The following is a 230,042-nucleotide window of genomic DNA, read 5'->3' on the forward strand; positions in this document are numbered from 1 at the left end:
TTTGAGAGGTTTCATGGACTGATGAGTCTAAATTTGTAATTGGGATTACTTGTGAAAAGCAGAAAATGCAGCCAGGAAAATATCCCTGCAGGTTTCTTTGAAAAACTGAAAACAAGTCCCCAGAAAAGCTCCCAAAAAGAATGGAAGCTGTAATAAATACAAAGAGTGGACTCACCAAATACCAAAATGTTTGAAATTATATTTAGTTCTTAATCTTTTCTGCTTTTTCTATCTTTAGTTAGTGAAGTTCAGGTTAGGTTTGAATTCAGATGAAAAACCGCAGCATTTAGCTATAGTAACACAGAAGTCAGTGGGAATAACCAACAAAGACAGGAATACAAGCTGGTGTATGTATGTAACAGAAACCAGACCTTGACAGGCTGTTAAAGTGGTGTGTGATTAAACCCCACTATTGTTGGCCCTGTGCCCCAGGAGGTACTTGGGGGCTCCTCTCTGGGTCCTGCAGATGTGAACACCAGATGCTCAGACAGTTGAGAGTGACGACAGTTTGTGTGACAGCACTGTCCCTATGGAGATCTTTCAAAAGCTTTTAAATAGCGCTCTTATGGCTTCTGCTTATGCACAAACATGTCTTTCGTTTCCACTCCCTTTCTCTCTTTTCATCTTCATATCCCTCCCTTTCTCCCATTTTTCACATTTTTCCTTTCAGTGGTCACTTGGATGACCTTATGTGTAACCCAGTTTTGTTTAAACTCTGTCTTGCCCACCTCCTTCCCACTTTGGCTCAAAATTAAGTCTAGGAAAGGCCAACTTCAATCCTCACCTCAAAGCATTCCCTTTGGATGAGATATGCTTTTTATTTTATTGCTGGCTTCGAGGATTAGCACCAAATATTCTGGTCATTCTGTCCATCCTGAACCCCCTTGCAATGTAGTTCCTTTTGTGAGCAGCTGGAGGTGCTATGCCCTGGATTTGAACAGCAGATATGCTAGGAGATGGAGAGGGTTGGCTTAAGTGGACTAAATTGGTGTCAGCAGGTTGTAATGTCATTAGCTAGAGTAGTAATTCAGTGCGACTTATTATATTATGAAAGACATGGTGCTCTCGAGACTTCTTGGTGCACTGACAATACCCACATTGAATTCAAGACATTTTGACTTGGGACACCACAAGCATGGGAGACCAAAAACAAGCATGGGAGAAAACCATGTCTGGTTGCAGCAAGCTTTTCTTCCAAACGTCTCCCTGCACCACATTCTGGCACCAGTCAGCTTGTTATGAAGTTCTGAGAGTTGCACCTTTAAACCTCGCTAAAAGGGTGTATGCTCTTTTAGCGTCTTGAGTACTGTCGTTAACACAAGCACAACAAGCTAGCTACAGAACAGTTTTTCTCTTGTGAGAGGTAAGCTTTAATTTTACATTTATTTTCTCCAAACATGCAATAAACAGCTGCATACGATGCAATTTTTCATCTATGCCAATTTACATTATATCCTGGGTTAAAGATCAGCTTGTTGTCCATTGGACATTATTGAAGAGCGCACCATCGCCCCCTACTTTGAGCTCCGCCTTCAGGCATGGCTTTGAATTAGATATTTCACACTCAAGTTTCCCAACCTTATAAATCTACTTTTTTTAGCCACATTTAGCCCAAAATATCAAATCCAAGGGTGTCTTGTTTTGGCTGTTATGTCAGTGAAGGCTGTCTAGTTTTATAAGATCCTGCAAATGCGAGAAATGCTTCACTTCAGAAAAAGCAAAGGATTCAATCGGTGTATCCTTCGAGACCTTCTGTCACCCACAGTCCATCAAACAGCGTAATTAAAAGCAGTGATGCACAAAATGAAATGAAACACAAAAACATTCAAGGTGATTGCTTCAAAGATGGCTAGAAGTTTCTAAATATTTGACACCCATCTCTCTGGTGATGTCCTATTCAGTTCTTATTTTCATATTCATTTTCTAATCATCATTAAAAATGTTTACAGTGAATAAAAACTAATGAAAAGACAGGAGTGTCTCAAGTGTATGACAATAAAATAACAATAATTAGAGCAATTATAATTACTAAGAATTTTTTAAAAAGGTAGGCTATATTTAGGCTAGATGGGTTGGGAATACAAAAAGGACAACTGCTTAATTTATATGTCTTCACCTTTTTTTATTGATAGCTACACTATGTACATTTTGGGGATTTGGAGACCTCTGTGGTGGAAATGTGTAATTGCATTCAATGTGCTGAAGAACATTTTATAACATCGGTTATGCTTCGGAAACCCTTCCCCAAACAGATGGATCTGATACATTGCGAGCATGTTGAAAGAGTATTCAAAGAAACCTCAGTCCGAACTTGGTAAACAGCCTGTCTTCCGAGGATGTGAGTGAATTATCTACTATTGTCATTGACATCAGGCTGAACCTTCTTTTTGAGGCTCTGTGTGTGATGTTATTATGTAAAGACGTATAATGTGGTCCAAAAACTCCTATGAAATTCCACCCAACACTTCTGGCTTTTATATTTTTATTTTAGGCTTTACAGGGTGACTCGCAGCAGCGCACAGCATGTTTTAGCTTTCTTATTTTTCCTGAATGTGCTGAGGCTAAGACGAGTTTTATTGCTTATTACCTTCACAGAGAATGATGTTGGCTTAGGAATATCATTTGTTGTTTACCCTCTAATAAAAAAAAATTAAAAAAAACTCAAATTGAGATGTTTGAAACACTTTTAAGCAATCTTGGAATTAGTAGGTGAACTCAAAACATCTGCACTTCAGAAGCTTGACACAGCGTCAGTATGTGAGTACTGAGCGCTCTAGTTCAAAGTAGAAGAACACGTCTGGCAAGCAGGCAGGTGTGTTGTTGTAGTCGAGACCTGTTTGGTCCGACCAGCAAATTAAGCCAGGCCAAAAACAGATTCAATAAGGAACCCAGAGCTCAAGGGTCAAGTTGCCTGGTCACGCAAAAAAACAGCGAGAAGAGAAGGAGTGAGTCAGAGCGGGATGATGTTTTCTCAGTGAAAGGCTAGTAGGAATCTCTTTTCTAGAAATGTGTTGACTTCTTTATCCTCTTCAGAGGTGTCTAAAGGCATAATTGAATCAATCTTGACTGTGAGGTCCTTTTTTCCAGCTTCTGGCTTAGTGACTGACTGTATTCCATCAAATGTCCACCCCAAGTGACACTGAAACTTGCTGATGTAATAAAACAAATCAAAAGCCTCGTTGTCTCCTAAATGCACAGTACCTGAAAGGTATCACTTGCACAGATGTGCATGCTGAGCAGCACTCATTATTGGGTATCTTTTGACGTCTTCCTGCCTTGTTAGCATCTGAAACTGTTTTCTCCAAGATGATGGATGGTGTTGATGGATTGTATGTCTTGGCTTGGATGTTGATGAGGCCTAAATGAACTATACATGGAATTGTTAGTGTTATTGATCAACATTTCTGAATTTTGTTGTTTTTCTCCCCCCCTCCCCCCCAATCTTTACCCAGTCCTATCAAGCCTCGTTGTCTTCTGATTAGAATGTAACAACCTAATAATTGATAAAGATTTCAAGCAGCTTCTGTGTGACTTGAGGAATGGACACTCACTCAAACCGTGATGTTTTGCTTGAATATGTGTCTTTGTACGCTCCCCTTTGTGTTGAACAGTCCTTCAATAATGGCTGCAAAGGTTCTGCTTTGTGCTTCTGTTATGCTGTATTGATTTATTTGTCCTGTCAGAAAAGAATTATATCAGGGAAAAGCATGGTCTCCCAGTCCTCCCCTGAGATCTTCATGTTACTCTCCGACTCCATAAATCTAAAAGCACAGAGCGTAACTCTGGCTGCAGTTCATTTGAGAGTGTGCTTGCCCATTCAGTTCAGGCTCATGGAGCAGCAGTGGGCTGCATAAGCGCTGCTGTAAGTCTGAGGGTTCATTATGGACATTGCAATGATTTCCAAGCAATAGAATTGCCCAGACATGTTCTGCAATTCTTCCCTCCCTAAGACTGTCCATTTCGGGAAGTGGAGAGCGTGTTTCAAGCGCAGGTCAGTCATTGTCGTCTAGTCTAGTGAATTGAATAACTGGGTGGGTATGACGGAATGCCTCTGTCATATCTTGGCTAGTATACACTAAATATTCTCTTCGATATCCATTCTGAGGAAAAACAGCTAGACAGTGTCTGCTGTCTTGAAAAAAAATACTCTTTGTATTTCTGTTTCAGAAGTCGTGACTCCAGAAGAAGCCTTTGCATTTAAACTACATGTGATAAGTTTGAAAGCTTTGATGCAGCACTAACCTTGTAACTATAAGCATGAACTTCTCTTTTCAAGAGATAATGGACAGCGATAGCTTTATTAATGCTGAACAATAGATTTGACTAAATGTCTGCATCAATAGGGTGAGACTACCTGATTCTTCGTGCTGAGTCTTTTTGCAGCTCTAATCACATCTACTCGATTCTCACATTCAGATTCTCCTGAAGGCTTTAAAAAAAAACACCAGCGCTTTTCAGCCTAATCCTATGTGACTCATCTACAGCCAATTCAATTACAGTCAATTACCACAGACAATAATTTTCATGCATTTCTCAGTGCTTTGAAAATAACCCATTAACTTGGAAACATGCTCATTATAGAAGCCAATGGGCAGTTGCTGAATTCCATGAATAAACCCGAAAGTACAGGGAAATGTGAGAAAATTGATGGTATGATACAGATAGAGGGATTATGTTAGATTTGGATTGTTACCAATAAAGACCATGAAAGCTTTTCCCATATTATATGGCTAAGCAAGTGCACATAACTGTGAACCAGTGGGATTTTTTGGAAAATTCTTTGGTTAAACTGGTTAAGATAAATGAATGTGTTGGTGAAATATGGAAATTTAGAGTGCCTAATTAATAAATTTTTTTTCCTATGTGTGAAAAAGATGTTGGGAGACTTAAGTCTCATCAGTCCATGTAGGACTGTTAGATGCTATATAAAAGCCACAAACTGCTCCTAGATCAGTGTTCTTTTTAGGTTGTGAATTTTGTTTTTCATGTAATTGTTACGACCCGTTCTAGGTCAGGCCGCAACATAAAAAAGAGACCTTCGTGCTCTCCCGGTTCCCCAGCTCACACATACAAACGGTTTTGCAATAATAACAAATTTGTTTTTATTTTCTTCAAGAGTTCAAGGCCTTAGGCAGAATTATCTCTTTTAAGAATGACAATAAATGGAACATTAAGAGAAGAACGAGGAAAAATAACAAACAAAACAAGGCTAACTTAGATTTAGTGAACTTTTACTTACCTAACAAACAAAAGATAAGCAAATACAATTTCTGACCTAACATCCTAACTAATGCAAACCAGGAGAAAACAAAGGCAACAAAAATAGCCCTCTCTCCCCAGTAAGAGAGATTACAAAGAAGATAACAGTTGTTATCTTGAGATCACAACATAGTTAACTCATTATCCCAAGATAATAATCCATACAATTATAGCAACAGCTCCTCTCCGGACTCCGTAATTATAACATAATCAAACCCAAAACTTTTCTCATCCCACTCAAACAACATCCAGGTTTTAATTCAGGTTGCAAAGAGAAGTTGTCATCTTCTGTGTGTGGCTAAAAGAAGGGGCAACAGTTTAGGATAGCTAGAATCACTCCTTACCTGAGCGCAGTGTCCTTCCCCAAAAGATGACCAAACATGGGGCAGGAATTCACAACACAAATGCATCATAGGGTAACATGAGTAGAGAAGCTAATCAGAAAATCAATGCAATGTCCAATTACAAATTTTAGAAACTACATTTTTACTGCACAAATGAACCTTAACCATGTATTTGAACCTGAAGACACTCACAAAGAAATGCATCAGTTGGATGCTGAACCTACCAGTGACTCCCCAGACCACCTTTTAGCAACATGACATGAGAATTCGGAGAAAAGGTAAACGGTGTCATCAATTAAAATTCTTGGTGCAGTTGTAGGTTTTAGAGTATCCCACTCGAGACCTTTCTTGTTATCATCAGGTGAAAAAGGATCATCACATACACAGAGATTTTGGACAGTATCTTTGCAGAATGTCTCTCTTGCTAGTTTGTGGTTCATTGCCAAAAGAAACTAGTGGGAATATTCCAGACTACCCAAAGATTTCTTTGTTCTGTTTTTTGCAGAATGGAATGCAATACCTGATTTTTGTAGGTTTATCACTTCTTCAACTTGCAACTTTTAACTCTCTTACAGTAATCAAGCAATTAGCTTAAGTGTGTAAATAAGGTATATGTTTATGTAGCTTATCAACATCATTTGAAGTACATATATGAAGATTCTGGCATGTATTTGTGGAAACAAATACATGCCAGAATTGTTTTCGTGACTATTTACTTCCAGTGTTTATTAGCATCGTCAGCCTAGCAGCTCCAGTTCTAAACTCAAGAAGCAATATTTAGACACCAAACATGTCTTGGTTGGTCGACTGTATTTTGGGGTAAATTTGTTTTTCTTTAACTGTTAAATATCACTGCTTGCATGTACTTTTGGCCTGTAGTGTACATCTAAAAGAAGTGGAATTTGTCCCGCACATGTTACCGTTCAGAATCACTCCAGCTTCCAGAGGATAACTGTACCAGATCCAGCTATCGTAGGACAACTGGAAGCAGGACTGTTCTAGCTGTCCTTAAAGTCACGATTCTAAAGGCCACTGATTACATAAGAGCAGGTATGTGACATTTAAGGAGGAAGACTCAAAATCGAGCCCTTCTGAGAGAGCAGCTCTGTGACTGCTTCATCTTAAACGCTGGTGATGCAAAGGTCTCCCTCTACACTAATTTACAATGGCACTGTTTCAAAACAGGCGCTGCCCTATTTAACCCGTATCTCCAAGTTTACCGATGAACTCTATTTGACTCTTTCTTAAAGGTAGCGTTTTACTCGGGCAGTTCTGTTGATATTTAAGAGGGGAAAAAGGCATTCCATGAAGCATGAAGTAAGTGATTAAAAGTTAATGAAAAGCCTCAAACATACTGCTTAAAGCCTCTGACCTAGATATTTATCATCAGAGATAGCTAGTGCCCTAATCAAGCACTTGCTTAAGTACTTGCTTTGACTTATTTGGGTCCTCTAATCAGGTGGGTAAACTGTACATGACGCATAACTCTGCACCCATATATAACCATGACTGATGACGATACATTTTCAGCCTACGTCATGAGTCTCATCAATGGATCTTTCAGAGCTTAGCGAGGACCAGCTCAGTCCCTTTGGTACTCTCTGACGCACTCTCGCAGAGCCCGCTGTCTGAACTGCACCAAGAGCAGGAAATCAAAAGTAACGAGCTACTCGTAGTAAAAGCATGGAGCTCTCCAGAATCCAAATGTGTTGGAAGGAGAGGTTTATTGAGTGTGCTTGCTCTCGCTTTCTCTTTCACTCCCTTTCTGTGTAGTTCGAGCCACTTCTATTATTTATCAACTTGCTATAATGAGTATGTTGCTTTTTAACTCGGTCCCACAGAGACATTTGAAGGCCTCTGGGTTCAGCTTGAAAGAGAGCTGATTGTCAGATTAGCTCTTCACAGTGTAGCAGTAAGGCAAACAAGGGAGGGTGATTGAACCTTTCAAGCTCCCTGGAATTCATCAGTGGGAGGGGTGGGTTGACCTCGAGCGCATGCCGAACACTGAACTGAGTACATTGTTGTTCTGGGAACGTGTCTGCCATGCTGCCACGTCCGTGTTCAAGCCATTCACTGATGTCAAAGGAAATGTTGACTGAAATGGGCAGTACATCTGAATGGCTTTGTGTCAACAGTCTCTGCATTGTAACATCCTGATTATCCCAATTAATCACGTTACATTTGCTTTCAGGTTTTTTTCCTTCAATTTACAGGACATCTATCCATGTAATCGTCTGGAAATTCCATCCATTTTCTCTGCATTGGCCCTTGGTCTGGTAAACAATTAAATGCTGACGTAGGCCAGTGACTCAGTGATGCAAGGCCAGAACAAGTGCTGTGGGACTACTTTGATCTTGACAAATTTAACCGCCATACAGCAGGGAGGGGAGTTTATTAAATTCTATAAAATGTCTCCAGGAACTGTACCTAAATAGTAATAATAAAATCAAAGGCTGTTCATTTTAAGCCATCAGTCTTTAGAAAATCACTTTTCTGGAAGTCCGTGTTTCTGAAATGATGGTAAGACACGTAGTGTAACATTTGTGAGTCATTCCGCATGTCACAGAGTACGTTTTAAGTCCAGAGTGCATTAGCAGTATGAAACTGCACTTCAGAGCAATTCAAGTGAGAGCCCTCGCCGTGTTCACATAAACGCCCCGTCGCCTCCCCCACTCCATGCGCACAGCTCACTGGAAACCAACAGACAAATCCTCCTCACCCGCATGACAGCTTCTTGCTCTCTTGCTAACACATTGCAGCCTTTGCCATAGAGTTTATTCTTCTAGCAGTGTTTAACGTTATAACCCCCATCCAGTCTGCCGATACTCAGGCAATCGTTTCAAGATGAGAGGCTGTTAATTGGATAATTGTTTAACATCATTTTCCCCTCGGTGACCCTCATCTATCTGTTAGGTCCTGCCTTCAGGCGGGAGGTTAATGCAGGCTAATGAATAGGAAAAATGGGCGTTGCGGGGGGAGACACGGCGATGAGGTCTCTCGGCTGGCCGGATGTTCCCCTAGGCAACCGCCATCGATCCTAGCACATCGCTTAATGTTGATCAGGGAGACTGCTGGCAAGATCACGCTTTTGGAGTTAGTGAACTGAGGCTTCCAATTAGCGGTGCTGCCTGGTCAGTCTCAGCCTGACCTCCCGAATGTCTGGGCTAATCAGAGCCGACCGAGCGGACACAAACCTCTCCATCTCCTTAAGAGCCACTGCCACTTCTTGAGGCTGGACAGTTTTGTAGCAGGCAGTGCCTCTGGTCAACTGAAGAATCCACTTTGCAAGCAATCGGGCTCTAAGCTGCATTGACCCCTTGATCCATAGAAGTTGGAGCCCTTACAAGCAATTACTTAATTATGTCATTACTTACATAGTTACATAATGAATTTCATTTACAGGTGATTTACGTTCAGGTTTGACTCTGCACTTCTGACTTTTCCTATTTCTTTCAGTGTCAAAAATTATCAAAGAGCCTAGTGAAAATAAATAATGGCCTTTCTTTCTGCAAAACAAGAATAAACACTTAACAGTAACTGTTACCAATTTAAATCATAATGAAATGTCTCCTCTTTCAGTTACAAATAAGGCCAGACCGATATATCGTCTGGCCGATAACATTGACTGATATTGATGTGCTGCTGATGTAGCAATATGTGTTAAAAAAAAATCCTTTTGATAAAACGTTAATATACAGTTGCTTGCTGAATATTCTAACAAGCTTCTTATGTGAGGAAAACCATTCACAACCCACAGTAGCCAAGTTTCCATCCAGCAAATAACTGATATGTCACAAAGAAATCATACAAATTAGGTTGAATTTCCATCAGCTCTGTCCAAGAGAAAAACTTTCCACCTCACGTTCGTAAAAACACTTCTGAGAAATATGGAATGAGTCTACAGAGAAACCTCTGATGTTGAGCAACTTCTTGTTGCAGCCATTTTATGGCTGTATTTTATCTCGTAAGAGCCTGAAGACAGACCTCACTGGCAAACAATGGCCCGTTAATCAGCTGCAAGAATTTTACTTCTGTTTGTTGTATAATATCACCGTTACGTTTTTCTGTAGTAAGATTAAAGTACATTTCAATATGTTCATCGGTCCACTGAAACGTGATGCCTTCTGATACGTCTCTGAAACTTGTGAGCAGCCAAATGACTATATCCTATTTGTGTTTACATTATTATTTTGGCAGTTACATTTCCATCATAATTTACTGTAGTTCTCTTTTTCCTCAGAGAAAGTTTGTCCACCTCAAGTAAGGGTACAAACTAGTGGGATTTTTTTTTTGCAATTTTATTTGATATGTCACTTCTGTCAAATCCTACTTTATTCGATATGTGAGATTTATGCATAAACATACACAGATGGAGGTATAGCTAATAATGTCAGTCGGTGAAGACATGTTTAACTAAAACTACTGTTTAGTCTTTTATCATACAAAATTATCAGAGCAGCACTGTTGAATGAAAGAAGTAGCATTACTAAGTCCAGAGAAGAAAAGAACATGCTAAAATATGGTGTGTGCAAGACTGAAATAGTCCGATCTCGCAGATCAGTTTGGATTTTTTCAGTTCATGTCATACATCTTTACATATAAACGTCACATTTATAGTTACAGTCAAGAAGGTCCAGCTCAATGTTTGGGTCTTACATGTAAAATCAACATTATACTGATGAAGATAACAAAACATGTCATTTGACCGAGGCTCCGAAATAAGTCTTATTTATTCAAGTGCTGAAGCTCATCCACTTAAGGAGCAGTGCCAGGCCTATAAGCTGCCTCCTGCCATCATCACTGCCGTGTGATCTTCAGCCACCAAGCATCATGAGTTGAGTGCTCCGACAGCACATCATGGAAGCGTTGTGGTCTTTTATGAGTCTAAGCAATGGGCCATGCAGCAGTGACATGGGAGCTTTCTCTCTCTCCTCTCTCTTTTTATTATTTCACTCTTCAGGTGCTGGTAGAGTACATTTTTTTTACTCTTTCACTCTCCAGGTGCTGGTAGGAGACACTTCATTTCCTGTTATTTATGCGTATGGTAACTGACATTCCAGTTGTGCAGTACCCCGTGGTGTCTGTGTATCTCTTTCTTCATTGCGGTCTGATTGCCCTCTTTATGGAAGATGAAACCAGGTACAGTCAGTCCGGAAAGCCACTGCTGTTTGATCACACTTGACTGCGAGTGTTCCCACAGGGCATCGGTGATTAAGAATGAATGAAATGTGTGGATGGAAAAAGAGTCCACTGTCAGCTCTAAAATCCCTAAAGGCAGTTAACTGTAGTTTGAAGTTCATTTTAAAACAGCACATTTTGAAGAACCTCTTGATTGACTGGGACACCTTGGAGTCTCATGACATGCTGTTTTGGTGTTTTCGAGACAGTAAAAACCGTATTTTTAAAGATAAATAGATCCTGGATGGAATCCCCAGGAACATTTTCTTATATCTTGCAGGCCTTACATGAACTTGGTCTTGAAAGACCAAAGCTGTCATTTTAGAAAGAAAATGTAAGCCTCACATTTGTTTCTTCTCAGTGTTTTTGGCAAATATAGTTAGTAATACTGCTGAAAAGTGGCAATCTGAGGGGGTCCAAGCACCAATCGGTGCGATGAGGTATGGACTGGGGACCTTTTCTCAGAGGATAAATGATAGAGAGCCAAACTTTATGTAAAAAATCCTCCATATGTTAAGATTATTAAGTTTAGTACAGACTGACATTTTGACTTTGTTATACTGAGCTGCAGACTTTGAACAAATAAGTCAAAATGCCAGACACAAACATTCCAGACAGAACCTACTGTATGTTTGCCACTTTTATCAAGTTGTTTAACTAAAAAAACCGAGTCACATTAGACCTTTTATTTATCTGTAGGAAAGAGAAAATAATAGCATTTGGATTTATAATTATTATTAAGTCTCAGTGTGCACTGTAGCGCCTCCCGAAGGCCAATATGGGTCAGATTTTGCATGCCTTATCCTAATCTCAGTTTATATAACTGTGCTTGGATCCCTAATTACTTGAGAATAAGCTTTAAGATCAACATATTGTTATACGTGCAAGTGTTATACGTGCTTAACATACTGCATTTGTACAATAAATAAAAAAATACCCAGGCAGCTAAGGATAGAGGCCTACACACTTAAAAAATGAAATACAAAATCAAAAGCCACAGTGCAGTAGAGCCCAGGAGTGGGCTTTAAAGGTCACATGTGCCTGCACATATCTGTTCTAAAGAACAAGATGTCCTATAGTGACCTGTGCTTGTTATTAACTCTCATTTGAAGTTGATTTCACAAAGATGTTGTTATTGTTAAGTTGGTGTTTAACTGTATTGTGTGTGCCTGGGGAAAAAAAACTGACAAAGCCAGCAAACAATTGAAATGTTCTGGTTTGATCTTCCATGTGAAATGCAGTTGTACATATTTCACATAACCTATGATTAAAATTCAATCAAAATTTAATTATGTAACACATTTCACTGCAGAAGATGCCTAGTAAGATCTCAAAAAGAGGACAATAGAAACAAGCAGAACACATGCAGACCAAAAGAAAAACAACAAAGGATGAAAAATAAACAAATGAATTTCAAATAAGGTTTATTGCCTCTAAAATGTAAGACTAATTTCATTAAGGCCAATATATATTTTAAAAATCTTTAAAAATCCAGACTCCCACTTGGTGCTATAACAGCAGTAGACATCTGAAGGAAAAAGCTTTTCTCCCTGCTGAGTTACAGCAGGCTATATGCACATTAAGAGTGGAGAAATGTCAGGGGTCTGGACCATAGAATTTATAGAGTTGTTACATAAGAATTATTAACAAATTTACAGGGGGCCAGAGGAATGTAGCTGCGATTGGACTTCAAATATTTTACTGTTAATGAGAGCTCTGCTTATTTAAAGCTTGTTTAAGAGCACTGCAGGACAATCTGCCAAAAGACCATTATAATAATGTAATCTTAAAGCTAAAAAAATATATGGCAAAACTTTGCTGAATTTTATAAAGGGCAAAGTCCTCAGCAATATTTTGCAGATGAAAAAGGTTGTTCTTGATATTGTGCTAATATCCACAGTACCATTGATTAAAAAATCAGAATCAAAACATTGAAATTCCTGACAGTAATGCAAGACATGATGAGGAAGCCATCAATATTGCTATATACATTAATCTCACAAGCCCATTCCTTGCTGGAAATCTGCAGGCCTGTAACATTACGTTCCAACCCTAATCCTCTGCACCTGGTCCTAACATTCATACGTTCTTGAAGACTTATTAGCCAGATCAGGCATATATTATGGCTGGAATTAAGGTTGCAGATCTACAGCAGTGGTCACTAACCCTGGTCCTGGAGGTCAACCTTCCTGCAGAGTCTTGTTCCAACCACAATCTGCCACACTTGCTATAGCTCATCAACGTCTTCAGAAGTCCTTGATTGGCTACATCAAATGCATTAGCGTAGGAAGGAGGAGGGCGGCATGATAGATGCATGTTGGAACCACATTCTGTAGGGAAGTAGATGTCCAGGAGGAGGGTTGGTGACCACTGATCTACAGGGAAGATCAATCTAGCTTCTCTAAGCTTGTTTTTGGTAAGGAAATTACTTACCATGTAATCTTTGAAATCCGTTCTACAATCATCACTATGACACACTGAGCTGGACTTCTATATGACTGGATAAATCAGTTGCAGTGCTTACATGTAGTTGTGTCAGCACAGCAATAGAGGTTAAGGGTATGATTATATAAAAAGAACATAATGGTCTTAATATTAAACCTTGAGGGACACCGCACTTTACCTTGGAGTGATCATTCAATTACTCCACTCTAAATACCCAGGAGCAAGGCGTGAGCTCCAAGTTTATGTTACTTTGCAGCTGAGGAATTTTTGCATTGCTGTAGCGCAATTATTTGTGCAGTGTGTTGGATACACCTGAGACTTAAAAGCACATAAATAACTGATAATCGTACATGAGAGGCTGTTATGCACTCTCTGCAGGTAGCCACAACTGTGTATTCACCCTGTTTAATGGATAAGACACACCTGTCTCTCTTTCAGATGGCTACTGGGAAATCTCACATTTCCTGTAAAAGTCAGCCAAACCTCCTCCAGCTCATTTATTGGCAGGTTTGGAATGTGCTTTAGCTATTAGCCTGAGGTCTACAACATTGATAAGCATAAATCATAAGCTCCCCACTGCAACTGCCCTAGTTTTGACTTTCCCAGTAAAAACTAGATATTAATGCAGCAAGCAGGCACCAGTGTCCTCGACCACCTCATCTTACTCGACTCAGTGTTCAGCAGTTTGCAGCCCCGTCATATTCTAGTCAAGAATATTTTGGCTGTGGATGTATAAAATATCATAATGACTGTTGAATGATTTTTGAAGTATGCTACACCGAAATTTCAAGTCATGAAGATCATTGAAGAAACAGCTTTAATGTTAATTTATGTCCTTAATTTGCAACATAGCACTGAACTGACAAATATTCTGGAGTCTCATATGATCATGAAGAACAATGATGTGTAGTATTGTCAATAACTATCCATATTTCTTTGTTCTTTTTTATTCTTTCTCGGACACAGGAAACATATTGTATATTTTTAATGAAATGTTTAGATGTAAATTCAAATGTACATTTCAAAAAATCTGTTTTATATTTTGCAATGATTTTTTTTTTAAATAAACTTTTTTCAGAGTTAATTTACTTAGAAATAAATTTCTAATTATGTCCAGCCTATTCTTTTTATCATTTTTGGAGCCTACTTAAATAAGGAGTGAAGTTAAGTTTGACTGACTCTGACAGTAGAATGTCTGATGAAACTGGAAAAAGAATAGCACAAAACAAACAACAAGTAGAATGCATTTACCAAAATATGGTACTGTGCAAAAGCCCTTCATTTATTAAATGTCCAGTAAAAATGGACCTTGGAGTACAAGCTCTTCATTTCTCAGGAGAGATTTTAGAGTAGATTGGATATAAAATAATCTACTTGAAGAACAAAGGGAAAGGTGAAAGGAAAATAAGTGGAAAAAACAGCACTTTCCAAAACTGTAGTAAAGTATTGAGAGAAAGTATAGCTGACTTTTCCTGTCGAACTTCCAACAGTGTTATAAGATATAGAGAAAATGGGAATCCTAAAAAAGACCTGGTAGACCTCCAAAACTGGCACCTTCAGATAAACAGCACTTAAAGCTTTCATCTTTGAGAGAGAGGAGAAAATCAAGCTCCACTCTTCCTTCAGCTCAGAAAAAATCCACAGGTGCTCCTGTCCATCTTTCCACTGTGAGAAGACACCTCACCATTGTGGGTCTGAAAGGGTGTGCAGCAGTTATTTATATATATTTATGTAAACCATTTATGGCTTAAAACATATGGCTCTCTGTAACACATAGTGGTGTACTAGTTAATATTGTAGATAATATTTATGATAGGAAGTACAGTGTTAAATGACCTTCAATAGACTATTACTTGATATGCCCCCCTCCCCACCACCAAAACACTTTTCCTCTAGGGGTAGCTTTCACCAAGTAAAAACCTGAAAAGAGAGGCTATAAAAGCGTTCAGCTGATGCAGTCTTTACTTAACCTCTCATTATGGGAAATGCCTCCAGTCATTGTGCACATTTTATGTACATTATAACTACATCAGCTGCTTCTCTCTCAATGAAAACAAAAATGAGTAAATGAAGCATACAAGCATTAAACAGCATTGCTTTGCTCATTGTGTTACTCACAATGAATTCATTTGGCATGCTGTGCGCTTTCACTGATCTTTAAACCCTTTGGCGGCTGATGGTTCACAGTTAAATGAAGCGTGATGTTGGATAGTGTTCGATTAATGGTTTTCTTCATTAAACATTGTTTTAACAGGTCACAGCACTACACAGCATGTTCTAATCACACTAATCACGTTTTATTGACGTAAAACTGTTCCACACTGGGCTAAACGGAGAAAAAGAGCTGGAAAAACTAGTGTGTGTCTAGAGGCTAATCAACCATTAGCATCTCTTCCAAACTTCTTTCGCATGGATTTTGTACAGGCCTGAAATGGACAATAAAGCGGCACAGCTTGTTGCCTTTGTGTTTTTAACCTACAAAACATCTGTTCATCCTGTGTAAAACCGGTGATGGGGCTAATAAGTGGATTATGTATTGCACTAAATGCTTTTTTTAAAATGTAAGAATGTTTCTAGGCAAAAAATAGAGAGAGTCGAAACTGTGCAAAAACATGTTTATTCAGGAGAATTCAACAGATAAACAAATGTTTTTGTAATGCTGGAGAAAATAATAGATTACTTTGTTGAAAAATATGAATATATGCATGTATGCATTCAGTTTTGTGTTTGCTAGTCATGTACCCACTAGCAGTTATGCTCTAAATTAGCTAAAATTGTCCCTACTTATACATTTGGTAAAGTTTCGATAGTGATGATTATTAGTTATGATTAGTTATGATTATTTTGGTAGTGACAAAATGGAATGTTCAATCATTTACTTTACTAAAATACACATAATTTAGGTGTAGGGTCACTCAAAGCAAAATTATTTTAGTCCAAGTGAGTTAAAAGTCTGAAATGTATTTTGAATTCTGACCACTGAATGATCCAGAAGAATAAGTGAGTAAGTTTCCAGAATTGGAGTTCCAAAAAAGATTAAAAGATATAGAGAAAATGCGACTCCTGACATCCATGCAAGACCTTGTAGACCACTAAAACTGTCACCATCAGATAAATGGTACTTAAACAGTGCTTAGAGCATGACTCACTCTCAGTGGTTAAGAAAGGCACTAAGTGTTCTCTTTGGCTGGATTTCCTCTGTTTAGGAACCAAAACAGCTGATTGTGGCAGCTGTTGAATTGTTGCTGGTAAACTGCCTTACTTACTAGCCAGTCTAAGCTGCTCTTGAGTCGCTATGTCTCCAAATGAAACCCCTTCGGACCATCAAACAATGCTGCTTTAGCCAATGACATTTCAGTATACCCTTTATTTTGTAGCATACGTTCTGAATCAACATGACAGTGATGTCATAAGAATACACTGGACAAAAGTATTGGGACACCTACACATTACACCTACAGGAGCTTTAAGACATCCCATTCTAAATCCATAGGCATTAATATGGAGTTGGTCGCCCCTTCGCAGCTATAACAGCTTTCACTCTAGGAAGGCTTTCTACAAGATTTTGGAGTGAATTTTTGTTCATTCATCCAGAAGAGCATATGTGAGGTCAGACACTGATGTTGGATGAGAGGGCCTGGCTCGCAATCTCCATTCAGTGGTGTTGAGGTCAGAGCTCTGTGCAGGCCACTCAAGTTCTTCTAAACCAAGCTCACCCAGCCATGCCTTTATGAAACTTGCTTTGTGCACTGGGGCAGTCATGCTAGAACAGAAAAGGGCCTTCTCCAAACTGTTCCCACAAAGTTGGAGGCACACAATTGTCCAGAATGGCTTGGTCTGCTGAAGCATTAACATTTCCCTTCATTGGAGCTAAACTAAGGGGCCTAGGCCAATCCCTGAAAATCAATAACAGTTGATCGTGGAATATCTAGGAGAGAAGAAATTTCTCAAACTGGCTTATTGCAATGATGGCATCCTGTTACAGTACTACGCTCAAATTCATGACCCATTCATTCACAAATGTTTCTAAAAGGCAGGCTGCATGGCTAGGTGCTTGATTTTATACACCTGTGGCAATGGGTACTGAATGAAACACTTGAATTCAGTGATTAAGAAGTCTTAAGAAGATTAAGAAGATTTTGTGTGCTAATGTCACTGTGTTAGTGGCAAACCAGTATAGTTGGCAAGGCTTCAGGGTCACCATGTTCCTGTGAAGATAAATAATGTTCATATAAAGTCTATAGAAGATTATTCATGTCTGTCAGCCAAAAATCATAAGAATAATCACACAGATGCATACATCAATTATGGAAATGAATCATAAAAGAAAGAAATGAATCATATTTCAGGACAAAAAGTGAGTTATAAATGAGACCTGACAAACTGACATAAGACAGATAGTAAGCATCTATTATTAATGAGCTGACCAGTCAAGGGACCAGTCAGCACTTTAAAGTAGGTTAGCTGCCTGCTTGCGTCAGCTTGTTATTGCTATATTTCGGTCAGAGACACTTTCTGCATGTCTGAACCTGCATAAAACTGACTTTCAGATCCTGTGATTCTACATCAATGCCAAAGTCTGTCAGTGAATCTCTCCGCTCACATACTACACAGTTTACTAAGTTATAGTGACTGCTGAAGTCAGAAAGTTGAGAACAAAGTTCTTACTTGTTTCAAAACAAAGGAAAGCAATTTCTGTATGCACCTGGTGTCCTGTGGTATCTGGCACCAGATGCAGCAGATCTTGTTAGTTCATATGTTGCAAGGTGGAGCTGCCATGGATCAGACTTGTTGTTCTAGCACATCCCACAGATGCTCAATCTGAGTTCTGGGGAACTCGGAGGCCAGGACAAAACCTTGAAACCTCATGTTCCTCAAATGCGTGCAGTGTGGCAGTGTGCATTATCCTGTTGAAAGAGTCCACTGCCATTGGGGAATACCACTGCCATTAAGCGGTGTACCTGGTGTGCTATGATGTTTAAGTAGGTAGGTCAAATTGATGTCCACATGAATGCTGGAGTTTCCCAGCAGAACATTGGCCAGATCATTGCACCCCCTCCATAGGCTTGTCTTCTTCCCACAGTGCATCCTGGAGCCCTCACTTCCCCAGGTAAGCAGCACACACGTCCCTGGCCCTGCACGTAATGTAAAAGAAAACAAGACTCCTTCTTCCAGGTGAGTTTTTTCCATTGGTCCAGTTCCATTGCTTGAATGCTCATTGTAGGTGCTTTTGATGGTGGACAGAGGTTTGCAAGGGCACTCTGAACACTGCGGCTATGCAGAGTGTGATGCACTGTGTCTTGAGACACACTTCTCATGTAACCATCATTAAACATTTCTGTAACTTGTGCCACAGAAGCCCTTCTGTTGGTTGAGACCAAACAGGAAAGTCTTTATTGCCTTTGCTCAATGATGCATTTTGGGCCCCCAACCCTGTCATGAGTTGGTGGTTTGTCCCTCCTCAGACCACTGTCAGTAGGTACTCACCACTGCTGACTAAGCCTTGCCATTTTAGAGATAACGAATGTGCCCTTGTCAAAGTCACTCAGGTCTTCACACCTGCCCATTTCTCCTGCATCCAACATGTCAGCTATGAAAATTGACTGCTCACTTACCGTCCAGTAAATCCCAGACCTTGACATGCACTGTTGTTATGAGATTATCAACATGATTCTACCTTTGCCACAAGTCAGTTTGTGAAATTTCTGCCCTGCTTGATCTGCCCTGATAAACTGTAAGTGCTATTATTGTAAAATAGAAGCTTTCTGGAGCAACAACAGCTCAGCCTCAAAGCAGTAACTCACAGAGCACGGCCACCACATTATAAAGTGAATAGTGCATAAAAAATGCCTATCCTATGTTGGATCACTCACTTCAGAGTTCCAAACTGCATGACCGAGCAGCTGCACAAAAGCTCAAGGTCACTATGTGCAATGCCAAGCATCAGCTAGAGTGGTGTAAAGCACACTGCCACTGGACTCTGGAGCTGTGGAAACATGTTCTTTGGAGTGATGAATTATGCTTCACTACCTGGCAGTCTGATGGATGAATCTGTGTTTGGTGGGATGCCAGGAGAAAGCTACCTATTGGAATGCATAGTGCCAACAGTGAAGTTTGGAGGAGGAGGGATAATTGTCTGAGGCAGTCTTTCAGGGTTTGGGCTCGGCCCCTTAGTTACGGTGAAGGGTAGTGTTAATGCTAGAGCATAGAAAGACATTTTAGACAATTATGTGCTTCCAACTTTCCAACTAAGCCTTTTCATGTTCCAGCATGACTGTGTGTCTGTACACAAAGTGAGGTCTGCAAAGACATGATTAGATGAGTTTGGTGTGGAGGAACTCCAGGACAGTGCCCTGACCTCAAACTCACCGAACCTTTTGGATGAATTGGAACATCGATTGCAAACCAGACCTGAACATCAGTGCCTGACCTCTCAATTGCTCTTTTGACTGAATGGGCACAAATTCCCATAGACACTACATTAATACCCATGGATTTGGAATGGGATGTCTAACATGCTGATAAGTGTGATGGCCAGGTGTCCACATACTTTTGGCCATATAGTGTATATCAGTTTGTTATTTATGCCACTGAAGTTAAATGTGGGGATAGAACATAATCCCATTATACACTCTATTAAATTATTGTCCCAAAACCACAGCTGGACAACTCCATCAGTAAAGCAACTACTTTCTGATAGGTCTGTGGTTTGACGCGGCTTTGTAACGGGAAGTGATATTAGAAAGCTCGCATAAGCATCATACATGGATCTCAAGGTAAATAATAAATACAAGGAAATTGTAGAAACGGGGTCTTTAAAGAAACTCAGAAAAATAACAAACAATGCAAAACTACAATTACACTGCTGCCTCAATCTGTCTGCTGCGTGATGAGAATACAGTGATGGTGACATCATAGTTTATATATAGAAGAGTAGGATCTTCTTTGTGGCTCTTTGCCCAGTTAAGGTAATAGTTGACCCATTGCCTGTGCCTCTTATTCTTATTGATGAATGGCTTTTTGCTGCCTGCTTGCTTTTCTGTGCCAACACTCTGGCTGTCTCTGATGGAAATGGAGCTGGCACCACAAAGAGTGACATCAAATTCTGGCCACCAGCTGCCCTGCATCAATGCATTAGAACACTCTGCGTTTTTGCAGGAAATAAATAAATAAAAGAAATGAAGGCTTGTGGGTAACACAGCTAAATTAGCTTGGAGATTTCCTCGATGCATATGGTAAACCACCAGCATTAAAGTGCAGTTTGATCTATTCTCCTCTAAATAAGGCTTGACTTCCAGTTGGAACTCATTTAATCATTTTAGCTTTAGAGCATTTTATTTGCTATTCAGATTGGGCTGCGATGTTGTAAGAGAACACTCCGTCTACCCACCCACCCGTAATATGATTTGTTTTAAGTGTAATGGCTTGTAATTGGCTACGTCTCTAGATCACAAGAGGTGCATCTGGAGTCCTCAGTTTTGACTGTTCAGTGGATAAAGAAAATTCTGGGTTATTCTTTTGCAAATTTGAGTTTGTCATAAAAAAAGACAATTAAGGATGGTTTATAACATTTCTTAATAACAAAGCATTATTAATACTAATCATAATAATAAAGATCTTTTATCTACAGGTATCCTCTCCCATTCTTTAAACCATCTGCTGAACACACTCGTCTTCTTTTTCTCCCCTTTCTTTTCTTTTCTACTGCATCCATCCATGGAGCTTCTACTCTGGCTCTCTCTGGCACTTTGATTGTTCTGTCCTCTTTAATCCTCCTCTCCTTCCTCCTCTGCTCCTCCCAGGTTCTCTCCGTCCATCTGAATCTGAATTTTATAATTAGTCAACAAAAGAAATGCTCACATTATTTTTCTTAAATGGTGTTGTGTTTGAATGTCAGGCCATAAGAAAGTAAAATTCATTTGGCTCAGAACTTGTTTTATTTATTAATAATAAATTTGTCATTATAATCATAATAATCATGATTCTTTCTTGCTCTCACTTCCTCTACCTCTCTCCTCCTGCACCTCACTTCCTCCACCATCTGCTGAGCACACTCTTCCTCTTCTTCTTTTCTTTCTGCTCTTTTCCACCACATGCTTCCATGGAGCTTCTGCTCTGGCTCTGCTGGTCTTTTGCTCTGAGGTTCATACTTTCAGGGCTCTCTCCTTCCTCTTTGATCCTCCTCTCTTTTCTCCTCAGCTCCTCACAGGTTCTCTCCCTCAATGCCGCCAGCATTCGTCTCCATCGTTCCTCAGCTTCTGCCTCAACCTCAGCAAACGCCTTCGCTTCCAGTTGCAGTTGGTGTAAAGACTTGCTCCTCGCCAGCTTCTGTTGCTCTCGCTCTCTTTCCTCCTTCATCCTCCTCCTTTCTTTCTCTGCCTCCATTCTGATCTTCTCCACCTCCATCTGACTCTCCATCCTCATCACCTCTTTCTCTCTTTCCCACTCTCGCAGTCTCGCCTGCTCCCTCTCTTTGAATTCACTCTCCATCTTTTCTTTTTGTTCCTCCAGCTTTTCCTCCACCTCTCTCCTCAGTTCCTCCATCTCCCTCATCCACACTTCATGACTATCTTGGTGGAGTCTTAGTTGTTTTTTGTCCTCATTTCTCTCAGTCCTCATCCACCAGATCATTCTCCTCAGCTCCACCTTCTCAGCCTCCTCCTCCTGCGTGTATTGCGCCAACCATTTCTTCTCTTTCATCCACTCCTCCTCCATCTTCCCCCTCTCTTCCTCCATCTTTTTTCTCTCCTCCATCATGATCCTCCTCTCCGTCTCAATTTCCTTCTGTCTCACCTCAGCCTTCTTTATATATTTAGGCATCTCCTTTCTCTCTTCCACTCTTTCTCTCACCATCCTCTCCCTGTATTCCTTTATCTCCTCTCTCTTTTTCTCTCTCTCCATCTGCAGCCTCTTCCTGCATTCTCTCATCTGCTTTCTCTCTCTTTCTCTCTCCTTCTCCATTCTCTCCCTGTCTTTCTCCAGCTCAGAGATATTTTTCTCCATCTCCTTAAACCTCTCCTCCAGCGCTCATTGTTCCTTCCTCCAGATTTTCTCATCTTTCTTTCGTCTCTCCTCCTCCATCCTCAGGTTCTTCATCTCCTCCGGCAACTTCTCCGTCTCTCTGAGGTGTTCCTCTTTCATCACCTTTATCTCATTCCTCACCTCCCTAATGGAGCCTGCGTTTGTTCTCAACTTCTCAGTGTCCTCTATCCAGGAGTCTTTCTCCTTCATCATCTTTCTCTCGCTCTCTCTCTATCAGTCTTTGAGAATTTCTTTGGACCGGAGTTCAATTTTAGTCCTGTTAAATTCTCTCTCCTTCAGCAGTTTCTCCAGGACCCATGTCTTCACCTCCTTAATTTGATTTTCAATCAGCAGCTTATCGTGTGTTATCACTGATAAAAGAAAACGGTGTGTTTCTGGCTTCTAGCTAGTGGAGGCTGTGTTTTTAGCTTAGCGAGCTAACAGTTTGTTCAGTGGGAGTCAACAGTGAGTGCGCGCCTGTTCTTTTGGTTTTGCTGTTTTCTCTGGCAAATTCTTCAGTAAAGCTGAGTTAGACGACTCAAGGTTACGGTCCACAAGTTTCTCCTGAGAACCCTCAATGTCACCATATCAATACATGTAGTGAGAATTGTGGATCTTTCACCGAAAACTCCTTCTCATGCACTTTCTTTGACATGGTTGTCAAACTACTGACTGAGGTAAAAATGCTGACTCCAAGTACAAAACTTGTCAGGGAATCGAGGGTTAGCTCATTGAAGCTGGTGAACTGCGAGGGAGGCAAGCTTACTTACCTAAGCTGAACCCAAAATGGAGTTCTTAATTAACATAAAACAGGTATAAGCAGGCTAACTTTACCAGCCAAAGCTGAATTTTAAGCTGAACTACACAGCTGAGTGGACGGCAGCAGATGGGGCAGCCCTCTCATCATACACAGTGACATTGTTAGTTAATTTGTGCACATCAGTTTCTTTTTCTACTTAAAGGTATCTGCTTTACTACAAGAGATTTGATGTGATTTTGCCTTATTCTAGCGAAATATATGGGAAATATGTTATGCACTGTTTAGACAGTCCCTTAATGGCTAAATCAGCCTTTCCAGGACAGTGAGAATTTTAATTTTTGAATGTTTATCTAATGGTTTTATCAGGAACCCCTACCATATTGGTGGATTTTGTAGGTTTAGAGTTACTGACTGTGGCCTATGTTATACATCTGTACATCTGTTGATGCACAATTTTATTAGTCCCCCCTCTACTATATCTGTCAGTGTTAAAGGACCAGCATAGGACCACCACTGACTAAATATTATTTGGGTGTTGTACCTTTCTCAGCAAGGCATGGTAATGTGTGTTACACTGACTGTTTCAGGCACACTGTTGGTTTTGAGCTAAATATTGTGTACACTTACTGGTCACATTATTAGACATGTTTTTATGTGTCTAATAAATGATGTAAAAACATAAAACCTGAAAGGAAATTTTCAGTTGCAAGGATTTATATTACAGCAACATGTTCAAACATATCTCTAAAAATCCACTCCTACATCTTTTGGAGCATGTTCAGTCAGGATAGTCAAAAAAACCAACTGCCTCTTTCAGTACTATTTTTCATCTTAGCCTTGCCACTTCCCTTTGGGTGAATCCCCAACACCATCTTAAGGGCCGTTCCATTTCTACGTAGTAGCGTAAGTGATGTGTGTACCCTCGGAGGGGTAAGGGAACGAGTGAACACAAGTGTTAACTTTGGCAGCAGAACATGCCCAGAAGTCAATGTGATCTGAGACATTTCCCTTTTTAAACGCACAAAAAATGGCAGACAACGCTGTTTATAAACATTAGTGATAAAATACTTAAAAATGCTCAGTATTTCAAAACTATAACATTCAATTTGTTCAAACTGGGCAGGTACCTAACTACTCCTTCTGTTATTCATGATACTGGTATGGCTGCTGATACAACTTAATTACTTTACTCTGCTAGTTTACTAGTTAGTTCTGCAAAGTTTGCATGGCTTGCTAATTAGCTTGCTAACCTAGCTGAGGGTAGGTGTGTTGCACGTATTTCAAGTATCTACTTGGGTAACAGAGTGGTGCATCGAAGTTGACAAGAGCATGATAAAAACAGTATTAAAACCAGACCTAAGAGATTTACAGTAGGGAAGCAGGCATGCTTTCACAGCAACAAGTCTCCATTTAATGGGTATAACATATTGCCATGAGCACTAACTTTCCAAAAATGTTGATGTGATTTTAATTTAACTCTGTCCTGTAGGTCAGAATGAAAAACAGCACGAGAATAACAAGGGCCGCAGTTTTCCCTTCAGCAAATAACACAGTCATCTTCTGAAATGAGTTTGACAACAATGAATGCCTTCTGGACATTATTACACCTCCTACATCTTACTCACAATACATTGTTTAATCCTTGGACGAGCTAAATCTGCCTGAAATCATGCTTCAAATAATCAGCCAGGTAATTGGATAGGCCCTCTGATTTCTGTCTCTGCAGAATTAGTGCTGATTTGCAATCTAAAGGGCTGAGAACATGATGTCTGGCATAAATCAGCTTTAGCTCGGCAAGCTGCACGTTAGTAGAACAGCATCCCTTATAAATCCTCATGGATTGTTGATGAAAGCTTGTGTTCGGTGTGTTAATTTATTGTTAATTTTACTTCCTCTGTTTAATTGAAGTTTGTGTAAATGAACACATCCTACACAGGCCTGCTCAGTACTGGCTGTGAATGAAGTCTTATAAACCCCTAAATGCTAAAAGATATATTATGATTTAAATTTGATGAAAAAGTTGCTGTAATCTTTTACATTTTTATCATTTTGTGACATTGAAACACATTAGAAGTGCCGATATAGAACGTAAATGTAAAAACCTCAATTAAAAAAAAATTGTTTCAGTATTGAAATGTTAATAAACACAGACAGACACTGGCGTTTGAACTTGATGCTTGTAACAATCTGCATGGTCCTTTTTGTTCTTTGGCCCGGAGGACACAACGTCCATTATTTTCACCAACAATTGAGAAGTTTGACTTGAAAGATCACAATACAGTTTTCCACTGTGCAGCGGTCCATTTCAAATGAGCTCAAGCCCAAAGAAATCGGCGGCGTTTCTGGAAGTTGTTGACAGCTGACTTCCACTGTGAACAGTACAGTTCTGACTTACATTTGTGAATGCAGTGACAAACAAGTGTTTATTGTCTTCAATTTATCAAGGAATTCTTGATCCAATATGGTGATATCCATCACAGAAGCATTACAGTTGTTATGTTTGTCCTTGGCCTTTACGCACAGAGATTTCTCTGGTTTCCCTGAATCTTGTAATGATATTATGCATCGTGAATCGAGTGAAATACCAAAAATCCCTGCTTTTTGAGGAATGTTATTGTCTAACTGTTGGGATATTCGCTGATGCAATTTTTGTCAAAATGGCAACCTATCGACCCATGCTTGCTCATCGAGAACTCAAGAGCGTTTCTGGATGCTGTCTTTATGCCCAAGTATGATTATGTCATTAAGATGTTTTTTGGAATTAATATCTTTACCTGTAATTATGCAAGTACATATAATTAAATAATACAAATCAAATATGTAGGAAAACAGTGATAATTTCAGAATTCTTAGGTTCAAACAGCTGCATTAAACACCGTCAATTTTGCAGAATGTGTGGTGTCAAACCCATTGGATCAAATTCAGCCCCTATGAGAGGCAAATACATTTAAACCACATGCAGTCAGACGAGGGGGCGATCAATGCAGCACACTGCCATGTACAACACATTCTGTTAGAGATGGTGTTTGTTGAATTGCACAAATGTTTATACTGCACCTAACAAGTATAAGTGCAGCATAGGCACATTTTATGCGTTACTCAGGGTTGCTTTGGTCAAAGCACAGAGGCCTTTCACTAGTATCACTAATATTTTATCCCGGTACATTTTTCTAAAATTCCAAACCACTTTGAATTACTTTGTTTACATCTGAATGATTTAATCATGCATACATTTTGAAAAATCTCCCCAACGGGACTGATTCTAGTTCAGTGGTGCAACATGATCCGAGACTAATAGCTGACTGCGGGGCAAATCTGTTGGCATCTCTGGATGTTGCATTGTAAACTGATTTCTGAGGGTCTGTTCAAAAGCTTATCGTCCAGAGGAATGTAGTGAGGCAAGGATGAATGAGTGACTGCAGCGCCCAGATCCAAATTGCAAAAGGAAGTTTAGTTTAGCTTAGAGTCTCGAAGGAAACAATGGTATAAATGATCCATGTTATTTACTCTGAAAGCAAAACTTTCAGTTTTTATGCCATCATGCTCTGCATTCACGTTACAAGTTGTGAAAGAAATCTGACAACAGAGTGATGCCAGACGCACAACTGAGTGGAATGAGTCAGGTAAATGTGTCTGAACAAATGAGCATTATTTGCTGATGTCGCTGTTGGCAGCTATTGCTTATGAATAATAGCAACCAGACGCTGAAACCCCTGCAGCTTTATAAACATTACAGTAAACAGTTACATTACAATATAATGGATAAGTGGGAGTAACTAGAGAATATGGCACCTTACAGTGAAATCTGAAATACTGACTAATGCATAAAAGGGGTCATATTAGATATAATTGCTCAATAAATCTCCACGTATTTGGTCTTATGTCCAAGCTGAATTTTTTAATGAGCATACCGGTGGCTGAGCTGCTTTACCCCATGACTATTGAGTCACAGGTAGTACGTAACTGGGTCAGCCACATTGGTTCATAGACTGTGCAATGAGGACATAAAGAGTGGTCTTGAGAGGGAAAGCCTGCAATATTTGTTCATCATAGCCTGTTTCTCCTCTGCTTATGTGTTATATATTGTTGGATGTGTTACTTAAACAGCCCATATCCTACATTTTTCTTTTATTATTATCCTGAGGTCCACATTTAACATTTGGTTTTATAAACCAGAAACCTTCTGTATTCATCTCTACATGACCATTTTCAATCCCTGTTTATCTATAATTAAACAGGCTGTTGCTGTTACTGTGTCCTTAAGACTTACATATGTAATTGATCTCTGTTATGATTGACTGTCCTGTATTACAACAATTCATAGCTTCTGTTTTCAGTCATAGTGACACAGATGTTATGCAATTTATGGGCACACTCAATAAATTAAGAATTAATTAGCTAATTTATTGATGTTTCCTAATCAAAAATGCAAACTTTAACTGTAGCAATCCATAAAAGTAACTGTAACCTAATTGTGCTAGGGGTATAGCCACCCATATACCCACATTTTTACATTCAAGATGATTTTTGAGTCTTAAGTCACAATTTTAATTTGATTTTCAAAATTTTATGTGTTAAAAATGTCGACTCTACAGGTCTCTAATTTTACTGTACACAGAATGGTTAAGTTCAGAAAAAATACATATAAATACAAATAAATTACATTATATAATATATATATGTAATTTTACCGGGAGTGCACACGACTTTCTATAAGCTTAAATCACTGTCCCACTTTACCAGTGCTGAACTGTGTTCTAGAGTCTATAAAAAGTTTTTAAAAAGTATATTCAATACAGAACAGCTTTACAGAAATCTTGTGACAACATTATCAAGAAGTATCCCACATTTACTTACTGGTGGCTGTCTTGCTCGGAGGTTTGTGGTATCAGTAGTGTCAAGTCAAGTCAAGATTTATTTATATAGTGCAGCTTCACAGAAAAACCGGGTCCAAGCCAAATGGCAAAGAGAAGTATGCAGAGAGCAAGAGGAGGAAACCTTGAGAGGACCAAAGACTCAAAAAGGGAACCCATACTGCTTCCATCCGGCTAGCAAAATGATAATACAACAAAGGCAGCATGAATAAAGTATAAGATTTTCCAATTAATATACAAAATTTAACAGAAGAAATAATATAACCAATGTCTACTGTTAGAGGATCAGAGTAACACATTAAACAGCTCTATGAAAAACCATTTAATGTTACTGACTAGTGAGTGTTACAGTGTTCCTGTTACAGTCACTGTTACTGTGACTGACTACTGTTAGAGGCCTATCAGAGTAACAAATGAGAATTAGCTCTATAAAAATCATTTACTGTTATTGACAGTAAGAGTATTACTGTTACAATGACTTACAGTTTCTGACTACTGTTAGAGGCCTATAAGAATAACAAATGAGAATTAGCTCTATGAAATAGCTCAGTTACTATTATTGACAGGTAAGAGTGTTATTGTTACGGTCATTGTTACAGTTTCTGACTACAGTTGGAGGCCTAACATTAGAAAGAGTTCTATGAAGGTGCTGTTACACTGCAAAAAATGTGTCCTTACAAGTGAAATTATCCTTAATCAAGTCGATAATCTAATCTTGCTTTTTTTAAGAAATATGCTGGGAAAAAGCCAATTTATCTGCCACTATAGTGAGATAATTTGACTTACTAAAAACACTCAATGACTGCTGTTAGCTTGTCATAACGATATGTTAGTTTGAATATGTGAAGAGATCAGTATACTGTAAGGCAGGTGAAACAATAACTAATAGTTCTACTTAGAGTCTATGCAGGCATCAGTATCTTCAGGATGGTGAGAGGGACATTCAGATGAGGCTTTCTGCACAGCAAAAAAGTGATTGGACACTCAGGAAGCTCCACATGAACAAAGCAGGTGATAAAAAAAGAATTTCAGACCTTCATTCATCTTTCAAGTGATAAGCAAATTTTAAATGAAACATTATTAAGATGTATTCTGAATGTATTCTGAACACATTACTTCTTTATCAGAATTTATGACAATGCGTTCAGTATTCAGCCATCAACACTGAATACAAAATATTCTGCCCAAACTCAAGACAGTTCACTGAATGAAATATGAAAGGCATAACTTTCGACATGGCGGCTGTGTTATGGGAAATCCCCCTTCAATAAAAAGCGCTAACTGACTTGTGACTTGTCTGGTGTAAATGGTAAAAAACTCCCCTTATTTTGGAGACACATTTACTGAGCACTATTTTAGGAGCACTTCTACCCTCATTGTCCATTTTATCCACTTACAATATATATATGCACTTTGTAGCAAGTATTATTTGGGTGGTGGATCATTCAGCACTGTAGTGACAGTGACGTGGTGGTGGTGTGTTAGTGTGTGTTGTGCTGGTCTGAGTGGATCAGACACAGCAGTGCTGCTGGAGTTTTTAAACACCTCAGTGTCAAAGCTGGACTGAGAATAGTCCACCAACCAAAAATGTCCAGCCAACAGCATCTCGTGGCTAGCGTCCTGTGACCACTAATGAAGGACTATAGGATGACCAACACAAACTGTACAACAGATGAGCTATCGTCTCTGACCTTATCTAATAGAGTGAACAGTGAGAGAATGGTCTACCACCCAAATAATACCTGCGCCTTGGGAGCTAACAAAGTATGCACAGAAACAGATGAACTACAGTCTGTAATTGTAGAACTACAAAGTGCAGCTATATGGTAAGTGGAGCTGATAAAATGGACAATCTGCCCTCCTCCCTCCTCATTCACCAATATCTTCCTAAGTTTTTTCTTAAATTTATTTTTGAGAAAGGTCCTAAGAAAAAGTCTATGTCAGATTCATGATGTGTTCTTAAACTGCAGAATTGTTCTCACCTTTGTGCTCTTGAGTGTGTGTAGATTCTATTCTTACATGAGAACAAATCCCAAATAAGAAAACATTGGTGAATGTCAGTCTTCAGGAAAACTGCATAAATGGGTTTCAAGAAGAAATTTCTTCTGAAGAAGGGTTGGTGAACAAGCTCAATGGGTGTAGATAAAAAGAGGTATTCCTAATAAAGTGCTTGGTGAGTGTATGTGCAAAAAAAAATAAAAAATTACAGAAACCATTATTGTCCAATTTTGCCAGTGATTTCAAATATTTTTGTTAAACATTAGCTTGACAATAAGTTTGAGGGTTTGTAGGTCTCTCTCAGTTAAAGTAGGTAAGAGTCTGGTCTTTCATAACTAGAAATAACAGCCCATTACAAAGACGGCCAAGTGGACAGACTGTCCTAGAGGAGCTTTGATATAACACATTCACCTGTTCTGCTATCTGCAGCCGACTGGCTAATTTCCTGGCTCGTGGTGTTCCTGCATGCTGAGCCCATCACAGCCTGCCACTTGAGACGTCTAGGTAAGTTGTCTTGATATGGCTCTAGTGATTGCAAAATATCAGCACACTGCAGGAGCTAGTAATTATATTAAAAGATGCAGAGTGTCGGGAGACTGTAATCATGAGCTTGTTGTTTAATGCTGATTATGGAACTCCGGTTCTTCTCTCTTTTATTTAATGTTTGGTGTAATGAGATTTCACACTAATGGAAGAACAGAGCAGAACTGTTTCACTCAGCCAGCTGAGCATGCAGCAGATAAGTAATGCCAAGGACTGTACTGGCAAGAGGAAGGGCATTGACAGTACACTAAGGAATAACTAGATCTGGGTTTGACTTTTAAACTATCCCCACATGAGACTGACTGTTACCAGAGATCTTTTCAGAGATAAGTTCTTTTCACAGTATTGTACTGAAGTTAGAAATTTCAGTATTGCCGCCAATTTGAAATAAACCTTGCTAAAAATGATGAGAAGGTTGAGTGGCTGCTCAGGCGCCGACTTGCAACCTCCATCGTCTGTTGAATTGCCATGAAATGTCAAAGCTGGGTAATCTACTGCTGGCATTTCTCAACAGCAGATTACTTAGGAGGTTAACCCCTAAAAAATCCCAGCCTTATAACATCCTAAGGCTTATTATTCAGTAACTACATGGACTATAATGCAGACTGCCTTAGTCTTGGTTATTTAAAGGGTTACATTTATATCATCAGAGATACTGCATAAGTAAACTGGTGATATTTTACTGTATGCATTACAGACATTTAGGATATTAGAGATGTCCAGAAGCTGTTTTTGTGAATTTAAAAGGAATTATTTTAAAAGTTCCAGTAGAACACTTTTTGGGGTTCTCCTGGATTTTCACTATTGCTGGATATCTAGCTGACTTTGCTTGGAAATAAACATTTGCAGCCATCTATGAGAATATATTGCAAGCAAGCAGATAAGGTAGAGTTCAGTTCTCACCTAGTCTTCTCCAGAAGATCAACACTAACTTTTAAAACGATTAGATTAATACTTGCTGTTATTTTATTCAGTTTTAACAGTTTTTATTCTGTTTAAAACAAGATTTTTTATTCAGTACAAGTTTATTTTGGGAACACCAAAAAGTTATTAAGTCATTAAATTATAAATAATACTCTGTACTTATGTATTTATATAAATTCCTTGATACATTATCTGCCTGAGATTTGATCACCACATTTCAAATATGTTGCCTTGTAACTTCATTTTCAACTTTTATAGCTTTCTCAGTCCTTATTGAATAAGTGGAGTTGCACAATAGAAGCATCTTACCAATCATTTTATACATTTATCCGCAACATTGTTGTTTTATTATTTTTTTGAAAACAGAGATTTTGGACTTTTGAATTGCTGATTTGACTTTTGAACACTAGTGTACTGTCCTGCAGGTTTCACCTCCAACCTGAATCTAACACAACTCAAATCAAGGACTTCTGAAGGTAATAATAAGTGGGTTGGAACTAAAGTCTGCAGGAACAGAGATTTCCAGGAACAGGGTTGGTGACCACCAGTCTCTGTTGGACATGATGAAAAGTCAGTGATGTAGAATCACATTAAAACAGTTAACCTGTATCATCTAATCTTAGAGGTTTATAAAGAAATATCATGTTCTGCCTATTGCTTCCACTGCATATTCCCATTCTTGGATTAAGTCTGCTTGTCTTCCACCACTGACCTCCCCAAAACAAGCTGAAACTTGGCCAAGATGGAGAAGAATGGGAGAGAAACTCAAGCCAGATCTCACCTGCCAAAAGGTATGCTGCTATTTTTATTCTGTTTCCATAATTGACTTTAGTTTTGACAGTGTGTAATGTAATACTATACCATTACAGACTGTTTAGATATTTAAACAAAATCTGAAATGGCAGGCATGGACTAGTACTTTCTCATAAAGCGTTCATAATACACAACATCCACTAGTGAATTTGCCTTTGTCAGTATCTCGCAGACAAATCATGCTGTTTTAATTAACATTAATCCTCAAAACTCTTAGACTGTAGCAGCTAGGGGCTGACTTACTTGAATGATCCTGGATTTTGGGAACAACCCCTCCCTCATTTGATATAAAGGGGAGTTGGGGGGAGTGCAATTTATGTTTAATGAGGCTCAAAACAAAGGTTTAAGTCTTGGGCAATTTGAAGTAATGACATTGCGCTAACTCAATTTGTTTATTGAATTTGCATCCATCCTGAGAGATGGACAGATGCAGTCAAACGGAGGGCAGATTGCTAAAATGTTGTGGAACCCACTAGACCTAGCCCTGACATGGCTTCCTTGATCGTGTTCATGTTCACTTGTCAGTCCTTTAAGGCACTCTGTCAGAGATCACCTGCTGAACTTCAAATTGCTCCATGAGCGTAGTTCACTATGATATAACCAAGGATACCATGACAACCAGCGTTCAAAGTTGTATTTAGATGCTAGATGACTGGATGAATCATGTCTAAATGCAGTGGCACTTTTCTATACAATTTGTGTAGAACAGCTAGTGAGGAGCTGCATCTTGTGCTGGTGCTCAGTACATATTGGTTTTGTGGGGAGATGGAAAGAAATGAACTGTAGATAGGGAATACAGGGGAACTGTGATTGTTACAGGCTTTAAATGGGAATTTTTGGCCAAAATGGTACTTTTTAGAGAGGCATGTCTTTGGCATTATGTGTCTTCTGTCATTCAGTCATTATTTTCATAGCACACTGTAGTCTACATATTATGGCATCGGAACATCAGGTCCAACATAAGCTACTGGATGGGTTAACTTTGCTCTGCCTGTTTCAGTAGCAGCTTGTTTTCCCAGTGCTCTCTTAAAACTGGCCAGGCCCATCCTTACTCAGTGAATAGCCTATGATCAGCTGCTAAGTGGCAATGAGCTGCAATCATTATTAATTTTTTTAATGGATAGTTCTTGTCTGAAAATCTCATTGGCTGAGCTGCATGGAGCTGCATGCTTCAGTGTCTCACATGTCTGTGTTTTTGGTAGATCTGCTTTACCTAGTATTAAACCCAGGGTGGGAAAAACTGATCCTAACACAACATAGGAAATTGCACTTATTTGTAACTGGTCATCTTTTTGAGCAAATGCTTATATAAGGCATATTATTCTATGTTAAACACTACTTGTATATATATATGATAATTTCATTATTATACAAAAATATGAACAATTAAAGAAATGACTGAACATTGTTATCCTCTACATTTCTTGGCTGGATAATTGTTTATGGCGATTGTTATTATTTAAATATTTGACTGAAAATGTGTGTATTTTTCATATTTATGTTGTTGTCATTTTATAAAAGGCAATATGCTGCCTTCAAGTCCCCTTTGGAAGTTCCTTCTTATGACTTCAGAGGTCATAAGTATGACTTGATTTGCGTTCAAGTGGTTTTGGTTGGAAACAAGATAGATGCACTGGAAATAATGCTTTTAGTTTACTTTAGTTTTTCTGTCATTTTATGTTGTGTTACTTTAACAAAATGTGTTGTGTTACTTTAACACAAGTGTGGAGGATGCTTATGAAATGAGTAATGTTTTTATCCACTTAGAAGCATCAAATAACATGTGCTTATATTTGTATTTTCGTGTGTGGATGATTTTAGCCTGCGGTGTTAATGTGTGGCTGCTGAATAACTGAAATACAACCAGTTTATCAGCCGCTATTACTGCTTTTTTGTTGACGCCCCCAACAGGGATCTGATCCCAAGGGTAAATAAGACATTTCTGACATGACTTGAAGGCAATAGACCTATGAAGTTGCACAGCGTTCTGTCATCGGCGTCATGCCAATATTAGGAACACACAGGGTCAAAGTGGATTTCTCTTCAGGAGAAATGAGTGACAATCACTGCTATCACGTATGGAGAGGGATTCTCGCTCATTTGAAAACAATCCCTACAGTGGAACAACCAGAGCAGTGGAAAAATGTGAAATGATGTGCACACATGACATCACTTTTCCATAGTGACATGCAGGATATGTGCCAAAATGAAAAACAAAACCTCTATTACATTGTTTTCACTTAGCTTGATCTCTTTACTGAAAAACATGCATGAAGATTTGCATTCATAAAACAAAATGCTGAATTTGTGTCAGAATTGAATACAATTCACTTTGAAATTTAATGAATGCATGGTTATGTTGCTTTCCACCGTGCAGTACTTTAAACAGATTTTCCTCATTGAAATGCAATCATAACCATGAAAACAGTGACATACTTCGCACACATGACTTTACTTTTCCATAGGTGACCTGCCAAATATGTGCCTCTTTTTTGTACTTCAAATATGTTTGCTTCCAAACCAAAAACGGTGAAATGCAATGCACACATGAGATTACATTTAAACAGTGACATGCGTTAAATGTGCCAAAATGAAAAGTGAAAGATCAGGGAGTGATCAGTAATTTAATGTTGTTTAAAGTACTGCACAGTGGAAGCAATATAGCCATTTCATTTTAAAAATGCAAATCCTCATGCATTGGTTTTCAGTGAAGAGATCAAGTGATGTGAAATGTGTTGTAGATGTTTTGGCATGTATTCTGCATGTCACTATGGAAAAGTAATGTCGTGTGCATTGCAGTGAAGTGACTGCTTTTCAGTTTGGTACAATTTCCTCTCCATAATCTTGCCCTGTGATAAAAAGAACGATTCCAAATCAGATACGTTTTGATTCGGTTTCTCTCCAGAATGTCACTGGATTCTCTGAATTACAAAGTAATTTAGAAGTCAAAATAATGCTACATACACGTTATAAGCAAACTACAACTCATGTACACTGAAATGCCTTTGTACAAACCTACTATTAAATTTAAACACTATATTGTATAAGCATCGGCTACTCCAACTGTAGGCTGCTTCTACCAAAGCAACTTAGCTACCACGTTCGACAAAGCTTGCTGGTTTGTGTGGGGGGTATTCTGGTGAGGTTGCAAGTCTTCTGATGTAAATTCAGTATGCAGCAGTGTCAGCTTGCACATAGCAATATTCATATTTCAAGTCCTTAATGACCTCGTAAATCATGGGATCCAGTGACATTCACAGGACAAATGTCTATACAGAAAACATATTTAGTTTGAAACATTGCTGTTTACCATGGGGTCGCGATAGCAGCAGTTTTTGAAAATGCATTTAATTTTCCCTGAAATGCTTTTCATTTTCCCTTACAGAAATCAGCTCAGACTGAGAGTTGCAAATATGGGCACAATGCCAACTACAAAATGACGACACGTCTTCAGAGATCTATAAGCCACTTAAGACTGCGGCTTATTTATTGCTTTAAAATACAGTTTACCTAGAGTCAAAGAAGCAAAGTATATTGCATGGATGGATGGATCGATACATGTTTTCGCTTGAGAACTGATCCTTAGGTTAATGAATACCAGTGCAAAGACTTTCAGATGTAGTTACTGATGCATGAATTGACCAATTTTAACTGTAGAAATCACAGTGATGTCAACTTTTATGTGTCCCAAAAGGCTTTTTAAAGTCCTGGTCTCTGTATTTTTCACAAATTGATAAAATCTTGAATAAATGTAACACTTTCGTATCAATGACTATCTAGTATGAAACCATTGTGAGAAATTGTGTTTCTTCAAAGTGCAAAGTGGTGGTTTATCTAGTCTCCGTTCACCCCACAAGCTTTATCTTGCTCAGTGGTGTCACTTCTGTAATTGTATTCAGGTTGTGTTTACATACAGCATTACCTACAGCATACAGTAAGCAGACAAGAATTTATAGAATAGGCTCTGTCCTGTAGTCACCTATTTCAGCTTACTTAACCCTGTATGGCTTCACAAATGGCACTGCTGACCAAGATAAAGCTTGTGGGTTGAACAAAGACTAGATAAACCACCACTTTGATTCATTTTCACAAAGTCAAATGATTCACAAACAAAGTGTGAATTCAAAGTGTGATTCACACTTTATTCGATTCATTAAACATCTGGAAATTAAAGGTATCATAACTAGGATCTTATAGGCCCCAGTGCAGAAAAAAGAATGGGCTTCCATATGATAACTTTGAACGAATAAGAAAATGACAATGTAATTGTAATTGTTTGTTTACATTCTAATCAAGTTGATGCTCTCAAGTGGTGGCTTAAGTAGGATCTTATGGGCCACAGCACGAAAAAATAATGAGCCTTCCATACAGTGACTTGCAATGAATAAAAAACTTACAGTGTCATTTGCTTGTTTACTCTCGAATCAAGCTGATACTCTCAAGGCATGCTATGCAATCTTGTTGTCATCTAACAATGCATTCACATTAGACTACCTGTTTAAGATTTAAATTATCAAGTGAATATATTATGTTGCAGGCTGTGAACGACCCATCTGAAAACGGTTACCATAGATGAGCTGCATTATGAATGAGAAGGAGAGCAATAGACATCAGGGCTCTCTGAGTAGTGTTGATGGAAGCTAACTGGCGAGGTATTTTGTTAAGAAACTGGATCTTTCTGTGAGCCATGGCCCCCCAACACCATGGGCCACAATGCAACTGGCCCCCTTGCCCCCCTCAGTAGTTACACGACTTTACAATACTACATCTGCCACTCAGTCGTGTCTCGATTTCATGCACCTTTCATTTTTTCTAAACAATAACAAATGGAGATGTGTCTTAGCCTATAATTAAGAGTCAAGTGTGTACTTTGTGTACTTTATAATTAGAACACTGATAGTGGTGTAGTCACCAAAAAGTCAGTTTTTGCCAATTTCTACATTTTTTTTGTTGCAAAGTACCTCATGTGACTAACTTGCTCATGTTTAACTGATTAATGTGCATAGATTTGAGTAAGGGCATCAAAAATAGAGCTGGCAAATTCCCCTCAGTAAAATGGTAGGTTAAAGATTGTTTCATTTACATTACACTCCTTATTTGCAGGGAATTTAGCGCATACCCACCTTTACTCTCTTTCAGACTCTCATATTTTCATATTTCATTAGGAGCTGACATTGAATCACCTTTCCTGTTCAAATAGCACCATATATTGATCAAAGCTATGCCAGAGGTTTTTTTTTACTATAAATCTATAAGCTGCTGTGAGCCCCTCCGTAACACCTAAAAGATTAAATCAAAAGTAAGCCCGGTAGGGTCAGATTTGGTGGTTTTTTTTTGGACTTTAATGAACTGACATTACACATTTTGTTCACAGGATGTCTGGCTGGATGGGCTTAATGCCCAAGCAACAGTGACATAGCTCACAGAATTTTAGGATTGACGCTGTAGTGATGGTAGTGTAGCGACACTGTAGTGATGGTAGTGTAGCAACACTGTTTTGAGGTAGTTGCTCAAAACAGTAATCCTTTCGAAATTGCCAATTACTTGTCTCATGCAATAATGGGATTATGTCACTTATTTCTTCCAGTAAAACAATCTCACTATTCATTACTTTACAACTAGAAAATACTAGTGGATAGTGGAAAATCTTTTCAGTGCTTTTATTTAGAAAGAAATCATCACCAATCACAGTAAACATCATTCATTAGGCTTGTCACTATCCCTGCCTTTGCTCTACTACATATAATCCAGTTTTCATGAAGTTTCATTTACCAGTGTTTTCTTATTTGGGATTTGTTCTTGGGTAAGAACAGTTGTGCCATGTAAGAAAACTAGACTTTTTCTTAGGACCTTTCTCCAGAACAAATTTAAGAGAAACTTAGAAAGATATTGGTGAATGAGGCCCAATGTTCTTCAACAAGCGATTGTAAGGTTTTTAGTTATGTCACCTGTTATGGTGCTTAATATCATTAAAAGATTCATGGAATCTAGAGAAATCTCTGTGCTTAAAGGGCAAGGCCAAAAACCTCAACTGATGCTTATGACCTCTGATCCCTCAGACAGCAGTGAATTAAAACTGGCATGCATCTGTGAACAACAAAAATGCAATTTAAAACTGTACTATACACAGGGGAAGCCATGTGTCAACAATGTTCAGAAACACTGCCAACTGGGCTCGAGCTCATCTAAAATGGACGGGAAATGGAAAATGCACAGTGGTAATGTGTTTTGTGGTCCAGTCAAGCTTTCAGATTGTTTATGGAAATGAGGGAAATGTTCTCCAGGCTAAGGAAGTAAAGGACCATCCAGGTTTTACCAGCATAAAATTTAAAAGCCAGCGTCCTATCGAGGTATGGGTGTGTATTAGTGCCCATGACATGAGTAACTTTCACCTCTCTGAAAGCATCATTAACATTGAAAGATATATACACATTTCAGAGCACCATATGCTGTCTTCAATGTCGTTTTCAGGGACATCCATGCTTATTCAACATGACCATGCTAAGCCATACTCTGTGTAGCCAGCGTTACCCCCTCTGCTACTTCCCCGTCATCTGCATTGTGTGTGGGATTGTAATAAAACTCAGGACACCGGATATCAGCTTCAGACTGTGTGTATTTCTGTGTACAAATCATTTAGAGCAAAGCAGAATGATAAATTGGCGTCAATAGCTTCTCAGACAATGCCTCTCTCAGTCAGGTTCACTGCAGACTGAAAAAAAAACAGCGCCAACACGACAAAGGGAGAAAAACTACAGGTGCTGAGAAAGGACAAAACACATACATACTCCCATAAGCCATGAAGAACAGTTAAGAACTTGCAAGGTAGAATTTAAGGAAGGGATTTCAAGTGAAACTAATATCAAAACAATGTATATAAATATATGTAATTGAAATAATTAAAGTAAATTATTACACCTGCTACATTCACCCCCTCCTAAGTTTCACAGAAATCCCAAACTTTTTTACAGTAATGTTAATCACTGTCCAACACCATGGTAAAGCATCCTGAAATTGTATTTGGTCCAAGTTATCTCAAAGGAAATAATCCAAATTCCAGCACATCAAGCTACTTGTAAACAAGTTCAGAAGGAATAGAAGTTGATCAGGCCTCAGCTCCTTCCTGGGGAATATGATGCCTTTTACACCACACGTGACTTGGCTCCTATTAAACTATTTTTTTTTTTTTCAAATTCTCAAATAAAATGGTGAATAGACCAGTGATTTGTCTTTTTCTTTAAATCATCCTAAGACAAAGAAAACAAGGATTGTGACCTTCTGTCTGTAAAGGTGTTAGTGTACTTCTTTTGTACCATAGACTCAATCAATCTATTGACTGTTTTTATTACCCTGCCTGTACGTGTCCTGACTAAACCTCCATCTAAGCCTGAAGATGTTCTAGAGGTCTGACCTTCAAATGTCTCAGTCTGCGTGTCTGTATCAGGAATGACTGTCATATTTGAGTCAGAGCCCTGTAATAATCAATGTCCGTCAGTGTCATCTGCAGGTAACTCAGAAGTTATGGTCAAGTCAGTCAAGCCTGAAGTTTTATCAGGACTATGGGACAGACAGGCCCTTGTTTCTTCAGAATCTCATTGAAAAGCATCTAGCTGCTGGGCACAGGTCATCTCTTCATCAGTTTCAGAGCTTTCAACCTCAAAAGTTGAATGATCTGTAATCTCATAATTAATCTGTGAATCTCCAGAAACATCAGAAAGGCCTTCTCCAAGACAATCACAATCAGTAGACTGACGTTCAGCTTCATTCCCTGAATCAACTGGGATAAACTCATCATTGGTTGTCTTTGTGATCGGCAGAAAGCTCATGTCCAGAATCAGATTCCGATGAACAACTCGAACTCTTCCTTTGTCATCTTCAACTTTATAGATATGGGTCTTTGGATTACTGTCTATAATGGTATACATGGTGGACTCCCAACGGTCGGCCAGCTTCCTTTTTCCTCGTTCCCCCTTGTTTGCAAGGAGAACTCTGTCCCCTACTTTCAACGCTGTGCCTTTGACCCTCTTATTGTATTCTTGAGCTTGTCGCTTTCTTTCTTTTGCGGCATGCTGTTGTGCATTGTGAACAGCTTCATGCAGATTCGAAACCAGAGTCTTGGCATAGGTACTATAGTCAACTGTTATTGGGTCCTTGAGCACTTGCTTGAAAACTATGTCTATCGGGAGCCTAGGGACTCAACCGAACATAAGGTAGAATGGAGCATACCCTGTGGTTTCATGCACTGTGGCGCTGTAAGCAAAGGTCAGAGCTTGTATTTGCTGTGGCCACTGGTGTTTGGATTTCAAGGGCAAGGTACGGAGCATATTCCCCAGCATTCTATTGAACCTTTCGGTTCCTCCATTCCCCATTGGGTGGTATGCCATTGTATGTGACTTGGCAACCCCTGACAATCTGAGAAGTTTGGCTATTAGCTCACTTTCAAAATTGGCCCCTTGATCAGAGTGGATATGCTGTGGGAAACCATATATGCAGAACACATTATCCCACAATTTCTTTGCCACTTGTTTTGCCGTTTGATTGATACAGGGAAATGCATGAGCTAACTTTGTGAAATGATCTGTGACCACCAACACATCTACAGACCTTTGCTTACCATCTTCTGCACTCCAAAAATCAATGCAGACAAGTTCCATAGGAGCAGAAGTAAGTATGCCCTCCAAGGGTGCTCTGGCCGCAGGCTCTGGGGTCTTAGCCAGTATACACCGCTGGCAACATTTAACATATTCCCTTATGTCACCCTCCATCCTTGGCCAAAAGAAGCGCTGTCTTACGAGATGAAGTGTTCTAACCTGACCTTGATGACCAGCCATGTCGTGTAAACCAGACAAGGCTTTTTGCTTGAGACTGTCGGGAAGAATATACTGAAACCGTTTCTGCCCACTAGTTGGATCCTTGGTCACCCTATAGAGTACTCCATTCTGCATACAGAGTTTGTCCCATTGCTTTAATAACATCAAAGCTGTGGAATTCAATGTGCTCTTATCTCGTCTAGACGGATGTCTTTTCTGCTCTACAAACAAAAGGATCTTTGAGGTAACTGGATCTTGTTCTTGACATTGTCGCAGATCATCCAGGGAGAGAGATGGAAGCGTGTCCTGACCCGAGAGTGTGACTTGGGGTAAAGACTGGAAGAACTGGACTGCTCCAGCCTCCGCAGCTGCCTCCCACTCTGTGTGAACCTCACAAAGGGCCTTAACATCACAGGAACTTTGGGTCCCCTTCATATTATTAAACCCATTTTCAACTTGACCAGCAACTTTCACGTCCAGCTGGAGACTCTGAACTTTACACCGGAAAACATCCGGAACTCCTTCTTCCTCAGTCCCTTCAGCCTCTCTCAAAAGGGTGTCATATGGCTCACTGATTATCCTCTTACCCACCGTGCGAGCGAAAGGATCACGACTCAGGGTATCTGCAACAATGTTCCTTGTCTTCGGGATGTACTTCAAGTCAAATGTGTAGGGGGCAAGCTTAGCTACCCAACATTGTTCACATGCATCAAGCTTGGGTTTCGTCATAATATAGGTCAATGGATTATTGTCTGTCCAGACTGTGAACGGATGGCCCTTTAGCCAATGGCTGAACTTATCGCAGATGCTCCACTTCAGTGCCAAAAATTACAGCCGGTGGGCGGGATATCTTTTCTGAGTGTTGCTAAGGGTTTTGCTAGCGAATGCAACAGGGCGCGCTTTGGTTTCCCCAGCTGGGATCTGAGACAATACGGCTCCAAGATCATCAAGTGAAGCATCTGCAAAAGTCTGGATGGGCAAGGACAACACAGTCAAGTAATTTCTCTTTGAGTAACAGGAAGCTTGATTCACAGTCAGTTGTCCAGTCTGAAGCATTAAGTCTTCTAAAAGTCCCCGGTTTTTTGTCCAAATTTACAGTCCTTCCACTTTGTCTCTGGCCAGCCGTGAGAGCAAACAAGGGCTTGGCTATGGAAGAGCAGTTGGGAATAAAATGTTGGTAATAGAAAACCATTCCCAAGAAAGATTCTACTCTTCGCACAGAAGGCGTGCAGCCATCATTTTCCATTAAGTCCATCGTTGTCATTTTAACAATCACATCTACTTTGTCTGGATCGACCGCTATTCCATCTCTATCCACGATGTGACCAAGAAATTTGACAGACTTCCTTGAAAGATGGCATTTTTTTGGGCTTAATTTTAAGTTATGTTCTCTCAACCTCTGGAAAACAGTCTCAAGCCGACTGAGGGCCTCCTCCTCTGATGGAGCAAATACCAGAAGGTCGTCCAGATAACATAACAGGCTGCTGAAGTTCAGATTCTCAAAAATGCTCATCATCATCCTCATGAAAGAGGCTGGACTGTTGCAGAGCCCCTGTGGCAATCTGTTGTATTCGTGTAATCCAAGGGGTGTGGTGAAGGCAGTATATTTTTTATCCTCTTCATGCAGTGGCAGGTTATAAAACCCAGATGTCAGGTCCATCGTACTGAAGAAGCAATTTCCGCCCAAGGCTGCTAGGCAGTCAGATTGGTGGGGAAGAGGGTGAGCATCCCTGATGTTTCTAGGGATCGACCTTGAGGATGTGGGCTCTATCATAACCATACTCCCTGGTAACATAGGCACATTACTTGGTAGTCGGCCCCATACTAAATACTCTCGCTTGGGGAGCAGCGTAACTGCCTGTGTCAACTTGGCAGTACCAACCTTATCTGGGAGCTTCTCACCTCTCCACCTGGTAAGACATGACATCATTTCTAGGAACCGTTCACATTCAGGAGACTTCTGTGTATCTGTTCGAGAGACTAGTTTGCAGTAGTTATTTTCAAATTTCATCTGATGCATGACATACTTCAAAACATTAGCACCAATGATAACATCATCGTTTTGGCCAGGCACTACCAAAATGGGTACCATACACTTTATAGGCTTAATTCGATCTCATACATGCTTTTGGGCTGCACTTGCTGTCCTCCACAGCCCACAACAATGATCCGCTCTGTTAGCTGTCCTGTCTCAGAAATAACATTTCCATTGAGGAGTTTCCGCTCAGCATCTTCACTCAACGTGCAGGCCATCGAACCCGAGTCAAGCATCCCTTGTAGCTGAAATACACCATTAATTGTGACTGGTACATGGTATAATGTACTGAATGGTTCGATTCTCTGTATATTCTGTGCGATCACTTTGCAGTCGCTTGAAACTGTCTGGCAAATATCCATATAACATTCCTCCAAATCATTGGTGATGAGGGCAGGCTCATGAACACCCACACGTCCCCTCTCCACATGCAGGTGACTTAGTTTAACTGGGCGTCCTTGTTTTCACTGCTATGCGGCTTGGGGGCCTCCCTAGCCACAGGCCCTGTCTTTGACTTCCACTTCCAGCACTGTTTCTTCCAGTGACCAGACTTGAAACAAGACAAGCACAAGCCTTCTTGTCTACAGTGAAACACTGTGGTGTGTTCAGTTGATTCATGTACCTTGCAACTTGCAGGTTTCCGAGAAGGCTGCGCAAGCACTGCTGACTGGGTCCTCTGTTCCAGCACACGGTCTAATAGACTGATAAGAGACTGCACACAATTGCCATCTGTCTGAGACAGGGAGCTTGGTGTCCTCTCAACCCCTTCATTCATGAACTCTCTTGGAACTTCAACCTCCTCATTCTCACATGTTGGTGTTTGTAGGTGGACCCCAACACACTTTACTTGTGAGGGCCTACCCAATTTCACTTGACACTTTGCTCGCTCTTCTCTCTGATGCTCAGTCAAATGCTCCTGAATCTCATTTGCAGTCCATTTTTCAGCTGTCTTGAACTTTAAAATGCTAGCAAGAGCAGGGTCGGGACAATGTTTTACAAACATCATTGTGACTTCATGACTTGGCTCTTCAACACAGCGACCCCGTCTCCTCAAACACTCATCAGCTATGTCTACTGCTTTGTTTAAGCTGAGCCAATAATCCATGGCACTTTCACCAGCATGAGGGACTGTGTTGTAAAAGTCAGCTAGGGGCATGGAAGAGTAAGTCATCTCACCATAATGCTGTTTGAGTATATCAGTAATAAGCTTAGGATTGTCTGTTGGCCTTAAAGATGGGTTACTATGTAAAGCTACACGTACAACATCCTTAGCTCTTCCCGTTAGTCTAGACATGGTTTCTTGAAACTGTTCTCCGATTGGAATTCCCCTCTTTTTAAGAAAGTTATCCACAATTTCCTCCCATTCATGTACCGAATGTTTGTCTGACCCATCTCCTCTAAAGTGTGGGGGCTCTTTAACATCTGTAGCCATAATTAGTTTGACTCCTGTCATGTTCAGCTCAGTGGGTGTCTGATTTATCTCTGCATTCTATGACTGCGCGTTATTACTCTGAAGCGTGCTAATACTTTGCGTATTTAACCCTTCTTTTAGCTGGGAAGCAATGTTCTGTCCAATTTGCTGAGCTAACTGGGTTATAAGATTCTCTAGGGCTGGCCTGTGTGAAGGCTGACTAGCCATTGGAATATCTATACATATCTGAGTGGAACAGGAAACAGGTGAACCTGGTAAATGAGCACCCTTAACCGAAGTCCGGTCCAAATCTCTCCAAAACCACCCTCTTCTTAACCCACTGATAGAGTCATCATTAACAGGCAAACCATTCATATCCTTTCTGGTATGGGACATCATGATAATTAGGTCTATTACCACTTGACTCGAGGTAGAAATCTAAGAGTTCTGAAGAAGCATTCACTACCGCCCATCAAACACACAGATACCAGATGCAGCAATCGTCGGTGATCACACTGGCGATGATCTGAAGAAATCCGGGTCACGGCACCAATGTAGCCAGCGTTACCCCCTCTGCTACTTCCCCGTCATCTGCATTGCGTGTGGGATTGTAATAAAACTCAGGACACCGGATATCAGCTTCAGACTGTGTGTATTTCTGTGTACAAATCATTTAGAGCAAAGCAGAATGATAAATTGGCGTCAGTAGCTTCTCAGACAATGCCTCTCTCAGTCAGGTTCACTGCAGACTGAAAAAAAACAGCGCCAACACGACAAAGGGAGAAAAACTACAGGTGCTGAGAAAGGACAAAACACATACGTACTCCCATAAGCCATGAAGAACAGTTAAGAACTTGCAAGGTAGAACTTAAGGAAGGGATTTCAAGTGAAACTAATAACAAAAAAATGTATATAAATATATGTAAATGAAATAATTAAAGTAAATTATTACACCTGCTACATCTGCACATTAGGAAAGCACATGAGGAACACCACTGCTATAATATATCAATAACAGTCAATCCTAAGTCAATTGTTGAGCATCGCAGTGAAACGGCAACTCCAGTTAGTCAGATTAATCCACTCAGGAATGCATGACACAACTGAAAGTAGGTAGGAAGGTTTCCAAATTCAGGTGACCGATAAGCAGCTGGTCCAGGTGACTGCTAAGTAGTTGAACCAGCAGTTGCAATAGCAGGACTATGTGAGTTCACTTGAAGGCCCAATGTATCAAACTCCCATTTCGCAGAACTAGGTTGTGGAAAAGTTGAAGGAGTGCAAAAGCATCAATATAGCCCAGAAAGCAGAGTTTATTTTTCAATGTCAGAGCTCAGTAAGGGTGTTTAAAAAACATGTAACATTAGCTAATTGACTGAAAGAATGCAGTCACTTTTAAGGTCTGGCAGAGCACAAGAGCTGCTATGGAAGAGTGGGGCCTAACATCTATGACGCTCTGTAGCTATGTTTTTGTCTGGACGTCACATTAACAAATTAAATGTTGTGACGTGCACCATTTTAGTGGATTTCTTTGCAGTATGAAAAATATAAGCTCCTTTGTTGGATATTTTTGTGTACAACTTTGGAACCTACACACCTCTATAATTGACCTAGAGTGCCCTCCTCAAATACTGACACCCCTAGTAATCATGAGCAAAATGAACTGTAAAAATATTCTTTTTACTTGTCCTTTTGATCTTTAATTTAAAATATTAGCAAAAATCTAACTTGTATTTAAGGTATAATGATTGAAAGAAAAAACTAAATCTTATCATGACATTTTTTTTTCTTGAATCTTTGTGTATCACAATTGTTGGCACCCCTAGAAATTCTTAAGAGTGAAATCTAATTGAAGTATATTCCCATTCATATTTTATGTTTTTAAGTTCACCTGAGCAATTAGGAACACTTAAATGGTCGGCCAGCACTTCCTCATTCACTAGGGAATATAAGAGATGAGACACAATCCAAATTCCCTCAGTCATCCATCATTATGAGAAAGACCAGATAAAACAGCAGTGATGCACAACAAAAGGTCCTTGGACTGCACTAATCAGGAAATGATTTGCAGTTTGCCAAACGATACTGGAACTTTCAGTGGGACTGTGTTCTATGTTCAGATGAGGCCTCAAATAGAGGCTTTTTGGCAACAAACACCAGAGCTGAATTTGGCATGGACACAAAGATAGCCATGCAGAAATACCTCATCCCCACTGCAAACTATGGTGAAACTGCGGACCAAAGGCCATAGACAATGGTAGCACAGACTCTATCAAGTATCAGCAGAAAAAAAATTTAAAACCTGACTGCCTCAGCCAGGAAGCTTAAACTGGGCGCTAGCTTGGATCCTCCAGTAGGACAATGATCCAAAGCACGCCTCAAAATCAAAACAATAACGGTTTACTGACCATAGAATTAAGGTTTTGCAAAGGCCATCCCAGGCCCCTGACCTAAACACTAAAATCTATGGATTGAGCCAAAGATAAGAATCCACAGTGTGGACCTCAGAGTCTGAAGGATCTAGAGAGGTTCTGTATGGAGGAATGCTCTCAGGTCCCTTGCCATGCATTCTCCTGTTACATTAAGCATTACAGGACGCAGAGCTGTTATCTTTGCAAAGGGAGACTGCACAAAGTATTGAATGAAGGGGTGGCAACAATTGTGGCACACAGATTTGAGAAAAATATTTATGTCATGAAAAGATTTAGGGTTTTTAATCATTGTACTTCAAATAAAGGTTAGATTTTAGTTAATATTTTGGATGAAAAAGAATGTTTTTATAGACTGTTTTGCTCATGTTTACTAGGGGGCCAATATTTGTAGAGGACACTGTATTTAGACTACTATTCCAAAGTGCAGACAATTTTCTCATTTTTCTAAACCATTCCAAGGCAGTGCAGTGTCAAATGCATGGAATGAAAATATCAAGTGAAGTACTTATTAATGCACTTCAACACAAGACGAGTCAGTATAGTTAGTTACCAGCGTGGTTTGTTAAAAATGCAACCTCTTAATCTTATCCTTATTTTTTTAACTTTCTGAACTTTATAGCATGTGGATAAGGAAAAAATTCACTGTTGCCGAGTGACTTACTGAACAGATTTGCAAGGCACTCACTACATTCATAAAAATAAGGTCGAAGTATATATTTTTTCATCATGATGACTTACAACAGCAGTCAAGGCTGAAAATAAACATATACTCCCTTTTGTCTACTATCTACTGCATATGCAGCAAACGACTGATTACTGAAGACAATAATTTACATACTTAAAAGAACAGAAAACCCAGAAAAAAATCTTTAAATGACCCTCTATTGACAAGTTCTTTAGGGAACCAAAGGTGGGTCTTCCATTGCAATGAACAGAATACAATTCAGCAAACAATATGTGAAATGCTTTACAGACGGACTGGAAATAAGATGACACTCATTTTCATCTGAACTGAACCTGATATTGTGTCAGTTTTATGGCTCTGTAAAACAAAAGGCTACTGCTGCTTGTGGTGGAGGGAACTGCTAATATTAAAGCACATTTGATGCAGTATTTTGATTTCTTTGATGTATTTTTCTGTGGAACTGTTATAAAAATCCAGTTCCAAAAATGTTGCGCAGTATACAGAATGCTAATGAAAGCTGAAAGCAGTGATGCTCAAAACGTGCTCAGCATTAATGGTGCGTTCACAGATGTGCAAGTTACTTCCAACACCATAACAAACCCTGGCTTTTGAACTTCATGCTGGAAATAATCTGGATGGTCCTTTTCTTCTTTGGCCTGGAGAACATGACATTCATTATTTCTGCAAACAATCTGAAAGGTTGACTCATCAGACCACAAAACACATTTCCACTGTGAATCAGTCATTTCAGATGAGCTAGAGCCCAGAGAAGCGGCAGCGTTTCTGAGCACATTAACATATGACTTCCACTGTGCGTAATACAGTCTTAATGTCCATTTGTGGATGCAGCGATGGACTGTGTTTAGTGACAATGGTTTGTCAAAGTATTCCTGAACCCATGTGGTGATATCCATCACAGAGACATGCTGGTTTTCGATGAAGTGCCGTCAAAGGGGTTAAAGCTCATGGGTATTTATGGCCTTTCCCTTTGTGCTTATGATTACTCTGGATTCCCTGAATCTTTTAATGATGTTGTGCACTGTGGAGGGTGAACAGCTTAAAATCTTTGTAATCCCTTGCTTGAGGAACGTTATTTTTAAACTGATTTTTTGCTGATGCATTTTTGGCAAAGTAGCGAAGTTCAACCCATCTTCACTAGGCCTTTCCTGGAGGCTCCATTTGTACTCAAGCATGATTGCATCACCTGATTAGGATGGTATGGACACTTCACAATGTTCCTAATTGCCCATGTCCCAACTTTTTTTGTAATGTGATGCAGGCATTATTTTCAGAATGAGATGACAGGTGTGATGTTATTCACAATAGCACACTCCCTTCTCATGTTCTAGTAGCTGTCGGAATAAAACCTTGTATCTCCAAAATGGTAGCTTTTCAGGGCAAATAAGAAAAGGTTCTTTACGTTCAGTAGAAGTTAATGCATTGAGATTTTATTCCAAATGATTTTGGACCGTTTCTATTTAAATAGCAGCTGGTGTGTTCAAATGGTTTAAAAAATGGAGATGCAAGATTTTGGTTCAACTGTGACGATTGTGTTATAAAATCATTGTTGATGATTGTTGTGAGCTTTGAAGGAGTACATTTAACTATTTTTAACTGTTTTACTGTGCACTTTAATAAACAAGGCATTAATAAAATCCTTATGACCACTCAAAACCATACATCTGAACTCTGTTGAACTGTGTAGAGCCAGAGGCACAATTTCATGCTGCATAAGAGACATTTGAAAGATACCTTTGATCTACAGACAGCAGTGTTAGAAGCATCAAAGGCAGGAAGCTGACTATTAAGTGAAAGGTTAAAGGGCTGCCATGCCACAAATATTGCAAGAAAAAACAAAATACATCAGATGTGCTCTCTGCTGTTCTTCAGACATATGTCTGATTTTCTACCAGGCGTGATGAACTGTAATAGCACAGTGACGCAGTTTACTAGGAGTTAATCTAGTAAGAGCAGCAAACTGAAGAGGTCCACCGGGGCTAGAATATGTGAATGTAAATGGATGGACTAAAAATGTGGCTACGTAAATGTGTTTATGTTAATTGCCCAGGAAACATATCATCAAATATACACCCCGAAATAATAAAGGATTTCATACTATTTTCCCTTGCGCTCTGAAGGTACCTCCATGTATAGACCCATCATCCACCATGAATGAATTTTAGAAAATACATAGAACAAATAACTCAAAACTACTGTAAAACAATGTTTCAGGCATAAGGCATCATATGCAGAAACACTTCGTGTGATAAATTTTTGTGATCACCAGAGGTGTAGCACCACAGTTTGGGCCCTAGACACAATAATGTGCCCACCACACCCACCCCCTCCAAAGAAAATAAAGGAAAGGAAAAAATGCAATATATTTATTATGTTGTATTTCTTTATGAGGTTGTTTGGTGAACATTTAAGCGTTGAACAGCTGAAAAGGACAATGTGCTTTGAATCATCAATCTTGCTGTACTTTAATAAGGATTAGACTTAAACTTGGTCTGTGTTCAAAACAATCAATGGAATTAGAGGGAAATTCAAAAGAGAAAGACTAAAAATATATTTAAATATAATTACTGATTTTGCATATTGCTGCCTGCGATGGACTGGCAACCTGTCCAGGGTGTATCCTGCCTTCCGCCCAATGACAGTTGGGATAGGCTTCAGCACCCTCACCGCGACCCAGAAGGATAAGCGGTTTAGATGATGTATGTATGTATGTATGTATGTATGTATGCATATTGCTGCTGTCAGAAGAAAACCCTGCAGCTCCATTTTTGGCATTTTGCACTTTTTTACAGAATTTGAAAATGCCAGCTGACCTTTATTATGTGCCAAAATTTCATGATGAACACACCAGCAGAAATGCTTCAAAAGTACTTGAAAAAAATCTAGCTCCATTGACTTCTATTCAAAACTTAGAATGTTTTTTCCTTCTCCTGTAAAGTTAATATTTTGGAGATACAAGGTTTTCTTCCGACAGCAGCGATATATTCAGCTTATTACCATCTCAATTAATGCCTTGAGTTTAACTAGGTCATAACATAATCTTTGTCAGTATCTAAAGTCTGCATACTTAATTGTTTGGTTTAGTTTTTATTTTTTACAGTTTAAACTTAGTACTTTAGTAGAATGGTTAATATATGGAAATGCAATGTTTTTGTGACGTTGCAGAAGCAGTGAATACTAAACTGCTATTTCAGCCTAGTTTCTGTGTATGGCCTGTGTGGACAGAGGGGTGAATGATACAATTTGTCACTTTAACAGTGGTTACATACTACATTAAAATCTTTTATTTGAGGAAAATGAGAAAATTTTCCATGATATTGGCTTTTCGATGTAGCATGATATTATGTCATTTTGGAGCATTTCTATTGGTCCATTCATCATGAAATATTCACACAATGTAAAGACAGCTGATGTTTTGAAATGGTGTAAAAACCCAGAAAATTGTATGACAGCAATGATGTATTTCTTTAACCCTTGTGTGGTGTTCATGTTTTTGTTACTCACAATATTATTGTTTTTTTAAATCAATACAGCCATAACAATTTATGTTAAAATACCAGCGTAGCGTTCTCCTTTAGCAGCTGCAGCCAGTCAGCAGCATTTACATGTTGGCCATCCTCACCCACACACGCACACATACAAACATATACACACACATACACACATACTAACAGCAGGCCATGTAGGAGGAGAACAGAGAGAAGGGACACAGCACCTCCACACTTTTATTCCCTGTGGGTTCACCCCAACACCACATGTGTAAAATAAAGGTGTAGGGGGTGTACAGAGTGAAGTCACTGAAAATGTGTTACCTTCGTTTAAAAGAATGCAGAAAATGATAGAGGGAATGCATGAGTGCAACTCATGATGTAACTGGCTGAATTTCCCTCGGGCACTTTTTGCACTGACAGCCTTGAAATTATCCATTGGCAGCATGTGGAGGAGTCCCCAGCAGCTTGCACCTAACTAGAATTACTGCAGCCCAAATCACAGCAGTTACTGGATGGTGTTAGATTGGAGTTCCTGTTGTGCAGTTACTATCAGATCTGAAAGAAAGCTTGGTCAGCCTTGATCGCAGCGTTGGCCCAATGTACTTGAAAGCACTTTTCAGGTTTTAGAACATGACATTTTAAGCTTTTAATGATTGTCCCCTCTTTGCTGCAGAAACAGCTTCTATTCTTCTGGGAGTTCAGCTACTGGTGTTGAATGATTTAGATTATAAGCGTCACTTCATTTCATTCTGAAGGTATTGAATGGAGCTCCATTCAATACCACTGTCTCCAATCAGTTCCAATGATCCACAACTCAAAACTAACTTTATACTCCTCTAACCGGTGTTTAGCATTGGGTATAGTTACTTTAGGCTCTTGTGTGGCTGCTTCCAATTTCATTGGCAGTGCTCTTCTTTGGAGATTATTAGAACTGTGTGTATGTGCAGTAGAACACCTGTGGCAGCGATGGGTGTCCATATTATTACCTTATTGTAAATTCAAGTACATTGTGGTAATACAGCAGTTCTGCGATGTACTGCACATTCACTGCATTGTGAATATTGTTCTATATAAACAGTGCAAAAGAGGAATTCAGGGGCTCAAGTATTTCATCTCCACTGATTCAACTGATTAGCTAATTCTTGGGTTAAATCACATTTAAAGCCCTCAGTGACCTTGCCCTTGATAAATGATGAAAGATTCATTTCCGAAGACAGGTTTGCAAATAAGATGTCATCCTGCAATGTTGCTGTTCTTTCCTGTTTTTAACATGATATCCTTTCCTTCTTAGGTACCAAACTATGAACATTATGACTTATTACTTTGTTATTTGAGATTCTCTCTCTAAGGCTTGGAAATATTTCTAGACCCCATATTTTTAGACCCCATTTATTACTTTCAGACAAAATTGAAGTGGGATGATTTCATTGCACCAAAAAAATGAATGAATGAACGAATGAATGAATGAATGGCATATCATTTTCTCAGAAATTGCAATTAAAAAGCTGTTTATCTAGGCAATATGCATTCTTTTTCGGAACAAAATAACAAGAGCTAACATCAGAATAAATACAAATAACATCAATGTTTAGTTATGGGCGGCACGGTGGCCCAGTGGGTAGTCCTATTGCCTCACAACAAGAAAGGCCTACGTTCGATTCCTTTCTATATGGAGTTTGCATGTTCTCCCTGTGTCTGCGTGGGTTTCCTCCGGGTACTCTGGTTTCCTCCCACAGTCCAAAGACATGCAGTCAGGCAAATTGTACATGCTAAATTGCCCCTAGGTGTGAGTGTGTGTGAATGTATATGTCTGTCTCTCTGCCCTGCAATGGACTAGTGACCTGTCCAGGGTGTATCCTGCCTTCCACGCAATGACTGCTGGGATAGGCCCCAGCCCCCCTTGTGACCCAGAAGGATAAGCGGCTTAGAAGGTGTGTGTGTGTTTAGTTATCCAAACCTTTCTTTTGGTGCAGCCCAGGATTACTTGTGGTTATTAATCAACACATGTTTTAGCTAATCAGGTCAGCTGGATTAGTCATGGATTTTAAGAAACCAAACATTGTTTTTCAAACTATTTTTCAAAATAAGAAATTATTATTATTATTATGTTTGTCTTGTGTTATTATATTTCTTTTCATCTGTTCTGTGATGTGTGTATATATATATATATATATTTATATATATATATATATATGTGTGTGTGTGTGTGTGTGTGTGTGTGTGTGTGTAACAGTGATATATACAGTTAAAATTAATGTATTAATGTTATTTATTTTATTCTAAGTGTTTTTCAGAGCAAATTACTGCTTTTTTAATTTTGCTCAGGTACCTAAAACTTTAGAAAGCATAATGCAGTAAGGTTTTGTGACTTCCCGCCATTGGCCGTGCTGTCGTGGAGCATGCAAAGAGGCTCTTGGGCGGCACTGCACTTGTGGTAGGAGAGACATTTATTGTAGAAAAGTTGTTGTTATTAGTTTAACACATGCAGCAGTATTGGCTTTGTGTTTGGGCTAAGGGAGAAAAGAGTGGGGCTTTATGTGTCTACCATCAACTGAAGTTGAATGGCTATTGGTGACCTGCCCTGCTATGCTCTGTGCTTGACTAGTTTGACTGTGATTTAGTCTGTGATTTTTTTCTGCAGAATAGAAGACGCTTCTGATATACATGTGCAGCCAGTTTTGGAGGTCTAAACGCATCATTTGCATGGAGCAGTGGTGTGGTTTGGTCTGGCAAGAGCTGCTTCGGCTGGCATTAGGACCGAGTGGTGGGCCAGCAGAGAGACAGAGAGAGGAGCGGCTTTGCTCAGAGAGAGACAGAGGGGCAGTGGAGCACCTCCACTTGGAGAGGGGGGGCAGCTCCACTCAGAGACAGAGGGAGGAAGAGAGAGAGAGTTAGAGAGAAGGAGAGAGAGTGAGGTGGGGAGAAGAGCTCCTCTCAGAGAGAGAGAGGGGAGCAGCTCCACTTAGGGAGAAAGAAAGAGAGAGACAGAAGAGCACCTCCACTCGGGGAGAGGGACACAGGTCCACTCAGAGAGAAGAGAGAGAGAGAGAGAGAGAGAGAGAGAGGCAGCTCCACTCAGAGAGAGGGAGAGGGGAGACAGCGAGAGGGGGAGAACAGCTCCTCTCAGAAAGAGACAGAGAGAGAGAGAGAAGAGCAGCTCTACTCACAGAGAGAGACAGAGAGAAAGAAGAGCAGCCCTACTCAGAGAGAGAGAGAGAGAGAGACAGAGACACGGAGAGAGGGAAGAGAGTAGTAGCTTCACTGAGAGAGAGAGAGAGAGAGAGAGAGAGAGAGAGGGAAGAGAGTAGTAGCTTCACTGAGAGAGAGAGAGAGAGAGAGAGAGGGAGAGAGTAGCAGCTCCACTCAGAGCCCCAGAGGCTGCAGCATCAGCAGCACCATGAATCTCAGCGAAGCCCAGTGAGAAACGAGCAACTCCGAGGAGCTGGAGAAAGTGGATGCTGAAGGAGCGAACATCGCTGACTTTTGTTTTCATACAGTTTATATTTTAAAGCCTCCACAGGAACAAAAGTGGACAAAGGTTGACCGCGGTTTATTTCCAGGATCCTGTTCCGGAGGGAGCCATGGATTACTGGCCTGAACTCACTTCACTTCAGCTGGTCTTGCTGATTTTAACAGGTGAGTGTTGAACTCCACGAGCTCAACGAGTACTTTACGGGTAACGTCACAGCTGTAGAAAATCACTGAAACTTGGGCAAACTTCCGACTAGTCGAATCGAAAGTGCGCTCTGTATAAGTATAAAGTGTGATTTAATTCCTCCGTGCGCTCTGTTACAGTGCTGTAGTCTAAAGGCAGACCGACTGTATTGGTGTTAGCTGTTAGCCTGTGGTGCGCGCGCAGCATTATTTGAATTCATGAACGGTTATTTGGGCTGGATTTTATTTCAGCGTTGAATGTTAATGAGCCTGTAGTGCTATGTTTTCATCCACTGCTCTGTGCTGCGGTCAGTAGATTTGCTTTGACCGTTTGCTCTGGCTGCCTCTTCAGTCATAACATTTCATCACAACCGCAGACGTTTTAAACTCTTATTAAAATATATGGTGAATTTATAGTGAATTTAGCTTTAAAATAGCCTTAGCTATGAACATATCTAGCTACAGAGCACAGTCGATGAACTAGCTGAGTTAGCTAACAGTGTTAAGCTGTGTTGTTTTTTATTTTTTAAACTTAAAGTTAGGTTTCTACTCTTGTATTTCGGCTGATAGTTTTTTTTCATCACAGTAGTTTGACTACTTAGCAGTACAGTTCCTCCTAGCCTTTTCTATATGAGAATAAAATGCTCATATGCCCTTCATTAGCCCAGTAAAGAAAACCTCAGGCACACCAGTGAAGTGGTGATGGGAGAATAACCCAGTGGTTTAATATGAAGTGGTTTTGATGGAGAAAATATGATAAAGCATGCTATTATTTCATACAGGTGGTGAATTGAAATGGAAATTGTGGAACACTGTCTAGATTCCAGTTTGAATGTGTCAGAAAGCATTTCTGTTTATTCCTGCTGCACACAAAAACTATGCTGCTGCATATTCAGTAGACATTTTGCACTATACTGATGTTCCAGAGATTCTGATCTTATGCAAGGGTCCTCTGTTTCTGTATGGTCATTCCAGTTGACTTTTTGCCTTAGCAGTCATTGCCAGAATGTTATAACTCTTTAAGCTCAACCGTGACACAAAGAACACATAAACGACCTGTAACAGTAAAAAACGGATGGCTATATAATACTTGGCCCAAGTATTTAACTCCTGTATCTCATAGGAGGATTCTGGAAGGACGCCTTCTGCCATACGTGTCCCACAAAAACACTCCTTTCTGTTCTCAAATTGTTGAAGGGTGGAGCACAGAGGGACGCTTACCGAGTGACCAGTACAAAAACATAAGGGTCATGAAAATTGTTACATATTTTAGAGTGCTTGCTTAAAGATGGTCATTTTAGAGTTGTATCTCAAAAGAATGAAATGTCAACTAGAATAATAATGTGTCAGTGGAGTTATTGAGGCTGGAGCCTGAGACCTGTAAAAGTGCTTTTGTTTTTCGTTCAGTTATACCCATCATCTTGGGACCCAACACCTTTTTTTTTGCCAAGAACAGTTAATGCACCTCATCTTAAGGGACGATGGTTTTACGATGCCAATGTTTACGAACAATAAAACATTAGTGAGTGAGTGCTAACAGATGGGGTTCTGTACACTCAGTTCTGATTTGTCTGGTTTAATTAATCTTGTGACTAAATGCTGTATAGGCCTAGTGGCTTTACTAGATGTTTAGTACATCGTTTTGCATTCGAATAATCATTCTTTATCATATTCATCTGTTTGCCTGAGACCTATGCTCTTAAAAATAAAGGTTTCTTTTTAATTCTTGACCTGGACATGTAGTTCTTGGAAAAACAGCAACTTTTGTGCTCTGCGACAACAAAATCCTCCACAGCTGACCAATCAGAGGATCGAGAATTCCTCATCACTTATCCAACATTGAGAAAAAGGTAGTTTTGGCTGTCTTCAGACACAGTGAATTTTATTGTTAGGATTTTTTTTTATTTGTGTGATTTGCTGAAGAAATAATTTCTACATTTTCTATAAATTATTTTATATGTCAGTTTTGAAATCTTTATTGATCACCTTGTTTATTAGTCTTGGTGTTTACTTACAGTCAATCAAATGTGTTACCTGCCACCATAAAAAAATGCACAAAAGCACGATATGCACTAAAAAAATCAACTGTAATCAGTACTGTGAAAGTAATGTTTTTTTGAAAAAAAAAATGCATGTAAATACAGCTTGCATATATTGTATTTTAACACTTGTTGTTAATTTACAGAAAATATAATGTAAATTCACACAAATTATCACCTTTATTTCACAGCCATTTGCATATATTTTAATGATTGTTGTTGTTATTGTGATCAAACACTGTGTGTCTAGAATAGTATAATTAGTTGAACTAGTGAAACTGTTGAATTACATTAAAAGGCAGTATTTCTAAGTAATAAAATGATGCTGATTGGCGTTTTACTGTTTTTTTGCGTGTGCTTGTGTGTGCTCATGTTTAGAAAGATGTTGTCTGAATGCCTGCATAGAGAACCAAAAGTGATTGTTCTGATCAAAAAAATCCTTTCTGGCACCTTTGTTTTTGAGAGTGTACTGCATTACTTAGTAAGGCGTAAGGATTTTTGACTATACAGTTAACATTCAGTTCGGTTTTTTGTATTTTTTTGTGTCAAAAATGTCATGATCATACATTATATACTACATACTAGAGTTTGAAAAAACATACTGTATTGAACTTGCTGACCGCAGTGGATTTGTCTGTTTATTTGCATTTACTACTAACAAGATTTTTTCCCCAAAGTGCACACGGTAAGCTTAAGTGGAGAGTCTAACATCTGAGGACTCAGCATATGTGTTGGATATTCTTGTTCTGCAGATTGCTGAGATATTTTTCTCTACAGAGAATGCCTGAAGACAATCAGGGCCCTGTTTCTGCTGTGTTTCATAGTTGTGCAGCGCTTTCTTTGGGTCTGACCTGTGCTTTTAGTCCAATTGAATAAGCAGATGTTGTAACCGGAGGACAAATGAAACCTAATTTGATGTTACTCAGGAGAATATCATTGATTGATTTATATGTTTAAATTCTTCACTGAGGCACTGAGACATTCTTATTGAGATGTTTGACCAGAGACGTTGTGGAGACAGGGGTCTTCATGTTTACAGTACATTGTAAAGAGGACAGTTTGCTGCAAAAATGAAAGCTGCCACTCTGTTTGTGCTGAACAACATCAAGTGTAGAACAGCTCCATTCCTAGCTACGTCGTTCCTAATCTGTCCAAAACAAGTGAAACTTTTATGTAAGGTTCACATGTTGCTCTGACTTAGTTAGCCTACTTTTGCCTATTTTGGAATTAAGCATTTTGTCTTCCTGTCAACATAAAGCTATAAATTTTACTGTTGTTTGTGACTTGTTGTAATCAGTCATCATTGTAACTCTTAGAAGTTTATAAATTATGATTTTCATTTTGCAATGCTGGGAAAATGTAATTATGTAATTACATATTTATTATATAATAAGTTACACAATTAATGGAGGCTTGAGGCTGCACTTCTGACTTTTTCCACTTGTTTTAAAGTCAAGAAAAGACAAAAAGTAGCAAAAAATGTAAATGTTTGCAAAACAAGACTTTACACATAGCAGTAATATTTCATTAAATACAGATCATAAAATATCTGGAGCTAAAACTATGGAGTATTTTCATTTTCGAGTATTCTGTTGAATGTTATTCAGTAAGACATGTTTGAGTTTAATAACTGAATAAAAGGAACTTCTTATTATTATTCCTATTATTATTATAATTAGCAGTAGTAATAGTAATTCTTTTTTATTTGTTTAGCTTTTCAAAAACATGTAATTGAAATACTACAAGGTAATGGATAACTTCACTGATGAATAATTATTTCCATATCAATTTGCATTAAAATGCTAAACGGGTGATCCAGCCCAATCTGGCAGCCCTTATCAGGTTGCTGGCTCTGTTTGAACTGCAGTGAGCGGTTCAGGAGAGCAGAGGAAACAGCATGTATTGAACCATCATCCTAAAAATGAAAACAACTTGTTCAGCTCTTGTTGGCGAAGAGAGGAGTAATCAAAGTTTTTAAGCCTCTTGAAATTGCTTTAGACCAGAGCACACACTAAACTTTAATTCCCTACTGATGTGCATGTGTTCATAAAAGTAACAAACGTTTGGCTTATTCAGATGGCTTTTCTATTTTCACATGTTTAAATTATTTAATTAATTATGTTTTAATTACAATTTATTAAATAAAAATATCTTCTACTTACAAACTGAAGTCTGGTATCTAGGGATATATATTCCAGCTCATTTTGATATTTGAGCATCCATAAGACTTTATGAACAGATACCCAGTTAACTGTATGGAAGGAAAACAATGACCTTTGGCCAAAAATAATATAGGGCCATAGTCTTACCTGTTTGGGTGACAGCACTGGTGTTGCACAAAAATACAGCGGCTCACAGAGGAACGTTTTATTTTTCAAAAACAGCTGAGCGACATTCAAGGTTTTCCTGTTGGATGAGCAACAGAGACTGCCTGTTCAGATAAGCTGAAGAGTTAGCAGAGATAACTAGTGTCACATTAGATGCTGTTGAGGACTTGTTGTTTTCTACATGAGGTGTTTTCTCCCCAGTGCTTCGGATCTGTTGACTTCACATTATTTCAAACAAAATGTGATCAGTTAAAATAAAACGGTACTCATGAAGCTTATTTTTTACCAGTGAAAGCAGGCACTGTTTTTTGAAGGCATGTGGAATGTTTGTGTTTGAGTAGCATTTTTTTGGTTAATTTTCAGGCTTGGCAAGTGCGGCAGAGCACTCGAGTTGCAGCTGTTTTGGAGTAAAAACATAATTTTTAACATGGTTAATTGCTAAATAACATTATTTTGTTCTGGCTCATTTTCATAAAACTATGACTACATTAGGGATTTTCTCAGTCCATTGCTCTGGAATTGCATCTTGTAGGCTGGCCCAGTAACTCTCCATGACTGTCTAAAGTTGGCTGTATTTTGTTTTCTTTTAAACGTTAGTAATCATTTACTTTTTATAAGCGTGTGTTTAATGATTTATGCCAGCTTCCATCTGAGGCAAATCCAGTAGAAGTGGAATAAATTTGTACTAATGTTAATGTGAAGTTAGTTTGTCACCCAGCCAAAGTTTTTAAACTCATTGTGGTCATATCACTATGATCTGTGACAGCTCTGGATAGTGGATAAGCTACAACAAAAATAAATATGGAGTCATGCAGCAGTTATTTGGCAGAAAAATATATATTTATTGTTTCTGGACATAGCTAACATCAGCCTGAGCAGCTAGCCTCGTTAGTGCTACACGTCCTTAACAAAGCCTGGGATGGGAGGGTTACCTGAACAATATATTAAGGTACAGATTACTGAATACCTATTTAAAAATGTATTTTGTAGCCTAATCCAAATGATTACTATATTAAGGTAATGTAATCTGATTACTTTACTTTTGTAATACTTGTCTTTCTAAAGTCGTATAATTAAATAAAGACAAAATTTTAATAGCAATTATTTTTAACAAGAATTTAACTTAGATCAAGGCAAATGTGAAAACTGCACTGTTTTATAAAGAAAATGATAGATGATAGATGACTGAAATATTGGTCACATTTATCAAAACAGCCAAATCTAAATGAAGCAATGTATGGAAAAAATTCAAACATGAAGGTGACAAATTTGTACAGTATAATTTGTTTGAGTTTACACGTGCACACTCATGAGCAGTGAAAAAGCTCAGAATTCAAGGCATAGCTCCCCAGGAAAAATAACTGAGTAATTTCAACAAGAAAATGAAAAAATTTAATACACTGAGACCAAAACCTCTGAGACTAAAGTGCATGGAAACAAGTTATCGCTGCAGAATGGTCCAGTTCAGTTCAACATGCAAATACAGTGCAGGTAAGAACTATGCCCTATTTATTAAAAACCTGTTGCTTACTATACCAAAATCAGAAAATCAATCCGGTAGAAATCCTCTTTTGAGATGCCTCATCAACAATAATTATAAACAGAGGCCATTGTAAAAGCTCTATCTGGTCATTATTTGTATTTTATCTGCTAAAAGCTCTATAAGGTTTCATATTGGTTCATTGTACGTGGACTTTGATGACTGTAATTTGTAGATGCTCCCTCAGCTCTCAGTGGTTTTGGAAGGGAGATTAAAAGGTCATTAATTACACACAAAACCTAAGTGGGAGCTTAGTTACCAATCATGATAATTTACATATATTAACATCTATTAACATTTCGTACCCGTCAAATTATACATGCAAAAATGAAACTAACTCCGCCGCTCACGAGACTTGGCCTGTGTTTCTAAATGAGTTCATTTGAATTCACTTCAGTGTTAAAATCTGGCAAGTTAACCTTATCAAAAGTTCAGATCAGTTTGCTGCTCTGGAATCTGGTGTTATGTAAATCCAGAGTAAATCAGATATGTTTGGGAGGAGCTGCAGATCCTAAATAAAATAAAATACTGAAATTTTTAGATTGGCTGAATAAAACCATTGCATTTCACAGAATTGCTGGTTTGTATAGTTTTTCTATGTTCACACAATGAAATGTAACAAATATCTGATTTTCAGTGATTTCAGTATTCGGATGCTGGCACCTTGAATGGTTAAACGAGTACTTGAGTGACTGTGCACATTCCTAGTGGTATCGGTTGAAAGTTTAAAATCTGAACATTTGAAATTTTGAAAATTCATGAAATTTTGACAAAAATGTTTCAATGAACTACAAGTTCACTGAAGTCTGAGAAATAATTGGTATTGTATTACACCATGTGGATCAAAAGTGTACATTATATGCAAAATTTACTGCTGAGTCATTAAATCTGACAAAATATGACCATGGATATCGCAGATCCATGGTTATATTTTGGACTTAAGCATTCTGCCATCATAAGCCATCATTTCTACTGTTGTTTTTTACTTTGTTTAATGAATAGGCTGAATTGGGCTTGAATATCTCTCTTTTTTAAGCTATTTCTGTCTATACTTGTCCATATCATCACTGCCTTTTGCTGCTGCCTTTTGATTTCAGCCACCCTGGAACAACAATAACAGCATCTTGAGGCATCATGGGAATGCAATATAAGTGCCAGTATAGCATGGACCCTATTCATGTCAAATGAGTCTTAAATTGAGTCTAAGTGAGGCTTTTCACTGATCTCTTGAAGCGATGTTATGTTGCAGGCAGTCAGATGAAAAAAGTCCCTCTTCGCAGAGACATTAGTCTTTATTTTTAGGTGATTGTCTGCACGTGCAGTAGAACCAAAGTGGCACAGATAAATGTGGAATTTTCAGCCTGGCTCCATTAACCTGTCAATGGACCTGGCTAAAAATCGACGACACAGAGAGGAGCAAATTGAGAGGCTGGGTTTCTTGCTACCCCTAAATCAAATTGTTACCAGCAGTTTTTCTAGGCCACCAATCAGATAAGACTCCACTTACCAGCAGAGGTTGCTAGTGTGTAGTCATCCAATGCATTGTTAGTTGCTGGGCATTTAAGCTAATTTCAGACTAGACACTGTAGCTAAATCGTATGCTTGGAGTTCATCCTTCTTCCGTGTGTTCAGGAGTCAGAATGTTGTCAAGGCACTAAGACTAAGACTGAATACTAAGACTTTTAATCTTAACTTTTGCAGCTTTGGTACATATTTGCTTTTTGTGTTCTTTCCACCTCATTATCAACAATTTCATTGATGTTTTATTATATTAGGAATGCATTATTTGGCAGTGTTGTGTGCCACTTATATGTTTTGGGAGAGGGAAGTTATAATTATTTTAGCTGAGCACTTAAGCTGATTTAATTAAAGATGAAGATAGATGAAGCAAAAGAACAGAACGTGATATTTTATTTTTGAGTTCTGTACATAATGTCTTTCATTATTTTGGCTGTTTGTGTTCCATCAATTTTAGATCATGTACTCTACAATAAGAGGCTATATTTCATCTGTTTCTCTACTTTGTTAGCCTCCTTTACCCTGTTCTTCAATCATCTAGACCCCCACAGGACCACCATAGAGCAGGTATTATTTGAGTGGTGGATATTCTACTAGCTGGACCAATAAAGTAGGCGTGTCTAAGAAAGTGGACACTGAGTGAACACAGTGTTCAAAAACTCCAGCAGCACTTCTGTGTCTGATCCACTTGTACCAGTGCAACACCCATTAACACACCATGACCACGTCAGTGAATGATTCACCACCCAAATAATGCCTGCTTTGTGGTGGTCCTGTGGGGGTCCTGACCACTGAACAACAGGGTCAAAGGGGGCTAACAAAATATGCAGAGCAACAGATGGACTACAGTCTGTAACTAAAGTTGCAAAGTGGTTTTAAACAATGAAGCTTTCATGCATCTAGTTCCACGTTGTGAGTTGCCTGCAACATAATTTCCAGGCTTGACACACGGCTTGTGTTTTTTAAAACACTGTATTGTTCTCACTATAAAGTCACGCATATGGTATGATTTAAATATTTGCAGCATGTTTATTATCTTTATATATATTTTTTCCAGCTGTCATTGCTAGTCTTTTCTGTGTCAATGTATCCATGCTTCTCTCTGTCTATTCTTTATTATATATAAATTCCCAGAAGCACAACAAATTAATCACAAACCGTGTTCTGTAATAAATTTAATCCCTTGGATCCTGAATGAATCTGAGCTTTGTGGAAAATAATGACATCAAAAAAAAGGAGAAAAGTAATGTAGCTAAATTCTTAATTACAGCAGGCTAAAAATAAATGGGGGCACAAGCAGCCATTTAAAATGATATGAAGGGTTATACTTACAGTTGTACTGTAAGTACAGGAAGTACTGTACTGAGTTGTATCGAAAGCATTTTATGATTACTATGATTATACACTAATTTGCTATGTAATTAACAGAAGTTCTTCAAAGAACTAAATACTCATTCTCTGTAATTCTTTGTCCTCACTCCAGAGTACCGGGATGGCTGTGGTGGGAGATCAGCAAAATGATGTGTGAAAGATACTCAAGGAGCATTTCATGTTGAGACTTAAAACTAACAACCTGAAACTAACAAGCTGTGATGCAGGGACTTGAAAGATGTGATATTCAGCTGAATATTGTAGTAACAGCTAAGCTGTAGTTGTTGTAGTTTGACAAGAGAGGACAGAATTGCAGTAATCTAACCGGCTGGTGATAAATGCATGCATTAGCTTAGCAGTATTTGCCTCAGAAAGAAAAGGCAGAACAGAGACATTGCTTTTAGATGGCAGCTGACTGACACAGTGGTGAAGTTGATGATATGTGTATTAAAATTTAAATCACAGTCTCTGCAACAGACCTAATTCAGCTGAATTAGTTTTCAGAGACAGACTGACTTCAAACTCTCCTGCTTACTAGCCTCTGATCTGGTCCTTTGTTGTTCAAACTCAGGTTTCCTCCACAGTTGAACTCTGTGAACTCTTTGCCACTCTCCAGTTGCTATCAAAGTATCCATGCAACCATGAAGGAAAAAAACATAATCTTTTATTGTTAGCACTAGCGGCCAATATTGGACAAAAGGGCAATAATATGATGTGTATAAAGGCCACCGCACACCATAGGCACTGCGCCGCACAGCATCCAGAAAATCGAAAACTATTGTTTGTAATGAAGGTACACACCAGTGCCGACATTCAGAGAAATGCTAGCTTGGAGAAACTTAGGTTTATTCTCATAGCTGAGAAAGACAGAATTAGGCTTTGGACTTTAGAACTGACTTGGACCTCAGACTAAAATTCTTTTGATTTGGGTGACCATATATATTAATTATGTTCATTTTGTTTATGTTACTATGTTTATTTTATCAAAACAAATGCTTAAACATTCCGTTTTGTCACTAACAAAACAATCATTTCACTACCGAAACCGCCAAATGTTTCAGTTGTGACTGTTTTGGTAGAGACAATTTTAGCTGATTTTGAGCAGAACTCAAAAATGTTTTCTATTAAAACACAAAAAAAAGTTTAATTAATTGCAGAAAATGTCACATCCCAATAAAAAGTACTCTATAATTATTACTGCCAATTATGGCCAAAAATCTTAGCACGGTAAAAAAAAATTCGTATCGTTCGATATCGATACACATTGTGATAAATGTCAAATCATTATTTCTTGCGAGTTTGAAGGCTGACTTTTGCTCCTGAGTGGTCAGTTGCTGTTTTAAACTATCCTTTATGGTCAGAACATGATAAACACTCGCCAAACAGTGGAACATTTCACCAATCTGTCATGGGAGAGTGGGAGAAAGTTTCTGGTGAGCTGTTTTTACCAGCTGGAAAAGCACGGCCGCAGTTTTTGTAATATTCATAATTTAAGAAAGAAAACTGATTATTTTAGCTGTCTGGTGACGAGTGCTCGGCTATCCCGTTACAAATGCTAAACTGTTTAGTTTGCCAACAACGTCAGCTTAGTTCAAACAGCAAACATTAGCTGGCTCGGTACGTCAGTGATGGATCACACCGCCTTACTGCCATCAGTCCTACCACATCCATGTCAGAGCATATCACAGTATTCAGACACCAGCTAGCGACATCTGAGTTTCTCTTTTCTATCGCAGTGTTTTGAGGGGTGAACCGAAATATATCTGCTGTTCGCTGTGTAAAAGCATTAACTGCAGTGTGATTCTCCCGCACCAGACAGAGTCCCCCTTTTAGGTTTAAACTCAAATCAGCACTTTTTCTTGTTTGATCTACAGTAACATCAATTCGCTGTGTTGTGCGAGTGATGAAGCGCTGCTTCAAGTTAGCCAGCTGCTAAAAACAGCTAGCCTAGGAAGCTAGCATTCTCTCACTGTCCAATGCCTTACAGCTTCCTCAGTTTACTTTTGTCTAAATCAGGGCTGTGACTAACATGAACCACCTTCTTTCTTTCACTCTCGTTGCTTGTGAATGCACTAATACTAAAATATGACTAAGCGCTGTAACCGCGCTGTAGTTGTGTGGAGCAGACGTGATTTAACGCTGCTAAAGCTGGTTAGGATGTACAGAAAGGTGAGTTCACTGTAGGACAGTACAGTTACGACTCTTATGTCGTCACTCACATTTGGTCACAGGAGAACAGATCGCCGGTCGCTCCACTCAAACAGGGAATGTAGCTAACTAACTCCACGTTTCAGACGTTGCTAACGTATATTTGGCGACTCATTTTACTCGTCGCAGTCATGTTGAAAAAACATGAGTGCGCCCTCTCGTGGCGAAAGCAGAGTAGTGTCGCTTTTCTTTGCAGTAGAAAACGCCACGGCAGTCGCTGAACGTAGAAGTGTGAGAATGCTCTATTATATCGAACATTTGTCTAACATTTCTTATTTAAGTAGAACAGGAGAGGGAGTGTGTTATCACGGAATAACATCATTTCGGCTCGTGCCGTAGATCATCACAGCCGTGGTGTTATTCGCGATAACACACGACCTCGAGTGTTCTATTGCTTTTATACAATAGTGAAATAAATAAAGTAAGAAATTAATAAATTGGGCCGTGAACGTGTCATTTAATATGTCTTAATGTTAGCAGTTCCTTCAGCCAAATTATAGTTTCTTAACAAGCAGCTTGTTGCTACATCAGAGTAACGAGCTCCGCTCACTGGCTGCACAGCCAGCAGTTCGTTCTCCAGCTCTTTACACAGACCAACACATTAAACTCGTTTTACAGCCCATTTTGTTTGGCAAATGGTATTCGGTTAATTTCTGGCTAATTCCAGGTTGTTTAGGTGTTCTTCTGTCACAGCTGCCGACTGAAAAGCTTGCTCAGTGGTAATGACAGTTTCGGAATTTAGTGTATACTTGGGTGGCTGCCAGTATAATTGGTGGGGAGGATATGTGCCTAAGTTCAGCTTATGTGTGGCAAACACTGAAATTAACTGTAAACTCCTAATTACACAATTGCACTCCTTGAAAATAAATGTGTAAAATTTGGTGTATTCACATGTGTAGCATATTTACTGTGTTTTTAAAAATAATCCTGCGCTATGGTACTACTCCAGTTATCTAGGAGAAACACTGAGGACATTGTATTCTTTATTTTTTGACTTGTAATCATGACTGAATTATGTCCTAAGTTTATAAAGACTTTGTGGAACATCAGTTTTTTGTTGGGATCTAAAGGGTTCTGCCTCTGTTTGTCTTTCTACGTTGCTGTCAGAATAGCTTGACTTCTTGTACTGGGATCACAAATATATTATACTGTTTCCCTCATTGAGCATCCTCACTTCTTCTCATATCTTAAGTATCGTAATACAATTTTGTTGTCAGTTGCACATATCCAAAGGGTCCTGTTGGTTGTTTATGCTTTGAACAGATGGAAGGATGGATATTGGCATGGTCTCTAGACATAGATAAGGACTGTCGTGAGATCCATCAGCCAGATCATTATGTGGTAATTTACTTCTCTTTAAATGCCCACTATCTATCTGTCTAAAGATGAAACACGTTGATTTTAAATACAGTGCATGATGTGGAACAGAGGGACTTCGACGTTATTGATGATGATTTGGGTTTAATGATTTAATTAGTGATGCTGGATAAGAATGGTGGTTCTACTTAAGGACTGTCAATGACATGGACAAAAAAAACTAATTCAGTAACACAGAGGTTTGAATGAAAAATTATCATTACTTCAGTCCTGCTTGACATAGTTGACATAAGCGATAGTGAAGCTTGCCAACAGCTAAGCCACATCATTACTTAGGCCTACAGCAAGCTGGATCCATTCATGTTCCATATTTAATATTTTTGTAAATTATTCTTAAGTGAGCCATCTTAGTGCATGAATCACGTAAAAGCAACATTTGGCAGCTCAAATTATTTTTTGTGGCTAGGACAAAATCTGATTAATGATTTAACAATTGAAGACTGCTCTATGTTAAATGATACTACCTCTGTGGTACTTAATCTAATATGGACCCTTGTGAATATCAGACTTAATGGAAATGCCTCATTGGGTTGTGCAAACAAGCACAGCTGTAGATTTTCAGTTCATAACGTTACACCAGGTTATGAGTGACATAACCATCATTGGTTGAGTCGTTAACAACTTATTTTGTCTTTGTACTTTAAATAATTTTTACAAAACTTTTTTTTTGCTTTTTTATTTTTTTACAGAATTTGTTTACGTAGCTTACAGGACTGTGAAAAAGTTTTAGGCGTCTGAGAACATTATATGTAAAAAGCTGTTTATTTGAGCAGTCAGTGTTTTGCTCAGAAAAAACAATAATATTAGAATAGATACAGGTAGTATTAATACAGTAAGTTAGGGCTGGGCAGCATTACAATATGTATCATTTTCATTAGAAATGATATCACAATATCATTTACTGTGCTTATTGTGGATATCGTCAGTACCTGAAAAACACTTCCTGAACTGAATAAATATTGATAAAAGCTGCACTATGTAAGATTTGGGGATTTGGACCTCTCTGGTGGAAAGGTGTAATTGCATGCATTCGCATTGTGTAACTTCAGATGTGCTTTGGACCCGTTCCCCGAGCAGATAAATCAGATGATTGCAAGTGCGTTGAAAGAGTATTCAAAGAGAACTCAGTCAAAACTTGGTGAAGAGCGTGTCTTCTGAGGATGTAAGTGAATGATCTACTATTGTTATCTTGTCTTCATCAGCTAACTGTATTTTAGCATGTTTTTCTTCATCTTGGCTCATTAATGCTACTTCTTTCAATTTAAAAAATAAACGTACATAACGCTGCTTTAAAAGGAGTGCATAATTCATCCTGTTTAATTGGATTTAGTGTGGAATGTTAAATGTTGAATGCAAATCATTGGATTTATAGTTTTTGATAATGCTTTTTTAAATGGGGCACTACTTTCTCTGTTGCAACTTATCAGATGTCTGAAAAAACACATCATGTATCGTGAAAACTTCTATGAAGTATCGTGGCATTACATTTTTCCCATATCGTCCACCTTAACTATAAATATTGTTTTTATGTATGTCAATGTGTTTGTTAAACCATTTCCAAAACTCTCTTCATGGCAGCCCATCATATTTTGTAATTGTTATCCAATTTCTGGGTTGGCTACTTCATTCAATTAAATCAGGTGTGCTGGTCACGAAATTGAACAAATCTATGCTGTGGCTCAGGGTGTCAGGGAGAAATCTGGAACCAGACCTAACCAGCTTACAAACGGCCCTGTTTCAGTTCTTTTCTTAACTACTAATAAACCGCTAATAAAGTAAAGGATTGGCCCTTAAGGAAATGACAAGACCAAGTGGATGAAGGTTTGTTAAAACTGGTATTGAAACAGAGGGAATGTTTCAACTACTTTTTTGAAAACAAGAATTCTTGTTACTTTTTATTGCTGTTATGTTTATTTGGGTTGACTATAATGTTTTACAGTGTTTTTACAAAAAAAAAAATCACTCACTTCTGAAATAATCTGTTTAAGGTAGATAGAACTTTATTGATCCAGAAGGGAAACTGCAGAACTAAACTGTTTAAATCTGTTTAAACTGGTTATAATTTATTGAAAACAAAATAAACAATAAAAATAGTTTTGTACAGTTTGCTTATTTGCACAGAACTGTAAATTTTGCTTTGTAATGTAAACATAGTGAAACAGATTGTATGTCTGTTTTCCACATACAGAAACTTTTGCTTGTCATATCAATACCTTGTGCCTCCATTTGAATTAGTTTTTTTTATTTTATAACGGCCGCAGCTCTTTATATTGTGTAAATATAAATTTCATTATGAGTACACTAATAGAAGTGGACACTTGGGGGCTGTTTGGATTTTTTTGTTTTACTTTAACAAGGACACGGTTTGATGGTTGTTATTTGTAACAAATATACTGTGATTACAGGCATCATTTTACATTACATCAAATTTTTTGACACCAGGTAAACACACGCTGCTTTGGAATTAACAGCTTACAAAAGTTTGTATCTAATCTTGAAGCGTTTTGCTTTGATGGATCCTCCTTCACATGTGGTGAATAATTGCTGTGCAGTGATCTGGCATGAGTGGTAGCATCTTGAATGAAACCAGCTGCCATCAGAGAGGGGGGCATAACTGCACTTGAGTGTGTCTGTTGCTGTTTGAAACAGCCTCTCAGCAACCTCATACACAGGGATTATCAACTGGTCTAGAATATTTTGGGGACTGTGAGGCATCTGGATTGAACTTTCAGTGTTTGCTTTTTGAATAAGAATAGAGCAAAATCATTATCAGTTTATGACCTTGAACGTAATTTGGGTCTGAAAGGGTTAATTGTGTAGGCGCTGTGAGTCAGTAGGGCTTTTCAACAAAAAGTATTCAACAAAATTCTAGAGAAACTATAGAACTCTGATAAAGTATGAAAATCTAACTTAAATGTCTGTTACAAGCTTTAATTGTCCATATTTAAGGTTGAGTGTTCAACTTTCAACTTTCACTGAATTTGACTGTTGTGCTAATAGCACATATTGGTGATAGCAATGTGTAAGAGAGGCCTTTAATAAAATATCTATTGGTCTGATATTAAATATTTTAAAAATCTTCATACATTTGAATGTGGAAGTGGCACTTATTATGGTTCTGTTAGCATGTGTGATACAGTTTATCCATGCTCTCGATGTGTAAACAGTTTATTCACAATCATTAGTCTTTTACTTTGCTGCAGTAGGATATAATGTTATTGATAATAATCAGGAGCATGACCTGAATTACATGAAATAGAATTATTTGGATTAGAGATTATCTAGATGATGATTTTGAAGCTGCTGTTTTCTATTTTTAATGATGGTTTTGTCTGGGTAATGGTGTGAGTGTGTTTGTGTATGTGTGTGTGTGTGTGTGTGTGTGTGTGTGTGTGTGTATATATGTGTGTCTGTGTGAGTGTGTGTGTGTGTGTATATGTGTGTGTATGTGTGTGTCTGTGTGAGTGTGTGTGTGTGTGTATATGTGTGTGTATGTGTGTGTCTGTGTGTGTGTGTGTGTGTGTGTGTCTGTGTGGTACGATTGCAAGGACAGACTGTCTTTGTCTAAGCACTTTTTAATGTACAGGAGAAAGTTCTAGAAGCCCTTACTTTATGTCTGCTAACTCAAGACTAGCTTCAACCAATTATAGGAAAAATTCAATTATGTGAGCTAATTTTTTTTGGAAATGCCAAAGGCCTGATTCATTGGCTATGAATGGGTGCTCAGAACTGAAGCCTAGCATACCCAGACTCCTCACCACCCCCCATCGCCTATCCCCCCCCCAGCCCCCGCCCCTACAACAACAATCTGTGGGTTTTTTTTTCCTTATTCTGAGCTGATCTATGACTTGCCTTGCTGTACAGAACAACACATACCTACTGCACTACAGCCCAACAGTTGAGAGAATTTTCTCTGAAGGCTGGAAAACAAAAGAAACACTACCTGTATTGTAAGTTGGTGGTCCGGGCCTGCCTTTGCCGTTATTTGTGGTCATTCAGGTTGGAGGACGTTGAAGCTTTTTGAAATGCTCTCTCTGTGTAATCAGTTCACACTACAGCAGCCAGAAGAAACACATGCTTATTGTCTTGCTGGCATCTGGAGTGACCAAGACCAGATTCACTTTGGTTGCCATTTGACATTTTAGAGTTTTTTCTGCTTTCAAGGATTCCTGTAATCACAAAAGCTCTTAGCAAATCATTCAAGGGGCAAAGCTTGTAACAGTGGTGCTTTTGACCCAAAAATATTTAGTGCTTTTCTGTTTCATCCGTTCAGTCTCAACTCTCAGCTCCTTGAGAAAATGAGAAAAAAATGCGAATATTAGAATAAAAACAAATAAAATAAACAGTAAATAATTGCGATTTGATGTATATCACTATGTTAGCTTAATCACTTCCAAAGCTCTCCTTGATTTTACAGTTACCATGCAATACCTGCTTCAGTTAATCAGCCCTTCATTAAATTAAAACTGTGGAATGGTGATGGAATTTAACAAATACATACAGTGACAGGAGTGCAGCTAGAAGACAGGAACCCAACCTGTGTTCTTCTAACTGTATTCTTCTAACAAAGATATTAAGTTAATTTGTTTAACAAAACATTCTTGTTATGTTTTTATTTTATTCAAGTTTGTTTGTGTTCTAATCTTATATAGCATTTTTACCTTGCTTCCAAGTTAAATAGTTTTAAACAATTTTATTTACCTGCTTAAGATACTTGCGCAGCACTGTTTTCCTTAGTGTTTTTATTTCTCCTGGTGTAAAATGTCCTTTGGTTTTTACTTTTTTTCATTTGTATTTTTTAAATATGATTTTCATATCATAAAAGTATGTGTATTTATTGCAGATGTTTTGGTGCTATGCAGTTAATTATATACATTAGTTAACATGCTTTTGATTTCTCACATTTGGCTGTAAGTAATATGTTGCATTTTTGGGATGCACAATATCCAATACATTGGAATGATCTTGGCATAACTGTCATATTATTTAGGTGAGAGCAGTTCTTAAGAAACAGTATAAAATATACCCAGAATTTCAAGAAATAGCAGTTTAAAACACTGCTTTTCTAAAACTTTTTATTGCCTTTATCTGATTAAGAATGATGTGACACAGTAGGCATTTACAAATGTTTTCCATCCAAAAAACAAATAAATGTGTTTGAGAATGTGTGTTTAAGTATTTATAGTGTCAGCCAAGCTTTTCACAGGTGTTAAAAACCACATGGACAGTATTTACATATTTAATTCCAAAAAGTTGAGACGGTAGGAAAAAATGGATTTGGTCTTGATTTGTAAATCCTAATTAACTTTGTTTTTTCTTTATATATGCTTATTCTGTATTTGCACTGCTCCAAAAAAAGTTGCCATAGGGCCATGTTTACCATATGTTACATCATCTTTCCTTTTAAAAATGTTTAGTAATAGTTTGGGAACTGAGGACACCAGTGGTTGTAGTTGTGAAAATGAACGTTTTCCCATTCTTGCTTGATATAACACTTCAGCTGGTCAGTAGTCTGGGGTGTCAGTTGTCGTATGATGAAGGTGCTCTACCGATGGTGGTTTCCTTAAATTGTTGGACTACTCGATCATGCAGTTTTTCACAAAGTGGCAAACCTCTGTGTGAACTCCTATAAAAATTTGCAATTAGTCAAAAGCACAAAAGAGCAGCAACTACCTCTTTGACCTTATTATGGGTACTGAAGTGCAATTGTGTTCACTTTGTAATGCCAGTATAGGGTTTGAAATGTCAGTAGGTGTCCCTAAACTTGATGGGCAGTGTATAACGAAAGAAGATTGTAAACTGTGGTCAGTATTAGTACATCAACAGTGACATTATTTATTGCTTTTCCCAAAGAGTCAGTTAGGTAATAAACCACTTTCTGTTATATAACTAACAAATGTGTTTATTATATAAATGTACCTGTTGACAAATGTAATCAGTATTATTACTCTTTATAATATGTTACCCGGCTTTCGCCCACTGACCGCTGGCATAGGCTCCCGCACCCCCCTACTCCTGCCCCCGCGACTCAAAAGTGCTGTGTGTGTGTAATATGTTACCCACTTCTACATTACTGTTGTGTCATTACAATATTAACAATATTATTTTTTACATCAGATTGAATGAAGCATTGCTTATTATGAATAGTGCTTTTCAGGAAATGAGCACTAATGAGACTTGTGTAGTGCAGCAGTAGTGCAGAGGTTAAACCCAGACATCTCTCAGTAAATTGTGCATAATCTAATCGATCACAGGCATCCATGCAGACTAACGGATCGCAGACATATCAGCAGAGTGCACTTTGACTGTAAGAAACTCATAATAACTGCTTTCACAGTCAAAAGTAACTTTCAGGTCCTGGTGATTGTGCTCAAAAGGAATGTGTGCCTGGGTGTGTTTCTGAAATGAGAAGACAAAACAGAACCTGAAGACCAATTTCCTGTGCTGCAGTCTGAGGCAGAGTGTGCAAAACCTGGAATTTGAAAAGTATTTTGGTTTCAGTAATGATCTACCAGTGTGTATAATCTTTTGCCTTGAATGTGGATTATTAAGAAGGGCTGGTGCCTCGTCTACAGCAGAACTTAGACAGTTATGTAGTTTTTACAGTATCATTAAGTGTGGAAGTGGGTATGTGTTACGGTACAGTATTATTTAAAATGGTAAATGTAAACATGTTGTCTGGTTCTGAGGCTCTAAAGGCCCCCTGTTAAAAAAAATAAAAACAGAAAGAACATGGTTAAATGAAAGTATTTTGTTAAATGTTAAAAGCTAGGGACACCTAGCTTTCCAAAATGTTTTAATAAGAATTAGCATGTTTTCTGTGTTGGTTTTAAAGGGCATATGTCCTACATTTGTCTTGTATTTATTTTTTTTTCCCTGAAGTCCATTTACAGTTTTAAGTTTTATTTTATGAACCAAAACCAGCCATAATTGAGTCTTTCGTGACCATTTTCCAACCTCTCTTTATCGCTTAGAACAGTGGTTCCCAAACTGTGGTACCCCTGGGGTATGTCGATTGATGCTAGGGCGTGCGTCAAAAAAATTCCGACATTAATCTTCATTTAATTTCATTTAATCAGCTGGCCTCATAACTACACAGGTACGTCCCCAATATGAGTGACACAAACAGCTTACAACACAGGGCAAACTCGAGCACTAATAGTTTGGTATTTTATTCTCTTATTATAAAAGGTCGTATTAGAGAAGAAAGTGTTTCACTCCAGCCCATTCTGAGTACCACACATTCAGGAGAAACTAACAACAGTTACTCACTGTTAATTTCACAGTCGTAGACTCTCTGCCTCATACGCATGTGCCCAAATGTCGATGCTACGGCCTTTGATTCCAAATGAAGAAAGTTCAGGCCTGCCAGTCTGCCTTCCTGAGCTCTGACAGGAAATCCAGTGACCTACACCTAGAATATAGAAGTACAGAAACATTCCTAACATTATTTATTTATTAAGTCTTATTCATTTTAAGGTAAACATTAACAAAAAATTCTGTTACTCTGTCAAAAGAGGTACTGCATAAGTACGCTTTTATTCACTAAGGTACTAACAATGTTAATATACCATTAAAGGTATTTAGTATGTTTTTTTCTGAGAGCATATATATGGTGTGATGTGCCATCGCATGATAAACATAGATATGTATTAGGGTGGATTGAGAGAGGAGGTAGTTCGGAAAAGATAACTGTCAAATCATTGTTTAAGTAAAGCCTCTCCATATTAAGAAAGATACATAGATGAACATGGAACTAAGTGTAGTAAAATATCCACAGTTTTAAGAAATAGCTGTCTTATGTTAACAAAATAAATATGTTTCTTTACAGTCAAGAATAATATCTTGGTAAGTGAAACATCTTCATATCACATCATAGTCAGTATATCTAATATTTCTCATGAGATCATTCTAGGAATACTATAAGATTATTCAGCCTATTTCTAGATGATTTTTTCCTTGTTTTAAGTGACTTTATGTAGTGAAAGTGTCTTATCCTGTTGGCAGATAATTTAGCTTATTTCAAGCATTATTTTTTTTAAATAAGCAAAACAATCTGCATTATGTCTAGAAGCAAGCGAATTCATCTGTCTGTGGAATACAATTACGATAGCTAGACTAGATAGACTGCATATCTATACATAGGTTGAGTAATCGTATAATATTTTTGCAGTAAGTCTGGTTGATTTTCTGATTTGCTTATGCACATTTTAATGTGCCATTACTTTTTAATGTTTGATAATTTTGTTTTCCAATATATTAAACTCAGCAAATAAATAGAAACTGGCTCTAAAATTAGCAGAAGAAAGTCATATGTAAATTATTGCATATTGAATCGTAATTATGTAACTACATATTGATTTATGTAGTGGGTTATGCAGTGAATTACATTTACATTCAGTTTATATTCTGTAAAGATGAATTTGAGTCTGACCTCTTTGAGTGGTTGTTGACTGTGTACACTATGCCATGCGATTATTATGCTTTGCATTTTGTGCTAAAAAGCCTCAAGATCTGGCAGCAAGGGCTAGAGATGAATTATAGGGAGCTATTTCCATGTTGATTACACTTGTATCTTAATGCACACTGGTATCCTAACGTTAGCATTCATAGCAATTTCAGTTCAAGGCCTCAGAATAATGCCCGTGCTAAAACCTAGGCATGGGGAAAATTGTTATCATCATCCTCCAATAATTTTGTTAAGACACAGTGCGCACATACCTGAGAAAGTTCCAGGCAAACTTCAGGGCTCAGTCTATTGTGTGATGTCCACACCATAAGCTGCCTTGATAAGATTTAAATAGCAAAACATTGGCGCTGACAGTGTGGTTATGCAGGGCTGTACATATAGCCAAGAATGCAACCAGTGCGCTAATGGATGGTGAACCCTTGAGTGTTACTGTTGGCTGTGAATATGTTTTGAGTAATCTGTGAAAACCTTAATTAATGTGCTACACATGTGTTTATTTTTTTATTTATGAGCTGTCTCACTGATCATAAGGAGATGTGTGCTCCATAGCCAAGCCCACATATTGGCACATTTTCCTAAGCCATTAGGCATTACATATTTTGTGAAGACAACACTGTGAATTTCTGGAAAGCCTAAGGCTGATGAAAAGACTCTTGTTTAAACTTTAAATCAGCTCGTACTCTGATGATATACAAGCTATTTTAATAGTAATTGAAGAACCAAAGTGATTTGTGAAAAATACACACAAACGCTTTTATGTATTTGCCATTATAGCCATCAGATCGTCAAGTGTCTGGGCTTCTTTTGAGCCCTGGTTGTGCTCAAGATTTTTTTATTTTGCCATCTGAATGAGCTTTGCTTTGCTACAACTGCACTTGCACACTGCAGTCTGGATCCTGGAGCTTTCTATAGCTGTTTCAGTGTGATGTCTCTTTTTGAGAAATCCTATGCAAATAAAATGCTGTACAAAAAAAAAAGATAATTGTAAGTCAGAAGTGAAGTCAGATACAGTTAATGTAACAAACAAGTTGTCAACAACTCCTGAACTCCTTACCTTTCTAAAAAGTTTAGTTCCAGCTCTAATCAGCCAAACTTGCCTTATACAGGCTTGTTTAATGTTTTTTTCCAAGGGCGTTTAGCAGCAGTTATATTGGGTTTTAGAAGTCTAGGTTTGACCTGAACTCAGCATAAATGTAGATCTTCAGGGAAGCATTGGTGACCACTAGAGACAGTGTATCTTTATTGATGCACCTTGAAAAAGGAAAACAAAAAAAAATTGGATGTTTTAACTTAAAAAGGTGGTTATCGGGCTGCCCATTTTGATTTAGTTGTACTTCTGATAGTACAAAACTAATTCCAAAAAAATGGGACAGTATGTGAAATGCATATAAAAACAGAAAGCAGTGATTTGTAAATCCACTTTGTAAATCCAATTTAATTTATTTTTTTATTTTGTAAAGATATGCTCACTGAAGTTGATGCATGCAGTAAGTTCCAAAAAAGTTGGGATGGGGCAATTTAAGACTAGGAACGTTGTTAAATGTTGAAAATCCATTTTATACAAGTGATGCACCAATGATCGTGTATAAAAGGAGCATCCGGGAAAAGCCTAGTGAGCAAGAATGGGTAAAAGCGTTCAACTTTGCCAAAAATGTGTCAGCAAATAATCCAGGAGTTTAAGAATAACATTCCTCAACAAGCGATTGCAAGGATTTTAAGTATTTCATCCTTTGCATAATATCACATGATTTGGGGAATCTGGAGAAATCTTTGCTTGTGGAGGGGAAGGCCAAAAATCACAACTGAGTGCCTGTGACCTTAAATGCCTCAGACAGCACGGCATTAATGACTGGCAGGATTCTGTGATGGATATCATCACGTGAGCACAGGAATACTTTTGACAAATTGTCAGTAAACACTGTTCACTATATCCACAGTTGCAAGTTAATACTGTGCTCTGCACTTTGGAAGCCATGTGTTTACAACACCACCGACTTCTCTGGCTCGAGCTCATGGACTGATTCACAATGGAAACATACTGTTGTCTGACAAGTCAAATTGTTTATGAAAATAATGGACGTTTTGTTTTTTAGGCCAAAGAAGAAAAGAAACATCCAGATTGTTACCAGCGTAAAGTTCCAAAGCCAGAGTCTGTCATGGTATGGAGGTGTGTTAGTTAGTAACCTGCACGTCTTTGAAAGCACCATTAATGCATGAAAGATATTTACACATTTTGGAGCATTATATGCTGCCTTCTAGACTACAACCCTATTTCCAAAAAAGTAGGGACGCTGTGCAGAATGTAAATAAAAATAGAATGCAATGATATGGAAAACAATTAACCCGTATTTTTAAAGGAAAATACTACAAAGACAACATAAAAAATAATGAAACTGAGAAATTTGATTGTTTTTTGAAAAATATATGCCCATTTTGAATTTGATGCCAAGAACACGTTCCAAAAAAGTTGGGATGGGGGCATGTTTACCACTGTGTTTCATCACCTCGTCTTTTAACAAAACTCTGTAAGCGTTTGGGAACTGAGAAGTCCAGTTGCTGTAGTTTTGTAAGTGAAATATTTTCCTGTTCTTGTTTGATATAAGATTATAGCTGCTCAACAGTTCAGGGTCTCATTCGCAGTATTTTTCATTTCATAATGGTGACATGTCTGGACTGCCAGCAGGTCAGTTTAGCACCTGGACTCTTTTATTACAGAGCAATGCTGTTGTAATACATGCAGAATGTGGTTTGGCATTATCTTGCTGTGATAATCAAGGCCTTTGCTGAAAAAGACATCGTCTGGATGGCAGCATATGTTGCCAAAACATATATGTATATATATATATATATATATATATATATATATATATATATATATTCAGTGTTAATGGCGCCTTCATAGATGTGCACATCACCCATGCCATGTGCACTAATGCACCCCTATACCATCATGAATACTGGCTTTTGAACTGTGCACTGATAACAAGCTGATAAAGTGGTCCAGAGGGCACAGCATCCATGATTTCCAAAAAGAATTTCAAATGTTCATTTGTCGGACCACAGGACACTTTTCCACTTCGCCTTAGTCCATTTTAAATGAGCTCAGGCCCAGAGAAGGTGGCAGCATTCCTGGATCCTGTTTATTTATGGTTTCTTCTTTGCGTTTTAGAGTTTTAACTTGCATTTGTGGATGTAGCGACGAACTGTTTTCACAGACAGTGGTTTTCTGAAGTGTTCCTGAGCCCATGCAGTGATTCCCACTACAGACTCATGTCTGTTTTTAATGCAGTGCCGCCTGAGGGCCCAAAGATCACGGCCAGCAAAGTTTGCCCTTTAGCGGACACTGTTAGGCTAGTTGGCACTAGCAGCTACAAACCCGATTGCTGGTACAGCTTTGTTCAACAGCTAATTTTACCTAATATACTTCAGTTTCCAAAAGACATATTTTACACAGCGTGATGCAGGACCCTGAGCGTGTTACATTAATGAATATGACAAGCATTGCTTATAATGTTGGACCTGCTGGCACAATCCACTCTGGCAGTTCTACGCTGAGTACAAACTGTTCTGCATGTTCAAGGCAGATCACTGCTCTTAGAGTCTATGTGTTCAGAAGTCCTGTCACTCCAGATTTGTTGACTTGTAGAGAGTGCAGGTGAATGTCCTCTTATAAGGCCTGACCCACGTGAAATTTGCCAAAAGTCAGAAGCAAAGTGAAGTTTTCAGAAGCAGAAGAACGTTTCCAGAAGCAAGAAATATATCAACAAAGTCTGCAAATAGGAAGAAATAAAAGCAAAACTGGCAAAATGAGTAATAAATTTGTATCATAATGAGTTAAAATGAGTTTTAATCTTTTGGAAAAATTTGATTCGATTTAACTGTCATATTTGTCTTTGGAACAAATTTTGTATGTCTTTATACTTATTTTTGTTGTGGATTTTATTATTTTATTTGAAACACAGAAAAATTACCTCCATATTTAACAGCGTTTACAAAAAGCTGTGTTTTTCACAAATCTCCACCCTGGAGAATGTTTGCAAAAAACACGAAGAAAGACGTTTTTGTGTGGACAAGAGGACAAAACTGAAAGAAAAAGCTGTTTTGACAAATATCCAGATACCTGTGGACGGGGCATGAGGTAGTGGCACAAAGGTCTATTCTGTGTGTATATCATTACCACAAGGCTCGGTCTGATTGCTGTGTCTTACTAGCAGGATTAGCCTTAAGTGAACTGGGATGCTTTGGTCACGGGTAAAAATCAATTTTGAATGTCGTGGACAAATTAAGTACTGTGATTCTCTGCAGAGAAGCCATGCTGTGTGGGCTGATAGACACAATGATAGGTGTTGTGTCTGTCACATTTGATGGTCTCACCTTTGAGATGGTTATCTGTCTCTGCAAAGCTGGCAGGGAAGGTGGAGTTTTTCACTGAAATGGAGACCATCAGTGGCCACAATTTAGGTCATGAGGGACGCAAAAAACATCACAGCTGATTGCCTGGACTTATTTTTTACATTAGACTGCAAGCTTATGTCTGGTCCATTATGATGGCTTATTATGATGTAGCTGCTTGTCCTCTTTCCTTCAACATCGTCACAATTAGGCCTGTTGAATTGAATTTTGTTTAGTGTAGTTTGTAAAATGTTGAATAAAATCATTGTAGTTGTTTGATTATTATTGTTTTTTTTTAATGTGACACGACAGGTTCTGTTTTGTCTCTTCCAACTTATTAAAGCGCAGAAAAACTAAATATAAATAGTGTATTGTGTATATGTCTTGAAGGATTGTGATATTTTTTGCCGTATCGTTTGCCCCCAAGATAAAATTTGTATAGACCATGTCTCTGATCATATCTGTTAGCTGTTTGAATGACGGCATAAACGCCATGTAACAAATCCCCAAATAGTGATTTCAGTATTTGAATACTCGCATCTTGAACTGTTAACCTAGAACTCGAGTACTTGTGCACATACCTGGTTTCAGAAAAATTAAAGATGATAAGATGACAGTACTACAACCACAACTTTTATTTGACAAAGATTAACTCACAGCATCACTGTGTTCGTATTTGTGTCCACTTCATCTGTATCGGCTAGAAAAACATGTAAATGCTTTGTGGAAATAAAAATATCAACAATGTTGGCTCGTGAAACCACTGTGTTCAGTGATCATGTCTGCAAACACCTGGCAAATAGGGAATAAAACCACTACAGAGATTCAAAATGCACTGTTAGATAAAACTAATAGTTTATGGGCTATTAAATACTGTAGGCTATTAATATTGATTTATGATTAAGAGTCTTTTTGCTTTCCAGATTGAGGTTATGCCTGTTGTAAAAATATCCTGTACACCAGTGCCCTGAGTCCTCAGAAGATCAAGCCTGTCATCATCAGGCTCTGGCTCTCTCTCAGCAGATGAGTCAGAGGGGCACATAAGCCTGTGGATGTCCACTGAGAGCAGGGACAGCTTTCTGCTCAGGCTTGTTGGCAGGTTGAGTGGAGAAGAAGTGGACGAGCATGTGGCTAACCAAGCCCAGCTGTGTGTTTGTCAGATGTACTTCCTCTCCTGGCCCAAACTTGGCCAAACAGGTGGGCTACATGCCACACCACTTGGACACAAATCCATCGCACATTCTAATGAGGCAGCTTGTCCTGTCTTGGCAAAGCAAAAGTAGAAGAGCAGCAAGAGTTGACAGAGTTGGGTTGTATCCACTGAATCTGTGAATCTGTTGCACCAAAATGTTCTTTGTTGAAAGAACTCAGCGTTTGAGACAATGCATTTTGGTAGGCAAGCTGTAACTCTGACTGTGCTCTGATAGAGATCATTTCTTTACCATTGCTGCAGCTCCAATGCTGCAGGTAGCTGAAGGCCAAGCAAAATAAACTAGTGACCATGAAAAAGATAAAAACGTGTGGACACTTTAGATTCAGTCTTCACAAAATGCTATGGTTAGAAGATTAGCTTGTTTGGTGGACTAGATTCGTATAGCCTGCACAAGTTCACAAAATTCCAGTGGAAGAGATTTTACACAAACTAATAAAAATGGCTACCAAAACTGCTGAAGCTCTTGAATAATAAACACAGTTAATCTGGAGTTGGTGTCGTATTTGCCAGCTTCTTATTCAAATTTTCCACCTGAAGTGGTGCAGTAGTTACATTCAGGCACCTTATGTCCCATAAAGAAATATACAAAACCTGTTTCCCTAAATAAATGCATCCTTAATCAGGAAATAATTAGCCACTGGAGCTGCTGGACCGTTAAATGCGTCTCGCTGGCTGATGTGTAAGGCAGGTGGGAAATGAATAAGTGTTGGCCAACATATCTTGCTTAAAAACCACTAAGTGCTTCAAATAAAACAACTCAGTGACTTATAAAGATTTTAAACTGTGAACTTTGCAGTTGCTTGCGAAAGACACAGAAGAGCGTCTACACGGACATGCAGAGAGGCAATCAGAATGGATCTGACAAATCACGATAGTTGTGCCAGCTTAGCTTAGATATCAGATAGTCCATCTCTGTATGGGCGGAGCGGCTGAGACCGGGACTTTCCAGAGCATAGCATAGGAGCTGTATGCTTCATTTTGAAACAGTGCCACAGATTTACATGTTTAGTGCGGAAAAAATGCAGTGATTAGACAAAATTGCAAGCTCTGACAAATACTGTGAGGATTGGTGGAATTTGTCTGATGTACTTACTTTCATCAGACTAACATTGGATGCTACAATAAGAGTGCCTTACTAAAGGTTATAATTGTCCTATCCATGGATTCTGTCATTCTGAAGTCAGCGATGTGACCATAATAGAAACTCGAAGTATTTTTTCCCTAGGAGAAATTGCCGCTGTTGTGCCCTGTGGTAAACAGTAATGTTCCAAAACTGATATGTTTTGTTCTGTGTATTTATTCGTAGAGTGTTGCTGGATCCTCTGAATTATGGGGTCATTAAAGAGTAAAAAATTATGTTAAAAAAAAGTCATACTATGTAAAATATTACAACATGCAGGTTAACACTGACAAACTGACATTCCATGACTGGCAAACTCAACAAAATACCTCTTGTAAACCAGCAAGCTTTACGTTACATGTGGTAGTTACGTTGCTTTGGCAGTTTTAGGCTCGTTTGAGTGGTTGGTGTTGTTATAACAGTGTTGAAGGATACTAATAGATCACTTTAATGTGAAATCATGTTAGCTTGCTTTTAGCATGTATCATTATTTATGTTTTGACTGCTAAATCATCTCATAATTCAGTGGATCCAATGACTATCAGGGAAAATGTACATAGGACAAAATGCATTGGCTTTAGAACATTTTTGTTTAGCACAAGCACCATAGCAGCAATTTTCAAAAAGTGCATTCATTTTTCTCATAGAAGAGAAAGTTCCTTATATGGGCAAGAGACAAACAGAATGACACATGATTTCAGAGGTCTATGTTTCACCCACAAATGCATTCTTTTGTAGCATATCTCTGTTGTCGGAACAAAACCTTGTGTCTACAAAATGCTAACTTTACAGGAGAAGGAAAAAACCTGCTTTACTTTTAATGTAAGTCAGTGGAACCAGACATTTTTTCAAGTCATTTTGGGCTGTTTCTTTTGGTCCATTCTTCATGAAATTTACAAACAATGCAAAGGGAAACAGGCATTTTCAAATTAAGTCAAAAACTGAAAAGAAGCACTGGTTTTCTTCCAACAGCAGTGATATGTTGCCCATTCTTCCTAATGAGAACTGTAGCACAGAACTTGAAAATGTACAGTGCTTTATTAACTTTGAATGTTATTTATTTTGTATATTTCTGGCAACACTGTTGAATGTAGATTTTGGTTTTTTTTGGTTGTGTGACCGAGCTATGTTAGCATATTAGCAAGTTTAGTTGTTTCCTATTTGCTTAGTTTAGATTAGCTACAACAACATAGTTTCCCAGCATAGGGATTGTATTAGGCTGAGTGTGATCATTGTACCAGCTGCTTTGAAAGAGCGCATTTAGGCCAACTGCATTTTTGGGCCAGATGTTAGCCTGTTGTGTCTGGGGGTCATCACGCCTTGAGACCTTAAAAATTGGCTTCTTCTCCGGAATGCTTGCCATTAAGAACTTTTTCAGTAACTCAATTTAAAATGTCAGCAGTGTGACTGTGTGTCATGGGGCTGTATAGATGTTATTGTTATTTGATGACACTCTGCTGGAGTGGGGGTTCAAGCAAATTTTAACTTGTCCAAAACGATTGACAACCATTACAGTTTCCTTTTTTCCAATTACAAGTTATCATTGTGTGTTTGAGGGTAGATCACATGATATCTTGTCACATGATGCTCCCCCGGGGCTGAAGTTGTAGTACGTCACTCTGTCTTATCGCCCTTTTGAGTTCACACTCTTCAGTGTGATGAATATAGCTGCTGATTCTCAGTGGCTTTTGTTTCCAAATTTGTGTGTCTATTTTTATCAGCCTCACCCAGTCAGTCTTCTAAAAGTGGAGATTTACTTCCTTTCATCAGGGGACAGATTTAAGACTCTCATTTTGATACCCTTAAGCTCTGGATAAAAAGGAAACTGTGAAAGACTGTGTTATTATCTGCTTTTTCATGGTTGAGATATTCTGTTTTTGGTGACGTAACTCTGTCGACCCATGATAAGATAAATCTTCTCTCATGACATTGGTTATCAGGCCATGAAGTTAGCTTAACATGCTGTTTTGTGTAAATATTTGAGCTTGTGCAAAGCATTTTTTGTCCTGTACCCACGGGTAAGGCATTTGGCTAGCTGTGACCGATTTTCAACTTTTAAATATGACATTGTATACTGAAAATATGGCAGAAAATCTTTTCTGGAAAGGGAAAACAATCTGTTGTTCTCCTAATAAGCAAGTGGCCTCATACCAGTGTATGTCTGGCAAGCTCACTGTGCAGAGCAGTGCAATTGGGAAAGTGCAGGTGAAGTAAGGACAACTCACTTAGATAGTCAATCAGCAGAAATTATGCTAAGACAACATTTTCTCTTTCATAATGAACATCACTTTAGCCTGATATGATTCATTTTGCTGGGCTGTACTCAGGTTTCTAATTACTGTGTATGAGGCTACGAGGTGGAGGTACCAGAAAGGCAGTAAAGCACAGTAATTTGACTATGTGTCCCAAAATAGCTTTTTTCTCATCTTCAGCTAAAGATCATAGAATTTCTACATTTGTAAAAACTAAAAAACAGTATAAGTGCTCTTTTAATGGTCATCATGCTGGTTTTGGAGACTTTTTTGATAGGTACTGAAATGTTAGAGAATATATATTTATAATTGGAATAAAGCCCTATTTGGACTGGGATTAGTTTTACATGGGGAGGTGGGGTAATGTCATTTTAAACATATTACTCAGTGACCTTTGTCCTGTCTGAATGTGCCATGTCAGTCATTTGACAGACTCTGTGCTCCCACATCAGTACGAGCAGTAGAAAAAACCTAGGTTATATTAATCCCATGCGAATAGACATGTCAGTGAAAATATCATATTTTGTGGAAAAGTATGGAAGCACTTCAAATAAGCGCTTACTTTTGTTCACTGTGGCTAAAATGAAGCTGATATGTAGGCCTAACGTTACTGTCATACGTCACGTGTACAACTCAGAACGTAAAAATAACCTGAAAACAGTTTGATTTTATGTGGTTAAGTTGGTTGTTGGCTGTAAATTCCCAGGCTAATGGTAATGCTAATGACACAGTGCATTCGCTTAAGACAGCAAGACAGATGGTTAGGGTAAACTACAAAACGGCTAAATGTTTTGACATGTTTTGTACTCCTTTCTGGAGTAAAGAGAGTGTAAATCGAGTGTGAATTGGTCATAAACATTACAGATGTCCTGTGGTAAACTTGTATTATCCCCACCTCCTCATGGAAAACTAATCTCATCTGAATAGGTTTTAAGTCAGTAAAAGACAAGCTTTAAAGTTTTGCAGCTATTTCTGCGTTTTAATCCTTACTAATGAGAGATCTCGATGGGATGTTGCATTAATCGTGATGAAGAACATTATCTAATAAAGCTGAAAATTGAGATTTATATTGCGTTTGTAGCCAAAAATGACTATGGCTGGCCTGACTAACTTGAGTACTCAAGTACTGGTTCTTTATGTTAGTATTCAATAATTAATTTAGTATTTAGAAACTTTGTCTTTTTTAGGCTACACAATTTGTAGCCTAAACTACAATGTTTTTCATCTGCAAAGGCTATAATACAATATATGGAAAAATAAAATATAGCTGATATAGCTGAATACGTCATAAATTGCCAGGTGCCCATGTCATATCGCCTCAGAGCACAGTGCACATGGCCATTGAAGCAGTGATGCCTGGGAAATTCCATGTATGGGAGCACTTTAAATTACATTAAGAAAAATGCTCAGTGCAGAATTTATGATAAGAGGAAGCACGATCAGTTTGCTCAATCATCTCAAATATGTAAGTATAGTGAAACTTAACCGAGTACCAGCAGTCACACGTGAGGACAACGCTGAAACTGGGGAGTTCAGAGCCTCACCCCTGTGTGTTACGGTGAGTTCTGGTAGTGGATGAGGAGGGGAACAGTGGAACCTGCTGCTGACGTCGCCGCTCCTAGGCACAGATATCTGGCACAGGGGTGAACGAGACCCTTTAGGCTGTGGACTGAGAGCAGCATTTCACAGGGTAGAAATGATTACAATTTCATCAGTTTTGTTACCTTGCAATGTGTCCTCTGAGCTTTGTACTGGGTCCCTGGGGACAGGCTGCACCAGCTGAGCCACTTCTAGGGTGGTCCTCCTTGTGTTCAGATGAGTCTAGCTTCAAAAGCTTCTCAATCCACCTCTCCACTCTCTGCAGCTCAGCCATGACTGAGCTGAACTCTGCCTACCTCAGCCCCCCCACTGCTGCTTTCCATGATTAAAAAATGGTGAACTAGCCAAATAGCACAACTTCATAAAATGAATCAAAGCAAATAATTAAAACATACTAAAACGAAAAATTTAAGTTGTAGTTCCCTGGCCTGGGGAAGGGCTGACGCACTGGGAAACACAAACAAACACCGGCACAAGTGAACCAAAGTGTTTTATTTACACATTTAAAGTGCAACCAATACAAATCGAAAAAGGCGTCTTACTTAGCATTTTCGATAAGGAGTCCTTTGTGTTCTTTTCCGTCCCTTTTCCACTTTTCCCAGGAGGCCAGCTTCTTCTCTCTCACACTAGAGAAAGACAGATACAGATGTCCACATACTTTTGGCCCATTAATGAACATTGTGGCAGTGGAAGGGGGAGTCACAGTTTTTCCTGTGAGCATGTGATGAATTCTCCTCCCCAGACAAGGTGCGGCTGTTTGCAATAAGGGGAGAAGCACTCATCACGTGCTCATGGGAAAAACTGAGACTCCCCTCTTCCACTGCCACAAAGTTCATTAATGAGCCAAAAGTATGTGGACACCTGACCATCACACCTATATGAGCTTGTTGGACATCCTGTTCCAAAACTATGGGCATTAATATGGAGATGTTTCCATTTCACAATGATAGCACTTACAGTTGTCCAGAGCAAATGTAGCAGGGCAGAAATTTCACAGACTGACGTATGGCAAAGGTGGCATCCTCTGACATCCTATGACAGTTTAAAGTCACTGAGCTTTTCAGTACGACCCATTCCCCATACTGCTACCAGTGTTTGCTGATGGACACTGCATTGTTATGTGCTTGATTTTACACACTGTTTAGTAATGGCTGTGCTTCAAACACCTGAAGTCAGTGTTTTGGCCATATAGTGTATTTCAAGCCAGTAAATAGCTTTTTGGGCAGGTCCTACAAATTACCGTTTTACATTAACAAACACCCGAAAAGACCTTTAATTCCTTTTATTGTTACATTGTTGAAAGAAATCAGCGACAGGCACTTATTGATCTTAATTCCGTTTTTTTTATGTAGTGTTTGAAAACAGTAGCACACGTAAAGCTCCAGTTCTACACAGAACTTTACCATGCCCAACATGGATCTGCACACATCGTAACTATTTTATGACTTTGGACTTTGAATGTGTCACTAACAATGCATTAGGTTTGACAGGGTTAACTGGATTAGGATGTTCAATTCTTGCCAAAGAGAAGATTAGAGCATGTCTACGTTTGTTTTCCAAACCATCAAAAGACAAAGTATTGCCATATGTAAACAGTGAAAAACAGTGGAAATTCCTTTTTAATGGTCATTTTACTTTTCTTTTTCACAAGTGCTGAATTGTAAGAGATCCCATGTTTGGAAAGATTTGCTTAAAAAAAATACTCTAACTAAATTAGGATGTTTATCCCAGTTGTCTTGTGCAAGTCAGTTTAGAAATTACTGAGTGGTGCCCACTGAGATCACATGCTTTTAATATAAAGACATAGTGAACTTGTCTGGTAGGTGAAATCTAAGCACTGTAAACGTCACGGTCTTTGACATTTTCACCTGTTCGCATGTTGTTCATGTTCTCTACATGACCTTGTCTTTACAAGACAGGAAAAAACAATAAGCAGCATCACAATTTAGAATTACATTTCTAAAATAAATTGACAGAGATTTATAGTATAAAACTTGGCTCTGCTGATCCACAGTCTGGTAAAGCACGAAGAGCATATCGAGAGCCATGCCAAAGGCTTTACATGTTAATTGGATACAGCTGATGTTATTGAAACCCAAGGATAGTTTTAGTACAGGAAGAATAGTGGTGGGGGCAGGGGGTCTCAACTGCTTCCACTTAAATAGTGAAGTTTTATGTTCTGTCAACAAACAGACGGGGGTCTTCAGTCTCTAGCTACGAAAAGGCGGACAGCCCGGAGATGTGCTGGGACCTTGACATAAGTAAAAGATGCACTAGGACAGAAGGTTATGTACTGTTTCTGTAATTGTTAGCTTTCCTCAAATATATTAACCTTCAGAAATACAACAGAAGTGTATTTTTCCCTAAAGACACAACCCTCCAAGATAGCAGTCGTGTTTTTTCGTTACCTTAGCAATGAAAGGAAATAGTCTTAGTTTACTTCTGCTTGGGAGGACTTCAATCTAACGCAAATAAAGAGCCAGGGGACTACTTAAAATTGTTATACGTGACTAAACTATTGTTCTTATCAATATACCTGGAAATATAGAAGCCCAAAAATGATATCAGATATTTTTCATGCATATATCTGCTGATGCATGATACATTAACATGTATAAAATGTAGAAATTGGGACTGGATCCAACTGGATTAGCATTATGGATAAATATAAAACTTACTTGTACCAGACTACAAATGCAGTAAAATGAATAAAATGCAGATATTTTAGTGCAGTAGCCCAGCATTACCTAAATGCTCTGCTTTTCTGGAGTATGGTAAATACACTCAAAAAAATATTTAAGCCCAAAAGTTAAAACTTGTGTATTTTAATTACATGTCAATTTTCCAGTCAATTTAAATACATAAATCTAATGTATAAAATGGTAATATAATTTAATTCTCCATCATGTTCATTAAACCTGAATGAATTAAATAACGTTTAAATTGGAAGTGCTTGTAGGATTTATACAGTTCTTTTACATAACATTTATGTATTTCTAAAGAGTTAATAGTACCTTCTGTATTCACAGCACAGTTACTTAGACTGTGTAAATGTATTAAATAACAATATATGTGAAATTCACAAACATTTATTGTAGTCCAAACTGTATTAAACAGTATTTGCTGAGGAACATTACAAGACACATGTAAACTTTTTTAAAGTCTAATGTGAAAGAAATAAACATAACTTTATATATTTCAGCTGTGATCAAATTCCCTGGTTTAGAATTTCTATTCACTTGCAAATTAACTACTAATTAAAGTAAATGTTTATGTGCACAACATTTCTATTGAGGTGCAACTCTCATGCTAACCGTCATGCAAGTTAGCTAGCTAACGCTATCAGTCTCTTCATGCCATGCTAATATGTCGAGGTCACCTACAGTTACAAAAACCATGAACTGTTGATTTGAATATTAATGGAATACATCTTTACTTACTATGCTTTACAATAAATCACTCCCATTGTTTGTTTATTCTACCTTTTGTACCTGTTAACATGACAGCAGACCTAGCAAGGATACTAGCTAGCTAGTTCGCTGGCGTTGTCTAGAGTATCTCAAAATAAGCAAAATGAAACATTAATATATGGTCAAAAACATTACAAACACAAATTAAGTTAATGCGCATCATTATTTCATTGCGGTTGCACTTTATAACAAAGGATGGCAGGAGATTGTAAAAGTATGAAGAGCCATTTCATGTCCACCACGCCATATACGAATACAAATAAGTATATTTTAAGTTTTATGTAAAATTTTTGCTTAATGTTTATGATGGCCATAAATCATTTTTTTCAGTGTACACAGTTTTTTTAAGAAAATATCTGCTGATACCGTGGTCATTTAGAATGGACTTTTGTTAGTGCTGTTATCATTTTTATGTCTGTACTTTCAAAAATAATGGAGGCAAAATGTTCTTTATAGCGATGACAACTCTTTAAGGATTGTTTTTTCAGGGGTTCTCTGGAAAAGGCAGTGCTTCTATATAAAATCACAAACAATCAAAGATCCATTTGACTGTATAAGTGTTTTTTCACATGGTCAAACGTTCTGTGATGGAAAACCAGTTATACATGGTTCTTTAATGGATCCTTGTAGAAGCTATTGCTATGAGTAAAAGAAACCTACACTTACCCCTTTTTTCTTAGAGGAACCTCCCTTCAATGGATGGCTCTTTAAAAAAAATTTAAACCACTTCATTGAAAGATTCTTTAGGGAATTAAAAGTACTTCTTCTATGGCAACTCTCGAAAGAACACTTTATGTCGCCTTTATTTTTACAAAGCAGCAGCTGCGAGAGTGAAGTCACAAGTAAAATTGATCTTATTTGTAACGTGGCCTGCTTCAGTCAGTCATTGGGAAATGTGAAGTTTCTTTCCAGAGGATGAGCAAGTCAGAATCTGAAAACGTGGCCTACGTGAGGAACATTTAAAAGCAGACCAACAAACAATGGGATGACTCAGGTAGAAAAACTACAAGACTAAGGTCAGGAAAGTCGAAGCCTTTTTGTTTTTTTCTTATGGCTGTCAAACGTTTAAAGTAGTTAATCACTGTTAATTGTCTTAGTTTGTGTTGGTAATCCCGATTAATTATATTTGTCTTCTTTGTTCGAATTTGACCTTAAAAAAAGTTTCTTTTTTTTTTCATTTTAAAAGCAGTACTTTTTTGTTATAGCTATATGAGTTGATAAACTTTATCAGCATGTATTTATTAACTTCATTAATTCAACTTGAATCTAAAAAACTACAGGACTCTGAAAGGGATGCTAGCAGAATTTAATTATATACTATATTAATTCAGCATCATAAAGATGACACGTTCTATGATATGTGGGAATCTTAATATTACTTGGATTTATTCCAAATATCCTGGTCAAATGAACCCCTAGGAGACTTATTACTGATGTTTTGCTGTACAGTTTAAACATAGTTGTTATTCCATAATTAGTTATATCATTAATTACAAGCTAAGTTCTCTAGACTGGTTTAAGTCTGTAATTCCAACTTATTTTGTTGTCAAAATGGCAAAATGTTAGCAGAAATCTTTTTTGTTTCTACATAACAAGACTTTTTGCACAATGAATTTTCATCATATTCAAATAATGTTAATATAATATCTCTTTTACTTACAAATATAAATATGCAACTGATTGAACATTTAAAATCTGCACAGAATTTTTACTGAGCAGTGAAATAATTAATATTAAAATGCACCTTTTTGCTTTTGAGAAGTTCTCGGGGGTCAGTTCTAAAAGGTGTAATTTAGGGATGCACAATGATATCAGAATCATATCTGTATCGGTTGATATATCGATCCTTTTGAAAAGTCATTGGCTCCGGGCCGATCAAACCGATATTTGATCAAGCTACTCTACAGTACTGCAGCTAAAATGTCTCCCATAACACTGTGCACACAAGCAAAACCAAGAAGTCATTCTGGTGCCCAAGGTGCCAGCAGAGAGAGCCGATAAAAGCTAGGTTTAAGTTTATTTTTTTACACTCTATTTGTTTAAATTGAATGAAATAAAGCGTTCATCACTTATCACGCTTGGTATCAGTTTACAACAGCTTAGTCTTCACAGACTCGCTGTTTTTGAGCTGAAAGATACGAGCTGAAAAGGCTCAGATAGTAACGTTAGCTGAGGTAGCTTACCATTAGCTTACCATTGTCTGTTTACCTAAAAGACTGACTGCCTTTCTCTCGGTAAATTTCAAGCCACCTGTGATCTACTGCGGCTTTCTGTGGTCTCGATACAGCTTTAGTTCAATGTTGTGACGCGCTGAGGAATTGAACAGTGCTTGTTGGAGTACCGGCACAGGTGTGCAGACCTCCATTAAAAACAAAGGTTTCAAATTTCTGGCCACTGTAGATATAATAAAAACAAACTATGGGATGTCGGCGTCAGCCCAGAATTCTCATATCAGTGCATCCTTTTGTGTAATTTGAACAAAGCCTTGTTGTTTTACTAAGGTTATAGATGTTCCCAGAAGTGACTTTTTAGGGTCAGTTACTTTATAGAAATGGGTGCTAAAGCAATTAAGTTTTAACCAAAATCATTACTGATTATTTATTAATTATAGTAAGAATATACAGTACTGTGGAAAAGTCAGAGACCATTCTTTTGTTAATGCAATTTCCAGTCAAAACAGCCATTAAGTACATGGTATTTATTTTTCAGTGTCAGAAAAAAAGCAGCAAACAGGAAATCACACCAAAGCCTCTGAGATAGTATAATATCAGATCCATCAGTGTTTAATTTGTCCACTCTTTACTTTTGTTCACTCTATTACCACTTCAACTGTTCCATCCTTCCAATTTTAAAACCTACCAGTTACGACTGTGTCCTCTAACAAAGGCTGTTCCCAAATGTGTCACTGACTTTGTTCTTCTTCAAGCAAACAAACAAACACTAACATTCACACAAGCAACTACCCAAACACACCTCAGCTTAACACACCTTAATTCTCAGGTGAGTCTAAAATGGCTAAAGGAGAGATTTCTGAGGAGATTAGGTTTAAGATAGTTCACTTGCATAAGGAAGAGGAAAGTCAAAGGAAAATAAATGACTTAACTGACTCACCCTTACTGGTTGTGGTGCTACATAATGTCTCTCCATCTCTTTGTTTTTCTCTCTATGTATCTACACAGCAATCAGGACCAGTCACACTCTGTTGGATAGAACAGCAGAGGAGAGTTTTCCAGCGCAGTTATATTCTCATCCCTCAAATCCAGCAGAAGAAAGCAGAGGTAAAGTACAGCACTCCTTACTCCACTCCTGCAGCACCAAACTGGTCCACATTGAACATATTTCTGTCCATTTTTCCAATGTGTTTGTATACCTGTTTATAAGGGCCCAAATCCTACATTTTTCATATAATTAATTTTTTCACTTAAAGCCCCTTTCTACTCATTGTTACGTTGTTATCTATAGTTCTGTCATGTTTTTTTTTTCAATGAATTGGCAGAGAAAGAATGATGTTGGTCTTTTCTGGTGATTTTTTTCTGCTGTTTTCTTCAGTTCGATTTGAGTTGGGATTGAGTTGGATGAGACTAAATTTGGTGCAGTTTACGTCAGACCTGCGAAAGTACCAGTCAGAGTTAGCAACATGTATACATTGACTATTTACGTTTCTTGAAGTGTAGTAAAAAAAACTGACAACACTAAAGCCATTGACTTAAAGCCATTGTAATAGAAGTTGGTGGGAAAATTTTACAGCACCATTGTTTTCTATTACAAGTGTGTTTCAAGTCAACACGCTGCCTTTTCTTCTGTTAATTACAGAGAAATTATTGTTTGCGATTATTGACCGTACGCTACAGATGCAGCAGATAGCGATCAGGTTGAAGAACACTGGAATATCCTTTGAGATGGGCTGATAAAATGGATAAATGGATAAACTGATTAGAACTACAGAAAAATGCACATCAACCACTGAGTAGTTTATTTTTTATTTTTAGTTTGTAGAAGATGTGTACTTATTATCACTTAGAACATAAAGAAAACATGTAATTTGACCAGGTGCGTACAAGCTTTTGCATACGACTGTACTCCGTTCCATTTAATTCAGTTCATTTTATTGAGTTACATAAGATCAGATATACCAGAAAATTGCAAAATCCTTTTGTTTTTACGCAACCCCCACCCACCCCCTTTTTTTCTTTTCCCCAAATGTAGTTTTGTAATTTGAATAAACCCACTGAAGTGAGTAGTAAAATTGATTTATAGTTCCGTAGGCCGAGCGTTTCCCGTGGCGGTGTTTGTGCTGAATCCCAGAGGGCTCTGTGGTCTCTCTGTGGCCTCTCTTCATCAATACCCTCACATGACTCCGAAGACAGCTAAAGACAGCTCGACTCCGTGGCATCTCTGTCAGAATCGCCTGTGGCAAACCACAGCCCCCTCCAGACACGCTCCCCCCATCTCCAAACGGACACGTTCTTGTCTCTTCTCATTTTGATGTTGGAGCTTAATGGTCTTGGAAGGCCTTTCTAGCAGGAAAGTGTGGCTGCTCAATGGCATTTTTTATTAGGACGCTTCCAAGGGATTTGTTTGATCCCTCACTCATTTTTCAGTATGAAGAATTAAGATTGATAGTTCTTGAAGAATAATGATTCATGGTAAAAGATTTCCATGCTGTCGTTTGCTAAATCAGAAAAACAGATTTGTGAGTACTAACAAATCAGAACATGTATTGCCTCAGAAACTGTCTTAGGTAAACAGAATGTTCAGTGCTTAGACCACTAACTATAAACTTTCCTTTCAAAAATTGTAAATATGAGCAAAATGGCTGTAAAAATATTCTTTATTGCTTATCCTTTTGATGTTTTATTCCTAAAAGCCTAAATGTTATAAAATAAATATTTTTCTTAAATCTTTGTGTGCCACAATTGTTGGCACACCTAGAAATTCCTATGAGGGAAATCTAACTGAAGTATATTACCTGTAGTATTTTATTTTTTAAAGTTCACCAAGCGATTAGGAACACTTAAATGGTCAGCCATGACTTCTTGTTTCACTAGGGTATAAATATGAGGTGACACACTGGCCAAATTCTCATAGTTATCCATCACTATGAGAAAGAATATGGCAATGATGTGCGACAAAATGTTGTTGAGCTGCACAAATCAGGAAATGGCTACAAGAAAATACCTAACAGTTGGAAATGCCCATGTCCACTCTTAGGGCAATAATTAAGAAATTGAAAGCAAATGGACATGTTACGAATCTGCCAGGAACAGGACGTTTGTCTTTATTGACCCCCTGCACAGTTAGGAGGCTGGTTCGAGTGGCCAAAGAATCTTCAAGAATCACTGTTGAGAAATTGCAGAAATTAGTTCGGTCTTAGGGACAGAACTTGGGGTCTCCCAATCATACGCCACCTACATAACCCCAGGTTGTTTGAGGGTGTTGCCAGAAGAAAGCCCTTGCTGTCAAAGACTAACAAACTCAAGTGCCTACAGTTTGCCAAATGTTACTACTGGAACTTTTAGTGGGACCGTGTTTTATGGTTAGATGAGACCAAAATAGAAATTTTTGGCAACAAACACCAGAGGTGACTTCAGCATAGGGAGAACAATAGCCATGCAGAAAAGTACCTTATCTCCCTGTGAAGTATGGTGGTGGATGTGTAATACAGTGGGGTTGTTTTTCTTCCAAAGTCTCAGAACAGCTGGTTCGACTATATGGTATCATGGACATCAAGTACCAGCAAATATTAAATCAAAACCAGAAGATCCAACCACAACATATAAGCTTCCTCTACCAGGAAACTTAAACTGCTCTGTGGATGGATCTTCCAGCAGGGCAGTGATGCAAAGCTCACCTCAGAATCAACACAAAAATGGTTCGCTGACTGTAAAATCAGGGTTTTGTCATGGCCACCCCAGCGATCTGACCTAAACTCTATAGAAAACCTGTGGGATGAGCTGAGGAGGAGAGGCATGGACAAGCATGGACCTCAGAAGGATCTGGAGAGATTCTGTGTGGAGGAATGGTCTCAGATACCTTGCCATGTGTTCTCCAGTCTCGTTAAGCACTACAGGAGAAGACTCAGAGCTGTTATCTTTGCAAAAGGAGGCTGCACAAGGTATTAAATGAAGGGGTGCCAGCAACTGTGGCACACACAGATTTGAAAAAAATACTTTTTTAATGATAAGATTTATTTTTTTTCTTTCAGCCAATATACTTCAAATAAAGGTTAGATTTTTGTTAATATTTTGAAAGAAAAATCAAAAGCATAAGCACTGAAGAAAGTTTTCACAGTCATTTTGCTTATGTTTACCAGGGGTTCCAATATTTGTGGAGGGCACTGTATGAATGAATCCCTAGACAGTGAATGTAAACTAGTGTCACTAAATATCAGTTTTTTTGTTGGAGCTTTTCTGCAAATAAATATCAATACACAAACCGTCCAGCACATTTTTGTTGCTCCTGCACAAATTACAAGACTAGACGCAGGTTTTGCAGCGTTTAAAGAGAAATTCCTCTGCATAATTTAGTCTCTAAGATATAAATAAATCATTCCGAGTGGTTTGATGTGAAATGGTTAATTGTAAATAAACCTAGGCACTCTGATTTTTTACAGTGGTGGTGTTAGAAACCAAGTGTTGTCGTGTAAAGTATTTGCTATCTAAAATGATGAAGGAACCTAAACATTCTTCTGAATTGTGCTAAATAGTGCTAAATCTGAAAAAAGTATGTTTTCTTCGGCTGCTGTTTTGATTATAACACCTTACATCTGCTATGACTATTAAAAAAAAGTTGAAGGCCAAAACCTTATGTCATTGTATAAAAATGTCTCAGGCCTCAGCCAGTGTATTCAGAATGATTTTATGCAATACCTTTCTGTGAGGTAGCTTTTAGAGGGATTAAACCTTTCAGACGTCTGGTTCTTATCACTACCCTTGTGAACAATTCTTACTTACCCTATAAGTTCTCTAGAAGGGCTTATTTCAGATATAAAAGGCACCCTGAATTCCTTTTTAAGTTAGAATTCCTGCCAATTATTACTTAAAACAAATTTATGTAATGTGTGACACACTCAGATGCCATCAAGTTGATTTCAGATAACAAAAAAGACTTGTCACTACATTCAATACCATAATCTGAAATGCTGTCATTTATTTATCTTAAACCAATATAGTACTTTACATGACATATATCAATAATTCAGTATCATTCAATAAACTCAAACATTAAAATGTTTTTGTGAAACCTCACACTTCTGTGGGGAAACAATATTGTTTATCAAGTTAAGTGCTGTCTTATAGCATGCTGTTGCAGCTTTACAACACTCTTTGGAGACTCTGGATGGCCTGTGAGACTCCATTCCTAACTACCTGATTTGACTCAACACTGTCAGTTTTAACTCCAGGTGTAGTCCAAATAAGTTTCCTACTGCTCTGGATTGCTAGCTGGCTAACAGGCTCTCGGTTGTATTTATTCCCAGAATACAGCATGCTAGCTAGCTCTCTGGAGCGGTTGGAAACGTATGCCCTGTACTGGGCAATTGACCACCACAGCGTGTGCTCCAATAGAAAGCAGCTTAAAAACCTTCATCATATAGATCTGAAATATGGACAGTCTCCTGTACTCTCAATCATTACTGTAAAAGAGCTGACCATAGAAGTTGTTTGCATTTATGTGACTTCTGCGGGGTTGCCAGATTTTGCAGGACCACCTGGATTAGCATTTTATGCTACTTGTTGTGAACGTATTTATTTATTAGTGATTTTTTTTAATTTGTAGTTTTTCAATCAGGTTTTGTAATAAATCATAAATAAAAAGCAAAATAAATAGAATGTGTGAAATAGTACAAAACAGTAAATGAATCATTGTTATAATTATTTGTAATAGGGTCATTGACCTGATTTGCATTTTTTAGTCCATTATTTTCCCAAAAATAACTAAATAAATACATGACATTTATCACATTATTACATTATTCAACAATAGCTCTTTTATGTTCAACAGTTGTCAGTGCAACCATATAAAATTCATTTTAGTTCCTTTTTGCCTTCAAAAGTGTAAAAATATCAGATGGTGCAACCGTCCAACCATATAAGTTGATTAAATTATGTTTTTCAACAGTCCAAATTGTAGCCCAACAAGTGTTTTTCTTTGTGTTAACATTGCTTGTCATTTTAATATTTTTCACTAATATCTCTTGCTTGTGAAATCATTGGAGGGAGTATGACTGTATTCAGCCTTTAGCTAATGTTACCTTTTATAGTCTAACATCAAGTCCATTGTGAATGGCATTTTCTTGGTTTTATGATCAAATGTTTTGTTTAAAACAGTACTGAAAAAGCTTTTAAGGGTGATAAATTATCCTTTAAATGATAAGGAATCCCCAAGAGTGTTCAGGAGACAAAAGATGAATTTAAATAGGGAAACAAATACCAACATAATGAACGAATGCTTGAGTATTCAGATTATTCAGGCCAGCCCTAAACAAATACAGCAAATTTATATTAAACCAATATATATTAAATGTGATAAACTTGTAGTTTTAAAGTATAGTTTAAGTTCAAAATGTTTGTCTTTTATTGTAAGGTTACAGTGTGGTACACTTATTGTAACAGTACAGTGTGATAATGTTAAACGTTTTCTTCTAATAAATATACTAATTAATAATTTTGATCAGAAAATATATTGTACTGTGCATGCACAGCATAAATCTGCAGTTCCAGCACAGACAAATGGTTTGTTGAAGGATTCCGCCAGATGTTTTTGTGAAAATGGCTTTGCTATTGATGTTTCTGCTCTGACGCACATGAAAACTGTGCTCCTCATGCGTGACATGTTTTTACAATAATGACTCAGACGCTCATATGTGAGTAAATTCTGTTTTAATAGCTGTGTTCATTGTTTTGAGAGCAAAATCTCCTCAGTTTGTTAGTAATATTTATTATTTCAATGTTAAACGTAAAGCGTACAGAATAGCATGCATTAGATATTGAATTATGGAAAGAGAATGGTTCTTGGACATTGGCCTTTGTTCACATACTTTATACTTGAAGAAACTGTTTGCTTTTCATTAGCACTGTGCTTTCAAAAATATTTGAGACCTTGCCATCCCGCCTGTGTTTAACAAGCGAGAAATGTGGAACTGTAGATGTTTTTCCTCTCGATGTCCTTGGACATATAAATCCAGCCACTAATTAGTTTCATGACATTCATTGGATGTTTACTGGCTTTGGTGTTAAGGCTTGTCAAATGAGCAGAAAGCCACTAAATAGTAATCACTCCTGACTCCTATTTAAGTACAGTGTGAGTAAACAGGCATTGCTGTGAGCAGGCAGACTCTAAAACATGTAGTGACTTTTTAGTGATTTTTCAGAATCTTTTGATGTACATATATGTAATAAAGGCAAAACTTTAGGGGAACTTACTTTCTTTTGATTTTCACTGTAACTTTTTAGTAAAGTCGAAAAAAATTACCTGCAGAGGTTTTGCTTAGGGCTGCAACTATCTTTCTTTTTTGATATTCTAGTAAATATTATCTCAAACATATTGAACATATTGAAACATATTGAACACATGAATATTCTATAATAATACTGAAAGATTTCACGTTAATGATGAAATAAAAAAACACTTTTTAGATTAGTATTTATTGTTATTGAATGTGTTATTATTGTTGTTTTCACTGAAACTTAAAGTACTACAAGGTAATAGAAAAACATTATTGATAAACAGTTATTATCGTAGCAAGTAGCACAAAATTCTATTCCTAGGGTTCCTGCCCAATCCTGAGCAGGATGCTGAGATGGTTTGCTGCAGAACAGAGGAAACAGTGTCTTTTTAACCACATTGTCTTAAATGAACCGTGTGCTTTCATAAAAATGAGTATAAGTCCCAGTTATTCTAACTGCTTTCCGTTTTTGAATATTTTAATTAGTGAATTAATCAGATTTTATAGAATATTTGTTGCAGTTGTAGTTTTGTTAACATAACACAGCTATTTGCTAATACTTGAGTGCCTCCATTGACTACTGTATGTCTCTTTTATGGGCATTTCTCACAAAACAGTATTGAACATACTGCATTGACTTACACACACAGAATTGTAAATATGTGCTCATATCACCCCTTTCATTGATCTGTTACACTAGCTATATATCATAGCAGTATCATTTCACATGAAGTTTAAACTCCTCCTGTTTACATATTAAGCCCTACATGGCCTAACTCCATTCTATTCAACCAGGCTTCTCAATTCCTACACCCTCACCCGCACTCTCAGGTTATCGGACACTGAACTCTTAGCCGGGCCAGATCCTTTAGTCTGTGTTCAGACTGCAGGTAAGAGTAGCCCAAGGCCCAAATCTGATTGACTATACAAATCTGATTTTGTTTTGGTCATTCACATTATCTTTTTATCGTGGTCTGTATCTGACATCACTCTGAACGGATCCCACTCCTGAACTGACACACATACGCGAAAGGACCACGCACCATGCTCATCCAACAGACACAGCTGTTCCTTAAGATTAACAGATTTTCACATGACATTTAACTTTAAAGTGTGCAAACTGCTGCTTTAAACCTGCAGGACAAGCAGCAGCCACTAAATGACCACGCAGGACAGTGTTTACAGAAAAGAGTAAAAATGGTCAATTTCTGTCTTTGCCTTAATTGTGGAAGCCCACCAAACAGAGACGCTTGGTTTCTTTCGTCTACCAGTTGTGATAAAGAATGCTACTAAAGGGACACAGAACTTGGTACCAAAACGGCAGTATATCGTTGCTGTTGGAACAAAACCTCATATCTCTAAAATGAGAATTTTACAGGAGAAAGAAAAACCTACTTTACTTTTAATGTAAGTCAATGGAACCAGACCTTTTTCCAAGTATTTTTGGGACGTTTCTATCGGTTCATTCACCATGAAATTTACATACAATGTAAAGGGCAACAGGCATTTTCAAATTATGTCCAAAACTGAAAAATGGCAAAAATGTACATATGAGGTTTTGTTCCGATAGCAGCGATATATTGGATAAAGAGTCTTGATCTTGATGAGGCTCCTTTCACTCTTTTGTTTCTCTTTCTTTCCATATATCCGTAAAGTAAACAGGATTTTGAATAGCTGTTAGTTTGATTCTTCTCTATAGAAAGTTTGTTTACACCACTCACACTTGTCTCACTAGTCCTGCATAGTGAAAGAAGATACAAAGTGTAACTCAACTCCACTCAACTTTTTAACTCACAGCATCCCCCAAACTTTAGGCACTGGGCCTGTCATGCACCACACAGCTGTGTTGGATGGAACTGATGCTTTCAATTAAAAATGAATGGGATATGTTCCTTCAAAGCCCAGTTTTCTCTTTTCGCAACACTTTCACTCTTCTTCTCGCTCCAGGTGTTTAATTCTTTTCCCTCTCTCCAAGTCAGGGCTAGAATGTAATTGCTGGCTTGTAGAGCGACCTTGACTATGAAAAAAGCACTAAATAAATGAAACAATATGTTTGATTAAGATTTTCCCTCCTGTTGTGGTTACAGCGTTGTTCCACGCCTTTGATTTAGTCTGTATTGAGAGCATCACTTTAGCTTTTTGTAGCTGAACTGCAGTGTCAGGGTGAGCTTCTCTGAGTGTTTGTTACGTGTTCACTGTAATGTAGCCCCGCTTCTACCCCCTGCAGTTACCTCCTGCAATTTTGAATCTCCATGTTCCTGGAGCGTGTCCAATCACAGCACTGGTGGAGACTGGTATGTCACGTCGCCACAGCAACACAGGCCCGGTAGACGAGGTGCCCAACCAATCATGGATCACTCTGTTGGAGACTCTAAAGGTAGTGGTACAAATGGTAGCTTTTTATATTTTTATAGTGCTTCGCTTTGCCTTTTAACATTCAGCCATAATTAGAGGCATTTATGTGGAATACCTGAGCATTTGCTTTATGGATAAGAACACTGTGTTCTCCAGCATGTAAAACAAATTCATGGTAATACCACTGAAAATTGTTCTTCATTGACTTTTTTAGTGTAAATTGTAGTAGGGTTGCCATCTGTTGATTACTCATGTGTGGTACAAATTTGTTTTTACCTTTACATAACAAACAAAATCCCTCTGTCTGAAAATCTACAGTGCAGTAATTGGAAATGAGTGGTGTTTAGGGGTGTAACGATTCATAAAACCTATAATTCATTCCAGTACAATATGGAGATGTCCTTATTTAATAGCAAAAAACAAGGACATCTCCAAGTTTAGCAAAAACATGAGTGTTTGAGAATATGGCTAATGTTAACATGTTAATGTTTCCATTTTCTGTTTATTAGAGCACACTGCATTATAAAAGTACAATATTTTAGAATAATGCGTTAGATTATAAGCTAATGTTTTGCTTACAAGAAGTATGCTCCATGCTTTTCATTTCGAGGTAGGAAGTTATTTATTTATTCGTTATATTTATCATTGTGGGCTAGCTTGTTTAATTTTTAATTTCATGCAGTAGAAACAGTACTTAGATGGTGAACAAATTAAACAAGAACTCGTACACTTTAAATAATAATTTCTGCATAATTCAGTTATCGACATGTAAACAAAGTCACTCAGAGGGTTTTGAAGTGAAATGAAAAAACATTCAGATTTCTCAACAATGGTGCTGACAAGAGCCGGTGGTCACCATGTTTACAGTGTTATTCTAACCATTTTGCTGAATTATTTAAAACTGTGGTCCCATGGTAAATCAAAACTATTAAAAAAAAGTTCCAAAAATATTCAGATCTATGCATCTAACTATATTTTAAATTGTGACAATAATACTTTTAAGGTCTTTTTCATTTCTTTTTAAGTGAGGTTGAAAGATTATCGTGAGTTTAATTTTTATATTTAAAAAACTTGCCAAAAACGCTTTGTTTTCATGTCACCGCTGAAACATGATGCGTTTTGAACCATAGATAGAGACTTATTTTAGCCACGTCTCTGCATTTTAGAGCTGGAAGTTAGACTGCATCCTTTTTGGTGTTTAAATGAAAAACATTATGATTTTATATGTGTACAACTGTTCAAAGCTCAAAGTTAGCTAAAATTGTCACTTCTGAAACAGTAATTACCAAAACATTTGGGGGAGTTTTGGTAGAGTCATGACTGTTATCTCAAAATGACCGTAAGCAAGGCAGCGTATCATAATGATTTAATGTAATAACTTTCTGTGAGGTAGTCTTGTCAGTCACCACCATCTGAGCAGTTCTCTCTCGTTTTTAAAAACTGTTTTGTCTGTTCATTGTAATATATTTTGTGTGGTAATAAGCAGTTTGAACAATGTGAAGCAGTTATTTTTTACATGAACAAAATGAATATTTTACATCAGTTCATATCTCAAAAACACTTTAAATCAACTTCTACCCTGTTACACTTTTTACAGGCTAAGTCGCCAGCATGGAGCATTTCACATCAAACTACCCTAAATGACCTAAATTACTTTATTATTAGTATTATTATTAGTATTATTATTATCATTAATTCATATTGTGATATCGTATTGTTATTGTCCAGATAGTGGAAAATATTGCAATATAAATTTGAGTTTGTATGACCCACCACTACTTGTCGTAAAGAGAGCAAGCTGTTATGAAAGCCTCTTGTTATGAAACTCCCTTCTGTTTTCCTTGTTGTAGGTCATTTCCTGGTTGTGAAGCCTGACTCGGGCCTCAGGGCTTCTGGGATTTGCACTTTTCACATCACCAGTCCCGTAGTGCTGAGTAGTGGGCCGCTGTGTCAGGTCCGTCTGGCGCACTTCCAGCCAGAGCCAAGAAAGGGAAACTTGTCTGTGTCTGTAAAACTCACTGAGTCTGGAGTCGTCCAGTCACCAGCCTTCATCAGCAAAGAACAGGATGGAGCCAGGTTAGCATCTTCTCATGACTTTCACATGACTTTGATTATGAATATCAGAAAACTTATAAATAGTGGATCGACCCCTAATGGAAATACCAATTCCGATTATCAGCAAAATTATAAATATCAGATCAACCCTAATTCAAATTCTGATTCCAATTATTGAAAAAATTATAAATACTGGATCGACCCCTAAGGCCAATGCCAATTCAGATTATCAGTAAAAGTATGGATATCGGATCCACTCTAATGGAAATTTGGATTCACATTATTGGGAAAATTATAAATATCAGATCAAACCCCAATCGAAATGCTGATTCAGAAAAATGATAAATATCGAATTGACCGCTAATGGATCGACGTCTAATAGATACGCAGGCTTGTAGACTAAGTATAGTGAGTAGCACTGGTCTTTATCCAATGTGTGGCAGCTACTGCCTGGAGAGCGGAGATGGGTATCTGGACAAGCTTAAGTTGTAGGACCACCACTGAGTTTGGTGAAAAAAGTTGGTAATCCAGCCTAGAGGGAAGGAGGAAGAAAAACACAGACATGGCTGATCCGGATGGATATAAAATCATCAAGTAACACCTCTAAATGAGGAAATTACCCCATGACCTCATGTAAATATAATCCTGTCAAGATAGGGCTTAAATTACCATCTGTTTTTGCGGGATATGGTTTTTGGACTATACAGAGCAAATTGTGCATACAAGCAGCAATACATTGACATATGCCTTGTTCAGCAGCAGAGCGAGATGCAGCCACTGTTCTGTGAACAGAGGAGACGAATGTCATCTCAAAGCCTTTTGTTATGGAAATATCTGCTATATTGATTTTTTTGTGTTGGGCACAGCTACTCCAAGATGAATGAAAGCATTTTGTTTCTAAAAGTAGACACCAATGTTTCTCTGTGCGTAATTGGTTTTGACAGAGGGCTAGAAATGGGTTGTGATGCAATGCGATTTGGAAAGGAGCAGTACAAACATAATGGAGCCGATGCACTTATATACTGCGCCTGTTTAGGATGATGGACACTAGGACACTATTCAAGCTTTGTTTGGCCCAGTGCCTAACAGGTTTCATGGAGTGCTGTTTCATACAAATCAGATTTAGGTGATTTAGCCACAAACTGAAGTTACGTATGTGATGGAAAAAGGTTACGCTGATACAAATCCAGAAGTGTCCCAAAAGACTAAAGGTAAGGTTATGTGAACTATTTTGAAATCCTTTAAAAAATAGCTCTAGTTTGAGAGGTGGACGGATGTTCAGCTCAGTCCTCTTTTTGGTGCTGGTAAAAAAAGGTTGTAACATGTACAAGGGTACACAAAGTAATAGACCAGAGGGTCGATTGTTCTGAAGTGATTAAAAGGCCATTGAAAGGCGACATTCACATATTTATTATTATTGCTGGTTCTCATTGCTTGTTAATAAGCTGGTTTAGTGCTGGTAATTATTACAATTACTTTTAGATTCCCTTATTCACATTTTAACACCTTAAATTGCTCTGGACCTGATGGGATTTCCAGACCTTGCATCCCTTTCTCATACAATTAAAGGAGCTCAGCCAGTTTGCATTGTTTTCCATGTTATTACTAAACAACAACCATTAGGATGTAATAAAAAAGGAAGTTAAAAAAGCTAAAAAGTCTTTCTAATACAGGCTGTGAAAAGTGGTTGAGCCCTTGGTGCTAAAGTGCGTGAGTCATGGGGCACAGGTGTTTGAAGGCAATGAAGGACATAAAAGGAGATGGACTCTTTGCCAGGATAGTTTCTAAAGGTCAGCAGTGTGTAAAATATTAGAGACCTGATATTAACTGTTTAGACCTAGCCTCAGTACCATTCTTTTTGCAAGTATGCCGTTCGTTTTGCAAAGCTAATGGTATTAAAAATACAAACCCGATTCCAAAAAGTCAGAACAGTAGGATAAGTGGAAATAAAAACAGACAGCAATGATCTGCAAATCCTTTTTGACCCGTATTCTATTGAAAACAGTACAATAACAAGATATTTAATGTTTCAACTAATTAACTATTGTTTTTTGTATAAATATACGCTTAAAATTTGATGCCTGCAACAAAAACAATTTTTAACATTAAACAGCTTTCCGTAATCATTTCGGAACTGAGGACACCATTTATGAAAGTGGATTTTTTTTTATATTACTCTTCATAATGTGCAGAATGTGGCTTGGCATTCTCTTGCTGAAACAAGCAGAGACTTCCCAGAGACTTCCCTGAGACTTCCCTGAAAAAGATGTGAAAATGCGTATGTACCCCTCAGCATTAATGTTGCCTTGACAAATGTACAAATTACCCATTCCATTAGCACAAACACAACCCCATAGCCCTGTGCCTCTTTGGACCAGAGAACACAACGTCCATTATTTCCAAAAAAAATTTGAAAGGTAGACTCATCAGACCATAGCACACTTTTCGCACACAGCTTTAGCCCAGATAAGTCAGCGTCACTTCTGAATGTTGATATATGGTTTGCATAGTAGAGTCTTAATTTGCATTTGTAGATGCAGTGATGAACTTTGTCTACTGACAAGGGTTTTCCAAAGTATTCCCGAGCCCACACGGTTATATTCATTACAGAAGCATGTCGTCTGAGGGATAGAAGGTCCACATATAAATAGGAACGTCACACAACTGACATGTTTTATCATTACTCTGATTAGACAGATTAATAATAAGTGCCTACCTCTCTGAATGAGCTTGTGCATTCATTTGAAAAAAAAATCACAGTGCATCCAGTAATAAAGGAAGCCTCATGCATCTTTTATACAATGATAGAAACATAGTATCACACAGAAAGTTCTGAATGTGCTCGCTGATATATTTCACTCTGGCCAACGTAAACATGCGTGCACCTCAACTCCTCTGGCAGCAGATTTAAATGATTTAAAGTGGCCATCAGCATTTCCAATTCTCAAAATGGATTGCTGGCATTTCTCAGAATGGATCTTTGGCAAGACGCTCAGTTTGCTAGGGTTAGTGAAGTCATTTAGAAGACTTTTTAGAATAAAGTGTTTTAGAATCTTTGAAAGGCCATGCATACTTTGCTATTGTTGAGTCCATTTTTATTGTTTGGCCTTTGAAAAAACTTGGATTAACCATCACAGAATTACTTGATCACTACTATACTAGTAATAGCTCTAAATCAAATTGTGTGATAAAACCATTCCTGAAACATAACTACCTATGTATATATATTCCTAACTTTCTTTTGTTTTCTCCTTTAAAAAAGTTTTTGCACCCCACCACCTCCACATACGCCTGCCTTTCTTATAGATTTTCACGCTCCTCTCTTGGTTCTCCTGGAAGAGAGCTCTGGTCTTCTAGTGCAAAACAGAAGAACTCCAGTCCAAATTCTGTTCTGTGTTGTACTTTTCTTTCAGCTCCTGCAGTTCCACAGTGACTCTTCGTAACCATCAAGTTAAAGCATCTGCATTAACAAAATATTTATGCTGGAACTGCCATTTGAAACCAAAGCCAATGTGCAAAAATGTGTACTCCTGTGTAATGAGCACAAAATCTGGATCTTAGTGCAATGGAATAAAAAAAGGCAATCTCCTGAGCCATTTTCAGTTTTTTCTACATCTGAATACTTTATGCTTAAAGAAAGACAGATGAAGCCTTAAGGCATATTGCATGTCCATTCTTTTGAGAAAAAATACCCACTCATAATATTCAAATAGGAATATTCTAGGAAAGTTCAAAGTCTTGTAAAGTGAGCCTCAATTCTCTTTGCTGCTGTGTTTCTGGGTCGTCTTCTATTTATTGTGTTTACCTTTGTCTAACCTTTGCAGATAATTACTTTGTTGCTTTTCTGATAATTACTAACAAGTTTGCTCAGTTGAAAAAGCATGAAGAAAGGTGATCAAGTTTTTTTGGCAATTTCCGTGAACTGTTTCACTCAAACTGGCATACTTGCTCAGCGAAAAATTAAATTCACACAATGTTCCACTTAACCCAAATGTAGTCAGCCAACATCCATATTTTGTGCTTTTTTTTAGTTTAGCTATGGAACTATGAGGCTAATGGTGCTAACAATCAGTAGAAGTCCATAATCACTCAAATCTTTTCTGTAAATACATCCCCAAAACTTCTCTCAAACCGCATCTGAATCTTTGTTAACGTCGCTCAGACTTGTCAGTGTGGGTTAGTTTCAGGATGATGTACTGTGAGCTATAGAAATTAACAAAACTAAACACAGTGGGCAACCATTTTAGATAACCAGTGTTCTGGTGAATTCTGACTCCCTCGCTGAATCCAACTGTTTATGTTCAGACCTGTCACACAGGCATATGGACTCTAGATTTAGTTTGTGATTTATGTTGTTTCTGTGTATAAACATGCATTTTCAGTTTTAAAAAATCAAGATTTATGGTTGTTAATTAAAAGAAACAACAGAAATCGGGAACGTAATCTGTGTCGTCCGTACGCCTGCATGACATGCATACATGCAAAGAGGAGTCTGAATTTGGCACAACAACTTTTGTCTAAAATTAGTTATATAGTTCATAGCAAATCATTCTGTGTCCTATACCACGTTCACAACTCTGTATAACCTTAATGCAGTTTGTAGCTGGTTGAGAGAAGTTTTGGGGATTTGGGTGAGTATTTACTTCTAGTGTTTGTTAGAAACAATAGCCTTGTAGCTCCTGCTTAAAACTAAAGAAGTACAATTTGGACTCCAAACATACCTGGGCTGATTGACTGCCTGTAGTTTAAGTGGCTAATAGTGTGAATTTGATTTTTATCAAGCAGTTCTTTCTTAGATATTGCACTTATTGCCAGTCCAGCACAGAAGCATGATGTAATTTGATGTTAGTCATTGCTGGACTGTCCAGTGGGCTGGGCTACAAGAGCCATTGTCTAAATGTAATTTACTGTGTATCTCATGTCTTTAAATGTATAATTATGTAATCACACTGGAATAAGAAAGCAAAATAACAATATAACACGACTTTTATATGAAATTCATACCTCTGTTTACAGTTGAGCTTGTTAGAAAGCAGCTTTTCAGAACCCAGATTTAGAAAGAGAGTAGTAGGAACAGCAGAGAATGTTATTGTTGAGGTGGAGATATCAAGAGTGAGGGAACAGTTGGAGTAGTTAGAGAGCAGTTGGGAATGTATGTTAATATTAATAATGATTCAGAATTATTTGTAAAAATACAGAATGTGAAAATTCTGGAATCAAGTTTCCATGTATCCTTGGAAATCCCACTCCTATGGGTTATATACATATTCAGTCCTTTTGAGGATGTATATACAGTGTCATTTTCAAGGAAAAACCTCTGTTTGATTCGAGAACACTTTTTCTGAGCCGAGCTTACAGTTAAATGAGGTTCTGCAGTGTAGTTGTATGACAGCCCTCTAATGCAAGGGTTTAGGCATTAAAGGATTTTGAGTGATGTGGGATGTGAGCTCTTCTAGGCCTACACCAGGGCTCACTCAGCATTTCCTCCTGTCATTAGATTCCAGGCAAGAAATTAAGCTGAACTTCAAGCTCTGTATAAAGGAATGCTTGAAAATGGGCCTAGAAATTAAGAAGCGAATCCAAGTAGTTTGTAGAGATTCAGTCAAATTATACAAAGTTGGCCCAAGGGTTTTTAAAGGTTAGACTGGGGATATCTCAGCAGCATGTTTAATTTGCTTTTTGTGAATCAAAAACAGGTTAACATGGAACATTAGCCCTCTCCCTAAACCTGCATTCACTTATACACACATAATTTTAATCTTTGTGGACCAGGGCATCATGGGAGGTGCTGGAAGCGCCGATTGGTAAATTGGACGAGCCTTTCCAGGTGATGGTGCAGTACACTTCATGTAGTGGTCAGGATGTCGGATTTCTGGCCGTTGATTCACTGGAGCTGAAGGACTGTGACCCAGGTGAGTTCTTTTACAATCTGATAAAATGAGCCATGAGTCTGTGGCTACAGGCTAGGGACGAAAATCTCTCAACTCATGATATTTCAGTTTGATTAAGGTTCTTTAGACTGGCTTTACACAGTGAAAACTTTTATGAAGATAGTTGCAAATTGTGAGTTACCTGCAACAAAACGTCTATGCAACTTTACAGTTATACAAAACCATTAAAAAATATAGTTGCATGCAACATGTTCAGTTACTCCACTAGTTAGCAGCTCATGTTTTTTTTGACCACATCATTTTGACTATAAAGTGTGAATTTACATATTTACGTTTTTTTTGTGTTCTTTACTACATATTTAAGTTTTTCTATCTGTTATTTGTATATTAAGCCTTCAAAAATGAATGTTTAAGTAGCGATTATGGTTATTTTGTGTTTTATTTTCTTCTCCACTGATCTGGTGAAGTTTGAAAGTGTGTGTGGTTTGAAAGTGTGTCGTTTGACGTGATCATGTGATGTGTTATTGCGTTTTTGATTAGCTGGTTTATGAAACTTCTTTCACAAAGTTGAGACACTTTCAACTGTTTCAGCTAAGTTTCAAGTGAGTTGCAGGACGCTTTACATTATGCAATTCAAATGCATTTTAGTTTCATGTAAGTTTCATCTTATAAAGCCATCCTAAAGAGACAGTTTGATGTGTCATGAAAATGTCACTATGACTTATTTTGATTTGATCATGTTGGTCTGATTCAGACTTATTTGTAAAAATACACCTAACATACAAATGATACTGAAGGAGATATTTACTTTTTTATGATATTTTGCTAAAAATTACATTAGATGTTATCTATTTAAATATGCATACATTTGCATATTTTGTAAATACCAAAAATCTAGCCTTTGGATGAAGTTAGAATTAAAATGTTTTCATTGTGAAAACTCACTCCAGAGAAAGGATTTTTACAAACGGATTATTGAAATCTCATTGTTTTAAGTAGGAAAACTATGCATATGTGTAACAGCTCAGCACCTTGACAAATAAAGGCACACAGTGAATTATCACTTCAAAATGGTCTTTAACCTTTTAACTGTTGCCCCAATTTTGCCTAAAACAGCATACCCAAAGTAAAAGGAGCACTGTTTCCACATACTTTGGGCTTCAGTCACATTTGAAAGGTAACACACTCAATTTCCATCAGAATAACCGTATGAATTACTGATACAGAGTAACAGAGATTGGAGTGGAGGAGTTTCTAAGTGTTAACTCATTTTCGCTTAGAAAATCAGTGAAAAACATATAATTTGACAGGGGTGTTCAAACTTTTGCCTACAGCTGTACATGACCAGACATGGTAGTGGTAGTGAGGACAGAGCTAAGTCTTCTTAAATGTATTTCTGTTGAGTTTTGAGAGAGGTTCTTTATTTGTAGTTTGTAGATACAATTCAATTAAATCATCAAACCACAATTGTCGTTTCTGTCTGTAGTATCTTGCCTTAAGTAGAAATGTGTAGAATATTTTGGAAGTGCTAATTATTCATGAGAAGCACCAACTACAACTAGACTGTCGATACTATAAACAAATACACAGTGTATCTGTTTTTGATTATTACGCCTTCCATAATGTTAGGAAGTTGTTTGCCTACAGACATCCAGAAAGGCGATGTCTGACTGCTTGCCTCATAAAAGATGAAATGACAGAGGAAACCCTGCTCTTACGTTTTGCTATAATGAGTATATACTTAATTAAATATTATCACTGTCAATTGTAATCCATAGTAAGATTTTAAAATTGCTAAAGGTGTTTTGGCACAAACATCAATGGATCACAATGCATTTTTATATCCCTACTACATTTGGGCAACTGGCCTTTGCATCCACTGTGATTTGGGCACTAGTTACTGGTTGACCTTGAGATGCAGTTAAGCTGTTTTTGCTCCACTGGTCAGTCTTCTCTCGCCATTTAGATGTTGCTTCCTAAGACGTTGAGTCATTGTACTCAACATCTTATGACGTCAGTTCATTTTTATTCCCAGTTGAAATTCTGTCATTATTCACCTTTTTTGATTCATGTGTGTGATTTCTATACTGAATCTGTTCTTTCTTTCTCTGGGTTCTGTCAGAGAGCGGTGATTTAGTGTTGGGTCCAGACTGCGAGGAGGACTCAGGCTTTCACTGTGATTTGGGGGACTGTGTGGACAAAAGCAGAGTGTGTGATTTCCACTCTGACTGCCCTCTGGGGGAGGATGAGGGCTTCATCTGTGGTGAGTCTGGTATAGTTTCTGAGAGATTTCATTGCCTTTTGACTGCATAATGTTGTGTAATATCTGTTAATCAGCCCTGAGGTGAGGTGAAGATAATGACTGTAGACAGTTAGCAGATTTTGAACCCTCTTCCTAAACTTGCAAAAACAGCTTCTCTTGTTCGTGATACTGTGCAGTATAAAGGAGAAGCTTGTAATTAAGCTGTCACGATTAAGATGTCACTATCAATTATGTTGATAATTGAGTAATCTGCCAGTTATGTTAATGATTGATCACATAATCTGCATTTTGAAAGGCCACATAATAAAAATGACTTAACTGAACAGTTGCAGACTATGCATAGCATTTCAGAAATTCCAGAATACTGCATCTGAAAAAAAATTACTTAAATTAAAATTCATTTAGTAATATAAAGATACTATGTGGCAGAAAATGCATATAAAATATGAAAATGGTTGTGTTCATCAGGGTTTGTTTCTTACAAGAGAGACCTTTAGCAGAATCTAAAATATGCATAATCATAATACAGCTAATCATTTCAGATTCATTGAGAAATTACATTTTAATCTACTTGTAATAGTACTTCTGTTGTATTCTCTTAGAAAGTACGGTTAAAATGAGCTTGCTAACAATTAACTTACTAGATTGTGCTGCACAGTAGGGATGTAAATGATTAGCCATTTAACCATTAACTGACAAATAAACAATGGTTCAATCAGTGCTCAGTTAATCAGTTCATCATATTGATTTAATTTTCAATTATTTTCCAATAATCAACAGTTCCTGTTAGGTGGGTTTATCATTCAAGATGAGAAATATATTTTTATTATATGCATGAGGACGCAATGACGAAACAGATATTGACACAGATATTTTTAATAACATGATCACGTACTTTATTTTTCCTTATGTATTTGTTATCAGATTAACTAGGATACTGTTTGCTCTCTGTGCGTGAAATGTGACTGTGTTGTACTGCTAGTGGGAAATGAGGGACGAAAGGGGAGGGGTCAGAACACAGAACAATCTGCTGTGAAAACAATTCACACAAAAAAAGTCACACAAATCTCCACAGACACATCCACTCAGACGTAAAACAGACAGCGCAACTGCAGCTTTCTTCATATCAAACAATTATAGCTGCTACAATAAAAATACCATTTTAACTTAATAAAACCTTTTTGTAAATATTAACTAAATCCAGCTAGCTTTTGCAAATCAAACATGTTTCCATCATATAAATATTTTTTATTAACATTATAAAAGAAAACAATGCCTAATTTAAATGAGGGCCTTCTAAAGCAGGTAGAAATGCATTTTATGGCTACTGTGAAAGTGACTGAATCCAGATGTGAGTACTCGTAAGTGTACACAAACGAGTATTTTACAAAAGCTTAGAATTGGCTCAGCCAAATAGATTTCAGAACTGGAGCTATTTGTTTTATAGTTAACATATTAATGGATTGCATGCTTGATTTTTCGCATCTCTGCTGCACAGTCGACGCTTATTTCTGGGTTAGACCAGGTTGTCTCTCTCTTTTGAATTGCTATCTTTTCTAAGAAAACACAGATTTTCCATTAACAAATTACTACCTGAAATGTTCACTGGCTTTTCTGTTGCATTTTTCACTACATTTGTACTCTTTATTTTAAGGTCTTTTGTTTCAACTATGAATGGAGCTATTTTCTAATTCATCTACACCTTTCCTCAAAAGCTCCAGCACTCCATAAGAAGTGATTTTTTTCAATTTATGATAATTGAAGCATTCATTTGGATGGACGCCTATGAGTGATTAATCCTGTTAAGATTTGTGAGATCACTTTTGGCAATTTGCATTTCAATGAGCACGCACAGTTAAAGTGTGTGGAGTGGTGTGGTGGGACAGCGTGAGGAGGGACTGCAGAGTCACTGGCAGGCTGTGTGCCATACACATTAGCTGTATTAAAGTTTTAGTGCATGATAAATTGTTAATCCTTTCAGCGAAGGCGGTGGATTAGCCATCCTGAAAGTGCTTCCCTTGCGCTGTCAGAGTGCTGTGTTAAAACTGAAGAACCATGACTGCAGGCAGTCATACATAAGAAGCAGAAATGTGTCAGCTGTGCCTTGATTTAGAAATACTGAGGTCCTTTTTTTGACCACATGTATTCAAAATATCTTAAAGTATGTAATGCTAATGATGACATGCAGTACTGTGTGAAGTTGGACATAGCCCTGCTGTTAGCCATTAAGGACAAGTACAAGCATCAGGAAAAAAGCATTAAAGGTATTTAACAGAAAATTATACAGAAGCCTCAACAGCTAAATATAATATTGTATTTGTCATTATTTAGAGTGTCCACTTTTTGCCTTTATTACAGCTTCCATTTTTTAAGGAAACCTGCTTTCAATTTTTCAAAGAAATCTGCAGGGATATTTTTCTACACCTCCAAAGTTCAGTCTTAGAAGTTGTTTGTATTTCTCTGCTTCTCACGATCCAAATAATCCCACTTACAATTTTTGACTCATCAGTCTGTAAAATCTACTCCACATTTCAGATGTCCAGTTTGTGTTCTGGTGCATTTTTTCATTTTTGCCTTTTTCTTTTTCTCAGTAATGGTTTCTTGACGGCTACACATCTTTCAAACTCATAGTGTTGAGTTATTTTTTCACATTGGAAGGATGGACAAAAAACGTGTGAATTTTTTCAGAACTGAAGCAACAGTGGAGCTTGATTTTCTCCTCTCTCGCAAAGATGAAAGCTATAGGTACTGTTAATCTGACGGTGAGAATTGTGGTGGTCTACCAGGTCCTACACGGTTGTTAGCAGTCCCATTTTCTCTACATCTTTTGATCATGTTTTAAACTTCAGTTTTGCAAACTCACTAATTTTCCTTTAAATCTCTACTTTCTTATGCAAGTGGATTATTTTATATAAAATTTCCTCTGAAACTTCACCTTTAGGCGTTTTACATGCACATGATAAAGAAATTTATGAATGTTAGTGTCTGCTTGAAGGGGAACATCAGCTTTGGGAACATCTTTTGTCAGGAGGACTCAGCTGTAACTCGTTAGTTCTGAGATTGGAAGGATTGAAGAGTTATAGTGGCAGTAGGTGCACTAAGTGGACAAGTTTAATGTTGATGAATTTGATATACTGATACAGTAGCTTCTCATGGTGAGTTTTACCTGCATTATTAATTTAACAAGAACTGATTTATAGACTGTTAAAAAGTAGTTAAAAATAAATAAAGTAGTAATTTAAATGCATAATTCTCTTTTGAGAACTAATAAACCATAACCTAGAGCAAAGTTAGCCTGCAAGTTTCTGCGACTTTTTTTTGCAGCAGCTTGGATGCATCCAGGATAACTAACCAGCACTACAGGCCTCTCTTGCAGTTACAGTTTCACTGCGTGTCTTGTGCTCTAAAAAGTCTGTACCTTGTCTTTGCAGGTAGATTGCCGTTGGGTTCATACTGTTCATTTGAGTCAGGCTCCTGTGGGTGGTCAGCTTCTGATAGACAGTCTTCCTGGATGCTAGCCAATGGTGAACAACTGTCCGAAAGCACTGACCTTCTAGGAACAACACTCCAAAACACTCAAGGTGAATATGTGACTCTAAAGTGGTGAGCGGTTCATTTTATGTTAATCACATACTTCATTTTGAACCATATGAACACCAATAAAATTGAATTTCTTTTAGGCCTGTCAGAGTTATGATGTTATCACATTATCGCAATTATTTGAAACAATCGCAGTTATTTAAACTGACTGCCATCATTTTCCACAGTCGTTAAATTTCACAATCATATTCACTGCAAAAATGTGAAATGGATAATTGAGGTGAGGCAAATATAAATAAGAGGAAGCGGTAAATGTATTCTTAAAGACATCATGGAGTCTAAAACTGTCTGTTTACTTGTTAGCTGTGTAGCTAATTCTAACATTTTTAGCTTGTATGCTAGCAGAATGAGTGTTTTTTTCACAAAAACTTTGTCTCTTCTTTGCCTCTACACATGACTGTATGTAATCATAGACATCTGTGTGAACTTGCTTTGCGACATTGTTAGCACATAATTTTGAAAGTACCACCAGTGATGACTACTGTCTAAACTAGGAAGGAAGATAGCTAATCAGCTGATTTGGGCACTTTAAGTTTGTACTTTAATAGTTGCAAACAATGAACAAGAAAAGACAATGAAATCATTAATCACAGTTAAATGTCATGATCCTAACAATTTTTTTTTGTGATGCAAGTGATACAATAGATAATTATGGATTTATCTGGATGTGCATGAAACACTGAAGGCTTTAATAAGCTGTTTTCATTATGTTGCCCTGGTAATTTCAGTAGCATTGAGCTTTAGACTATTAGGTAGATAGAATCAGTGTGATAGGTCGGAAGGTAAGAGTAGGGGACTCCTATGAGAAAGTTAAAGTGTGAACTGTTGGTAGAAAAATGACTGACTTTTGTTATCTATCACTTTAACTATTGTGTGCTTTAGTCTTAATGTCTAACTAACAAGAGCTGATGGTTCTTTGCACTAGCTTTCATTTGTAGTCATTATCAGGATGCCTACATTTAAGGTATGTTCATCTGTCTTGCATTAGGCAGTGAGTAGCATCAAAACACAGCCCACAAATCAGAATAATTGGCTTAGGCATGCTGGAAAAAGCCACATTAGACAAAACTGAACTCATTTGTATCAAGAATCACAAGTAGATAAATGTTTTAAATCTGAAACCGGTAATGTTGCAGTTCTCTCCATCTCCTTGAATAGATTAATCCCCCAACTCTTGGAAGAAGAGTTCAGTGAGAAAGTCTGTTTTCTTCTCACACAGGAGGTGACATAGTGTCTCCAAGAGGATCCCCAAGAACGAAAAGATGATCCCCCAGATTTCTTTCCACATTTCAGAGATTACATGTACAGTGTAAACCTGTACTTTCAGTTATGAATGTCACTGATGGGACTTTTCCCATAGATGCACTGCATTTTCCAAATTTCTAATGGGAAAATTACTGGCATGTTCTGTAGATACCACTCGGAATTTTCACTTTATGAAATATCCTTGGGAGATGGTTGCAGTGATTTAAGGGCCAGCTGAGAACACTTCAGTATTATGCAGCTCAGCTTGATATTGGCAAGTCAGACTGGGTTTTGGTGCATGCAGCACAGCCGTTCACTTTATGGTTGGCCGGCTGGTGTCCAGCTTTGTAGCTCCAGCTGAGATCTGCTATGCAGCTTTCAAGTGGAAACACGTTAGCTCTTGTCTTTGTGCAAAACGCAGAGGAATAGACAGGCTTGCTTCTCCCTAGTAGAAAGAATACTTCTAAGACTGGTTTCTGATATATTTTTGTACTCTTGTTGAAGAGCAGAGTGTTGTTTGAACATAAAGGAAAAGCCGTTTTGACAACCTTGCAGGGAAAGCCAAGACAGCCTTAACCCTCAGAGGTTGAGAGTTCTTACTTCTGTTTTCCTTTACTGTTCAAGAGTAATGTTTGTGTAATATGTAATTATGCAGTTATTAACATTCAAATTTGACTAACATTCAGAATGATGGTCTCGAGTCTGCACTTTCTCACATTTGTTTCAAAAGATGGGGAGTCAGAGCAAGCACGTTTACTCTCCCAGCTCGGTAGCATTGTGTGATGGGGAGACCTTGGTAAAGGGTGAAACTGGCCATGACTAAACTGGGGGGGAAACTGTGTAAAATAAATAAATAAATAAATAAAATAACAAATATGTTTTTCTTTATGAAAAATAACATTAGGTGCAACAGTAACTTTTGATTCAGTTGAAATCAAAATAAAACTCTCTTCTACTTCTGGAAACAAATGCGCTATTGACTGAAATTTTGGAGTGCACACTTTGGACACAATTTCTCTGCTTGTTTTAGTGACCTATGAGGGAGAGACTCTCATCAAAAAAATCCCTATTTGAGCTGGATTAGTTTTACCTGGTGAGGTGCTGTAATTTGAGCGATTGCAGAGGAGATCTGTGGTAGTATAGCTAAAGCTACATTAAGATAGCTTTTTACAACACAAATATAGCCATTCTATAATTTGTCCAGAGCTCCTTCAGTAATAGTAGTCCTCTTCAAATTGACATCACAGTAGTGTAACAACAAAACCAGACAACTTGAAGGCAAAGCTAACCGCTATAACAGAGCTCGATTTCTTAATCCTCAGGTACATGACAGCGGGCCTCACCCCACACTGAAATGAGATGCAAAGTCTCCTCCCTCATCTAGTGTGGTGTTGTTTTTTTGTTGTTGTTTTTTTTTGGCATGAGACAAGCACCTGTCACATAACGCTGACGTTAACGACCCTCACCTTGTTTGTTCTATCCTTTACAAATCGACAATGCAGTTACACACAGATTACATTACCAGTCCTCCTGTGGTAAAACTAATCAAGCTCGAATAGGACTTTACAACATTCCTTGGTTTTTGCCTGTGATTAATGTGTCTTCTAGGGGTTAAAGGGGAATTCCATAGATTTCGGGTTGAGAGGTAAACAGTCATACACAGTGTTTGGATGTGAAATAGTGGATTGTAGAGACTCTTTCTTCACAGTTGTGGTGATAGGAACCAGGGGTACACCACAAATAAAGCCATTTTAAGTACTACATGAGTCTGAGTTTTTATGTGTAATGTTGATAATGGAAAAAAAGAGAGAATCTAAAAAAAGTTTTTTTTTTATTCTGTACTATTTAGCCTTAAAACACACTGCATGAACTTTTCTGCCATGAATGGATTAAAAAACCTTAGGCCTAAAACTTTATCTCACCTTTATATCACCACCATTGTAGACAACTTAACTCAGTAAGTTTCTCTATAAAGAAGCATTTCAAATCAAATCGCTTTGAATGACAATAACTACATCTTAATTATATAATTAATCAAAAAGTCTGAACAATCAGTGGATTCTCCTTTAAGCTAGATGACCTGTTGAAATGAACTCAAGAGATCTTGATTGTATTAATTACAAACTAAAAAGATTTGGAAGTAACAAATTTGTTTCCTGTATGCTCTGACTTTTATTCCCTTCTAAGGTCACTTCCTGTTCCTAAAGGTCAGAGGCAACGCTAATGGTAACGAGGCATCCATTCAAAGCCCGGCTCTTCCTTCAACTGTATCTAGCCGAGAGTGCCAGGTGAGAATTGGTATGGCTTGGTATGGTTGGGTATGGCTGTCTCTATAGACTAAAGCTTTGTTAAGATAACTTTTAATATCCTCCATAACAGTGCTCATATACTATATGTCCAAATGTAGCCAGACAACTCTTCTAATAAGTCAATTCAGCTACATTAACCTATTAAATGGAACATCTTGCTGGTGATCCTTTCTGGGAATTTGGCGGTGGCTCTTTGAACTTCTTTAAATCTGCTTCCAGAGGAATTTTGAATGACCATGCTGGCCTGAGTGAACGCGTCAGCATGTAGAATCAGAGCTTTTAGAATGCTGTTGCTTTTCTAACGATGAATAAGAGAGGCTTGAGGCCTCCTTTATTTTTTGATGCATTGAGATTTTTTTTCTGAGTGAGCATACAAGCTCATTCAGAGTGCAGTTTGAATCGGTAAGCGCTTATTATTGTCTTGTTTGATCAGAGTAATGATAATGTTTGACTTATAGTCCAGTGCCTGTGTTTTCTTGTTCTGGAAGGTAGTTTGTGGGACAAATTAAATAAAAAAAAAATCTACTAATTTTTTAGCTGGTAGATTACATTCTTTACATATCAAATAAATGCAGCAACAGCACTTCATGTTATTAATGAAGAAAAGCGGATTCAACAGCAAAGTTGCCACGCGTTTGTGTCAGTCTTTAAAGGTTAAGGTGCACCCATTGTTAACATTGGCATTTAATTAAATTCTCCACAGAGAAGCATTGCCAATAGAGCTCTGGAGCACACATGCATGAGCCTAAGATCACTATGCCCAGTGCCAAGCAGGGCTTGATACGGACATAAAATGCGATAAAGTTATTGGACACATAAACAAAAAAATAACCTCTTCTTTAAGCAAGTAGCAAACAAAAAAACACAAAATTACAAAAGCACCATTCACTATAGTGTGAAATAATGTAATACTAATAGCTAATTACATCAAAACTGGAAGCACATTTTTGTTCATTATAAAGATGTCTACACGCTAGAAACTGACATGCCTGTATGCAGAGAAAAGTTAACACATCAAGCATTTAAAAGTTTAAATCAGGTTAACTTTGGCTGCAACAGATTCTGACATAGAAGCATGTCAGTCAATGAAAACATGCATGAGCGAGCGAAGAGTCTGATTTGCTTGCTTGAATTCGAACCATACAATCTCTGGCCCTGCTCTATCCTCGTAGGCTTCTGGGCTGAACAAGGACACTACTGCGAAGCACTGCTATGAAGCATCAAAAGCTATTTGACTGCTAGTGGTGCCCCCTTGTGGAGCATTTGTAGCTTACGAAACATGAGTTCCATTTTAAATTTAATTTCTTAAAAAGCTCCATTTGGTAATGCAGGTTTGTCGTGACAGTTGCCGTTACTGCTCATATATTTTACCATACAGTAAGTGCATTTAATACCCAACCCTGAGAGTGAGAGTAGTCATCAAGGTTCAAGCATTTTTACAGGCTAGTAGTTCAGGATAGAGTAATTTTCCCCATCATTGGGCTGTAAAGCAGTGGAGCTGTATTGTCTGGATTGAAGGAGCTCCATTCAGTACCAATACCAATTTGGTATGAGTTGGAGTTGCGTTTGTGATCCAGAACTGAACATCAGTTGAACTGAACATCAGCGCCATCATTCAGCATTAATGAGACAGCTGTGCTTTTCCTGAAGTTAGAGCCAGTAAACGATGGAAAAGTAATACATCTGACCTTTTTTCACCTTCATCTCACTCTAATAACGAGCAGCTGAGAGCTGTTCAAAGCTAATTATCTTTGCGACAAGGGCTTATTCCGCTGGTTAGTTTGTTTGCTGTTTGTGACGCATGTGGTTCATTCATGTGACATTACTGATTAGAATGTGCGCATGCGGGTCTGTTCAGGACGGCAGTTTGTTCACATTAATGACAGATTTGAGTCACCTACAAAAATTTGAACCATCAAGTTAGAAGGATCGGATCTGAGCAAAAATTAGGAATTAAGTAACAAGGCTTGTAATATGAATGTAGCCTAAGGCTCTTGTGACTGAATACAATCATAGCAATGTTCCAACATCTAGTGTAAAGGATTTCCAAAAGAGTAGAGCAGACTCTGTAAGTGCAGCAAAGGGGGAGCAAACTCCCTAGTAATACCCTTGACTTCAGAAGAAATGTTGGATGAGCAGGTGTCTAGTAACATTTTGGCATATAGTGTATATGTACTTCATGAACTAAGGAGAAGTACACAGCGGTCCTCATACACTAATTTGTATCTTTTCTTTAAATTTATGTTTTTTTCAATACAGGGGTATGCTTTTGGATACACAGGCGTGTTGTATTTTAGTTTACATCAGTTTACAATTAGCTGTTTGATTCTGCTCACATTACATTTTATGATTGACGCATGCACAGTCCTGCCCATCTGAAGACATTTACTAAAAATTGTTTTTCTGATTATTCTGATTATTATATATACAGTATATATACACACACTGAAATATATATATATATATATATATATATATATATATATATATATATATATATATATATAAATGTTATTGACTATGTTGTCCCATCTTTAATCCATTTTGGTATGTAGTTGCACTTCTCGCTGTATCTGTACGGAGATTTTAATGGCACAGTGCTGCTGTCGGTGGTGGAAAACGGTACTGCAGCGACTCCTTTAGTGTGGGAAAGGGCTGGACAGTGGAACGACGATTGGCAGGACATCACTCTGCAAGTCACTGACCTCCTAAAAGGGTAATGGAGATGCTGCATTTTATTTAACACGCCAAACAAAAGAAGTGATTTACTTATTTTTCTTGTATTTAATTTTTTTCCCCAAAGGGCCACTTATGTGTGGTTTTATGTACCAATATATAATTTTCTTAACTAAAATGAGTTATATTTGCAGCACAATTTCCATTTATGAGCTTTGTGGACTTGAAAGTGGATGGTATGTTTTGAAACTTTAACAGTGTTTGCATACTACATGAAACTTTTATTTCCAAATATTTATCGATTTCGCTGATATGGGCCTTTTATGCTGAATTCATTGTGGCTGTGATCATACGTCTCGACTAAGCCACCCTAGTTGGTAACTGAAATGAATGAAGTTTATTAGATGTTTATCTTCATCACGTCCTCAACCTTTGTTTTATTTGTTTTGACTGCAGGTTCCATATAAAAGTGCAGGCTCTGTGGGCCACCGGCTCGAAGGCTGACATTGCACTGGATGAAATTTCATTAAGTGCAGCATGTTTTGACACAGGTAACCTTTTACCCACGAAACACACACACAAATATACCATCGTAGTCATGAGACTCTATCAACTCCACTTTTTCTGTTTTTGTTTTTTCTTTACAACATCTAAAAGCACCAGCTGCCCTTTACATTGTGCAAACATTTCATGACAGTTGGACCAATAGAAAATTTGAGAAGTTGGTTTTCATAGATATTTCTTTTTCTTATGACAGCAATGCATATTAGATCTGTTATTCCTGTGTTTAAGGTAGTGTTTCTCAGACAAATGGTGATAGTAAAAAAAATCTACAGTATGTGGCTGTAAACACATATTCAATAAATAAGGTACTAAACAGACGTATAGCACTGTATCGCTGAATTTAGGCTATTGCATAAAATAGCGTCCACTAATCATAGGCATTGATGAACCTCTCTATTGCATAGTTATTGGGTGTTTGACCAGTACTGACTATGTAGTGATTCAAACTAGTGCTGCATGATATAGACACATTTTCATATTGTGATTACATTGGTATTATTCTAAAAGAATACCGCAGTACCAGTACCACCATTTTTAAATTTTGGTGCCTGTTGAAAATGTTTTAGCTAGCCTAGTAAGTGATACACACACTATCTCTGCCTTCTCATTCACATCCATAACAACATGTCCTTGGCAGTGCGCTCACTTTCGAGCAAAACTGTCTTACTTTACAGCGTTGTTAAAACATCACATTGCAGTTGGACTGAATTTTTAACACTTACTATGATGGAGTGTATTCGAATGCTGATTTTCATTGTTCAAATGCTGGTTTGATTTTGTTTTGCCCTGTTGCTCCCATGATACACTAGAAAAAATGAAATGATTAGAACAGAATATTAAAGCGTTCATAATGTTGAAATGTTAAAGCAGTAAGCTGCAAGAGGCTGTGTGTTACTGTGACTTTATCATGGGTAAGGGGTGTTATTGGGCATGTGTGTATGAGTAGCAGAATAACACTACCTTACCTGTGGTAAAATCACTGTAATATCTGAAGTGAGACAACAACATAAAACAGGATAAAATGCTCCATTTCTCTCTAAATATAATATATTATAATTAAAAACAATCGCAGTAGACAATGCCTCCACCAAGAAATGTACTTAGCTTTTTCAATGAGTAAAGCAATAAAGTGACTGTTGTCTTTTTTTTTAAAAAAAGGGATCTGAACTTTAACTTAAAATAAAATTACTAAAATTAGCATTAAATTCATCACAGAAACACTTAAATGTATGTGTCTGCGTTTAATATGGTGGTTTTGGCCTGTCCCACCTCACTGACATTGAACTTCTCTGACAAATGTGTTCATTAATATCTTCCAGTAATGCCATAATTACAATTTTATAATTTCCAAGTATGGGTTATTTGGTTAATTTTCTAATAATATATATATATATATATATATATATATATATATATATATATATCAGTTAGCATGCAACATGTGCAACCTGTAAAGCTAACCACTCCTGAATGCTAGCTTATTTGCTTTTTTGAGTTCTCAACCCTGTTACTTGCAACTCTGTTACCCAATTTTTTAACCTTTATTTTTAAACGAAAACGGCTTGGAAAATGGCTTGAAACAGAACCAACTAGATGTGGTGTATAATCTCTCTGTTCAATCCTGCTACTCGCTTCAACCCTGTTACCAAGTCTTTTAAGATGAAAATAGCTCATGAAGTATCTGATTTGACAGCCTGAGGTGGGAAAATAATATTTTGTAAGCTTAAGCACTTTCTTTGACTAATACATGTAAAAGTTTAAAGAGTTTTGAGATATAATATGAACTCTATTCATGGAAAGTGCCAGCTGTTTTAGAGTAGGCTGTTGTTGCCAAGCAACCATGGATTGCCGAAGGAGAACAAGAACTTTTAAGTTGCCTATCATTTTATTACATTTTTAAATTATTATTTACATTTTTTAAAGGTTTTTACAGTCATATAATAATGAAAATAGCAAAATAAAGAAGTGTTTAATGTAGAATCCTTTGCCTTTTACGTAGTTTTTTCTCATCAAATTACCACTGCAGCAATAGTTCTCATTTCTGGCTAGCATCTTGTAGCATCTGGTATTGTGTTAGCATAAAACTAACATTTGTTTTCTCACACTAGTTTTAATACTGTTTCTGGCAGATCTAGTCAAAAAACATGCTTGAAGCACATTCACACATTTGCGGTTTTACAGTGAGTCATTCAGTAAATGCTTCAGTTCAAAGCCTAGTACTGAATATTAAAGGAGGAGCAGTTTAGTCTGTTTAGCCTCTTATCTTTTAGCATAGTTATTAGGAAAAGAATTCAAATAAATCATTTCCTCTGTTTAAACAAAACCAAATTCTATAAGTATATTCAGTGGTCATGCAAGCAACAGTTCATTCACAGAAGTATAGTTTTAGTGACTTTTGTGCATAAATTCAAAATTCATTTTGTATGCATTTATCAAGTATATTACAACAGCTTTGAATACAGCTCAGCTAATTATGTTAAATTATATTAAATTTATTGGAAGTGTACAGTGTTCTGTTTTCATTTTTTTAAGTAACTGCAAAATCTTATGCAGTTCTTTTTATAGAAATGTTGGGAAAAGATCACTTTCCCTTTCATTTTATCAGTCATTTGAGGCAATTAATTTATTGCCAAGTTATTGTTTTGATATTCGATATTAAGGTATCACAGCTGGTATTGGTTCTGAAGTCAAAATATATAGATTCAATGCTATATTAGTATTGTAATAATTGAAAAACGATATATGGTGCAGCCAGCCCTACTAACTAACAGAACACTCACTAAAAGTTTCTGCTGCATGTCGAATCGGAGACAGAAATCAGTTTTGAAAGGGTAAACATGCTCATGCAGTTTCATCCTCTGTAGCAGTAGGAGGCGTCTCTTACGAAGCTCATGATGCAGTTCCCGCTTGATTAGTTCTGAAAGGTGGGGAAGTCAATAAAAAAATTCTTTCCTTTCGCGTTCCCTTCTCACAATGCAGCAATTCTCGTAAAGACACTCGTCATGTATTGCCAATGCATGACTGTGGTGCTTGAGGCAGGACATTGCCTTGTGAGCTCTTTCATTGGCGACGTGATGTATTAAGCAGGCATGTCTGCCCTACTATAGTCCAGCATTTCTCGGAACGCTGTGGTTTATCGTTCCCAAAGCGCTGAGAAACGGTGGCGTGGACCTAAACCAATGACCTGCTTTCTATTCTGCGGTTAGCCGCACACGCCGGTGGTCCTGTTGAGTCAAGCTTTATTATTTATCGTTGTCCATAAATACAATAGAGCCTTTGTGAAATTCCTAAGATATCTGATCGTTAAATAATGCCTCCTAAATTGCCGCTCCCTTTATCGCACTCATCTTCCGTCCTCCTCGCTTCTCTTCTCACAACTCTCCAACTCTTGTCACGCTCTCCAATTCTTACAGACCTCCTCCTTCATCTTTTCCAGGCATCCAATAACTCATCTGCAGGCCCATGTACTCACAAAGCAACTTAATGCTTTATATCTCACTGATCTGCTTATCAAGTCCTTATCTTTTTATGATAGCATATCATCACAAGCGCAAGGTCTGGAATGGGATGTTCAACCCTAATGCCATCATTCTTTCATCTATCTCTCTTTGCGCTCTTTATCTCATGGCTTTAATCTGTCTGATTTTATCAGATTTGAATGCACTGCTTTTTGGACATCAAGATTTGGACTCCATCAGCAAGCTGGACTTCCTGAGCCCCCTTCCTGAGCCTTCTGTAACAGGTACAGTGAATTACTCTGATGGCATGATAAAATGCCTCTGTAATGAAGTTTCTTTCCAGGACCAAAGCTCAGAAATTCTCTAAGCAGGCACACTTCTCCAGCTAGAAGCTCACAGCACAGAAAAAGCTCAGATGTACAGCATTGTGCAAAAGTCTTTAGCCACCTGAGAAAATTATATTTAGTGCTTTATCTTGTCAATAAGCTCAGTAAGTTGTCTAGGAAATACATGAGCATCAGTGCCAGTGTGGTTTAGCTGTGTAGTGTGTTTTACAATTTTGACAATTGCCATAGTTTATAGTTGGTCATTTTGCTTGTCAGTCAAATGACCCTCCTTTAAAAATAGGCTTTTCTTGGCAATGAGAAGCAATAAAGCTTACCAGATTCTTTGGCTAGTCCAAACCACTTATTCTACAAAAGCCTAAAATTAAATCTCTTGGCATGTTTGCTTTGATTGATACGAGTTCTAGTGCGATTGCATGAGTTCTAGTGTGATTGCGCACTGCATAAATGGACCGAGACACTCTGAAGAATTGACCGCAGCCTGCTTCCAAACAAACTGTGGAGCTGTTTGTTTAAAGTATGAATGCAAAATGGCATCTAAATGAAACAAACACTGATGGAACTGTTATTTCCTGTCTGCAGAACGTCTTAGGTACATGGAAAAGATTAATTTCTGATACTGATCTGATGATGATTCTGATGACACGTGTGTTTCATCATCTGTTCATAAACTCTGTCTCTGAATCTATAGATTGCGTAGTTTTGGTTTTAAAACGTGACTGAGGCACATTCGAAGCACTTATAAAATACTTGATGTACACAAGTCACTGCACAGATCAATTATGTTATATATGAATGTAACATGTTTTCACTGCTTCATAAAAACAGTATTACTTGATGTACACAAGTCACTGCACAGATCAATTTTGTTATATATGAATGTAACATGTTTTCACTGCTTCATAAAAACAGTATTAAAGCTGTTATGTTTTCACAATGATTTTACGCCATTTTGTGCTGTGGAAAAACACACAGCCTCTTTCTGCAGATAACTTCAGAAAATCACAAGGTGTAGATGGATAAACAAGACAAAATATAAAACCCACAAGCACCTCTAAGTACAACATGGTTATGAAAGCTCATTGGATATTATTGCATTTAATATTGTCGCCAAATAAATTTTGCTCAATCAGGTGTGATTTTTTTTACCCAGTACTTTTTTTTTACACCTTTTTATGCCAATGTCAAATATGTAAGTGTGAATGCTAAGAGAATTAGAACTAAAATGCAACAGTTTATTATTTTCTTCTTGGGTCCGGACCAAGGAAACTGAACTAAAACATGTTTTTGACTGTCATTTCTGTGTGTCTTAATACCTGCTGCCAGGTACCAACTAAATTATTTCCAAAGAGGCTAGATAGGCTATTATAGCACACACAACCCGCTGTTCGCAGCACACATCGTTAGTGTAGAATTCAGCTATAGGCTACATGTAAACAGCGACATAAAATGATATCTAAGATGTTATTTCCTTCTGTATACATAATTCATAAAAAAACAAGCATTTTTGATAGAAGAGGTTATGGAGTTTTATTCGCTTTAAATTTGGGGTGTGGTGAATTTTTTTTCCAGACATTGTTTCTGACAGGATTTTAATTTGTCAGACTTGCAGAGCTTTTTCCAGTCAAACAACAGTATTTTGGAAACAAGAAATTCTTGTTAGTATTAATATTTCTTTATATATTCAATGTCATATACTGTTTTTTTTTCAGGTGTCCTAAGTCTTTTGCACAGTACTGTACAAGGTTATTTTTATAAGTCCTATGAGCCACAACAAAGAAGACTGTTAACACACACACGCACACCTTCTAAGCCGCTTATCCTTCCGGGTCACAGGGGGAGCTGGAGCCTATCCCAGCAGTCATTGGGTGGAAAGCAGGATACACCCTGGACAGGTCAGACTGTTAACATGTTAACATTATATTTCAGAGTCACAGATGACCTGGTGGTTCACTTCCTGTGGGGCAAGTGGACCTCGTGGACCCACTCAGGCCCAATGTGACAGCGCCTATCGAAACACTAATGTTAGTGTGGTGGTGGGGAAAGAAGGCCCTCTCCGGGGTGTCCAGATGTGGAGGGTCCCTGCAACCAACCGATACAAGTAAGCAGCGCACTAACAACAAGCTTTAAACCTTCTATATGACCATAAGAGCCTTAAGGGACAAGTTTAGCCAAAAAAAAAAATATCATATTTGGATGATTTTTTTTAAATGTAGTTGATCAGCCAAGATGTTTGGTGTCTGAAGAGCTCATCAGAATCAACATGCAGCATCTAATGATTGACAACTTTAGCTCACGTTTATTGTATTCACTGACTTCTTCTTTTGTTTAAAAGGATGAGCATTTAGCTGACTGAGCACTTGTCATAGACAAGTGTCACAGACTAAAATTTTAATCAGAACTCAAATTAACTTTCTGTTGGAACCTGAGCTGAAGCACACCAAATTTTGAGTCTGAAACTGATATTTAAAGCTGTAGCTGTTACGTGTCTATTCAACTTCCTGCCTATTCACAAATTGATTTTGCATCGCCTGAGACCAAACAGAAAAAAAATCCCATTATGTTTGTTATATGAAACAGAGCCAGGCCACTTCTGGTAACCCAGCTTTGTTTCTGTTATAAAATGTGTGCTTTGAATGAAGCACATAATAAATTTCACACATGTATCAAGTGTATTTTAGACCAGAAATGATAACCACATTGCTTCTGCATTGCACTGCTGCTGTGCCACTAGCAGCATTCTCCTTTGTTAATCTGTAGTTTTATTTGAGCTGTTTATGGTAGAAGTGCAGTTTTTTTTTTTTACAGCTCACACATAGCATGCTTTGTTTCACAACTGGTGTCAAAACAAAAGCACTGCAGCTACATATTACTTTAGCAGGCCTTAGTTTATTTTCATTTTCGAGTAATGGATTACTGGAAATGCTTTTCTATTACAGTGCTTGAGGACCAAATTACTCGCAATACCCATCTCTGCTTTAGTTCTCCCTTTTTTCACTGTCTGTCATACCATGTAGCCTGTGGGCACTTACAGTAGAACCGGAGCTTATTCTTTCAAAACTGTCAAGATTGATTGTCACAGCAAACAGGTTTGGGAGGGCGTGTAACCACTGGGAGATGAGCTTTCCCCCTACTCATCCTTCACATCTGCCTCTCTCTCTCTCCCCTCTTCTCTCTCTCCTTCTGTTACACACGTGTGCATACACACACTCTCTTTCTCTTGAACACAGCAAGTATCCGGTGACTCATTGGCTGAAGGCATAGATTAATCTGTTTCTGCACTCCACTTAATCTGGCCCCTGCACTGCAGAGCCTTTGAACTGATTTGCTGTGATTGCCAGGCTAGTCCTGTGAACTTATTACAAGCTGCTAAGATGTGCCAGGGAGGCGGGCGAAGAGTGAGAAACTAGCCAGAAAGAAAGACAGATGGCTGCTTCTTTGCTCTCAATCACTAGGCCTTTGAGCTTTAAAGGCTGTCAATTGAGCCCCTCTTTAACGGCAGAGCACTGTCGTGAAAAATCTGGCAAGTAGCTAATACAGCTAACTGAGCCTGTCCCCCTTCATTAGGCAAAGTATTTTAAAGTGTGGTGTATGTTTTTTTTTTTTTAAAGTGCCCTGAGCCACAGCTGGTGTTAATCAAAAATGTTTAGACTTCCCTCTAAACATATAGGCTTTTTCTTTTTGTTGCACTGATAGTCTCTCTCTTGTTGTATAATGGATATGTTAATGGACCTTGATTGTAAATATTATATCATATTCATGCTTATGCTAATCCTAATCCCAGCAGATCATAGCTCAGGGTTTGATGGGAGAAAAGCAGGATGAATTCCTGTCAACTCCGTCTATGCAAGCCATATAAATGGCTTTTACCATGTAAACTGTACATTTGTAAGTCACAATGTTCAAACAAAAGCAGAACACATATTTGTTCTTAATTTAAATACTCAAGTACTCATTTGTTAAGCAGTTTCTTTTCTCTTTTTAATACCCAGAAGCTTTACCTTTTTAAGCCACAGAAATTGTAGCCTAAAATAAATCCCATCAGCAAAGGCCCTTAGATAGAGCGGTTAATGTTAGTATAAGGAAAATGCTGAAAAAAGAAATAATTTACTGGTTTTGTTTAAAATACATCATAAATTCATGCTAGACATCTCGCTGTCACCTCACCTCAGAGCACAACAGACTGCACCACTTTCTGCATTTGTGTTGAAGCTAAAAGAGCACAAGATGCCTCAAAAAAGATGTGGGGAAACCCTTACATTATTGGACAGTAAGAAAAATGCTTCAGTGCAAAATTTGCTATAAGTTTGATGAATCTTCACAAATATATAAGAAAAAAATCAGCTCTTTTCTCTCCTTGTCTTTTCTAATAAAACATTTTAATAGCAGGTGTAAAATTAACAGCACAAACAGCAGATCTGTTTATGTGAAGAAATCCTGATTACATGAGAAGAAATTCTTCCACACAGTTAGTACCACACAGGAGCTGCTCTGCAACTACCACACAAGCAAGACGATCACATATTAGTAAATTATTATTTTTTAAATAGAGTTTAAACACTATAGAAAGTTTAAATGTGTGATTTGACTGGATCTCCATGGAGTATATACAACTCCATTTCCATAAAAGTTGGGACGCTGTGCAGAATGTAAATAAAAATAGAATGCAATGATATGCAAATCATATAAACCATATTTTTAAAGGAAAGTACCAAAGACAACATATCAAATGTTGAAACTCAGAAAATGTATTGTTTTTTTAAAAATATATGCCCATTTGATGGCAACAACAAGTTCCAAAAAGTTGGCACAGGTGCATGTTTACCTTTCTTTTAACATCACTCTCTAAGCGTTTGGGAACTGAGGAGACCAAATGCTGTAGTTTTGAAATTGAAATGTTTTCCCGTTCTTGTTTGATACAGGATTTAAGCTGCACAACAGTTCTGGGGCTCATTTGTCATATTTTTAATTTCATAACCCTCCAAATGTTTTCAATGGGTGACAGGTCTGGACTGCAGGCAGGCCAGTTTAGCACCCGGACACTTTTAATATGGAGCCATGCTGTTGTAATCTATGCAGAATGTGGCTTAACATCGTCTTGCTGAAATAATCAAGGCTTTCCTTGAAAAAGACGTCGTCTGGATGGCAGCGCATGTTGCACAAACATGCATATATCATTCCACATTAATGATGCCTTCACAGATGTGCACGTCACCCATGCCATGTGCACTAATGCACCCCTATACCATCATGAATACTGGCTTTTGAACGGTGCACTGATAACAAGCTGAGTGGTCTTTAGCCCGGAGGACACAGTGTCCATGATTTCCAAAAACAATTTTAAGTATTGATTTGTCGGACCACAGGACACTTTTCCACTTCCCCTCAGCTTCCATTTCAAGTGAGCTCAGGCCCAGAGAAGGTGGCAGCATTTCTGGATCCTGTTTATATACAATTTCTTCTTTGCATTTTAGAATTATAACTTGCATTTGTGGATGTAGCGACAAACTATGTTCACAGGCAGTGGTTTTCTGAAGTGTTTCTGAGCCCATGCAGTGATTTCCACTACAGAATTATGTCTGTTTTTAATGCAGTGCTGCCTGAGGGCCCAAAGATCACGGCCAGCAAATACTGGTTTTTGGCCTTGTCCCTTGCATGCAGAGATTCCTTCAGATTATCTGAATCTTTTAATGATATTATGTGCTGTAGATGATGAAAAGCAAACGTTCTTTGCTATTTTATGTTGAGAAAACTTATTCTTGAATTGTTGCACTATTTGATCATGCAGTCTTTCACAGAGTGGTGAAACCCTCCTCATCTTTACTTCTGAAAGACTCAGCCTCTCTGGAATGCTCTTTTTATACCCAACCATGTTACTGATCTGTGGCCAATCAACTACCAGGTGTTTTTTTTTTGCATTACACAACTTTACCAGCCTTTTGTTGCCCCTGTCCCAACTTTTTTGGAACGTGTTGTTGGCATCAAATTCAAAATGGGCATATATTTAAAAAAAAAACAATAAAATTTCTCAGTTTCAACAACATTTCAACATATGTTGTTTTTGTACTATTTTCAATTAAATATAGGGTTTAAATGATCTGCACATCATTACATTTTGTTTTTATTTACATTTTGCAGGGCATCCCAACTTTTTTGGAAATAGGATTGTACTTTATTTACATGCAATGTGAAAAAAATTGTGTTTTGAACCACAGGATCACAGCCTATGGAGCTGCTGGAGGCAAAGGGGCAAAGAACCACAACAAGCGCTCACATGGGGTCATCATTTCAGCCATCTTCCCACTGGAGAAAGGGGACATCCTCTATCTCCTGATCGGTCACCAGGGTGAAGATGCTTGCCCAGGAGTGAGTACAGCCATCATTCACAGCAGGAGTAACAAAACAAAAACAAAACAAAAAATGCAATGTCTCACCTTTCTCACATATGTTCACTGAAATGATGAAATGAAAATCCTAACTTGTTTTTTTTTTCTTTTACATCATGTAAAAGAAGGCCATTTCAAAATTTCATTACCATATGTTAAAAATGTTCTCCTATTTTCTGCTGTAAAGATTTGCCAATATGAGATTTTCTCACAACAAAAATGTGTAAGCTTGCTGTAGCCAGTGTTAGAAATAACCAGGGGCGAAAAATACCTTACATGGAATAAATCAATATGAACGAATTAAATGTAATGAATCATTATGTCACTATTGCTCTAATAAACCACTTTGTTCATTCCTTTGCCCACTTTTCTTAACAGCATAAACATGTTTCTTAGTAGATAAAATCCTGTACAGAAAAGTCTTATGCAGTTCACCTATGATCATATGTGAAAAAAACACATTCACAAATAAACATCACATATATAAGATGTGATAATGTGACATCATGTGATGTCATGTAAATAATACATGATCATGTGACACCATATGAATGATATATGAACACGTGATAGTATGAAATTAATTAAATTGTGAACAGAGTAAATCCCTTACAGAAAACTCACATGTACAGTTACGTAAAGTGTCTAAAAACACGTGTTCACAAACAACATCATGTGAGTAGTGTGATCATATGTGACATAATGTGATCACTTGATGTGATCACGTGGCATCATGTGAATATGTGACCACATGACATCATGTGAATCATGCGAATAGTATGCGATCATGTGACATAATGTGAATATGTGATCGCATGTGACTTTATTTGAATGTGATCACGTGACCGGGATGTTCAGGATGAACTGCGCCTCGCCTTTGCGGTCGGCGAAGGTAGCTGGTTGCAGTTGGGGGACGAGGTAAGAAAAGAGTCGCCAGGCAGACAGTTTTACTGGCAGCGCCTAATGTGAGCCGCCAGCTTTTGTGGCTTTCAGATACACATTTCTTTGAGAATATGAATTCAAAATTTACATTTGAAAACAATATCCCCAAACACAACACAGTTTGTGTCCACATGTTTGTCGACTGAGCTTCTAGCCAATGAGGATTAAGCTCCGTCATCATCAAGCTGTCTGGCTCTGAAAACTGCAGTTGGCTTGCTCCCATGAGATAACAGTATATTTCATCGCGATGTGATCATGTGACATAATGTGATTGTGTGACATCATGTGAATAATATGTTCATGTGACATCATGTGAATACGATCACATGTACCATCATGTCAATAATATGATCATGGGAACATCATGTGAATGCGATCACATGGGACATCATGTGATCACATGTGATGTGAATATTTTATCGCATGTAACGTGAATAATGTGATCATGTGACATCATGTGAATAATATGTGAGGACATATGACATCGTGAAATGTGAGGTAGGACACAAGTGAAAGGTATCGGTGAATGAATCATGATGTGAGAAAAATAAAATATGCATCACATGAAAAGTCCACATGTGGAAAAAACTATTAAAAATATGTGCAATGTGAAAACATGTAATTGATCATGAGTAAAATTCATGTGTTTTTCTGTAAGGGATGGACCGCTATGACATATGAGAAGTTGCAGCAAATGAAGACATCTCGAAACACGAGCGCTCACCATCAGCAATTCTATTTTTTTTTTTATGAAATAGACATTTTGAATCTATACACAGCACATTTGTAACTTCTATGCTGTTTACATTGTTAGTTAGTATAGGTGGTTAGCATTTTCATTCAATTATAATACTGTTTTGAATATATACGCACTGTGCCCCCATTTCAGTCAAAAACTACCCCTTAGAAAAAAGTATTCTTTTCCACCCTGGCTGCAGCTCAGATTATTCCTAACTTTCTCATCTCTCTTCCCTGTTTCTCTGCAGAGGAACGCTCTGACCCACAAGATCTGCCTGGGTGAGTCGACTGTCATTGAGGACGGCTTTGACAGAGATAGTTCTGCCATGGAATGGGCCGGGGGTGGTGGTGGCGGTGGGGGAGCTACGTTCATTTTTCAGGTAAACTTTTCCGTTCCTTCCTTTCCCCCTCTTCTCTTCTCACGAACACGTCCCTTCAACCGAGTGACACTGCCTAAAGGAAAGCATGTGGACAGCAGTCTCTGCCTCATTGTGCATGTCTAGACAAGCATTTTTTAGACATGCTGAAAGTATTTGGAGCCATCTGAACTGGGCCGCAGATGGAAATGGGGATGGTCTGGGATGATAACAGTGGTTTGAGTTTTTCTTTGAGGTGACTTCTTTCTTTTTCTTGGGATGCCCGGGTGCAGTTGGAGGACGGGGAGCCAGTGCCTCTGCTGATAGCAGCTGGTGGGGGTGGGAAGGCATACCTGGAGGACCCCGAGAGCAGTTTGGACCAGATCCCTCTGGAGCAATATGAGAATGACACGGTGGCAGCTGGGGTCAATGGCCGAACCGGAGCAGCAGGTCTTCATTTACTGCACCTCACTTTTATCCCTTCTACACAAGATAGGACTGTTAGTTATGTTAGCTATTGAGTAATCTACTGATTAACTGTTTAGGCCAAAAAATAGCCATAACTGAATGATAACAAGCTTCACATAAGCTTTAAAAGATTCCAGAATATTAAAAAAAAACCATAAACTAGGAAGTGTTTAAAAAAAATTCTAAAAACACAAGAAATCAAAAGACTATGTGGCAAAAAGTGTGTAAAAATGAAGTCTAAAAATGTTGAGAAAAATAAGTTAAAAAAGCATTATCATCATGTGAACTAACACCTTATCATTGGATTTGTTTAAAACATTGAATTTGCATGTGTTTCATGTCCTGATCATATCTAGATATACTTTGGCTGGATTTCATTTACACTTTTCCCTAAAATGTGACCAGATAAGATCAAATGTAACTTTTCCACATAAAAGCATATCGACACATATGTTGTTTCCATATTTATTTATTTTTTTAATGTTTACTTTTCCTCCCTGTTACATACAAATGGACAGATTTTACTTGGATGCTTGGATCAGACGGCAGTAAGGCTCTTGGTTTTGGGATAACTCCAGCCTTGTGTATCCTCCATCAGTTGTTTAGTTGTTTATCCTTTCACCTGCCAGTCAGCACTCGGCAGATGAATTTATACTTTTGTTATTGTATATGGATGTGGAAGACAAGATTTGTCTCTTATTCGTCCTAGACTGCCTCTGAATGTGGTTTGAATGACCCAGTCATAATCCAATCACAATGCTCCCTGGATGTGTTCACACTTGGCATTTCACGCGGCTAAATAAAATCCAAATGTGATCGCTCAAAACGCTTGTGGATGCAGGGTTTAAACAGCCTCATTGTGAGTTCATTGAGAAAACATTGACAAAAACCAACTGATCATCTTCAAACACAATAAAACAGTCCTTTCTTTACATGCTTAAACTCTGTTCACTGCTGTCTGAGGATCTAATTGGATCTTTCCATGATGGCTTAACTGGATATTATTTCTCTGTTGATGTTCACTGGTTCCATAATTCAAACATCCCCAGAGGGTGGATCAAAATGTTATTATTACTGTCACGCCTCCCTCCAGCTCTGTAGTCAGTTACTCTCTAGACACTGATCCTCTCCCGGACTCCAACTCCCACAGTCCATGTGAAGCTCATCGTACCTCCATCAGCCAGTCAGCCACCACTTTCCAGGTCCCCGTCACCTAAATTCTAACCGGCCGCACTTCACTGTCATCAACTTCACGCTTATAAAGACGGCTTCTTTCTGTTCATTCAGGGCAAGGTACTGCCACTGTTGTTCTAGTGCATACTGAGCGGTGCTACTCTTTGTTCAGGCTTGTTTTTTGACCTCGGTTTTTGTCTTTGTCCTTCTTGGCTTAGTCTGCTTATTCACGTGTTTTGCCTTTCGGTGTTTGACCTCTGTTTGGTTCTCGACTATCTCTTTGATGTCTCTCATGATTGTTGTTGGCCTCTCTCTGGTTTTAACCCTGACCTGTATTACTACGTCGCATTTGATTGAGCCTCATCACATGAAAGCCTCTATGTTTTGTTTTAACCGCGAGTGTCTGGTCTGTTCTGCAACTTTACAACATTAGTGCTTTATTGCAAGCTTTGAGACAGATACTGTAAGAAATATTTCACTTTTTGCCGAGTTGTGGTTCAGTTTTGGCCCATTCCTCTCTGTAAACCATCTTCAGTTACCCAGTGTTACGAGGGTCCCTCTAAATTTTTTAGTAGAATTCAGGAGTCAGGAGACTGGTTAGGTCATGCAAGCAACTTCAGGCCATGCAACCAGTTTTGAGTTATTTTGGCTGTATGTTTTGGAATGTCTTGTTGAAAAGTTTACAAGATTCAGTTTCTTGACCAATTATAATAGATTCTCTTCTAATATCTCCCAGCACATCACTGCATTTATTTCTTTTGGTGATGTGTAATGCTCCAGTACCATCTGCAGAGAAGTAGTTCCATATTACGATGCTCCGTACTTCTCTGTGGGTATGGTGTTTTTAGGATCATACACACAACCCTTCTTTCTCCAAACACAACGAGCTGAATTATTGCAAAAAAGTTATTTTGTTTCATCTGACCGCTTATAAAGACGGCTTCTTTCTGTTCATTCAGGGCAAGGTACTGCCACTGTTGTTCTAGTGCATACTGAGCGGTGCTACTCTTTGTTCAGGCTTGTTTTTTGACCTCGGTTTTTGTCTTTGTCCTTCTTGGCTTAGTCTGCTTATTCACGTGTTTTGCCTTTCAGTGTTTGACCTCTGTTTGGTTCTCGACTATCTCTTTGATGTCTCTCATGATTGTTGTTGGCCTCTCTCTGGTTTTAACCCTCACCTGTATTACTACGTCGCATTTGATTGAGCCTCATCACATGAAAGCCTCTATGTTTTGTTTTAACCGCGAGTGTCTGGTCTGTTCTGCAACTTTACAATGGTTATGTTTTCATTTAATAAAAAAATTGATGTATATTCTTTGTTTTTATTCAGCTGACTTCAGGTGGTAATTCTGAATAAAATGTAGAGAAAAAGGGACAGAGGATAACCTCACCATCATTTACTTCCAAAAGTTACAATGCAAAGTTGGACTAATACAATAATGTAGTAATAATTAATAATATTTTTAGACCATTTATTATTTCATGTGATATTTCACAAAATATCTAATAAAATATGGTATTATTTATTTACACAATGATAATGAATGTGCAATAAACTACAAATTAGTTTCAATTTTTCCTCTTCTCTATTCTGAAAGAATGCTGATCTTGTCTTGGTCTTGTCTTGAAGTCAATGAGCCCCGGTGTTGACTCAACTACTCGACTACTACAAAGTTTTGGTCATACTAACATAACCATTTCAAGGACTGTTTGAATGAGACACAGTACAGTGCAGCCATTCAGACCAGACGGCATTTATAGATATCAGTATTAAAGAGACGATCTGTTTAATTCTAATAGATGAAGAGAGTTTGGAAAATGATCATGTAAAAATGAGTTGTGACTTTTTAGTACGTAAAACCACACAAATGTTATAAGTGCACCTCAGAACTTAGGATGTGGTTCCTTTAATAAAATTGAGTGCATTTATTTTTGATCTGGTTCTGTGGTCAAAAATGTATTTGTGCTTCTATGCGAGTACTTGTAAACCACTGAGCCACACCACAATTCTAAGCAACGCTTAACGGCGGAAAAATTTTTTTTCTGTGTTGACCAGTGAAATGCCAGGCTTTTTTAGCTGTTTATCAAGATTGTCACTCTTTTTTTAGTGCGATACTTTTTCATGTTTGAGAAATGTCTTTTTTTGTGCCCGAGAGCTTAGAAAACAACCCAAGCTGTTTCATGTGCATTTTTGAAACACTCCATTAGGTACTAAGCAGACATTTTCATATTACAGAGCTATTTTTCTTGTGTGGTTTTGACATTAGGATCGAATTATCTTTTGACAGTCACTCAATAATGAGAGATGTTCTACTGTGGGTTAAATATCTGACAGATGCTTTTATGCTTCTAATAACGTGAGAGCTTTTCATTAATTGACTTCTGTCAGGACAAAAAGATAAAAAATGACCGCGAGACATGAGACAGAAGGGACGATGCATCAATCTGATGTTTAGGGGGCTTGTAGACGCATGCTTTTTATGTTGTTCAGGACTAAGAGAATTTGTTGGACAGTGACAGGAACATTATAGACAGAGTTGACCAGAGCTTTACAAAATCGCAGCAGTTCAGTGGAACCTATTTGCAGTGAGAACAAACAAGTATTCAGGCACTTTAGTTTTTGTTATTTAATATACTTCCAGTGCATATATACCCTTTAAATTTACACGCATAATGTCTCTTGACTTTGAGGTTATACACATGAACAAAACAGTTTTTGTTCATAAACATAAACAGAGACAAATTTTACAAATTAAATTGATAAGAAAAAAAGTTTTGAGTTATTTTGGCTGTATGTTTTGGAATGTCTTGTTGAAACAAGTTTACAAGATTCAGTTTCTTGACCAATTATAATAGATTCTCTTCTAATATCTCCCAGCACATCACTGCATTTGTTTCTTTTGATGATGTGTAATGCTCCAGTACCATCTGCAGGGAAGTAGTTCCATATTACGATGCTCCGTACTTCTCTGTGGGTATGGTGTTTTTAGGATCATACACACAACCCTTCTTTCTCCAAACACAACGAGCTGAATTATTGCAAAAAAGTTATTTTGTTTCATCTGACCAGAATAACATTGTTCTGGTTTGTCTAAATGCTCATGTACAAATTTTAGATATGCATCTCTGTGTTTCATAAAAATATATATATATATATATATATATATATACACACACACATACACCACACACAGCTGTCTTCATTTTTTTTTAAACATATCTTTGTGCTTAGAGATATATATGTGTAAATGTGTAGTTGATGTATGCACAGGAACTATATAACAAAACAAAAGTGTCTGAGTTTCCCTTCACTGTATATGTGTATGTGTGTGCTCTGTGCAGGAGGGGGAGGTGGATGGAGGGACACCACTACACACCTCTGGGCAGGAAGATCTCTGTTTGAAGGGGCAGAAGGGGGCTCGTCTTGCCCTCAGGCCCTGTCTAAACTCGGCTGGGCTACTTTTGGAGGATTTGGGGGAGGAGGAGGCGCGTGTACTGCTGGAGGCGGTGGAGGAGGATACAGAGGTTAGTATGCTGATGGAAACACCAAGGTGCAGTCACAGTAGGCATTTGCAGTTTGTACCAGCTTGCAAAATGTGGAAAATAACCTAGAAGTTGAAAAAAGTTTTTAGTTATGGTACAGTTACTAAGCTAGAAAACCCACTAACCATGAACAGATAAATACTTATATATAGATATGTACTTATAACAGCATAGTGCTGCACACTGATCTATAGCACCAATCTGTAGATAACTCGTATGTGTCTTGTGTGCAGCTGTGCTTAGCCAATGAGCTAATGTAACACTTAGAAATCTGGCTAACTCGCCTACCGCAAACAGTAAAATCAAAAAAGAGTCATTCCATCAGAAGACTCTATATTAGTCCACAACTTCTGATGCGATATATGATATGTATATTCATTCAAAGCTCATCATTAACATGGTGTATGAAAAAAATATAGCAAGTGAAGAAGAGTTTTTATTCATAACCCCATTTCCAAAAAGTTGGGACGCTGTGCAGAATGTAAATAAAAAAAGAATGCAAAGGTGTGCAAATCATGTAAACCATGTTTTTAAAGGAAAATACTACAAAGATGACAAATCAAATGTTGAAACTGAGAAATTTCATTGTTTTTTGAAAAAAATATAAGCCCATTTTGAATTTGATGCCAACAACACATTCCAAAAAAGTTGGGATGGGGGCATGTTTACCACTGTGTTTCATCAGCTCTCCTTTTAACAACACTCTGTAAGCGTTTGGGAACTGAGGAGGCTGTAGTTTTGTAAGTGAAACATTTTTCCATTCTTGCTTAACATAGGATTTCAGCTGCTCAACAGTTCAAGGTCTCTTTTGTCGTATTTTTCATTTTATGTTTTCATTTGCATGCAAAATGTATTAGTTCCGGAAGTCTGATGTGGTATTCCATTGAAATTCCAATGTAATTTTGCTTGTAAATTTTTTTCTAAAAATGCTAGTGTGTGATTAGGCATTTAAGACGTGATCAAAAATGTACAGACACACAGTATTCTGTTTTGAAGTTGTTTATAGTGTGACTGTATTAATGCACCGTAATTACTGGCACAAAAAGAATATGTCCTTGTATAAAATGCTTTAACACAGTATCATATAAGAGATGCTCTAAAGCTGTTTGATTTTCTGTGCTTTAAGTCAGCAAAGAACACAATGGCATCTTTTTTTTACACCGTTGGAGCTGTTATATGTCTCATCCATTAGTGAATAGACACTTACCCACACAAAGATCTACCTGCCATCTCAAAGACAGATATAAGGAGGCCTTTCAAAAATATATATATAAAGTTTACCCTTGTTTCAGATGCACTAGTTACTACACACGGAAGAAAATGAAACACTGAATGTACTATATTGAGGTGTGTGTTAGGGGGTGCCCACACCTTTTTTGTCCTAATGGGCCAAAGTGCAATGATTATGGTGGGCCAAGGCCCAACAAAAGACAAAACAACATGCAACTAGAGAAGGTAGACAGATTTCAAATCAAGTTTTTAAAAATATCTTTTACAGCCATGTGCAAGAATTTATACACCTCTGGTCAAATTACATGTTTTGTTGATTTTCTAAGTGAAAATAAGTTAACAGATCCTCTACAGAGAAAACACTTAAATATGGCATTCTGCAACAAATTGTAGTGCACAGTTTCTGTTTATTTGCTCAACTTTTACACAGGTCATGCTTTATGCTTTATCATTTTTCCCAATATGTTAAACTCAGCAAATAAACAATAATTGTGCATTAAAATTTACTGAAGAAAAATTTGTGGACAAAACGTCAATTGACCAAGGGCGTGCAAACTTTTGCATATGACTGTATAACATTACACTATATTTTCTAACTAACGTTCTTTAAAAATACAATTTCAAAAGGAAAGTAAGAATTTACCATTTTGTATGTTGTATATAATATGTTTGTTCTCTGATTGGGTGAGGAGGTGGTGTTAGGGTAACTTTCTGGTGGGCCCAGCGGTATCAAGTACGATGATTTTTTTTGTTTAGGTGGTGATGTGTCCCACACTGATGACATCACAGCAGACGGGCAGGATGGCATTTCTTTTGTCCACCCCTCAGGAGAGATATTTCTGCAGCCGTTGGCAGGTGAGAGATTCAGAGCACTATTCAGATGGGATTAGTTTTCCATGGGGAGGTGGGGTGATACCAGTTTACCACAGGATGTCTGGAATGTTTATGACTAATTTGCACGGAATACGAAAACTCAGTACAAAGGACAGAGACGGGAGTGGCTACTCAAGTTACGCACTTTACTCCTCAAAAGAGTAGAAAATGTCAGAAAATTTAATTTAGCCATTATTTTGTTTACCTTAGTCATTTACCTAGCTGTCTTAAAGCCCTTGTCTCCTCATGTCCTTGAATTTTTCTATTATCTGTAGTTTTGGTGATGTTTTTACAGTGAACTGACAGAGAAAGAATGATATTAGTCTTTCTGCTGACTTTTTTCTGCTGTTTTCTTCAGTTTGATTTGTGTTGGGTGGGACTACATTTGGCATAGGTCAGGGGTGTCAAACTCAACCACTAAAAAGGCCATATTAAAAAATCCCAGCTGTGTTTTCATTTCATTTTTTTTAACATTTTGCCATGAATATGCAGCTCAGGGTGAAACCGGCTAATGATAATAGAAAATCAAAACAATTTTGCAGGCTGAATAGGATTGTGCCACGGGCCTGACACGGGCAAGGTGATGTCAGATCTGCCAAAGCACCGCCCCCCCCCACGACAGACTTGAATCTGTAAATAAGTTGTTGTTGTTAGCTTGACGATGTGCACATGTTGTTTCTGCTATGCTGTGCTGGTCTGGGGGGTAGTTGGTGCAGAGTTAGTGCTTACCATTAGGTGAGAGTGCATGTCTAGGAGTGACCTGCCTGCTGTCTTGGCCGTGTCAGCAGTGCTCAGTGGTGGTTCACCCTTGATGCCTGTTTAATTATAGAGCATTCGCCTTTAAAGCCTAATGATTCCTGCGTCTTCTTCGTTGCTGAGGATGCAATATCTTTTGAAAATCACACTGATGAAAATAAACATTTGAAACCATGTTGACAGGCTTTAAATAAATAGACTCTTTCATTAACATGTTCATTAGCACTGAGAAACACCAGTAAAATGACATTACCTATAGTTGTATAATTATGTCTGAATTATATAGTTATATTTATATAACAGTTATATTTATATTATGCAATTAATTGTTTGTTGTTTATCTAGCAGTAAAATGTTTCTTTTAGCCAATTCAGATAAACAGAAGCACATCACACGCCCTCTCAGTGATTCAATAAAAGACATGGGAGTCTTGTGGTGTGTAATAAAAGGCCTCATGCAACTCGTTGAAAATGAGAAGTGTGTCTGGAATCTGCTGTCTCCAGCACTTTGTCTGGGAGGCTTGAGGAGATGAGTGGTCAGCTGCAGGGTACATGCTGCAGTGTAGTTATTTTAGATGATAATATTACAAATAATAAGAATCTTAATAGGCCAAAAAAACGTCTGTCAGTTTTTCTTTTTACTTAGTAATTTTACTTTAGGAATTATGTTTGATGAGCTTAACCTCTGCCTGCAGGAAACCCAGTAGCTGTTCTGCCTGCTGAATGAAAATCTACTCCAATTTTTTAATCAACAATTTGAAATAAAATATTTTTTTCCTCATAACTCTATTATCAGATTAACTAAGACACTGTTGGCTCTCTGTTTGTGAAATATTGTGTTGAGCTTCTCATGAACAATTCACACACACACACACACACCCCAAAACAAGCAGAAATTTCTATGATTGCTGTGAAAAGGTAAAAATTTGGAATATGTTTTTTCAGACACATATGAATGTGCTGAGCCATTTTCAGTGTTAAAGGAATATTTCAGCATAAATCACACTATTTTCCACTTACATTAGATGTAGTTGATCAGCTAAGACATGTTTGGTTTCCAAATATTTCTGCTTTAGTTTAGTGCTGGTGTTACAAGGCTGACTTCCTTCTACCCACTCAAACTGGATCTAAGTCTTAATTACATTTCATTTCATCTTATTGTACAGCCTTGTTAATGTAGTTTAGAGCGCAGTATGGCTTCCTGTGATCTGTGCAAATGAACAGAATTTCGCCAAACTGCAGTCAGCCAAATTAGACAGCAGGTGTTGGGCTGAATTGTGACTACTTTTCATGTGCATGCAAGTCACTCTGGCATATGGACGCCACAGATTTCTGTTTGTTTTTGCAAATTTTATAAATAAACTGTTTTTCTTGGGTTTTCAAACTGAAGATGTGTGTTTATAAATAGGAACCACAGAAATGCAATCTAGAGTCCACATGTCTGTATAAATGCGTGAATGTGAAGGGGAGTCAGATTCTGCAATAGAGTCAGAATTCAGCAAAACATCTGTTGTCTGAAATGATCAACCATAGCGTTTAGGAACACAGTGAAGATTTGTTCATTTTTATAGTTCACAGTAAGTCATACTGTGTCTTATGTGGAACAGGCATGATGTAAGAACATGTCATACTGAACAAGTAGTACTCTAACAGCTGCATTTTGCACAAGCAGCAAACTGTCAAGTCATTTTAGGTAATTCAATAAATAGTGCATTCACTGTAATAATGTAGACGAGAGAAGACAAAAGCATGAATGAACTTCCTCTTTTGCAGAATTAAGTTTTTTTTTTTTAAGCTTTCATTTTCTCAAGCTTTGTTTTTGTGACTGAAGAAATAAGTCTTAAAAACATGGCATTTTGATTTACATGGAAACCAACTGTGGTAAGTTGCAGTACTATTGTTATGAAATTTGGTTGAAAAATTATTGCCGCTTTAAAAGGATTTAATTAATTGCAAAACGTTTATCTATAAATTCTGAATTCCTCAGATATCACGCAGCACAACCAAGAACAAAGGACTTTTAATCTTGTATGCTTTTAAGAAAGAGTGGGCAGAGTATTGCATCATAAAGAAGACCCCAAGGGACCTTCATGGTGCAAAGCCAAGGTCAAAAGCCTTTTCACAAATAATGAGAAAATTGTCATTTTGAGTCATGGTTAGGCACCGTGTCCAAGTACAAAGTTTTCAGCAGTTGTAAATACCAAGAAAACAAAAACAAATGCAAATGTTAATTGACAGTTTGATCTGCAGACTTTTATTGCTCATTTAAATGAGCCTCAAGTGAAAAATCATTTAATATCAAATTGCTTTTGCTTTTGTAATCACTGATGACTTCTAAAGGTTGAATACATACTATGCTACTCAATCAGTTGGTTTATGGTACCTGAGTGTTCACACTTTGAAAAGAAAAGATGTTTTCAAGACAGTTCTGTAATAAATGCAGTGTTAGGTGCAGGTTCTTTAGCAGGAACCCCCAGAAAAGATAATTACCAGAACAGCAGCACAAAAACAGACTTTCTAGTATCGTGGAATGATGTGCATTTAAATCAAGTTAGTTCACTCCATCAGGAAAACATCATTTAGCATCCAGCTCAGTGTCTGACACACATCTGCCACCAGAGCTGCTCTTCACTTTCACTCACACACTCTGCACTTTGTCCAGCTGTTTCTCCTCTCACACTCTCATTAATCTCACTTTGCCACATCAGCTCAGCTTCACATCTCCCTGTGGTTCAGGAAATTGTGAAGCCATTTCACAATATAATTTACAACTCTCTTGTGGATTCATTGAGGAACTTATATATACAGACTCTAGTCTGTTTATCACACCTCGGAAAGCTGGAAAGCCTTTTGGGGTTCATTCAAAAGTCTGAATGCAAAATGCACTTCTTGTTATGTTAGACCTCAGATAATGTCATACGGAATATCGAAGCTTATCATAGATGCAGATCAGATTTTGTGTAAATCTCATATGATTAGGCATTAAACTGTCCATATTGAGCCATTTTCTTTTCCTTTTATGTTTTCCCTGAAATGTACTTTGGTGTGGTTTTATGTACCAAAAACAATTGTAATTATTTATTACACAGCCATTTTACAAGCTCCCTTTGTCCCTTAGATTTAAACAAGATGTTTTTAAGATTGTATTATGCCTCATTCAGTCTGGGCTGATACACTCCTTAAAACTTCAGCATGAATGGGTGGGGCCAAACTGCTGTAGGCTGAATATATAATAGATATGTGTAAATTTGTTCATTTTCAAGACATTACAAAAACAGTAAATTCAAAAAGGACTGTTTTTGCAGGATCATTTCCATATGTGGACTGTATATTATCCCACTAGTACATGTGCACTCATGTCCTTGTCTTAATGTTTATGTAACAGAGAAGCAGCCTGAACGTGTTTTGTTATACTGTACTCCCAAATACGTATAATGACAATAAACTGAATCAAATGGAATTGATTGTAGTACATTAGACTCTTTTATTTCAAAAAAGTGAGGAAATTTCCGTTCAATGGAACCTTTTACTAAATCCATCAATTTTCAACGTATAAAGTCTTTGAGAAGAGTAGGAGATGTTTCTATATTTGTTATGTAGATATGTTTCTCTTTGCTGTCTGCAGCCATGGAAAGTCATGGGGAAGCTGAGATTGAAGTGCACCTGAACTGCAGCCACTGTCAGACTCAGAGCTGTAAACGAGATGAAGACAGCAGACTCATTCTCTGCCTGTGTCACAATGAGGAAGTGCTCGCTCCAGACAACGTCACCTGCATAGGTAGCCAAAAAAATTATTCTTCAAAAGCAATACAGTTTTTGTATTCCATATAGTAGCTGCATGGTACTTTTATATAATTCCTATTATGATTGCCACTAGATATTGTGATTTTGACATGAAATGTAATAGATGGTGAAAATGAATATAGGATTGTTGCTGTTTTTTTACGATTAGTATATTATGCCTATGTATATTGCAATTTTGTAACTTAATCGATTGATCATTCACACAATGATACATGAAAGGGAGTGTTATAACATAAGATATTGACATTGGTCACTGCATTTATGAGACCGAATAGCTCCAACCTAAAGCTGCTGCGTATAAAGGCAACAAAGTATTGTAACACAAGAACTTCAGGATGTCTACACAGGAAATGTCATGTCTGCTTGTCAAAACAAAACATAAACAAATTATGAACTAATCAGTTAATAGCTTGAGAGAACTAGCCTCACACTTTACATACGTATAACACATTGAAAAGAAATATACCTCACAGCAGAATGAAAACACGGTACTACTAACTGAAACATTCTACAGGCTAGTATTGTCCTTATAAAGTAAGGAGAACGGGTCATACAGCTAACCAGGGCTTGACTGGGAACCGAATTCAGCACTGAACTTTTGTCTAGACCAGCCCACTACAAGTTAAGTGACCCCCCCACCCCCCCACCACAACCCCAAAAAACGCGACGCCACTGTGACTGAACCAAACCCCCTTGACCCATCAAAAGGTTTACTATTCCAGGCTTGCTAAATTAAGTTTATCCCAATAAGTTTACTCTCTGCCTGTTGGATGGGTTTTACAAGTGGATTCAATCTTCTTCATCAAACTTAATGGGTGTGTAAATCTATTTTGTCCAGAGCAAAACAACAGAGTAAAAATGGAAACCCTTGCAAAGTAAAACTCTGCACAAACATGACGTGGCACAATCGGCAAAAGGAAATGTTTTTGTGATGCTTCATGCACATCGCATAACAAAACAATACAATACGCAACACCACTGCAACACATGGCCATGTAAACACTACACTGATTAATGTAGGAGTGACTGCAAGCTCTGTTTGTGGGTCACTGTTTTTGGGCTCATCACGGTATCCACGGTATGACATCATATCAGGAGAGAATGTCATACCGGTATTATACCAGTTATACCGGTGTACCTCCCACCACTGTTTAGAAGTGAATGGAATCTTTGCTAACAGTTCTCATTTAGTGTCTGTTACATACATACATGCTTTACTCTCTGTCTCTCTTTCTCTCTGTGTGCACTGATCCCCCAGTGGAAACGCAGGGTTCTGTGGCTGAGGGATACCCATCCCTGTCTCTCATCCTGGCTGTGGTAGCATCCACTGTGATAATGGGCATCGTGCTGACCTGTGCCAGCCTCACACTCAGTAAGAAACTCTTCCAGTTCTGCCTCAACTCCACCTTCCAGCGCCTCTGACACCCTCCACCTCCCCGCATCCACTCTCCCCGACACTGTACATGACCACTCCCACTACATCAGGACTCCTCAGAGGGACTGAGATATGCAGGGAAAGAGAGAGTTTTAAGCCGATTTCACACCAGAAACGATGTGGTGCATGTGGCACGCTTTAACCACTCTGCAACGCTTGCAATTTCACACTGGATGCAACACATGCGCCGGGAGGCAGAAGTGGTTTTCGTTTGTGTTGCATTTTCGCATATTCCAAATGTAATACAAATGTTTTTATAGTCCATTTATTGCTTAACCCTCTGGGGCCTAGGGGTATTTTCTTGATTTTTGCATATCTTCTTAAATGTGCCTTTAAAAGCACTTGCATATAATATAATATCCATATATTTCGTATCAGAATGCTCCATATCTTCGTCGCTACTTTCAAAAAATGCTACATTAACTTCAGCAGATGTAAATATTTTTGCACATCATTGAAGGGTTTCTGATATGATGGATAAGTCCTTAGTTATTTCCTAGGTGTCCATTAATCAGTTTTACACAAAATGTAGATGGACACATGAATTTATCAATTACACACGGTGAGAGGCAGATGATGTGTGTCTTAACCCTTTTAATAGACTTGTAATAGAGGTCTGCACTCCTGCCGGACGCACCAAAATATCTTGCAGCGCGGGACTAATTTTCAGTGCTGCTCGCCGGAGCGGGTGGGAAATCAGACCCCTTCAGACAGAAGTGGGCAGAAGCAGCCATGAAGAGAAATCCTGTAAAATTAATGAATAGCTTAAATAAAGTAGAACGATTACTAAATCATATATATATAAACAATATAAAAGGATGACAGGAAAACAATTAAAAAGATTTAAGTCATTCTAAAGAGTTGCGAAGCAACCAATCATGTGAACAGCACAAAATTCTTCCTCCTAGTGGAAATCAGCTCAAAACATTAAGAACAAACAGACATTAATGTCGCCCAGTAAACAGAGTTAACAGTTACGGTGACGACAACAACAGTAACGACGCCATCAGAACAGTAGAGTTAAGAGCTTATAAATCAAACAATCAGACTAACAAGTCTGCGTTTTTTAATACAAAGGAGCCAAAAGGTGCAAAGTCCCACCCCCTCTTCGTCTGAAAGGGCTCTCTGATTGGTCAAAGGGGGACAGCGCAACACTTCAATCCATTTATATGGCAAAAGATTCGAAAACTGAGTGGAAAAGGCGAGAGAGAGAAAGCATGCAAGAGACAAAGGGAGAGAGAAAAAAATTCTCATACGTAACACTGTGGTTTAATTCATGCTTTGTGTTTACTAGGAATAAAGGGCGTTTAGTGAAGTTACTGCACAGTGAGCCTGATGATCACGACTGCTGTGTTATTTCATGTATATAATGTATTTGTGAATAGACTATGCCAGATAGTGGATGTCAGTTTGCGTTGACGGAACTGCGCGGGCGGGAGTGGGACAAAACGTTTCGATTGCGGGCGGGTGCGGGAGAAATGTTTTAGGTTTTCTAAGGGAGCAGGCGGGAGCGGGATGAAATCTTGCGGGAGTGGGCGGGAATGGGCCGACTCTACAGATGTAGAAAATGTTTCTGCGCTGTATTGTCAGAAAGATAAAGAAACATATATAAAAACATCCAATTTAATGTGCGGGCAAGTTTGTGGACCCCAGATGGTTAAATAAACTTAATGTGGACAACATAAAGAGATCAACAATAAAAATCTGAATAGCTCCCATTCTTTAGAATTAGATCCAAAGCAAATATTTGCACTTCACAGGTTACCACGGCAGTGCTGCGTAACGCCTGCAGCTGATATGAAAGGCTATGTTGATTAACATATGGCCGAATTTCTCGCAGCACAGCGTGGCACGTCATAACGGTGCGGTTACCGCGTCTGGTGTGAAATGGGCTTTAAAGGAATTAGATTCAGTTACAATATTTTTACAGTGAAACATTGCATGTACACTCCTTGATTGCTGTTGAAGCTTTTGAGGACTTGTTGAGCTGGTAAGGTGAAAGAGAAGCCAAAATACTGACTTTAAAATGAGTGCTCTTAGACATAGATTATAGGTTTTGCTTCAGCATAATTTATGGGTAAACATGCTCTCTAAAACACAGAAGAAAGTGCTGTGCAGATTACTGACCAGTACGTTTTCAAACTATGTACTGTGTTAAACTGCTCGTCAGAGTGTTCTCTCTAAAACATTAACTGTAAATTAAAATTTAATGAATATGTTCAAATCAGTTGAAGATCAAAATCTCCTAATTAAATGATCATCAGTGCTGAAATTAATGGAATAAGCAATCCAAGATGGAAACACTTTTAATTCTGCTCTATATATGAAGCAAGAAAAATGTCTTTCTTAATGCAACTTGAAGAAAAGGTAATAGAAACAGTTCTTGAGGCATCCCAAAATTGCTTTAAAAACAAAGAAGGAAACTGTAATGCAGTATAAACTGTGATGTGAACTAATATTAAGGGTAGCCATGTGAAGACAGGCCAGATTTCATAGGAAAAGTGTAATACTGATACAGAAAAAAATCACTGTAGCGAGCTGAGATAGTAACAGAACAGTGGCAATGTTCCTCTTTGCACTTGGTGTTAAAATCCGTCCCATATCTGCATGTTTTTGGAAGATGGATTTAAAGACAAGTGTAACTATGTTTGTATAAAGAATGTATTCAGAACATTGTTGAAAAATGGTTTGTGAATTCAACCTAAAAAAATTACATCAGTTGGTAGCAAACAATTAATTGAGTTTTAATCAACTCAAATACTTGGAATAAAACAACGCAACAAAAAAATTTAGTTAGGATTAACACAAGTATTTTTTTAAACAGTTCAAAAAATGCTTCAAATCAACTTCTACCCTGTTCAGCATAGCTATCCTGATTCCAAGCACATACTGTGATCTGTGCGTGTTAATGCAATAAGTTCAGCTTGGCTACATTCACGGTGTAACCTCTCATCCACTCCACCAAAAACTTTTAATATTGTTCCCACTTTTCTTGTTAAATAAGTTGTTTTTAGGTGTCTGCATGCATATTCAAATGTAGCCAACAAGAAACTGAACTGGTTTGATTGAAATCAACTTTGAATAAAACAATGCAAAAAAAGTTCAGTTTGAAAGCAAAAAACTGAATTTTCTTATCAGTTCAACAGTTCCAGTTTTTACAGAGTTTTTGCAGCTATGAAGGACAGTAGACAATTCTCCCATGTCTCCTGGCTGTGATTGTAACCCATATTTTTGTTTAAACTCTGCACAGCCTGTACTCTGCTCTGCCTCCACAGCCTGAGATCCTATCAATATCTAGATGCAGAAGAGCCATTTTGAAAAGTGCAAATGTAAATGGGCCATGTATTGATTGGACAGTGATCAGATTGTGGTGATCAGATATAAACACCAAGTGTAAACAGGAACCAAAAATATAGCCAGGTCATATTTTGTGTATTGACTAACCTTTATTTTCATCTTAGATCTGTTTTGAATACTATAGCGTAAAGCTAACCACAGAGCTAACCTTTCATCCATGTTCATTAAATAATAATTACAAATTTCCCCATTAACCACCCAAACATGTTTCTCTCCTTATAGGCCCTTTCAGTTCCATATTTACCACTCAGTATGTTTTATTTTGGCTGTGAGCCAAAAAATCTATGTTTGTTCTTTTATGATATGGTTGTTCAAACAATTGAGCATTATATCTTATCTGGTGAAGAGATATGCTTAGTACTAATCTTATTGCACATTAATACTATAAGGAATGAGTAGGGAATCAAGAAAGTGACTGCTATTAACCATAAACAATTAATTATTTTGTTTAATGCTTTGTAATGAGTGAATGAACAAGAGGGCCAGATCATTTCCAGACTATATTTAGTCTCATCAAAGAGCTACTGTATCAATGTTGGCTGACCAATATCCTTATTATTGCTGCTATTTAACTATTTTTATTATTACTCAACAACAAATCATAGGCTTTAAAAAGTCATTTCCAGTATAGGATGGTGAGGGAATATGTTGGGTGTCTATGCACTGTCCCCATGAATGTGAGCATCTTGTGAAATGGACAGGGGTAATGTGAGATTTGACTTTGTTTTGGCATAATATGTAATGATGGACAGTTCTTCTCCTCTAGTTCATTCAGTTTCCTTTGCACCATCAATCAATCACTGCCTTGTATTCTGACTTGAAATTTGCTCAGTGAAAGGTACGTTCTACCAAATATTTGTAAATCTACAACAGTGTTTATAACAATGCTGGGAGCTTAAGAGAAGGCTGGGGTTGGTTGGCACAGTTTCCATTTTCTGTGATTTATACCTGATGTGCCATATGTTAGGATTTCCCATGAAAGCTTAAGATCTCAGTACAAAAATACACATATTGAATGTTACTCAATACTTGAAGTGCACAGCGTCATGTTGGCATATATCATGGTGATGGTTGGAGAGGGTTTGTTCCTGGTACAAAAACAACACATACTCATTGTTAGAACTTTTAATTCAAAACAAGACTGAAAACAAACATTCAGTGGAATATCTGACCAAACAATCTTTTTGAAACAAACATTGTGTATGCCTTGAATGATTGTCCGGACAAAACAGAGAGTTTGGGTTCTGAAATCTGATTGGCTAAGCCAAAAAGTAGAGACTATGTTTACCAATGTGTTACATATGTCACATTTTGCACTTCATGATGCGCAACTCGTTTTCAGTAGGAGACAGGCCGCACCCGCACAAGGCGCTGTATAGTGTTCCAAAACTTGTTTACATCTTTCAGTGTTAATGGTGCTTTCACAGATGTGCAAGTTACCCATTCCAATCAATCCTTTACTCTTACCTCTGCTTGATCTGATCAGTGTTCCTCTAAAATGGAACAATGTACAAATTGAGGTTTTGCCAGGGCTACTGCTGTTGAATTCACATTTATAACACTTTGAGAAATAGTGTTGTCTGCTAGCACTCTGTCCTGAATTTCGAAGTTTGATAACATTGTCATTTATTACCATGTTTGCAATGGCATTTTCCTGCTCATCAGTGAATATATGTTCTTTGATAGTAAAGAATGTCACTGACTACCTTTAGCCGATGGATCTTGTATAAGAAATCAGGCAAAAACAGCTACACATTAACTGTAGCTCTGGAAGCTTAGAATATTGTATATTGTATACATTGCAGCTCTTAATGCACTTCTCACATGTTTGTTCACTGGAAAATACTCACTAAAGATGACACAGTTGTGAACGATTGAGCTATTAATATTTTGGTGAACTCTTAGACCACCCTCTCTCAGCGAAAGACCATGACTTATGGTCTACTATGGTACATCTTATCTCATCTGACACAATAGCTCGTGACCTTCTCGGTTGACAGCCACCACACATTTATAGTCCTTATCTTATTTATTGTGCAGTCATTACTCCTGCTCTTTCATTCACTCCTCTGTTTACTGGACTCTACTGTGAACAAAATAACTCCAGAAGTGACCGCCTTGGGTAGGGCTTCAGCTGTGATGGGAATCAGCTTTGATTTCATGTGCATACTGTTGATCACTTTCCATTTATAACTGTTATATTTTTTGGCCTTTGATTGATGTCCAATATAGTATTTGTGACTTTCAGTTTATTTCAATGTTAGGTTTTGGAGGTAGCTGTAACACTTTTGTAATAGTGTATGCAATAATTTTCAAATTGAAGTATGGAAATTCAAAATTTTGCTAAAACTTGCAAGCCTTGCAAGAATTAAGGCCTGCAACCATACTTGCTATACCCTGTGAAGGTTTTTTGTTTAGACCAGTAGGTTGTCAACTTAATGCATAAACAACTAGCCTGACCAACAGGCTCCTGTATTAATATTCAGAATTATGCTTAAAACTGAAGTATTTACTGTGGGATCCACTGTAAACCTGCAACATTCTAAGTAAAGAACCCGATTACTTTAATGTCTTACAAGCTTCAAATGTCCAAGAGCTGTCATAAATAATAATAAATCCAAAGTGGAAACATGAATCTACACCATCGTTTGCACTAACATGTCATTCAAAAAAGTTACTTATAAAAGGAGGGTTTCTTCATTAAACACATCATGATATTTATGGCTGGAGCATATTAATAATTATCTGACCAAAACTTAAACCATTCATGAAATGACTGGAAGATAAGATGTTGGTCTGTTGAAAGCTCTTTGGTCCATTTATTGTTCCCATTCTGCAGCCCTTGGTTGCTTGGCAGCCATAGCTTACTGTAAATGAACTAAATTTTTTAGGCAAAATTATATATATAACATTATAGTACATGTATGTATTTGATGAACATTTGTGCATTTTATCATATTATCGTACGTTGTAACCATTTTATAAAACAATGAGCCGCAAGAGGTCGTGCGTTACAGTGATTTTACCACAGAAAAAGGGTACCAGGAGTTGGCTCACCTCTGAAACACATGACCTCTCATGGCTTATTGTTTTACAAAACAATAAAAAAATAACAAAAAACTTATTTTTTAATATTTTTCTTTCATATAAAATATTTTAAAAATTATTCAAAAATATATATTTTTTGACACAGTAAAATTTAAAAGATGTCTCCAATTTAACAGACTGGGGCCTTTGACTGGCTTGCCTAAATAGATGAGTGAAGGTGAAGAGGGCACACATTATGTTTTTTCATGTTACGTTTGATGTTACATTTTCCTCACGTTGAAATGAACACTGTGTCAGCCATCCCCACTCCTCCCTAAACCTGACCTTTTACTTCCTGACAGTCTAAATCTGACCTTGTGAAGTGTTCACTACTTCCTCAGTGTGTTGCAGTAGTGTTAGAAGTGGGATTTAACAATTTTCGCTTGACCTTTGAAAACATTTATGGTTTCTAAAGAAAGATGGCCACAGATGAGCCTGTGCTGGAAAAGAGTTGAAGGAAAAAAATTACTGAATTTACTTTGGGAAGTCCATCAAATATCTGCTCACAACTCCCTTTGGAAGATAGTTTAAATTATGCATATACAGTTAGTCAGAATACAGCTCTCTTTTTTCTGCCTCGTGGTTAGCTACGTCTCTTTCCCGAATCCTTCAAATGTGAGTTAGGGTGAATTATGCCTTAAATTAGTGGACTATCAGGGTGCGCTTGATTATATGTATATATATATGGATATGTGATGTGACCTCATTCAAGGAGGATGTTAAGCACTATAAATGCTTTTGCTTTTCTCATTGACAGTACTGGATATGAAGTATTTCTGTGTTGGACTTGGCATTTATCCTCAGTTTGACTTGTGCACTAACTGCAGAATGCTGTGCCGTATTATGTTGTTTTAAGTCTTTGTAAGATAAATAAACTCTCCATAACAAGTCCTTACAGAAAAGTTAAAGTTGTTGCAAGGCCATGATTCATGAAACATCTTTGATCTTGAGTCTAAAAAGCTTCTTTGACTGTAAAAAGTGAAATTGAATTGGATTTTCCTCGCTTTTTTAAAATAATAGAGTTTGATTGAGTATGAAAACATTGTTAAAGTTTCAAAGCATACTATTCATTTCAGAGTCTATACACTCCATATACAGAAACTGAGCTGTGAAAATAACCCATTTTTGATTTATTGTTTTTGTGATGTCACAAAAGTCAACACGTTTGCATATATCTACCTATTCGGTCTACAGCAGTTTAGTTCTGCCCATTCATGCTAAAGTTAAAAGAAGTGTTTCAGCCTGGACTGCTTTTTAAGTGAGGCACAATACAGGGCAGCTAATAAGACAAGACCATGGACAAATATCAGTTTTAAAGGCATCATGGAAAACTAAATTTCCCTTTTTTTTTAAATAAAGGAGTTTAAAGTAATATGTCAACATCGTCAGCGTTTCAAAATGTACCGTTCAGTACCCAGTCAGTACAATCCATATGTGGGAACTATGCTGCGAAAACAGTATGTTTTGGATTCATTATTTTTGTGATGCCATGCGAACCAACTCATTTACATATATTTAATATGTATAACAAAAATACCCTGGTAAATTAGAAGGGATAAAGAGATTTTGGAAAATGGTCATGGAAAAATTAATTACAACTGTTTTGGGGGAAAAACACATTATATTATAAATGTTAGTGAATCTCAAAGGGGAAAAAATACAACACAAGAAAAATGTAGGATATGGATCTTTTAATTCTAATAAAGAGAGTTTTTTTTTTTTAATTTCTGACCTCAGGTTCTTATTGTAGCATGGTGTTCTGTTAACGTCACACTAAATCCAACTGGTTGGATTAGATGTGTGTGCAAACCAATGTACTGTTTTTACTTAAAAAAACACTGCAATACGTTAAAGAAATGCCTCTATGTTTTTCAACTTAATCTTGAACTGCTGCATTTTTAGTGTGTGGTTTATTATCATGGGCAGTAATGTAGACGTGTTTAACTGTACTTTGGAAAACAAACAGAAAGCTTGTTGACTCAAAACACCTATTTAAGGGAAGCTGTGGGGCAGTTGCTGTATTCCATCAGTGAGCATTTATGCAGTCCATGCATTTTTATAGAACATTTTAATGGTTTCTTCAAAGGTAAAGGTATTTCTTAATCACACTGTAAATCTGTATAATTGGCTCTTTCAGAAATATGACTCTCCAGAGGCAAGAATTTATCACCAGTGTAGTGATGTGGGAGTTTACACAGGCTCCTGCCTGATCATGCAAGAATAGCAGAACGCTAAAGTGTTGTTCAAAAGATGAATAAAGCTTCATAAAAACTGTTTTGACAAGATACCCTCTTATGTGCCTTTTGCAAAATCCTGTGCTGTTACAGTGTGATAATTGTAGTCAAATTTTTACTACGTAGTCATGTATTTTAAACATTTATTGCATAGTTTCTGTTCAACATGTCAGACTTATTGTCCATGACAATCGATACGATACAGATGCCAAGCATCCCTACAACCCACTGCAAAAAGATCAAAACTTTAAATCTTTGTAAGTAGACATCATTTTTATAGTGTAGTTGTGCAGTCGTTCTCAGTTGGGCTTTTCATCCAAGCTGCTGTGAACCTATGCAACTGAAAGCAGATTCTCTCGGGGTCCTCACCCTACAGAGCTGGTTGGTGGTTAACACTTGTCTTTTCCCCTGAGCTCTCCCCAATGCAGGTTGGTAGTCTGTGCTCGGGCAACTCCCCTTCCTCTCTTACCCCCAACCCTCTACTCCCCACTCTCCCCACCCTCGGTCAACTTCCTGCCGGCTTCGCTTCGCGCCACTGCGCCAGCAGCCCGACGGCAAAGGGGACCTCTCACCTGCACGCAGCGCCCCCCCCAGGCAGACTACCAACCTGCATCGGGGACGTGGGCGGCCACTGCTGAGGGTGAGTGCTTTCCTGCCCAGCTGCTAGCAGACAAGTGCTTCACCAACCCAGACACAGTTTAAAGTGATAGTTTGGCGAAAATATCAAATTTGCACAGTTTTCCCCGTAGCCCAAATATAGGCGATTATCTAAGTTTAGTGTCTGAAGTGTGCCTCTTTACTTTTGCTTTGGAGCTTATGTAGCTAACAAACAAGGCAGACAAGTATCTGCTTGTTAGCATTGTGTAAACTGCATGCCTAAATCAGTAAATACTTGCCTTAAACTGTACCAAGTTGTCAAGTTATCTCAAATAGACTTACTTATATGCTTTCTGACCCTGTCTTTTTCACAGAGTTTTATCTCTAATAATGTAAAAATGATAGAAAAAGTCAGGTCAAGCATACATTTATCTGTGGTCTGTCTTATAGTGCCAGAAACCATGTGAGCAAATCTGTTTGAGATTACTTAACAACTTAAGACAGTTTGAGCTGTATTATGATTTAGGCTTACAGTTTACATAATAGTAACTGGTGGGATATACACTTCAATTACCGCATACAGTAAAAGTGTACAGTTTAGTGTACAGTTTCTGTTTATTTGCTAAAATTAACATATGGGGAATAATGAAATCTAACTATAACCCATGTTTTATGATTGATCTATTTTTACAATATGTTAAATTCAGAAAAATAAGCAACAAGAAAAAAACATTAAATGCACTTGAAAATTCTCTGTAGAGGATGTGTTCACTTATTTTCACTTAGAAAATCAACAAAACATGTATTTTGACCAGAGGTGCCCAAAGTATGCTACAGATGCAGCAGTTGAAGGGATATCAGCCTCTAAAAAAGCAAATTTTGTACATCCAGCATGTCTAGGCTGAACAGCTACATTTGGGGTAATGGGAGAAATGTAAATGTGATTCTTTGCTGAACGATTCCTTCAATCAATTAAATCCGTTCTGGGCTGTAAAAGCACTCGTTTAGGAAAAGTAAGCACTTCATTGAGAGCTTTGTAAAAAGCACAAATATGCAGAATATCTAGGGAAGCGCGAATGTGCAGAATATCTAGGGAAGCTCTTGACCTCATCCACATCATTATTGGACTCTGAACAGAACGTCTCGAATGATTAGTGAAGATTCCTTTGAAGTTGTTCCTTGGAAGACTACTATTCAGATCTTAGTCTTCTATATAAATGTTAAAAGATGCCGTGAAATGAATTTAGCCCCTTATTTAAATCTAACTCATTAAACCGTCTCCAGTCTTCAGTTCCTTCCTCTTATAACAACATGATATACATAGTTAGTTTTTTCTAGTAGATTTATAATAGCTGGAGTAGTAGTTTTACCTGCATGTTGCTGTTTGCATTCTCAGTTCAGTTTTTCATGTATGTCCACACCTCAAACAGTAGACCTCCTGACTTTCAATTTTTAGCTGTTCAGTCATTTGAAACTCCTCTTTGTTGACCTTGGCTCTGTGCTGTATGTATTTGCAGTGTACTACCGGAAAAAGAACCACCTGCATGCCGTGCGGGTGCGTCTGCAGAGCCCCGAATACAAGCTGAGCAAGATCCGCTCCTCCACCATCATGACAGACTACAACCCAAACTACTGCTTCGCTGGCAAGGCAGCTTCACTGAATGAACTGAAGGAGGTTCCACGCAAGAACATCACCCTACTCAGGTGATCCTGCTCTGTGCAACAGTTTAACACAGGATACAGGTCTTCATACACTTTAGCACAAAGCTTGGAAGCAACACTAGCTTTGTAAAAATAAACACGGAATTTTAGATTTTTTAAAGACATACAGTTTTATGCAAAAGTTTAGGCGCCACTGGTCAAATGAATGTTTTGTTGATCTAAGTGAAGTCCTCACATCCTATATAGAGAACACATTTCTGCACATTTTAATGCACAATTACTGTTTGTTTGCTAAATTTAACATACTGGAACAAAAAATAATGGCCTGTCTAAAATTTATAGAAAAAATGCCATATTTAAGTTGGTTGGTTTAAGTTGGCAGAGGATGTGTTAACTTAATTTCACATATAAAATAAAATATGTAATATGATTGTGACAGAGAGTAATAATGGATAAGAGACAATATAACCTTACTTTACATTTAGTTTGACCAAATTTGACTGAATTTCTTCAGCACTAGTGTACCATTAAATATTTCTTCTTTTGTTTTGCTTTTGGTGATTCTGCAGTCTTATTGCAGCTCTAATCATATTCACCTGATTCACCTTAAGATTAAACTGAATAATAAGTACAATATAGCTGGATAAGTGAATCAGGAGAGTTTGTAAAGAATCAAAAACGGGTCAGTGTAAGGGACTGTGAAGGCTATTAAGACTAAGAGTATATTACCTCAACAAACTGAATATTTTGGAAAACGTGAAGGTGAATATCTTGTGTTACTTGTTGGTAAATTGACTTAATTGTAAATATTTTTGACAAAAAGAAATCATTGCTAGCTTCCATACTTTTGGGCTGGAGTTTACACTGTATGTCCAAAAGCATCCAGACACCCCTGCTTATTAGTGAATTCAGCTACTTTAGGGTGTATCCATTGCTGTCTCTGGTGTTCAACAGAATTGTGTTGCCCACCCAATTCATATGATCTCAGTGAAAAGCACTACCCCACAGGTCCAAGAGAGCATAACTGACTTCACTCTCTCTGTGTGGGTAGAATTAGCCCCCCTCCCCCCCCTTACTCAGTGAGATGCTAGCCAACATGGGTGTCTGTTAGCTGATGTAACAGAATTAGCAGTTAATGTTCTCCTCCAAGTGCACCAAGTTGTGTAATGATGTTGCATTTGCAGCAGTTATATGTGGTGACTGGCTTTACTTGTTTTAGAGGAAGCTCATGTTAGCATTCACCCTCCTAGCTTGGTAGCATTGTGTGGCCTCATTAATGCTCTTGTGGCTGAATGCAATCAAATCCTTACACCAATGTTCCAACACCTAAAGTAGCCTCTCCAGAAGAATCAAGGTTGTTACTGCAGTAAAAGGGGGAACAAACTCTCTATTAAAGCCTATTAATACTCTTGATTTCAGATGAAACACTGGATAAGCAGGTGTCTGCAAACTTTTGGACATGCAGTATATATCCAGGTTAATAAGTTCAAACCATTTGTTCAGTAAAGACATCCAGCAAGTATGAGATTACTGATACAGTGCTGGATGTAATGCTGCATGCTTTCTACGTCATTTGTAGAACTTTGTGCTGTGTGTGTAGTATCTACCAGCTGAGAGATCTTCAGGAATTAATGTGTGGGGTTGGTTTGATTGTAGGGCTTTGGGGCACGGTGCTTTTGGAGAAGTGTATGAAGGCCAGGTTCTGGGAATGAACGGAGAAAACACTGCCATGCAGGTCGCCATAAAGGTCAGTATCCCTCTAAGAATTGTTTATGTGCTTATAGTGTGGTCTGCCTTTTGATAGCTCTTAATTACTTCTGTTTTCCGTTCCCCTGCCTGTCTGATAGACTCTCCCGGAAATCTGTTCTGAACAAGACGAGATGGATTTCCTCATGGAGGCACTGATTATGAGGTGCGTTTGTCACACACACACACACACACACACACACACACACACACACACACAAACAAAGCTTCTGTGGTTGCACATGTGCAAGACAGGCAGTGAAGGAGGGAGTTATTTGAGCCCGTTGTTAGCCAGAACAACCTGAGGGAATGAAATGTCTTGTTTTCTTTGCGTGTTTGTTTTGGTTACACACTTCACAGATGTTCCTTGTTATTGAGGTCCATTTTAATGCATCCTCTTCACTCAAACAGCAGCTGCTCTTCCGTTTCAACAGTCCAGACATTTATGAAGCACACTACAGTATAGCTTACTGACATCACTACAGCCCCCTGAAAGGGCTTTTGATGTAAGCGAAGACTGGACGCAGTCAGTTAATGGCATAAACCTTTTTACCTCCTTGAAGACTCACTCAGTGTTGTTTGTACTCTGAAAAAAGCATGCTAAACCATCAATTGTATGTAAGGATGTAAGAGAATGTGTCTTCTGAAGATGTACATGACTTATCTAATATTGTCATCAGTATAATGCTGATTTTACATTTGATATAAAGATTTGGTTACATAGGTACGGCTAGATGTTTAGGTCTCAAATTCCAAATCAGCATTATACTGATGATGATATGATGATGTGACAAATCCTTCACCAGATTTTCACTGACTTCTTTTTAATACTCTTTCAACACGCACACAATACATCAGATTCATCTGCTCAGGGAAGGGATGTGAAGCACAACTGACATTACAAAATGTTGCATGCAATTTCCACCAAACAGGTCTCTAAGTCCCCAAAACGTACATAGGGTAGCTAAAACAAATAACTTTACCAGTTTTAAAAACCATTATGAATGAAAAAATACATATAAAAATGTGTCCACATGTTGATGTTCACTGTATGTAAAATTATCATACAGACTCACTTGGTGTTAGGCTGAGAATTCCTGTCATACAGCAGTGCAGAACTTTTTCACAGCTGCGAAAATGCTCTGACCTAAAGCACGGGATGTAAGCATCTTAGACGTGTGTTTTTTAATCATATAACCATGAACATCCATCAGCCATGCACATCATAATATAACAGTGTTAAATGTTAAACCTCTACTTTGTAAGTGCTGTTTGTCCACCATTAATAATGCTTATTTCTGTTAGCTCTCCAAAGGCACTTCCAATGTTATATTAGCATCATGCAGCTCTGCCTAGACGCTGACATTTGAGGCGTTTAACAGACATTCTAGTTACATATTACATATTTTTTGCTTTGTATGTTGCAGTTTTACCCAGAAACATGAACAGTAAACATTTCTTCTTAAAGCTAACTCTGTAGGGGCTCCCGAGTGGCGCAACCATCTAAGGAGATCGCGAGTTTGATCCCTGGGGATGTTACATCAGGAGATCGCAAGTTCGATTCCTGGTGATGCTACAGCCATCCGTAGCTGGGAGTCCAAGAGAGCACAATTGGCCTCACTCTCTTCCCCCATCACTCAACGCGATGCTAGTCAGCGCAGGTGTCTGTTAGCTGATGTAACAGATCTGGCGGTTGGCGCTTTCCTCAGAGCGCATTCAGCTGTCCAATGACGTTGCGTGAGCAGCAGTTCGAAAAGAAGCAGTGGCGCTTCACAGGTCTCGGAGGAAGCCTGTGTTAGCCTTCACCCTCCTAGCGTTGATAGCATCGTGTGATTGGGGGAGTCCTAACTAGAGGGTGGAATTGGACACGACTAAATTGGGGAGAGAAAAAAAAAAACTAACTCTGAATAGTGCTCGATTAGCATAGTAGGTGAATACATGCATATATTTGTGACCTCTTGCATTTTTGTTGTCTGACATAATTCTGTTCCTGGACACTGAAATTTTCATATTTTATTATGTCTCCTGAAGTATTAACTGCTTTTTTTAATCAGATCAAAGCACTTGTATGCAAAAATTTGCACTGGGTAAAGGTGCACTTTTGGTGACATCAGCAGTTTAGACACTAGACAGCAATGCAACTGAGTAACTAAGATGATTAGGTTCTGTGTCTGAACTGATGTCTGTCTACCTTAGATTGCAGATAAGCACAGCTACTCATTAACTGAATTTACTCCAAAATTAAGCCACTAATTGAGTGTCCTGGAATTTTCCAGGGCTGAGGTAGTAACTTTAGTCTCTGAAGGGAGCATGACGTGATTAGAATGTGACAGCATAGTGGGAGCTTGAAATCAGAGCTGCTCTGCATTTGTAAAAAAAACAAAAAATCTGTAATTTATTTGGTTAAGATGCAGGGACAGTATTAAAAAGTGTCCACGATAACATTACCACATGTTGAGTGGTATCTGGCAATCATCTTTGACAGTTCAACATATCATTAAGTAAAATTATGTCGGTTGATACCTTTAGAATTTTTAGCTCCTTAAAATTGGTGATTTTCATATTGATTTTCCCCTAATAGGAATAGTACAAAATTACTTATGACTTGTAAAATTGTACCGTGCTTTTACATTCAAGTACGTCTCTTGACGTGACTCTTTTGTGTACATTTGCAGTAAATTTAATCATCAGAACATAGTGCGCTGTATTGGAGTCAGTCTGCAGATCCTGCCCCGGTTTATTCTTCTAGAGCTCATGACTGGAGGAGACATGAAGAGCTTTTTGAGACACAACCGTCCCAAAGTTGTGAGTGACTCTAGTGTGTGTATTGTATGTTTATTGTATGTCTGTCTGTATACAAACACACACTTTGCAAAAGACAGAGGCCACACTTTTTGAAATTCCAGGTAAATGACTGTTAAGTAGTTCATTTTTCAGGAGATGATTAGAAACAAGGTAGTCCATCATTAAATGGATGACTTGGATTGTGAGAAGCAAAGAATGCAACCAACTTCTGAGACTGAACTTGGGAGGTGTAGAAAAATATCCCTGAAGATTTCATAGAAAACTGAAAGCAAGTCTGAAAAGAGTGGAAGCTGTAATAAAGGCAAAGAATGGATACACTAAAAAAACACTGATTGTTTTTCTGACACTGAAAAATATCCTGCACTTAATGGCCATTTTGACTTTTGCACAGTATTATATGAGTTTATCCCTTACAAGTCACAGATATCACTGGTGATAACATGGTATAATAGAATATTAATTATTTCTCACTCTAATTAGAGATATTTTATTATGATTACGGTCTGGAACGTTGTTGCTGTTTATACAGGCTTGTTTTGTGGGAAGGAAAAACATCCTTTCTGACTCGGTACTCGGTTGGTACAGAAAGTAACTTGAATGTAAATGTAATTCATTACATAACAGACTGTGTAATCAGTTGTGCTGTTATGTAATCACGTTTAAATACTATAGCAAACCGACTGCAGACTTATAAGATTTAAACCAGTATTTGTGTGAGTGTGTTGTGTCAGTGGGATTATAAATCTGACTGTGTGTTGAGCTAATCTGACTGCTTTTACAGAACCAGGCCTCCACCCTGACTATGCTGGAGCTGCTGCACATGGCCAGAGACATTGCATTTGGCTGTCAGTATCTAGAAGAGAACCACTTCATTCACAGGTACTTAACACACTGCTGAAATGCTACAGCAGCATTTGTAAACTCTGAATAATGGCACAAGTGCAGTTCCCACTATGAATGTAAGTACCAGATTCATAGTACAACATAGCAGTACATTAATTCAGGTTTGTCTTCTTGAGCTGTGTGAATCGACTCGGACTGTTTGTTCAAGCTGGTTAGGGATTAGAGAATCAAACATGGGTAAACTGTAATGTTTCATTTTCCATTGTAGAGACATCGCTGCACGGAACTGCCTGCTGACTTGTCCTGGTCCAGAGAGAGTGGCCAAAATTGGAGATTTCGGAATGGCTCGAGACATATACAGGTTTTTATTACTGTCTGTCCTGTTTCATCATTTGCTGTAGAGGATTGATGTGCTTCTCCTGTTCATGTTCATACCCTACAGAGATCTAAATGCAGGCACTGATAGGAACAAGCTCATGCTTTATAGTACCTTTTATACTTTCCTTTCGTAATCTTACATATTAAATGCAAATCTATAAATGTAATTAGACAAAACTACTTCAACTCCTTAAACTGCCAGGGACCTGTTTGTGGGTACACACTAAAATTCCTCACTCTCATAACTTGGCTGCTACTACTTCATATTTTTACTTTCAAATATCCTGTCTAATATTATCTTGACTGTTAGAATATTCTGTAAGGATAAGAAAGGCTCAAGATGTCTTTCACTTTAATGACTGAATTAAAAACCATATTTTTATTATTATTGTTAATTTACTTTTTTATCCCATTGCATATATTCTGTTCAAATATTTGCTTTTCTATTTGTCATTTAATAAGGCTGAACTGAAATACTACAAGATAATATATAAACATTTATTTTCTTAGCAAGTGACATAAAATGCTAATGCGGGGAATCCAGTCCAATCTGGCAACACAGTAATGAGCGATGCTGGAGAGCAGAAAGAAATGCATCTTTTTTAAGCGTCTCTTTAAACTATTTTTTCCAAGGCAGTGACCATATTTCAGATTATGTATAGTCAAGTTTTTCAAATGATGAAAACAGCTTTATACAGTAGCAGAATCTACATTCAGCAGTATTAGTCTTAATACATATACATAAGTTCCTTACTGCTTTGGACAGCTCACCAGTCTCCACACTCTCATTTATTCTCAGAAACAAATGCAAAATAGCAGACTAGCTAGCAATCCAAATCAGTAGAGCTTATTTAGACTGTACTGGGCGATTACAACTCTTAACAAATTAGAGCTCTAATAAACAGATGAAAACAGAGCCTAACAATCCATACTTCTGACTATATCCAGAGAGCTTGATAGGTTCTGTCATTCAAACCTGCTATGTAAGAGCAGGAGACTCGAAAAAGAAAAAGAAAGTGACAAAACCAAACACTACAAATACTGTACTATACATACCAACTATTGAATATAAAACTAATAGTGTACTATTTTGACATACTCTTAGTGGTATATTGTTTTGGACACAACCTGTATCCTAAGACTACACCAGCAACTATATCTTACTACAAAAGGGTTGGTGGCACAGTGTGCAAGATGGCACTTGCTTGTTACTGGTGACTAGCTTTATAAACAAAAGCTTGTCAGTGATAAAATCTGCAGAAGAGTGTATGGTTTCATAAATTGTTGATTATTCCAATGCCTCAAATATGTAGGAACATCTGAATTGAATGTTACTAACTATACCTGATAACTGATCTGTAGGGCCAGTTACTACAGAAAAGGTGGTCGTGCTATGCTGCCAGTCAAATGGATGCCTCCCGAAGCCTTCCTGGAGGGCATCTTCACCTGCAAGACTGATACTTGGTAATACTGTCATTTTGTGATGTCTTTCATTTTTATGCAATGTTTTATTTTTCTAGATTGTGGATAAATTTTATTTGAACAGTTTTAATGCTATTCATGTTATTTGAATTCATAAATATGCACTGAAAACTGGTGAATTGAAGGTGAACATTGAATTTACTAGATTTAAAAGTGTACATCATTTCCACTTACCAAGTAGCATACACTATATGGCCAAAAGTTTGTAGACAACTGCTTATCTAACATTTCTTCTGAAAACAAGGGAATTAATAGTGTCTCCCCTTTGCTGCAGTAACAGTCTCTAAGAGCATTATTGAAGTCAGGTACTGATATTGGATGATTAGTTCTGGATCACAAACGGCATTCCAACTCATCCCGAAGGTACTCGATGGTGCTCCATAAAAACCCACAGCCCAGGGCAGGGTCATTATTATTGGGCATGATGTGCTGCTGCCTTACAGCATCCCATTCTATTGGTGCTTTTATTTGGAGATTATAAGCTGTGTGTGCACAACTGAATGCCTGTGTCAGCAAAAAGTGCACCTTAAAGGACCCGAATTCACTAATTAAAAGTGTGTCTGGAAACTTTTGGACATGGTGTATATTACATGCATTTGTCTTTCAGTTTAATTACCTCTGGCTGTAATTGTGTTGATGTAATATCTTGTTAATGTGAAAACCAATTTGAATCGAGTAAATTAAATGTATTATTTTCCTTCTTTTCTGTATGGTAACTTGTGCTCCACGGTGACAAAACAAGCTTCTATATTATTGTGTGTGATTTGTCTCCCTCTGTAGGTCATTTGGGGTACTGCTATGGGAAATTTTCTCCCTGGGCTATATGCCTTACCCCTGTAAGACTAACCAGGAGGTGCTGGAGTTTGTGACAAGTGGAGGACGCATGGATCCTCCAAAGAGTTGCCCAGGCCCTGTGTAAGTAGCAGCATTTAGATGTATTTACCAAACAGTGTCAGTGTAGACACTGTTGCAAGGTAGCATCCATAATTTCCTGACTGAGGCTTAAAAGTACAGCTTGTTATCACACGAGGCAATCCATTGTTGTTCCTTCTAGTTTAGCTGAATAGCCAGTATGATGCACTAAAACAAAAGTATTCTTTTTTATCCTGGTTTTGGTGCTTATTGAGAAACATTATTATTGTCCTGTTGTAGGTATCGGATCATGACGCAGTGTTGGCAACACTGTCCAGAGCATCGGCCAAACTTCTCCACTATTTTAGAGAGGATCAATTATTGCACTCAGGTATAAATTTAGTTTTATTCTTGTGGAGTTTAAGCTTAAACTGATGGTTTGGCCAAAAGACAAATGTAAACATTTTTCACTTTACCCCAAATCTCTTCCTCTTTCTCTGATGATGTGGTCCAGGACCCTGATGTCATCAACACGCCTCTCCCAGTGGAGTATGGGCCGGCTGTGGAGGAAGAGGGCAGCACTGTGATTCGTCCAGAAGGCTCTGGCAGTATGACCCCTCTTCTGGTGACCCATTCTATGTCACAAGATGCACCTCTGCAGCCTGGCGTCTCTGCCCCACTCCCTCAGGTCCACAAACCCCGCTTGCTGCTACAACGACCCGCCCAAATGACTCAGGAGGTAGCCACCTACCGTGAAGCTTTAGAGCCATGTTGGGCTGAGCCAGTTCCTGCACCAGGAACCTGCTCTGGTTCCTGGCTACAGGTTCCAGAGCACCGGCCGTGCTCGAGATCCAGCTCCTCCTCAGGCAGCCAGAAACTGAAGAACAAAACCAAGAACCTGTGGAACCCAACCTATGGTTCCTGGGTTCTGGAGAGCTTTGGACGGGGAAAGACAGCCCTGTCCCACACTCAGTCCATGCCTCTGTCCTGTACCTCCACTGGCTTGACTGTGTCTACCTCTACCTCAGAGCACAACGACTCTGGAACAGAAGCTAATACTTCCCCATGCTCAAACACACCTCCTGCACCCTCTCAGAATGCCGCCAGTCCTTCAGGACCTTCAAGTCTCGCATCGCGGAAAGGGACAGCCGGGGCTGCAGGGGGCCCACTCACTGCAGTCATGGACCTGGCCAAGCTCCAGAGCTTCCCTTGTGGCAATGTAAATTATGCCTATGACGAGCAGAGCTATGAGGCAGAGAGTTTGCCCTTAGTAGTTGCCAGGTCTCCAGAACCTAGCACTAGCTCTGCAGCTAGTTCCTCGCTAGCAGCACTGGGCCTGGCTTCCTCCTCCGTTAATCACAAACCACCAGTCAAGCGTCATGCCAGCTATGGACATGAAGATGTCAGGAGGCATACAAAGCCCGAGAAACCCACGCGGGACAGAGACTCAGGCTTCTCACTGTCCGAAGACCTTAGCGTTACCCCTGTGTAGCATTTCCAAAGTCTTGCACTTAACTAAAGCACCGCAGTATCCTGAAAACCCCCAACACCTCATTTTGTTTGGGTTGCGCAACGAATCAGCAGACGTTTTTTGTGTAATCTTTTTGCATATGGTACACTGAAATTTTCCATGACTGAGACTTATTGCCCAGTGTTTGCTGGAAGCAAGAGCTACTTACTGCTGAAGAACAGACACATGGCATTGCTACTGTAGAGACGAAGGACATTATGAAAGGCGGTGCCCTGTTTTCTAGGTCCAACTGGCTCATGGTTTCTATGGGAACTTGCACAAAGCTATTAGGAAGCCCTTGGCTCCTAGACCCATTTACACTGGATTCTCATCTGCAGTCAACACTGTGAAAACACATATGTTATGTTCACTTTAAGATACCACATACAATTCTGTCGTTTGATGTACCAGCATTAGATATAGAGCAAGCAGACAAAGATCTCTTTGAGAAGACCTTCTAACTGTTAGTAGTCCTTGTAAAGAGGAATCGAGAGAAATACAGCCAGTTTCAAGCTGGGCTTTGAAATTCTCAAGGGTGGTTTTGTAAATACCCAAAACCTTATTTTATTTATTACTGAAAGGCTATGAACGTGTTAGAGTAAGTATAGCAGTTTTGCAATTGGATGGACCTCTCTTGATAAAGCAGTGAAATTACTGGAAAAAAGGTAAACATGGAAAATTACTTAATCATTCAGTGGTTTAGATGTAAACAAAATCATTCAGAGTGATTCAGTGTGAAATGTGCCTTTCTAGAGAAATTTGCCAAGTCAGAATTGTTCACCATTATAGTACCAGGAACCAAACATCTGGCACTAAATGGTACTAAAAGCTACATCCCATTAAGTTATTACACAAAATCGTTATAAATACGTTGCCTGATACCTGAGACATTGTTTTGTGATAGTTCTGTTATAAAGTTTTGGCATAACTATAACTCCAGGATCACTTCTGTGTTTCCTGTCAAAACCGCATTATCAACTGAGATCAACATGCGCAAGCTAACGTGCTTTTGTTGTTACTAGCCTGTAGCTACAGCCGTTCAACATGGCTGGTTCAATGCCAGTGTTGTATCCGATTCACTTCCCCCTCAAATTCACGTTCCCTTTGACAAATCAGGTGCTCGGGTGCACGCATTCACTGAGAGATAACAACACCAAGCATCACTGGAACTACGGAAAGCGAAAAGGTTAAAAAAATGTTTATACGGCAGCTGTGCTCACCAATCGGCAACAAACGGTTAAAAAGTATTTATCAGTACGATTGTTTGCTGTTTGCTCAAATTGAAAATAATATTTATTGCAGAATCTCAATTATGCCGTGCATCTTGGGTGAATATATATTGGGGATTTCCGTAGTTCCAGTGTTGCTTGGTGTTGTTTTCTGTTCAGTGAACGCGCGCACCCGAGGACCTGATTTATCAAAGGAAACGTGAATTTGAAGGCGAACTGAATTGGATACAACACCGGCAGCAGCTTTTGTTTACAGTTTATTTTTAGTTTTCTTATGTTTTCGGAAGATGGTAAAGTGTGTGGAGGAGATGAGGTGTGTTTCCAAAATGTCGTAGAGCCATGTCAATTTGAACTAGAATACACAAATGACTTGCAGCGGCTTGAAGAAGATAGAGCAAACAAGGGAGAGAGAGAGAGAGAAAGAGAAAGAGAGAGAGAGACTCTGAAACCGCCGGTGATGAAGCAGAAGAACCCAGGGCGAATGGAAATTGGCGGTGTCAACAACAAACTACTTGCTCCTCTGCTCACCAGTTTATGGGGTAGGACAGCAGAATGCAACTGTGATCTATCGCAGCTCCTCTGATGAATAACATCACATAAGCTCTGAGTTTTGCTGACACTGTGTGACGCAACACCGCCAACCCAAACAACACAAAAGGCGTGCAGGGCGGAGAGGTACATACAGGGTGGAATTTAGCACTGTTTTACCATTGTCAGCATGACATATAAAACATATAAGACACATGTAAGTTCAGTGGTCATTTTGAAAAGCAGATATAATGGTGATATTTGTAGTGCAGATATATGGACGTCTGGTTCCTAGTACTACAATGGCGAACAATTTTGACTCAGTAAATTTCTCTAGAAAGGTGCATTTCACACCAAACCACTCTGAATGATTTGGTTTACATCTAAACGGTTGAAAGATTAAGTAATTTTGCAAAATCTGCAGAGTTCCCCTTTAAATAGGTTGTTCCAGATGGTGCCAAGAGGGTGTTTTGGATCTCGGAGTAAGAGAACTACTTTGGGAACCGTGCTGACCTGATGCATACTCTTTGCTCAAGCTTAAAATATCAGGTTGATTGTAACAAGTGTCACTCTGAAAAATAGTGCCAAAACATCAACAGTTTGGATTGCGTTCTGTGTTTTGTTCTTTTGTTTTGTCTGGTTTTAATTTTGGAAGGCAGTACTTAGGAAAACATGACGTGGTGCCTCATTGTATGAGGTGTGTGAGTGGATTAAATGCTGAGGTTACTGTAAGGACTTGCTGCAGGTTGGAGTGCGTGAGGTGTGAGACACCCTTGTATGGGATTGTTGTGGCTGCTTTCTTGGGTGGAATATATGTTTTCTTTAGTGCAGTACTTGTATGCAACATTACTTTCTGTAAAAATATATATTTTTTCCTTTCTTTTTTGCCAAAATACCTAACAAGCCTGTGAGGTGTAGTGTGAAATTCTTCACCACACTTTCTGGCTTTTTGAGAAACCTGGAGAAAGCACATAAGAAAACTGATAAATCCACATTTTTGTTTATACGCTTGGCCAGTACACCATTTTAGTGTTGACCTGTAGTGTACACCATTTTAGTGTTGACCTCAACATTGACCTGTTAAGTAATTAAACAACAAATGAAGTGTCTGGCCTTTATTACATCACACTGAAATGATGTTAAATCCGATCAAGATTAATGTATAATTATTGCAATAAGATCAAATCTTTTCTCACATCCCGTACAAAAAAATTCCACTTAGAATGCTTTAGTTTACATATTCTTAAAATACACCTGCAAAATGAACAATTTGTTTGTTATGGTCAGGGATTACTGGTAAGCCATGTCTATAGAAACTCAAGGAATTGATCAGAGAATGTGAACATAAAGCTTATTAGATCTGATGATTCTTCTTTGTGTTTTACAGTTTGAACTGCCATTTAACGTTTACTTTCATGTTAAAGAGCATAACCTCAAACGATATACTGAAACCTGTAGCTCTTGTTTCCAATGTTTTATACTTGCAAAGAAATGTTTTCTTGCTTTGTGTTTGCATCGTTCCTTCTTTACTTTGCAGATACATGTGCATCTTTACTGGGTTGATACATAGTTTTAGTTTCTCTTAACCAGGAAAATGAATACTAGACCTATAAATCGATATTGATTTTACTCTGGACTAACAATTATAATATGTAGCTGTATATTATTTAATCTCATATGTACTCTCTTTGTTTTATTCTTTGATTATTGTGACTTTATCACTGCCAATGGGCTGCAGAAACCCTACAGTTTATGGAGGGAATCTGCAGCATCTTCAATAACCACAAGAGGGCAAAATAGATGTTGTTGGAAAGTGTGCTGGTTCTTTTTTCTGAGTCTGGGAAAAATGTTATTCCACAGGAGGATGCTGTCTGGGAGTAATCCTAGACCTGAAATAAAAGCTGTTTTTGTTTTTATTAAAAGTTCTGATTCTGACAGTGACTGTGATAGTGTAGTGTGTGTAGAAGCCTGATCTACACCTGACATTTAGACCTTTAAAAGGTAAAGCTATGAAGTATAAAAGGAAACATGGACAGAGAATTTATGCTTTTTTTCAGAAGTTCCTTAAAACATTAACCATTAATGATGTTTCTTTTTTTTACATTTCAATAGTATTCTAGAAATAATTGCTTTTTCAAAAGCATCTGTCTGCCTGTCAGTTGATCTATTACTCTGTCTGTCTAGCTATCAGTTTGTCTATCCATCTGTATCTGTCTGTCTATCAGCCTATCTATCTATCTATCTATCTATCTATGTATCAGCTTGCCGATCTATCTGTCTGTCTATCTATCTATATACCTATCTGTCTTTCTGTCTGGTATATGTCTGTCTAGCTGTCTGTCTGTCTATATATCTGTCTCTTAGCCTGTCAGTCTATTACTCTATCAATCTGATCTGTCAGATAGATCAGTCTGTCTATTTGTTACTCTTTCTATCTGTTTCTCTATCTATCACTACATCAGTCTGTCTGATAATCTGATATTTGATCTGTGTCTATCTGTAAATCAGTGTATCGGTCAATTGATCTGGGTCTATCTATCTACCTACCTACCTACCTACCTATATCTATATCTTTCTGTCAGTCTGTTTCTGTCCATTTTCTTTTCTATTTCTTTTCCAGACACAGTGCATTTATTAGAAAATCAAAAGAACATAAAGCCTCCAGATAATCAAGTATGCTGAAGTCCTGCGCTGGACTCATCTAGGAACAGAAAAGCATATTTAATTTTTCAAGCTTTTTATTATGAGAAACTCTAAAATATGTACATTCTGTGACAAGAAATACTTCCACCTGATCCCTAAAAACAATAGTGTTTCAAGGTAAAATTTGTCCGATCTGTCTTGAAAAATACTTTCATATGAATACAGAAATGCAGATTGCTGCCCATGTGTTTACACTTAATGCTGAACACCACAGAAATCTAGTAAAGTCTTAATAAATCAACAGAATTATTCTCAATACCATTCTGCACCACACGCTTTATAAATCATCAGAAACATACTAACATTTTGTGTTCACAGACTGATTTGTTGCATACTAGTTTGATCTTCAAGTAGGAATATTTAAGAGAAAAAGTGTTAGGATCAGAGGTCTCATCATGGTCAAAACCCCCAGACCTACGTAAACCCACACACTTTATTTTACTAGATATTTCATGGGCTGGTAAGGGCACACTTATGGATAGTCATACTTTAAGAGATGAAGCATTATGGAAACATCAGCCAGGAGACAGGCTGAAATAACAAGCTACATTTGTGAGATGGCTTCCCAGCTCCAGCCCTGCAGTGCAGGAATCTAGCACAGTTTGCTGATTTCCCTGCTTAAACACACCTGATTCAACTCGTCAGGTAATTAACAGGTGTAGTAGTAGGGGGCAGAGTCGAGTGTACCTGGACCTGACTAGCCCCCCTAATGACCTGCTGCCAAAGGACATTCCTCTGCAGACCTCTATTTTATAGACCATCTGTTTTTACATCTCTTGGCTCAAGCTCAAGGCTTGGCTGCTGACCACCAAGTTGAAGATGGTGCCATCAGCCAATCAGAGTTTCATGTCACTGGCTAAAAGTTTGGTGCTGGAAGAAAGTCGCCATGAAGCTAAGATGGGATAAAGTTCCCATTTAAATCTCGCTAATGCTAACGACTCTCTTCAGACCATATGATATGTCTATGTTAGGTAAACTGGGAAGCCAAATCTGGGAAACTGTGTTGGACTTAAGCCCTCCTGGCCTATACTTGTCCACGCTTAATTTGGGTCAGCCATGTCAAACTGGTTTCTTCTGGGCCACAGCTCTGCAATTTCCTTCATCTACAGCTCTGAATTCAATTTACTGCTGTATTCCAAAAGCTAGGCTGCAACTGAGAAAGGTGTGTCCTCGGTAGTCCTGTTTCTTAGGTTCTTAGCTTTTTTTCAGATACATGCGCAGGCAGAAGATAGGAGGGATACTCTGATAGCGGTTGGCTTCTGATTGGAACAGTCTTTGATGACTTTGATGATGCAGTCTAGAAACGCAGCCCACCTAGACTGCAGCCTGGCTTTTGAGATGCTGCTCATGAAGGCAGAACTACACTCTGCAGTGCTGTGGCCTATGAGTCTGAATTGGAATCCGAAGCGAGTCAAAAAGCAAAACGACACGGCGACAAGTAAATGTCCATGTGTCTGGCAGGAGTCCTACAGTCTGTGAATGTGGGCTGGGGGTTGGTGATTTCAATTTGTTTTTAACCCAGACTGATGTGGGAGAGGTAGTCGATCTTGTGTCTGGCTTTCATCACCACTGGACTACAACAGTTGAAGGCGTGAGGGCAGTCTGTAAAGGTTAAAGGCCCTTGCGGTTTGTCACATGGTCTATTTCTGCTGTTGTGGTGTGAGTACATTTGTGGTGAAGTTGTGCCACATGACCTTTCCTGCATTTCAAGTTTCTGCAGTTGGATCTGCAACACTTATTACTACAGTTATTTCCCTAGTGCCCATGTATTTAGTTATTATCTGTAGTCTTATAGCATCGTACACAATTGCATTCTGGAAAGGGTGACTAAGCTACCATGCATCCTGCCATGCTTTCTTATTACTAACTCAGTTCACTTTGGGGACTTTGCTCATGAGTCATAACCAGCGTTCAGCACGCTCGCCAAGGGACATTATACCAGTCATCACTTGCATTGTTATGTCTCCATTTGTTCTAAAAGCAAAAGGCCCACACAAACAAGTGATTAATTTCACAACACCTTCAGCTGAGAAACAAAGCATTAGCACAGCACCATTCTTGGCTAAAGACAGAGGTAGCGAGTGTGCTAGCTGAATTCGGTAAGCTTCCTTGGATGCTGTCTGTCATTGCAGTTGGGTGTGACTAGCTCATTTGTACTCCTTGTGCACTTTGAACAGTCTTTGCCTTAGGTAAGTTTCTTATCTGATGTGAGCAACACCACGTTAGTTTCCAGGGGGACGTTAAATCTCTACACCTAAACATTTAGTAAAGCAATGTGCCTCTTCAGTTTGATGGTAATGGGCTTTTGGTAATAGACCTCTGAGGTTCTGCTTCACTTTGCAGTTGGTGACGTTTCCAAATCAGGAACTCTGGGCTTAAGGAGTTTTTGTTTATGGTGGAAAAAAGAGTGACGTTTTGCCCCATCATACCCAAGAAAAAACATTCCAAGGGTGACACATTTTGTTCTATGCACAATTTCTACCAAATATCATTGGGCCCTTTGAATTATGAGGTCAATAAGTATTGCTAACAAATAAGCTAACAGTCCATTGTATTTAATTCATGTGACTACATCAATTTAAAGGTGCAGTGGGAATGATTCAGGGGAATCTAGTAGCACAATCACTTGTAACTACGAACTGCTGTGTTTTCGTTAGCTTAGAATGAGCCCTTCATATCTACATAGGGAGCAGGTCCTCTTCCAGCAGAGGCCGCCATGTTGCGCTGTCATGTTTTTACAGTAGCCCAGACAGGACAAACCAAACACTGGCTCTAGAGAGTGCCTTTCGTGTTTTTACGGTGAAGCGGCAGCTTGAATTTGATGGTTCTGTTGCACAGATTGGAAGACGTAGAAAAAAATCAGTGGTTGCTGCCGGTGCTGGCAACTATTCTGTAAGTAGTTTGAAAACCAAAATTTTGACACACTTATTATTTAGCACAATAAAAAGCAAGGGAGGCATCAAAGAAGAGGAAACTTGCTGGCCACCGTAGGTTGTACTATATACTTGGAAAGGGAGGGGTGAGGGAGGGGTGTTCAGTTGGTTGCAATCTACCACTTCACCGCTAGATGCCACTAAATATTACACACTGCTCCTTTAATTAATGTGATGTGAAAGTAAGGATATTACTGTAACAGTAACAACAACACTGTTACAAAACATCATCTACTCAAACTGTGGTCAAAGTCACTAGCATCCCTGACCAATCTTGCTGTTTTCGCATGGTATTGTGGTGAGGTTGTCAGTGTTATGTTGCCAGTTCCGTGTGCAGGAGTGTTAGCTTGTGTGTAGCTTGCATATTCGGGGGGCTGGGTGTACACAGAACGCAATGTGCAGATTTTTGAACTTGTCAGTTCCCCCAAAAGCGGGGTGGTAAGTAGTTCCATTTACTCAGTTAAAATTCCAAAGCGCAGCACCCTAAAGCCATTTTTTTAAACTAAAAACTGAAGTGTATTGTTTTGAAAAAAAGTTTTAACACTTCTTTTCAAACTATCAAAATAATAATATTATTACTGTGGTCAGTTCTGCCTTTTTGGAGGTCCTAAGTACGGTGTGTTCAAGTGTTCAAGTGTTTGGAATTTCGTTTAGAAACAAGACAGACATGCTGTGAAAAATGCTTTCTTTTAAGTTCTTTACTCTCATTAAAGAGAGTATGTTTATTTTACTGTATGTTACTGTAACACAGTGAAGGATGCTTATGAGAAGAGTAATGTTTTGTCCAGTTAGAAGCATCACATAATGTGCTGATATTTGTATTTTTGTGGATTATTTTAGTTTGCAGGGTTCATGTGTGGCTGCTGAATAACTGAAATACGGTCAGTTTACAGGGTTTTTTTTTTGTTGACATGCCCCCAACTTGGAAACTTGGGGCTCATCAAAAAATCAAACACAGCGAGAGTCATAAATGTGGGTGGTCTCCTTCCTCCAGCCACAAAATCTGATCACATGTGGCACATGAATGTGTTTCCTGTTCAGATCTTATCTGGATAAACTTTGGCCCACATTCCATTTACACTTTTCACTAAAATGCACCCAAGTTTGGTCAGATGAGATCTGATTGTACTTTTCCCTCATAAAAAGCACGTGAACACGTTGTTTCTGTTTTAATTTTGTTTACTCTTTTCCCATTACGATACGCGTGTATGAGTGGACAGGCTTGGTTTGAACGCTTTCATCTGTCCACTAATCAGTACTCAGCAGACCCATTTCTGAGGATGTGTGTACCTGGCCTTTCATGCAGTCAAGTGAAATCTGAATATGATCTAATCATCAAAAACGCATGTTAATGCAAAGTGTAAACAATTCCTATGCGTCTTCCTGTCCAATTATGATCTGCTTACTTGAGACAGATGTTAACACCAAGTGTGAACAGGGTCTTAGTAAACATGACATTGCGGAGGCATTCACGTGCGCTTATCTCTCAAATATGGAATTCCGGACAGGACTTGAGGGCATTTCACTGGTATGCACCAGCTCTAAATGTTGTTGTATAATAAAAACACTTGTAACGCTCAACATGGCTTTTGTTTTCCTTCAGGAAAATAAGCCAATCAGCTTGCTGGTTACACCGTGAGTGGGGAAAACTCCCCCTCATTGTGGAGATCTGTGTAAGCGCAGTGTCCAGAACAATCCAAAAAAAGGTTAGTTACTGAGCTGCAAACTATTTATGAGCCTTTTATCAGTGATTTTAAATAAGTTATCAGTGATGTTAAATATGTTTTTAAACGGTAATTTGAATCAGTTTCTAGTATTTTTGGTCTCTCACCATTCAAAGAGATAGAGGCCTGGTCTTGTATGCCTTAAATTAACTGCCTGCGGTGTTGCAAAGATGATTGAACAGACTTTCCTATAAGGACTTTGTTATTACCCTGCTGAAACACAGGATGAGTTCAGATATTTGTATGCTCAGATAATCGTGCCCGTTCTGTCCATTTTTCTCTGTTTTTATTGTGGTAAGTTTCTCCCTCTTCTCTGTGTTTGTGTACTGAGACAATAAGAAAGGTACAGCAGTCAGGAACCCTGACTGTTTAGACATGTAGGCCTCAATATGGTGTGCATTTCCAGTACTCTTCAAGTATGTTGTATAAGGCAAAATTCTTTATTTTTAATATGTTGTATAAAGCAAAAATATTTTATTTATTATTAAAAACAAACACAGTTCCTCTACCAATTGGATGCCATTTTTTGTGACATCACATGGTTGTTCTGTCTTGTCCACTGAGTGAGGAACAGTGAGCTAAAGGAAAGATTTAGTACAATATATCATTCAGCCTTTCCAACCCCAACAAAAACTTTCTGAGTGTCTTATTTTCCGTACCACTGACTCCACTGTGACCATGTGACATCACAGTGCGACAATGGCAACCTCCTAGTAGGAGTTTGGCCTGTTTGTCTTGTTATTTTTTATAATATTCTTTTTAGTTTGGTTTATTTGTCATTGTTTAATAATATTAGACATGTACACTATTTTAAGGCATATCAGTCTTAACAGTCCAGATTCCCTTTAAAGGCATGTGTGTGTTTAATCTGCATTATTCTGATCGGAACGGGCTACAGTGAAATGAAGGTAAGAGACACAGAGCAGTATTGCTTTCTCTTTGCTTTTTTGTGTGTCACAGTGCCCACTTTTCCCTTCCCAAACGGTCCAAAGTGTCCCTTCCATTCTTTAACAATTTTCCAGAGTTGCTCAAAAGGGGTGGAGTTATCTGAAACTAGGGGGTGTCGTTACTCATGCATCAGTTCGCTGTTTCCAAGGTATTTTTAAATACTTCAAAGTATAGTTGTGCCAAATCTGTTTTACATTTTAGTCATTAACATTTAGTTACTATTTACTTTTTTGTGTTTACATTTCATAATGTTATGTAGTTGGCAGTGTTTGTACTGCTTCACGACTGGACACACTTCTGCATTTCCCACAAGGACGCCAAAAGAAGAACAGCAGCTATCACGCTTCAGTTCCTATTCCGATAGACGCTGGATGTAGTAAGAAGTCGCACTGCGTTTTTTTAAGTTACTCAGTACTTCAGTAGTGTTTTGACTTGAACTTCCACTCAAATTCTGTTACTTTTACTTTTGCTTTTACTTGAATGTGGCTAAAGTATCAATACTTTTACTTGAGTACAGGTTCAGTCTACTCTACTGACTCCTGTTAATCACAGAGGCGGTCATGATTATTCACATTTCCTATGAACAAAAATAGATTGGACCGAAGGCTCATCCAAATGCTAATCACAAACTACAAAATGACAGCATGTTCTCAGAGGTCTATTGTACATTGTCGGCTGTCTGGTTTTCAATGGGCCTGGCGGTGTAATTATAGTGTTGATAATGGATGTCTGATTGTTCGAATTGAGGCTGCTGACAAACAGAGGTACTGAATGTTGCCTACAATGTTTTCTGTAAATTATCATGTGAAATGCTATCTGTAATATCTAAAAATAAGAGGCTCCAAATTCAATTTATGACCAGCTCTGTTGGACGATGACTCACATTAAGAGGCGAGTGGAGACAAACAGCTGATGAGTCAGAATCTGCTCTGACTACACAGGCAGAGTGACTTTACAGTTCAACATTGTAAATAAAGGAATCGTCACATCACATCTGTCCATAGCACACTGCAACAGGGTCCATTTGTCCCCTCCAGCCCTTTCAGAGACTAGATGGTAGGTTCATTATGAACATTCTGTGCGAACACCAAGTTGTGTACACTCCGTGTTTAGTGAAGCAAGGGTATGAAGCAGATTGTCAAGGCCCCATAAATATCCGTCCTCTCGGTTCCCCTCCTCCCAGGGTCTCCAGTGGTCCAGCATCTGACCGTCTGGTAGAGCCATAGTCTTCCCAAAGTCAATGAGCCAAACCTCAGCTCGCTCTGTGTGGTCGTGGATGAACAGCAGCGAACTCCCAATGACCTTGAAAACAAAATGTTTTGGAACATGTTTTTTGAGACGTTCGTGTTCCTTGGCAGCGCCTGCCTCAGCGCTTTGGTGCGTGGTGTGTATTCGGTTTCAGATGCCTTGTGTCAGTTGGAAATGAGCTAGCCTCTGAAAACAAAAACATGTCATCAAGGAACAAAAGCACAGAAAAAAACTTGTTTACCTCGTGTTTCATGAAGAACTCTGAAGCCTTTAGAGTCTGTCTGATATCCTCTAGCCTCCTAATGTAGGAGCTCTGTAAGAGGCAGACATGAGGGAGAAACACAGCATGAAACAATAACTACACTGAAAGTGTGCAATGGCCATGAAGAATAAGCACAGCATGTGTCCTCATTAGACAAAGCGGTTTTGTGAATGCGACCTATTTGTTCTTAACGTTGTTGTTTTTTTGGTGATGATATCTTCCTGCACACTTTCTGTACCAGTTCCACACGTCAACGGTGGTCAGAATTATGGTCTTTATCGAGTTTCCTGTCCTAATTCTAATCCCCAATAACATGTATTTCAAATGTACAAAAGATTGGCCCCTGTTCAACTCTCCTAATGCCAAAATATTTTATCTTTTAGAGCTTGGTTAGATATAAATAGACCAGTTTTACCATGATATGAAGCAGTTAAACAGATCTAAAGAAAATGGGAATCTATTGTGATCACTGTAATATTTGTCCAGGCCATAAAATCAGAATACGATACGTATGGGGTAAACTGACCAGAATTTTGGTAGTAAAATGTGCAGGCTTTTAATTTAAATATAGCTCTTGCCCTTTCATTTGGTGTGGGAGAAGATTGGTAAGAATGTCAGTGTGGCTGTAGCAGCTGACTAAACAGGTTGCACTGGTTGTTACACACAATTATGTTTCCGTTCCCGCTGACAAAGTCCATGAAGACCTGTGTGACGTCCTCTCTCGAACGAGTCTTCTTAAAGTCTGTGTGACAGGTTCCATCTGCCTTCTGGAAATACAATGGAAATTGTATTCAGTATATATATATATATATATATATATATATATATATATATATATATATATGTATGTATGCTGACTTTATTATACTATAAATCATAAGGTTATCAGAGATCATCTTGTGTTCAAGCAAAGTGTGGAAAACTGAACTTTCAATAGACATGCTCAAGGACATAAGCATTGCTGAAGCAGTGGTCGTTTCAGCTAAATGATAAATGGGTGAAAAAAAGTGCAAAAAACATATTACATTGCCTATTTGCTGAGTTTAACATACTGGGAAAAAATTAGACATATAAAACAAATAAATAAAAAATAACCTTTGTATATGCCACATTTCATGTCTAATTTTTTCAGTAATTGTGCATGTGTTAACTTATTTTCATAGAAAATCAACAAAACATAATTTGTCTAGGGGTACCTGAACCTTTGCATACAACTGTATATACATACAAATGGGTAACAAATTAAAGGAAAAAACAACAACTGTCTTAATAAGTTGTTGGACCACCACAAGCCGCTACAACAGCTACAGTGCGCCTTATACGCCCAACAGTTGGCTCGGGATATGATTCACTTAACTCTAACATGCAGCGTTGACTAACTGTGCATGGCTACTGCAGATTCTGAACATACAGAAATAAAACAAAATAAAAATATAAACTCCACTTGGGTCTTTGCTATGCTTCAAATATTTTTAAGTTCTGTTCTTTTTGGTGTTGTTCCATTATTGTTTTTAGTAGTTGCAGTTAAATAATCCTGAAATCCGGAGGAGATGCAGCTCCCTCAGCACCTCTACTTCCTGTGATCCTGTCCGTGCATCAATAATGAACCCTCTTTCATAGTCAGTTAGATTTTTACCTCTTGTGATCTTGATCCAAAATCAAGGTCAAGTGGGCCTGCTCAGTGTTTATAAATGATACATGGTAGGATGTTAATTACTTAATTGTATCCTGTACATCTGTCTGGAAGCATTTGCACTTGTTATATTTCTCCACTTATTTACTCAGGTTCTTCCTTTTATTTGTCCCCCATCTGTAAATATATATCTTACAGAAATACATTTCTTCTCTAATGTGCAAAGTCATAAATGGTTTCTGCTTTTTAGAAGGAAATGACAGCAAAAAAGACAGTAATGACCTTATGTGACAGATGACAAACATACAATTATTGGAAGTCAATATTTACAGCGTAACCTTTATGTTGACATTTAGGCCTACACAAGCTGAATAATTAATTCCACTGTATCCCATTTATACTACACTACTCCAGCAGGGAAAGCACCCTCATCACATGTTTGTTTCCTGTCTGTGCAGGTTAAGAGAGTAATTATGGATGAAGTAGGAGCCAACCTAGCTTGAGCATGGGTGTAGTTCACTAAACCATTTCTATTTCATATGGATGTTTTCAGTTAATCCATATTATTATTCCATTTCTATTATCTGGATTACGTCAATTGGGCAGCAAAAGTAGACCTACAATAGTAAGCAATTTCCTCTGAAACTTTAAAACTCTAAAAGTGTGGGGTTGAGAAAATAGGTACAACGTGTCCTGCTGTCCCTAGAGGAAACTACACCCTTTGGTGCAGGTACCTTGATGCCCTCGATGCGGAAGCCCATTGTGTTGGTGGAGCTGAGGCTTTCCCTCCACTGCATGTAGCGTGGTTTGGTCACAGCCTGCTGCTTCTGCTCCTCGGGGGTTGGGGCCTCTCTGTCCACGTCCAGCATCTTATTATACAAATCCCGGCGCAGCTTGGGCTTCTCCCGGGCCCGCACCAGCTCCTCCTCCAGATACGTCCTGACAGAAGAGGAGAGAAAAAGCCACAGCGAGGCGTGAGTCACTTAACGACATGCTGCTGAGAAGAAGCCTGACGTGGCCTGCTGAGCAATCTGGTGCAGCTTTTTACAGCAGGTAAACATTTTCATGCCCAACATTTCATGTTGACAGCTATTATTAACATTTTACTATTTACTATTCTATTTAAATGTAGACTACACAATTAATAGCATTGCTAGTAACGTAATGAATTACATTTAGGCCGATGTTTTCCATTTGTATCCAATGTCAAGCAATTCAAAGCATGACAAACAAGTGAAGGATTTTTGTGTACAAAACAAAACTGGAAGCACAACAATAACTTTCCATTAGATTGGAAACAGTAAAATATGTCCCCTTGTAGTTAACAAAAGTGCTAACCTATAGATTGAACTGCTAGTGTAAATAGTCTAATTAAGACTTTTTTATGCTTACTGCATGCGACTGTAATCACTGGTGATAACTGCAACTTCTACAGCTTAAAGGTTTGCTTGCATAAAAACAATGCGAGGAACCATTTTTGTCAGGGAATTTTTACTGTATAAGGGTCAGTGTGACTTTGAGCAGGAATGAAGAAATGGGTTCGCTATCCAGGTGAGTTCCAGTGCTCCAGCGAGTTCCAGAGTTCCAGCATTCCTTTTCATTTACTAACGTGTTCACACACAAAAGAAAATATTTATACTCTCGAGAACAGTAAAAAACCCAAGCTCAGTGCAGTGACTCTACTGAATCCATTGACTCCACAGTCAAAATGAGTCACTAAAACATGAAGGCTTTACTTCAGCTTAGGTTTACTGTGGTCTAGGGCTGAGAAGCCACACAGACACATTACACAGTTCAGCTTTGTTGGAAAAACTCAGCTGACCCCTCCCTACTGTTCTCAGTGCCTTTAAATCATAAGCCATGCCCTCCATTTGGGTTTCTCCCAGGCCTGCACCGACCAAAACAACTAATTGCAGCGAGGTTACATGAGGGGTGTTCTGTCCTGGAGATCTAGCACCTTGCAGAGTTTAGCTCCAACCCTAATCTAAGACACCTGTTCCATTTAATGAAGGTCTTCAGGGGCATCTGAATATTAGAGGCAGATGTGTTGGATCCGAACTCTCCAGGGTAGTAGATTTCCTGGACCAGGATTGGGCACCCCTGTGGTTACATGAATCAAGCTTTGCACATTGTCATCATTATGATTCTGCACATAATCATTGTCATGGTTCTTTGCATTTCCATTTCCTTTTCTTATTCTTACCGGGTAGTGTTATTCAGTTAGCTTTAATTAAGCATATTTTACCTCTCTAGAGGTTCACGTTTGCAGTGTTCTCCCCTCCCAGGATCACTGTGGATCCTCCTGCTTACTAGAAGAGGATGCATGCAACAGTACCACCATTCCTGTAGGAGTTACGGTAAATATATACATCTCTTTCTTGAGTAATACAACTGTTGTGTTACATATAATCAATGTCTTTGAGTCTTTGAGTTTTTGAGGTGTTATACACTACAAGCAGTCCTAGTGGTGAGTCATTACACTCCGATTTTCAGGTTATCTACAGGTATGGAAAACACTAATTGAACTTCATTATTATACTTTCATATTATTTTGTGAGGAAATGAAACAGCCCATAAATGGGCTAATTTGTCTTTTTGCAAGGACCAGTTCTGTCCAGTAATCACCTTATCACACACAAAGTATAGTTTTGACTCCATACTTCCACCTTTAATTAAGACTTTGGACCAAGGAGCCATGTTTTAACTTAAGTATAATTTCTCTGTACTTTTATACACCCTGGTTATCTGAAGGCAGTAAGAAAAGAGTGTATTATGGACTGCTGCAAACAGGAGGGTCGGTGACCATGAGTGGACTATAGCCAGGAACAGAGGTAGATAGTGACTAGTTACATTTACTCAAGTAAATGTGCTTAAGTAAGATATTGATGGATTTGTACCCTCCTGAGTTTTTTTAAATCATAATACTTTTATGTCTACTATATATATGTATATATTAGTATATCAGTGAGTAAATCTCACTATTTCCTCTACTTGCTACTTTTTAGCCATTTATATTTAGTTACTAATTCCTTTTCTGTGTTTAATTTCATTATGTTTTCTTGCTGACAGCATCTGTTCTGCTTTGTGATTGGTCACATCTCTGTCTACGGAGCTTTAGTGTTATATTTTAGACCAAAAGAATCCCAGAAAGGAAAAAATAGAGCCTAACAATGTTCAGTTCCTATACTGATAGATGCTGGACTGTTTAAGAGTGAAAAAATCTTAGAAGAGTTCGTTCTTTCTTCAGAAAAAGCCTCCACTTCGAAGACTTCTTGTAAAACTGGCTCTGGTTACAACTGTAATTTCGCTTAATATGGAAAAAATAATAAAGTCTCATTAAAATCAGATGAAAGAAATTAGATTTATAATAGTGACAAACAGTACATCAGTCAATGGAAAATTAAGGAAATTAAGACAATGTATTACATTATTGGGCAAGTTATTTTATTATCAAGTTTTATAACATTTTTTGACCAAGTGCAAAATTGGATTAAATTTCTGCCTGCTATTATATTATTGATAACTTTTATTAATTATTACATTTTCTACATGGATGGACTAAGAATTTCCACTGCAGTCCTACATGTTACTCAAGACTCAGTAGTACTCAGTACAGTTTTCTGACATGATACTTTTGTACTTCTGCTCAAGTTGTGCTTTTACTTTTGCTTGAGTCATTACTTTACCTAAGTATCAATACTTTTACTTGAGTATGGATTTAACCTCTACCTGCTTCTGGCAAGGAGCAAAAGCTTACCGTCGAAAATCACTGCACTCATAGTGCAGTCAAAGGCCTACTCACAACTGTTAAGTTGAGATCAGATATGTACAGTACCAAAATATCATACTTACTAATAGATAAAGTGAACTTTTAGTCTTAAAAATGTGCACATTGACTAGAGAGGTGGTGTTTACTGGAGACGGTGATTACTTTAAAGACTTTAGAGTTATTTTTGTGTTGCTTTGAGGTTCTTGTTTATTGGTGTTTTAATGTGTGGCTTTCAGTTTCTCTTGAACTTTTTTTGACTTCCTGTGTCTGAAAAGAGGAAGTCAACAAGGGACTCCTCAGACAAAATGTCTGTAAGTGTGTGCGTCTGAGATGTGTGAAGTGTGTGAGAAGGAAGCCCTCAGGGACGCCCCGCATGCGCGCGCGTGTGTGTGTGAGACTGTGTGGAGGCACGGCGTATGTGTGCTACACAGGAAACATGTGGCTATGTTGTTGGCTGTGAGGGCCTCTCTCTTCATGAGCTTTAGCCCCACCCTCAGCCTCCACAGGAAGCAGACCGAGAGCCTAAACAGGTGTTTAGCAGATTGAAGCAACCCGCCACACGCAGACTTTCACACTCACACAAACATGCACCCCAATCTGATTCATCGTACACTGTGTTACAATTAGCGTCACATTTTCAGTAGTTAATTCATTCCATAACCCACAGATTCAAATCTTTAATGGCATAAGCAATTATTTGGGAAGCAAAATGTGAATGTTATAGCAAACTCTTGCATGGTACGGTAAAATTATATGAGCAGTAAGGAAATTTACACAGTGAAACTTTAAGGTAACTTTAGCTGCTTGAAGCCTACATGAAACTAAATTGCACTTGAGTTTCATATTGTAAAGCATCCTGCAAATCATTTGAAACTATATGAAAGTCAGCTGCAACAGCTGAAAGTATCTAAATTTTGTGTAGCAAGTTTCATGAAACAAAACAGATCAAAATAGCAACTATATACTTTCAAACTATTATTGGATCAATGGACAAGAAAAAAAAACTGAAGATAATTTGTTGGGCGGCTGAAAAGGAGACTCCAAACGACCCAGTCTTGGACACAAGATGTTTTTTAACCCTGCTAGAAAAAATAAGCACAACCAGAATATGTTGTGTTTTGGATGCTGGTATGCTGGTCCGCAGCAATGGAAGTTGATAAGCTGACCACTTGCTAAACCAGCATATGTTGTGTTTTTATGCTGGTAGGCTGGTCAGACAGCATGACCATGCTGGGGAGGCAAGCTAAACCAGAACCACACCAGCTTAGACAAGCATGAAATGATTGCTGGTCTGTGCTGTTTTTTTTCGGCAGGGAAATGTCTCGGACTTGTCTTGGACTTGGTAGCATCTGTGCTTGGACTCGCCTCGGTCTCGGCCATTGGTGTGGCAGGGGCGTGGCAGTAGTGTGCTCAGGCGCTTTCCCATCCAAGAAATTGAAGATTGAAAAAAAATGAATGTATTCATTATACTGTTTTCTTTATGAGGTTGGTTGGCATGAATTTAAGGGTTAAACAGCTGACAGTCAGTAAGGTGGGTGTGCACTGAATTATCAATCTTGCTCTAGTTTAGTAAAAATTAGACTTAAACTTGGCCTTTGGTCAAAATAATCAATGTAATGGGATTAATTAGAAATTCAAAGAGACATACTTGTATAAACATATTTACTGTCTTTTTCACTGAAACTGCTCAACAAATGGTAGTTTAGTTACCTATTAACTACCTGCTTTGGTGAGCTCACCTTTTCTCATGTCTTCAGTTGCCTCAGTAAAGGCAGAGGTGCTGCTGAGGCTGAACTTCACTGGGTTCTGACTGCAGAAACACTGTTACGTTGGCTATGTAAAAAAGCTTACTTGCTGCACTGATCATAACTTAAACAAGTAATAGATGAGCAGAACTTTAAAGATGATCATGGAAAATGCAGTCTCGTATTATTTACCTGTACAGTAACACAGAGGATCAACTACCGTTTAAAAAACGATTTCTTTAACCGTCACCAGCGCGCGCTGACCTGCACTCAGCAGCTCGGGGTCTAAACTGAACTGGAGCGGAACTTCAGCAGATTTAGTTCGTCTCAACGGCAAACAGAGCTGAGCTCCGGTGCTGTAATCTGATGTAAATGTAAACCGTTTCGTATAAAATCTATGTAGAATTCATTAAACTACCCCGTGTGACAAACCACTGTGAGAGATAACCCTAAACCTCCACCGCCCCAGTTCAATCGTTTCTTGCCGCCGCACGTTTAAACGGTCCGCCTCCTATATGTTATCGTTCTACTGATTTCACAAGACTGTAAGTATTGGCTGGTTAATTTCTGCTATTTTATGATGTGTTGACTCAAATAGATGTGTTTCAATTTCATTATCCCTCAACAAGTAGCCTAGGTTGTGTGCTATCATTTATTCCATTTAATCTGAAGTGATTTTAAAGCGATGTGTATGGTCGAGTTTGTGTAGTCAGAAAACCAGTAGCTTAGCTGTCAGACTAAGCAAGCTAACTCAAACACAGGTTTATACAGTAGGCTATGTCTGTTCCATGTAAATGGGTTTTTACTGAATTTTGGTAGCCTTGTCTGATGTTTAGTCTACTGTTTTGCTGACTAGCTCTTGCTAAATGTACCCGAAGGCACACATTTGCACCTTGCTTGCTAGCAAGCTAACAGTGTCAGTTTAATATCACTAATCAGAGTTAAATATGTTTGTGATGTGAGGTAGGAAGGCTGTTTACAGTCTGAAAAGCATGTTGCCAAAATCTGACTGGATGGCACTGAACCTGGCAGTAAAGTGTTGCACAGAGGAGAACCATTTCACAAGGTTACTGTATAAACTCTATAGTCAAACAAGGGCAGATGATCTAAGCAGGTAAAAGGACAGGAAAGGATGTTGATGTCAGATGGATGGTGTTATTAATGGGAACAGTTCATTTTCACTTTCATTTCTATCAGAAAAGAATCAGAAGATATCTTGATAGTAGAAAAGGATTACCTAAAATGGCCAAGTAAATTAACTGACTTAATTCATCCATTGAGACAAAAACAAATAGGCTATTGTTTTCAGTCATATTCATTTAGAATGAGGATTTGTTGCATTCATTCGAGCAGGCATTGGTTGGATTCATTCAGAGCAGGCGATGAATGCTAAGAAACTTTCAATCCATACCATATTTGTGTTTGTAAGTAGAAAATGAGGTTTTTTATTGAATTTGATGAGTTATTTTGTACAGTTTTTTTTTGTAATTTTTCCAGTAATTTGTACTGAAAGGAGATAAAGACTAATTAAGGGCCGGTCTTGAAGAGGACTCGATTTTTGGGTTTTAGTATCGACTTGGTCTCACTCATAATATGGACTTGAACCCCTTTGGACTTGGTCTTATCTACTCATTGTACTCTTTGGTCTTGGACGTGTCTTGGACTTGACAACGGTGGTCTTGACTACAGCCCCAATGACAACAAACATGAGCTTCTCAAAACTAACGTTTGTGTAACCATCTGCATTAACTAGCCATCTAATGCTGACAGCTATTTAAACAGCTGCTTGAGCCATTGTTTGTTCTTTTTTGTTAGCTTGCTGTTATTGTGATCTATGTGGCTAGATTGATTCTCTCCTCTCTTCACACCCCTTAATTTTACAAAGAGCACAGAATCACTTGGGATGCATATGAAGAAAATGATTACAGAAGAGACGGAGATGCGCTCCTCATTGAACTTGTGCTTCTAGGACAGAATGAGTGAGGCATTAAGTAGGCTATAAACCTACAGGGTACTTAAACATTCATTTCCAAAGGCTTAACATACACACGTAAAAAACTTTAAATTCATAGTGAAGAACCCTCGAGAGATAGATAAATAACAAAAAAATAGGTATAGAATAAAACGGAAGGCACTGACAGCTGTAAAAAGCATATGAAGATTATAATGCTGCAAAAATGTAAATTACACCTTGTGAATGACTTTATAGAAGGAACGATACAGTGCATCAAAATATGAGGTGCTAACTTGTGATTAATGGAATGTGCTGCATGCAGCTTTGATTGTTTTCGAGCTGCTTTGAGTAACTGTCAGTTTTCACTGTAGCCTACATTACCAACTGAAGTTTTAAGTGAACTGCCTGTGAGTCACACCAAAAACAAGTCTGCTCTGAAAATATTGTTCTGTCATTTAGTTAGTACTCTAACCAAACTATTTTTAGAATATTTTCATTCATTTATTTTCATTCAATCATCCATTCATTCATTCATTCATTCATTCGTTTACATGTTTGTGGGCGCCCCAAAGGGAGAGGCCTAGGGCAACCATCCCCTGCTTCCTTGGATCCAGCACATTCTGCTGAAATTGATCCCATACTGATACCTAGTATCACATCAATGGCATCTCTATTTTTGGACCATTTCTGTTAGTCCACTGGTCATCAAGAAAGTTCCTTCCTAAATTACACCTAATTACACTTACATACAAAACCAGGGATCCATGTTATCAATCTTATAAAGTCTCTTACATTTTCCAATAATGTAAAAACTAAAAACTGATAGAAAGCAGTGTTCTGAAACACAACATATGGCAAATCTGGTTCTGGTTATTTGATCTGGGCTCAAATGTATCCAATCACAGCGTTCCAGCTTAACACAGTTTGTTCTCTAACAGGATGATGCAAGACCACTTTCCCTAAAGAAACCTAGCAAGCCAAGTTATTCACTTTGAGGCGACTATAAATCAATCTGTATGCAGATCATAATTGCCACAAGTATAATAATGGAACAGTTTGTACAGCTCCATATGTTATGGGAGTGCCTCATTATCAATATCCTTTGGTTAAATACTGTAATCATGATGGCTGATACCACAAGCATTCATCTAATGACTTCCTTCGCCCTTTATTTTCTTTCACTGATGTACTTTTTCAGTGCCCTTAACAAACACATGGATTTCTAATCTGTTTCTAATCTGATCACCTGCGAGCTTTCAGGGAGCAACTTAACCCTTTAAACCCTGAAGGGTTACAGTGGCAGATTGAAAAGCCCTAGAGAATGGTTTGTTGAAAATGTAAATCTAGGGCTGAAACACATTCATAATTTCCCTACTGAAACACTAGTCAAGCCAAATCATCTTTATTTATACAGCACACTAAAAGTAAACAAGTGTCTGTCAAACTGGCAGGCAATAACACCAACTAATTTCAAATACAAATAGAAAAAAAACAATGGAGGACAAAACAGATGACAAACAAAACAGATGACTGGATGCTATAGACTCTACCTCATTCCCATCTTGCAATCCATGACATTCGGTCCATCAAAGCTGACCAGCAGGTCGCTCATCTGCAGGAAGAGCTCTCCGTCTCGCTCCACAATGCCATGATAGGTCGGCACAAAGCGCTGGAGCACATCATCTCTCAAGCGCTCGAAACATTGCTTCTCGTTCTCTGAGTACTTCTTCAGGATGGTGCCCTCTTCAGCTGCCTTGAAGCTGCCTGCCCCCAAACACATAGACATGAGCCAAAAGCAATGGAAAAAAAGAGCTACCAATGCTAGTACTGAAGTTCATCAAAACTTTAACTTTTAAAACCTTAGGGACTGTACTGGGACTCTGGAGAGCATTCTTTCATCAAATATAGCAAAAATAAAAAAAATATGGTACACATTTCAGAAGACACTTGTGCTGTCTAACAGCACTGAATTAATTTTTAATTTTGTAATAACCTGATCCTACCTTTATGACCCGCTAACTGGACCCAGGACAGACGCTTCCTCTGTGAGGCAACAAAGGGCCAGTGGACAACAGTCTTCAACTTCCACCAGGGTTTGGCCTGCCACAAGACAAATAAAACAGCACTTTTAAATGATCCCTAAAGAGAAGGTTCGGACAAAAAACTAATTTACACAAATTAACCTTCAACCAGTAGTAGTCAATCAGGAAAGACATGTTTGGAATCTGAAGTTTGCTTCTGTACTTTTACACTGGGGCTGTAAGGCTAATGTAGGTAACACATAATGGAAGCTGACAGTTAAGCAATTAGCATTGTGCAAACTGCATGACGGAATCATCACACATATGCCTCAAATTGCATTAAGCTCTTAAGCAATCTCAGACTTGCTCATGTGGTTTCTGGCACTGTATGACAAACTGTTATCTATAGTAAATTAAATTCAGGCTTCAACATGCTCCTATTACTGTTTTTAGCTATGAGACTTACTTTTTTCCATTTTTGTAGAAAACATCACATGAGCCAGGAAAAACACATGAGCAAGTATATTTGAGATTGCTTAACAGCTCTTTGAAGCAGTTTGAAGCTTGTGTGTGATGATTTAGTCATGCAGTTTACACAAGCTCATCTCTGTGCTCCCCGGGTCCTTCATTTTCTCATCGAAATATCTAGGAAACAGCCCAGGGCCCTTTTTCCAGGGCCCTGTGTTGTGTTTTGTATTATGTTCCCTTTTCTTCCTATGTTGTGTACTGTATGTATTGTGATCCCAGTTCATGATTTTCAAAACAGCCCAATGTTCCCTCATTGAACTTTTCTAGGAACTCTGTTCCCATGGGCCCTTGTTTTAGCCCTAAGTTGTCACAATCATGTTTCTTTTTCAGAAGCAACACATACCCAGATATCATGGACCATCTGATGCAACATTCATTTTGTGTATTAACTAATATTTCAAATATATGACATTTCATTTGCCACCTTCAAACTGGGCTTAATGTAGTGAACTACTCCATAACATACTAGTTAGCTAGATTAGGGCTACCACAAAAATGAATCAGAATTGATATGTATTGTACAACCTAGGCTGTCAAATAATGGTTTGCATTACAAAGGTTTGTGTAGCAAGCTAATTAACTCAGCTGGGGGTGAGTGCGTCCCCAAGACCCTAACTGTAACCTTTTGCAAGTTTTCTTAATATCATATTAAGTCATGATGTATCATATAATGAGCTGAGGGTACATAGAACCCTGGGGACATTGGTGTGCTCCTGTTAGCACAATGGTAACTGTTGGTTATTAGCTTCTATTACTTGTTAGTTCCAATGCTTAACTAAAGAAGCAAACTTGTCTAGACTGATCGACTACGTTTGGAGTAAGGGGAGAAAATGTGTAAATTGTACCATAAATTCATAGTATTGCGCATGAAATAGGAAGTTTCAACAAAACAGTCAGTAGAGTTCCATTTTAGTCAATCAACATGCCAGCTGTGCGCTCATCCCTGCTCTTTGATCTCTCACACTTGGGATATAATACAGGTTGGTCTTGAAGACCAACCTGATTAACTGGTTCAAGTGTGTTAATTAAGCGTGAAATTAACGAGCAGCAAGGTAGGTCTCTAGCAGCAGGGTTGGCCACCCCTACTATGAACATTCAAGCGTCATTAATGCAATGAGATTATGTAAATATTAGTAGTAATTAGTTTCTGGAGATCTAGAAGCCTAAGGCTTCATGTGGCAGTGTTCTGCATTGAAGCCTTAGAGATGAGCTCTTGTGAAATGTGCCATGTTCAGCACTGACAGTGTCTTCTGAAGATGACTTTGTGTTCCCTGCGTGACTATCTGACTGCAGCAGTGTGACACAGACTGCAGTTAAGAGCCACAGAAACACTTGGCACTTCAGCTAATCACACATGGTGGTTTGATTTTGTGCTTAAATCCAGTGCCAGCACAGCAATCGTTTTGCACTGAAATAATTTCATTAGCATTTTCACAGCCTGGTTGCCACTCAAAGTGCATAAGTAATTGGACAGTAACAGGTTTTTGTTGTTGTTGTTTTGGCTCCAGTACACCGGATTACAAAGATAAAGGGCACAAATGTCTACTCTGACTTTAAGGTATTTACATATTGGGTGAACCACATAGCTGTCACAGCCTGTCCTGCCCCTATACCGGAGACCCTAAGTACGAACCCAATTCCAAAAATGTTGAGACAGTAGGAAAAATGTGAAGAAAAAAAGTTTGACCTGCAATCAATTGAAAACAGTAGAAAGAAAATATATATAATGTGTCAACTAATTAACATAATCATATGCATGTATATACTCATTCTAAATTTGATGTGACATGTCCCACATCTTCAAAAAAGTGAAAAGGGAAAAGTGATTTTTTTCCTTTTCTTGCTTCATATAACACTTCAGCTGCTCAACAGTCCAGGATCTCTATTGTCGTACTTTGCACTTCATAATGCGCCATGTTTATGTTTTCAACGGGAGACAGGTCTGTAATGCAGGCAGCCCAGACTAGTACCTGCATTCTTACTATGTAGCCATGCTGTTGTAACATGAGCAAAATGTGGCTTGGCAGCGTCTTGCTTAAACAAGCAGGGATTTCCCTGAAAAAGATGTTATCTAAATGGCAGCATATGTTGCTCCAAAATGCATATGTAACCCTCAGCATTAATGGTGCCTTGACAAATGTGTAAGTTACTCATGCCATTAGCACGAACACACCCCCATACCACGACAGATGCTGATTTTTTAACTTGCATTGGTAACAATCGGGATGGTCCTTTTCCTCTTTGGTCCAGAGAACACAATGTCCATAATTTTCAAAAACAATTTTAAATGTGGACTCAGTCTATCTCACATGATCTTTAGCTCAGATGACTTTCACTTTGCATAGTAGGATCTTAACTTGCATTTGTAGAAATAGTCCAAAATAGTCTCGAACCCCTATGGTTATATTCATTACAGAAGCATGTTGGTTTCTAATGTAGTGCCGTCTGAAGAATCGAAGGTCACGGGCATTTAATGTTGGCTTTTGGCCTTGTCCTTCATGCACAGAGATTCCTCTGGATTCTCTGAATCTTTCGATATTTTATGGTCTGTTGATGGCGAAATCTCTAAATTCTTTGCAGTCGTGTGTTGAGAAACGCTGTTCTTAAACGGTTGTACTGTTTTCTCATGCAGTTTTCTCTAAGTGGCGACTGAGCCTTTTGTGAATGTTCCTTTTACACCCGATCATGAAAGCATCCATCATAAATAAAGTTTACATTTAGTAGTTTGTTGCAAATCCACTGCAGTTGTGGCTTCCTCAAGTCTGCAACTCGTATACATAACCAGACGCTATGTGGTACACATTGCCACATGAGCAGTTCCTTTTCTTCTCCACACTTTCCTCATTACAGCTTTCTAGTACATGATAATCTTCATATTACTTGTCCATAAGACCTCTCTACAGGCTTTGTTTTGTACTTTTTAGCAAACTGCCATCATGTTCTCTACTTATTGAGGCTTACCAGGCTTGTATCTTGTGGTAAACCCACTGAGGTAATGCTGGTGTACTCTTCTGTTTATGGTAATCTTTGACATGTTTATGCCTGCGTCACTGATGGTGTTCTTAATCTGTGTAACAGTTATTCTTCATGATTCACTACTGTGGAGTTCTGTGCTTTGACATTTTGTTTACTATGACTAATCTCTCCATTGTTGCTTCTTAACTTTGCTGCCTATGTTGGCGCTTTTTTTACATGCACTAATGAAGTTATGACAAGGCTGTGAAAATGGCCATGATGTTCATATAGTTTACCCAGTGTAGATCTAAATACCCACAAATTACAGGTGTCATTCTGCACTTCGACCTCATAACCAGTATTTCATTTAAAATCAAATGCACTAAAGTAAAGAGCCAATTGAACACATTGTGTCACTGTCCAATGATTTATGGACTGCAATGAATCTGCTGCTGTACTTGTGCTTCATGTCAGATATTTAGATAGTCTTGGAGATCATTATATATATGATTTCATATGATTCCTGAAAAGCACATACATATACTCTCAGCAAAAACATTTCTATAGTGTGCCAAGAAAAGGTTCAATGACTTCTTGCAACAATAGTGCTTTTAGGTGCTACTTTTTTAAAAGGTTCTTCAAAGGTATGTTCACACTTGGCAGGTTTGGCTTGATAAAAACAAACTACAGTTTACTTGGTGTGCACACTGCCATTCAAGCCTTAGTACACACCAAATAAGCAGACAGAGATCCCCCATACACACAATATATGAGCACAGTTAGGCCAGGGAACAGCATGACTCTGAAATGTACAAATATATCATAAAATTAGCCATATCAGATTGTTTCAAATATATGATATGTCTGATATATATTTTTGTCTGATATAAAGAGAACTGAACTACAAAAGCAAACATAACTATAATCATAACCTTGCAGAGGCAACTGTAGAATCATTTATGCAATCAAAGTTGTCATACAGTCAAGTTAATAAATATTTGATTGTCGACAAAGATATTGTAATTTCAGCTGTCTACCATAACATACTGGAATTGAAAATACCAAGTAAATTCCACGGAAAACCCATGGTAAATATTGTAAATACCTTCAAATAAAGCTTAAAGTATGTACTTTGAAAACTGCAAGGCCCTGTATGTTGGGCCACATTTCAGTTCCTTACTTACATATTTACAACTAATATATTAATAGTAGTATCTGAATAATTCTTAAGCTTTAGTATTGATAATTGAATAATAAGCCTACAGGTTAAGGGTGTTAGGTTATATCACAGTTACGATTTCATTAGTATTGACATCTTGTGAGTAGTTCTAACATGTACATCAGAACAGCTGAAAAGTTCTAACGGATAATAATTAACAGGTAACATTAGTGCTGTTCAGATGTTCCAGTGAAGGAATGTGTACTCAGCAGTACATAAGATGTATGTGCTGCACATGATCTCATTAACCAATCTCCGACTTTGCTAAAGAGCAAATCAAACAATTCAACGTAGCTCTAAAATGTCAAGTGATGATATCTGGAGGGTATGTGCTGTCACAGCAGAGCTCTGTGGGCTGAAGCACTGCTGATTCGAGCATGTACAAACAAGAATCTGATGCAAGGACATCATGCTTGATTTTGAGCCATGTGTGTTGATTATTTGTTTTGTAATAGACAAATGCTGCAGGCAGCTTGAAAGACATATTTATCTTCCTAAATTCAAATTCATCTTTATTCCACTCACATTCCTACACACACTCCTACACACACCCCACACACACTCACCACACAACAGTGTTTATAGTAAAAGGCCACAGCTGAAGTGCTGAGCGCACTGTTTGCTCTTCTTACAACAGACTTGCAAACATAGTAATATTTCATGCCTTGGGCTTCACAATGGGTAGAGAAAAAGGAGACACGGTTGTTAAAGGAATAACCCCCATGTTTTTTTTAACCTAATGTCTGTCTGCCATGTCTGTAGCATACAGTCGATTACCACAGACAATTATTTTGACACATTTTTTTATTTACTTACCAGTGGGCTTAAACATCTACCCATCTACTTCTAGTATAAGTATATTTTGTGTTCTTTTTTAAGCACAGGAAAATGACTGTCCACGTTAAGTGACAGTATACTACAAATGTGACCGATTAAGGTTATGACAAGTAAAATGAGGAAAAAATATTCAAATTTCTGCATGGTTTAAGAGTCACTATTTAAACTTAAGCACATTTGTGAAACTGACCATGTTGAGGCCATTATACAAAAAGGTAATTTTTTTTTTTTAATTCCTTCTACTGAAACACATGTTCACATGCTCAACTCTCAGGTGGATTTGATCTACTAATCAGAGACTTTCCTCAAACTTATGGAGTCCATGCCAGCTTGAGCATGTCATCATTAAAGCAAAATGGGGACATACTGTACCAAATGCTAGGACATTGCAAAATTCATGTAAACATTCAAGAAGGGAATGCGAAATAGAAGCATTTTCACCAGTGCTCTCAAACTTTTGGACCACAGTGTATAAGCAAATACATTTGTTCATATTCAAAATATATGTGCAATAAATGCGATGTTTTAAAAATGGGTGCTAAATATATGTAATAGTATTTACAGTCGTATGCAAAGTCTGGTCACTCATGGTCAAATTTACAAGTTCTGTTTACATGTGTATTTTCAAAAATGGTCATGAAAAAATGAATTATGATATATATATATATATATGGTACATAAACCTACACGGATATTTTTAAAAAATATTTAAAAGTGTAGGATATGGGCCCTTTATTGTCAGCATTTTTACAGTTTGTACATCAAACAGCCCCTTTGGTTCATTTGTTTCTTTCTCTCATATCATCTATTTTCCATTAAAAAAAACAGTTGTAGGTGGATTTGGACAGAATCAATGGACTGCTCTTGTGTTTACAGACAAGAACTGCAAGACTGGAAAAAAACGCCTAGTCCTATGCGAGTGCGAACCTGAACCTTGTACAATGGTAAATGCACAGAAGTGTAACACACCCATAATCAAATATTGGACTGCACAGTCATATCTGACATTATAAGCAAACATGAGCTCATAACAAGTTTCGGACTGCTATAAATCGTGTGTGGGAAGGAAAAAAGTTACGCCACGCTTGTAATAAAACAACAAAAAATGTTTGTCTGCAGCAAATACTCCATCATGCACTTAAATATCTTTGTTCAGAGATCTGCTGTTCCAGTAAAAAAAAACAACATTAAACATTTATGTGAGTATTTTGCACAAGCCATATCAATTTTCTTCACCAACTGACCAAAAGTGCCACCTCATCAGCTCAGCTCAGTCACACTCAGGGTTGATGTGTGAACCCACTGCAGTGGTCACTGGTAGCATCACATTAAAAAACATGCTAGCACAGCACGTCTGACGCATTAGCTTCATTTACATGCTGTATTCTGAGACTGTATCATGCTAAAACTTGCTAAGTGTGTATTGTAAGTGGCAGATTTACTAAGAGAGGTGCTAATTACCAGCAGCCTACTGGCACTTTGTGGCACTTTGGTGGGGGTGGCTAATTTAGCACCTTATCTACTAAGATCTTCCATGCAAATGAGCTCAAGCACAATTTTGTAGTTAATATGGCCAGCGCAGTATAATCACGTATTTGGGTTAAATGCTTTTTGTATGGAAGCCTATTTCCACGATGTAGACCTTTTTTTACCCTTCTCTGAATCTAGTTCAAATAATGACTTATTTTTTGTTCACTTAGTAAATGAAAATAATGACTAAGTGGAAAAAAGTGAGTTATTTCTCATCGAGGAAGAACGAAATATGACATGATTTTGACATCGTATGCCAGACATTCAAGACAGTTCTGGCTGGTGGTTTGAGCTGAACTTGAGTTCAGTGTGAAGTGCATTTGGAAACGTGTGAAATTGTAAAATCTCTGTGGAACTTCATTGTGCACATCCTGCTCGTTTGGGAACTGTATGATTTTGAACTTGTGGTGAGCGTGACCTCTTTGTTCCATGCAGTGCGTCAAAAGATGACTGTGACATTTCTGCCCCAGTGCATTGAAGTAACCAGAAGTTCTATCGCAGTAGTGAAGTTACCAGTAGCAACCAGCAGTGATTACACAGCCAAAATAGTTTCATTATGGGATTTTAACGATAGTTTGGAAAAGAAAACCGTCAAATCTTTGTGTAGGCAAAACTAGCCCTAAAGACAATTTGACAGTTGTAAAATATACCCAAAGTTTTAGGAAATTGGTTTTAGGTTTTCATTTCCTTCACCAAATATAGAATAATGTGACATGGCAGGCATTTACAAGTGTTTTTTTCATCAAATATAAATAAATGTGTATGAAAAACTCTCTCTGAGCTCAAACAATGGCAGCCAAGTCAGCACCAAAAATAAGAGGAGCTATTCTCAGGCGTTAAATCTCACACACTCAGTATTTACCAACATTCTTAGTAAATAGGAGTCAGTGATTCATTATAATAATGTCCTCCCAGTATTTTGTGCTTTGAGTGGGAAACTCCTATAAATGCATACACAGTTACACATCAGCACAAAAGTCCTGCGACCTCCCCTTTCATCTTCTCATGGGCACTAAAGGGCTTTTGCACCTCTTTAGTAAATGGCAACAGCCACTTTTTAGCACCAAAAAGGGTTTGTGACAGCACAAAACGTTAGTAAATCTGCCCCTTTAGACCTTTTAACTGCAAGGGTACATATGTGGACCACCCTTTAATTGTCTGTTTGCAAAATAATAACTGCCACGTCTCTCAGCCAGTCACAATCATCTCTAAAAGCTACTTCCTCCGTCAAGCAAAAGAGAAACTTGACAGGACTCCCCAGCAGGATTAAACTCTGTGGAAGGCAAAACTACTAAAAGAGGCAGAACTATACAGGCTCTACGGTAAGCCATACTTTATCTGCGCTACTGTTTTTGATAAAGCATTTTAATATGATGTCTATTGACAAATAATGTTTCAGAGCAATGTTAAGTTAGCTATGTTAGCTTTTCATAAATACCAATGTACTTGTACACATGACATCATCTCTATTGTTTCGATAAAGTTATGTTTTCCATCAAAAACTTTACGTATAGGATGTGCTCCTCAGCATCCCTCAGTTGATCCAACTAGCTCCAATGTTACCTTTAGCATTAGCTCATATGAAGGTGCAAATTGAAAGCGTCATATTCACATTTATATTGTCCATTCTCAAGCACAACGTACTGTACAACCATGCGACTCATAACAACCGTGCAAGACCTGGTAGACCACCAAAACTGACACCATCAGATTAACAGTACTTAAAGCTTTCATCTTTGAGAGAGAGGAGAAAATCAAGATCCATTCTTGATTCAGATCTGAAAAAATCCATGTGTTCCTCTTTATACTAACACTATGAAAAAACTCAACACTATGGATTTGAAAGGATGCAAAGCTGCCAAGAAGCTGTTACTGAGAAAAAGAAATAGACAAAAAAAAACAAAACAAAGAAGCTGCTGTTGTTCTTAGAACAATGGACTGACCACCTTAGAGTCCAGACCTTGACATCACTGAATGTGTTTGGGATTACTTGGATCGTGAAAAGCAGTTCTAAGACTTCTAAGACTGAACTATGGAGATGTGGAAAAATATATGACTTCTTTAAAAAACCTAAAGCAAGTGTCATGAAAAGAACACAAAAATTATATTTGGTTCTTGAGGTTTGGTGTAACTTTCTGTTAAATATATGTTTTCTGTGTTTTCCTGCCTCTGAAAAATGAATACCTTGTATTTACCTGCTGTTTTGACTGGCAATTAAATAAATGAAGGGTCATCTCTGACTTTTGTTCAGCACTGTATATGTCTGCAATGAACATTTAGTTTATTTTGACATAATAAAATGTTTTTGGAGGTGCTCTACTGTGTGCTTTTAATTTTTTCTTTGTCTAATGAATTTTTTTATCTTTTAGCACAAGTGCTATGGATGCTAACGGTGGACTGAACTGAACTTTTGACAGACTGTCAATCCCTCTTTGTCGCAATGACATAACCTGCATTGCAGTTCCATAGTACACTCTCAAAAACACTTTTTTGTGTTATCACAATCATAACATTTTTTAAATGTCAAGATGCTTGACTTTTTTGTAACTTGAACTTGATAAGAAATTTAATGAATGATAACACATAGAATTAAATTTATATATACATTTTCCAAGAGAACACATTTTAATGAGAACACACATTTTAATGGACAGTTACTGTTTACTTGCTGAATTTAACATATACATGAAAAAGCTGTGGTACATTTTATATTGTATTTTTTCCAATATGTTAAACTAAGTAACAGACCTTCACTTAGAAGGTCAACAGAACATTTTTGTGTTTGTTTTGTTTTTGTCTTTAATACAAAATGTGTTGTCCTTCACTGGACACAGATGTGTAGTTACCATACAATTTATAGTAGGTACTAAATAATAAGTCTTAGTAACTATTAGTAACTAAATAATAAGCAGTTAAATTAGAACAAGGTAAATGTTTTTATTCAATATAATCAAGCCAAGTGTGGAATATATCAAGGGTAGCTGTTCTAATCACTGCGATTATCAGCTGGGCGACATTTCAACAGGCCTCAAGTTGTTCCCCTTTTAAGAGGTAGTGAAAACGTTGTTTGCTTCACCATGTGGCTTTGGCTTAAATGTCACAAGGCTAAAGGTTTGTTTGCTGCAAATACGCCATGACACAGTCAGGGGTTCCTTACGCAGTCTGTAGAAACGGCTGAGATTACCAATCGTATTCGAGAACAGACGACTCAAGTGATCTTTAAAAAGAAACACTGCACTGCATGTTTTTCCTCCCATGGGTGGAATGCTTCAGTATGACTAAGGGATAAACACACAAGTTCATTCAGTGGAAGGTGTGGAACTTCTCCAAAGGCTCAGCATGGACACTGTGCAGACGCGCCTTCCAGACTTCTAGAGTGTGTTTAAAGTATGCCGACAGCTAAGGCCTTCTATGGACGTGACTGAACAACAGGACTCAAAGCCCAACATGTTTATTCAGAATGACTGTCGGCACTTGGCAGATAAAAGATTTCAAATAATGGCTTCAAATAAAATGCTGTTTTATGGTTTCCACTAGGATGTATTAAATGTTGCTCAAGATCTTTGAATAGGGTCCAGTAAGCACCTAGGTTTTGCTATAGCAGGGCATTTCACTCGTAACTACAGTTCTTTGAGGTACTTGTTAACAGTTTTGTATAATAACATAAAGCTTTTCATGATTCATCCTTTAAGATTGTCTTCTATATACATCTACATATAGGTCTCATTTCTGAATCTTTGGTGAATTGCAGGTCTGCTTCAGCTTAACCTTAATCAGTTGCTTTTAAATATATTAAAAACATTATATTAAAAAAATTTAATAGTATGATTGTAACGTGTCACTCAGTGCCAGTAATGCTAATTAGGGCCGAAGCTCCTGCGTCACAAGGCTCTTTCAGCAGAATTATTCAAGGCATGGCAGGTATATCTTATGGGTGTTTCCCATAATTGCAAACAGGTGGTGTTTCATCAGAAAGAACGGATGTTATTTGACAAATATACAAACAGTGGAATGGACGAGTATTTGCAATTACTGCCCTGTAATAGCAAATAGATTCCCCATCCATTTTCGCTCTTCTGAAGGTTCCTCATCTTCATCACTGTTTTGAAGGTTCCTGGTCTTTTTCACTATCCTGTAAATTCCCTGTTATTTTTTCACTATTCTGAAGGTTTCTTGTTTTTTCATTATTCTGTAGGTTCCCAGTATTTTTTCACTGTTCTGTAGGTTCCCTATCATTTTTACTATTCTGACAATTCCAAATAATTTGCACTTTTCTGAGAGCTCTATCTTTATTACTATTCTAAAAGTTCCCTATCTTTCTCACTATCATGAGGGTATATAACTATTGTAAAGGTCACCTAACCTTTTCGCTATTCTGAAGGTTTCTCTGATGTTTTTCACTATTGTGAATGTTCTCTATCATTTTCACTATTACATAGCTTCCTTGTCTCTTTTGCCACTCTGAAGATTCCCTACCATTTTCACTATTCTGAAGGTTCCCAGTCTTTTTAACAATGCTGAAGATTTCTAGTCTTTGTTTACTATTCTGAAGATTCCCTATCTACTCTCCTAACCACACATTTACAATCTCACACTCAGAACTTACAGTACTCTTACAATAAGTCTAAGCAGTTCTGACTTCTTGCTCAGAAAATCTTGCTTAAATATATTGGGGTCCAGCAAGGGAGGGAGAATGTGGTTGAATATTATTTGCCCAAGAGCTGTTAAAGTAGTTTGAAATACATCAAACGTTTCATAAGCAGACTTGCTCATATCCTCTTTGAGGTAAATCATGCAGATCCTAAGAGAGGCTCTGAGCACCAATGCAAGCAAGTTCATGCAAATAGATGAACACTGGCTGTGGGGTATAAACCCCCCACTAGGAGACAAAAGACCCACCTCTCCAGTGTCCCCCAGGTGCTCCAGAGTGATGATGCCCTTGCTCTTGGTCTCGTTGTCGCTCAGGATGTCGTCCTCAGACTCCTCCAGCCCTGCTGACGAACCAGTGGAGGAGATGGAGGAGTTGGAGAGTTTGCGGCGCAGAGGTCCGTTCACCTCGTCCATGTCCGTGATCATCTCGGTGGGCTCCATCTGTCCGTCCGTGGCCGCCGTGATGGTCACCTGCGGCACGGGGCCGCCTCTCCCCGGGCCGCTCTCCTCGGGAATCTCGCGGCTCTGCTGCTCCTCCATGGGCGGCTGCTCGGTGGAGAAGTGACGCTCTTTCCCCGCTCCGCCGTCCCCCAGAGGAGAAGCCCTGCACGCCACGGTCTCCCTCAGAGACCTCCGCCTCTCTTTGGGCATCTGGCTGCTTCACGCCTGGAGCCACAGGTCACTCCTTCTGCCACCCTCCCCCCCAGAAGAGTCACCAGCCTGCCACTCTCACTCTGTGCACACGCTCTGCACAAACTTCTCTCATTCACGCCTGAAGTCCGCTCGCTCCGCGTCTCAGAGCTCAGCTGTGCAGACTGCGCTCTCACATTTCTCACAGCGGCGGCTCAGAGCAGTGAGGATCCAGCGAAGATCCAGTGAAGCTCCAGATCGGCGCGCTTTGCTGCTTTTGCTGTCAGAGATCTTCCGTGTTTCTGTCGCGCGCTGCTTCCTGACTGCTGCTCTGCTTCAGCTTTTACATCTCTCTCTCTCTCTCTCTCTCTCTCTCTCTCTCTCTCTCTCTCTCTCTCTCTCTCTCTCTCACTCAGCACGCGCTCATTTCCTCATCAGCACCTGCGCGCGAAGCTCACGCTCACTGCGTCTACAGCAGATTACTGACCACAATAGTAATAATAATAATAATAGTAATAATAATAAATATATAAAAAATAAAATATAAACAATACAATTATTATTGTTTTTATTATTATTATTATTTTTACAACAAAAATACGGCAAGTAAAAGCCTGAACGTTATTATTTATTTATAGAGACAAAACGGTCATTATGTACACGTTATTCATTTCTCAGCTTCAGAAAAAAATATTATATAATATCTGTGTTTCAGTATGTAGTGTCCACTCTTCGCCTGTGTTACAGCTTCCATTCTTTTCAGGAGACTTGCTTTCAGTTTCTCGGTTAAATGCGGGGATATTTTTCCACACCTCCACAGTTCAGTCTTAGGAGTTGGTTGCACTTTCTGCCTCTCACGATCAGAGTAACCCCAAACACCTTCAGTGATGCTGAGGTCCGGACTCTGGGCTGGTCAGTTCATTGTTTTCTTCTTGACAGCTTCACATCCTTTCAGAGCCATAGAGTTGAGTTGTCTTCTCATAGTGGATGGATGGACTTGTGGATTTTTTTCAGACGTGAAGCAAAAGTGGAGTTTGATTTTCTTCTCTCTCTCAAAGATGAAAGCTTTAAGTGCCGTTTATCTGATAGTGACAGTTTTGGAGGTCTATCAGGTCTCACACAGTCATTCAGGGTCTTGTTCCTCTGTTTCTTTTGATTTAACTAAATAATTTTTTGAACTCCAGTTTTGAAAACTGCTTATTTTTCACATATTTTCTACTGACTTTCCTCTTCCTTATGCAAACAGATTATTTTATATCAGATCTCTTCAGAAATCTCTCCTGAGAAATGAATAACTTGTTCTTAACTGTATTTATGAATTGCTTTTTTACTGTTAGGCCCATTTAAATTCCTTTTAACTTGTAACTAATTTAAAAAGCTTAGTTAAGACAGAGTCCTTTTTGACCACACTCAGCGACAAGAGGAAGAAGAAGATAAGATTTGTTGTTTTTTTACTGTGTAACTTTGTGCAAAACTTTTGTATGTTTTATAAATGTATTTACAATTTTGTTTTTATTTATGATTTTATTCATTTATTTGTTTTATTTATGTGGATATTTGTTTTAAAATATGTAATTACATTAGAAATCAAACTTTATATCATTTTCAGGTGAAATCTGGAATTGACATGCTACACTCTTACAAAAGATGGTTCTTCAAGGGTTCTTCAGTCAAGGGAATGGTTCTGTTTAGAACCACGAGTTCTACATTGAACCATTTCATGCTTAAATGGTTCTCTGCATGGTGAAATGGTTCTTCAGATTGATGGAGAATGTGTTGTATATGTTTCTACATAGAACCTTTTTGAAAATGGTTCTTTAAAGCACCAAAAAGGGTTCTGCTATTGTTACAAGCTTGACATCATAGCAATAGAACAGAACACTTTTTAGGTCTATATAGGACCATATATAACACATTCTCCATCAAGCCGAAGAAACATTTCACCATAAAGACAACCATTTAAGCATGAAATGGTTCTATAAAGAACTCATGGTTCTAAATAGAACCCTTGAAGAGCCATAATTTTTAAGAGTGTACTTAAAGGCCTGAGTTACTGACTAACTGAAGACTGATTATTAGTCATAATAATAGAGTTATAGTCCCACGCAGTGTTCAGTAACCTGCTCATTCAGTCAGGCTCACTGTGAGAACACGTCGTGCAGTGTTTCCACCTCCGGAGGATGAATCTCAGGTTGAGCAGATCTTCTCCTGGTCAGTAGGTGGCAGTAAAGATGCGCAGTGTTCGAAACAGAACCGAGAGAATAAGAGAAGTCGGTGACAGTTGTTTAACTGGCCGGCTGACCTGAACACTTGCTTTTTTAAATAAAAATTGCTCTATTTTTAGCCACTTTCGCTTCCCTGTTGGACTAAAGATGTTTTCTGCTAGAGGAGCTTTGCGACTTGCACAAAGGCTTATAAGTGTTACTGTTCCTCGACGTGGATGCGCTGCAGCTATTCCTGTAGATGACGTCGTGAACGGGCTCACAGAGGAGCAGATCCAGGTAACCACACAGCTCCTAAATGAAGCCATGAGTAAGTGTGGGAATCTCTGTTTAAACGGTGGACCATGTTTAGCTGTAGGCACAATGTAAGCGTGGTGCCACCACAGTCCGAAGTCTTCTCGCCAGCTAGTTGTTGGAATTTTCCCGTTCCACCTTAAATGGTGCAGCAGTTACTTTCGGAGGCGCCAGAATGGAGCTGCTACACCATTTAAGGTGGAACGGGTAATTCTATTTGCGAGTTTATGTCTGTGGAGGTCTTCAGTTATCCGGACCTTTTAACTGTGTAACTAGTTGTAGTAAATATAGGTTAGTTAGCTCGTTTTATAATGCAAGTTCGGTCGCACTGACTTGTTACCAACTGCCAGACTAGGCAAATCAATGAGCTGTATGTCTGCAAAACCCTGCAGACATATTGGCTCGCATCTTGGAGAGAATATCCCCCAGGAATTAGGGAATGTGACAGAATAATGCTACACCTGAGCGCGGTTCAGGACACTGAAGGTAAAGCAGGGTTTAACACACACAACAGAGTCTTGTAGCTAGCTGGCTGGCTAGCTAACTGGCTTCTGAGGTCAGTGTTGTTTATTCTGTGACCACAAAACTGTGTAGTTAACTACGGTGCTGACAGCTGCCATAAAAATAATAAAAAAGTCCATAAAATTTGCAGGCAGGACAGTCTTCTAAGTTAGCTGTGTAGCTCCTATGAGTGACGTGACCTTGCACATCACTGACTAAGGAGTTTGGCAAATACGGAGCTGCTGACAAAACAGAGCAGATTAATTGTACTGTACAGCTCTACTTCTGTGATTGTCTGTTAAGACTAATATCGCTGGTGAACAGAGTGAACGGTAATTGTAATGATAGGGGTTATAGTGGATAAGGCTATTCCACGTTGGGGGAGGGGGGTGGGGGGACGTGCGGAGGGTGGGGCCGCATGACTGATTTTGATTGGCTGAAACGCCGTTTCATTCACTTAAAAGGCGCAGTGATATGCAGTTATCCATAAAACGTCTTAAGAGAATTTTGACCATAAGTTTTCTCCTAAGAGCTGCGTAAAATCTCTTTGGCGAAATGTTTAACTGGAAATTGGGGAAAAAAAATCCATAATTATAAATTGAGTTTAGGACCCTAAATTTAAGTTTCAGAACTTTAGCTTTTGACATTTGCAAAAAAATGAATTAAAACGCACAGCTTTAAATTTATTCCTTAAGTATCTAAGTGAGTTTAACTGAGGATAAATGCTTAAGATGTTTTGTGCAAGTGGCCACAGGCACTGTTTATCTGGCCAGGAAGACCAGCACATCCACTCCTTTCTGACTTGAGGCTTGACAGCTGAATGTAATGTGCCAGACAGTCAGTTAGTTGTGGTAGTGATATTGGTGGGTATGCAGTTGAATACCTGCATCAGCAAAGGGTTCACCTTAAAATAGCTGAATTCACTAATTAGAAGGGATGTTTGGATAGACATATAGTTTATGTACTGGCCAGATGCTTCTTCTACAGAAGAATCTGTGAATGCTGAATCTTGTTCTGATGCTGGGTCTTTATTATCCATCATCTTAGTACTTATTGTAGGTTCTTGGCAATTGTAACCTATTTTGTATCCAGAGGCTGCTCTGTTGCTGTGTCAGGATGCAGACTATGGCATAAGTCAGCCTTACATGTTATTATATTCACTATGATGGACATGCTGGAACAACACATGCTAACACAGTGCTAATATTTTTTCACCAGCTCAGACATACAGTTCAGAGGTTCTGTCAGGAGAAGCTCTCTCCTTATGCTGATGAAATTGACAAGGCAAATGACTTCCCACGCTTGAAGGTAAGTTACTACACGTTCTTATATTAAAAGCAACACATCACATTGGTATTCTTGAGAAATTTTAAATTCCTATGCTTTTGTCAGTGAATAATAGAGCTCTATCAGTACAGTGTGTCATACTGTGTCATTGTATGCATGCTAGCTTTTCGATAGTGTGTTAGCTAGGGGCTAGCACATTAGCTTGTTTTGAGTTTTTAAGCATTTTAAATTGAGGCACAATGAAGCACAACTTCTGTGTTTTTGTACTGCTATGAAACCAGTCTAAATGGTACACATTAACTATCCTGTGTTTTTGGGGGTAGATTCTGACTTCTTTGCAGCCAAATGTTTACTAGCCTATTTAATTTAAAGCTCACACTGTGTGGACTAAATAAGCACAAGAAACAGCATATTTCCAGTACTGTATATTAGCCAAAGTCACAATATAAATATGATTAGTTGTTCTTTGATGGGCCAGACTGGCATTTTAAGGTGCCTGTTTAAATAATATGAATCAAATAAAGTGCTACGTTGAAAGTAAAAGGTTAATGGCTATTTGGCACAATTTTAGTGTAGATGTAGAAGCAGCATTCAAATACACTTACCTGCCTCATGTTACCTCATAAAATTGCAACACTGATTGGCCAGAATAAAAATGATAAACTGGCTGAGTACCGATTGGATGTTTACAGCAATTATTTCTCGATTTCTGATTGTGCACCTCAAATGTTAACATAAACCACATTTGTACCGCAATCTTTACTTTTGCTATATTGAGAAATGTACTGAATTGAGACAATACTGAGCCATTACACCCCCAGTACATAGAGTATTTTAAAAGTAGATATCTCTTTTTATTTTTTGCTTTAGGAGTTTTGGAAGGAGGCGGGTGAACTTGGACTGCTTGGGATCACAGCTCCAGGCAAGAGCTTTTCTGTACCATTTTGGTTAAATGTGGGAGAACTTGTATCTGAGAGAGTGTCAGAGAGGTTCAGAGAAGAGCAAGTAGTTTGTTGTTGGTTAAGAACTGTAAAAGTATGAGTGGTTTCTTATATGATGTATATACTTAAATAAATATATTCTTTGGTGTGATGGAAGAAATGGTTCTGAACATAAGATGTGTGAGTGTGAAAACTTCCTCTGTCAGAGTTTAAAAAGACTACTTCTGATGCAAAGGCTGCAACAAATATTCAATAATATTTGGTAACATGAATAATTATAATATTAAAAAAAGAGAGAAATAATTTAACCAATGTATTTATTACTCTTATGCACTTCAGTAGGGAAATAAAAGTTTGTTTATCAGGCTAAATGGTAGCTTGTCACCAGTAGCTTGCTGATGCCAGTGCTGCAGACCAGAGTCACTAAAGGTTGAGATTTGGCACAGCTTGCGAGACTCTCATAGTTCGAGGAAGCAGTACTGGTCTTAACACCAACTATGTTTCCTACTGTTCTGAATTGCTAGCTAGCCAGCTTGCTCTCAGTTGCATTTATAACAGAGAATAAATGAGTGCATACAGGCTAGCTAGCTGTCCAGAACTGTAGGAAAAATATTCAGATTGCACTGATCATTAAAGCTGATGTGGCTGAGCTTATTGCATGATATAAAGTGGTTTCGAGCCACTTAAAAACCTTGATCACCCCCTATTCACTGACAAAAGTTGACCAAAGGCTGTTTCCTCTGCTCTCCTGATCAGGGTTGCCAGATTGGGTCCAAATTTAGCAATTTCATGCAACTTGCTATGAAAATGATAATGTTTTTCATTACCTTGCAAAAAAGAGTATTGAAAGAGAACTCGATCCAAACTTGGAGAAGGACATATCGTCTGAGGATGTAAGTGAGTTACTTACTGTGATCAACATGTCTTCATCAGTATAATGTTGATTTTGCATTTGAGACCTAAACATCTAGCCGGACCTTTACTTTGAGCCTCTGCATTTGACGTTGATATGTAAAGACATCTAAAGTAGTCTACAAAGCTCCTGCAGAATCTAGCCTGACAGTTTTGACTTTTAAAATACTATTTACACTGATCAGGCATAACATTATGACCACCTCCTTGTTTCTACACTCATTGTCCATTTTATCAGCTCCACTTACTACATAGATGCACTTTGTAGTTCTACAGTTACAGACTGTAGTCCATCTGTTTCTCTGCATACTCTGTTAGCCCCCTTTTACCCTGTTCTTCAGTGGTCAGGACCCCCATGGACCCTCACAGAGCTGGTACTATTTGGGTGGTGGATCATTCTCAGCACTGCAGTAACACTGATGTGGGATGGTGTGATAGTGTGTGTTGTGCTGGTATGAGTTGATCAGACACAGTAGTGCTGCTGGAGTTTTTAAACACTGTGTCCACTCACTGTCCACTCTATTAGACACTCCTATCTTGTTAGTCCACCTTGTAGATGTAAAGTCAGAGACGATAGCTCATCTACTGCTGCACAGTTTGTGTTGGTCATCCTCTAGTCCTTCATCAGTGGTCACAGGATGCTGCCCACAGGACGCTGTTGACTGGATATTTTGGTTGGTGGACTATTCTCAGTCCAGCAGTGACACTGAGGTGTTCAAAAACTCCAGCAGCACTACTGTGTCTGATCCACTCGTACCAGCACAGCACACACTAACACACCACCACCACGTCAGTGTTACTGCAGTGCTGAGAATGATACACCACCCAAATAATACCTGCTCTGTGAGGGTCCATGGGGGTCCTGACCACTGAAGAACAGGGTTAAAGGGGGCTAACAAAGTATGCAGAGAAACAGATGGACTACAGTCTGTAATTGTAGAATTATAAAGTGCACCTATGTAGTAAGTGGAGCTGATAAAATGGACAATGAGCGTAGAAACAAGGAGGTGGTCATAATGTTATGTCTGATCGGGGTAAATGTAATTACATTATTTGTTGTAATAATAATGGGTATTATTTTAATAGAAACAGCAATGTTCAGTTATTATAGTGAGACTTATCTTATTCTTGTAGAGTAACCAAACATTCGGGATGACGTTTGACAGAGTATTCAAAAAGTGTAAATATTCAGTAGTTGCAGCCATAGCCAAGAACCTTTTAGGAACCTGCTTTTAACCTGAACTTTGAGTCATCAAGGAAAGCCTTGTGCCATCTGTGTTTTCTGACCACAGTGGAGTATGGTGGCACGGAATTGGGCTATCTGGAGCATGTGATCGTAATGGAGGAGATTTCTCGAACTTCGGCAGCTATTGGACTCAGCTATGGTGCACATTCTAACCTTTGTGTCAATCAGCTGGTACGCCATGGCAACCAGAAGCAGAAGGAGAAATACATGCCGAAGGTAGGAGTTTAGACAGTGCATTCAGTCTAGAGATGGGTGGGTCCGTGCGCTATATCCCTTGTTGTTGTCAGCAGCTTAAAATCACTCTGTCTATCTGTGCTCATTAAAGTGTTACAAAAATAGCATAGACAGACTGTGATTGTAATAATGCCTGTACGCCTGTTAGAATGGATTCCAAGCCTCTATACGTTAAAGCTGAGAGGCAGAAATGGACTCACTGTATGTTTTTGTTCTAGTTGATTACAGGAGAACATGTAGGTGCTTTGGCCATGAGTGAGCCCAACTCTGGCTCTGATGTGGTATCAATGAGACTGACCGCAAGGAAAGAGGGTGAGCTGCGTCCCTTTCCTTCCACCACTTTACTACATGGATCTGTTATTGTACATCCTGATTATATTTCTCATTTATTTTTACATTTATGACATTCAGCAGTTGCAGAGAGATGTAATCATGTTACAGCGGAGGTGAATGTAGTGTTAGGGGTCTTTCCCCAGGACTCTTTTTGGAATAGCATGATGTGCTTGCCCAGTGGTATGCTTTGTGGCTTAATGGCTATATATGAATAGAGTTTAGCTTCCATTAAAATGATAGTTCAGGGGAAATGACCCCTAGTGTAGTCAAATACATGTATGGTGTCCTACGTTCGCTTCTTTATATTGCACTGGAGCTGCTAGAATAATATAGCTAACAAGTAATGTAAGCATATGACAAACTGTTATCTATACAAATGGACAACAATATGGGCAAAATTCAGGCTTTAAGATGACCGGTGCTACTGTTTTTAGATGCAATGTGCTTGTGTCCTTTTATATAGATAGCACTGTCAGAGACCACAGAGGCAAGATTTTGACCCTGTTAACACTTGGAATTAACATCCAGTCACCAAGATCTGAATGATGGTGCTCTCACTGATGATCCTCCAATCAAGACGGAACAAATTTGCTCTTGCCCTCTTTGATCGTAGCTTCTGCATCCAGATATTGATCCGATCTCATTTTCCTACACAATATTTGAATTCTAAATCATGCTGGAATCGCACCAGAGTAGGGCAGACCCAATACAGTAGGGGTGTAACGATACACTCAGCCTATGATTTGATTTGATTTACTATTTTCACATGTTGATATTCTGATGATATTTTGAACAAAATTTTAATTAAAAAAAGTGATGACCGTTTTCATTTGTGGCATAATCAACTATTGAAATTAGAGCAATGAGGCAGGGGGAGTGCTGGAGTGTGTTTATAGGAACAAAGTTGAGTTGTGGGTGTTTTTCCTTTACAGCCTCATAAAGTTAGACAGACTTTGTGTTTATACATACACAGATCCAATCACAACGTGTGCATGACGACCTCAGGATCAGGACAGTTAAATTTGAACACATTACGATCACAAACACGGTTACTCCTGTACGGACAGTAGGCTTGCACTGATTAGCAGTTGTATCATGGATCAGCAATAGATTCAATCTTTCACGACTCAAGTTGGACGATTTAAATGTCAGAAAAGCACAGTCTGCAGCTTTAAGAAGCAGTAATTATATTTGCACACAACAAGATAAAACACACAAAGCTGTGATGCAGGCTTCTGCGCATGGATCGCCCTCCCTTGCGAAACGTGAACAAGGGCGTAAACAGTTTTGATGTTGTGGTTACATGTCAGTTAATAAAAAAAAAAAAGGAAAAAAAAAACTATTATTGTAATAATACTAGTAGTACTAATAATAGACTACAATAACTGTAAAGGAAGGAGCCGTTTATAGGCTGCATACTCACAGTTAATTTCCTGTAGCAAAAACAAGCAAAAAACATATGAATAACTGTCAGATCTGAGTTTCTGAGCAGAAATTCACGCATGTTTACTTCTTCTGGTTTAAGCAGGCTTTTCTGTGGTGTTATCACATAACGTGCCTTGCTGAAACAGGTTATTGGAGAAAGGAGGCACAGAAAGAAGTGGCCTCTGAGTGTTAGCAGCTTTTTTTTTCTTTTTCCAGAAAACTTGCTCACAGGTAGTGTAGCAAAGCAGCTCTTTTTTTGAGTGCGTTTTGTTTTGTTGTGTGTGTGTGTGTTTTTTTTGTTTTGTTTTGTTTTTGTTACACATAATACACCACACATAATACAGTTATCACTTGCCGATGACAGTCGGGATCAGACTATAGAACATCCAGAAATGTGATGCATCTTAATGCAGGACCTTTTTAAGATTACATCTCCAGACAGTTTAAGGCATGTATGCGGTGATATAGGCACACAGTTAGCACAGTGCTAACTGACAAGTGTATGCTTCCGTTATTGTTAGCTTCATTAGCCTTGTAAATCTATAGGGCAAAACAAAAGAAGCAAACCAACACCAAACATGTCTTGGCTGATCAACTACAGCTGTGGTCAGGGGAAAATTGCTTTAACAGCAAATCCTGTCTTCCTTTACATATGATTATGAATGCATGATTGAACCTTACAGAAATATATCTCTTCATTGTAGCTCTTAAATAAACCTTTGTGTGCTTTTGTTTGCATGAGCTACCTCATACATCCCCCTTTTAGCTTTGATCTGCTGTGCCCTTTAAGGTGACCACTATGTGCTGAATGGTAATAAGTTCTGGATTACGAACGGACCAGATGCGGACGTACTCATTGTCTATGCGAAGACAGATCCAGAGGCAGCTGCCCGCGGCATCTCTGCTTTCATTATAGAAAAGGTTAGCTACGCTCGTGCGGATTTTAACTCAACCTACTGCCCATGAAATCGCTTTTTATTGATAGGATCTGTACAAAACTCAGCATTTGGGAGCAGTGTCTTTTTGAGTGTTTATTAGGGCTGCACAATATGGACATAAAATGCTTTGTTCGATAAAGCCGTTGGAGATCACGATGATGATACTAGAAGCGCAAAATTATTGTTAAAATAGTCTGCCTCTGACTAGATGTGCCAAGCACAGACATTTTTTTACAACATAGACAGAAATCTAACCTCTAATTTAAGCAAGTAGCAAACAATACAAAAATTTTAAAAGCACAGTTTACTGTTATGAATATATATGTATATTTTTATTCTCAGTGTAAGCCTACAAAAACTAATATATATGGAATTTCTCAAAAAAGCTTTGTGGTGATGCAGGTTTGTTGTAACAATAGCCATTACTGCTCATACATCTCCCCATACAGACTACGCAGTTTGCACACAACACCGAGAGTGAGAGTAGTCATCACATTTTAAGCATTTTTACACCGTAGTAGTTCAGGATAGAGTAGTTTTGAGCTGTGAGCCATTTAACTGAATGGTTAAGTTACGTGGGAGAGCAGAGTTCAAGCCCATTGCAGGGAAGCATCTAACACCACGTTCTTGCCAATATGATCCGTTCTGTCAGCGCAGCTCTACCTCAGAAAGTCATATCGCGAAAACAATACAAATATGATTTCTCAAACAGTCCTAGTGTTTATTTTAATTCTATAAGCTTTTCATTTGTTTAATGTTTGTTTCTTAAGGGAATGCCTGGTTTCAGCACTGCACAGAAGCTGGATAAGCTGGGAATGAGAGGCTCAAACACCTGTGAGCTAATCTTTGAGGACTGCAAGGTTCCAGGTGTGTGTGTGTTTCCGCATGCAGATGATGGCAGTGAAGTGCTTTTGACAAAATGGAACTGCTCCTCTGATCTTTGTTCAGGTGGTTCTGCTGCATTTTTTATAAAGTTCATTGCTGATTTCAGTGGAGAACGTGTTGGGCCCGTTGAACAAAGGAGTGTACGTACTGATGAGTGGACTAGACCTGGAGAGACTCGTGCTATCAGCAGGACCTTTAGGGTAATGTATGCACAGTTGGCTTAAATTAGAGCAGACATTATGTTCTGTTAATTGGAGTATGGGTTATTATTTTGGGCTGTCTTCTTTTACAGCATCATGCAAGCTGTGCTTGACCACGCTATTCCCTATCTGCACGTTCGAGAAGCATTTGGTCAAAAGATCGGTCACTTCCAAGTGAGTCCTTGTAGTAATTTATCATCGGTATGATTTATGATATTTACGTAATGTTTTTCTAATGTGCATTTTATATGTACATTACCGGTCAAAGGTTTAAAAAAAACCTGCTCATAGGTGATATTTACTTACTTTTACAAGGCTATTTTCCACATTTAATAAGACCTCAAAACTCTAAAACAACATGCATGGAATTATGCAGACACAAAAAAGTTTTAAACAAATGAAAACAATTTTAGATTTTAGGTCCTTTTAGAAATTAGCACCCCTTTGCTTCAGGAGGAGCGAACTAAGATGCGTTTCCAGCAGAACTAAAGAAAAAACACACATGCTAAGAGCTTGTACATGTGCCTTGATGCCATAGTTATTGCTTAGTAAACTTCACACTAGTTACTGCTTAATAACACAATAATAAGCAGCCTGTTTATTGCCAGCTACTGGCTTCTCAAGGCTAATGTTGTAATCATGTAAGCACGTTACAAGAATATTATAATGTCCCTCTATACTGAAGTGTCACTCAAAAAAATCTTTTTTGGAAAATTAGGAGCCCATTGTTTGTAGACAGAAGACTAAGAATTAACCAAGAGGTTTACATTTGAAGGACTATTGATCAATTTGACACTTATTTCCTTGCAAAACATGGATATTTCACTACAGAAACCAACCAGAAATAGATTCATATATTACTATATAACCTCAGATTGTCAGGTAACAGCACTATTTGATATGTAAGCATAGCTGAAACTTAGTTGATAAGAAAATAAAGTGCATTAAGAATTACTGAAGCACTGAGGAATATTTTGTTAACTTTTGACATCCCTAATTGAAACCATCTCTGTTAATTAGAGCTAATGATGACAGCCATAATTACAGTCAAAGTAATTGCACATATCCTTTTTGCTATAATTGCATAGCCCACAGAATTAAGGAGAGAAGGAACAGTGTGTTCTCCTTTTTGTTACATGGTGCAGTATAACTGCAAAAAGACAATTTTTTCACTTTTATAATACAAAGTTGCAGGCACAGAAAGTGCTTGGAGGCTTTATTCAGTGGTTTTCTATTCTAGTCCTGCGGGACTGTTGGACTGCACAATGTTTCCCTGGCTCAAACACACCTGATTTAACTCATGAAGGGCTTTATAAAGAGCTGATGAGTTGAATCAGGTGTGTTAGAGCAGGCAAAACACTGTGCAGTGCATGGATCCCTCAGGACTTGACAGAGAACCTTTTCTTGTATTGTTTTTTTGTGTGTTTGGATAGTAATTCTAGTCTGCTTTCTTATGAATCCTCTAGCTGATGCAAGGAAAAATGGCTGACATGTACACCAGACTAAGTTCGTGTCGTCAGTACGTATACAACGTTGCCCGGGCTTGTGACAAAGGGCACTTCAGTGCCATGGTGAGTGCGTTAAGAGTTTGACTACTTCGTTTGAAAATCATTTATTTCACCCCTGGAATTGAAGCACGCAGCAGTTCCAGGTGCCGTAGTAGCAGTATTGATTTGTGGTGTTATTGTAGGACTGTGCTGGGGTAATCCTTTATTGTGCTGAGAACGCGACTCAAGTTGCCTTGGATGGAATTCAGTGCCTGGGTGAGTGTCTGGCAATGTGCACTGCGGGAAGTGTAAAACATACCTCTCAGTGTACTTCTGCAAAGAGCAGCTGTTCTATCAAACTTTAGGGTCCATCAGGGAATACTGCAACAAATCCAGTCTTAGTTGGGAATTACATTATGAATGATTATGTAATGAGCTCTATCAGTGGTTACTCATTTGCTCATTTGTTAAACGCAAACAGCTTAGATCTGTACCTAGATGCCCTTCAGATAGCAACAGTGAAAAAGTGTGTACAGCATAAAGCAGAGGCTTGTAGTCTTTGCTGTGCTACATTGGCCTTGTAAAGAAAGTATATTTCAGATGGCAAACATTCATCTTTTGGGAAAGACTGTATTATTTAGATTTTTCAGTGAACCATTCCTCTGAAGCATTAGCATCTATTCATTTCAGTAGCTGTGAGTCACCCTGTAAAGCCTAAAATAACAATTTAGAAGTCAGAGATATTGGGTCAGATTTGGTGGGAGTTTATTTGGACCACATCATACGTGTCTTAAGTATTAACATCACGCACAGACTCAAAAAGAAGATCCGGCTCCATGTTCAGGTCTCAGATGCAAAATCAACATTATACTGACTGAGTTCTCTTTGAATACTCACAATCATCAGATTTGTCTGCTCAGGAAAGGAATCCAAAGCACAACCGACGTTACAAAATGTTCTTCCACATATTGTATGCAGTTACACCAGAGAGGTCTCCAAATCCCCAAAACTTAAACAGTAGGGATTTTTTTTCCGGATCAAGTATCAGAATGTTTTTGGCGCTTGCTGAAACCAGTCAAACCATAATGAGTAACCTATCTAAAATTAAATAGGTGTTCATGTAATTGTTTCTATAAATGAGTGGTTTGCACCTTAACTGTTATATTTTTCAAATCTAGCCAGTTTTAAATGAAGTGCATTAGTTAGACACATTATGTCAGTTTATGTCACGTACAGCTGTGTGTAAAGTATCTTTCATTGTTTTGTTTCATTCAAAACAACACACTGTGCACCCCAGTACTGAGGAAAAACCGATGATGAACTGTGGTACAGCAGCTTTGTGAACTATGTACTGAAACTAAACCAGACGGTGGTGTACACAGTAGGATGGTATGGTCTCTATATAGTAGGGGTGGGAATCTCTAAGCACCTCATGATTCGATTATGAATCAGAGGTCTGCGATGCGATTATAAAATGATTATCGATGCATCTTTTTTTTTTTCTATACATCATTTCTATTTTCTCACTGAATGAGGACTTGGTAGTTTTAAGGCAAAGTATTTGTAATGATCCATAATGAATGGATCCAATATCTTTTATTAATAAATCAAATGGAAGTGATGTGGCAAGTGAACTAGAAGGCTCTCATTCGCTGCTATTGCTCGGAGCACATGAGACGCTGCTGCTACTCACCTGCGATAAAATGCGCAGTTACGGTGAAATAAGATCCAGTGGTAATGAATGTCCACGCAGCGTGTTACAGCCATCCTACCCGTTTTTAGTGACCTTTATAATTTTGGTTTTGGTCTCGTTGTAGAGAAAGGGGTGGGGGGGATCGCCGTGTCAGTAAAATATCTTCGAGACGGGACGTGTGAAACATAGCGCGAAAGCCCTGTTTCGCAACGACTGAGAATTGGCGTGCAGACCGCAGGTCACATAGCAACGATGCGTTATTCACATTTATAAGCATCGCAGTTGGTTTCCTGGTACGTTAAATCTGCAGCAAGAGACTGTCACACACTAAAAAGTCACAAAGATGAAGTCGCTTCTCTTCTGAATTTTCTCGTTCCACCTTAAATGGTGCCGCATTTACTTTCGGCACCTCAGTCAGAAATTAAGGTGGAACGGGAAAATCCGAACAAGAAGCTGGAGAAGCTTCAGGCTCGTAAGACAGCCGAACGCTGAGAGACATTTTACAAGAAACTGATCTACTTCTGAGGAAAAGTTTTCTGGCGGAAATGGGAGGAAAGCGGCTGTAGGCGAAACTTAAAGCAGAGCAGAGTAAATCTGCGTTCTCGTTTATATTGTTTAGTCTATATTAGGACATTATCACATACTGAGACATAGTGGACATTAAATGTCATGGCTCCCAAGGTGGTTTGATTTTTGTTGAAAGGACAAAATGGCTCTTCTTATCATTTATGTTGTGACTCCTGACCTAACCTGGCTTTTAATGCAGAGGGTGCCGGTCAGATTTCTCACTCATCCAGTTGTGTTTTTGTTATGTGCCGCCACAGACTGTCCGGGCGCTGCACTTACCCACTTCCAAGTTCCGCCTATTGCGTTCCGTCAACATTACATTATAAATTAAATATTTAGAAAATCGATTTTTGACATTTGTGAATTGATTCAGAATCATTCGCGTCCGCATCGCGATGCATCTAAGAATCTATTTTTTTCCCTGCACCCCTAATATATAGCCTGTTTTACAATTATTGACAATTTAAGAAAAAAAGCTTTTATACTTCACAATTATATTAGGTGATACATAATATATGCTTTTTTACCTCCATTTTCTCAGTGTAGGGGAATATGCCTATGCAGAATGTTTCAAGTGACCAGCAACCGTACTGCCATGGCGTCAACAACACAAGCAGACCCTCATTCTGCCTGACTGGCTCATTTATTCATTAGCACTGCAGCATACACTAGGCTTACGTCACATGGTATCAGGTGGTATCGGATGTTGATATCTGTGCCTTTTTTTGCGAGTACGCGTAAATTAGCGCAGTTCTGGACAGATACCCGACATCAGTATCGGTATTGATGCATCTCTAGTACATACTTGTACATAGTGTTGCTTTAAGTGCCTCACAAAACAAGCGCTCACTAGATGAATATGTTAAATTAGTGAATCAGTGTATTAAACCATTGAAAATTGCCTGTAACGTTGTTTTGAAGTATTTTTTCCTCTGGAAAAATTAGGGAATTTTAAATGGCAGTCTATGGCGTATTGTGTTTTTTGGCACCAGACGGGATTTAAGCTGTTTAGCCATTAGGGCAAGCCAGGTTCACTGGACCAGACAAGCCCTGCCCCCCTATCAGTTGAACAGTTGCTAGATTGTGCTTGCCTAGCTCTTTATTCTATGACTCTGACTCTGTTTGCATCCACAGGTGGAAACGGTTACATTAATGACTACCCAATGGGCCGTTTCCTCAGGGACGCTAAGCTCTATGAGATCGGCGCAGGCACCAGCGAGATCCGAAGGATGGTCATTGGCAGGTCTTTCAACGCCATGTTCAAATAGGACCAGAACCAAACAGGAAGCAGTTTGTCAATGCCTTATGCAGAGTCATACTATTGTAAAAAGCTGCAAATGCCATGCAGAGATCTAACAAAGGGGTGAACTTCCATAGAAGTTAAAGGAATATTGCAGCATTTTTCAACCTAAGCTGTATCTACTGTATCTGTATGGTGCTTCCAGTTAGCATAGACAGTAATGTAGATGTGATTATATGGAAACAATTGACTGGATGATGTGATTTGTTTGAAATATGTGACTGTTAAACATGAACAGCCAGTACAGTCTTATGACATTTTATCTTTATCTTCTTATGACATTTATCTTCCGAACACGGGAGCAACACTGTACAAACGTAGCCCCGGTTACATTTGCTCCCCCTGAGGTTTTCTTATATCCATACACAATCAGGCAGTTTCCTGTGAAAACTTCATTACTTCCATTACATTGATAAAGAATTACCACAGACCCCCTCTTCTGGAAAGTTAGTCCCACCTCTGAAAAAACAAACTGTGCATATTTACAGGGTCATTTACAGATTCCTTCAACCTAAGAATGAATTAGTGATTGAATTTAGCGGCTGCCCAGTGGCTTCTGTTATAAGTGTGTTTTAAGTCAGTGGGTTTTTTCAAAGTACAAAAAAGCGTAATGTAAATTATTGTCTGCTAAAACTGTCCACAGGCTACAGATGTATCAGATAAAGATTAAGCTAGAAAACACTGGACAATTCCTTTAATTTCACTAAATTGAAGTCTATGAAAAGATACCTTATTGTAAGGCAGACACTTAGTTAGCAGTCTTGCAGTCTATTGTATATCCACATCATATGGGAAGCAAGACTGAATGACTTGCAGAGCTGGTAAACTGTGAAAACAGACTGATCACACTCAACGCTAAAATGTTTATCCACCAGCTTTTTTCCCCCTTTGTGTTTGTCTTGGGTGTTTCTATAGTATGCAGGAAATTGTGCATGTAGGGAATAAATATTTAGTGGTGTCTTTCATATGATGGTTATTTGTAAACTATTTTGTATAATATCACACCTTTGATGAAACTCTAGCAAAATCCTCTTAGATATTTTGTTTGAAGCCACCTTGGTTACATATTGTTTGTGTAGAATAAAAACAAAAGCTTGATCCAATTTTCTTCAGTGCATTTCTTTTCTGTGCTTTGTAGAGTTTTTGCAAATACCGACGCATTCTTCCTTCTATTTTGGAGTGCTTTTCCGATATTATTTCCGTCGACAGCCCCATGATACAAACCGCTTTTTCATTAAAGATTCTGAAAACATCAGTCGAAATACGGTTTTGTACAAAAGTCCAGTCTTCATTTATTTCACCTGCAGTCGAAACAGCCATCCAGTACAATTTATTCATTTTTCAGGATATTCTTCTCAGAAGATTAGATATGTGAGAAGACGTCTCAGTGCTGTGGGTCTGAAAGGATGTGTAGCTGTAAGAAGCCGTTACTGAGAAATAAAAAACAAACTAAAAAGAAGAACATTTGCAAATCAAACCAAGAAGAAGCTGCTGGTTTTCTCAGAATAATGAAGTGACCACCCCAGAGTCCAGACCACATCACTGAATATGTTTTGGAATATTTGAATCGTGAGAAGCAGAAAATGCAACCAACTTCTAAGACTGAACTTTGGAGGTGTGGAAAAACATCCCAGCAGATTTCTTTGAAAAACTGAGAGAGAATTTCACGGAAGGAATGGAAGCTGCAATGAAGGTCAAAGGTGGATGCACTAAATACCAAAACTTTTGCTATTCTGATATTCTGTTCATTCTGTTCATTTGTTAAGGCTTCTGTGTTTCTGCTTTTTTCAAATACTGAAAAATGAATAATTTGTACTTGATAGATGAAGTTTGACTGGAAATAAAAAAAATGAAAGAGTGGTTTCTGACTTTTGCACACTACAGGTTTTATTTTTAGTCAGTTATGTCTGTTGGGAAACTGCAGAGTCAAAATTTCAACAGTTAATCTAATAGAACCAAAAACATGAGAAATAAAAAAATAAGAATAATTGAATAGATAAACAGTTAACCATGTGAAAAAAATTGCAGCAACCAGATATAATGATGGAAATGCTGCATGTAGTTTCTTTCTAACAAGACTAAAACTTTGAAGTCAAAATATATGTGAAAGAAAGTATTTCATATTTGCGTCTCTTGTCAACATGATATAAATGTGGTGTTGCACTCATTGAAATGTCAATAATAAATCTTTTAAAGATGTGTATGTGCAGGCAAATGCAAAAGTTTGGACACCCTCTGGTGAAATAACGTTTTGTTTATGTACTAAATAAAAATTCATCAAGAATCCTGTAGCTTGAATGTGGCATTTTAGGGCACAATTTTTGTGTGTCCTCTGTAGCCCTTAGACTGGACACATCATGTTTTGTTAAGAAATATGTTCTCTGCTACGTATTAGTAAAGTTTAGTAAAGTAATAGTAAAGTTTATTTATATAGCGCTTTTTACAACAGGTGTCGTCACAAAGCAGCTTTACAAGGAAATGAGCATTACAAAAAGAAAAGAAATCCGGGTCCAAGCCCCCATGAGCAAGCCAGTGGCGACAGTGGCAAGGAAAAACTCCCTAAGAAACAGGAAGAAACCTTGAGAGGAACCAAGACTCAGAAGGGGAAGCCATCCTCCTCTGGTCGACACCGAATCGTAAAACATTGTTAGTATAAAGTATTATAGTACAAAAACAGGGTAAAAGGAGGAGCAAATGATTAATTTGAATAGTTTAGTTCATGCAGCAGCAGCAGCAGCAGCAGCAGCATCAGTGGGGTCAGGTTGTGGGGGTGAGGTTTGCACGACGAGCAGTGGCACCCGATCAAGGCAGAAGAGGCAGCAGCATCAGACGCACAGGATGGGCAGCTGTTCAACTCGACAAAGGAAAGAAAGGAAAAACACAGAGTCAGTTCTACAATGGGTGATTGATTAATTTGAATTAGTTTAAATGATTGATTGGTTCAGGTGAATAATTTTGATTAGTTCATGTAACAACAGCAGTAGTATCAGTGGGGTCAGGTTGTGAGGGTGAGGTTTGCACGACGTTGTACAGCAGGAGGCTCAATGTTGGTAAGCCGGTCCAGAGGGCTGGCGAGCAGTGGCACCCGATCAAGGCAGAAAAGGCAGCAGCATCAGAACGCACAGGATGGGCAGCTGTTCAACTCGGCGAAGAAAAGAAAGGAAAACACACAAGAGAGGAAAACACACAGAAAGTCAGTTCTGTAATGGGTGACCGATCACAAATTAGTGTTAGCAGAGACTCTGGCAGGTATAGAACTGACAGGGAAAACTAATTACCAAAGGCTTGACTATACCACTACGTTTTTAGCCTAGACTTAAACACTGAGGCTGTGTCTGAGTCCTGAACATTAACAGGAAGACTATTCCAAAGCCGGGGGGCTTTGTATGAGAAAGCTCTCCCCCCTGACATAACTTTATTAATTCTGGGTACTAATAGTAAGCCAGCACCTTGTGATCTAAGTAGGCGGGATGGTTCAGAGAGAAGTTCACTCAGGTACTGAGGGGCGAGTCCGTTTAGAGCTTTGTAAGTCAGCAAGAGAATATTATAATCAATCCGAAATTTAACTGGCAACCAGTGTAAGGTTGTTAAACTGGGCTGATATGGTCAAACTTTCTGGTTCTTGTAAGGACTCTGGCTGCAGCGTTCTGGACCAACTGAAGCTTGTTAAGGCCTTTGCTGCGACATCCAGCCAGCAGGGCATTACAGTAGTCTAGCCTTGAAGTAATAAATGCATGAACTAACTTTTCTGCATCCTGTAGAGATAATGCATTTCTCAATTTAGCAATATTACGGAGATGCAGGAAGGCTGTTCTAGTAATATTAGTTATGTGTGCGTCGAAGGACAGATCAGGGTCTATAATGACACCAAGGCTTTTTACAGATGAGCTTGATGCAACTGAGAAATTGTTAAGTTTAAATGTTAAATTAGACAGTCTGTTTCTAGCTGCTTTTGGACCAAGAAGCAGAACCTCTGTTTTATCCGAGTTTAGAAGGAGAAAGTTACTCGACATCCAGTCTTTTACGTCTTTTATACAGTCCTCAATCTTGCTAAGTTTAATTCTATCATCTGGGTCGCTTGCTAAATATAACTGAGTGTCATCGGCATAGCAGTGGAAGTTTATGCTGTGTTTACTGATAATGGTGCCCAGTGGTAGCATATATAATGTGAATAATACAGGTCCTAAAATAGAGCCTTGTGGAACACCATACTTTACTTTTGTGAGAACAGATGATTCACCGTTTATATTAACAAACTGATAGCGATCAGTGAGGTAGGACCTGAACCAGGAAAGAGCTATTCCTGTTACCCCTACAAGGTTTTCTAGTCTGTCTAGTAAGATAGTGTGGTCTATTGTGTCAAATGCCGCACTAAGTTCCCTTAAATAACAATACTTTTTTTTCAGTGTCTAGTACACTGGACATTTGAACTTTGGCACATTAAATGTGAGTGTTTTTGAATAATGAACACATATCACCAACAAAAGGCACAAAGCAAGCACTGAGCCTTTTCTGTGTTTACTGCTTGTACAGTTACATAAAGTTTTTGAACTTAAACAATTTTTATAATAATCTTTATACTACACTGTGACAGGCCTGCGCCATTACAGGTGGAGTTGTAGTGGGTGGGGCTGAAGGCCTCATCAAGAACACTACTTACACCTGTGTGGTGTGCTTGTGGCGGGAGCTCCTCTTTTGTTTTGTTGTTTGTGTCCCGGGCAGTTCATTTTTTTGGGCCAGTTTTCTTTTGTTCTTTTGGGCATTATGCTTCTGTTTATTTGTTTATTTTGGAGTTGTTTTGGCCTACAGGTTTGTCCTTGAGATTTTTGCACCAGATCCTTAAGTTTATTTCTTATTAAAATAATTTTTCAGTTATTCACTGTGTGCTTCCCTTTTATTTGTCATGATGTTGAGCCAGTCATGACAACACTCAAAATGAACAAATTGTTGAAATAATTGAGGTCATTAATGAAAAAAGTCAGAAAACATTACATAATCTGTATTACATATTACATAGATTTATATGTAATATTGTGCATATAACATACTTATTCTATGGCCCAGTGTAGTAGATAGAAATAACATTTCTGTCAGAAATTACGATGTTTTCAATTTTTTTTAATCTTGCAGATTTCATGTGCCTAATTCCAGTGTCCAGTCTACTGTACAGTGAAATCCATTGAAATCATCAAAAAAAAACTTTATCCTAAATTCATAGAAAATCGTCTACTGTCACTCTTAAACACACCTAAGATTCTACTTTTAACAAAATAAACAAAGATCTTGCATCATTGCATTTTGTAATGCAGGAGTCTATTATACTAATCAAAGCATCATTTACTACAAATGTCCAGATTACTGGATATTAAAATTAATCTCAAATTTTGTATATGTACAAATGAAATCTACTATTTCCTTTCTTTACTTTTCACAGGAGGGACCTTCTAGAAGGAAATACATACATACAAAACATACCTTCTTCTGTAGAGCTAATACCTGGGGGAAAATGTCCAGTATACTGGATGTTTGGAATAAGGAGGTTATTTCTGAGTTTAACACAATGGAAAAACATACAATATAAAATGATGCTTTGCACAGTATGTTTCCAGTAGGTTAATTGCAGCAAATAACCATATATTGTGTACTAAAATATGCAGAGAATGTGTTAACTAATTTTCACTTAGAAAATCAACAAAACACATAATTTAACCAGGGGCGCCCAAACTTTTGCATACGACTGTAAATGTGCCAAATATGGTATAACCCCCATTTCCAAAAATGTGATACTGTGCAAAATGTAAATAAAAGCAGAATGCAGTGATGAAAATGATACAAAACAACGTATGAAATGTTGAAACTGAGAAATTTTATTGTTTTTTGAAATTGGCATCAGCAACATGTTTCAAAAAAAGCTGGGACTGGGCATGTTTACCACTGTTTTGCATCACCTTCTCTTTCTTTTAACAACAGTCTGTAAGTGTTTGGGAACTGAGGAAATCAATTGCTGTACTTTTGTAGTGAAATGTTTTACCATTCTTGCTTGATATAGTATTTCAGCTGCTCAACATTTCAGGGTCTCCTTTGTCATATTTTCCATTTTATAAAGGCCTGCAGGCAGGCCCGTTTAGCACCCAGACACCTTTACTACAGAGCCATGCTGTTGTAATACATGCAGAATGTGATTTGGCACTGTCTTGCTGAAATAATCAAGGCCTTCTCTGAAAAAGACTTCATTTGGATGGCAGCATATGTTGTTCCAAAATCTGTATATATCATTCTGTATTAATGATGCCATGCCATGTGCACTAATGCACCCCTATACTATCATGGACTCTGGGTTTGAACTTTGCACTGTTAACAAGCCAGATGGTCCCACTCTTTATCCCCCAGGGTTGTGGTGTCCATGATTTCAAAAAAAAAATCCAATTTTGATTCATTGGACCACAGGACACTTTTCCACTTCACCTGAGTCCATCTTAAATGAGCTTGGCCCCAGAGAAGGTGGTGGCTTTTCTGGATCCTGTTTATACATGGTTTCTTCTTTGCATGGTAGAGCTTTACCATCTCAGCCTCTCTGGGATGCTCTTTTTATACCCAGTCATGTTACTGACTTCTTGCAAATTAACCTAATTAGTTGTGAGATGTTCAATTAGGTATTTTTTAGCATTACATAACTTTACTAGTCTTTTGTTGTCCCTGTCTCAACCTTTTTGAAACATGGCTGGCATCAAATTCAAAATGGACATGTATTTTTCAGAAAGCAATCTTTCTCAGTTTCACTGTTTGACGTTTTGTCTTTGTACTATTTTCAGTTAAATAGAGGGTTTAAATGATTTGCATATCATTGCATTATGCTTTTATTTACATTTTGCACAACGTCCCACCTTTTTTGGGAATGAGGTTGTAGTGTATTATAACATTTTTCACTTACTTCCTCTTACAGTGCTTCAATACAGGCATTATTGTTCTCAGGTGCATGTCTGTAGTATATGGCTCTAGTTGTGTGACCAATTACACCACCCACATAAAACTGTACATACAAAATCAAGACCTGTAATTTAATTTATAGTTTATTGTTTAGCAAAAAAGACATTAACAACTCTTCAAGAGCTGAATAAACTCAGCAATTGTGACTGGTGGAATTAATGGGTTAATTGTGTTATTGACCAGCTAGTATTTATCTAGATATTAAAATCTACCTTCTGAAACTCCATGTCTAAGTTGAGTGAAGTATTTTATCAGTCTGTTAATTATTTCCTCTCATAGTGCTACATTTATCATATTCTTTTGAACTGGTTCTGTTTTCCAGCTTGCCTTTAGCCATGGTAGTTCCTTTTTTTGGTACAAACCCAGTTCCAAGAAAGTTTGGAGAGTATGTGAAATGCTGATAAAAGCATAAAGCAGCGATTTGTAAATCCACTTTGACTTATATAAAGACAAATATCTAGACAAGATTTCTAATGTTTTATCTTATCACCTTCATTGTTTTTTGTGAATATACACTCATTCTGAAACGTCTGCAAGATAAGACTTTGTTCTTTTGGCAGGGAAAGTCCAATGTCAGCAACATCCAGAAACGCTGCACAATGGAAATGTGTGTTGTGGTTTGACGAGTCAACCTTTCAAAATGTTTGTGCAAATAATGGACGCCGTGTTGTCTGGATCGAAGAAGAGAAGATCCAGATTGTTACCAGCATAAAGTTCAAAAGCGTCTATGCTGTTATGGGCAGTGTATTAGTGCATAACTTGGTCTGTGAAAGCACTGATTCTGGAGCAGCGAATTTTGCCTGTTAGACACTGTCTTTTCCAGGGACATCCATGCTTATTTCAACACGACAATCTACACACAGCAACATGGATGTGTAATCAGACAGTGCAGGTGCTAAACTGGCTCCCAGTGAAAATATGCAGCACATTATGAAGTGCAAAATATGACAATAAAGGCCCCATACAGTTGCATAGCTGAAGACTTGTGTAGCAGAAGAATGGCTGAAAATTCTGCTTTCTGAATAAAAAAAGTAGATCAGTTGGTGTCTTGAGTCCCCAAATGATAATGAAGTGCTGTTAAAAGGAAAGGTGATGTAACGCTGTGGTAAACATGCTTGTGTACCAGCTATTTTGGAATGTGTAGCAGGCATCAAATTTGAAATGAGCATATGAACCAGGGGCATAGGACCACGGGTAATGGTCGACCTGACTAATGAGGGCCCTGCCTGGATGAAGCCCCCTCCTAAAAGCCCACACAAATAAATTCATTTTGGTTTCTAATTTTGCTCATTTTTGTTACTTTCTGTCATTATAGAAATAAATACTAACTTCCTTCGTAAGTTCTGTTAGTTCAGGGGCAGCCACAGTCACTGAGGGAGAGAAAGCAGCACCTCTGCCTTTACTGATGCAGCTGAAGACATGAGACAAGGTGAGCTCACCAAAGCAGGTAGTTCATAGGTTTTCAACTTCCACTCAACCATTTGTTGAGCAATTTAAGTGAAAATGACAGTACATATACTTTAATATTTTAGTTGTGTTTTCCTCTCTAATTACATTAATTGTCTTGAGGTTAAGTGAATCTTTTTTATACTATGGCAAGATTTTCAGCAAAAATAGTAACTTGACAAGTGAAATTATCTGTTATATCTAATATTTCTCATTTTGAGGTTGTTGTAAAGGCTCCAGCACCCCTGCCGTGACCAAGAAGGATAAGCGGTTTAGATGATGTGTGTGTGTGTGTGTGTGTGATTGTTGTAACCTTATTTCAAGACGATTTCTCTCTATTCCATACATGTGTACTTGTTTGGGTAATTTTAGTAAGTCAGATTTTCTCACTGTATAGGCAGATTAATTTTGCTTGTTTTAAGAAACATGCTTTAAACCAGCAAAATTATCTGCCAATGTAATGAGGTCATTTTACTCAACAAAATTACTTAAAGCAAGTACAAATGTATATAAATAAGTTAAATAATCTTACAACAACCTCAAAATGAAGAATATTAGATATATCAACTAGATTCAAGCTAATTTCGCTTGTCAAGGTACCATATTGATTTTAGCTGTTTAACCCTTAAATGCATACCAACCTCATAAGGAAATACAACATAATAAACACATTTTTTTTCCTTCTCTTGAATTTTTGGGGGTAGTGAGGGGCCTGGGTGCACAACTGTGCCAGGGGCCCAAATTTGGTGCTATGCCCCTGGGTAAAACAACAGATATTGTGTTTTTGTACTGTTTTCAATTTAATGCAGTCCAAACAAAATGAACTATTCACTGCTTTCTGTTTTTATTAACGTTTTACTGTCCCAACTTTTTTGGAATTGGGTTTTTTGGGTATTTTGGTCTGTTGCAAATTTAGTCTGTGAACAACAACGTGGGCATGTTCTTCATCCCCTCTCTCTCTTCTCCAAATCTCCACCTTGCTGTTATTTCTTCTACCTCTCTGCCTGTTCTTTTTATCCAGGATCTACAGACATCCTCTCTGGGCTTTGGCTCTGTGCTCCCTTCTCATATTACTGATGCTCCACTAGCGCTGTTGCCTTCATGCATCTCTCAGCAGGCGCAGCCTCAGAAGACAGCAGCCCTCCTTAATGGCTCCACACCAGCACCTGCCCCAACCTAGACCCTTAAAAAAGATGGTTCTTCAAGAGTTCTTTAGCAATACGGTTCTATATGGAACCTTTTTGAAAAGAGCTCTATATAACACCAAAAGGGTTCTTCTTTTCTTACAGGCTTCTCTATCAATCTGAAGAACCATTTAACAATGCAAAGGACCCTTTCATCATGCAAAGGGTTCTTTGAGTGCCCATGGTTCTATACAGAACCAATTTCTTCACTAAAGAACTCTTGAAGAACCATCATTTTTAAGAGTGTACAATTCCTAATGCAGCTTTCCTAAAGAAGTGTCTACTGAAGGTTTGGCATCATTTGCTGGTTGTAGTGTTGCAGTATCTTCAGCAATTATCTGTAAATGAAGTCTCGCATTAAAGTTGCAAACAGCAACACCAGGTGAGTCAAGGACCTTTTTAGAACTGAAAGAGTTACTGTTGTAAACTCTTCGTTCACTGAGGCAGGGATACTGATACAGACAACGGTTCAACTGAAACTTAAAGGGCCTATATCCTACCTACACTGTTCTTGTATATTATTGTTTTCCCCCCAGACATTTGTGGGGTTTTTTGTAATCAAAAACATTCATAATTCATTTTTACATGCTCATTTTACAACCTCCCTTTGTGCCATAGAATTAAAGAAGTTATAACTTTAAGACCTACATTTGTAAATGACCTCTGGTCTAATTAGCTGACCTATACTGTAACACATTCAACAATGCAGTCCGGGCTGAAACACTCCTTATAACTTCAGCATAAATGGGCGGAGCTAAACTGCTGTAGGCTGGAGAAGTGAGTATATGTAAATGCTTTGCTTTTTGTGACATTACAAAAAAAAAAATCCAAATGCTTAATTTTAATGTATGGACTTTATGGATTAAGA

General features: G+C 38.2%; 4 protein-coding genes across 5 annotated transcripts; 2 read left to right on the plus strand and 2 right to left on the minus strand.

The window, feature by feature from the left end:
* Positions 1 to 20,077: 20,077 nt before the first annotated feature.
* On the minus strand, positions 20,078 to 22,568 carry LOC118823908 (trichohyalin-like). Its single transcript, XM_036593760.1, has one exon. The coding sequence runs from the start codon at positions 22,227 to 22,229 to the stop codon at positions 21,252 to 21,254; it is 978 nt and encodes a 325-aa protein (XP_036449653.1). The 5' UTR covers positions 22,230 to 22,568; the 3' UTR covers positions 20,078 to 21,251.
* Positions 22,569 to 54,313: 31,745 nt separating this feature from the next.
* ltk (leukocyte receptor tyrosine kinase) lies at positions 54,314 to 169,695 on the plus strand. Of its 2 annotated transcripts, none has more exons than XM_036592678.1 (29): positions 54,314 to 54,674; positions 92,768 to 92,866; positions 101,261 to 101,410; positions 103,239 to 103,464; positions 109,216 to 109,355; positions 111,457 to 111,597; positions 115,029 to 115,178; positions 118,630 to 118,730; positions 121,307 to 121,467; positions 121,884 to 121,978; positions 125,644 to 125,733; positions 127,723 to 127,894; positions 132,009 to 132,159; positions 134,108 to 134,239; positions 134,509 to 134,665; positions 139,196 to 139,378; positions 141,383 to 141,481; positions 145,880 to 146,032; positions 147,308 to 147,430; positions 158,286 to 158,472; positions 160,087 to 160,177; positions 160,278 to 160,342; positions 162,852 to 162,981; positions 163,763 to 163,860; positions 164,093 to 164,185; positions 165,565 to 165,666; positions 166,465 to 166,599; positions 166,837 to 166,927; positions 167,051 to 169,695. In XM_036592678.1, the coding sequence occupies exons 1-29, from the start codon at positions 54,620 to 54,622 to the stop codon at positions 168,026 to 168,028; spliced, it is 4,548 nt and encodes a 1,515-aa protein (XP_036448571.1). In that variant the 5' UTR covers positions 54,314 to 54,619; the 3' UTR covers positions 168,029 to 169,695. The 2 variants fall into 2 exon arrangements, with proteins under 2 accessions (XP_036448571.1, XP_036448572.1); XM_036592679.1 differs by having other exon boundaries at positions 147,317 to 147,430.
* Positions 169,696 to 175,712: 6,017 nt separating this feature from the next.
* On the minus strand, positions 175,713 to 203,460 carry itpka (inositol-trisphosphate 3-kinase A). The gene is made up of 7 exons (XM_036593504.1): positions 202,712 to 203,460; positions 190,726 to 190,822; positions 190,273 to 190,486; positions 181,989 to 182,193; positions 180,287 to 180,388; positions 179,601 to 179,672; positions 175,713 to 179,413 (listed from the first exon to the last, which is right to left on the minus strand). Exons 1-7 carry the CDS (start codon positions 203,111 to 203,113, stop codon positions 179,177 to 179,179), a joined length of 1,329 nt encoding a protein of 442 aa, XP_036449397.1. The 5' UTR covers positions 203,114 to 203,460; the 3' UTR covers positions 175,713 to 179,176.
* Positions 203,461 to 205,325: 1,865 nt separating this feature from the next.
* Positions 205,326 to 220,660, plus strand: ivd (isovaleryl-CoA dehydrogenase). Its single transcript, XM_036593220.1, has 12 exons — positions 205,326 to 205,593; positions 207,328 to 207,417; positions 208,267 to 208,318; positions 210,542 to 210,711; positions 210,948 to 211,041; positions 213,278 to 213,408; positions 214,196 to 214,292; positions 214,417 to 214,510; positions 214,603 to 214,684; positions 215,977 to 216,081; positions 216,201 to 216,273; positions 219,392 to 220,660. The coding sequence occupies exons 1-12, from the start codon at positions 205,465 to 205,467 to the stop codon at positions 219,523 to 219,525; spliced, it is 1,251 nt and encodes a 416-aa protein (XP_036449113.1). The 5' UTR covers positions 205,326 to 205,464; the 3' UTR covers positions 219,526 to 220,660.
* Positions 220,661 to 230,042: the final 9,382 nt, after the last annotated feature.

This window comes from Colossoma macropomum, unplaced genomic scaffold (assembly GCF_904425465.1).
Source record: "Colossoma macropomum unplaced genomic scaffold, Colossoma_macropomum, whole genome shotgun sequence".
Taxonomy (NCBI): domain Eukaryota; kingdom Metazoa; phylum Chordata; class Actinopteri; order Characiformes; family Serrasalmidae; genus Colossoma; species Colossoma macropomum.

What these genes read in the sequence shown, in the direction of transcription:
- LOC118823908 (XM_036593760.1), bottom strand. Translation starts at nt 22,229, where the DNA reads ATGGAGAAAAATATCTCTGAGCTGGAGAAAGACAGGGAGAGAATGGAG.
- ltk (XM_036592678.1), top strand. Translation starts at nt 54,620, where the DNA reads ATGGATTACTGGCCTGAACTCACTTCACTTCAGCTGGTCTTGCTGATT. An exon ending in TGGCCGAACCGGAGCAGCAG is followed by an intron (nt 134,666 to 139,195) that starts GTCTTCATTTAC and finishes TGCTCTGTGCAG; the next exon opens with GAGGGGGAGGTGGATGGAGG. An exon ending in ATGGCTCGAGACATATACAG is followed by an intron (nt 164,186 to 165,564) that starts GTTTTTATTACT and finishes ACTGATCTGTAG; the next exon opens with GGCCAGTTACTACAGAAAAG.
- itpka (XM_036593504.1), bottom strand. Translation starts at nt 203,113, where the DNA reads ATGCCCAAAGAGAGGCGGAGGTCTCTGAGGGAGACCGTGGCGTGCAGG. An exon ending in GATTGCAAGATGGGAATGAG is followed by an intron (nt 182,194 to 190,272) that starts GTAGAGTCTATA and finishes CTCTTCTGTCAG; the next exon opens with GACGTATCTGGAGGAGGAGC. An exon ending in AGTTCTTCATGAAACACGAG is followed by an intron (nt 179,414 to 179,600) that starts GTAAACAAGTTT and finishes TTTGTTTTCAAG; the next exon opens with GTCATTGGGAGTTCGCTGCT.
- ivd (XM_036593220.1), top strand. Translation starts at nt 205,465, where the DNA reads ATGTTTTCTGCTAGAGGAGCTTTGCGACTTGCACAAAGGCTTATAAGT. An exon ending in ATGACTTCCCACGCTTGAAG is followed by an intron (nt 207,418 to 208,266) that starts GTAAGTTACTAC and finishes TTTTTGCTTTAG; the next exon opens with GAGTTTTGGAAGGAGGCGGG. An exon ending in GCTTGGGATCACAGCTCCAG is followed by an intron (nt 208,319 to 210,541) that starts GCAAGAGCTTTT and finishes TTCTGACCACAG; the next exon opens with TGGAGTATGGTGGCACGGAA.